The following is a 288,358-nucleotide window of genomic DNA, read 5'->3' as shown; positions in this document are numbered from 1 at the left end:
CTGTGGTGCTGGAGAAGACTCTTGAGTCCCCTTGGACAGCAGGGAGATCAACCAGTCAATCCTAAAGGAAATCAACCACGAATATTCATTCTCAGGACTGATGCTGAGGCTGAAGCTCCAATACTTTGGCCACCTGATTCAAAGACTGACTCATCGGAAAATGCCCTGATGCTGGGAAAGATGGATGGCAGGAGGAGAAGGGGATGACAGAGGATGAGATGGTTGGATGGCATCACCAACTCAATGGACATGAGTTTGAGCAATCTCCAGGAGATGAAGGACAGGGAAGCCTGGTGTGCTGCAGTCCATAGGGTCGAAAAGAGACATAACTCAGCTACTGAACAACAAAAAAGCACCAACAGTTGAAGGCTGACAACACTATCCAAGCATCACACTATTTTCAAGTTAAAAAAAAAGAAAGCAGCCATCCCTTAGAAAATAAAGATTGTGATAATGCCACAAATGCATTTCAGTCCAGAGCAAGACTGGAAGAAGATACTATCACCACTGGGGGCTTTCACCAAACCATTTCTTTTTCAAAATTGGACCCTCAAAAAAAAAGAAAAACTGGAACCTCTGACATAATACAACAATTCCTCTTCATACCACTTCACAGAATGGGGTTCAGTTCAGTGCAGTTCAGTTCAGTCGTTCAGTCGTGTCCAACTCTTTGCGACCCCATGAATCGCAGCACGCCAGGCCTCCCTGTCCATCACCAACTCCCGGAGTTCACTCAGACTCATGTCCATCGAGTCAGTGATGCCATCCAGCCATCTCATCCTCTGTCATCCCCTTCTCCTCCTGCCCCCAATCCCTCCCAGCCTCAGAGTCTTTTCCAATGAGTCAACTCTTCACATGAGGTGGCAAAAGTACTGGAGTTTCAGCTTTAGCATCATTCCCTCCAAAGAAATCCCAGGGCTGATCTCCTTCCGAATGGACTGGTGGGATCTCCTTGCAGTCCAAGGGACTCTCAAGAGTCTTCTCCAACACCACAGTTCAAAAGCATCAATTCTTCGGTGCTCAGCTTTCTTCACAGTCCAACTCTCACATCCATACATGACCACAGGAAAAACCATAGCCTTGACTAGACGGACCTTTGTTGGCAAAGTAACGTCTCTGCTTTTCAATATGCTATCTAGGTTGGTCAGAACTTTTCTTCCAAGGAGTAAGCGTCTTCTAATTTCATGGCTGCAGTCACCATCTGCAGTGATTTTGGAGCCCAGAAAAATAAAGTCTGACACTGTTTCCACTGTTTCCCCATCTATTTCCTATGAAGTGATGGGACCAGATGCCATGATCTTCGTTTTCTGAATGTTGAGCTTTAAGCCAACTTTTTCACTCCTCTTTTACTTTCATCAAGAGGCTTTTTAGTTCCTCTTCACTTTCTGCCATAGGGTGGTGTCATCTGCATATCTGAGGTGATTGATATTTCTCCCGGCAATCTTGATTCCAGCTTGTGCTTCTTCCAGCCCAGCGTTTCTCATGATGTACTCTGCATAGAAGTTAAATAAGCAGGGTGACAATACACAGCCTTGACGTACTCCTTTTCCTATTTGGAACCAGTCTGTTCCATGTCCAGTTCTAACTGTTGCTTCCTGGCCTGCATATAGGTTTCTCAAGAGGCAGGTCAGGTGGTCTGGTATTCCTGTCTCTTTCAGAATTTTCCACAGTTTCTTGTGATCCACACAGTCAAAGGCTTTGGCATAGTCAATAAAGCAGAAATAGAAGTTTTTCTGGAACTCTCTTGCTTTTTCCATAATCCAGCAGATGTTGGCAATTTGATCTCTGGTTCCTCTGCCTTTTCTAAAACCAGCTTGAACATCAGGAAGCTCACGGTTCACGTATTGCTGAAGCCTGGCTTAGAGAATTTTGAGCATTACTTTACTAGCGTGTGAGATGAGTGCAATTGTGCGGTAGTTTGAGCATTCTTTGGCATTGTCTTTCTTTGGGATTGGAATGAAAACTGACCTTTTCCAGTCCTGTGGCCACTGCTGAGTTTTCCAAATTGGCTGGCATATTGACTGCAGCACTTTCACAGCATCATCTTTCAAGATTTGAAATAGCTCAACTGGAATTCCATCACCTCCACTAGCTTTGTTCATAGTGATGCTTTCTAAGGCCCACTTGACTTCACATTCCAGGATGTCTAGCTCTAGGTCAGTGATCACACTATCGTGATTATCTTGGTCATGAAGATCTTTTTTGTATAGTTCTTCTGTGTATTCCTGCCCTATATCAGTGGCTTTTATGTCAATGTTAAACCACTACTGAGACTGTTGCAGTGAAAAGGAAAAAAGAGGAATGAGTTTTTCTTTCCCTTTCTTGAGAACAGTGAGCAGACCTAAACATTCCTAGTTTTTACTTTAACTGTTCCTAATCGGTAGTCTGTAACTAAGTTTGCTTTTCTGCCCCCTGACTCTGCCTGTCTGTAACTAAGTGTCTGTTCTGCCCCTTAAGCCATTTTGCACCTATTCTCCTTTGACTCTGTGCTAATTACAACCTGTAGCTGTTGTTCACCTTTGCAGCACTCTCTTCACAGACCACCCCTTTTCTCTTTTTACAAATCAGAAAGAAGGCCACAGTACAATAAACAAAAGACAATGGATCAAACTACCAGGATACCAGACTGTCAGAGGCTACCAGAGGCCAGCCAATGACTGTTTTTGAAACATTGCAAATGGAAGAATATGAGGCCCTAATACTTTTGCTCCTTATCACCGACCCCTGGCTTTGAGCCTTCATCTTATATCAGTCCCTAGACTCCTCATACAGAGAGGAAACCAACCCTGAATATTCATTGAAAGGACCTGATGCTGAAGCTAAAGCTCCAACACTTTGGTCACCTGATGGGAAGAGATGACTCATTGGAAGACCCAGATGCTGGGAAAGATGGAGGGCAGAAGGAGAACGGGATGACAGAGGATGAGATGGTTGGATGGCATCACTGACTCAATGTCACGAGTTTGAGCAAGCTCCAAGAGATAGTGAAGGACAGGGAAACCCAACCATGCTGCAGTCCATGGGGCCACAAAGAGTTGGACACGGCTTAGTGACTGACGACACCAAGACTCCTCATGGAAATGGGGAGGGGGGCACAGTTCTTGAGGCATAAACCTACTGTGTTCCCCTCTCCTCCAGCTGAGGATTAAAGCCACCTTTCTATTTCCTCCAAACTCTCTCTCCGTATTTTTTATTTGGCTTTGGTGAGTAGAGAAAGCCAAGATTTTGGCCGGCAACAATTGGAGAAATGAGTTTTCTAATAGAGACCAAATCTTGGTCAGATACTTGGAACTTCAGCAGGAACCAGAGACATGCCCAGAACTGAGTGATTTAGGGTCAGTGACTGAGGGCGGCCCACCTGTGGAGTCTTCTCAAGACAGGCACACCCAGAAGGCAACACTGAACTAACTGCAAGGTGAAAATGAGATAGCTTCAGTTCAGTTCAGTCGCTCAGTCGTGTCCGACTCTTTGTGACCCCATGAATCGCAGCACGCCAGGCCTCCCTGTCCATCACCAACTCCCGGAGTTCACTCAGACTCATGTCCATCGAGTCAGTGATGCCATCCAGCCATCTCATCCTCTGTCGTCCCCTTCTCCTCCTGCCCCCAATCCCTCCCAGCATCAGAGTCTTTTCCAATGAGTCAACTCTTCACATGAGGTGGCCAAAGTACTGGAGTTTCAGCTTTAGTATCATTCCTTCCAAAGAAATCCCAGGGCTGATCTCCTTCAGAATGGACTGGTTGGATCTCCTTGCAATCCTAGGGACTCTCAAGAGTCTTCTCCAACACCACAGTTCAAAAGCATCAATTCTTCGGTGCTCAGCTTTCTTCACAGTCCAACTCTCACATCCATACATGACCACAGGAAAAACCATAGCCTTGACTAGACAGACCTTTGTTGGCAAAGTAATGTCTCTGCTTTTCAATATGCTATCTAGGTTGGTCATAACTTTTCTTCCAAGGAGTAAGCGTCTTTTAATTTCATGGCTGCAGTCACCATCTGCAGTGATTTTGGAGCCCCAAAAATAAAGTCTGACACTGTTTCCACTGTTTCCCCATCTATTTCCCATGAAGTGATGGGACCAGATGCCATGAGCTTCAGGGATTCCCAAATCAGGGAAAACAGAAGCAATAAAGAGAAGAAACAGTTTAGTGGGAACTGAATTCACCTCTTCTTAGCTTTGCCCACTTGGTTGTACTAAATAATGACGATGATCACATACAAGGTTGAACCAAGGAAATGACCCACAATCTTTCCACTGGGAGCTAGGGGAACATCGATATTCAGAGTAAGTTAAGTAAAATCTGCAGTGTTTGTTTCAGTAATTGACTGGCACAAATGAAGTGCAGGCAGGTACCTCGCTTACACAAATCGTCATCATCTTGCTCAGTGGCTGTCAGAGGCTTCAACTTGTCTGTATATTGGCAGCCAGTCCTAGGTCCAAGATGGCTAACAATGAATGAATTAGGATCTCTTGAAAAACTGCATTCTATGATAGTTGAATATTCAAGCATTCTTGTGTGTGTATGCATGTGCCTGCACGTGTGTGTATAAGGAGCTAATTAGGAAAGTGTAGCAGATTGTAATTTGAGCTATTGTTTTTTCTTAACTGTTGACTCTTAGTTTTTAAAAAGCATTTGTGCAGAATTTTAAAGTGCAAATGTTAAATATCTTTCAAGGCAGAGAGGTTATTGCTATCTAGTGGTTGAACAACATCATGAATGTACTGAATGACAATGGACTGTATACTTTTTTTCCAATTTGTGTCAAGAACCATTTCTATTGATACCTAAATTTTTATATTATTTTATCACATAGACCATTACAGTGGGTTAAGTAGAGTTTCCTGTATTATACAGGAGGTCTTATTAGTTAGATACTTTATAAATATTAATACTAATTTGTATATGTCCATCCCAATCTTCTGATTTATCCCTTCCCCTTCCCCCCAGTAACCATAAGCTTATTTTCTACATCTGTAACTCTTTCTGTTTTGTATAAGTTCATTTGTATTTTTTTAGATTCCACATATAAGGAATATCATATGATATTTCTATCTCTCTGTCTGACTTAACTCACTCAATATGACTATCTCTAGAAGGAAATGGCAACCCACTCCAGTGTTCTTGCCTGGAGAATCCCGGTGACGGTGGAGCCTGGTGGGCTACCGTCTATGGGTTGCAGAGTCGGACACAACTGAAGCGACTTAGCAGCAGCAGCAGCAGGCCCATCTGTGTTACTATAAATGGCATTATTTCGATATTTTGTTATGGCTGAATAGGACTGTATGCTTTAAAGGCATTAATTCATGTCATGTGAATTTCACCTCTATTTAAGAAAAATATTGCTAGAACCATTCTCTTTGTTATGCTAAGCCATTCTGATGCAAAATTCAGTAGGGTAAAAATTGAACTTCTTACTGTTGTTAGTGCAATAAATCTCATTTAGACCTCGATTTTTCATAGGCTTTTACTGTGTCCAGAAATGCATCTCTAAATAAAACTGTTATGAGCTTTTTCTTCTAAAAAGTTATTTTAAAATAATAGCAGGGACTTCCCTGGTGGTACCGTGGTTAACAATCTGCCTAAGCATGCAGGGGACTCCAGTTCCATCCCTGGCGAGGGAATTAAGATCCCTCATGGACTTCCCTGGTAGCTCAGACAGTAAAGTGTCTGTCTACAATGCGGGAGACCTGGGTTCAATCCCTGGGTTGGGAAGATTCCCTGGAGAAGGAAATGGCAACCCACTCCAGTACTCTTGCCTAGAAAAATCCCATGGACGGAGGAGCCTGGTGCAGGCTACTGTCCATGGGGTCGAAAAGTCGGACATGACTGAGATACTTCACTTACTTATGCTTGAGAGCAACTCAGCCTGAATGCCACAACTAGAGAGCCCCTGCATTGTAAGGAAAGATGGGTGCCACATGCCACAACTAAGACCCAATGCAGCAAAATAAACAAGTAAAAAAAATTTCAAACATAAATATATAAATGGTGTCCAAAAAACCCAGTACCCTTTTTTTAAAATATTCACCTACTTTAACATTTAACATTTTACCCTATGCTTTATCATTTACTTTATATCTTTCAATATACAACTAAGAATATTCCCTTATATAATCATAGTACATTTATCAACTACAGTGAAGTAAACGTTGATCCAGTATTTTATCTAATCTGCCATTTGTGTTCCAGTTTTGTCAGTTAACCAAATAATGTCCTTTGTAACATCTTCCCTCCAGTACAAGAACTGGTGCATGGTCCGACATTATATTTTATTTTTTAAAGAGCCCAAAGGTTATTTATTTGATCATTTTTTGTATTTGATGTACTCCTGTACTCCTTGTTTATGTGGAAGGAGCCCAATTACATGGTAGTGTGAAAATTCTTTGGGACCGCCCTTCTTTGGGGTTAGAATGAAAACTGAACTTTTCCAGTCTTTGGCCTTTGCTGAGTTTTCTAAATTTGCGGCATATTGAGTGGAGCACTTTCACAGCATCATCTTTTAGGATTTGAAATAGCTCAGCTGGAATTCTATCACTTCCTCTAGCTTTGTTCCTAGTAATGCTTCCTAAGCCCCACTTGACTTCACACTCTAGGATGTCTGGCTCTGGATGAGTGGCCACATCATCATGGTTATCTGGGATATTAAGACTTTTTTGTACAGTTCTGTGTATCCTTGCCAAAACTTAAACTATTCTGCTTTCATTAGGTCCTTAACAAAAAGACCTTCAGTCCTTTATCGTGCCCATCTTTGCATGAAATCTTCCCTTGATATTTTCAATTTTCTTGAAGAGATCTCATCTTTCACATTCTATTGGTTGGTTTCCTCTATTGCTTTGCATTGTTCACTAAAGAATGCTTTCTTATCTCTCCTTGTTACTTTCTGGAATTCTGCATTCAGTTTGGTGTATTTTTCCCTTTCTTGTTTTTCACTTTTCTTCTTCTCTCAGCTATTTCTAAAACCTTCTCAACCTCTTTACTTTCCTGCCTATCTTTTCCTTTGGGATGGTTTTGATCACCACCTCCTATATAATGTTACAAAAAAAAAATCTGTCCATGTTCTTCAGGCATTCTGTCTACCAGGTCTAATTCCTTGACTCTATTCATCCCCTCCACTGTATAATCATAAGGGATTTGATTTAGGTCATACCTGAAAGGCTTACTGGTTTTCCCTACTTTCTTCAATTTAAGTCTAAAATTTGCAATAAGGAGCTCATGATCTGAGCCACAGTCAGCGCCAGGTCTTGTGTTTGCTGACTGTATAGAGCTTCTCCATCCTTGACTGCAAATAATCAATCTCATTTTGCTATTGACCATCTGGTGATGACCACGTGTAGAAAGGTTTGTGTTGTTCAAAGAGGGTATTTCCTATATTTCCAGTGTGTTCTCTTGTGTTCTCAAGCGGTACTTTTAAACAAAAGTTTCTTATTCAGCAAAGAATCTACAGATGATGACTGCAGCCATGAAATTAAAAGACCCTGGCTTCTTGGAAGAAAAGCTATGACAAATCTAGACAGCATATTAAAAAGCAGAGGCATCACTTTGCCAACAAAGATCCATATAGACAAAGCTATGGGCTTTCCAGTAGTCATGTACAGATGTGAGAGTTGGACCATGGAGAAGGCTGAGCACTGAAGAACTGATGCTTTCAAGCTGTGGTGCTGGAGAAGACTCTTCAGAGTCCCTTGGACAGCAAGGAGATCAAACCAGTCAATCCAAAAGGAAATCAACCCTGGATATTCATTGAAAGGACTGATGCTGAAGCTGAAGCTCCAATACTCTGGCCACCTGCTGAAAAGAGCCAACTTATTAGAAAAAACCCTCATGCTGGGAAAGACTGAGAGTAGAAGTGGGTGACAGAGGATGAAAGTGTTGTATGGCATCATCAACTCAATGGACATGTGTTTGACCAAACTCATAGGGCAGGGAAGCCTGGCTGGCCATGCTGCAGTCCATGGGGTCCCGAAGAATTGAACACGACTCAGCGAGTGAACAACAGCAAGAAAAGAAACTGGGTGATGTGATCTCACCAGTTATGGAATTCCAGCTCTGACCTCCAGCCTGAAGCTCTTTTCCACCTCGGAAAGGTGTTGAGGTCAGCAAGTGTTTAAAAAAAAAACAAAAACAGGCAGGAGCTGGGTGGATGTGCTTTCCCTTCTGCACAGGAGGGGATCGGTGGTCCAGGTGGGGTCTGAGAGAGGGTGAGCATCCTGGGCCTGGTGTGGGTGTGTGTGTGGGGGGGAGACTCAGAAACCCACTAAGCTCCTGAGACGAACTGCCAGCACTCTTGGTCCCTCAATGCACGACTTAAAGAAGCTACTCACGAAGACCCCACCCAGAAACCTATCAGGGAAGCACGGCCAGGACCCGCGCCTGCGCAGTGGCGCCCCGCACCAACTTTCCAAGATGCCCCCCCACCCCCCCGTCCCCGCACCAAGACTCGCTTCCCGCAGACCACCGACCCTGGAGACGTTTTCTTCTTCAGTCGCTCAGTCGTGTCCGACTCTTTACAATCCTATGGACTGCAGCACGCCAGGCTTCCCTGTCCACATATCCGGGAGTTTGTTCAAACTCATGTTCATTGAGTCATACCTTTTCTTGAGTGCTGCTGTCCATGAGGTCACAAAGAGTCGAACACAACTGAGCGACTGAACAACTGAGTGAGGCGAAAAACTGGTTCATAGTTAAACACGTTGTCTCTCCCTTCCCATTCTGTGAACTATAAACCTTCCGACTCTACACAGAAGGGACTCATTCCTCGGGGCTTCTCTGTAGCTGGCTGCCAACCGGTAGCCCGGAGGGTTGTGGGTGGGCGCACCCGGAGACCACGTGGCCGGCATCCGCCAATCAGCGCAAGACGGCACACTGCGGCTCGGCTTCAAACAAACTACCGTCTGGCGAGAGCGGCCAGAGGGGAGAGCGGCCTGTGGGGCCCCGCCCCCTCGCCTGGGTCTGGGGGCCCCGCGAGACCGCGGGCGGGTGGGGGCGCCGAGAGTGGGGGCGGGGCGCAGTGGTCGAGTGACGGCCGGTCTCACCTACTCGGGGTGCGGGCCGCGGAGCGGTGGACCCCGCAGCCAATGGGCGGGGGCGAGGGCGAGGGGCGGCCCGGCCGGCGGGGAGGGGGAGCCCGCGGCCGGCGGACGCAGGGGGAGGAGGGGGCGGGCTCCCAATCTGGTTCCATCCGGTTCTCCCACCACCCCCGCCGCGGGTCCCAGCAGCTCGGGCGGCGAGAGGAGCGGCAGCGGTCAGGCTACTCAGCTTCGCGAAGGCTCTCGGCGCGCCGCGGCCCTCAGGCACCCGGCTCTCGCCCGCCCCGTCGCCACGATGCCCAAGAGGAAGGTGAGCAGTGGCCGCGTCCCGCACACGCCTACTCCGCCGCCCGGCCGTCCCCAGAGCCCCGCGAGGCCCAGGCCCGCTGCGCTGGGCCGGGGAGGCGGCCGAACCAGCCTGAACGGGCGCCGGGCGATTCTGGGACTTTCGGCGGCCGGAGGAGCTTGGGTGGGCTATTCGAACCGGTGCGGTGAAGGCCGTTAATGTCACACGCCCGTGGCTGCTGGGCGTCAGAGCAGTATTGTTCGCGAGCTGCGCCCACTGGTCGTCTCTTTCCTCCTGCAGGTCATCTCCGCGGAGGGGTCAGTAAAGGAAGAGGTGAGACGCCATCCCGCTCCGTTCCCCGGGGGTGGTCTCGGTTTGCACCATACCACACATTCCTTGCTCATTTTCAGTTCAGTCGCTCAGTCGTGTCCGACTCTTTGTGACCCCATGAATCGCAGCACGCCAGGCCTCCCTGTCTATCACCAGCTCCCGGAGTTCACTCAGACTCACGTCCATCGAGTCAGTGATGCCATCTAGCCATCTCATCCTCTGTCGTCCCCTTCTCCTCTTGCCCGCAATCCCTCCCAGCATCAGAGTCTTTTCCAGTGAGTCAACTCTTCGCGTGAGGTGGCCAAAGTACTGGAGTTTCAGCTTTAGCATCACACCTTCCAGGGCTGATCTCCTTCAGAATGGACTGGTTGGATCTCCTTGCAGTCCAAGGGACTCTCAAGAGTCTTCTCCAACAACCACAGTTCAAAACCATCAATTCTTCGGCACTCAGCTTTCTTCCGAGTCCAACTCTCACATCCATACATGACCACTGGAAAAACCATAGCCTTGACTAGACGAACCTTTGTTGGCAAAGTAATGTCTCTGCTTTTCAATATGCTATTTAGGTTGGTCATAATTTTCCTTCCAAGGAGTAAGCGTCTTCTAATTTCATGGCTGCAGTCACCATCTGCAGTGATTTTGGAGCCCAGAAAAATAAAGTCTGACACTGTTTCCACTGTTTCCCCATCTATTTCCCATGAAGTGATGGGACCAGATGCCATGATCTTTGTTTTCTGAATGTTGAGTTTTAAGCCAGCTTTTTCACTCTCCTCTTTCACTTTCATCAAGAGGCTCTTTAGTTCCTCTTCACTTTCTGCCATAAGGGTAGTGTCATCTGCGTATCTGAGGTGATTGATATTTCTCCCGGCAATCTTGATTCCAGCTTGTGCTTCCAGCCCAGCATTTCTCATGACGTACTGTGCATATAAGTTAAATAAGCAGGGTGACAATATACAGCCTTCACGTACTCCTTTTCCTATTTGGAACCAGTCTGTACCATGTCCAGTTCTAACTGTTGCTTCCTGACCTGCATACAAATTTCTCAAGAGGCAGATCAGGTGGTCTGGTATTCCCATCTCTTTCAGCATTTTCCACAGTTTATTGTGATCCACACAGTCAAAGGCTTTGGCATAGTCAATAAAGCAGAAGTAGATGTTTTTCTGGAACTCTCTTGCTTTTTCGATGATTCAATGGATATTGGCAATTTGGCTCATTTTATATACTTCCAAAGCTCAAGAGGAGATTGGCAAAGCTATCAGCTGTAAGTAAAGCAAGGCCCCTAACCTCTTTTTTTCTTGGGGTTCAACCCAGGAAAGAAATTCAGTGTTGTTAGGTCTTTGCAAACAGTAACTGTGGCTTCAGAAGGTGAATTTTAAATCATCATAACTAGGCTCAAACATCTTTACTAATCAAAGTAGAAACCATTACAATCAACAGATTGTTGCCAATGAGAAATGTTTGTTTATTCCTTTAGTGTATAAAACTCTGATTTGGGAGTCCATGAACTCTTGGAAACCATTTTCTTAGTCATTCTGGTTGTGGAAGCAGCTTTCGTGCAAATAATTGTCAAGACGCTTGAAGAAGTGGTTGGCAAGAGGGTAGGTAAATATGGCAGCAAATTAGGCAAAACTTTGTAGCCCGATGCGTAAAACTTCTGAAGCATGGTTGTGCAATCTATGGTCTAGCATTGTGGAGAAGAACTGGGCCCTTTTAGTTGACCAGTGCTGGCCGCAGGCGCTGCAGTTTTTGGTGCATCTCGGTTTACTGAGCATACTTCTCAGATGTAATGCTTGCACTTGGATTCAGAAAGCTGTAGTGGATCAGACTGGCAGCAGACCACCGAACAGTGACCATGACACTTTTTTGGTACAAGTTCAGGGATTCATTTTGATCCAGCCACTGAGCTGGTCACTGCCGGTTGTTGGATAAAAATCTAGTTTTTGTGGCTCGTCATAATTGGATTGAGATATGGTTCAGTGTTGTTCCATTGAATGAGAGAAGACAACACTTCAAATCACAATTCTTTTGATCTGAAGTCAGTTCATGAGGCACGCACTTATTGAGCTTTTTCACCTTTCCAATTTGCTTCAAATGCCAAATGACAGTAGAATGGTTGATGTTGAATTCTTGGGCAACTCTTTGGTAGTTGTAAGAGGATCACCTTTGATGCTGCTCTCAGTTGGTAGCTGTCAACTTCTGATGGCCAGCCACTACACTCCTCATCTTCAAGTCCCTTGTCTCCTTTTCTAAACTTCCTGAACCGGTACTGCACTGTACCTTCCTTAGTACCTGGGCCAAATGTGTGTGCAATCATTTTGAACTCGAATAAGAAAGTCACTCTAATTTGCTTTTTCTCTAACATCATTTTTGTAATCTAAAATAAATATAAATAGCAAGTAATAAATCATAACAAAAGTTTAAAAAGCGATAAATGCATATTACATTCATGTATAGCATAACCTCATTAATTTTAGAATGTATCCCTATATCAAACAGCAAAGTCCAACAGTGCAAAACCACAGTTACTTTTGCACCAACCTAATAACTTTACCTTTTACAAATCTGCTCCTTCAAAAGTGGAAACGAAGCCAAAACAGCAGCCGGAAAGGTAGATTTCAAACTCACCTTTAAAGACCATGGTGTCTTCAAAATGTTCCAGTGCTGCTAATGCATACTTCTGGCCACTGACATCTTGACTATGAGTATCTCAAAACCAACCAGAGTTTGGTGTCATAACCTCTTGAAAAGTAGGAGTTCATTTACCACTTTTTAAGTTTGTGTTATAATCAGATCAGATCAGATCAGTCGCTCAGTCGTGTCCGACTCTTTGTGACCCCATGAATCACAGCACGCCAGGCCTCCCTGTCCATCACCAACTCCTGGAGTTCACCCAGACTCTAACGTCCATCAAGTCAGTGATGCCATCCAGCCATCTCATCCTCTGTCGACCCCTTCTCTTCTTGCCCCCAATCCCTCCCAGCATCAGAGTCTTTTCCAATGAGTCAACTCTTCGCGTGAGGTGGCCAAAGTACTGGAGTTTCAGCTTTAGTATCATTCCTTCCAAAGAAATCCCAGGGCTGATCTCCTTTAGAGTGGACTGGCTGGATCTCAAGCCACGAGTCCAAGGGACTCTCAAGAGTCTTCTCCAACACCATAGTTCAAAAGCATCAATTCTTCGGCGCTCAGCCTTCTTCACAGTTCAACTTTCACATCCATACATGACCACAAGAAAAACTATAGCCTTGACTAGACAAACCTTTGTTGGCAAAGTAATGTTTCTGCTTTTGAATATGCTATCTAGGTTGGTCAGAACTTTCCTTCCAAGGAGTAAGCGTCTTCTAATTTCATGGCTGCAGTCACCATCTGCAGTGATTTTGGAGCCCAGAAAAATAAAGTCTGACACTGTTTCCACTGTTTCCCCATCTGTTTCCCATGAAGTGATGGGACCGGATGCCATGATCTTTGTTTTCTGAATGTTGAGCTTTAAGCCAACTTTTTCACTCTCACTTTCACTTTCATCAAGAGGCTTTTTAGTTCCTCTTCACTTTCTGCCATAAGGGTGGTGTCATCTGCATATCTGAGGTTATTGATATTTCTCCCAGCAATCTTGATTCCAGCTTGTGTTTCTTCCAGTCCAGCGTTTCTCATGATGTACTCTGCATAGAAGTTAAATAAACAGGGTGACAGTATACAGCCTTGACGTACTCCTTTTCCTATTTGGAACCAGTCTGTTATTCCATGTCCAGTTCTAACTGTTGCTTCCTGACTTGCATACAGATTTCTTAAGAGGCAGGTCAGGTGGTCTGGTATTCCCATCTCTTTCAGAATTTTCCACAGTTTATTGTGATCCACACAGTCAAAGGCTTTGGCATAGTCAATAAAGCAGAAATAGATGTTTTTCTGGAACTCTCTTGCTTTTTCTATGATTCAGCGGATGTTGGCAATTTGATCTCTGGTTCCTCTGCCTTTTCTAAAACCAGCTTGAACATCAGGAAGTTCACGGTTCACATATTGCTGAAGTCTGGCTTGGAGAATTTTGAGCATTACTTTACTAGCATGTGAAATGAGTGCAATTGTTCGGTAGTTTGAGCATTCTTTGGCATTGTCTTTCTTTGGGATTGGAATGAAAACTGACCTTTTCCAGTCCTGTGGCCACTGCTGAGATTTCCAAATTTGCTGGCATATTGAGTGCAGCACTTTCACAGCATCATCTTTCAGGGTTTGGAATAGCTCAACTGGAATTCTATCACCTCCACTAGCTTTGTTCATAGTGATGCTTTCTAAGGCCCACTTGACTTCACATTCCAGGATGTCTGGCTCTAGATGAGTGATAACACCATCATGATTATCTGGGTCATGAAGATCTTTTTTGTACAGTTCTTCTGTGTATTCTTGCCATCTCTTCTTAATATCTTCTGCTTCTGTTAGGTCCATACCATTTCTGTCCTTTATCGAGCCCATCTTTGAATGAAATGTTCCTTTGGAACAATGTTGTTTCTGGTCTGGGTAAAATACAGTAGATGTAGTCATTGTCCTGTGGCTTCCCTAGAGGCTCAAGGGAAAGTAAAAAATCCCCCTGCTGTGCAGGAGCCTCAGGAGATGTGGGTTCTATCCCTGGGTCAGGAAGATCCCCTGGAAAGGGGAATGGCAACCCACTCCAGTATTCTTTCCAGGAGAACCCCATGGACAGAGGAGCCTGGTGGGCTACAGTCCATAAGGTCGCAATGAGTCAGACATGACTGAAGCAACTTGGCACAGTCAATTACCTGGCTTATGGTAATATAATGTATCAGATTAATGCTACTGCAGAATTTGGGAAATTTAAGACAGCTGAAAATACTGAAGCATAACCTTCACTTACCAGAGAAATCCATTCTTTACTTTGTGTGCATTTTGGTTAGTATATCTGTTGGTTACATGCTTGTACTTCCTCATATGACAATATCAGCAAAGCTAGAGCTGAGGCAAGGAAATGGGGAATGTGTAACTTTTTGCAAGTAATGTTCCCAGGGCAAGATAGGGGGTCATACCTTACATGCAGGGGGAGATCAAGAGGTGTGTCCTTTGAGAACATGACCAACAATGTTTTAAAATTATTTTATGTACAGTAATGTGTATTGTTGCTAAGTCATGTTGCTTTTTGTGGCCCCGTGGACTGCAGCATACCAAGCTTCCCCGTCCTTCACTATCTCCTAGATTTACCCAAACTTAAGTCCGTTGAGTCGGTAATGCTAACCAACCAGCTCATCCTGTTTCCCCCTTCTCCTTCGCCCTTGATCTTTCCTAGCATCAAGATCTTTTCCAGTGAGCTGCGTTTTCACCGAATGCAGCCAAAATATTGGAGCTTCCCCTTCAGCATCAGTCCTTCCAATGAATATTCAGGGTTGATTTCCATTAGAATTGACTGGTTTGAAGCTGTCCAAGGGACTCTGAAGAGTCTTCTCCAAGACCACAATTTGAAAGGATTAGGTACTCAGCCACCTTTAAGGTCTAACTGTGACATCTGCACGTGACTACTGGAAAAACCATAGCTTTGACTCTTGGGACCTTGTCAGCAAAGTGATGTCTCTGTTTTTTAATACTCTGTCTAGCTTTGTAATAGCTTTTCTTCCAAGGAGCAAGCGTCTTTTAGTTTCATGAGTGTACTCACTGTCCACAATGATTTTGGAGCCCAAGAAAATAAAATCTGTCACTGTTGCCACTTTTCTCCCTTCTAGTTGCCATGAAGAAATGGCACCAGATGCCATGATCTTAGTCTTTTGAATGTTGAATTTTAATCCAGCTTCTTCATGCATCTCTTTAGTCCTCATCAAGAGCTCTTTAGTTTCTCTTCACTTTCTGCCATTAGAGTAGTATCATCTGCATATCTGAGGTTGTTGATATTTCTCCTGGCAATCTTGATTCCAGCTTGTGATTCATCCAGCCCAGGATTTCACATGATGTACTCTGCATAGAAGTTAAATAAGCAGAGTGACAATATACAGTTTTGACATACTCCTTTCCCAATTTTGAACCAGTGGGTTGGTCCATGTCTCGTTCTAACTGTTGATGCTTGAGCTGCATACAGATTTCTCAGGAGACAACTATGTTGGTCTGTGCATTTCTTTTAAGAATTTTCCACAATTTGTTGTGATCCACACAGTCAAAGGCTTTCGCATAGTCAATGAAGCAGAAGTAAATGTTTTTCTGGAATTCCCTTGTTTTTCTGTGATCCAGCAGATGTTGGCAATTTGATCTCTGGTTCTTCTGCCTTTTGGAACCCACCTTGTGTATCTGAAGTTCTCAGTTCACATACTGCTGAAGCCTAGTTTGAAGGATTTTGATCGTTACCTTGCTAGCATGTGAAATGAGCACAATTATGCAGTAGTTTGAACATTCTTTGGCATTGCCCTTCTTTGGGATTGGAATGAAAACTGACCTTTTCCAGTCCTGTGGCCACTGCTGAGTTTCTCAAATTTGATGACATACTGGGTCCAGCACTTTAACAGCATCATCTTTTAAGATTTGAAATAGCTCAAATGCAATTCGTCACCTCCTCTACTTTTCTTTGCAGTAAGCCTTCCTAACCCCAACTTGACTTCACACTCCGGCATGTCTGGCTCTAGGTGAGTGACCACACCATTGTGGGTATCTGGATTATTTTGCATAGTTTTTCTGTGTATTCTTGCCACCTCTTTTTAATTTCTTTTGCTTCTTAGATCCTTACTGTTTCTGTCCTTTATCGTGTCCATCCTTGCATGAAATGTTTCCTTGAGATCTCTAATTTCTTGAAGAGATCTCTAGTCTTTCCCAGTCTATTGTTTTCCTCTCTTTGGGATGGTTTTGGTCACCACCTCCTGTACACTTTTACAAACTTCTGTCCAAAGTTCCTCAGGCACTCTGTCTTCCAGAGTCTATTCCCTTGAATCTATTCATCATCTCCACTGTATAATCATAGGGATTTGATTTAGGTCCTACCTGAATGGCCTGCTACTACTAAGTCACTTCAGTCATGTCCAACTCTGTGCGACCCCATAGATGGCAGCCCATCAGGCTCCCCCGTCCCTGGGATTCTCCAAGCAAGAACACTGGAGTGGGTTGCCATTTCCTTCTCCAGTGCATGAAAGTGAAAAGTGAAAGTGAAGTTGCTCAGTCGTATCCGACTCTTAGCGACCCCATGGACTGCAGCCCACCAGGCTCCTCCGTCCTTGGGATTTTCCAGGCAAAAGTACTGGAGTGGGGTGCCATTGCCTTCTCCGGGTTTTCCCTACTTTTTTCAATTTAAGGCTGAATTTTGCAATAAGGAACTCATGATCTGAGCCATAGTTAACTTGGTCTTGTTTTTGCTGACTGTATAGAGCGTCTCCATCCTTCACTGCAAAGAATGTAATCACTTGATTTCAATGTTAACCATCTGGTGATATCCATTTGTAGAGTAGTCTCTTATGTTATTGGAAATGGGTGTTTGCAATGACCTGTGTATTCTCTTGACAAAACTCTGTTAGCCTTTGCCTTACTTCATTTGTACTCCAAGGTCAAACTTGCCGTTACTCCAGGTGCATGTTGACTTCCTTAGCTTTCCATTTCAATCCAGTGATGAAAAGGATATTTTTTGGTGTTAGTTCCAGAAGGTTTTGTAGGTCTTCATAGAACCGGTCAATTTCAGCTTCTTCAGCATTTGTGGTTGGGGCATAGACTTGGATGTTGAATGGTTTTTCTTGGAAAGGAACCGAGATCATTCTGTCATTTTTGAGGTTGCACACAAGAACTGCATTTCTGATTCTTCTGTTGACTGTGAGGGCTACTCCATTTCTTCTAAGGGATTCTTCCCCACAGTAGTAGATATAACAGTCACCTGAATTAAATTTGCCTGTTCCCACCCATTTTAGTTCACTGATTCCTAAGACGATGTTTTCTCTTGCCATCTGCTTCCAATTCACCTTGATTGGACCGCGTCCAATTTACCTTGATTCATGGACTTAACATTCCATGTTCCTATGCAATACTGTTCTTTACAGCATTGGATTTTACTTTCTTCACCAGATACGTCCAAAACTGAGTATTGTTTCTGCTTTGGCTGAGCCTCTTCATTCTTTCTGGAGTTATTAGTAATTGTCCTCTGCTCTTCCCCAGTAGTATACTGGACATGTTCCAACATGGGGGGCTCATCTTTCAGTGTCGTATCTTTTTTGCATTTTTACACAGTTCACGGAGTTCTCGCGGCCAGAATACTGGAGTGGTTTGCCAGTCTTTTCTGCAGTAGATCACGTTTTGTCAGAATTCTCCACTATGACCCGTCCTTCTTCACTGGCCCTACGTGGCGTGGCGTGGCTCATAGCTTCATTGAGTTACGCAAGCTCCTTCTCCACAACAAGGCACTGACCTATGAAGGAAAGAAGAGAAGCAAAAAGCAAGGGAGAAAGGGAAAGGTTTACCCAGCTGAATCCAGAGTTCCAGAGCAACGTGAAGGCCTTCTTCAATGAACAATGCAAAGAAATAGAGGAAAACAGCAGAAAGGGAAAGACTAGAAATCTCTTCAAGAAAATTAGAGATATCAAACATTTCATGCAGAGAAGGGCACAATAAAGGACAGAAACGGTAAAGACCTAATAGACGCAGAAGAGATCAAGAAGAGATGTCAAGAATACACAGAAAAACTGTACAAAAACTATCTCAATGACACAGATAACCACGATAGTGTGGTCACTCACTCAAAGCCAGACATTCTGGAGTGTAAAGTCAAGTGGGCCTTAGGAAGCACTGCTTCAAGTAAAGCTAGTGAAGATGATGGAATTCCAGCAGAGCTATTTAAAATCCTAAGTGATGATGCTATTTAAGTTCTGCACTCAATATATTAGCAAATTTGGAAAACCCAGCAGTTGCCACAAGACTGGAAAAGGTCAATTCATCCCAATTCCCAAGAAGGGCATTAGTAAAAAAGTGTTCAAACTACTGGCCAGTTGTACTCATTTCCCATGCTAGTAAGGTTATGCTCAAAAGCCTTTAAGCTAGTCTTCAGCAGTACATAAACTGAAACTTCCAGATATTCAAGCTGGGTTTAGAAAAGGTAGAGAAACCAGAGATCAAATTGCCAGGATTCACTGGATCATAGAGAAATCAAGGTAATTCCAGAAAAATATCTATTTCTGTGTCACTGACTACCATAAAGCCCTTGACTGTGTATCATAACAAACTGTGGAAAACTCTTAAAAGAGATGGGAATACCAGAGAAATCTGTATGCCGGTCAAGAAGCAACAGTTAGAATCCTTTATGCAACAACTGACTGGTTCAGGGTTGAGAAAGGAGTATGACAAGGCTGTTTATTGTCACTCTGCTTTTTTAATTTATATGCAGAGAACATCATGGGAAATGCTGGGCTGAATGAGTTACAAGCTGGGATCAAGATTTTTGGGAGAAATATCAACAACCTCAGATACACAGATGATACCAGTCTAATGATAGAAAGTGAAGAGGAACTAAAGAGCCTCTTGATGAGGGTGAAAAGAGGGGAGTGAAAAAGCCGGCTTTAAATTCAATATTAAAAATCTAAGTTCATGACCTCTGGTCCCGTCACTTCATGGCAAATAGAAGGGGGAAAGGTGCAAACAGTGACAGATTTCCTCTTCTTGGGCTCTGAAATCACTGTGGATGGTAACTGCAGCCGTGAAATTAAAAGACGATTGTTTCTTGGCAGGAAAGCTATGACAAACCTAGACAATGTATTAAAAACCAAAGACATTGCTTGGCTGACAAAAGTTTGTATAGTCAAACCAGTAGTCAATGTATGGATGTGATCGTTGGACCATAAAAAAGGCAGAGCATCAAAGAAATGATGCTTTTGAACTCTCGTGCTGGAGAAGAATCTTGAGAGTCCCTTGGACAGCAAGGAGATCAAACCAGTCAATCCTAAAGGAAATCAACCCTGAATGCTCATTGTAAAGACTGAAGCTGAAGCTCCAGTACTTTCACCACCAGATGTGAATAGCCTACTCTCTGGGAAAGACCCTGATGCTGAGAAAGATAGAAGGAGAAGGGGATGACATAGGATGAGATGATTGTATGGCATTACTAATTCAATGGACGTGAACTTAGGCAAACTCCAGGATATGGTGAGGGACAGGGAGGCCTGGCATGCTGCAGTCCATGAGGTCACAGAATTGGACACAACTTGGCAACCAACTACAGAGTGGAGTGTAAAATTTTTAGCGTTTTTCCAAAAGAAGGTTCTGTTTTGTGATCTTTTATAAAAGGATCCAGGGAAGGTATAGGCATAGTATGTCAACTTGGAATTTCTCTGACCAGAAAAATTGTAAGAATTCTGTACAAAAATGCAGTAAAGGGAAATTTCATGAAGGTGGGGAAAAAATAGTGGATCTTGTTGCAAAATATCTGCATGAAAAGTTTACTACTATTATGTATCTATTTGCTTTTTCAGTAAACCAGTTGGCTGAAATAGTATGCCTATTTTCTGTTACATCTTTCTTATTTACCTGGCTTCATTTTGACCTGCCCTAAAAGTTTGTTGTTGTTGTTGTTAATAAGAGTCCCTAAAAAGAGTTTAGGGACTTCCCTGTGGTCCAGTGGTTAAGACTCCAAGTTCCCAATGCAGGGAGCCCAGATTCCTTCCCTGGTTAAGGAACTGAGATCCCACATGATGATCTGAGCGGCCAAAAGAGGGTGGGGGGAAGAAAAGATTTTACTTCCAGTTTGGCTTTGGACATCAGATGTAAATAATGTTTTTCTTCCTCCCATGGAGAGGCCAACAGGTAAGTTTTTACATGTTCCTTGAAAAACAAACCTGTTGGTTTAGTTTTCCCAAGGGAAAAATGATGGGGAAAGGAAGGAGCTTTTTTCCCTTTAGTCATCTTTGTAATTGATCCATTTGAAGGCTTAAACAGAAGGTAAAGCTTTTGGTGTCTTTAATACCATGATGCAGACATGTAGATTTATTTTGTTTCCTCTTGCTTTCTAGCTATTAGTGGTATTATCCCAGTGTAGGATATTTTCAGTTTTCACATTTGTATGTTACTGTGATAGTGGTTATAAAATTAATGAGAAATCAGAAAGAAATCAGATTAAGAATGTTTTTAAATACAGAAACAATTGTGACACTTCATGGTGTCAGTGTGTGTAGCAGTGTTGTCCCAATTCTGTTTGTTATTAGGTAATTTATTATTTATTCTAAAGATACTGAATTGCTAGTTGTTGTCATGCTATCATGTATGAAATGCCACTATTGGCACAGAATCCATTCCACTGATTTTTTTCCCCATCTTAGCATTGAAGTTGTGAGATCTGTTTTTGTAGCTGTTTAATGTAGGTATTGGTCAGTATTGTAAAACTCATTAGTGACTTAATTTGGCTGTTAACTACCTTCTCTACTTAAAGGAAATAAATATTAAATATTTGTTAAATTTTTCCTTCCCCATTGGTGGATGGTATCCAAAAATACTGTTGTATTGATTGGTGCAAAAGTTATTGTGGTTTTTGCATTTTTAAATTTTCCATTTGATAATGCAGTATATTCTTAAATGTGGTTTTGTTATACATCACTTTAATGGGCATTTCTTGATGTATGTTTTTTTCCTAATGACTTACTATTTGCTGTTTGTGTTTACTTTAGACTATGGAAATGATGTTAGAGAAAAAGCAAATTCGAGCGATTTTCTTATTCGAGTTCAAAATGGGTCGTAAAGCAGCAGAGACAACTCGCAACATCAACAACGCATTTGGCCCAGGAACTGCTAAGGAACGTACAGTGCAGTGGTGGTTTAAGAAGTTTCGCAAAGGAGATGAGAGCCTTGAAGATGACGAGCGTAGTGCACGGCCATCAGAAGTTGACAACGACCAATTAAGAGAAATCATTGATGCCGATCCTCTTAAAACTACACGAAAAATTGCCGAAGAACTCAAGGTCAACCATTCTACAGTCGTTCGGCATTTGAAGCAAATTGGAAAGGTAAAAAAGCTCAATAAGTGGGTGCCTCATGAGCTGACCGAAATTCAAAAAAATCGTCGTTTTGAAGTGTCATCTTCTCTTATTATACGCAACAAAAATGAACCATTTCTCGATCGGATTGTGACATGCCACGAAAAGTGGATTTTATCTGATAACCAGCGACAACCAGCTCAGAGGTTGGATCGAGGGAAAACTCTGAACTTGTACCAAAAAAAGATCATGGTCACTGTTTGGTGGTCTGCTGCCGGTCTTATCCACTATAGCTTTCTGAATCCTGGTGAAACCATTACATCTGAGAAGTATGCTCAACAAATCAATGAGATGCACCAAAAACTACAACACCTACAGCCAGCATTGGTCAACAGAAAGGGCCCAGTTCTTCTCCACGACAATGCCCGACCACATGTCGCACAACCAGCCCTTCAGAAGTTTAATGAATTGGGCTACGAAGTTTTGCCTCATCCGCCACATTCACCTGACCTATTACCAACCCACTACCACTTCTTCAAGCATCTCGACAACTTTCTGCAGGGTAAACGCTTCCACAACCAGCAGGATGCAGAAAATGCTTTCCAAGAGTTTGTCAAATCCCGAAGCACGGGTTTTTACGCTACAGGAATAAACGAACTTACTTCTCGTTGGCAAAAATGTGTTGATTGTAATGGTTCCTATTTTGACTAATAAAGATGTGTTTGAGCCTAGTTATAATAATTTAAAATTCATGGTCCAAAACTGCAATTACTTTTGCACCAAATAAACAATTTGTTGTTTATAAGCCACCCAGTCTATGGCATTTTTGTTATAGCAGCCCCAGTATATTAAAACACTTCCTTTCCATATTTAGAAAGGCATACTTCACTGGGAGCAGGAAAGAATAATGTGACCAGGTTCCTCCTGGCTTAATGTTCTTTTTAAAATAACAGTCAGTAAATACATTGGACTGCTGGAAAGGAAAGCTTGTAACAATAATAACGCCAGTGATCTTGTCTAGTAACAAATATTTATACAGTCGTGTATCCATAAAGTTTGCAAGCAGGCTAGAAACGAGTATTGCATGGTAAGATCTATATCGATTGTTCATCCTTGGGCTCTTTGTGTTGCAGCATTTCCGGCCAACTTATTGAGCAGAGTGGTCCTCAAGAGCTCCCGTATCAGGGCCCATATCTTTGTTCTCTGCATCCCTTACATCTCATCCTTCTGCAGCTTGGATATCCAGCATAGCAGTGAACAGAGGCATTTGAGTCTCTGGCCGTCGTCTTCCCTCTCACCTTCTTTTGCATGCTGGCTCACACCTGTCCTTGTTTATAGTCAGTCTTCACCACATGAACAAACTGGCCGAGACTGGGCTTCTTGGGATGCAGTACAGTATAGCCCAGCACAGTAGGGTTTGAAACTCACTCTGCTTCTTACCTTCCTTTCTACTCTCTAACTTGAGTCTGGTTCCTCCCTACCACTTGCTGAAACAGCTTCATCAGGACAATTGGTGACATGCTTAGTTCTCAGTGTGGTGACACTTTCCAAACCCTGGTTGACTATTTACATCCGTTTGGTTTCAGCCCCCAGAGCACATCACTTCTTTCAGCTCTGTCCTTCCCCAGAGCCCCAAACCTGTAGATCCAACTGCCTGCCAGACTCTGGATATTTCCCAAGCCCTTTACACTCAGTGTGTCAATACCAAGCCCACCTGCTTCCCCCAAAACTCCCTAGGTCCCTAGCCTGGCGAGTGGCTGTCTAACCACACAGCCTACTAGACACAGGTGATGATCAGCCCGTTCCCCTCTTCGTCCTTCCTCACACAACCCTTCTTTTGTTCAGGCATCCATTCCCATTCTTGGCCCTATGCCCAAATCCAGGATTGGGTTGATTTTCTCTAAGGATATCCCATCTCCCTTCCATGTGACAGTTCCAACCAGTAATAAAGGCAATTAGTCAGGGCTTAGGATAAAAGAGACATGCTTTTCCTGGATGCTATAAATCTGCATGTAACATCTGGACCAAAGGGGAAGCTGGCTTAGGAGGGAGGAGTCAAGAGCATGACAGAGGGTAGAAAAGAATCTGTGATTGTGATAATACAGTAAGCCACTGAATCCCCCAGTGTGGAACACTGTCATGGTTTTGCTTATTTAATCTATTTGCTTATTGTTCATGTTGATCTGGGTTTCTGTAACTCCTAACCAAAACTCTCATCTCTCACCCACCCAATCCACTGAAGAGTCCTGTCAGCCACCCGCACCAAAATAGGTCCCAGACCCTCCCTCCATTTATTTCCATCCCCACAGCTAGCATCCTAGTCATTTTGTTGTCTAGATAACTTTAACATTTTAAAATACTTATTTGGCTGCACTGGGTCTCAGTTGTGGCAGGCGGGATTTTTAGTTGCAGGGTGTGGGATCTGGTTCCCTGACCAGTGATCTAACCCAGGGCCTCTTGAGTTGGGAGCTGGAGTCAAACACTGAACCACCAGAGAAGTCTCTCCTAGACAACTTTAAAACCTCTCCTGGTCTCCTGTGCCTCCTCCCAGCGATCAGACTTCACATCCCAACCTCTCAGCCCAGCCTCCACTTGGGAGTCCAGATTGATGACTTCAGATGCCCTCAGAGCTCCACCACTGCTCTCACATCCTGGCTGCTGCCTTCCCTAAGCACAACATGTTTGCCTCCTTCGTGGACACCAAGCTTGGTCCTGCCTCAGGATCTTTGTGGGAGCTGTTTCCTCTGTCCAGAGGCTTCTCCCTCAGATCCCTCAGAGTACAGGTCATCTCACCCTTCCCTTTTCTCCCTTGGGAACTTCCCGAACGATCCCATGTACAGCAGCTCCCTTCTGTGTGGTTCCAGCACATTCTATATTAGGACACTGCTTCCTTCAAGGTGCTGTCACCATGGGAAAGAATTTTGTTACTTTCCTTATTGGTATTCCCACTGGAGCAGAAGCCCCAGGAGGACAGGCATTTAACTCTTGTGCCTGTCTATCCCTAGGTCACTCTATCCCTAGGTTGAGGACACCACCTGGTAAGGGGTAGGCAAACTGTTGCCTCTTATCCATTCTTTCTCAGTTCCCCTCAGAACCTTCTCTGTCACCACCATTTCTGCCCTACATTAAGCTTGTAATTCTAAAATTCCTGCAAGCACGTCCTGACTAGCCTGAATCAATGCATGATTTTCCAAAGTGGGTCACGTGGACCCTGGGTAGAGTGGTGGTGAGGATACTTTCGTGAATGTATACAAAAGTCCTGTGGATTCTTGGGGAATTTTTAGACCTTTGTGTGTTCAGGTGATTATCTGACATTCTGCATCACCCAACATAGATTGCCACTTTTGACCAAGCATTACCATTTTTGTGCTGTTTTGGGTGTGTGTTTATATTTGGCATCAAGTGCGACCAGCTTTCCACAGTTTATGGGTAATAATAAAACTGTAGAAATGATTTTAATTCATAAACAGTGTATATCACATGAAACCCACGTCATACCACAGAAGGCCAAATAAAGGATGGCTTGTCAATTACACACACAAGGTGCCAGAACAATCTCTGCAGAGATCATACGGGCCAAATACCATATGCACGCAGCAATTTGCTTTTAGCAAAACTCATATTCATGTTAATGTTACTGGTTTAAATTTTACTGGTTTTGTAGAGATTTGGGGAGGCTCAAAAGTTAGTTCTAGCTTTATAATTATTTAAAACTGCTAAGTGTTAAATATTTCAACCTTAAGTTTGCAAAGGCATAAGTGGACTTTATAATAGTCATTTCAGCCCGTACTGGGGCTTGTAAGGACATTTGTTTTATACAGTATGCACATGATGTGTATGTACGTGGTTATTCATTGCAACATCCTTTGCGGGAACGAAACACTGGGCACAATTTGTAAAGTTTGGTCAATGGAGAATTTGGTTTTAAAATCTTTGGTACAAGGATTTCCCTGGCCATCCACTGGTTAAGTCTCTGAGCTTCCAATGCAGGGCGCGAGGGTTATCCCTGGTTCGGGAACTAAGATTCCGTAGGCTGCGTGACATGGCCCAAAAAAAATAATAAACATTTGGTACATCGATATAGTGCACTTCAATGCAGCAATAAAAAGGAGGAATCTTAACAAGTACTCATAGGAAACAAACTCCATTAACTGAAAAATGCAAGGTGCCAAACTGTGAAAAATAAGTATATATTATATATACACTTATATTTGCATAAAGCATTCTGGAAGGATCCAGAAGAAGCAGCAGCACTGGCAGCTCCTTGAGACAGCCAGACCTCTGGGGGAACAGAAGCAGAATGGAGACTTCTCTGGAAAGCATTTTGCTCTTGTGGAATTTTGAGCCATATAAATATTTCTTCCAAAAATAAACAGAAATATAACAAGTGGCATCTATAATTCCATATGCTTACATACAGGCAGGTCAAACTAAAATGCCTTCAGAGGCTTGGTAGAAGACACAGGTGAGAAAAATCACCAGGGCTGGGACCCTGACACATTAGAAAAAGGAAGCCTCCTTACAAGTTAGAAGGTCAAGTGTGCTGTGGAATCACACACAAAGGAGACCAGGAGAAGCTGAAGCGCCCTATTAGAAGGTGAAATTACCTGATTCGGGCATGTTACAAAAAAAAAAAGTTTTACAAACTTTACTGCTGACGTCTCTCCAGAAATGCACATGCACAGCTCCATGAACGTTCACAAAGCAAACACAACAGTACAAGTAACACACAGATCAAGAAATACAAGATGGTAGGGAAGGAAATGGCAACCCACTCCAGCATTCTTGCCTGGAAAATGCCATGGACAGGGGAACCTGGTGGGCTACAGTCAGCCATGACTAAGCACATCAGCACACACTATAATCTTAAATGGTTGTTTCCTGTTGTATTCTTACCAGAAGAGTTTGGGACTTCCAGTTCTTCCATATCCTTGCCAATATGTTTGGTCTTTTTAAACTTTTGACGTTTTAGATTAATGTGTAACGTTAAAAAAAAATAAATACAAGATGGGACTTCCCTGATGGTCCAGTGGTTAAGACTCCAAGCTTCCATTGCATGGGGCCCGGGTTCAATTCCTGGTCAAGGAACTAATATCCCACATGCCACTCGGCCAAAAATTAAAAAACTAAGTTGGGCCAAGATACAAAATTACTGAAAAAACTTTTTAAATAGAAGATGGCCAGCTCCCTTATGAAGCCCTCCATTGCTCTCTTCCAGTCACTAGCACCCCACCCACCTCAATTACTATCCTGACTTCTGACACACAGGATTTGTTTTGCCTGCCTTTCTGTACTGTATGAACAGGATCACACAGTACTGTGTCTGACCTGCCTCTCAGTACTGTGCTTGGCCTCATCTTGGGTGGAGTTGCAGGTAGCCGTTTCTCATTGCTCATACTTTTCCACCTGTCCATTCTCTTGTTGGTAGGCATCTAAGTTGCTGCCGGTTGGGCTTATAAAATAGTTCAGTTATGAAAATTCTATTTCATGTCTTCTTGTGAACAGATGTAAGCTTTTTTTTTTTTTTTTTTGGTATGTTTTTGCAGTGGAGTTACTGAGTCACAGAGTATCTGTTTACTTTTTAAAAAAATACTAAGACTTTTCTTACTGTCTTCCAGTTGCTCCACATCCTTGTCTTGGCAACTTTAAGAAAAGTCACAAGTAAAGCAAACACCTGTGGGCCACCCATCTGTCATCACTTCTGGCCCAGTGCATTGTCAGTTCTCATGGGAGAAAGACCTTCATGAGGCTGAGCTCTCAGCACATCATTCCCTTAAGACCTTGTTGGATTCCCTAGTGGTCCAGTGGTTAGGAATCATGAGCTCTCACTGCTAAGGGCCCAGTTTCAGTCCCTGGTCAGAGAACTAAAATCCCACAAATGGATATCAGGGGGAAAAAAGGAAAAACAAACCTTGCAATGTCTCCCAGGCTAACAGCCAGATCCCTTAGCCTGGCGTCAAGTGCTCTCTGCAGGATGCCCTTCTTTTTTCTGCCTCTTTTCACGCATTTTCCCTTCCCACTGTCAGTGTGTCCATCCATGCCACTCTAAGGGTTCTGCATGGCTGTCTCATTCTAAGAACATATGCCTTGGGATGTTCTGTCTCTTTTAGTGGCTTCCTCTTCCACTTAGTAATTCAGGCCAATTTGTGTATTAATACTTTTCTCCCCACTGAAGTACCACCACGTTCTTGGAATTAAGTCAAGTGGGCCTTAGAAAGCATCACTATGAACAAAGCTAGTGGAGGTGATGGAATTCCAGTTGAGCTATTCCAAATCCTGAAAGATGATGCTGTGAAAGTGCTGCACTCAATATGCCAGCAAATTTGGAAAACTCAGCAGTGGCCACAGGACTGGAAAAGGTCAGTTTTCATTCCAATCCCAAAGAAAGGCAATGCCAAAGAATGCTCAAACTACCGCACAATTGCACTCATCGCACACGCTAGTAAAGTAATGCTCAAAATTCTCCAAGCCAGGCTTCAGCAATACGTGAACCATGAACTTCCTGATGTTCAAGCTGGTTTTAGAAAAGGCAGAGGAACCAGAGATCAAATTGCCAACATCTGCTGGATCATGGAAAAAGCAAGAGAGTTCCAGAAAAACATCTATTTCTGCTTTATTGACTATGCCAAAGCCTTTGACTGTGTGGATCACAAGAAACTGTGGAAAATTCTGAAAGAGATGGGAATACCAGACCACCTGATCTGCCTCTTGAGAAATCTGTTGCAGGTCAGGAAGCAACAGTTAGAACTGGACATGGAACAACAGACTGGTTCCAAATAGGAAAAGGAGTACGTCAAGGCTGTATATCGTCACCCTGTTTATTTAACTTATATGCAGAGTACATCATGAGAAACGCTGGACTGGAAGAAACACAAGCTGGAATCAAGATTGCCAGGAGAAATATCAATCACTTCAGATATGCAGATGACACCACCCTTATGGCAGAAAGTGAAGAGGAACTAAAAAGCCTCTTGATGAAGGTGAAAGTGAGAGTGAAAAAGTTGGCTTAAAGCTCAACATTCAGAAAACGAAGATCATGGCATCCGGTCCCACCACTTCATGGGAAATAGATGGGGAAACTGGAAACGGTGTCAGACTTTACTTTTTTGGGCTCCAAAATCACTGCAGATGGTGATTGCAGCCATGAAATTAAAAGACGCTTACTCCTTGGAAGGAAAGTTCTGACCAAGCTAGATAGCATATTGAAAAGCAGAGACATTACTTTGCCAACAAAGGCCCGTCTAGTCAAGGCTATGGTTTTTCCTGTGGTCATGTATGGATGTGAGAGTTGAGCTGTAAAGAAGGCTGAGCGCTGAAGAATTGATGCTTTTGAACTGTGGTGTTGGAGGAGACTCTTGAGAGTCCCTTGGACTGCAAGGAGATCCAACCAGTCCATTCTGAAGGAGATCAGCCCTGGGATTTCTTTGGAAGGACTGATGCTAAAGCTGAAACTCCAGTACTCTGGCCACCTGATTCGAAGAGTTGACTCATTGGAAAAGACTCTGATGCTGGGAGGGATTGGGGGCAAGAGGAGAAGGGGACGACAGAGGATGAGATGGCTGGATGGCATCACTGACTCGATGGACCTGAGTCTGGGTGAACTCCAGGAGTTGGTGATGGACAGGGAGGCCTGGCGTGCTTTGATTCATGGGGTTGCAAAGAGTTGGACACGACTGAGCCACTGATCTGATCTGATCTGAACCTAGGGATTATCACAACCACTGGCAGAGGGTAGGGGCTCAGTACATGTTTGTGCCAAAACTTGGAAACACTCTGATGCTATTCTTTAGAATAAATATTTACTTGCCTGAACCAGGTCTTAGTTGCAGCATGTGAAATCTAGTTCCCTGACACGAAACTGAACTGGGGCCCCATGCACTGGGAACAGGAGTGTTAGCCTTTGGACCACCAGAAGTCCCAACGCTATTATTTTTTAATGTAAACAGGAGCAGGGCGTGGGAGCGAGTAACAACCTGTGAGGGAAAAGAATATGAAAAAGATTACATATGTGTGTGTATCACTATTCTATACACCTGAAATGAACACAACATTGTAAATCAAATATACTTCAATTCCAAAAGAATTACTAACTGAACAAACATCTAAGGTTCTGGGGACGATTATTAACAGGGTTCCTACCTTTACAGAACTCCCACTCTTGTGAGGGAGACAGGCAGCAAATAACTAAACACATAAAGCAATTATGGAATGTGACCAATCATAAAAGAAATACTGCAAGGTGACGTGGAAGGAACTGAAAAGGGGGAGATTACATTAAAGGGGGACAGGATTGCCAGAATAGATCTCAAGAAGAAAAGAAAAAATTAGGGTTCTTGTCCAAAAGAAAAAGGTAAATTTTCATTTTCCCCTCTCCCTCAATTGTTCTCACAAGCAACCAATCGCACCACCTCTCCGGGCACCTTGCTGAAATATGCAACGAACATGTAACTTTATACTCAGCATCAGTTCAGTTCAGTCGCTCAGTCGTGTCCGACTCTTTGCGATCCCATGAATCACAGCACGCCAGGCCTCCCTGTCCATCACCAACTCCTGGAGTTCACTCAGACTCAGGTCCATCCAGTCAGTGATGTCATCCAGCCATCTCATCCTCTGTCGTCCCCTTCTTCCCCTGCCCCCAATCCCTCCCAGCATCAGAGTCTTTTCCAGTGAGTCAACTCTTCGAACGAGGTGGCCAAATTACTGGAGTTTCAGCTTCAGGATCATTCCCTCCAAAGAAATCCCGGGGCTGATCTTCAGAACGGACTGGTTGGATCTGCTTGCACTCCAAGGGACTTTCAAGAGTCCAGTGTCATTGCCTGGAGAATCCAAGGGACGGCGGAGCCTGGTGGGCTGCTGTCTATGGGATCGAACAGAGTCGGACATGACTGAAATGACTTAGCAGCAGCAGCAGCAGCTAGTTAGTTAACAGATGTGGCAAGAACTAGAGATTGGGAGGTGCAATCCTAAACTGACAGCTCAGTAATGGTCTCAATGACACGGTGACATTTGTGGAAAGACCCACAGATGGTGAGGAAGAGATGGCACTGGTCTGAAGCAGCACAGGAAGCATTCCAGGCAGAGGGAACAGCAAGTGACAAGGCCTGAAACAGTGATGCCCAGCCTATTTGAGACTGGTAATGAGAACCAAGGGGAAAAACCTTTTGAAGTGGGCCCATTGGCAGAGGACCATATAAACCACTCTAAGAACTTAAGACTTTTTTTGGCCAAGCATTCCCATGCATCTGGGAATGTTAGTTCCCAGTGCATGCATGTGTGCTCAGTGGAGTCCAACTCTTTGGGACCCTATAGACAATATAGCTCACCAGGCTCCTCTGTCCATGGGATTCTCCAGGCGAGAATACTGGGGTGGGTTGCCATTTCCTCCTCCTCACTCAGGGAAGGAATCCCCACCTCCTGAAGTGGCAGGCATGATTGTTTACCGCTGCACCATTTGGGAAGCTCCTTAGTTTCCGGACCAAGAATCAAACCCACAAGCCCTGCAGTGGAATCCCAGAGTCTTAACCACTGGACCGCAAGGGCAGTCCAAGACTTTCTTGAATGAGCTGGGAAGGCAGTACTTATGGATCAGGAGTTAGAGTCTGACTAGTGGTTTCGAAAATTCATTTCTACAAAGAGCAGCCTCATTCTTTTTCGCAGTAGCTCATTATTCCACTATGTGATAGTGTCATGGTTTATCTGGAGCTCTTCAGTGGTGGACTTTCAGTCTGTTTTCAGTCTGTTTCTTCCTCTCCATGAACTCCAGTTAACACTGTTCTGATTAAAAACTTCTTCTGCAGTAACTCAAGTGGTCCTTACAAGCAAAATTTTCTTATTCAGTAAAGAAACTGGGTAACGTGCTCTCACTGGTTCCCAGCTGACTCCCAGCGTGAAACTCTTTTTTTCCACCTCAGAAAGGTAGTTGGGTCAGGAAGTGGTTAGAAAACAAACAAGAACTGGGTGGGCGTTCTTGCCCTTTCACTTCAGCGCAGGAGAGGATCGGCCGGCCAAGGGATCTGAGAGTGGGTCCGCGCGTCCTCGGCTTGGTGGGTGTGGACTCAGACGCCCACTGAGCTCCTGAGACGAACCGCCAGCACCCCCAGCGCCTCAAGGGACGGACGACTTTTTTTAAAAAGCTATACGAAAAGACCCGACCAGGGTATACTGGTTGGGAATCCAGCGCCGTCGCAAAGATCCGCGCCTGCGCAGTGGCGCCCCGCGCGGACGTTCCTTCCCACGACCTTCCATCCCGCGCCTGCGCATTAAGACCGCAGGCCAGCAAGACTGTAAACCTAGTAGATAGCTTGTCTTACCGACTGAGGTGGGCAAAATTGGTTCGTAGTTAAACCCGTTGTCTCTCCCTTCCCATTCTGTGAACTATAAACCTTCCGACCCAACTGCCCCTACAGAGAAGGGACTCTTAACCTCGGGGTTTCCCTGGCGCTGGCTGGCGACCAGGTACCCCGGAGGGGTTGTGGGTGGGCGCACACGGAGACCACGTGGCGGGCGTCCGCCAATCAGCGTGCAGACCGCACTTTGCGGCTCGGCTTCAAACAAACTACCGTCAGGCGAGAGCGGCCTGTGGGGCCCCGCCCCCTCGCCTGGGTCTGGGGCCCCGCGAGACGGCGGGCGGGTGGGGGCGCCGAGAGCGGGGGCGGGGCGCAGTGGTCGAGTGACGGCCGGCCTCACCTATTCGGGGTGCGGGCCGCGGAGCGGTGGACCCCGCAGCCAATGGGCGGGGGCGAGGGCGAGGGGCGGCCCGGCCGGCGGGGAGGGGGAGCCCGCGGCCGGGGGACGCGGGGGGAGGAGGGGGCGGGCTCCCAATCCGGTTCCATCCGGTTCTCCCACCACCCCCGCCGCGGGTCCCAGCAGCTCGGGCGGCGGGAGGAGCGGCAGCGGTCAGGCTACTCAGCTTCGCGAAGGCTCTCGGCGCGCCGCGGCCCTCAGGCACCCGGCTCTCGCCCGCCCCGTCGCCACGATGCCCAAGAGGAAGGTGAGCAGTGGCCGCGTCCCGCACACGCCCACTCCGCCGCCCGGCCGTCCCCAGAGCCCCGCGAGGCCCAGGCCCGCCGCTTCCTCTGCAGCGCTGGGCCGGGAAGGCTGCCGAACTTGCGGCGGGCGGGAGGGCTAGCGCACGGCGGCCTCCGTGCCGCGTTCTGGAACGTTCGGCAGCTCGAGGAGCCGGGTGCGAGATTCGAACGCGGCGGCGGGAATCCGCTGACGTCACGCGGCCGGGCATTGTTCTCGCGCTCAGACAGGCCCGGGGCGCGCGGGCACTTTTGTTCACGGGATGTGCCCACTCGCCCTCTTCTTTCTCCCGCAGGTCAGCTCCGCCGAGGGGGCGGCGAAGGAGGAGGTAAGAACACGCTCCGCTCCCGGGGGTGGGCTAGGTTTGCTCCGCACCGCGCATTCCTTGCTCATTTTCGTTTTTTCTCCCAAAGCCCAAGAGGAGGTCGGCGAGGTTGTCAGCTGTAAGTAAAGCAAGCCCCCTAACCTTTCTTTTCCGTGGGTTCGAACCTAGGAAAGAAGCTCAGTGTTACCTTTGTCTTTCAGAAACCGGCTCCTGCAAAAGTGGAAGCGAAGCCAAAAAAGGCGGCGGGAAAGGTAGGTTTCAGACTCAGCCTTTAGAGATCATGGTGTCTTTGAATTGTTGCAGGTCTCTAACGGTTACTGCTGGCAACGGAGGTCTTAACTTTGAGACTCTGCAAATCAACCACAGTTTGTTGTCACAGTCTGCCGAAAAGTCGTCGGAGGGTTATTTTATTTACCACTTTAGTTTTATGTTATATAACTTCAATAAACAGTGCCTTTTTTCAGTTCAGTGGCTCAGTGGTGTCCGACTCTTTGCGACCCCATAGACTGCAGCATGCCAGTCTTCCCTGTCCATCACCAACTGCCTTTTTTAGTATGAGAAAAATTCAGTGAATGTAGTCATCATCCTGGCTTACGAGAGTATAACGTATCACGTTAGTGCTGCTCCAGAATTTGGGAAATTTAAATTCTGAAACTGAAAATATTGAATAACTTTCACTCACCAGGGTAATTCATTCTTTGTAATGTGTATGTCATGGTTAATGGTTCCCTGTTGGTGGTTCTCTGTTGCATGTTTGGCCTTCCTATTCTGAGTATCAGAAAAGCTAGGACTGAAGCCAGGAGATGGGGACTGTTTTTGCATATGAGGTTTGCAAAGCAAGGTAGGGGATTATACCTTATGTGCAGGGGGAGATCAAAAATTATATTCTCTGAGAACATTCCTCTTTTAAGATTATTTTGTATAGTTCATGTGAAAGTTCTCTAAATTGTTTTATCCTGACATTGTTTAAGATGATCGTAAATAGTGTTGCTCTGGAATAGATTCCTGATTGCTTTATTCACATGGAGAGTGTTTGGGTAGTTGTTGGATGTTTGTATTTTGAAAATCTAAGTTGGGACAGCAAAATATGTGTACATCATTTGTGACTCTTTGGATCTAGCATTGATACCACCCTCTAAAGCTCTTCTTTGTTCTTCAGGGGAAATTCATGGTGTGATTAACTTCTGTTAACTCAAAACTTAGATGAAAGTTTGCTATTAGAAGCCTCCTCTCCCCTCAGTCTTCATTGTTATCTCCCCTTTCCTAAGAGTATAGGTGAAAGCTAAATACTGAATAATACCAAAAAATTTTCCTTTGTCTTTATTTAAACATTGTACAGAGCTGAGTGTAAAAATTTAAGCGTTTTCCCAATAGAAAGTTGTTTTGTGATCTTTTCAAAGTGGATTTAAAGAAGGTATAGGTGTAGTAGGCCAACTTGGAATTTCTCAGACCTGAAAATGAAGAATTCCATACGAAAAATCAGTAAAGGGAAACTTCATGAATGCAGGGAAAATAGATCTTGTTGGAAAGTATCCACTTGTAAAGTATACTATTACTACTCGTCTTTTATTATTTACTTTTTCAATAAACCAATTGGCTAAAATGCTATGCTTGTTTTCTTTTACATCTTTTTTATTTACCTGTCTCTGTTTTAATCTGTCCTAAAAGTTTGGGGTTTTATTTTGTTTTTAATGAAAACAGTTCAGAGACTTCCCCGGTAGTAAGTTTGTTAAGACTCTTGAGTTCCCAATGCAGGGGACCCCAGATCGATCCCGGGTCAGGGAACTGAAATTCCACACGGTGCACAGTGCGGCCAAAAAGAAAAAAATCAAATTTTACTATCAGTTGCATTTGGGGCCATTAGATGTAATTAACGTTTTTCTTCTTCCCTTTCAGAGGCCAACAGGTAAGTTTTCATGTGTTCCTTGAGAAACAAACCTGTCGGCTCAGTTTCCTAAAGGAAAAGTGATGGGAAAAGGGAGAAGTTTTTCTTCCGTTTAATTTTAATAAAGTAGTATTGTCTTCATAATTGATCCACTTTAAAGCCTTAAACAGAAGGTAAAGCTTTTGGTGTATTGATTACCATTCTATAGATGCGTAGATTTATTTTCTTTCATCTCGATTTCCGGCTGTTAGTAGTTAAAAGTGATATTTCAGTCTAGGCTGTTATCCACTTAAGGTTTTATACTTTCATGATGCTCTGATAGCGGTTATGAAATTAATGAGAAATCTAAAGCAATCAGATTGTTAAAGAATTATTTTTAAATGCAGAAAGTGTTGTGACACTTCATGGTGTGTCTGTATGTAGCAGTGTTGCCCCAAATACGTTTGTTATTAGATGATTTATTGTTTATTCTAAAGATACTCAGTTGCTAGTGGTCGACTTGCTGTCATGTATGGAATGCCACTATTGGCACAGAATCCATTCCACTGATCCCCCGCTCCCTTAGCATTAAAGTTGTAAGGTCTTCTGTATCTTTGTGGCTGTTTAATGCAAGTATTGGTCAGTATTACGCAACTCACTGGTGACTTGACTTAATTTGACTGTTAACTACATCCTCTACTTATAGGAAATAAATATTTGTTAGATTTCTCCTTCCCCACTGGTGGATCGAATCCAGAAATACTGTTGTATATTATTTTAAAGCGGCATAACCTTTGAAGGTCTTTTATCATCACATACCTGTGTGTTTTCAGATACTTCATATGCCTAAATGAAATTATAAACTCGATCTTTTTAGCTATTGATTATGTATCAAGGGACTAACTGGAGCAGGATAATCAATCTGACCTTACAACATGGTGCTTTTCTCAGGTGAATCCTCGGGACAGTGGTTATTTGATAATTTGATTGTTGTTCCCACTTAAAAGAAGTTTGGGGGTGGGTAGGGTTGGGGGCTGGGAGAGAGCCTTGCAAAAATTCTTCAGTTTGTCTGTTCTTTCCTGTTGGAACTTCAGAGAACAGTGGAGAAGGGGAGTTGCTGAGGCTTTAGATGTAATTGTCTTGAGTCTGGTGAGGCTTGGTATACAGGTGCTGTTAGGACCTCAGCATGCTATGTGGTCCTGTTGGCTGCGGGCTGACCTTGAAGTGTGTCCTGTAACTCAGACTGGCAAGCGGCAGCACTAACACTGCAGCTATGGTAGGGACAATTCCTAGCAAGTCAAAAAATGTTGATAAGTGCAGAGTTGATACTTAAATATACTCTTACTCTTATCACAGGATAAATCTTCAGACAAAAAAGTGCAAACAAAAGGGAAAAGAGGAGCAAAGGGAAAACAGGCGGAAGTGGCCAACCAGGAGACTAAAGAAGACTTACCTGCAGAAAATGGAGAGACTAAAAACGAGGAGGTCAGGAGTGTGTGTGTGATTTAATTTTGACTCTCAACAGTGAATAATGTAGCAGATAAGACAATCTTTATAATATTGAACAAAGATTGTATTTTGCTCCAAGTGGGCAGAATATTTTTTATGAATTTAGATAATATTTTAAATTTTACCTTTAATGGGTTCTTTTTTTAACTGTAAACATGAAATCGTACACAGAATTTTACATTCAGATTCACCATTTTTATTGTATATATGTTTATTAATTGCTAGATTTTTTTTAAAGATTTCTTTTACTAAATTATTTTTCTTTACATAATGTAGGGATTTTGTTTAAACATTCTGGTCTTTTTTTTAACCAAATTGCCATCTGTAGATCTTAATAATTTTGTTAGTTTCTTTTTTTAATATAAATTTATTTTTTAATTGAAGGATAATCACTTTACAGAATTTTGTTTTCTGTCAAACCTCAACATGAATCAACCATAGGTATACATACATTCCCTTTGTTAGTTTCTAATATTCTGGATGTTCCTTTAAAAATTTTTTTAATCCATTCCCTTAATTTTTCACATTTTTCTTAACTTTTATATAATGAAGTTTTTCTTAAAAGTAGCCACTTGTCTAGATTTAGGTAGTAACTTCGATCAATTAAAAGGGTTGATGTCCTCAATCTATCCTTTTAAGCTCTGAAAAAAAAGATTTTACCTATAAAAATAAGTGGGTTTCAAGGTTGTGGTAAATAACTAATACAATTATAAGGGGAGAATGTCACCTTCTAATCCCTTTTATCAAACTATAGTTGATTCTCATTATCTGTGATGGTTGTATTCTATAAGGTTGCTCCAAGTACTGGATAGTTGAACGTAGTGGAAATACAGGGTTAGAGTCTCAAAATACACTCATTGCAACATTTCCATCAACAGATCAAACCATAACCTTAAGTGCGTGTGTGCTTAGTAGCTTCAGTCATGTCCATCTCTTTGCAACCCCATGGACTGTACCCTCCCAGGCTTCTCTGTCCATGGGATTCTCCAGGCAAGAATACTGGAATGGGTTGCCGTGTCCTTCTCCAGGGGATCTTCCTCACCCGGGATCAAACCTGAGTCTCCCGCATCTTCTGCCTTGCAGGTGGCTTCTTTACCACTGAGCCACCAGGGAAGCCCCCAACCTTATGTGCTTTCATGCTTAATACGTGTTTTTGAGAAATTATATAGAACGCAGGGCCAAGAGAGGCAGCAGTATAACTTGTGCTTCAGTCAAGCTGTCCATTGTCGGTTTTCTCCATATACACAGATGTATACCACAGCCTTGTTGCACATAGTCTTGAAAAACACTAGACTTGTCTAGTCAACATTTTCTCCACCATGAGGACAAAAAAAATTGATACGTGTAGCACTAAATAGACAGTGAAATAAATGCTTGTTTACAGCGTTAGAGCTGAAACAAGCAGGGTTAGCTGAGACTGCATGTCACGTGACTCATGGTTTTACTGCTATGTATTTGCACAAGACCGTGGGAATGCCATCAGTATTGATTTTGGGTTTACAAATAACTTGTAGTGAGTTGGTGAATTCACCAGTACAGAATCTACAAATATTGAGAGTTGAATGTATTTTTAAGACTTAATAGTACAATGAGGAAAACTTATTATAAATGCTAAATATAGCATTTATTATAGCAATGATGCAGGAGTCAAATGTTTGATCACTTTTTTTCATTGATTTGCAGAGCCCAGCCTCTGATGAAGCAGAAGAGAAAGAAGCCAAGTCTGATTAATAACCACATACCGAGTCCTGTCAGTGGTCCCTGTTTCCCTTCTTGTACAATCCAGAGGAATATTTTTATCAACTATTTTGTAAATGCAAGTTTTTTAGTAGCTCTAGAAACATTTTTAAAAAGGAGGGAATCCCACCTCATCCCATTTTTTAAGTGTAAATGCTTTTTTTTAAGAGGTGAAATCATTTGCTGGTTGTTTATTTTTTGGTACAACCAGAAAATAGTGGGATATTGGATACGGGAGGCTTTGATTGTCTTGGGTGTCAGCTTAACATTCCATAGATGGGGGGTAGCTTTTATATCCTGTAACACAAAAGCATACTAAATGGCAGTTTGGAGTCAGTTGTGCATTTAATGTCTTGAACACTTTAAATTACTTCTCTTCCCATATCGTTTTGGTAGAATTATTTCATACAGCAAACCACTTTTTGATCTTGGCTCTCCTGGTCAGAATTTTGTGCACTATACTATAACATCTTTGGTCGTGGTAGTCCAGTTTTCCTAGTAACTTGGTTAATGTGCTGTGAACGATTGACAGTTTGGGTATGTAGTGTATATGATATTAAATTGTGAATCAGTGGGACTTATGATGTAACAACATATCAATATTTGAAGATATTGGTACTTGATATCCTGTTAAGGAAAGTTTGCTCCAAATTTTAAGCTGGAAAGTCACTGGAATATCTGTTATGAATCACAACTACATATTTTAGATTTCTGGTACATATGTGAAGAATTGTGTACAAATTGAAATGTCTGTGTAGTGATCCTCAAAACAACCAATAAAATCTCAGTTATAAAAGAATTTCATGAAATGCATGTATTAAGTTCTGGTTTAAATTTTATATATATATATATTTATTTTTGGCTCAGTGACTTGGAGGATCTTCATTCCCTCTCAGGAGTGAAAGCCTGAAGTGTCCTGACCCTTGGACCGCCAGGGAGTTCCCTAGATTTTAAAGAATTTCCGCGTTTGTTCTTACTTCCTTTTTTCTATAATACTTCTACAGTGTACCTTGCAGATATTTTTGTGACTAAATTGGCTTTTTGGGAAATGAGCGCCTTGTCCTCTGAAGCAAAATAAATACCTAATTACTACTTTTCTTATGAAGTAAGCTTTAAATAATGAGTAAGCTAGAACTAGGTGTGTGTGCATATTTTCAAGACTTGTTTTCATGTGTATTGTCCTGTTTTCCCATCTAAATAGTCTTCAGAGATAATACTGGACACCTGTGCTGATTTGGTAAATGCAGAAGTGGGGCCAGAGATAGCACTTTGCAAGGGTCAGCACTGAAGAGGGAGAAGCCATGGAAGAGACTTTAGAGCTCTCTACACTTGATGTTACACCACATATGGATTTGATGAGTAGGATGCATGAGTGCTTTAGAAATGACTCCTACAGGGTCATAGAACTCTGCAAAGGCTGTGTGCCATTTGAATGTCCCCAAAAGATCAGAGTTCACAGGGAGTGGCAAGATGTGGCATCTTAAAAAGTGAAACTACAGAAAAAAATCCAGAGGACATTGATTTGGGTTGAACTGGTACCAAAAAGAGGGCTTTGCACAGTCATCAAGATAGTATGGTACTGGCACAAAGACAGAAATATAGATCAATGGAACAAAATAGCCCAGAGATAAATCCACGCACATATGGATACCTTATCTTTGACAAAGGAGGCAAGAATATACAATGAATTAAAGACAATCTCTTTAACAAGTAGTGCTGGGAAAACTGGTCAACCACTTGTAAAAGAATGAAACTAGAGCACTTTCTAACACCATACACAAAAATAAACTCAAAATGGATTAAAGATCTAAACATAAGACCAGAAACTAAAACTCCTAGAGGAGAACATAGGCAAAACACTCTCTGACATACATCACAGCAGGATCCTCTATGACCCACCTCCCAGAATATTGGAAATAAAAGCAAAAATAAATGGGACCTAATTACAATTAAAAGCTTCTGCACAACAAAGGAAACTATAAGCAAGGTGAAAAGTCAGCCTTCAGAATGGGAGAAAATAATAGCAAATGAAGCAACTGACAAATAACTAATCTCAAAAATATACAAGCAACTCCTACAGCTCAATTCCAGAAAAATAAATGACCCAATAAAAAATGGGCCAAAGAACTAAATAGACATTTCTCCAATGAAGACATACAGATGGCTAACAAACACATGAAAAGATTCTCAACATCACTCATTATCAGAGAAATGCAAATCAAAACCACTATGAGGTACCATTTCACACCAGTCAGAATGGCTGCGATCCAAAAGTCTACAATAAATGCTGGAGAGGGTGTGGAGAAAAGGGAACCCTCTTACACTGTTGTTGGGAATGCAAACTAGTACAGCCACTATGGAGAACAGTGTGGAGAGTCCTTAGAAATCTGGAAATAGAACTGCCTTATGATCCAGCAATCCCACTGCTGGGCATACACACTGAGGAAACCAGAATTGAAAGAGACACGTGTACCCCAATGTTCATCACAGCCAGGACATGGAAGCAACCTAGATGTCCATCAGCAGATGAATGGATAAGAAAGCTGTGGTACATATACACAATGGAGTATGACTCAGCCATTAAAAAGAATACATTTGAATCAGTTCTAATGAGGTGGATGAAACTGGAGCCTATTATACAGAGTGAAGTAAGCCAGAAAGAAAAACACCAATACAGTATACTAATGCATATATATGGAATTTAGAAAGATGGTAACAATAACCCTGTATACGAGACAGCAAAAGAGACACTGATGAATAGAACAGTCTTTTGGACTCTGTGGGAGAGGCAGAGGGTGGGATGATATGGGAGAATGGCATTGAAATACGTATAATATAATATATATGAAACGAGTCGCCAGTCCAGGTTCTATGCACGATACTGGATGATTGGGGCTGGTGCACTGGGACGACCCAGAGCGATGGTACGGGGAGGGAGGAGGGAGGAGGGTTCAGGATGGGGAACACATGTATACTTGTGGTGGATTCATTTCGATATTTGGCAAAACCAATACAATATTGTAAAGTTTAAAAATTAAATTAAAAAAAAAAAAAGAGGGCTTTGGCAACCCTTGGAGAATGTGAAAATTCTTGATCCTGACGCTAATAAAACTTGGTTGCTCAGTCATGTCTGACTCTGGGACCCCATGGACTGTAGCCCGCCAGGCTCCTCTGTCCATGGGGTGTTCAGGCAAAAATACTGGAGTGGATGGCCATTCCTTTCAGATACTTTTATGAGTTTTGATAGAATAGGTCAAAGTGCATATGCAAATTTAAAGGAGCTGAAACATTTTGCTGTGTGAATGGCTACTTATGCAGTTTTTGGGTACCAGAATTTCTAGCAGCTGTTTCTCACAGGTTAAGGGGTATCTAAAAAAACAAAGAAAATAGTTGTAACCTTGTAACCCATCTGGCAGTCTTTATTGTACTACCCAACCATCCCACCCCTAAGAACATGATACATGTTTACAGTCACAACTATTTTCTTATTCTGAACTCATTGCTATAATAGTATGTTTAAAGAGACATTAATTTTCTTAAAAAGTGAACTCTTAAGTGGATGTTCCCCTCAGCTGTCAAAACTATTACTTAAAAACTATGTCTTAGGTATGTATACCTATGGCTGATTTGTGTTGATGTTTCACAGAAACCAATTCTGTAAAGCAACTGTCCTTCAATTGAAAAATAGGAAAAAGAACACCACTTTGAGGCATCTTTTCTGGGATCAGTACTCAGGAAAAGTTTCATCTCCTACACTTTGAACAACTAGTTCTGAACAACGAGAACCAAGTGATAGGAATGGTTGAGTGGACATCAGTACAGCAAACCTCAAAGGACAAGGAAGAGAACTGTTTAGTAATAATGCTGACAAATAGAACCAGGGCTTCCCTGGTGGCTCAGCTAGTAAAGAATCCACTTGCAGTGTGGGAGACCTGGGTTTGATCCCTGGGTTGGGAAAATCCCAACTGGAGAAGGGAATGGCTACCCACTCCAGTATTCTGGCTTGGAGAGTTCCATGGACTGTATAGTCTATGGGGTCACAAATAGTCGGACACGACTGAGTGACTTTCACTTCACTGACAAATCTTACAGTCTCATTTGTTACCTAGGGAAGTCAGCAAGAGCCCTGTATTTGGGCTTGTCTGATGCTGGGAGGGATTGGGGGCAGGAGAAAAAGGGGACGACAGAGGATGAGATGGCTGGATGGCATCACTGACTGGATGGACCTGAGTCTGAGTGAACTCCAGGAGTTGGTGATGGACAGGGAAGCCTGGCATGGCCTCAAAGGTCACAAAGAGTCGGACACGACTGAGCGACTGAACTGAACTGAACTGAGGTTGGAGTTGACCTTCAGATGAATCCAATTAGAGGATTTAAAGACAAAAGCCTGGTGCGTGATGCAGAGATGCATGATAATCACAGAAGCCCCAGAAAAGAGTTGTAGGGGTGTTGGGAAGCATGTGCAAAAGTCTGTGAGGTTGGGGACAGGAATTAGGGGATTTGGCAGGTGCAGGGAGGAGAAATATGTATGTATGTGTGTCTAATTCGAGTACAGGGGCAATCCATGCTCACTGGGGGGAAAACTGCAGGAAACAGACAAGCTAAAAACACCTGAAATTATAAATCACTCTCTAGGCAACTATTTAAAGATGGGTTTTTCTCAGATCCTTTTCTGTGCTTGTATGAATTTACAAAATTGGCGTCATACATTTTGGTTTTCTTTTTTCGGTTGTGCTAGGTCTTCATTGCTGTGAGCAGGGATTTCTCTAGTTACAGAGAGTGAGGGATACTCTAGCTGTGGAGCTTTGGCTTCTCATTGTGGTGGCTTCTCTTGTTGCAGAGCATTAGCTCTAGGGGCACGGGCTTGGTAGTTGTGGCGCATCTCCTTAGTTGTTCTGAGTCATGTGGGACCTTCCCGGACCAAATATCAAACCGCTGTCCCGTGCATTGGCCAAGTGATTCTTTATCCAGAGTACTACCAGGAAAGTCCTTTTTTCCATTTTTATTTTTTGCTTTTGGCTGAGACACACAGTTTACAGATCTTATTTCCCCAACCAGGAATAGAACCTGGGCCCCTGGCAGTGAAAACACAGAGCCCTTACCACTGGACCGCCAGGGTATTCCCTCTACATCCAGTTTTGTAGTCTCTCCCATACTGTGAACTTTTTCCCTAGGTTAATGAGTATTCTTCCATAGCATTTGTAAGCACTGCGTAGTATTTTATTTCAGGAATGTAATTTGTCAGACATTTTCCCCATTAAAACAAGCATTGTGAAACTGAAATATGGGTGATTTCTATTAATCTCTACAGATAAATTCTAAGTATATATCTGCCTATTACAATCCAGAGTTGTTCCATCACTTAATTGCAAGGCAGCTGAGAGTTTGAAAACATTAACCTTAAATAGGTAAAAAAGAATCTTAAATAGATGATGGGAAGCAGCTCAGAAAGTAACAAGTTGGTTTTCAGATCATAATTGTTTAGGATTACATTTTTTTTAAAAATTGAAAAATACAATCATTTAATCCTGGAAGCTAAAAATAATTGTTTTCAACATGTTGGATTTTCTTCATATATGTTTGGGGTTTTCTTTACAATTTTTTTTAATTTATCTTTGGCTGTACTGGGTCTTTGTTGCTGCTCGGGCTTTTCTCTAGTGGTGGCGAGCAGGGGCTACTGTGGTGCTCAGACCTCTCATTGTGGGGACTTCTCTTATTGCGGAGCATAGGCTCTAGGGTGCCTGGGCTTCAGTGGTTGCAGCTCCTAGGCTGCAGAGCACAGGCTCAGCAGTTGTGGCCTATGGGCTTAGTTGCTTCGCGGAGTGTGGAAATTCTTGAATCCGGATTGAACCCATATCTCTTGAATTGGCAGGCAGATTCTTTGCCACTGAGCCACCAGGGAAGCTCTGGGTTTTATTTGTAAAATGTTTTAATATTGGCTTAATAGTTCATTGTATGGCTGTGCCATAATTTGGCCATCACAGTTTTTTTTAATTAGGGATGATATTACTCATACTCAGAAATAAGTACAGTATACTAAATCCCCATGTTTCAGTCAACCAGTCCCCAAAGCCATCCAACCATGACCAATCTAGTCCATCCTTATTATTTTGAAGCAAATAAAGATGGATATTTTAAAAATACCTATAAATAGGAAACGAACAGAATGTACAGGAAGCAGATATTTACATAGGCGGTAAAAATTGTCCATTTATCTTTGAAGTTTTACATGTTTGGTCAGGGTTTCATGCAGATTCAATTTAACAAGCTGCTGCTATTTTAAAAAGAAAAAAAAAATCTGGTGTAGTTCCACCTATAATATCATCAGACGCTGAATCCACTTGGATTTTTTTTTTAAGTAAGAAGGTGTTTGGAAATTTTGGGAGGGCGTAGAAATGGAACATGATTGGTAAGAAAGTTGCTCTTGAAACCACAGAGCAGGGAGGCAAGAGAGAGTCTGGACAACGTGGTACAAATGCAGGTCTGAGTCAAGGGTGGTTACAGCAGCTGCACTACCTTGGTTGCAGAAGCCTGTGACCCCACCAGGGAAGGGGAGAGGGACTGGTAATAGGACTTAACTGGAGTGATATTAATGCCTATTTCAGAAGGTCCAAGGAGTTAAAGCAGTGCTGGCACAGAGCACGCAATAAAATGGTTGTTCGCTATTGGTCAGTCACTAAGTCGTGTCCTACTCCTTGCCACCCCATGGACTGTTTCCCTCCAGGCTCGTCTGTCCATGGGATTTTTCAGGTAAAAATACTGGAGTGAGTTGCCATTTCCTTCTCTAAGGTATCCTCCTGACCCAGGGATAGATCCCATGTCTCCTGCTTTGGCAGTCCAGTTCTTCACTGCTGAGCCACCAGAGAAGCCTGCCAATAAAATTTCTGATGTTGTTATTCCTCAGTGATTCTCAGAGCTTACAGTACCTAGATTCTTGTTAGATGTATTCCCCTTTACACCGATATATGTTTTCGGTGCAAAACCTTAGACAATACATTTGATTGAACCAACTTTAAGTTGAGTGCTATAAATGAGAACTCCAGCTCATAAGATCTGGCTGTGTTTACTCACTAGAATGTGGCATTGGTTAAGTCCGGTAGTGTTCCCTTACATCTTTAACGTACTGTAAAAGCTACTGTTGCATTTTAGGTGTAATTCCTAACTGTAAATTCTGCTAATATTACTTTTTATCTCGGAAAGCAGTTTTTTGGGAGTTTTTGTGGTTTTATGGAAAGCACTTTGTTACCCAGAGAAAATTCAAGTTGAAAAATGTATGAAAGCAAATGATACATTCAAGTAACATATGAAAAATATTGAATATACTAATCTGTTATGCATGATTTATAGAGAGGAAAAGCTGAAAGTCTTGCATGCTTGGATGTGTCTGTATAAGGTGATGGTTGTTTATCAAAATATGCAAGATTAAAATTTCCACCAGTGCTGACTTGGGCTTTCACAAGAAATGTATTTAAAGACAGTCTTAGCTGTTGTAGCATGATTTCTCACTTTCTGCTTCACTTCTTATTTATTTGGCTGCTTTGGGTCTTAGTTGCAGCATGAGGATCTTTGTTGCATCACGTGGGATCTTCCATTGTGGCTCCTGGACTCTCAAATTGTGGCCCATGGGCTTAGTTCCTTCTCGGCATGTGAAATCTTAGTTCCCCAACAGGGATCAAACCTGACTTCCCTGGACCATGTGGAAGTCCCCTTGCTTCACTTCGTATTCATCTTTGAAGCCAAAGTGAACTAAATATTGAGTGACATGGGTGTGTGCTCAGTCACTCAGTTGTGTCTGACTCTCTGTGACCCCATGGACTGTAGCCTGCCAGGTTCCTCTGTTCATGGAATTCTCCAGGCAAGAATACTGGAACCAGTTGCCATTTCCTACTCCAGGGGATCTTCCCAACCCAGGGATAGAAACTTGGGTCCCTTGGATTTCCTCCATTGGCAGGTAGATTCTTTACCACTACCATTCAACTAATTTACCTGAGCTAATATTATATGCAGAGTACATCATGAGAAACGCTGGACTGGAAGAAGCACAAACTGGAATCAAGATTGCCAGGAGAAATAACAATCACCTCAGATATGCAGATGACACCACCCTTATGGCAGAAAGTGAAGAGGAACTCAAAAGCCTCTTGATGAAAGTGAAAGAGGAGAGTGAAAAAGTTGGCTTAAAGCTCAACATTCAGAAGACGAAGATCATGGCATCTGGTCCCATCACTTCATGGGAAATAGATGGGGAAACAGTGGAAACAGTGTCAGACTTTATTTTGGGGGGCTCCAAAATCACTGCAGATGGTGATTGCAGCCATGAAATTAAAAGAAGCTTACTCCTTGGAAGAAAAATTATGACCAACCTAGATAGCATATTCAAAAGCAGAGACATTACTTTGTCAACAAAGGTCTGTCTAGTCAAGGCTATGGTTTTTCCTGTGGTCATGTATGGATGTGAGAGTTGGACTGTGAAGAAAGCTAAGTGCAGAAGAATTGATTCTTTTGAACTGTGGTGTTGGAGAAGACTCTTAAGAGTCCCTTGGACTGCAAGGAGATCCAACCAGTCCATTCTGAAGGAGATCAGCCCTGGGTGTTCTTTGGAGGGAATGATGCTAAAGCTGAAACTCCAGTACTTTGGCCACCTGATGCGAAGAGTTGACTCACTGGAAAAGACTCTGATGCTGGGAGGGATTGAGGGCAGGAGGAAAAGGGGGTGACAGAGGATGAGATGGCTGGATGGCATCACCGACTCAATGGACGTGAGTCTGGGTGAACTCTGGGAGTTGGTGATGGAGAGTGAGGCCTGGTATGCTGCGATTCATGGGGTCGCAAAGAGTCGGACACGACTGAGCGACTGAACTGAAGTGAACTGAATATGAATAAAATACTTTTCTTTAGATATCCAGATAAACAAAGCCTGGATACTTGACATGGACAAGGAGCACACTGCTCTTCTGAACTTTGGAATTCAAAATGGGTCTTGGCCAGCATTAAAAATGGGCACTTTTCTCTATGAAGAAAAATAAAAGATTTGACTGACTAATGTAAAAGATCTGAATAAATGGGGAACACAATGTTCCTACAAAGAGTCAATATTTAAGGGTGACATCTCTTAATGTGATGCAATTCCAATCAGAATATTGGTAGATTTTCCATTAGGAATTGGAAAGCTGAGTCTAAAGTTCATCTAAAAGATAAAATTGTGAGATTAGCAAAGAATTTTTTTGATAATAAATATAAATAAGAGAAGTCTTGCTCTATCAGATATCACAAGCTCCTATAAAACTACAGTAATAAAAGCCATATGATTTTTGGAGCAGAAATAGAGAAAAAGTCAATAAAACAAAATAGGCCAAAACAGATTTAATACAGGATAAAGATAGCATTTCAAGTCAGTCAGGAAGAGACCATTCAGAAAAGATTTTCAGTCCAATTGGCCATTCCTTTCAGTTCAATTCAGTTCAGTCGCTCAGTCGTGTCTGACTCTTTGTGACCCCATGAATCACAGCACACCAGGCCTCCCTCTCCATCACCAACTCCCGGAGTTCACCCAGACTCACGTCCATCGACTCAGTGATGCCATCCAGCCATCTCATCCTCTGTCATCCCCTTCTCCTCCTGCCCCCAATCCCTCCCATCATCAGAGTCTTTTCTAATGACTCAACTCTTCGCATGAGGTGGCCAAAGTACTGGAGTTTCAGCTTTAGCATCAGTCCTTCCAAAGAAATCCCAGGGCTGATCTCCTTCAGAATGGACTGGTTGGATCTCCTTGCAGACCAAGGGACTCTCAAGAGTCTTCTCCAACACCACAATTCAAAAGAATCAATTCTTCAGCGCTCAGCCTTCTTCACAGTCCAACTCTCACATCCATACATGACCACAGGAAAAACTATAGCCTTGACTAGACGAACCTTTGTTGGCAAAGTAATGTCTCTGCTTTTGAATATGCTATCTAGGTTGGTCATAACTTTCCTTCCAAGAAGTAAGTGTCTTTTAATTTCATGGCTGCAATCACCATCTGCAGTGATTTTGGAGCCCCCCAAAATAAAGTCTGACACTGTTTCCCCATCTATTTCCCATGAAGTGATGGGACCAGATGCCATGATCTTCGTCTTCTGAATGTTGAGCTTTAAGCCAACTTTTTCACTCTCCTCTTTCACTTTCATCAAGAGGCTTTTGAGTTCCTCTTCACTTTCTGCCATAAGGGTGGTGTCATCTGCATATCTGAGGTGATTGTTATTTCTCCTGGCAATCTTGATTCAAGTTTGTGTTTCTTCCAGTCCAGCATTTCTCATGATATACTCTGCATATAAGTTAAATAAGCAGGGTGACAATATACAGCCTTGATAAACTCCTTTTCCTATTTGGAACCAGTCTGTTGTTCCATGTCCAGTTCTAACTGTTGCTTCCTGACCTGCAACAGATTTCTCAAGAGGCAGATCAGGTGGTCTGGTATTCTATCTCTTTCAGAATTTTCCACAGTTTATTGTGATCCACACAGTCAAAGGCTTTGGCATAGTCAATAAAGCAGAAATAGATGTTTTTCTGGAACTCTCTTGCTTTTTCCATGATCCAGCAGATGTTGGCAATTTGATCTCTGGTTCCTCTGCCTTTTCTAAAACCAGCTTGAACATCAGGAAGTTCACGGTTCACATATTACTGAAGCCTGGCTTAGAGAATTTTGAGCATTACTTTACTAGCATGTGAGATGAGTGCAATTGTGCGGTAGTTTGAGCATTCTTTGGCATTGCCTTTCTTTGGGATTGGAATGAAAACTGACCTTTTCCAGTCCTGTGGCCACTGCTGAGTTTTCCAAATTTGCTGGCATATTGAGTGCAGCACTTTCACAGCATCATCTTTCAGGATTTGGAATAGCTCAACTGGAATTCCATCACCTCCACTAGCTTTGTTCGTAGTGATGCTTTCTAAGGCCCACTTGACTTCACATTCCAGAATGTCTGGCTCTAGATCAGGGATCACACCATCGTGATTATCTGGGTCGTGAAGATCTTTTTTGTACAGTTCTGTGTATTCTTGCCACCTCTTCTTAATATCTTCTGCTTCTGTTAGGTCCATACCATTTCTGTCCTTTATCGAGCCCATCTTTGCATGAAATGTTCCCTTGGTATCTCTGATTTTCTTGAAGAGATCCCTAGTCTTTCCCATTCTGTTGTTTTCCTCTATTTCTTTGCATTGGTTGCTGAAGAAGGCTTTCTTATCTCTTCTTGCTATTCTTTGGAACTCTGCATTCACATGTTTATATCTTTCCTTTGCTCCTTTGCTTTTTGCTTCTCTTCTTTTCACAGCTATTTGTAAGGCCTCCCCAGACAGCCGTTTTGCTTTTTTGCATTTCTTTTCTACGGGAATGGTCTTGATCCCTGTCTCCTGTACAATGTCACGAACCTCATTCCATAGTTCATCAGGCACTCCATCTATCAGATCTAGGCCCTTAAATCTATTTCTCACTTCCACTGTATAATCATAAGGGATTTGATTTAGGCCATACCTGAATGGTCTAGTGGTTTTCCCTACTTTCTTCACTTTAAGTCTGAATTTGGCAATAAGGAGTTCATGATCTGAGCCACAGTCAGCTCCTGGTCTTGTTTTTGCTGACTGTATAGAGCTTCTCCGTCTTTGACTGCAAAGAATATAATCAATCTGATTTCGGTGTTGACCATCTGGTGATGTCCATGTGTAGAGTCTTCTCTTGTGTTGTTGGAAGATGGTGTTTGCTATGACCAGTGCATTTTATTGGCAAAACTCTATTAGTCTTTGCCCTGCTTCATTCTGTATTCCAAGGCCAAATTTGCCTGTTACTCCAGGTGTTTCTTGACTTCCTACTTTTGCATTCCAGTCCCCTATAATGAAAAGGCCATTCCTTTAGGAAACTATAAATTCAGTTAGTTTTTGGTACAATAAATTAGTAAATTAGATTCTCTACCTTGCACCACACACACAGTTTCCGATAGATTTAAAATCTAAATATAGAAAAACTATGAAAGTATAAAATAGTTTTATAATTATTAAATGGCCTGCTTTTCTCTGTTAAGTAATAAATCTGAAGCCATAAAGGAAAATGCTAAATATTTGATCTTATAACATTTCAGATTTTTATATGATTTTTTAAAACAAATATCTGAGAAATGTTAGATTGAGAGAAAATATTTTATATATATATATAAAACAAAGGATTAAAATCCAAAGCATAGAAATAATTTCTTTGGTCACTATGAAAAAGAAAAATATCAATAGAAATAACACAAATATTTAAAGACAATTCACAAAGAAATACAAATTTTAAAAAGTCATATTTTTCAGTGCCTGTCCCCCAAATCGTCCCACCCTCCTCCTCTCCCACAGAGTCCAAAAGACTGTTCAATACATCTGTGTCTCTTTTGCTGTCTCGCATACAGGGTTATCGTTACCATCTTTCTAAATTCCATACATGTATGTTAGTATACTGTATTGGTGTTTTTCTTTCTGGCTTATTTCACTCTATAATAGGCTCCAGTTTCATCCACCTCATTCAACTGAGAACTGATTCAAATGTATTCTTTTTAATGGCTGAATAATACTTCATTGTGTATGTACCACAGCTTTCTTATAAACATGTATAATATCATATAAGAAACGAATCACCAGTCCAGGTTCATTATAGGATGCTTGGGGCTGGTGCACTGGGATGACCTGGAGGGATGGTACAGGGAGGGAGGTGGGAGGGGGATTCAGGATGGAGAACACGTGTATGCCTGTGGTGGATTCATGTTGATGTGTGGCAGAACCAATACAATATTGTAAAGTAATTAGCCTCCAATTAAAATAAATAAATTTAAATTTTAAAAAATCATATTTTAAATTGTAAAATATGCATAACAATAACATTTACTATTTCAATCATTTTTAAATTTTTTAAAAATTATTTTTTAATTGCAAGATAATTGCTTTACAGAATTTTGCTGTTTTATGTCAAATATCAACATAAATGAGACATAGGTATTTCAGTCATTTCTAAGTGTACCATTTTCTGGCATTAAGTCCATTCATTGTTATACAGTCACCACCACCATCTTCCTGATGTTCAAGCTGGTTTTAGAAAAGGCAGAGGAACCAGAGATCAAATTGCCAACATCTGCTGGATCATGGAAAAAGCAAGAGAGTTCCAGAAAAACATCTGTTTCTGCTTTATTGACTATGCCAAAGCCTTTGACTGTGTGGATCACAATAAACTGTGGAAAATTCTGAAAGAGATGGGAATACCAGACCACCTGATCTGCCTCTTGAGAAATTTGTATGCATGTCAGGAAGCAACAGTTAGAACTGGACATGGAACAACAGACTGGTTCCAAATAGGAAAAGGAGTTCGTCAAGGCTGTATATTGTCACCCTGCTTATTTAACTTCTATGCAGAGTACATCATGAGAAACGCTGGACTGGAAGAAACACAAGCTGGAATCAAGATGGCCGGGAGAAATATAAATTACTTCAGATATGCAGATGACACCACCCTTATGGCAGAAAGTGAAGAGGAACTCAAAAGCCTCTTGATGAAAGTGAAAGAGGAGAGTGAAAAAGTTGGCTTAAAGCTCAACATTCAGAAGACGAAGATCATGGTATCTGGTCCCATCACTTCATGGGAAATAGATGGGGAAACAGTGGAAACAGTGTCAGACTTTATTTTTCTGGGCTCCAAAATCACTGCAGATGGTGATTGCAGCCATGAAATTAGAAGTCGTTTACTCCTTGGAAGGAAAGTTCTGACCAACCTAGATAGCATATTCAAAAGCAGAGACATTACTTTGCTAACAAAGGTTCGTCTAGTCAAAGCTATGGTTTTTCCTGTGGTCGTGTATGGATGTGAGAGTTGGACTGTGAAGAAGGCTGAGCGCTGAAGAATTGATGCTTTTGAACTGTGGTGTTGGAGAAGACTCTTGAGAGTCCCTTGGACTGCAAGGAGATCCAACCAGTCCATTCTGAAGATCAGCCCTGGGATTTCTTTGGAAGGAATGATTCTAAAGCTGAAACTCCAGTACTTTGGCCACCTGATGCAAAGAGTTGAGTCATTAGAAAAGACTCTGATGCTGGGAGGGATTGGGGGCAGGAGGAGAAGGGGACAACAAAGGATGAGATGGCTGGATGGCATCACTGAGTCGATGGACGTGAGTCTCAGTGAACCCTGGGAGTTGGTGATGGACAGGGAGGCCTGGTGTGCTGGGATTCATGGGGTTGCAAAGAGTCGGACATGACTGAGCGACTGATCTCATCTAACCACCATCCATCTTGAGAACTTCTTCATTTCTCTCATTAAAACTCTGTACCCATTAAACACTCTATATCCATTAAACACTGTCTCTATGGATTGAATAAGTACTTGTGTAAGTGGATTCATGCAGTGTTTGTCATTTTATGATGGGCTTTTTTCACTTAGCATAGTATCTTCAGAATTCATCCATGTTCTGGCATATGTCAGAATTGCCTTTTTAAGGCTGAATAATATTCCATTTCCCTAGAGAAGGAAATGGCAACCCACTCCAGTATCCTTGCCTGGAAAATCTCATGGACAGAGGAACCTGGTGCGCTGCAGTCCAGGGTCACAGAGTCAGGCACGACTGAGTGATTCCATTTAGGTATATAACATATTTTAAAAATCCATTTATGGACATTTGGGTTTGTCCCCTCTCTCTGTAAAATATCTGCCACTGAGTGGCAGCTAATAGGCAGTTATGGATTCCAGCATCATCACCAATTTACTAATAAGTTGAAGACATTTCTGAAAGATCTTGCAGTCTAATCTTGGTGAGACAGCCTTGGCAGGAAGGAGGAACAGTATACCTCATGACAGTTTATCATTAAACAGCAGTGTGCTCTCTGCATTTCAATCCAGACATCTCCAGCTTCTGCTCTGTCACAGTTTATTTCAGATGAAAGGTTCTGAAAAGACATTTTCAAGTATCCCATAGTGTCGGTCACTCAGTCATATTCGACTCCATACAGACCTATGGACTGTAGCCTGCCAGGCTCCTTTGTCCATGGGATTTTCCAGGCAAGAAAGCTGGAGTGGGTAGCCATTTTCTTCTCCAGGAGATCTTCCTGACCCAGAGGTTGAACCCAGGTCTCCCACATTGCAGGCAGATTCTTTATCATCTGAGCCACCAGGGAATGTCCATAAATTAGTATAAAAGACAAATTGGAGCATTCAAGGAGAAGAAGGTCACTCAAATCTATGCCTATCTCTTAGAGTCCTGGGCTCTACCCTCTGTCCTCCACCCTTCTGTCCTTCACCCCTCCCTAAACAGCAAGTGCAAAGGCCCTGAGGTTGACACGAGCTGGGTTTAGCCAAGGAAGTAAAGGCAGGCTTCATCATTGTTAGGAAGAGCAGCAGGGGCTGAGGAGAAATAGGTACATAGGAACCAGATCACAGAAAGAGTTTGGGTATTAGTCTAAGTGTGATGGGAAAGCTTTATGATCAATGTCCTCATTTTTACTTTTAAAAGCTAACTCTGGCTGCTGGAACACCCATTTAACATTGATGTTCTGATTACAATTGCTTTATTCCATATCTTTCTGTCCATGGGGCTTTCCTGGTGGCTCAGATGGTAAATAATCTTCCTGCAAAGCAGGAGACCCGGGTTCAGTCCCTGGGTTGGCAAAATCCCCTGGAGGAGAAAATGACAACCCACTCCAGTATTCTTGATTGGAGAATTCCATGAACAGAGGAACTTGACAGGCTACAGTCCATGGGGTCACAAAGAGTTGGACATGAATGAGCAACTAACATACTTTCTGTCCATGTACCCATTCCTCCTCCCTCCAACCAAAATTTCATCTTGTGTTTTTCATATTTCACAGTCAGTTGTAGACATCAGCACACTTCCTCCTAATACTTAAGCAGGCATATTATTTAATTAGAGTTCAACATTTGTTTATGGTTCTATTTTTTTCTTTTGAGGTTAGATTTTCATCTGCTGAAATGTACAACTCTCAAGTGTACTGTTGATGAGAACCACCTGTGTAACCCAAACTCCTATGAAGATACAGAAAATCATCAACACTCAGAAGTCCCCTCATGGGTTTTCCTGTTCCACCCTTTTCCCACCCCAGCCTTACCTTATCCACCATGTTAGCCCAATGCTTTTGAGTTGTGGTGTTGAAGAAGACTCTTGAGAGTCCCCTGGACAACAAGGAGATCAAACCAGTCCATCCTAAAGGAAATCAACTCCGGATATTCATTGCAAGGACTGATGCTCAAGCTGAAGTCCCCATATTTTGGTCACCTGATGCAAACAGTCAACTCATTGGAAAAGACCCTGATGCTGGGAAAGATTGAGGACAGGAGGAAAAGGAGAAAACAGAGGCATCACTGACTCAATGGACATGAGTTTGATTAAACTCTGGGAGATAGTGAAGGACAGGGAAGACTGGCATGCTGCAGTCCTAGTCAGACATGACTTAGCAACTGAACAATTCTAGAACTTCATGGAAATGCGACCCTGTGGCATGTACTCTTATAACAGGCTGCTTTCACTCAGAGGAATGTTTCTGACATTCATCCATGTTCTTGCATGTGTGGATTGTTCATTCCTGTTTTTCACTGAAGCATAGTTGATTTACTATGTTGTGCTAGTTTCAGGGGCACAGCAAAGTGATACAGTTATCAACGAATATATATAGGATTCCCTGGTGCAGTGAGGAAGAACCCACCTGCAAATGCAGGGGATATGGGTTGGATCCCTGGTCCAGGAAGATCCCACTTGTCGAGGTAACTAAGCCTGTGTGCCACAACTACTGAGCCTGTGCTTTAGAGCCCTTGCTCTGCAACAAGAGAAGCCACCGCAATGAGAAACCCGTACATGGCAACTAGAAAGCAGCCTTCATGTTGCAGCAAAGACCCACTGCAAACAAAAATAAATATAAATAAATAAATAACCCCCCCAAACTTGTATTCTCTTTTTAACTAAATTCCACCCAGAACTGTGTGTACCTTTCTTACAGATAAATCAAGAAATGTGAAAAATTGAACATATTATGTATGTAAAATTCGTGGGAAAAATCTTGGCATAAAGATCATGCCAGATAGCTGTTCAACTTTACTCCTTTTATGAACAACAGCCCTGTGAATGCACTTAATGCCACTGAGTTGTACACTAAAAATGGTTAAGGTGGTAATTCTGTGTTGTGTGTATTTTAACACAATGAAAAGCAAAAAATGTCATCTTGCTGATGAATCCCAGTGAAGTGTGAGATGAGGTGACTGAGTCACGTCTGCTCCAGAAAAGGTTTTAAAAGCCCAGGGTTCTTCCCAGCTCTGATGAGACTCTTGTTTGTAGGCAACCCCCTGGCCACCCCCCCATCCCAGTAATCTTCATGGCTGCCTGCATTGTCCATAGTCATAAAACTCCAGAAACAGCCCAGACATCGATCCACAAGAGAATGGGTTAATAAGTGGCAGTATATCCATCCAACAGCATATTAAACAGTTCCTAAAACACCCAAAAAAGATGTCCTTTTAATTATAGGGGACTGGAATGCAAAAGTAGGAAGTCAAGAAACACCTGGAGTAACAGGCAAATTTGGCCTTGGAATACGGAATGAAGCAGGGCAAAGACTAATAGAGTTTTGCCAAGAAAATGCACTGGTCATAACAAACACCCTCTTCCAACAACACAAGAGAAGACTCTACACATGGACATCACCAGACGGTCAACACCGAAATCAGATTGATTATATTCTTTGCAGTCAAAGATGGAGAAGCTCTATACAGTCAGCAAAAACAAGACCAGGAGCTGACTGTGGCTCAGATCATGAACTCCTTATTGCCAAATTCAGACTTAAAGCGAAGAAAGTAGGGAAAACCACTAGACCATTCAGGTATGGCCTAAATCAAATCCCTTATGATTATACAGTGGAAGTGAGAAATAGATTTAAGGGCCTAGATCTGATAGAGTGCCTGATGAACTATGGAATGAGGTTCGTGACATTGTACAGGAGACAGGGATCAAGACCATTCCCGTAGAAAAGAAATGCAAAAAAGCAAAACGGCTGTCTGGGGAGGCCTTACAAATAGCTGTGAAAAGAAGAGAAGCAAAAAGCAAAGGAGCAAAGGAAAGATATAAACATATGAATGCAGAGTTCCAAAGAATAGCAAGAAGAGATAAGAAAGCCTTCTTCAGCAACCAATGCAAAGAAATAGAGGAAAACAACAGAATCGGAAAGACTAGGGATCTCTTCAAGAAAATCAGAGATACCCAAGGAACATTTCATGCAAAGATGAGCTCGATAAAGAACAGAAATGGTATGGACCTAACAGAAGCAGAAGATACTTAGAAGAGATGGCAAGAATACACAGAAGAACTATACAAAAAAGATCTTCACAACCCAGATAATCATGATGGTGTGATCCCTGATCTAGAGCCAGACATTCTGGAATGTGAAGTCAAGTGGGCCTTAGAAAGCATCACTACGAACAAAGCTAGTGGAGGTGATGGAATTCCAGTTGAGCTATTCCAAATCCTGAAAGATGATGCTGTGAAAGTGCTGCCCTCAATATGACAGCCAATTTGGAAAACTCAGCAGTGGCCACAGGACTGGAAAAGGTCAGTTTTCATTCCAATCCCAAAGAAAGGCAATGCCAAAGAATGCTCAAACTACCACACAATTGCACTCATCTCACACGCTAGTAAAGTAATGCTCAAAATTCTCCAAGCCAGGCTCCAGCAATATGTGAACCATGAGCTTCCTGATGTTCAAGCTGGTTTTAGAAAAGGCAGAGGAACCAGAGATCAAATTGCCAACATCTGCTGGATCGTGGAAAAAGCAAGAGAGTTCCAGAAAAACATCTGTTTCTGCTTTATTGACTATGCCAAAGCCTTTGACTGTGTGGATCACAATAAACTGTGGAAAATTCTGAAAGAGATGGGAATACCAGACCACCTGATCTGCCTCTTGAGAAATCTGTTGCAGGTCAGGAAGCAACAGTTAGAACTGGACATGGAACAACAGACTGGTTCCAAATAGGAAAAGGAGTTCTTCAAGGCTGTATATTGTCACCCTGCTTATTTAACTTCTATGCAGAGTACATCATGAGAAACGCTGGACTGGAAGAAACACAAGCTGGAATCAAGATTGCCAGGAGAAATATCAATCACTTCAGATATGCAGATGACACCACCCTTATGGCAGAAAGTGAAGAGGAACTCAAAAGCCTCTTGATGAAGGTGAAAGTGGAGAGTAAAAAAGTTGGCTTAAAGCTCAACATTCAGAAAATGAAGATCATGGCATCCGGTCCCACCACTTCATGGGAAATAGATGGGGAAACAGTGGAAACAGTGTCAGACTTTATTTTTGGGGCTCCAAAATCACTACAGATGGTGACTGCAGCCATGAAATTAAAAGATGCTTACTCCTTGGAAGGAAAGTTCTGACCAAGCTAGATAGCATATTGAAAAGCAGAGACATTACTTTGCCAACAAAGGTTCATCTAGTCAAGGCTATGGTTTTTCCTGTGGTCATGTATGGATGTGAGAGTTGGACTGTGAAGAAGGCTGAGCACCGAAGAATTGATGCTTTTGAACTGTGGTGTTGGAGAAGACTCTTGAGAGTCCCTTGGACTGCAAGGAGATCCAACCAGTCCATTCTGAAGATCAGCCCTGGGATTTCTTTGGAAGGAATGATGCTAAAGCTGAAACTCCGGTACTTTGGCCACCTGATACAAAGAGTTGACTCATTGGAAAAGACTCTGATGCTGGGAGGGATTGGGGGCAGGAGGAGAAGGGGATGACAGAGGATGAGATGGCTGGATGGCATCACTGACTCGATGGACATGAGTCTGGGTGAACTCTGGGAGTTGGGGATGGACAGGGAGGCCTGGTGTGCTGGGATTCATGGGGTTGCAAAGAGTCGGACACAACCGATCGACTGATCTAATCTGATCTGATCTGAAAAATGAATGAATCACCACCACACACAGCAAGGCTGAACCTAAGAAGCAATACTGTATAGAGTGAGAGAAAAATGTCCACCAAGTATAGACATGTTTTCATTGATTTGCTTCTGTCCACCCATTCTCTCTCTCTTTTTTTTTTTGGCTGCACTGTGCACCATGGTCTTTCTTGCTTCCCTCAACTTAGGCCACAACTTGTAGCTCCTTCAGTACAATCTTTTACTTGATCCATGACGTTTGTTTTCTAGAGAGATCCCAGCTGATACAACTACAGATGATATGATCGCATTTTTACAAAGCTTGAAACCAAGGAAGCTGAACAGTATGCTATGGAAGGAATCCTATGTACCTGGTAAAACTATTTAGAACTAAAAACCAAAGCAGTGCTGGATAAACTTACAGTTTAGGCCAACAGGTTCCTCTGGGGGCCACACATGGAATAAAATTGGGAGGGTAACTTCGACAACGTTGATTTTTTGTTGTTGTTTAGTTTTTAATCTTTTTTTTTTTGGCTGCACCACATGACTTGCAGGATCTTAGTTTCCTGACCAGGAATGGAACCCAGGTCGAGCCAGTGAAAGTAGAATCCTAATCATTGAATTGCAAAGGGAGTCCTGCTGCTAAGTCGCTTTAGTCGTGTCCGACTCTCTGCGACCCCATAGACGGCAGCCCACCAGGCTCCGCCGTCCCTGGGATTCTCCAGGCAAGAACACTGGAGTGGGTTGCCACTTCCCTCTCCAATGCATGAAGTGAAAAGTGAAAGGGAAGTCGCTCAGTCGCATCCGACTCCTAGCGACCCCATGGACTGCAGCCTACCAGGCTCCTCCGTCTGTGGGATTTTCCAGGCAAGAGTACTGGAGAGGGGTGTCACTGCCTTCTCCTAACATGTTCTAAATATCCAACTGAAAAGCTCTTTAGTTGGACGATGTGTTCCAGGGAGTTCCTTTTAATATTGGGCTGGATTCATCACTTAATACATAAATTATTTTACATGAATCAAACTGGAAAGCTAAAATATGGGGCAGGGATAGATCAGGTAAAACATAAGAAAAAGAGAAACATTCTCACAGGGGACTGAAACAAATGTCATAATGTAACATTATGTAAGAAGCTATTTGGATAGCCCAGAGGCAGGAAGAAAAAAAAGCCCTAGGACTAATCATAAGTTTATTTGATGTTAGGTTTTAGGAGTTCTCTACATATTCTGCATAGTAATCCCTTATCAAATACATGATTTGCAGATGTTAAAAATTTGGGCCAGTTGTCTTAGTTCAATTGGGCTGCTGTAACAAAATGCTATAGACTGGGTGGCTTACACACAAAATTATTTGTTCTGGAGGCTGAAAGTCCAGATGAAAGTGCTAGCAGGTTCAGTGTCTGGTGAGAGTCCAGTTCCTGGTTCACAGACAGCTATCTCTTGGTTGTCTTCTCAGGTGGCAGAGGGGCAAGGGAGCTCTCTGGGGTCTCTTGTATAAGGACAGTATTCCCACTCCTGAGGGCTCCACCCTCGTGACCTAAAAGGCCTCTGTGACTCTCAAAGGCCACACCGCCTATGGCCATCACATGGGGGTAGAGTTTCAACACAGGAATGCTGGGCAGGGGGGAAACAAACATTCAGTCCATATTAGTAGATATCCCAGATCTTGTGAAATGTTGAATATACCACCCTATGAAAGATTGTAACAGTTGAAAAAAATGAAAAACAGTGTGGATCTACTAAAACAAAGATTTTCAAAGTATTGCTTGAGACAAGCAAAATAATAATTAAATTACATTTAATCTCAAATTAATCATTGCATGATTTATGTTAATTGGCTTCCCTGGTAGCTCAGCTGATAAAGAATCTACCTGCAGTGTGGGAGTCCTGGGTTCGATCCCTGGGTTGGGAAGATCCCCTGGAGAAGGGAACGGCTACCCACTCCAGTATTCTGGCCTATCGAATTCCATTGACTCTACAGTCCACGGGGTCACAAAGAGTCAGACACGACTGAGCTTAAGTTACATTTAATCTCAAGCAAATTAATCATTGCATGATTTATATGAAAAAAACAAGTAATCAAACCTGGCATTACCCCACATCATCCAAACTGATATAGTGCCTCTCCTATTACGAAGAACTGAAAACTAAATGGTAGGACTTCCCCAGCAGTCCAGTGGTTAAGACTATGCACTTCCACTGCAGGTGGCAGGGGTTGGGGAACTAAGACTGCAAATGCTGAGTGGCATGGCCAAAAAACAAACAAAAATGACTATAAATGGTATCACCTCCAAGACAGTCTTGTCCAAAATGTTTGGCTGGAATCTAATCATGAGGAATAGTAGGACAAATTCAGAAACAATTTTGAAGACAAATGGCCTACATTGTTGTAAAAAAAAAATCAATGTCTTAAAAAAAAGTGAGGGACAATAGATAACCAACGAAGACCTACTGTTTAGCACAGGAAACTATATTCAATATCACTCATTTCCTACCCTCTTCTACCCCATGAACTGTAGCCTGCCAGGGTCCTCTGTACATGTGATTTCCCAGGTAAGAACAATGAAGTGGGTTGCCATTTCCTCCTCCAGGGGATCTTTCTGACCCAGGGATCAAACCTGTGTCTCTTGTGTCCCCTGCATTGGCAGGCGGATTCTTTCCTGCTGTGTCATCTGGGAAGCCCTCAATATCTTGTAATACAATCTATAATGGAAAAAATGGAAAGAATCTGAAAAGGAATATACAATATATGTGTGTGTGTATATATATATATGTAAAACTGAGTCGCTGTATTGTACATCTGAAACTAACATGATATTTAAATCAACTATGAAAGTGAAAGTCGCTCAGTCGTGTCCGATTCTTTGCAACAATGGACAATAGCCTGCCAGGTTCTTCTGCCCATGTAATTCTCCAGGCCAGAATACTGGAGTGGGTAGCTGTTCCCTTCTCCAGGGGATCTTCCCAATGCAGGAATCGAACCCAGGTCTCCCAATTTTTCTTCAGTAAAAACATACACAAAGGAGAAGGCTGGGGAAGGAACAATTCTAGAGACCAAAGAAATAAAACCAAATACAGTATCTGAAACTTGACTGGATCCTGCATCCGAAAAAAAAAAAAAAAAAAAAGCTGTTGTACTTGACAATTTTAGACAATTGGAGAAATTTGAATATACACTGCGTAGTAGATAACCTTGAAAGATTTTTGTTCATTTACTTGGGTATAATCATGTACTGTGATCATGTGGAATAATGTCCTTATTCTTAGTAGACACACAAGAAACTATTTGAGATGAAAAGTCATGATGTGTATAACTTGTTTCACGTGAGTCAGGTTAAACAAATATAAGCAAATATGGAAAAAAGTTAACAACTGATGAACTACACGAAGGATATATAAGATATTTTGGGTACCATTCTCTCAACTTTTCTATAGGCTTGTGATTGTCAAGATAAAAATTTGAGGGGAAAAATGAAAAACAACAGTAAAAGAAGAGCATTACTTGGTTAATAAAATACTGTTATGCTTTGATGTTGTTAAACTTGACATTACGTTTATTTGGGATCTTGAAATAAATATTTTTAAAATGCAGATACTTTTGCTGAAGCAACCTACATTTAGATTACAGGGTAGTCATGGAGAAATATTTGCTCTTTGAGTTAAAAGTTGACAAGGTAGAGTTGATTTTGGCAGGCTGTGCCTCTCCTACTGGCTAGAAGAAAATGTTCTCCCTATGCTAATCATATTTGAATTTTACAGTACAACTATTCACAAGATACATTTAATATTTACCTAATAGTTAGGAATTAAGACAGAAATTGTCACTCTTCACCTAAGGAGGAACAAGAGAATTCTAACAGATGGGATAATGATAGAAAACTATATGGAGAGAGTGAGATGCATGGTTGATCTTGGGAACACAGAAAGGATCTAATTTTATGTATTTTTTCCTATGTGGAAGAGCAGAAGGTAGAATGTAGAGAAGAGTGTGTAAACAGAGTCAGAGGAAAGGGCTTGTGAAAGAAAGGCAAGGGGTGGAAGGAGAGGGTGGGACAAAAAAAAGGCAACGGTTTTTATGTGAGGGTGGGGAATTGTTTCAAACATAGCCTGTACATTTATTGTAGATGATTGTGAAGACCCAAACAAAAAAAAAAAGCACAAAGAATAAAACAAAACCACTGACATTCCACCATGGAGGGTAGTATTTAGGAGCTTCCAGGCTGTTTTCTACACACTAGAAAAAGTGATGATGACAATGAGCAAATGTTTATTGTGGAACTCAAAAAAGAAAAAAACAACCCAAAACCAAACAAACACACGTAACAAAACAGACTCACAAACAGTTGGTTGCCAGAGACTAGGGGCCTGGGGGATGAGTGAAATAGATGAAGGAGATTAAGAGGTACAAACTTCCAGTTACAGAATAAATGTATAACAACTGTATGACTTAGGGAATATACTCGATCATATTATAAAATCTTAGTATGGTGACAAATAGCAACTAGACATCATGGTGATCATTTTGTAATGCATAAAAATATCAAATCACTATGCTGTACAGCTGCAAATAATAAAATATTGTAATTGAATTATACTTAAAGAAAAACACAGGGAACTTTACTCAATATTCTGTGATAATCTATATGAGAAAAAAATCTAAAAAAGGATGAATATATATATGCATAACTGAATCACTTTGCTGTATACCTGAAATTAACACACTCAGATCGGATCAGATCAGTCACTCAGTCGTGTCCGACTCTTTGCAACCCCATGAATCGCAGCACGCCAGGCCTCCCTGTCCATCATCGACTCCCAGAGTTCACTCAGACTCATGTCCATCGAGTCAGTGATGCCATCCAGCCATCTCATCCTCTGTCATCCCCTTCTCCTCTTGCCCCCAATCCCTCCCAGCATCAGAGTCTTTTCCAATGAGTCAACTCTTCGCGTGAGGTGGCCAAAGTACTGGAGTTTCAGCTTTAGAATCATTCCTTCCAAAGAAATCCCAGGGCTGATCTCCTTCAGAATGGACTGGTTGGATCTCCTTGCAGTCCAAGAGACTCTTAAGAGTCTTCTCCAACACCACAGTTCAAAAGCATCAATTCTTCGGTGCTCAGCCTTCTTCACAGTCCAACTCTCATATCCATACATGACCACAGGAAAAACCATAGCCTTAACTAGACAGACCTTTGTTGGCAAAGTAATGTCTCTGCTTTTCAATATGCTATCTAGCTTGGTCAGAACTTTCCTTCCAAGGAGTAAGCGTCTTTTAATTTCATGGCTGCAGTCACCATCTGCAGTGATTTTGGAGCCCAAAAAATAAAGTCTGACACTGTTTCCAGTTTCCCCATCTATTTCCCATGAAGTGATGGGACCAGATGCCATAATCTTTGTTTTCTGAACATTGAACTTTAAGTCAGCTTTTTCACTCTCCACTTTCACCTTCATCAAGAGGCTTTTGAGTTCCTCTTCACTTTCTGCCATAAGGGTGGTGTCATCTGCATATCTGAAGTAATTTATATTTCTCCCGGCCATCTTGATTCCAGCTTGTGTTTCTTCCAGTCCAGCGTTTCTCATGATGTACTCTGCATAGAAGTTAAATAAGCAGGGTGACAATATACAGCCTTGACGAACTCCTTTTCCTATTTGGAACCAGTCTGTTGTTCCATGTCCAGTTCTAACTGTTGCTTCCTGACATGCATACAAATTTCTCAAGAGGCAGATCAGGTGGTCTGGTATTCCCATCTCTTTCAGAATTTTCCACAGTTTATTGTGATCCACACAGTCAAAGGCTTTGGCATAGTCAATAAAGCAGAAATAGATGTTTTTCTGGAACTCTCTTGCTTTTTCCATGAATCAGCGGATGTTGGCAATTTGATCTCTGGTTCCTCTGCCTTTTCTAAAACCAGCTTGAACATCAGGAAGTTCACGGTTCACATATTGCTGGAGCCTGGCTTGGAGAATTTTAAGCATTACTTTACTAGCGTGTGAGATGAGTGCAATTGTGTGGTAGTTTGAGCATTCTTTGGCATTGCCTTTCTTTGGGATTGGAATGAAAACTGACCTTTTCCAGTCCTGTGGCCACTGCTGAGTTTTCCAAATTGGCTGGCATATTGAGTGCAGCACTTTCACAGCATCATCTTCAGAATTTGGAATAGCTCAACTGGAATTCTATCACCTCCACTAGCTTTGTTCATAGTGATGCTTTCTAAGGCCCACTTGACTTCACATTCCAGGATGTCTGGCTCTAGGTCAGTGATCACACCATCATGATTATCTGGGTTATACCCCAATAAAATTTAAAAAACATAAAATACTAGATCAAATAATGTTTTCACATCATTTTGCTTTCAATCCCACAGAAATAGTCTTTTATTATTCAGTGGGGGTGGGGCGGGAAGAGTTTATTTTACACTTATATGTACGAGGTACTATTTTAAGCAGGCACTCACACTTTCTAAGTTAATATCACAACTCCGAGAGGTTAGAACTACCACTTTCCTCTGTTACTAACACCACAGTCATCATGTTCACCTAACTTGCTAACAGGACAAGTACAAGGTGGAGTCCAGGGTCAAATCCACATTGTCTGACTGCAGAACTGTTGTTTGTGATTTTGGGCTTTTTTGGTAAAGAAATGGATGAAAGTTTTATGATGTTATCATTCATCTTAAATTTGCATGTAATAATTCTGTTTTACAATTTCAAGGGGCTAATTATTTTTATGAGTAACCCATTTAGACTGAAAGCACATTCTTTGAGCATCAAAGTTCACAACAGGATCAATGAACCCATTCAACAGAAATCTGAGTGTCATATTCTAGGCAGAGTACCTAGAATATATAGTCTTTCTTTGAAGTCTTATGAAAGTCCATGTGAAATTACAACAGCTTCCACTTTTCAGATGAAGTGAAGGAATTTACTGCAAGGATGCTGGCTGTAGGAGCACAGCCATATGGTAGTTTTTAATGGGCCAACTCAAGGAGCAAAACTGCATTCCCAGAATTCTCCTCTGTGTGTGTCACTCGGATGGGTTGTTGTTGTTTTTCAGTTGCTCAGTCATGTTCAACTCTTAGAGACCCCCACGGAGAGCAGCACGCCAGGCTTCTCTGTCCTTCACCATCTCCCGGAGTTTGCCATCCAACTATCTCATCCTCTGCTGCTCCTCTTCTTTTGCCTTCAGTCTTTCCCAGCATCATCATCTTTTCCAATGAGTTGGCTCTTCACATCAGGTGGCCAAAGTATTGGAGTTTCAGCTTCAGCATTAGTCCTTCCAATGAATATTCAGGGTTGATTTCCTTTAAGATTGATTGGTTTGATCTCCATGATGTCCAAGGGGCTCTCAAGAGTCTTTTCCAGCACAATTCAAAAAGATCAATTTTTTGGTGCTCAGCCTCCTTTATGGTCCAGCTCTCACATCTGTACATTACTACTGGAAAAACCATAGCTTTGACTATTGGGACCTTTGTGGGCAAAGTGATGTCTCTGCTTTTTAATACACTGTCTAGGTTTGGCGTAGCTTTTCTTTCAAGGAGCAAGCGTCTTTTAAATTCATGGCTGCAGTCACCATCTGCAGTGATTTTGGAGCCCGAGAAAATAAAATCTGTTACTGCTTCTACTTTTCCCCCTTCTGTTTGCAGTGAAGTTATGGGACCGGATATCATGATCTTAGTTTTTTGAATGTTGAGTTTCATGCCAGCTTTTTCATTATTCTCTTTCACCTTCATCAAGAGGCTCTTTAGTTCCTTGTGGGGCTATAAAAGACATTTTGCATCCAAGTGGGAAGGGAGGGGTGGAGCCAGAGCCTGGTGGAGTCTTACGCCCAGCAGACCTGTGCAGGGTACCAAGGTGCTGTTGAAGTTCACATGCATAGGTTACCTGCTGGCCCAGTCTCTCCCAAGCTACTCTTTTTTCCTTCTGGATTCTCCAGGTGTGACAAAGTGTGCTTTACCTTCTCTAACAGGACACACATCCTGTTGGAGTTGGAGGATGTGGAGTTGGAGGCTAGCTCTGACACGATACAGGCTTCTGTCTCCATGGGTTTGTTTGTCCTCCTTTCACACCCTTTATGTCCATTTTTTTTCTCTTCTTGACTGTCTGCCCTGTGGACACCAGACGCCATCTTAAGTAAGAAAGACAATAGTTTCACAGAGAGTGATTAACCAGCTTCTGCAATTGCAGAAGCTTTACTTTTTTTGGCTCCAATATCACTGCAGATGGTGACTGCAGCCATGAAAGTAAAATACTTTATTCACTGGGAAAAAAGCTGTGACAAACCTAAACAGTGTGTTAAAAAAACAGAGACATCACTTTGCCCACGAAAGTCCTAACAGTCAAAGCTATGGTTTTTGCAGTAGTCATGTACAGATGTGAGAGTTGGACCGTAAAGAAGGCTGAGCACCAAAAGATTGATGCTTTCGAATTGTGGTGCTGGAGAAGACTCTTGAGAGTTCCCTTGGACAGCACAGAGATCAAACCAGTCAATCCTAAAGGAAATCAAAACTGAATATTCATTGGAAGGACTAATGCTGAAGCTCCAATACTTTGGCCACCTGACGAGAAGTGCCAACTCACTGGAAAAGACCCTGATGCTGAGAAAGGTCGAGGGCAGCAGGAGAAGGGGGTGACAGAGGATGAGATGGTTGGATGGCATCATCGACTCAGTAGGCATGAGTCTGAGCAAACTCCGGGAGATGGTGAGGGACAGGGAAGCCTGGTGTGCTGCAGTCCATGGAGAGGCAGAGAGTTGGATATGACTGAATTGACTGAACAACAGATGCTTATTATATAACCAGCAGTTTGCTTTCTTTGGTGGAATCCTGACTATTGATAGAAGCCCAAACTTAAAACAAAACAAAACAAAAAAGTAAGTGGCCAAATGTAAATCATGTGATCACTCATCTTTAAATAGCTTGGAGTCACATCTGAACCTACTTTCCAGAATTATCTAATTAAGCTGAGAGGAAAGAGAGAGGTATCTTTTCTAGAGTCTGGAATTTTTGAATGATAACTAGTTTCATGTAACCTGGCAAATTGTTAATTATATTACTTGTGTTGATTATTAGGATCTTAAAAGTTGCTTCTGGGACTTCTCTGTTGGCCCAGTGGTTAAAAACCTGCCTTGCAATGCAGGTTGATCCCTGGTCAGGGAACTAAGATCCCACATGCCACAGAGCAACTAAGCCTGAGCACCCTAGAGCCCTCGCTCCAAAACACAAGAAGCCACTGCAGTGAGCTCTCTCAGTGCAACTAGTGAAAGCGCAGGTGTAGCAACAAAGACCCAGCACAGCCAAAAAAGGAGTTGCTTCTGGCATCTACTGCTATTGTAACAAATGACTACAAACTTAGTAGGTTATTATTTATTTATTATTTTACAGCTGTGGAGGTCAGACATCAAAATGAGTTTTAGTGGGTCAGAACCAAGGTATTGGGGGTGGCTGTGCTCCCTAAGGAGGCTCAGGGCTGGTGGGGAACAAGTCCCCTGGGCTTTCCTAGCTTCTAGAGGCTGCCCACATTTCTTGGCCTGTGGCTCCTGCTTCCAACTTCAAAGCCCATCTCTAACCTCTGGGTCCCTCCTCTTGGACTCTGATTCTTGGTTTTTTTGTATAGGGACGCTTATGATGGCATTGCCATTCCTGGATAATCTAGGTTAGGTTCTGAGTCACAACATCCTTTAACCACATCACATCTGCAAAGTCCCTTTTGCCATGTAATATAATATTGGGTTGGCCAAAAAGTTCAGTCGAATTTTTCCATAAAATGTTACAGAAAACCTGAACGAGATTTTTGGCCATCCCAATGTATTCACAAATTCTGGGCATTAGGATGTGGATATTGTGGAGTGTCATTAATCCGACTACCACAGGCACCATGGAATTTTTTTCTTGTTTCTTTTCTTCCGATGTAAGCTGTTAATCAAAGGTAATGTGTTTAGAAAAGTGGAGAAGTCATATGCCTATGGCTGAATGAACTTTTCACCAAGTGAATAATACATAATAGATTAAGAAACAGAGCACTAAGTCAACTGTGCTGCTGCTGCTGCTGCTAAGTCGCTTCAGTCGTGTCCGACTCTGTGCGACCCCATAGACGGAAGCCCACCAGGCTCCCCGGTCCCTGGGATTCTCCAGGCAAGAACACTGGAGTCAACCATACTTGAATAAAAAATATATATTAAGAAAAAAAAGAAACAGATCACACAGAAATGTGCATGTGTTCCCACATGCCCCACTCACATACCCCACCTGCAAAGGCAACCACTATCCTAATTTTTAATGCCACAGACTCGTTTCACCTGGCTTGGAACTGCACATCGACAGAATTGCATAGTATGTACTCTTTTGTGTCTGATTTCTTTCTCTTAATCCTTATAAGTCATTTGTGTTGAACATCTCTTTTCATATCTGTATGTGTGTGCTTAGTCACTGAATCGTGTCCAACTCTCTGCAACCCCATGGACTGCAGCCTGCCAGGCTCCTCTCTCCATTGGATTCTCCAGGTAAGAAAACTGGAGTGAGTTGCATGCCCTCCTCTGGGAGATCTTTCTAACCCAGGGATTGAACCCAGGTATCCCACATTGCAGGTGGATTCTTTACTAACTCACCAAGGAAGCCCAAGAAAGAATATTGGAGTGGGTAGTCTATCCCTTCTCCAGGGGATCTTCCTGACCAAGGAATCGAATTGGTGCCTCCTGCATTACAGGCGGATTCTTTACCAGCTGAGCTACCAGGGAAGTCACAAAATACTGATAAACTCACATCTGTATAGTTCACCCGTATTTTGTCTGTGTGTTATTTTTGTTGTTGTTGTTGGCCACACCTTGTGGCATATGGCAGCTTAGTTCCCCAACCAGGGATTGAATCGATGCCCCCTGCAGTGGAAGGGTGGAGTCCTAACCACTGGACCACCAGGGAAGTCCCCCAGTATTTTGAATAAATGTGTTTCTTATCAATTCCACAGCTGATGGACATTTGGATGTTTCCGGTTGGGGGTGATAGTAAGTTCTGCCAAGAACTTATTTGCATGTGTCTTCTGATGAACACAAACACACATCTCTGCTGTGTGTAATCTGAGAAGTGAGACTGCTGGGTCATAGGGTGTGCGTACACCCCGCTCCCCCAGGGGGTACTGGGGAAACCACCATTTGGCTTCATTTGTATCCTTCCCATTCCTGACCCTGCCCCTTCTCCCTGTCCCTGACTTCCCTGTTTTTCTGCAGCCTGTCTTACCCAGCCTCCCAACACCCTGGGCCCCAGGAACTGGCAGTGAGGTAAAGTTCAGCTGTGGAATGAAGCTGAGAGATCAGACGAAAGTATCTGCTTCGTGTGTGTCTTGGTTTACTTTTAAAATGATGCAATTGTTGACGGTCTGTTTATTTTAGGCTGTGACATACATCCCTTGGGTGTGTTAAGGTGTACATCAATGGTGTGTTAAAATGCAAGGAATGCACTCAGAAAAATCCTGGGGTGTTTTGTCCTTGGTGGCAGGACATTTAAGCCTCAAGAAGTGTCAGGTGGGAAAGCGGATCCAGAAGTTTAAAAAAAAAATCAGGAGAATGACAAAAAATAAAAGAGCTTCATCCACCCACCGGAATCTTTGCTAGTTGTGGGTTCTCTTAGGGAATGCAGGTCTGGAAAGCTGTGCTTGGCTGGGAGCAAGCAGGCAGGTTGTGTGTCTCCTGCCTTGTGTAACTAGCAAACTTTAGATCTGTGTTCTTGGCTGCTGGGGAAACTTTATACCTACAGGTCAGTCCATCCCCATCATCTTAATGAGATAATTATGCAGTTAGAATCCTTGAAAAGTTTTAAGATTGTAGAGAATTCAAAGTACTGGGCTGGCCATTACTCTTTTTTATAAAGAAAAAAGAGAAAGCTGAAGAACTTATATCTTAATTATTCCAAAACATTAACCATGTAGGACCAAGTTCTAGTACAAGGAAAACATATGTTTTATAGTAGATCTTGTCATGAAATTGAGTTAATTATTTACTGTAAAGACCAAGATGTTCTGTCACATTCTGCTCTCTGTAAAGTGAAAGTTATTCAGTCATGTCTTGTCTGACTCTTTGCAACCCCATGGACTATACAGTCCATGGAATTCTCCAGGCCAGAATAATGGAGTGGGTAGCCATTCCTATCTCCAGGGGATCTTCCCAACACAGGGATTGAACCCAGTAAGAGCTTTACTGAACCCAAAGACAGGCAATGCCAAAGAATGCTCAAACTACCGCACAATTGCACTCATCTCACACGCTAGTAAAGTAATGCTCAAAATTCTCCAAGCCAGGCTTCAGCAATACGTGAACCGTGAACTTCCTGATGTTCAAGCTGGTTTTAGAAAAGGCAGAGGAACCAGAGATCAAATTGCCAACATCCACTGGATCATGGAAAAAGCAAGAGAGTTCCAGAAAAACATCTGTTTCTGCTTTATTGACTATGCCAAAGCCTTTGACTGTGTGGATCACAATAAACTGTGGAAAATCCTGAAAGAGATGGGAATACCAGACCACCTGATCTGCCTCTTGAGAAATTTGTATGCAGATCAGGAAGCAACAGTTAGAACTGGACATGGAACAACAGACTGGTTCCAAATAGGAAAAGGAGTTCTTCAAGGCTGTATATTGTCACCCTGTTTATTTAACTTATATGCAGAGTACATTATGAGAAATGCTGGGCTGGAAGAAGCACAAGCTGGAATCAAGATTGCCGGGAGAAATATCAATCACCTCAGATATGCAGATGACACTACCCTTATGGCAGAAAGTGAAGAGGAACTCAAAAGCCTCTTGATGAAAGTGAAAGTGGAGAGTGAGAAAGTTGGCTTAAAACTCAACGTTCAGAAAATGAAGATCATGGCATCCGGTCCCATCACTTCATGGGAAATAGATGGGGAAACAGTGGAAACAGTGTCAGACTTTATTTTGGGGGGCTCCAAAATCACTGCAGATGGTGATTGCAGCCATGAAATTAAAAGACACTTACTCCTTGGAAGGAAAGTTCTGACCAACCTAGATAGCATATTGAAAAGCAGAGACATTACTTTGCCAACAAAGGTCTGTCTAGTCAAGGCTATGGTTTTTCCTGTGGTCATGTATGGATGTGAGAGTTGGACTGTGAAGAAGGCTGAGCACCGAAGAATTGATGTTTTTGAACTGTCGTGTTGGAGAAGACTCTTGATAGTCCCTTGGACTGCAAGGAGATCCAACCAGTCCATTCTAAAGGAGATCAGCCCTGGGATTTCTTTGGAAGGAGTGATGCTAAAGCTAAAACTCCAGTACTTTGGCCACCTGATGCGAAGAGTTGACTCACTGGAAAAGACTCTGATGCTGGGAGGGATTGGGGGCAAGAGGAGAAGGGGACGACAGAGGATGAGATGGCTGGATGGCATCACTGACTCGATGGACATGAATCTGAGTGAACTCCAGGAGTTGGTGATGGACAGGGAGGCCTGGCGTGCTGCGATTCATGGGGTCACAAAGAGTCGGACACGACTGAGCAACTGATCTGATCTGATCTAAGAGCTTTATAATTAAATTCTGTGGAATGTGTAATTAAATTCTGTGGAATGTATAACCTTGGTGAGGTAGATTTGTGGCAAAGTTTGTCTAATAGGTTCATTGTAGGAAAATTATACTTTCTATTTGCTGTTTTGGAAAGAGAATCTACTCACAAGATTATTGAACATACCCACTTTGTGATAATTCTAACACTACTTATGACTGCGTTAATTCTGTTATCTCCTTTCGCATGAATCCATTGGCTGGTCAGTGTGCTGGCCTCTGCCCTCTTAAAAGCCTAGGAAACACACCAGCGCTTGTGTGTGTGTGTGTGTGTGTGTATGTGTGTGACGTTCAGCCATGTCTGACTCTTTGGACTGTAACCCTCCAGGCTCCTCTGTCCCTGGAATTCTCCAGGCAAGAATACTGCAGTGTGTTGCCATTTCCTTCTCCAGGGGATCTTCCCAACCCAGGGATGGAAACTTTATCCCTTGCATTGGCAGTCGGATTCTTTACCCCCGAGCCACCAGGGAAGCCCTATCTAACCCCCTACAAAGGCCAGTTCTTCCAGAGGTCAGGCTGGGTCCTATGGGGAGTAGGTTGATCAAGTCTTCCCTCTCAAGTAGCTAGAAGGATCTGCCTGGGGGGAGGGGCAGGAGCCATGCCCATAAGTCCTAGTACTGGGGGGATGGGCCTCTCCAGGCAAGGTGCACCTGCAGACTCCGACTATGGGGAACCACCATGCCTACTTGGGCCCTTTGGGGCTACTTTGTCTTAGTCTCCTGAGACTGCTTGGCTTGAACAAATAATTCTATATGCCATCTAGCCTAGATCACCAGGTGGTGGGCTCAGGGTTCATAAAGCAACCCCTGCAGCAGTGTCCACCATGCATGGACTTTCCCTGGAGACTTTGAGGAAGAAAGTGGCTGAAGGACAAGATTTGAGATTCTGGGTTCTTAATATTATCTTCACCTTATCTCAGTGCATGTGTGCTGTCACTTCAGTTTTGTCTGACTCTTTGTGACCCTATGGAGTGCAGCCCACCAAGCTCCTCTGTCCATGGGATTCTCTAGGCAAGAATACTGGGGTGGGTCGCCATGACCTTCAGGGGATCTTCTCGACCTAGGGATCAAACCTGCGTCTCTTAGGTCTCCTGCATTGGTAGATGGGTTCTTTACCACTAGCTCCACCTTGGAATTCCCCTCATCTCACTAACCAACATTCATATCTTAAACCTTTGGTGGCTTTAATTATTATTTTCTTTTTTTAAATTTTTATTGGAGTGTAGTTGATTTACAATGTTGTGTTAGTTTCAGGTGTATGGCAAAGTGAATCAGTTATGCATGTACATATATCTACTTTTTTAAAGAGTCTTTTCCCACATAGGCCATTACAGAGTACTGAGTAGAGTTCCCTGTGTTATACAGCAGTTCTTATTAATTATATATGTGCATTCTCTGCATGTGTGCTCAGTCGAGTCCAACTGTTTGCAACCCCATGGACTGTAGCCCACCTCCCAGTCTCCTCTGTCCATGGAATTCTCCAGGCAAGAATACTGGAGTAGGTTGCCATTTCCCTCTCCAGGTAATTTTTAAAAATTAAGATTATTTTGTGTTAGACTCTGGGCTTCTGGACCCTTCTCTAGGCCAGATTTACTCATAAGTGAAAAAGGGGGACCAGGAAACTTTCTTCAGGTTGTAAACAGGGATGTTATCACTGCAATTAGGTGTCAAACATCATCAAAGAAAATATGCAGTCTTGCCTGGGGCACCTAGCTTACACATGCCATTGCCTGCAAGATCAAACCAGTCAATTCTCAAGAAAATCAACACTGAATATTCACTGGAAGGACTCCTGTTTACTTTGGTCATTGAATGCAAAGAGCCAACTCTTGGGAAAAGACTGACGCTGGGATAGACTGAAGGCAAAAGGAGAAGGGGGCAGATGAAGATGAGATGGTTAGATGGCATCACTGACTCAAAGCACATGAATTTGAGCAAACTCCAGGAGATAGCAGGGGTTCAATCCCTGGGTCAGGAAGATCCCTTAGAGGAGGGCATGGCAATCCACTCCAGTATTCTTGCCTGGAGAATCCCATGCAGCCTGGTGGGCTGCAGTCGATGGGGTCGCATAGAGTTGGACACAACTGAGCGACTAACACAAAACAGGAGATAGTGGAGGACAGAGGAGCCTGGCGGGCTGCAGTCCATGGGGTCGCAAAGAGTCCACTCGACTTAGTGACTGAACAACAACCAACAACCCTAGTTGGGAGGGGAGGGTTCCCCAGCCAGGCGACCCAGGGACCTTGGAGCGCTCCTTTCTTCCCTAGACTCCACCCTTTGTCCTTTCCTCTGTACAAACTTCCTCTTGAGCCTACTGGGCTTCCCCTCCTTCCCCTCCCTCAGGGGAGCTGTGGTGGCTCACATCTTGGGGAGGCCCTGAGGCTAGTTTCCTTTCTCTCCTCATCTTTGCGGAGTGAAACTTGGAGGAAACCCCAGAAGGCAGTGCCTGCTTGGGGGAGGGGCTGGGGAGGGTCCTGTGGGTGGGCTTTCTGCTGTTAGGGCTCAGGCCAGAGGCTGTGGACCAGTTGGGGTAAAGCCAGCTGGTCTCCGGGGGGTACGGTGGGTATAGCGCACTGTGTGGCCAGGGAGGAGGCTGAGGCCACACTACGCCCATGAGAAAGGCAGGACAGAACTTCCACCCATGGAGTGCTCTGATCCTCTCCCTAAAGCAGCCTCTGTTCCTGCTCTCAAAAATGGTCTTTCCACTCACCTTGGTCTCTCAAAAAGGCTTCCTTCCTGCCTTTGAGAGAAGCCAGGAGGTCCTTCTCCTGCGGGCTCACTGTGGGGGGTAGTTCTGGAGAGGAACAGGGCACGCCCAGCCTTCCAGGCTTGACTTCTGCTGGTCTAGTCTTTGTGGCGGCACTGTGGCCAGGCCGGGGCGGGACAGGTCTCCAGGTCTGTTAAGGGCTAACAGGTTGTTGTGGGCTGTCGCCAGGTCTAACTACCACACCATCCAGAAGCTTTATGAGTGAGTGTTCAGAGCATAACTATCTCATATTTTAGGAACTGTCTGCTCCAGAAATTTTTCATTAAACATCCAACAGCTATTTATTGTGTGCTTACCGTGTGTTAGGCTTTGTTGTAGCTCTAGAGAGATTACAGAGGGCAAGACGGCATATATCTCTGTCTGCCCTCAGAGTGAGAAGAGTCAGGCAATAAGCAAAAGAGATGAGCAAATTTCACAGTAGGTTAGAAGGTCAAAAGTACTAAGGAAAAAAAGAATGCAGGGAGGAAAGAAAGGGAAATGGACATGCAGAGTGAGGGTAGGTTTTACTTTTTTTTTGTAGGGCATTCAGGAAAGGTCTCTGAGCCAAGACTTAATCAATGGATTTAGAGCCAAACTAACAGATGGCACTCGTTTGTTTGCCAGTGAAGGAGACGTAAGAGATGTGGGTTTGATCCCTACGTAGGGAAGATCCCCTGGACGAGGGCATGGCAACCCACCCCAGTATTCCTACCTGGAGAGGAGCCTGGCGGGCTACAGTCCATAGGGTCGCAGAGTCGTACATGACTGAAGCAACTTAGCACACACACTAGAGTGAAAACTTAAAGGAGGGTAGGAAGGGAGCTATGAGGTGTTCTAGGGGAAGAGGGTTCTTGGCAGAAGGACAGCATGTTCAAAGGCCCTGGGGCAGCAGCATGCCTGGCATGACAAGGTGGCCAATATGATCAGAGCAGAGTGAAAGGAGGGGAGCACAGTGGGTCAAGAGGTCAGAGAAAGACCAGTGAGATCAGCTCCTCTGGGCCTCTTGGGCCTTGGCCTTTGAGTCAGATGGGAACCTGTGAAGCATTTTTAGAGAAGGACACATCTGACAGGTTTTAAAGATCCATCAGTGGCCTGTTGAGGATGGGCAGTAACAGGATGAAGACAGAAGGAGGAAGACATTTAGGAGATTGCTGTCCTCATTTGGGTGAGAAGTGCTAAGATTAGAGATCTACCCTGAAGGTTGGCTCATCAGGGCTTACTGATGAGCATGTGAGGTAGTAAAGACAGATGATTCTAAAATTTCTGAAAAGAGATTAACCAGAACCAGAATGACTTCAGAAACATTTTGTGAAGGGAGTTTAGAGGTCTAGGTGGATACTTTCAGGCTAGAAGACAGATGTGTATAGACAAGAAAGAAATCTGGAAGCAGAGGGGAGACAGAGCTGGACAGGGGGTGCTGTGGACCGTCCCAGGGGATACAGTTGAGGGTAGCAGTCATGGTGGAGAGAATAAGCACCTACCAGAGTTCTGGAAGAATACAGAACGCGTAACACATTGGGATAAGGGAGGAGCAGTAGTGATGTTATTAACCAGTCAATCCTAAAGGAAATCAAGCTTGAACATTAATTGGAAGGACTGATGCTGCAGCTAAAGCTCCAATACTTTGGCCACCTGATGTGAAGAACTGACTCATTGGAAAAGACCCTGATGCTGGGAAAGACTGAGGGCAGGAGAAGGGGACGACAAGAGAATGAGATGGTTGAATAGCATCACTGACTCAATGGACAGGAGATTGAGCAAATTCTGGGAGATAGTGGAGGACAGAGGAGCCTGCCATGCTGCAATCCATGGGGTCACAAAGAGTCAGATATGACTTAGTGACTGAACAACAACAATGATTACTTATAAGAGTGTGGGCAGTAAAAATAAAGGGGCTTCCCAGGTGTCGCTAGTAGTAAAGAACCTGCCTGCCAAAGCAGGAGGCATGAGGCAAGGGTTTGATCCCTGGGTTGGGAAGATCCCCTGGAGGAGGACATGGCAACCCACTCCAGTATTCTTGCCTAGAGAATCCCATGGACAGAGGAGCCTAGCAGGCTATGGTTCATGGGGTTGCAGAGTCAGACATGAATGAAGCAACTTAGCACAAGGGATGGTGAAGCACCTTCAGGGACTTTCGTCTTACTGGGAAGACAAGCCCAAGTCCTAAAGGGGCAGGGGTATCAAAACCCCAAGACAATTGCTGTGTGGACACAGGGCTATTTCTCAAGAACTGTGGCCTCCAGCTGAGGAACAACAGCTGCCACCAACCTATGGCCTGGCAGGAAGGTAGCTGGGAAAATAGAAACCCGCCTCTCTCACCTCCCTCGGGGGCCTCCTACTGGATGAAGCCCAAGGGCAAGAGAGCCGTTTACTGTTAGTGCAGTCAGCTGGCCTGGGGATGCGGGGGTGGGGGTGGGGTGGGGAGGGAGAGGGTAGAGCACCAGGCAGCCCACCCAGCTTTCAGAACATGCCAGGAGTTTAACTTTAGGTGTTAGGGATCAAGAAAGGCTTGAATATAGAATACGCAGAGTTGTGCTGTGGGAAATTGGGTAGGGAGTCAAGGAAGAGCCTCTTTGGAGGGAATGGAGCACAGAATACTCATTTTTATGTGATAGCATCACGTTGAGAGAGAGGCATTGCTCAAAGAGCTCAGCAGGCATTAGGAAGTGCTCATAAGTAGCCTCAATTATCACACTGAGTGTAAATGGTACAGTCAATGGTTTAGCACAGCGCCCAGGAAACAGAAACATTCAACATGTGTGATCTATTAGCTGGCACCCCCATTATAAAGATGATTAAAAAATCAAAAACAAATGCTGAGCCACAGAGAAGCTGCTCAACTAGTAAGCCATGTTCAACCACAGGGACATTCTGATGCTGGCTCCCATGTTCCCAAGGTCATGCCCAACCTCACTGTTTTCCGCAGTGCCCTGAGAGACACTTCAAAGGAAGAACTGGTACGTCTTGGAGATGGACACGGGCCAGTGCCTGCAGTGTGGGAACATGAGGGACAGAAGCCAACGACAAGGGAGAGGCAGAACTGAAAGGGAAGGGAGAGGCAGAACTGAAAGGGAAGAGATATATGTGGAAACAACTTGCTGAGGGAGGCAGGGACTGGCTGCATTCAAGGGACAGCTGACTGGGCTAGACTAAGAGGGAAGAAGAGGTCCTGAGAGAAAGGCGACACTGCCCCGAGATGGAGGAGGGGCCTTGGGAATTAGATGCAAGGTCTGCTAGTGACTAGGGCCTGATCCCAAAGTTACTCGTGTTTTGTTTTTTTTTTTTTTCTTTCAAAGTTCCCTGGAAATCTATCAAGATATTAACTCTTCTACTTCTGGGGAAGTTATCTTATAGAAACTCAGGAGCCAGTGTTTACCCCATGTGGCCTGCCTTAGGGAAATTCGACTTTTGTTGAATGAATGAAATGATGCCAGGTTTTGTGTGCACTTGAATTTACTTCCATGTACTGATGCAGTTTTGTGGTATTGTTCTTTCAGAGGTTCCAGTGTCCTCTACTCTCTTTACATTCCTCAGAACTATGCTGACATGGTCCCTGCAGTACTGGTTCCTGCTAGTTGAAACGAAGGGCTTCCCAGGTGGCTCAGTGGTAAAGAATCTGCCTGCCAATGTTGGAGACGACAGTTCAATCCCTGGGTCAGAAAGATCCCCTGGAGAAGGAAATGCCAACCCACTCCAGTATTCTTGCCTGGGAAATCCCATGGACAAAGGACTCGGGCAGGCTACAGTCCATGGGATTGCAAAAAAGTCGGACATAACTGAGCGGCTAAAACAACAAGCTGAAACTAAATTCAGTTAACCACAGATATTTGCATTTACACATTGAAATTAGAATTAGAATGTAAATAATTTTCTTTGTATAATCTCCACTGCTCACAGACTGACCTCCTTTTTACTCTTAAAAGTGACTGCAACCTACTCTGACCTTCATTTTGGATCACTCTCCTATGGCAGGTGTTGGAAACAGGCTGCTTTGCTCACCGTATTCCAGATGTGCTTTTCACACTTCATGACTTTGTGGCTCCTAAGCAGTGACTTGGAAGGCCCCATCACATTTTATTTTTTAAGACAAATTAGTTCTTCCTTTTTAAAGTTTTTTAATCTTTTGGCCATACCACATGGCATCTGGGATCTTAGTACCCCTCATCCCCCAACTAGGGATCAAACCCACGCCCCCTGCATTGGTGGCCCGGGGTCTTAACTACTGGATCACTAGGGAAGCCCCTTTAGGCAAATTCTTAAACTTTCTAAGCCTCGGTTTCCTTATCCTTAAATCAAGAATAATAGAGTCTGGCTCAGACTAGTCTGTGGTGAGATCAGACACTTATGCATTTTCAGGTTTCAGCTCTTACCTACTAGCTGTGTGCTTTTGTCCAAGCTCTCTGGCCCCAGCTTCCTCTTTCATGCAATGTGGCCAGGGTAGAAAGCATCCTGCTTTGTGGGATGTGCTTTGTCTAAGGTAGTACTGTCCCACCAGGCTCGCAGCTATGTGCCCTTGGGCCCTCCTCAGTTTCTCTGGGCCTGTTTTCTCGGCTGAGGTCACTGTGAAGTGAGAGTACTAGTAGCACCTGATCTTTGTGGAGATCAGAGACGCTTATTCAGGAGAACTAAAGCATCCAAGGACTAAAATGTTGTAGTAGTTTCCTTGTAGTGGAGATGGGTGACAGCGTTACAGCTGATGTCACCAGCCATTGAGATCTTTCAACCTTTGCTTACCAAGCACTTCTTCAATAATTGCTTTCCTTCGATTACTTTGACATTCAGAAGTTCTTTCCATTTACCCCCAAAGCAGACCTAAGGGCGTACATTTGGAATGGTGTGGATTCAGTTGTGTGAGAGACAGACAAGATTCGTGTCTTGTTTGGAGACCATTTCCAGCAGTCCCTACTATGGAGTTGCTGATGGACAGTATTTCCCCCTTTCCTCCACTTCACTGGCATAAGTGGGAGTCAAATCTGGGTCTCTGTCACTCGAAAGCTGGAGGGGGGAAGATATTCTGCCTCCTGTCAGCAATCTTGCATTTCTACTTCAAATCTAGGAATGGTGTTTGTCACAGACGTCAGTGAGTTGTAAAGGAACCAGTAGGGCTTGTGCAACGGCAAACTCCTGCCATCTCTCTGACCTCTTATAACAGTTACCAAGCTGCCCACACCAGAACTGCAGTTTTGGACAGTGACCAGTGTTCCGGATATAAATTCTTGTAACATGTTTTGGGGGCTATCTTTTACTTTTATGAGACTGCTACAAAATAAAATATGCAACTGCCTGGCCATCTCTGAAAGGTGAGATTCTCTCTTAATGTTTTTGTTATTTGCTAACTTTGGTTATCTTGGAGCATCAGAGCATACTGTCCTACAGGGATATATGCACTGTAATGTCAAATAATCACACTGTTCTGGATAGTTATCCATCTTAACAATTTAGCTACCGCCTGTGTGCCATATCTCAGTTGGTGGCCCAACCTTGACCCTGCTGCTGCTGCTGCTGCTAAGTTGCTTCAGTCGTGTCCGACTCTGCGACCCCATAGACGGCAGCCCACCAGGCTCCCCCGTCCCTGGGATTCTCCAGGCAAGAACACTGGAGTGGGTTGCCATTTCCTTCTCCAATGCATGAAAGCGAAAAGTGAAAGTGAAGTCGCTCAGTCGTGTCCAACTCTAGCGACCCCATGGACTGCAGCCTACCAGGCTCCTCTGTCCATGGGATTTTCTAGGCAAAAGTACTGGAGTGGGGTGCCATTGCCTTCTCCCAACCTTGACCCTACTAAGCCTCAAACTTGAGATTTTTATGACATTTCCTCTCATTCCACTTCAACCTCATCTTATGACTGAACCTCTTAGGTATTTCTGAAGCCATCTCTTTCTATCCTTATAATGACTGCACTTCAACTGTTTCCTACTTTAGGGGGTCTAAGTGGTTTCCTGTGTTAACACTCTCAAATCATTCTAGATGAAAAAGAATCCTATCTTGTTTAGAACCCTTTACTTGCTCCCAGTTTCAACTCCCCCTCCCCTAATTTTAAGTTTGAATTAGTGAGTCCCATCCCACCTCCAAACTTACTCCAAGCAGTCTTACTAAACTTGAGTTCCTAAACTTGTAATGTTATTCACATTTTGGACCTTCCCACACTAAGACTCTTCTAAAATCTCTCCCTCCTAGTGGCTCAAAGGGTAAAGAATCTGGGTACAATACAGGAGACCTGGGATCAACCCCTGGGTTGGGAGGATCCTGTGGAGAAGGGAATGGCAACCCACCCCAGTATTCTTGCCTGGAGAATTCCAAGGGCAGAGGAGCCTAGTGGGTTACAGTCCGTGGGGTCACAAAGAGTCGGACAGGATTGAGTGACTAATGCTTTCACTTTTCTCCCCCTCCCACATGTGGGTTAACCTCCCTTCTATCCCTGCCCTAAATCTCAGTCATTCTTTGCACCCTTTCTCCTAACAGACACTGAAATTTGGGATGGCAAAGCTGTAGCTTATTCCTTCATCTTTATCCTCATCACTTCATAGTATTTGCTGAACCAATAGATACAAGACGCACTTGCTCAAACATGTTTGGACTATTCCTTCACAAACATGTATAAAAACTTCTGTCACGTGGTGTGAATAAAAGCTGGCACGTATATGGTGCCTGCTACATGCTAAGAACACAGGTTAACCCGTTATATCCTCCCCTATAAAGTAGGGACAAATATTTGCAGTTCACTTGTGAAGAAAACTGGCCTCAGAGGTTGTGATTTACTTAAAGTCACACACTGAATAGCCCGGCAAGGACCAGGGTTAGTCCCACTCCAGGGTCTGATCTAAACCACTATCCTAACTTCTCTATGCTGTGAAGGTCACTCTACAGCAGTAGGAACTGGAATTTTCAGTGTCCACTCTCGATGGTTAGATAGCATCACGGACTCACATGAATCTGAGCAAACTCCAGGAGACAGCAAAGGACAGGGGAGTCTGGTTTGCTGCAGTCCATAGGGTCGCAGAGTCGGACACGACTGAGCGACTGCAGAATAAACAACTCCTTAAGGGCAGTGTTTTGCTTCCCGCTGTTCTTCTTTAGAGCTCAGACAGGGCCTTGGCTAGGCGGAGTGAACGAATCCGCAGCCTAGCACAGCCTGAAGGAAAATTTCCGGATCCTCGTCCGCTGCCCCAGGCTCAAATCCTACTACTGCCTTCCAAGAGTATCCTAAGTACGCATGGCTTCCCCCTCCCCCAGGTGTCGTCTAAGGGAGTGGGCCGCTGCGTTTCTATGGCCCGCTTCCTCCCACTCCACTTCCTATCCGGCTAAGTCATCGCCGGCCTGGACTGCCTTCCCCAACTAGCCAGGTCGACATCCTTTGCCATGTAGTGCGTTTTCTTTCACCCTTCTGGGTTTCCCCAGGACTGCGGCGGGGGTCTCACGGTTCTATCTTTTTCCTACTGCACTCAGCAACGTGGACTCTCCGTAACGTTTGCAGTACCCTCCGAACCGTAGAGGGTTAGTGTCCGAGGCAGCCCCCTTTCCCCGCCCCCGGTTCTCCCATCCTATGTCTTCCCCGCATTCCTCCTCCCGTCTCCGGGCAAAGTTTCTCGGGCCAGCGTTCTACTCTTTGCAGCTGGCACGCTTTTCAGTTTTAAGGGTTTCGCGTCCTCAAAGACAGCGTTCTTTCGCGGGGGGCAAACGCACTGGCCCCAGTTGACTGTGTTCTTCTGACAGCCCGAAGTCGGAGACTCCGCCGCCCCTCCTGGGCCCCTGCGGCCCCGCGTCTCGCGGCTCAGTTCTGGCTGGAAAAGCGGGAACCTGTCCCCACCCCCACCCTAGCCCCCGGTGCTGCCCCCGCCCGACCTCCGCCCCCGGCGCCAGCCCAGCCGCGCAGCCCGGCCGCCGCCTCACAATGGCCGGCTGCCGCTTCACCGCGCGCAGGGATCCCAGCCACGCGCGCGCCCCTCCCCCACCCGCCGCCTCCCCGGGGCCCGACTCCTGGCGCATACAGCCTCCTCTCTGCGTCCCCTGAGGCAGAGAAGGAGGAAGGCTCACTCTTCCGGGCGGGGCCCAAACGTCGTTCTTCCCGTGTCGCAGGCGGCTCCCACAGAGGAACTACTTTTTCTCCCACGGGGGCACTACTTCGCGGAGGCGTCAGCGCTGGCGGCGCGCACGGCATGGCGGCGGCGGCGCGCCTGAGGTAGAGGGACGCCGGCCCGGTCAGGCCTCGGCGCGGCCTACACGCTTTGCTCGCCCGCTCCCGCCCCGGCCCCCGCCCGGCCATGGCGGAGCCCTCGCCCGCCCGACGCCCGGTGCCTCTCATCGAGTCGGGTAAGACGCGCGGCGCCCGCGCCCTCCCCCGACGCCCCCGCCTGGGCCCCGGCCCCCTCCCCGCCGCCGCGGTCTCCCGGTCTCCTGACTGGTCTCCCCGTTTCTCCGCAGAACTGTACTTCCTCATCGCCCGGTACCTATCAGCCGGCCCATGTCGGAGAGCCGCCCAGGTGAGTGCAGGACCGCGGGCGGTGGCCGCGCTCCGGGAGCCCGGGCCCCGCCGCCGCCCGGGGTCGCGGGGAGGAGGGCGTCGGGTGGACCGGGGTGCGGCACCCGCCCCCCTAATTGCGCGTCTCTTTGGCTGCAGGTGTTGGTGCAGGAGCTGGAGCAGTATCAGGTCTGTGCTTGGCGGCGTCCTCCGCGTCCCCCGCCGTCCCTGCCTGGGGGCCGCTCGCCCGGCTCCCGGCTCCCCCGCCCCTGCCCCGCCGCCCCCCGCCCCCGCACCCCTCCTGCCCTGCGCGGTGGTCAGTCGTGTGCGTCTCGGGTCTTTGCAGTTGCTGCCGAAGAGGTTGGACTGGGAGGGCAACGAGCACAACAGGAGCTACGAGGAATTGGTGAGACTTTTGACATTTCCATCCCGATGTTTCCCGGCGCCCGCCGCCGCCCCCCCCCCCCCCCCCCCCCGCCCCCTTTTCGGGGCTCCCGCTGGAGGGACGAAGTGACAGAGCGGCGCTCGGAGGGGGCGGGCAGGCGGCCGGGGAGCCACGGGGACGGCGGGACTTCCCCCCGTATGTTTTGTTTTGTTTTGGGGTGGCTGGTTTGTTTGGGCAGGAAACGGCCCCGGGGGCGGCGGGGGTAGGTGGTGGCGACCCTGTGCCGCGGTTTGTGGCCGGGTGGGTCCCCAGGTGCGGTGCGTCTGGTGAGAGCCGGGGGCACGCCACCCAGTCAGCGAGCTGCTCTCATTTGTGTTTCTTCGGATCCCGACTTGTAACTCGACCTCTGATTGGTCTTCCTCCATTTGCCCCTCCCAGATCCTCCAACCACTTGTTCCTAGGAATAGAAGCATTCATGTCTCAAAGGTGGAGAGTCTCGGAACGTTTTTCTTTCTTTTTCCCTCAGCAGAGTAATAAAAATCTTGCTGCTGTGAGACTCTACCACTCCTCCAGTACTTTTGCCGCTCTAAACTGTGCTACACTTGTAGAGTAGTGCCTTAGGAAACATTTTTATGAATTTTTAATATTGCTCTTTGTTGTATATAACTTGAATGTAGGTCCTAACGATGCAGTTTCTCTTGCTGGAGCACCAGTAACATGGATTACAGTTCTCTTTTCATTGTACTTTGTCATCTTAGTTGCTCTCACAGTATGTGATTTGGTTTGAGCCACTTGTTAGTCCTTAGTGAAATAAAATATTTCTCAGGAAAATTTTTTTCTGACTTGTGTATTAGGACAAAGGATTTTCGTTAGTTGCATATTCAGCGTCTTGTACGTGCAAAACAGCTGACAGAAAAAGAGCTGAGTGATCTTTTACTGTAGTTCTAACAGCTGCAAGTAGAAGTAGGTGTTAATATAGAATAACATCACCATTTTTAAATTATATAAAAGAACAGAAATAGATTTGTTACCTATATATGAAAAGTTTTTTTTAAACCTTTGTTGAAGTATAGTTAATTTACAACATGATTTACAGTTTTGTGATAATTTCTGCTGTACAGCAAAGTGATTGTTATGCATTCGTACATACTTTTTCATATTCTTTTCCATTACGGTTTGTCACAGGATATTAATTATAGTTCCCTGTGCTGTTCAGAAGTACCTTGTTGTTTATCCATCCCAGATACAACAGTTTGCGTCTGTGAATCCTGAATTCCCGGTCTGTCCTTCCCCCACTGCCACCTCCTCTTTGGCAACCACAAGTCTGTTCTCTGTGTTTGTGAGTCTTCATGCTTGATAGATACTGAACAGTTAAGTGTTGACACTTAAAGCTGGGTGAATGTAACAAAAGACTCTATTTTAATTGCCAGTTTTAGTATTTCCCTTCCTAGAATTTTTTGAAGCAAACTCAAAGTATTTTCAGGAAAGGGAGTTGTAAAAATTCTTCATCATGGCAGAGTTTTTAATGTTTTCTTGAGTTTGACATTTTGAACCTTAAAGGGAATATGTAAAGGATGTTTTACTCCTGTTACTAGGTGCAAACAGTGTATCCGTGAAGCAGAAAAACATAATTTTTGAAATTTTTTTTTTTAGTGAAGTATGGTTGAAGTACAATGTGTTAATTACTGCTGTACAGCAAAGTGACTCAGTTACACACATATATACGTTCCTTTTCATATTCTTTTCCATTATGGCTTCTTGCAGAATACAGATAGTTCCCTGTGCTATATAGTAGGACCTTGTTTACCCATTCTGTATGACCAGTTTGCATCTGCTAACCCCAAACTTCCTCCAGTCTAACCCTCTCCCACCGCCTCTCCCCAGCAAAGCATTATTGACAAGACGTGCAGCTATGTTACTGAGGATAAAGTTGTTTACATTTTGAAATAAGCATGATGCTATAACTACTGGGAAAGTTACATTAAAAATAGATTCATATATTTTTTGGCTTTTCCTGTTAGTACTGCTTAAAATTCTGCTTTCAGGACTTCCCTGGTGGTCCAGTGGTTAAAACTCTGTGCTTCATCTGAGATCCTTCATATGCTGCACAGTGTGGCCAAAAACATAATAAAATTCTGCTTTAAAGTATTGGGAATCTTGCTCTGTGATGTGCCCTGTGATGTGGCTGTGACATATGCTTTCTCATTGCCTGGGTGATTTGTCTGGTGAGGAGCCTCTGCCTCCTTTACCTTCCTCCTGCCTCCTTTCTCAGCACTAAGTGGTAGACAGTGAGCTTTCTGTGTGGAGAATTATTCTTTTGTCAGGGGTATGTGAGTAGGTTCTAGTTCTCCAAACTCTTTTTCTCTTTAAAAATACATATTTTAAAGTATTCTAGGTGGCACTAGTGGTGAGGAACACTCCTGCCAATGTGGGTTTGAACCCTGGGTCAGGAAGATCCCCTGGAGGAGGGCATGGCAACCCGCTCCAGTATTCTTGCCTGGAGAATCCCAGACAGAGGAGCCTGGCAGGCTACAGTCCTTATGGTTCAAAAAGAGTCAGACATGACTGAAGCGACTTAGCAGGGACACATTCAAATATACACAAACGATAACAATGTAACGAGTTTCCGTATTATAAATTCATTACCAGTTTGCTATATTTTTCAATATATGCCTTGAATTGGGCTTCAGACAAGGTTCATGGGTCACACTGAAATGATCTGAAATCTTTCTATCTTGCATAGTTTTTTTCCACCCCCCCTGTGCTGTAGATCTACTGAAGATACTTGAGTTATTCTGTAGAATATTTCACATTTTGGTTTTGTCTGATTCCTTATAAATGTTGTTTGTTTCTGTATGTTGTTTATTCCTTTTTCTCAGTAGTTCTGATTCTTGGATCACAACCATCTGGAAAGCTTTGTAAAATCTGCCCAGGCTGTGCCCCAGACCACTTAAATCAGAGTCTTTGTGGTGGGACTGACTGCACATCACTATTATTTTAAAGCCTTTCAAGTGATTCTAGTATCACTGTCTGCACAGCTGCAGTTTATCTTAGACTTGTGACTGTGCTACTAGTCCAGCTTGTGCTTTGGAAGCAAGAATATTTTTGGTATTTTCTTAGGAAATTTGTAACTAGTTATCTCTCAATACCAACTCTGCATTAGCAGTTGAGCCTGTGAATTTTTATGTAATTTTTATGAGTTTTGGTGGTAAAGGGGAAGAATGAAATAGAAGTATAGAATTGGGCATGAGAATTGGAACGGTTTGTAAAGGAGGGGTGTATTTGAAAAGGAGAGAGAGATTTGGTATACTTTGTAATTGAGTGACATGATAGATCAATTTTTGTAGGCCAGTCTCTTCCTTAAGCAGGGGAAAAAAAATCAAGATTCTTAAATTGTGGACTATCATTAGGGGGTTTATTATCATTAACTTTTTTTAATTTGTTTGGTCATGTTTGAGTAGACCTTTTGTGTAAGGAGAACAGAGTTATTTATATTGAAATCAGTATTTTATTAGAATTTTAAGTAGTCATTTTTCTTAAACCTTTAAGTTCATTTACAAATCTTATAAATCTAGTAATATGTAGAAACCAGTATGTTTATTTTTACATTCTGATTAGTGTTTGATTTGTCATGTGAATTTAATCTTAAAATATTTCACACCACTTAAAAAATATTAACACCACTTAATTAAATTTCCTTAGGGATTTCCACACTATATTTACAATGATGATTTTAATCTTTAGAAGCCTCTATACGGCACATTTAGATCTAAGCATAATCTTTCTAATAATTTAAGTGTTGTAAATATATTTTAAATTTATCATAGTAGATTATTACTTTTTACTCTTTCAAACATTAAAAATAGTTCAGTAAGTACATTTGTTAGTATATCAGAATAACTGATTTGTACAAATATATCTCTGCTTTTCTTCACTTCTACTTATTTGTCAACATTTCTCAGTTTAGGAATTCACTCTTCAAATCAAGGGGAGAGTGGTATAACCATCTTGAGCTGCTTACTGGATTGAGGACTCAGGTTATGTTAGAAAATTCTAACCCAAGATGTGAAATTCAGGTGCACCGCCAGATAGACTCTATTGGAGTCTAAAGTTGAAACTTTTTTTTTTTTTTTTATAGCAAGGCTATTTACTCATTTGAAACAAAACTCCCAGGACTTCCCTGGCAGTGGTTAAGACCCTGTGCTTCCACTGCAGGGGTCACGGGTTCCAACTGAGATCCTGTATGCTGTGCCAAACAGCCAAAAAATGAATAACTAAAATGATACAACTGTGTATTCCAAATCTATATCGCAGCTAGTCACAGTACTTTTTTTTTGCTCATTGTGGATTCTAAAGACCCTTTATCCTGAGTGCAGCCTTTTTTTTCCCTCTCCATATGGATTCTGCATTTTCTTTGTACTTGACTGTAGAGATCTGTCCTTCTGTAGGCATTTCATTGATACCACTTGGGAACACTTAATGATCATAACAGTGTGATGAGCTGCAGTCTAGCAATAGGACAGTGTTAAGTTAAAGATTTGGGCTGTAATCCTGCCTTTCTAGTTGCTTACTACATTTTCTTGTTCATTTACTAAGTTGTGTCTGACTCTTTGCGACCCCATGAACTGCAACATTCCAGCCTTCCCTGTCCTCCAGTGTCTCCTGGAGTTTGCTCAAGTTCTTGTCCACTGAGTGAGTGATGCTATCCAACCATTTCATCCTCTCTTGTCTGCTTTTTCTCCTGCCCTCAATCTTTGCCAGCATCATGATCTTTTCCAGTGAGTAGGCTTTTTGCATCAGGTGGCCAAGGTATTGGAGCTTCAGCACCAGTCCTTCCAATGAATGTTCAGGGTTGATTTCCTTTAGGATTGACTGGCTTGATCTCCTTGCAGTCCAAGGGACTCTCAAGAGTCTTTTGCAGCACTACAGTTCGAAAGCATTAATTCTTCGGTGCTCAGCTTTCTTTATGGTCCAACTCTCACATCCATACATGACTACTGTAAAAACCATAGCTTTGATACATGTAATCTCAGGTGAATTATTTAATCTCTACCTCAGTTCTTTAGTCTGTATAACAATAAAAAGTGTTGTAAAAATACTGAAAAAAATGATTTTGCTGTGCTGGGCACACAGTAGTAATCAGTAGTATTTATGAGTGATAACATTGATGGGACATTTAAGTCATATTGTGTAGACTTCCCCTTCACCTAATTTATATCTGTAGTGTTTTGTGAAATAACAAAATACAGTCTATGTGAGCTCTAATATGTGGGCTTATGATACTTGGTTTTTACCCTTATGGATGACCACAGAGTAGGATGGACAATGGCAGTCAGTTTCTCTAGCTTAGTGCCAAATTATGGTAGTGGTGCTGCTGTCTCAGCCACTTAGCCTTGGCTGTGCTACTTTTTTCTTTGGTCTCCACAACTTATTTTGATATTTCTTTTAATGAAAGTTTGTTGACAATGATTTTAGTTTTCCTTTTTGGTTTGAAAACTTGTTTTGATTTTATTAAATGCATTTTTTTTTAAGCTGTGAAATTCTGGTTGCTTAGTTCTGTTTTTTTTCTTTCAGCACATTAGTATTGAAAAGCCATCGGTCTTACTGTTTCTTCTTTTAAGGTGTGTGTGTGTGTTTAATTAATTAATTTGGCTGTGTTGAGTCTTAGTTGTGACACCTGGGCTTAGTTGCTTTGAGGCATTTGAGCCGTCGTCCCCTGCATTGTAAGGTGAATTCTTAACCACTGTACCACCAGGGAAGTCCCATATAATGTTTTTCACTATGATTGCTTTTCAAGATTTTCATTTTGTCTTTAATTTTCAGAAGGTTTATGTGATATACTATAGTCATTATCACTGTATAACAAATTATCTGAAACTTAGTGAATTAAAACAGCACAAATTTATTAATTTATTTATCTATTTATTTATTTCTATTTGGCCATGCCACACAGAATGTGGGATCTTATTTGCCCGACCAGGGAAGGAACCCATGCCCCCTGCATTGGAAGCACTGAGTCTTAACCACTGGACCACCAGGGAATTCCCACAGATTTACTCTCTCACAGTTTGTCAGAAATCCAGGCACAACTGATCTGATTCCTTTGTCTCCGTCTCAAGGTTGCACTCAAAGTGTTGGCCAGAGCTGGCGTTTCCACTGAAGGCTTGACTGTGGAAGGAACTGCTTCCACATTCACATGTTTTTTGGCTGGTTCAGTCCGCGGAGTTGACTGTTGGGCTGAGAGCCTTGACTCGATTCCTGGTTGGCTCTTGGCTGCCCTCAGCTGCATACTAATCTCTCCAACCTAGCAACTTGCATTGTCGGAAGATGAAAGCTGACAAGGCGTAGCCTGCAGGCAAGACGGAAGTCACGCTCTTTTGTAAGCTAGTAATGGATATGTTACCCAGAGTTAGTGCTCTTTGGTTAGAAATAAGCTACTCATGGGGAGGGGACTCAAGTCTGTGAGTATCAGAAGGTGGAGATATTGGAGTCCATGTCAGAAACTGCCTACCACATGTGCCTAGGTGGATTTTTTTGGCACTTAAAGGTTCTCTGAGCTTCTTAAACCTGTAGGATATCAAGTAGTTCAATGAATAGCTTAAAAGTCCCATGTAGAAAGGATGGAAGCAGAGTAAGTATTTTGAGGAGATAATGGCTGAACGTTTTCCAACATCTTGGCCAGCTCTAGGTCTGCTGCTGTTGGCCACTCCCTCTCTTGACCTCTCATGTTTTGTTTTGTTGTGTTTTTCATCATCTTTTGAAGTATAGTGGGCCTTTTTATATTAAAAGAGTAGTTTAGTCTGTCAGTCTCCGTAAAGAAGGTACTTGGACTTTCCTGGTGGTCCACTGGTTAAGAGTCTGTGTTTCCATTGCATAGGGCAAGAGTTTGATCCCTGGTTGGGGAACTAAGATCCCACATGCTTTCAGATGTGGTCCAAAAAAAAAAAAAAAGATGTGCTTCTCACCCCCCACCCCACCCCCCAAACTATTAGTGTGGGGTTGGGTCAATCTAATTTGTATCTGATCATCTCTGACCTTTTGTGTGACTTTAATTGTATTCATTTAATAACTGGCTCACATTTTTTGAGGGTGGGATTAAGACTTTTTCAGCCAATTTTGAAATTTGGGCCCTAGTGAGATTCTTGGGAGGTCATACTTTATGGGCCAGTTACCAGCTTTCCAGACTTCGTAAGATCGTGTACTGTTTTATATTCCAGCTGCCTACTTTTTGTTTGATGAAGAGTTCTCTTTGTTCTCCAGTCCAGCCATTGGCTTTCTACCTTGAACTATCCCTACCCTTAGGAGGTTTCTCTCCCAGCTGCTCTGCATCCAGTTTTTGGCTCTGTGTAGTTGGTGAAGGCCTATGGAAGGGAATGGGAGTGGGTGCCACTTACTCTGAGGAAGCTCCTTAGCATTCTCATCACTTGTGCGAGTCTGCAGGCAGCTGTTTAAAGGTTTGGCAGATTTTTTCTTTTTCTTGTCCGTGTCAGTTCTTCCTGCCTGTCTGCTAGGGATGAAAACAGCTGAAGTCTTGTTTTCTATTCACAGAAGAGCTTATCAGTTTCTGGGGTGTAGTTAACTTAGATTTGTTTCCTTAGCTCTGTGAAGGGGAGATAGTGATAAAAGTTATTTTAAAGATAATCCAGCTTGTTCTCGCCTAAAAAAAATAATTTTTGGTTGCACTGGGTCTTCGTTGCTGAATAAGGGCTTTGGTGTGGTGCTTGGGCTTCTCATTGAGGTGGCTTCTCTTGTTGCAGGACATGAGTTGTAGGCATGCAGGCTCAGTAGTTGTTGCGCACAGGCTTCATTGTTTGGAAGCATGTGGAATATTCCCAGACCAGGGATCAAACCCATGTCCCCTGCATTGGTAGGCGGATTCTTAGCCTCTGGACCACCAGGGATGTCCCAGCTTGTTCTCATTTTTAAGGTGAGAATTAGTTGGGAGGTGTAGTAAGCTAGTGTATACAAAGTTCTTATAACAGTGTCAGATAATAATTACTGTGTAAGTATTAGCTGTTATTAATGTAATGAATTAGTCAAAACCTTTAAATACTTAGACATGTACATTGTAAATATACATTATTTCCTCTTGTTATTTTTGTTAATGTGGAATCTGAAGTCCTAGTGAGTACTTTGTCCAGCTTTCCCATAACTAGCTAGATGTAGAGTTAGAACTGTTAACCGTATTTCCTGTGGATCTGGAGAGTCCCTGACCCCTTTTTTCTGGTATCTGTTAGTTAAATTATCATTGGTTTACTTGAGGCCAGATTCTAGATGGAGAGACCTTTGCCTGAGAAAGATGTTGTGGTAGAGCCTCAATTTAAAGCCTTAAAATTTGCCCTTATTTTTATGTAAATATTTGAAGATATTGGTAGTGACCTTTCTATAGGTATTTACAAACTGGTATGTAATTAGTTCATTAGCTTTTCTGTGTGAACTGTGACTAAAAATTGGCCTAATGTTAAAGCTTGCTTACTTTCATTGTAGAATATTTAGAAAATGCAAAAGCAAAGAGAAAATGAAAAAAATCACTAAAATGAGAAGTGTTTATTTTTCTTTATGCATATAATCTAACAAAACTGGGGTAAAAAAAATTAATTCCTTGCCATTTCTCTGGAAAATTTTACCTAACTATTTGCTTCTTGGACATTTGGTTTCCAGGTTTTTCTATTAGTGATTCTGTGAATATCAAATTGAGATCTATATATCTATGTATTTATTTATCTATGTACATAATTGTCCCTTGTAATAAATTTTTAGAAATTTAATCATTGAGTAAAATGGTTTACTGACTTCCCTGATGGCTCCGCTGATAGAGAGTCCACCTGCAATGTGGGAGACCTGGGTTTGATCCCTGGGTTGGGAAGATCCCCTGGAGAAGGGAAAGGCTACCCACTCCAGTATTCTGGCCTGGATAATTCCATGGACTGTATAGTACATGGGATCACAAAGAGATATGACTGAGTGACTTTCACTTCACAAAATGGTTTATATTTTATAATGTTTGATTTGTTCTCCTTAGGTTTGTTCCTGTTTAAACTTTCGACTATTGTATGCAGTAATACACTGATTTCATAGCCACATAACCTTTTTTATCTCTGTTAATTTGATGGATAAAATAGTACTCATGGTTAAGGTTCGAAGCATTTTTTGCCAGGTACTGCACAGAAGAGCTTTAACCTTTGCGTTTTCTCTCTTAGTTTTCTCAGCAACCCTGTTACCTTACATATATCATGATTTCCTGTTTGAAATGAACTTGGAAGAGACAAGTAACTTGGATGAGGTTATGTTTATTTGGGCTGTATGCTGCACTTTGTATGTTGACTGTTCATTCAGTAATGCTTAGTGCATTTATGCAATCAATAAGTATCTGCAATGTTCAGAGTTCCAGGGATACCAGTCTGGAGGAGATGGACAAGGCTCCTACGTTATTGGAGCTGGCCCCTTGGGGTGTAACTGACCAGGAGCAGCAGTCCAGTTACTGTAATACAAATTAAGACCGGTGATGGGGATTGGGAAGGGAGGGTGAAAGGAGAACCTGATATTTAAGGAATGGTGAGGGAAACCTTTTTTTGATGGGATAAAATTTGACCTGAAGGATTTAAAGGAGCCAGCTATGTGAAGATCAGAAGAAAGTGTGGTCACCGTCAGCCTTAAAAACCTGCCTAATCTCTGACCCAGTAGTTAAATGTCTAGGATTTTTTTAAAAGAAGTGAGTTTATTGGCTGTTGGTAATCATCTTTTTTGAATTGCCTTTTTATATCTTTTATCTGCTTTTCTACTACTGTCTTACTGTTTTGTAAGTATTCTCCATATATAAGAAAAAAAATATAAATGGATATATAATATATATCACTCACATATATATATATAGGTTATTCTTTAGTCTGTCACTTGTTCTGAATTCCTTTTTCCAGTTTTCAGGTTGCTTTTTAGTTTTCTTTGGGGGTTTTTCTTTCTTTTTGGTGGTTCAAGATTTTTAATATTTTGCATCTCTTAATCTTTATTTTGCCTTTATGGTTGTCCTTAAAGTCTTTCTGTACAATAAAATTATAAAGGCAATATTATATATCCATTTATATTTTTTCCTATGGCATTTATAATTTCTTTTTTAATGTCTTTATGTAGAGTGTATTTTAGCATTTGGTTAATATGATATATTTGAGTCTAGCCTTTTCCAGTTTGTCAGTCAGTTAACGAGTACCATCTGAGTCATCTTTGTAGAGAACACAGTCATCATTATTTTCTAAGTTCTTTCTGATTCCTCCATGATCTCTTTCTGTTCCTGTGGCATTCTGTACTGTTTTAATGAAGGTGATCATTACATACTAGGGAATTGGCTCTGAACTGTAATTTAACCAACAGCTGTGAAGCCATAGGTCCTTTCTGGCTTTTTATTTGGGAATTAATATTTCCCTTTTGAGTGTTTAATTGCATTTACCTAGTATTTCAGACATTTCTGGGCTTAGCAGCTGAACCTTTAAATTTCCATCAACTACATTTCTTTTATATGACTCTGTAAACTCTTGATTTATGTTTGTATTGTATTTTATGAATTTGTTTTAAAGATGTAGCTAATATGAATAGGTTTTATTTCTTTTGATCATTTGAAATAGGTACAGACTTCTGGGTGAAATAATGAGCTCAGACTGACTAGGAGATGTTTTGCCTTAATGTTGAAGTCTATGGTCTTTACTATGTACATGTGACTGAAATTATTTGACCAAGAGCTTTTATTATTTCATATCTTCTGTAGGCTGTAGCTTTTGTAAAATTCATGCGTTTAAAAGTGCACCTGTATTGGGAGTTCCCTGGTTGTCCAGTGATGAGGACTCTGCGCTTCCACTGTAAGGGTCACAGGTTGGATCTCTGGTTGGGGAACTAAGATTCTACAAGCTGTGTGGCCAAAAAAAAAATGTGCCGGTCTCTTCTGTTTTATTGGTTTGGCCAAAAATTGCCTTTGGTTTTTAAGTAAAAATAAGACATGGTTTTTCGTTTTCATTGAGAACTTTATTGAGCATTGTCACCATTTTGTTCCACTACCTTCTATCTTTTTTCAGGCAACTTCATAGTTCCATCTTCCTTGATTTTTTTTTTTTAATCTTTTTGAGCAAAGAACTATTCCAGGGGCCTTTTATAGTCTTCCAGGGAATTGAATTTTTTTTTTTCATTAAGAGAATTTTGAAAAGATCATCCAAAGATGCAGTGTCTGAATATAGCAGACGAATCAGAGCTTCCCAGCCAAGCTATAACAGTTTTTGTCTGGTCATCAAAGAAGCATGGGTCTTGTTTTATTGTGATGGAAGATGATTCATTTTTTTGTTGTCTAATTCCAGATGTTTTTCATTGAATACTGCTTTCAGTTGGTCTAATCAGAACTAATCATTAGGTTTTCTGGAAGGAGCTCATAATAGAGGACTCCCTTCCAGTCTCACCATTTACACAGCATCACCTTCTTTAGGTGAAGACCAGCCTTTGATGAGGTTGGTGGTGGTTCATTTTGCTTGCCCCGTAATCTCTTCCATTTCACATGATTGCAAAATATCCGCTTTTCATCGCTTGTCACAATTTGCTTTAAAAAACAATGGTTTTCATATGTTTAAGTAGGGATTCGCATGCAGAAATGCAGTCAAGAAGGTTTTCTTTGCTTAGCTTTTGTGGCACCCAAATATGAAAGCAATGAACATGACCAACTGGGTGCAAATGATTTTCAGCACTTGATTTGGATATTTTAAATTTTTATTTATTTAATTTTGGTTGTACTGGGTCTTCATTGCTACTCTAGGACTTGCTCTAGTTGTGGTGAGTGGAGGCTGATCTTCACTGTGGTATGCAGGCTTTTTATTGAGGTGGCTTTTCTTGTTGCAGAGCACAGGATCTAGGTGCTTGGGCTTCAATAGTTGTGGCACCCAGGTTCAATAGTTGAGGCTCTAGAGTGCAAGCTCAGAAGTTGTGGCTCATGGGCTTACTTGCTCCACAGCATGTGAAATCTTCCTGGACCAGGGATCAAAGCCATATCCCCTGCATTGGCAGGCAGATTCTTTTCCACTGTGCTACCGGGGAAGTCTTGATTTGGATATTTTCAGTATGTTGGCTGACTCCCTCATGGTATAATTATTCTCAATGTCTCACTTTGATCGCTATCAACTTCAGCTGGTCTGCCTGACCATGGAGCATCATCTAGTGAGAAACCTCCAGCACAAAACTTCACAAACCACTTTTGACACATTTGGGATCAGTCACAGCACCTTCTCCATAAACTGCACAAGTCTTTTTTGTTGGGTTTTTACTTTTCTTGAAATAATAAAGCATAATATGCTGAAAATGTTGCTTTTTCCCCTATCTTCAATTTTAAAATGGCTACACAAAAATTCACCAATTTCAGTAAATTTTTTTTTTTTAATGCATGCTGATATGACAACTGTCACAAGACAATCTTAACAAAATTACTTCGAATGAAGGTAAGACAACTAAGTGCTACTAGAGCCATCGTAACTGGGAAAATGAGTGAACTTTTTGGCCAACCCAATGCTACATCTTGTTAAACATTTTTAAAAAATGAAGTTTTTTGGGGGGGAGAATATTTATCTCTTCATTAAGTTCCATATAGAATTCAGACTTTAATAAATCCATGTTTTGGTCATACTCAGCTTAGAAAATTCTGTTATTTTGATTTGATATAGCAGAAATCTCAAGATGGGGCTTCCCAGATGTTGCTGGCACTAGTGTTAAAGAACCCACCTGCTAATGCAGGAGACTTAAGGGACACTAGTTCAATCCCTGGGTTGGGAAGATCTCCTGGATGAGGGCTTGGCTACTTGCTCCAGTATTCTTGCCTGGAGAATCCCATGGACAGAGGAGCCTGGCAGGCTACAGTTCATGGGGTTGCACAGAGTCAGACGAGACTGATGCACACAAATCTCAAGATGCTTCAGAAGTCAGCTGATTTATGGATAAAATTCCTGAGAATTTTGCTTTCTGTATTTTACTCTTGTCAGATGATCTGATGCTAGGTCTAGAAACAGCAAGAGAACTCTCTTATCAACAAAATCAGAAATCTTATGGGAATTCCCTGACAGTCCAGTGGTTAGGACTTTCACTGCCAGGGCCAGGGTTCTATCCCAAACAAGCAGACAATATCAGAAATGTTAGATTTTTTTTTCTCCTGAATAGTTTGTAATTTGAAAAAGCTGAAATGGTCTAGAAAGGGGGATCATTGTTTTGCTAAGGGAGGATGAAAATGGTATTAATAGAACTGCATAGAAATGTTAGCTAAGGCTGTATCTCTGTTTAACATAGCTGCTGCTGCTGCTGCTAAGTCACTTCAGTCGTGACTCTTTGTGACCCCGTAGACGGAAGCCCACCAGGCTCCCCTGTCCCTGGGATTCTCCAGGCAAGAGTACTAGAGTGGGTTGCCATTTCCTTCTCCAATGCATGAAAGTGAAAAGTGAAAGTGAAGTCGCTCAGTCGTGTCCGACCCTCAGCGACCCTATGGACTGCAGCCTTCCAGGCTCCTCCATCCATGGGATTCTCCAGGCAGGAGTACTGGAGTGGGGTGCCATTGCCTTCTCCGGTTTAACATAGCAGTCAGCATTAATAGCATTTTCTAGGCAAGCCTGGCTTGATTGAGATGGTTGGTGGGTTACTTTGTTACAGATACTCAGATTGGGAAACATGCTGTTAGGATTGGTGAGATTGCATGTGGCACAATAGTCTTATCTGATCAATACATTTGCTGAGAAGCAGTGGCTTAAGTAACAATGAAGATGGACAATGGTTTCTTAAATGTCTATAAATAGAATTGATGCAGGGGTCTAATGGCGTCACTAGAGTCAGTCTTTGCCTTTCTTCTTTGGCAGCCTTGCCGTTTTGGTCTTTTTACTTCAGACTCTTCGTTTTTACGTTGTTGGATGGTTTTTTGCAGTTCTTGCCATCATACCCTAGAAATGCTGGGAGGGAAGAATTCTTTCTTCCTGTGACTATTTTATTAGGGAGGAGAATTTTTCCAGGAATGTTCCCTTGCCTCAGGAGATTTCTTCTCAGTTTCATTGGCCAGAACTAGATCATGTGGTCTCTTGGTTATGAAAGAAACTGGAAAAGTGAGGTAATGCTGAAGTGGGGAGGTGATGGCTGTTGGGTAAGCAAGCAGTCATTGCTCTGAGAAGCTAGAGCTAGTTAACTTTCTGTAATTAAAATGCATTAAAGTGCTTTTACATGAAGATCTCACACCAGCACTAGAACATTTCTCTGTGTAGGTCTTTTGTCTATACTGTTAAGCTCTTTTTTCCTCTTATTTCTTAGGGGAATATTTTGCCATTGATACTAAATTTGCACATTTTAAATAAAGAACGTCTGTCATCAGAAGCTGAGGAGAATTTCTTAAGGAAGACACCAAATTTTGTATTTTGTGTAAAAGGCAGTGCTTTCTGTCACTTCTTGTGTTTCATTGTTGTACTGTAATTTTCATTGTTACAGGAGTTATGGTAGTTTAACACTTACACATTTTCCATTGCAAAATTTCTGGATGTAGTTTAAGATACTTTGAGGGAAAGGTAAAGGTCAGACAGGTACATCTTTAAGATATTAAATATTCATTTTAGATCCTGGTTAGATTACAGCATCCCAAACTTTATAGAACAAGCTATTTTCCCCCATAATTTTCCAATTAGGTTATCTAGACTCTACACCCACTTTCTGTAACTGCCACCCAGGGCTTGAAAGGGGCTCATGATCACTATGACCAGAACTTGGTGATAATGACACAGTGATTCTAGGGTTGTGGCTGATAAACTTCCTGAAACTGAATATGGCTACAGTGAACTAGAGGGTCGAGGGATTGGCTGTTTGGCCACTGAAAGGATTTAGCTTCTGGCCTGACTCCTGAGAGCCTTGTATAACTGACATACTGATTGAAGCTCTTGTTAGAAACTGTTACTAATGCTCCTATCTAGGACTTGAAAATATTAAAGGAAAATTACCTATTTATTACTTATATTAATTTTTGTCAAAATGATATTTTTTAAAGTTCAGGACTGGTTTTTCTTTTTCTTTTTTTGGTCTATATTGGTACTAGGACCATATTATTTTTCAGATACATCTTATTTTGTACAAGAATAGGATGTCCCCCCCACCCCAGATCTCTGATTTTTATCATTATTATTATTTAGATTTGGTTACGTTAGAATCCTCAGAAAAAATGCAGAGAATCTGTAATTCTCTTCATGGGAATTAATAGCTGCCATATGGAGTCTGTATTCCTATAAGGACTTTATCTAGATCCATTTATCTGTGTTGAAGCTTCCTATTATTTTAATGATCAGTTTTATTGCTGCTTCAATACAGGCAGTCTTTTATTGCATGTTTGTAAAGCTCTCTTTCCATATCACTTGAGAGAAAATAAGATTCTACCACTGGGAAACAATCTGTTTAAAATTTTCTATCCATACCTTTTCTCTGGAGAGTTTTTTTTTATCCATAGCTTTTATAGCTGATCTTCAAAACAAGTCTCCATTCAACTCAGATAGAGTTGGTTGTGTATATAGTTAAGAGTTCTCTGTGTACCTAATGGGCTACCCTGGTGGCTCAGAAGGTAAAGAATCGACTTGCAATGCAGAAGACTGGGTTTGATTTTTGGGTCAGGAAGATTCCTTGGAGAAGGAAATGGCAACTCACTCCAGTATTCTTGCCTGGAAGATCCCATGGACAGAGGAGCCTGGTGGTCTGCAGACCATGGGATCACAAGTAGCTGGACGGGACTGAGAGACTGACACACACATCCACCTAAATAGTGGAAAACTCAAAGAGAACTATTAGAGAAGTGTGATTTTCCACGTTATGGAAGTCATGTTGCCATTTCCCAAAGTCATTTATCTTATATATTTAATCCATAGGATATTTAATCCTTAGGTTGTTCAGGTCACTCAATACAATTGCTTTAATAGGGGTTTTGTTTTCAGGTTTTCTTTACTGACAAAGTCTTAGATCTTTGATTTTCTTGATCCTGTTGGAATTACCTTCTAGTTCCTCCTGTCTTCCTCTCCACTCTTATGATGAGCTAATTATCTGCAACAGTTCTTGAACTTTTACATACTGACACTTTGCAGCAGAGTGCCAAGTGATATCTTGGCACTCAAAAAAGTGAATGCTTTTTTGAGGTCTGACTGAGCTCTGATAATATCTTTTGAGTTTTGCCTTGGAATATCTATTATGGTGGGAAACGTTAAGTCAGGTTGGAAAATTAAAGATGTCACCAGGGTTTATGAACAAAAACTTTATATTGAATCCAAGTTTATTTTACATTTGAATTCACGATTCAGAGCCAAAAGAGATTTATTAATAGAACTTGGTTTCAAATTTTTTTGGAATGGGGTTTCTCAAGGAATTTGGAAATAATGTGGAGCCATTGTTGGTATCAGAATGGCATGGGGAATATTTTTGGTATTAATGGAAGGGAGCAGAGATACTGTGTGTCTTGAATGTTGGGACAGTCCTGACAGTGATGTTTTGTCAGAACTTCCTCAATGCGATTGAGGAGCCCATGGGATGAAGTGTTAAAATTGATGCCAAATTATATCAGGTAACATTAGGTTTTTTTTTTTTTTAGATATAATTGACAGAATAAACTGCATATAAAATGTTTGAGTGATAGATTTAGATGTGTTACACCATGAACCCATCATCATAGTGAACATCCCTCTTACACTCAAAGGTTTCCTCTTCATAATTCCTCCTGCTGCTCTCCCAGCCCCTAGTAACCTGTGACTTGCTTTCTGTAACTATAAGTTAATTTGCATTTTCTGGAGTTTTATATAAATGGAATCATATAGGATGTGCTCTTTTTCTGGCTTCTTTCCACAGTTATTTTGAGATTCACCCATTAGTGTTACTAAATTTCCTTATTGCTGAGTAGTATTCCATTGTACAGACACAGTAATGTGTCTAGTCATTCACCTGTTAATAGACGTTTGAATTGTGTTCACTTCCGGGCTCTTGAGAAGAAAGCTGTTCAAGAACATTCATGTGCAAACCTTTATGTGAACATATGCTTCCTTTTTTCTTGTGTAAACACCTATGAGTATTACAGCTGGATAAAATGGTTATGTATGTGTTACTATTAAAGACACTACCTCACTGTTTTCCAAAGTGATTGTACTGTTTTCCCTTTCTACCAGCAGTTTCTCTACATTCTTGTGATCTTGGTCTGGTCAGTTTTTTAGATTTTAGCTTTTTTAGTAGATGTGTAGTGATATCTCATTATGGTTTTAATTTGTATTTCATCTGTTACCAGTGATGTTGAGCGTCTTTTCATGTGTTTGTTTGCCATCTGTATGTCTTCTTTGGTGAGGTGTCTAGTCAAATCATTCTTAAAAATTAGGTTTTTAAAAATTTATTGTCTTGATAGTTCTTTATGTATTCTGGATATGAGTCCTTTATCAGATACATACTTTGCCAGTATTTTCTTTCAGCCTATGGTTGTCTTTTCATCCTCTTAACAATACCTACTGAAGTTGTTTTGGTGAAGGATACTTTATTGATCTGTTCTTTTGTGGATTTTGTTTTTGGTGTCATTTTAGAAATCTTTGCCTAATGTCAGGTCATAAAGATTTTTCTCTAAAGTTTTCTTTTATAGATTTTAAAGTTTTAGATGATAACATTTAGATCTATGATGTATCTTGAGATAATTTTTGTTTATGGTGTCATGTACATATTAAAGTTAATTACCTGGTGGTTCAGATGGTAAAGAATCTGCCTCCAATGCGAAGACCCAGGTTTGATCCCTGGTTTGGGAAGATCCCCTGGAGAAGGGAATGGCTACCACAGTATTCTTGCTTGGAGAATTCCATGAACAGTGGAGCCTGGTGGGCTACAAACTCTGGGGTTGGAAAGAGTTGGATATGACTGAGCAACTAACACTTTCACTTTCATTATTATTATAATTATTTAGACAAATGGATATTCCCTTGTTTTGACACCAATTTTGAAAAGATTTATCTTCTTTTTTGCACCTTTGCTAAAAATCAGTTCTTATATAACAGGTCCTGAAATCAGGTGGTTAGTTCTCAACTTTGCTTTTTTTCAAAGCTGTTTTGGCTTTTCTAAGCTGTTTGCTATACATTTTAGAATAAAATTTTCAATTTCTAACGACAACAAAAAAAGCCTACTGGGATTTTGGTTGGGATGCCTTTGAATCTGTAGATTAATTTACTGCTTATTTTGTTTTTTAATTTGTCTGAGCAGCATTTTGTAGTTTTCTTTGTATATGTTTCTCACATATTTCGTCAAATTTGTCCCTAAGTATTTGTTTTTTGAAACTCTTATAAAAAATGTTGTTTTCAAAACTTGCTCTCCAATCAGGTCTTGTCCAATAAGCATGTGGCTCCTGACCATCTGTTGCAAATCTGCCAACGCATCGGTCCCATGCTGGATAAAGAGATCCCACCCAGCATTTCAAGAGTCACTTCTTTACTTGGGGCAGGAAGGCAGTCTTTGCTACGTACAGCAAAAGGTACCTTAATTTGAAGAAGTGTTCTGCTTTGTATTACTAGCTTAATAATTACTATAATTGTGAAGTAATGTAAGCATTGTGGAAGAAAGGTGATATGTAACTAAAAACCATGCTGTGGACTATAAAATTCTCTGCATTTAGCCTAGGCATTGATTTCTATTACGTCAGTGTTTAATGGGTCCTTCTGCATTTAAAAAATGATAAAGGTACAGATGTTAAGCTCAAAAGCTTGAATTTATTCTGAGATGTGTTTGAGGTTTTATCAATGTGAGTTCTTAATTTTCCATTTTGTAGCTCACTTATAACTTCATTGAATGTAATTGTATGTGTCTAATAAACTCTTTAAATGCTAGACGTATTTCATTTGATATTTAGATTCTGCAAGCCCTTTGTTATAAGGGGAAGTGATTTTCTAAATTTGGTAGCATTTTGAAAATGAGTACCAAAAATGTACAATTGCATGGTTCTTTTTCCACCAATTTAATTTTTTGCGAAATTGTGTGGTAGCAAAATGTTTGGAATTGCTGTTTTTCTGTTAGCTTGGTATAAATCACTTAGACTGAGTATATGTATGTGATACAATCTATGTATACAACGTGGCTTAACCGCTAATGGGCAAGAATGTTGGCTCTTCTGATCCTGAGTATCCGTCACATTCATCCCTCATGATTATTTTTAAGATCTGTTGCTGTTGTGATGCTGCCTCTTAGATGGCTCCACCAGTATAAAGTTTGACTGAGAAAGAGCAACCCTTCCTCTTGGTTCCATGCCAGACTGGTTTGTCAGCTTTAGTTGTTTTTCAGTGCTCTATGTAGTCACGCCACACTGTGGCTCGAATCAGGAAACTGTTCATATTCCTCCTTTTTCTGTGTTCTACTCACCTTGTAATTATTCTATTTTAGGTTGTTATATAGTAGTTGCTTGGGTAGCCTGTTTTCTTCTGTTTTCTTTACTTGTGTCAAGCTCAATGTTGTTCTGTGATGAGCACTGCTTTAGAACTGGCAGACTGTAGAAGAAGCTTTTCAGCAAGCTGTCCTAGGGTAGGGACTATATTTCTCTGTTTGTACTAGTGACATGAGAGGATGCCTTGTAACTGATAATGATAGTGGTAATGAATTCATTCCTGTAAAACATGATATGCCTGTTAGTTTGGGGCACCCGAGGCTCAGTGGAGGTTTATATAATTCCTTTCTTCCCTTCCTCCTGCCAGAAGCTAATTTCTAGCACAGCATACTCTGTGCTCTGCTGCTATCTCCTCTAGAGGGGGTTAGACAGTTTTCTTTGTGTATTTGCTATGAGGGATAGGACTTCAGAATTAAGTGTTCAGACTCACAGGTCCTACATGTGCTCTTGTGTAAAGGATTGTCTATGATCCTAAAACAAGAGGAAAGCCATTTGTCAATACTAAGGAGATTAAAGTCGTGGTAATATTGGCCAGCATTAATTTTAAACTCAGTAACATTTAAATAAGTCAAGGATTTTCATATAAATGAAAAAAAAATTTCCTTACAAAAATGTCCATTATGGGAAAATTGGATCAGTTGCGAGTAAGACCTTTATCACTAATGATTGTATGGTGTAATTCTGTGATGAAAAATAAAAATCCATTTGGCATTGAGTAGGACTTGGAGTCAAAAGATTTGGTTTTATGGTCCATCTTGACAAGTATTTGCAGTGGATCTCTTTAAAGGTCCTGGAACCTTTGAGCCTCAGTTACCTCACTTGTAAATTGGCGATAATACCTACCTCACAGGGTTGTTGTGAGGATTCAATGAGATAATGTATGTGGAAAGCACTTTGTAAATTGTAAAGTGCTACACAAATGTTAGTTGTTGTTGTTGTATCTGAGATGTCTTAAATTTTTTTTTTTTCCTTCAGAAATAGTCTAATAAACCTCTAGGGCTTTGCTGTTAAAATATATTAGTTGGTAAACCTTTTAATAAACAGTTTATTACAATATACGTAAGTATTCTATAAAATCTTTCTTGGGGTTAACTTTCAAGATTTTATGTGTATCTAAAATTCATTTTAAAGACTGCAGGCACACAGTTTGGAAGGGCTCTGCCTTTGCTGCTCTTCATAGAGGAAGACCTCCTGAAATGCCGGTGAATTATGGTTCCCCACCAAATCTTGGTAAGTGAGGTTGACTTTTCAGTTGCCCAAAATAATTTTTTAATTTCTTGACCAATTTTGTAACTGCTGTATTAAAACTTTAAAGGAGGTGCTGGTAATGTTTCAGATAATTGCTTTCCTAAAATTATTACTAAAAGTAATAAAAGGTAATGAAGAACAATCTTATTTAATAAATCTGTACTAGTGCTTGTAGTCGGAGAAGGCAATGGCACCCCACTCCAGTACTTTTGCCTGGAAAATCCATGGACGGAGGAGCCTGGTAGGCTGCAGTCCATGCGGTCGCACAGAGTCGGACATGACTGAAGCGACTTAGCAGCAGCAGCAGCAGTGCTTATAATAGAACAGAATTGGGAAGAAACTTCATCATTAGGATTTCTCAAGTGTTAATTTTTGTGGCCCTCTAGAAATTGTTTTGGAGTTTTTCTTAGCTTCTCACATACTGGCTTCCCCTTAACCATTTTCATGTTTTTATTTCCTAGTGGAGATCCATCGAGGAAAACAGCTCACAGGGTGTTCCACTTTTAGCACAGCATTTCCAGGAGCTATGTATCAGCACATAAAAATGCACAGGAGGATTCTCGGACATCTGTCTGCTGTTTACTGTGTAGCATTTGATAGGACAGGACATAGAATCTTTACAGTGAGTTACCATTTTAAAGTCAATTTGGTATCATCTGGAGCACTTTCGTGTGCTTCACGATTATCTAGGAAAGCTTAATTAAATATGTCTTTTCCCTTTCTCAGAAATTTTGACTTGGTCTGGTGTGGGGTCTGTGCATTTTTGCATTTTTATTTGCATTTTTATTAAGTATCCCCTGTAATTCTGAAGCAGATAATCAGGCCTTGTATGGTGTTGGTGGATCACCTCCAGCTCATTCTAGACCTACTGAATTAGGTTCTAGTGTGTATTAACCAAAAACAATCCAAAAAATCCCCTAATCAGAAAGACCCTCTCCCCTCAAAAGCCAAATGTCTACAGGTGATTCATATTCACATTGATTACTCATGATCTGGGGAAATTGATTAACACTGAAAGATTATTTTATAATTATTGTAAAACTACATGTAAATATTTGGAATTTGGGCTTCCCTGGTGGCTCAGAGGTTAAAGCGTCTGCCTGCAATGCAGGAGACCCAGGTTCTATCCCTGGGTCGGGAAGATCCCCTGATGAAGGAAATGGCAACCCACTCCAGGATTCTGGCCTGGGAAATCCCATGGATGGAGGAGCCTGGTGGCCTACAGTCCATGGGGTCACAAAGAGTTGGACACAACTGAGCGACTTCACTTTCAGTGTTTTAAGGGAAGTTAGGATGGATAAGAAGTTTAGATTTCATTTTTCTGTTGTTGAGATTCACAGTTGATATTCAGATATTTTCTGGATGGATGGATACTGGATGGTACTATAAATTTGAGATTCTGTTGCTTAGTTATTTAAAATGAGGGCTTTAGTCCCATTATTTTTTGTTTTTGGAATTGCCACAATTGCCATTGTGAAACAGAACTGTCCTAACTAATACTTACCAAGTTATTTAACTTAATGTGAACTAAACAAACATTTAACTTTGTTAACTGAAATGGATGAGCCTTGGACTTTTAGTTGGACTTATTACATGGCAGAGAATTTGGAGAAAATAGTATTTATAATAGGTCTAAGCCATAGAAATGAAAACTACAAGAATGTATCTTTTTTATTATTTGATTTGAAGAAAAAAAAACATTGTAAGTGTTCTTGGCCATCAGATTCATAATTTACAGAGTATTCGACAGTTGGAAAGAGAGGAGGAGATATATTTGTGTGACAAGTGAATGGTATTTTTTTAATGAAATATAAGACTTGCTGTATTAACATTTTATCTTGGGGTATATTTTTTCTTAGGGTTCAGATGATTGTTTGGTGAAGATTTGGTCAACACACAATGGCCGCCTATTGTCCACATTAAGAGGTCATTCTGCAGAAATTTCAGATATGGCAGTAAACTATGAGAATACAATGATTGCTGCAGGGAGCTGTGATAAAATAATTAGAGTGTGGTGCCTGAGAACCTGTGCTCCAGTTGCTGTGCTCCAAGGACACACGGGGTCAATTACATCTTTACAGGTAAAACCCACTTTAGTGTGCACATTTGTGGACTGTCTCCTTTTCATTTAAATGGTCATTATCTTTGGAGATGAGAAATAGTGAGATGTTTAGTAATTACATGATCTATTTTAAATTTAGTAATCAGGAAAAATATAATTAATCATAGTTCCATGAATCTTGGAAGGGTAATGTAATAGATACGTAATGTAGTTAAGAGCTTTACTGGGATGACTTACTATTTCCTTTAGGTTTACAGTTGAACTGAGTGAGTGGCAATTATACATACACTCATGGTGACAGGTTAATAATTTTTCTCCTTTAAAATTTGTGGATTTTGATAAGTTGATTAAATTGGCTGAACTATATTTTTTTTCTTTATTGTGGACATTAATTTTTTTGAACCGTATAGATGGTAGACAAAATAGTACGATGAGCCTTTATGTGTCCATCATCCCTGGCCAGTTCTTCATCTATTTCGCCTTGTACCTAAAGCAAATGCTAGATTTCATATCATTTCATCTGTAAATGCTTCAGTATGTCTACTGTGTTTTATTAAAAACACAACCAAAAACATTATCATCACACTTGTTTGTTGACGTTCAAATTTCAAATAGTTTCATAAATGGACTTCCCTGGTGGCTCAGCTCGTAAAGAATCTGCCTGCAGTGTGGGAGTCCTGGGTTCAATCCCTGGGTTGGGAAGATCCCCGGAGAAGGGAAAGGCTACCCACTCCAGTATTCTGGCCTGGAGAATTCCATGGACTGTATAGTCTGTGGGGTCGCAAAGAGTCAGTCACGACTCTTTCATAAATAGCATTATTTTATTTAGTTTGTTTGAATTAGGAACCAAAGTCAATATCTTACAATTGGTTGCTATACATTAAAAGAATTTTACAACAAGTTTCACCATCTAGTCCAATTTTTTTGCAGTTTCTTTGTTGAGGAAATTGGGTTTATAAAGTTCCCACAGTTTGGGTACCATTTGCTTCCTTGTAGAATAGATTAACGTGTTTCTTTGTGTTTTTTGTAAGTTGGTTGTTGGATCTGGAGTAGTAGTTTTATTTAATGCGTATGAGAGTCACTTGGAGGCTTTCTTTAAAACACAGATTGCTTACATTCTCAATAGTGTTAGTATTAGACTAACTGGGTTAGAGTTAGAACCTTGAGTATGAAGTAACAATTGGAGGAGGAAATGGCAACCCACTCCAGTGTTCTTGCCTGGAGAATTCCAGGGACGGAGCAGCCTGGTGGGCTGCCGTCTATGTGGTTGCACAGAGTCGGACACAACTGACGCGACTTAGCAGCAGCAGCAGCAGCATCAAGATGTTGAGGAGTAAGAGACATAATGCTTAGGTGGAAACTATTAATAGAAAAGTTGGATGAAGGTGAAAAAGTATCCAGAGTACTAATCAGTTCAGTTGCTCAGTCGTGTCCAATTCCTTGTGACCTCATGGACTGCAGAATGCCAGGCTTCTCTTCATCACCAACTCCTGGAGTTTGCTCAAAGTCGTATTTGTCAAGTTGGTGATGCCATCCAGCCATCTCATCCTCTGTCGTCCCCTTCTCCTCCTGCCTTCAATCTTTACCAGCATCACAGTCTTTTCTAAGTCAGTTCTTCGCCTCAGGTGGCCAAAGTATTGGAGTTTCAGCTTCAGCATCAGTCCAATATTCGGGACTGATTTTCTTTAGGATTGACTGGTTTGATCTCCTTGCAGTCCAAGGGACTCTCAAGAGTCTTCTTCAATACCACATTTCAAAAGGATCAATTCTTTGGTGCTCAGCTTTCTTTGTGGTCCAACTCACACATCCATACATGACTACGGGAAAAACCATAGCTTTGACTAGATGCCAACTTTGTTGGCAAAGTTAATGTCTCTGCTTTTTAATATGCTTTCTAGGTTGGTCATAGCTTTTCTTCCAAGGAGCAAGTGTCTTAATTTCATGGCTGCAGTTACCATCTGCAGTGATTTTGGAGCCCAAGAAAGTAAAGTCTGTCACTGTTTTCATTTCCATTCCATTCCACAAAGTACTAACATAGTGAGAAATTATGTAGCCAAGATATGGAAAGCCCAGAGCGAGGAACCTTGAATTTGAAGGCATTTAGCAGTTGGCAGCCCACTCTAGTACTCTTGTCTGGAAAATCCCATGGACAGAGGAGCCTGGAAGGCTGCAGTCCATGGGGTCGCTAAGAGTCGGACACGACTGAGCGACTTCACTTTCACTTTTCACTTTCATGCATTGGAGAAGGAAATGGCAACCCACTCCAGTGTTCTTGCCTGGAGAATCCCAGGGACGGGGGAGCCTGGTGGGCTGCCGTCTATGGGGTCGCACAGAATCGGACACAACTAAAGCGACTTAGCAACAGCAGTTTCATAGGTGACTGAGAAGCTTAGCAGAAATTTTGACAGACTTGTAGGGTTGGGGAGGATATATCTTGGAAATATCCATGCATAGTAAATTCAGCTACTGATGAAATTTCATCAGAGAACTAGAATTAGTAAAAAGGAAATTTGAGAACTGACATGTACAACTGAATTTAGTAGTTCAGTAGATGGTTTTAACAGCAGACTAAATTCTACTAAGGAAGTCAAAGAGAGAATTAATGAGTTAGCAATGAGGCCAGAGAAAATAAACAAATGGAAGCACAGAGTAAAGAGTTTAGAATGTACCAAAATAGGTTAGTTAATAAAGAGGAAATGCTGAAAAGATTCCACATGTGTATACATATATATGTACCATACGTGTAACTGGAATTCCTGAAGGAGAGAATGAAACAAAGCTGTGTTTGTAGTGATAATAGCTGAGAAGTTTGCAGAATACACTAAAGAAATAAAGCCACAGATTGAAGAAATGCTAAGGTTCCTGAACAGAGTAAATATACAGAAAACTACAACTATTGAACATCACATTTAGTTTTAAAACCAAAAACAAAGAGAAATCTTAAAGAATCAGAGGGGAAAATAACAAAAGGAGCAAGACTGATGGCCAGCTTCTCAGTAGAAGCAGTGGAGGTTCATAGACAAAGGAGTGCTTTTCTGAGAGTGCTGATAGGAAATGACTGCAGGTCAAGAATTCTGAACCTACTGAAAATCCACTGAAGTGCAGTAAACACATATTCAGTCAGACTCAGTTTTTTATTGATGGGACAGCACTAAGGGGAATTTGAAATAGTATTCTTCAGTCAGAGAAGGAATGTGATCCCAGGCTTGGAGTAATAAAAAGGAATGAAGAATTGAAAGAAAATGTGTATGGGTAAATGGAAATAAACATTGACCACCTGCAACAAATATCATTTCTAGGGTTTTAGATTATATATAGAATTAAACTGACAGTAATAAGAGCTCATGTATTCCAAGGTAACTTCAGTGTTAGTATAGATCTTTCTGTTGCTATCACATACCACATTCCCTCTCACTTTGGTAGTTTTGTTTATCTTACTCCTTTGCTAAGTGTGTTTTTCTTGTTTTCCTTACAATTCCCTCTCTGTCTTTTAAGCTGTCTTGGATGTTTCTGGACCAAAAGGATCTTCCTTTCTCTAGCTTGTTTGTGTAGCACAGTTGGTACTTTATTAAACACAAGTGTTAACCCTATTCTGAAGTTACAGTATAATTCTTTTGTTATAATACTTCTATGGTTTTGTTATTTAAATATTTAAAATGTTGATCACTTGGAATTTATCCTGCTTTATAGTCTCAAGAATGGATCCATTTTCCCCCAGATTGTTGCATAGTTGTCCTGTACCATTTATGCATTTATGGTCCATTTTTTCCCCATCTGACTGAGATGGCTCCTTTGTTGTATGTCTTGTGTGTTAGGGTCCAGTTTGGACTTCACAGTTTTCCGTTGGTCTTTCTGTCATAATGTACGTACTGTGCCCCATAGTTTTAATTATTGAGGCTTTGTGGTAGGTCTCATATCAACAGGACTAGATCTTTACTTTCTCTTAATGAAAGTTTTTCTGACCGTTCTTATTAGTTTCCAAAATAAACTTTTATTGAGATCACATTACATTTATAAATTAGAGATAGACTTTCATTTTGTTTTGTTTTTTTTATTGGTTAGGAGTTCTCACTATAGCATCACCTGTATTTTGGATTTCCTGTGTGTTACTCAAAGTGTCAATTGAAATTAACTTTGAAAAACTTAAACTGTAATGTTAGTGCCAGCTCGGGAAACTGATGTGTAAATGTTTTTATTCCTTTTTAGTTTAGCCCCATGGCCAAAGGCTCGCAAAGATACATGGTCTCCACTGGTGCTGATGGGACTGTTTGTTTTTGGCAGTGGGATTTAGAATCCCTGAAATTCAGGTAAGTGACTGTAATTGTGTAGTAAGTTTTTTCTTTTTTCGTGATGTTACAGTTTAGTCTAAAAATGAAATCTGATTATAAAGAGAAATTATGTATTGTGATTGCCTTTTTACTTTTGAACGTAATTTTTGATAAATACAGTGCATGTACCTTGTTGACTGCTGTTTACACTGTACCATTTAGATATTTGGGTATGTTAAAGGGGCAGAGCTGTTCTCTCTTAGTGGTCACATGTTTTTGAAAAAGTGATAGTGTGTGAAACATTTTGAAAAATGTTAGAAATATATATAATTATATGCATAGGCAGAAATTTAGGCAGGAATTATTTAAGAATCAGACCTGGATTATAGCCCTACACTGCCCAACGTGGTACTCACTAACCACACATCTCTATTGAGCACTTTGGTTGTGGCTGGTGCAATTGAGGAATCGAATTATTAAGTTTTTAATGGATATGATTCAGTACTTATAGAACTTTTAAGCGTATTTTAAACAACTTGAGTATGTGAATTAGTTTTTCAACTAGAAGTTTCATGAAATCTCAGTACAGATCAAGTATTTTTGATGAAAACTTTTCAAATTGAGATGTATTATAAGTGTCCAATATGCTACGGAAGAGTTAAAGGCTATACTATGAAAGCAATTAAAGTTCTCATTAAAATTTTATTAACATTGTTGTGGTATTTTGGATATATTGTGTTAAATGGATTAAAACTAATTTTATCTTTTTACTTATGATGTGGCTACTAAAAATTTAATGTTTGATATGCAGCTTGCGCTCTCTTTCTGTTAGAGCATGCTATCATCTGGTGGTTTTACAGCCTGTTCTGCGGCCTTGATAATGGGTTCTGTTACACTCTGTGAGCTTTAATCACCTCAGTTACAGAACAGTGGTTAGTGGGCTTGCTCTTTCTGTGTACTAGGATCCATGTAAGTTTGGGGGTTAGACAGTCCTCTCACATCCACCACCTATAACAATGTTTGTGGAAATATTTGGTATACGAAGAGGTACTATAGAAGTAAGATGGCAACATTTATGTATGCTAGATTAAAGCCATTATCTTTTTAAAAAATTTATTCTTAATTGAAGAATAATTGCTTTATAACATTGTTTTAACTTTCTGCCATACATCAGCATGAATGAGCCGGATATATGTCCCGTCCCTCTTGAACCTCCCTTCTGCCTCCCATCCCTTCTTACCCCTCTAGGTTTTACAGAGCCCTGGTTTGAGTTCCCTGAGTCATGCAGCAAATTCCCATTGACTATCTGTTTTACATATGGTAGTGTATATGTTTCCATGCTACTGTCTCCATTCATCCCACCTTCTTCTTCTTACCTCCTCCCCAGCCTGTGTCAATAAGTCTGTTCTCTGTGTCTGTGTCTCCATTGCTGCCCTGCATATAGGTTCATCAGCACCATCTTTTTAGATTCCATATTACATGCATTAATATGTGATATTTGTTTTTCTCTTTCTGACTTAACTTCACTCATATGTATAATAGGATCTAGGTTTATCTGCCTTGTTAGAACTCATTCAAATGTGTTTCTTTTTATGGCTGAGTAATATTCCATTGTATGTATGTACCACAGCTGCTTTATCTATTCATCTGTTGATGGACAGTCTATGTTGTGACTTCCATCACCTAGCTATTGTAAATAGTGCTGCAGTGAACGAACATTGGGGTACATGTGTCTTTTTCAATTTTGGTTTCCTTAGGGTATATGCCTAGTAGTGGAATTGCTGGGTCATATGATAGTTTTAGTCCTAGTTTTTTTTTTTTGAAGGAATTTCCATCCTGTCTCCCACAGTGGCTGTATCAATTGACATTTCCACCAACAGTGTTAGAGGGTTCCCTTTGCTCCACACCCTCTCCAGCATTTATTGTTTATGGATTTTTTGATGATGGTCATTCTGACTGGTGTGAGGTGATATTTCACTGTAGTTTTGATTTGGATTTCTCTAATAATTTAGAGTAATGTTGAGTATCTTTTCGTGTGTTTATTAGCCATATGTATGTCTTCTTTGGAGAAACGTTTGTTTAGGTCTTTTTCCCACTTTTTGACTGGATTGTTTATCTGATATTGAGTTGAATGAGCTGCTTATGTATTTTGGAAATTAATCCTTTGTCAGTTGTTTCATTTGCTATTATTTTCTCCCATTTTGAGGGTTGTCTTTTTCACCTTGTTAACAGTTTTCTTTGCCGTGCAGAAGCTTTTATGTTTAATTAGGTCCCACTTACTGTTTTTATTTCCATTACTGTAGGAGGTGAGTCATAGAGGATCTTGCTGTGATTTATGTCATATGGTGTTCTGCCTATGTTTTCCTCTAAGTTTTATAGTTTCTGATGTTACTTTTAGGTCTTTAATCCATTTTGAGTTTATCTTTGTGTATGGTGTTAGGAAGTGTTTTCATTTTTCAATTCTTCATTCTCTGTTTCTCCCAGCACCACTTACTGAAGAGACTATCTGCCCCACTGTGTATTCTTGCTTCCTTTGTCAAAAGGTGCCCATAGGTGCATGGGTTGATCTCTGGGCTTTCTATCTTGTTCCATTGGCCTACATTTCTGTTTTTTATCATGCTGTCCAGATGACTGTAACTTTGTAGTATAGTCTGAAGTCAAGAAGGTTGATATCTCCAGCTGCCTTGTTCTTTCTCAAGATTGCTTTGGCTGTTTGGGGTCTTTTGTGTTTTCATACGAATTGTGAAATTTTTTGTCCTAATTCTGTGACAGATGCCTTTGATAACGTGATAGGGATTGCATTGAATCTTTACATTGCATTTGATAGTACAGTCATTTTCACTATACCGATTCTTTCAGCCTAGGAGCATGGAATATCTCTCCATGTGCTAATGTCATCTTTGATTTCTTTTATCAGTCTCATAATTTTCTGTATACAGGTCTTTTGACTCCTTAGGTAAGTTTATTCCTAGGTATTTTATTCTTTTTGTTGCAGTGGTAAATGGGATTGATTCCTTAATTTCTCTTTGTTGTTTTTCATTGTTAACATATGGGAATGCAAGTGATTTCTAGGTATTGATTTTGTATCCTGCAACATTACTAAATTCACTGATTAGCTGTTGTAATTTCATGATAGCATCTTTAGGATTTTATATGTATAGTATGATGTCATCTTCAAACAGTGCGAGTTTTGCTGCTTGTTTTCCAATCTGGATTTCTTTTATTTCTTTTTCTTCTGTGATTGCCATAGCTAAGACCTCCAAATCTGTGTTGAATAATAGTGGTGAAAGTGGGCTGCTGCTGCTGCTGCTAAGTCACCTCAGTCGTGTCCGACTCTGTGTGACCCCATAGACGGAAGCCCACCAGGCTCCCCCATCCCTGGGATTCTCCAGGCAAGAACACTGGAGTGGGTTGCCATTTCCTTCTCCAATGCATGAAAGTGAAAAGTGAAAGTGAAGTTGCTCAGTCGTGTCTGACTCTTAGCGACCCCATGGACTGCAGCCCACTAGGCTCCTCCATCCATGGGACTTTCTAGGCAAGAATACTGGAGTGGGGTGCCATTGCCTTTTCCGGGTGAAAGTGGGTACCCTTGTCTTATTCCTGATCTTAGAGGGAATGCTTTCAGTTTTTCACCATTCAGAATAATGTTTGCTGTGGGTTTGTTGTATATAGCCTTTATTATGTTGAGGTAGGTTCCTTCTATGCCCATAAATGGGCAAAACAAGCTTTTGAATTTGTCAGGAGCTTTTTCTGCATCTGTTGAGATTATCATATGGTTTTTATCTTTCAGTTATTTAATATGGTGTATCACATTGATTGATTTGTGTTTATTGAAGAATCTTTGCATTTCTGGGATAAACCCGACTTGATCATGGTGTATGATCTTTTTAATGTGTTGTTGAATTCTGTTTGCTTGAATTAATGTTGAGGATTTTTGTGTTGATGTTCAGTGATATTGGCTTGTAATTTTCTTTTTTTATGATGTCTTTGTCTGGTTTTGGTATCATGATGATGGTGGACTCATATAATGAGTTTGGGAGTGTTCCTTCCTTTGCGATTTTTTGAAAGAGTTTCAGAAGGATAGGCATTAGCTCTACTCCAGTCAGCTGTGAAGCTCTCTGGTTGTGGGCTTTTGTTTTTGGGGAGATGTTTGAATCACAGTTTTGATTTCAGCATAAAGCCAGTATGTTCAGTTCAGTTCACTCACTCAGTCGTGTCTGACTCTTGGTGACCCCATGGACTGTAGCATGCCAGGCTTCCCTGTTCATCACCAACTCCCAGAGCTTGCTCAGACTCATGTCCATTGAGACGGTGATGCCATCCAGCTGTCTCATCCTCTGTCATCCCCTTCTCTTCCTGCCTTCAGTCTTTCCCAGCATCACGGTCTTTCCCAGTGAGTCAGTTCTTCACATCAGATGGCCAAAGCATTGGAATTTCAGCTTCAGCATCAGTCCTTCCAATGAATATTCAGGACTGATTTCCTTTAGGATTACCTGGTTTGATCTCCTTGCAGTCCAAGGGACTCTCAAGAGTCTTCTCCAACACCACAGTTCAAAAGCATCAATTCTTTGGTGCTCAGCTTTCTTTGTGGTCCAACTCGCACATCCATACATGACTATGAAAAAAATCATAGCTTTGACTAGGTGGACCTTTGTTGGCAAGGTGATGTCTCTGCTTTTTATTATGCTGTCTAGGTTGGCCATAGCTTTTCTTCCAAGGAGCAAGTGTCTTTTAATTTCACGGCTTCAGTCACTATCTGCAGTGATTTTGGAGCCCAAGAAAATAAAATCTATCACTGTTTCCATTGTTTCCCCATCTATTTGCCATGAAGTGATAGGACTGGATGCCATGATCTTCGTTTTCTGAATGAGTTTTAAGCCAACTTTTTCACTCTCCTCTTTCACTTGGATCAAGAGGCTCTTTAGTTCCTCTTCACTTTCTGCCATAAGGGTGGTGTCCTCTGCATATCTAAGATTATTGATCTTTCTCCCGGCAATATTCATTCCAGCTTGTGCTTCATCCAGCCTGGCATTTCGTGTGATGTCCTCTCCTTGGAAGTTAAATAAGCAGGGTGATAATATACAGACTTGGCGTATTCCTTTCCCAGTTTGGAACCAGTCCATTGTTTCATGCCCAGTTCTAACTATTGTTTCTTGACCTACGTACAGATTTCTCAGGAGGCAGGAAAGGTGATCTGGTATTCCCATCTCTTTAAGAATTTTCCAGAGTTCGTCATGATCCACAGATCAAAGGCTTCGGCATCGTTAATAGAGCAGAAGTAGATGTTTTTCTGGAACTCTTGCTTTTTCTGTGACCCAGTGGATGCTTGCAATTTGATTGCTGGTTCTTCTGCCTTTTCTAAGTCCTGTTTGAACATCTGGAAGTTCTTGGTTCACTTACTCTGGAAGCCTCATTTGGAGAATTTTGAGCATTACTTTGCTAGTGTGTGAGATGAGTGCAATTGTGCGGTAGTTTGAGCATTCTTTGGCATTGCCTTTCTTTGAGATTGGAATGAAAACTGACCTTTTCCAATCCTGTGGCCACTGCTGAGTTTTCTAAATTTGCTGGCGTATTGAGTACAGCACTTTCACAGCATCATCTTGTAGGACTTGAAATAGCTCAGCTGGAATTTCATCACCTCCACTAGCTTTGTTCATAGTGATGCTTCCTAAGGCCCACTTGACTTTGGACTCCAGGATGTCTGGCTCTAGGTGAGTGATCACACCATTGTGGTTATTGGGATCATTAAGATCTTTTTCATATAGTTCTTCTGTGTATTCTTGTCACTTCTTAATATCTTCTGCTTTTGTTAGGTCCATACCATTTCTCTTCTTTATTGTGTCCATCTTTGCAGGAAATGTTCCTTTGATATCTAATTTTCTTGAAGAGATCGCTAGTCTTTTCCCATTCTATTGTTTTCGTCTATTTCTTTGCATTGATCACTGAGGAAGGCTTCTCTCTCCTTGCTGTTCTTTGGAACTTTACATTCAGATGGGTATATCTTTCCTTTTCTCCTTTGCCTTTAGCTTCTCTTCTTCTCTCAGCTGTTTGTAAGGCCTCCTCAGACAACCATTTTGCCTTTTTTGCATTTCTTTTTCTTGGAGGTGGTCATGATCCCTACCTCCTGTACAATGTCACGAACCTCTGTCCATAGTTCTTGACGCTTTATCAGATCTAATCCTTTGAATCTATTTTTCACTTGTCACACTGTGTAATTGTAAGGGATTTGATTTAGGTCATACCTGAATGGTCTAGTGGTTTTCCATTTTTCAATTTCAGTCTGAATTTTGTGATAAGGAGTTCATGATCTGAGCCACTGTCACCTCCCAGTCTTGTTTTTGCTGACTGGATAGAGTTTCTCCATCTTTGTGTCTGATCTTAGCCAAAAGGCTGAGAAGCAATAGAGCTTCTCCATCTTTGGCTGCAAAGAATATAATCAGTCTGATTTCGGTATTAACCATATGGTGATGTCCATATGTAGAGTTGTCTCTTGTGTTGTTGAAAGAGGGTGTTTGCTTTGCCCTGCTTCATTTTGTACTCCTAAACCAAATTTCGGAGAAGGCAATGGCAACTCACTCCAGTGTTCTTGCCTGGAGAATCCCAGGGACCGGGGAGCCTGGTGGGCTGCCGTCTATGGGATTGCACAGAGTCGGACACGACTGAAGCGACTTAGCAGACCAAATTTGCCTGTTACTGCAGGTATCTCTTGACTTCCTACTTTTGCATTCCAGTCCCCTATGATGAAAAGGACTACTTCTTTTGGTGTTTGTTTTATAAGATCTTGTAGGTTGTCGTAGAATCGTTCAGCTTCTTCAACATTAGTGATTGGGGCAAAGAGTTGGATTACTGTGATATTGAATGGTTTGCCTTGGAAACAGAGATCATTCTGTCATTTTTGAGATTGCAGTCAAGAACTGCATTTCAGTTGTGACTGTGAGGACTACTCCATTTCTTCTAAGGGATTCTTGCCCACAATAGGAGATGAAATGTCATCTGATTAAATTCGCCCATTCCAGTCCATTTTAGTTCACTGATTCCTAAAATGTTGGTGTTCACTCTTGCCATCTCCTGTTTGACCACTTCTAGTTTACCTTGATTCATGGACCTAACATTCCAGGTTCCTATGCAGTATTGTTCTTTACAGCATCAGACTTTATGTCCATCACCAGTCACATCCACAACTGCATGTTGTTTTCGCTTTGACTCTGTGTCTTCATTCTTTTTATAGTTATTTCTCCACTCTTCTTCAGCAGCATATTGGGCACCTACCGACCTGGGGCGTTCAATTTTCAGTGTCACATCTTTTTGCCTTTTCGTACTATTCTTGGCATTCTCAAGGCAAGAATACTGAAGTGGTTTGCCATTCACTTCTCCAGTGGACCACATTTTGTTAGAACTGTCCACCATGACCTGTCCGTCTTGGGTGGCCCTACATGGCATGGCTAATAGTTTCATTGAATTAGACAAGGCTGTGGTCCATGTGATAGTTTGGTTGATTTTCTGTGATTGTGGTTTTCATTCTGTCTGCCCTCTGATGAAATAAGGATAAGAGGCTTATGGAAACTTCCACTATGTTAAACTGTGTTAATGTGTATTTTAAAACAACATGTTCTTCTTTTCTAGTCCACGTCCCCTGAAGTTCACTGAAAAGCCTAGACCAGGTGTTCAAATGCTGTGTTCTTCATTTAGTGTTGGTAAGATACCTTTAGTGTTTTTTTCTTAGTTTTGTAGTTTTTTTGAGCAACCACATGGCTAATGGCTTTTATCAGATAGATGGTGAATGTCTTACGTTCATTTCATTACATTTAACCTGTGATGTTAATTAGCCTTTTCCTTATCTTCCCCATGCTGACTTTCTTCGATTTTTCATGGTAATCAGAGCCAGGGATATAAGAACTGGCAAAAAGGATGCTTAAAGTGTCCAAATGAGCAGTTCCTGTGCCATGTGCCCCATGTGTATGATAAGCCAAGATTGTGATTTTCTTTGAATTGCTGGTTTTTGGTAGTTTAAGTTTGTTTTGCACACATCTTGTGAAATTATTCCTCTTTTTCTTTTTTGTACAGTGGACTTGTGTGATAACCTTTGTTTGGGGGAGAGGTCAAAGATTTTCCCCCATAGAAGTCTGAACATGCAAACAAGTGAACTTCATATACCATAGCTATGTTTAGGTGTGTGTTAGTCACTTAGTCGTGTCTGACTCTCTCTGATCCTGTGGACTGTAGCTCACCAGGCTCTTCTGTCCATTGGATTTTCCAAGCAAGAGTACTGGAGTGGGTTGCCATTTCCTTCTCCAGAGGACCTTCCTGAGCCAGTGATGGAACCTGACCTGGGGATTGAACCCAGGTCTCCCACATTGCAGGCAGATTCTTTACCATCTAAGTCACCAGGAACTCCCTAGGAGTGTAAAGGTATTTAGAAAGCAGAACCTGTTTTCATGCATTTTTGGAGTGGCAGCATCTTAGTCCTTACCACAACCAGTATGACAGAGGGAGATAATGAACATTTCCAGATTGAATTAACTTTTTAAAATTAAGCCTCATCTGATGTGTACCCCACTCCCACCCCCGCCCCGCTATAATACCACCAAACAGTTCTCTGATACTAGCTTGGCATCCTACAATTCAACTCCATTCTGACACTGCCTACCTAGAGAATAGTGTGAAGACTGCACAGGATAAAGGCTCAGTCCTACAAGATTCCCAGCCCACCCCCAGCCTCAGACCCGGTTGTCACCTTGCTTCTGCTGACAGGCTGTATGTAGGTCAGAGGCTCCCACAACTTCTTCCCTGGATTTAGTTAATTTGCTGGAACAGCTGACAGCAGTCCTTTTACTTGGTGGATTTTTGGTTTATTATGAAAGAACATAATTCAGGAATAGCTAGATGGAGGAGATGCTTAGGATAAAGTCTGTGGGAAGGAGGACTCTCCAGTCCTGCTATTCTTCTCTAATCTCCTCCTGTTCATCCACCTGGAACTTCTCCGAGTCTTGCCCTTTGGGTTTTTTATGGGGCTTAATCACACAGGCACAGTTGATTAACTCATTGGCCATAAGGATGGATTCAACTGTCTCCCAGCCCTCTTTCCCAACCTCTATCACGTGGTTGGTTCCTCTTCCATAGATGCTTTTCAAAAGTTACCTCATTAACATAAACTCTGGTGTGATTGAAATGGGTTTGTTATATGAACATCAAGATACCAGTATCATATCACTTAGGAAATTCTAAGGGTTTTTAGGAGTTCAGCCAGAAACAGGGATGAAGACCAGATACAGATTTCTTCCTAAAAATCATATCACAATATATTATGTTAATTTTTAAAAGTTCTTTATTTAATGAGATGGATCTATTGAGATGAATTTACTTTTGGCGAGAGAGCTTAATATAGAACTTTGGTTAAGACATTTGTTACAAACTGGATTTTTAAAACTTAAAATTTTTGTTTCAGGTGGTATGTTTCTAGCCACAGGTAGTACTGATCATGTAATCAGAATGTATTTTTTGGGTTTTGAAGCACCTGAAAAAATCGCAGAACTTGAAAGTCACACTGTAAGTCTTCATGTTTTAAAATTAAGATTTACTTATGATATTCCTGTTGGTATATAGTCTCAATAATGGAGATTGTTATTGATTTTACTTTCAACTTAAATGGAGGAGGAATTGCATTTAAAGATGAAAGATGATACTGATAAGCTCAGAACCTTACTGTGCAAATGCTTTACAGTGGTTATTTCTACTTCAGGTACATTTGATTATGACAATTGATTTGGGTGGATTAGGTTCAAATTGGGCCTGTTTATCTTAACCAAGCTCATGGAATTAGAATGCTATTTTATTAACGTGCACTAAAGATCGGTAACTCTCAGTGTTCTGGAGTACTGGTCAGCAGTCAGGTCATCTTTTTCTCCTTAAGGAAGTTCTGTAAAGTTATTTGATAAAAAACAGAATCACTTTAAAGGAAATTTTTGTTTGTTTTGCACATAATCATCAAAGTGAATGCAACTTGTTTTCAGCTACTTAAACTTTATTATCACTTTCTATCCATATTAATTTTGTAGATGTAATTAATTGTAAATACAGGTTTAATTTTAGAAGCAGGCTGTTTTTTCTTTTTAAACCCTATGTGTCTATATCTGAGATAAAAGCTGTGTCTTAGTCTGATTTGATATGTAGTTAGGTTCTTTGCTCTTAAACATACAATATATGTTTGAATGGCAGGATTAAGCAGCAAAAGTGTAGATCTCTTGCTTTAAACCAAATGTGCTTCTAACTGTAAAACTGGGTGGGCTCTTTCTTTGTTTATAAACTATATAGATGATTACTTTTGTGTTTGGTTTTTTCTTTAGGATAAAGTTGATAGTATCCAATTTTGTAACAATGGTGATCGGTAAGTGTGAGTTTGTATTTGTGAGTGTGTTTTTAGGTAAATGTGTTTTGCTTCCTATTAGTGTAGTTTACGTGTCACTTTGCCAGGTATATATCATATGGCAGGCCCTTGTTAGTAACTGTAGTAATTGAGGGAAAAGCGTCTGTGTCAGGGAGGAAACAAATTAAGTTTTTAGAATTGTAGTTTTTGCAGCCTCATATATCAAAAGTGGTTCTTTAGTTCACTGCTGGCTGTTTGATTTATAGGAAAATTAGGTGTAAGGATAATGGAATTTCTTACATTTGAGTAGTTGTGTGAAAGTGAAAGTCGCTCAGTTGTGTCTGACTCTTTGCAACCCCATGGGCTGTACAGTCCATGGAATTCTCCAGACCAGAATACTGTAGTGGGTAGCCGTTAGCTTCTCCAGGGGATCTTCTCAACCCAGGGATTGAACCCAGGTCTCCCACATTGCAGGCAGATTCTTTACCAGCTGAGCCACCCAGGGATGCCTATTTGAATAGTTAAATCTTTTCTAATCAATTACTGTGATGTAATCTGCAACAAAATTATCCCTTCAATTATATCCTTTTTTGTGGTCCCCAGTGTCTTTTCAGGTACCTCTTACCTCTTCTTTTTAACACTTAAGTGAGGGATTTATTTATACATAAGTGACTAGTGTGAAATTGAGTTTAGAGTTTAAATGCTTATAATGGCACTTTTGCTTTTACTAATTCTCCCATTCATCTTTAATTGTGCTTCCCCAAATGGCAGCCCACTCCAAGAGAATACTCTTGCTGGAGAATCCCAGGTACAGAGGAGCCTGTTGGGCTGCCGTCCATGGGGTCACACAGAGTCAGACATGACTGATGTGATTTAGCAGCAGCAGCAGCCCCCTATTACTTATGTACATATCTTTTCAAAACTATTTGACAAGGTAGTGATTGGGTTTGAAATGTGCTTTACAGTAGGGCCAGGCAAATCAGAGTAAAGCAGATTTTCTCCTTTTCGTGAAGTGAAGTCGCTCAGTCGTGTCCAACTCTTTGCGACCCCACGGACTGTAGCCTACCAGGCTCCTTCGTCCGTGAAATTTTCCAAGCAAGGGTACCGGAGTGGGTTGCCATTTCCTTCTCTAGGGGATGTTCCCAACCCAGGGATCGAACCTGGGTCTCCTGCATTGCAGGCAGACGCTTTACCGTCTGAGCCACCAGGTAGCTTAGAAAGTGAGTCACTCAGTCATATCTGACTCTTTACAACCCCATGGACTATAACAGTCCATAGAATTCTCCAGGCCAGAATACTGGAGTGGATAGCCTTTGCCTTCTGCAGGGTATCTTCCCAACTCAGGGATCGAACTTAGGTCTCCTGCATTGCAGGCGGATTCTTTACCAGATGAGCCACAAGGGAAGCTCCTTTTCTCCTTTTAGGTAGGCCCTAAATCCCTGTCTTTTTTGAATTTACACCTGTAGATTTACCTGCAGGCAAGATAGCTACATTAAAAATTTTTTTGCTTGTGGTTTTAACTGTACCCTTTGGTAGCATATATGTAAGTAGATCTGTTTCTTCTATTTTAAGGTTCTTAAGTGGTAGCAGAGATGGAACAGCACGAATTTGGAGATTTGAACAGTTAGAATGGAGAAGCATCTTACTAGATATGGCCACTAGAATCTCAGGGTAAGTTGAGATGGTTTGTTTCTAAGTAGATGCATCCTGAGTACTTGGTCTGTCTCTCTGGCTGGTTTTTCGCTTTGTTCAGGAACTAGAGCCACCTCCAATCTAAGTGAATGGCTCCCTCCTGCATATCTGACAGATACTTAAACCTATTACAATCTTAGATTTATGTAGAAAAGAACACTGTATTTATTCCATTGTTCAAAGCATTGACTTCCTCTGAGGTGTTGCATTTAAAACCACCTACTGCTTTAAATATATAAATAACTCAAGTATGTCAAACGTGGAGATTTTCAGAAATTTCTATTTTTCTAAAGATAGGATGGGACCTCCCTGGCAGTCCAGTGTTTAAGACTCCAGGTTTCCACTGCAGGGGCCATCGGTTCAATCCCTGATCAGGGAGCTAAGATCCTACAAGCCGGGAAAACAGAAATGAAGATACGATTTTTGGATTTTTTTTTTTTTAGTTTATTTTTTTTTACTTATGTAAAGATCTAGAATTTTTTTATTTTTTAATTAATTTATTCTAATTGGAGGCTAATTACTTTACAGAATTGTAGTGGTTTTGCCACACACTGACATGAATCTTTAAAAAGTTATATTTTAAAAAGCTATATCTGGTTTAAAAAAAAAAGTAAGGAAATACGTTTTATTGTTTCTGTTTTTAAAAATTGGTCTCCATTGGGAGTGATATTTTTATTTTACGTGGTAAAATTTTGGTTTGTAAAATGGTACTGAAGGCAAGTTTGTCTTAACTGTGCCCCTCCCCCAACACTTCAGAGTCTCAAACATATTTTGAGCAGCTTTGAGATAATTTCAGTATTTTCCAAGATAGATATTATAAATTTCAAATACATTGTGGTTTTGGATTTGTACATACTGGGAGACTGTATAGGTGGTGGGAAGAATATGCATTTTGGAGTCAGAACTTTGCTCAAATACCACTTACACTTTTTATAGCTATATCATTTTGAGACCATCACAATGTGTTTCATCATCTGGGAGATGAAACTATCTGCCTTTAAGTACTATTGGCAATTGAAAATCATATGCAGATTTCTAGCAGAACTTGGTGTGGTGGTGGTGGTTTAGTTGCTAAGTTGTGTCTGACTCTTGTGACCCCATGGACTAGCCTGCCAGGCTCCTCTGTCCATGGGATTTCCCAAGCAAGAATACTGGAGTGGGTTGCCATTTCCTTCTCCAGGGGATCTTCCCGATTGAGGAGTTAAACCTGGGTCTCTTGCATTGCAGGCAGATTCTTTACTGAGTGAGCTGCGAGGCGAGCCCAGTCTACTTGGTGTAGAGTAGGCACATCACTGTTTTTAGCATTTTTTCTGAGAAATGTTACACATTCTGTTGTTTAGAAATCTTCATGTCTGCTTTATTTTTAGTAATAGTAGGAGAAATCAACTCATTCTCCACTGTGGCTCAAACAGTTGTATTGGATTTCAAAATAAATTTGATATTACTATTTTTGTGAAATGACCTGTGGTAGAGAATGGAAAGAATACATACTAGAAATCTGATAATCCCTGTTCACAAACATATCTTTACAATTACTTAAAGATGTTATATTTGGATATTTAGCATTTTAGTGTGAAAGTGAATAATAATGAATGAATAACAGTGAAGAAAATTTGAAACTGTATTCATGTATGAACAGTTGTACTTTATTAGGCAAAATAGGAACATCATTGTAAAAACTTGAATAAAATTTTAAAAATATTTTATTTGGCTGCCTCGGGCCTTAGTTGCCTGATGGCATGTGGAACCCTCCTGGACTCGGATTGAACCCAAGTCCTGCATTGACAGGAGGATGCCTTATTATTGCGTCACCAGGGAGGTCCAGAATTCTTTTAAATGAGATTGAGAACTGTTTAGTTTTCTTGTTGCTATACTGTCTTCATGGAGAGAACTCTTCCTGTATTTCCCCTCCGGGTAGAAATATTCTTTTCTCATTTAAAGTTTTACCTCTTTCGAATCTTGAAAAGCAGTGTTTTCTGTGTGTATAAATTGATGGATATATTTGTTCTAGTGTTCTGATCTTGGCTGATCTATTTGATGAAATGCAACACATCTGTTAGTAAATTCAGGTGAAGCATGGAATCTTAGCTTGTATTCCATTTTGTCTCTTGTGTTACACTTCCTCTGACCAATCTAGTTAGAATTATTCAGTCATTTGTGTTCCATTGTGCTTAACAGGTAGCTGTTACATAGCACTCCTTCTTGTAGCTGTTTTCTTTAAAATACATGTCTATTTTATAATTTCTTAGAATGTGCTCTATGACTTCAGAAACAGCTAGGTTCTCCCCCTCCCCCCTCCCCCATATTACTGACTGCTGTATTTTACACAGAAACTGCATATTGCTTTCATGAAGGCAACAAAACATTGCAGACGTGTGTATAAGACTCTTCTTGCCAAGGGAGCCGTAGGAATAGTCTGTAGGGAAGTGTAAAGAGGTAGTTCAGCATACTGAAAGTCTGTCAGGCACTTTTCTAGACATTGAGGGCATGAAGGTGAATTACCTTCTTTCTGTCTTCCAAGTAGTTGAAAATATTACCAATAGGCCTTGTAGTCAAGAGAAAGGAATCCTAGATGTAGAGAAAAGCTTTGCTTTTATGAATAATGTGGTGTTCTGGAGTCTGCCCATGTTCAGCCCCTGAACTGTTTCTGGATCATCCCTTCCCCCTTGGGATCTTGCCCTCATCTGTTTGTAGATAACCTCTTGTGGGTCAGATGTGATAAACTCTGTGAAGTGGATAAGGTGTGGACGTGAGCTAGATTATTTACTATTTTTGTATCTATGAGAGATTGTGTAGCCTCCTACACATATAGCACTGCACATGTTGTATTTTTTTTCTTAGAGATTTATCTTTGGAAGAGGAAAGGTTTATGAAACCCAAAGTAACAATGATAGCTTGGAATCAGAATGATAGCATTGTTGTCACAGCTGTGAATGATCATGTCCTCAAAGTGTGGAATTCTTACACTGGACAGCTGCTTCATAACCTGTTGGTAGGTAGTTTTATAACATACAACAAATAAAGATTTTTTTTTTAACAAATTAAAAAAAAACTTTTATTTATCAAATGAATAGAAATTTGTATATATACTAATGTATAAATTACTGTCATTAATGCATTTTTAAAAGCCCTTAGATACTGTGACAACATGGGCTTTTAATTTTAAACTTACAACTTGCAGACCCTCCTTAACTATATGACTTTGTTGAATAAAGGGACATGCTGATGAAGTATTTGTTTTGGAGACACATCCCTTTGATTCCAGAATTATGTTATCTGCAGGACATGACGGCAGCATATTCATATGGGATATCACAAAAGGCACCAAGATGAAACATTATTTCAATATGGTAAGTGGGGGGAGTGTGTGTCTCTATACCTGTTTGCACTTGTTTCAGATGTTTGGATAAGGAGATGTAGCCGAAACCGATCTGCATGTTTTTGGCAGTTTGTATTTCTAGAGATCATGGTGCTACTTTAAGGCTAATAAATATCTGATAGTCATATGTACAAATGTACATATGTAAGTGAAATCTGTACAACTAATTCACATGAGGGGAAGATTTTAAAAGTTTATTTATTTAGCTTTGTGTCTGTGAATGTGTCCCTGTTTGTGTTTAAATTGGCAAAATTATGGTAATTCATATTTTTTCACTATTTAAACTTATTAAAATACCTGTAGTAAAAAATATTATTCAGTTAAGTCCTCTCAGGAGTCAAACATCGTTTTTGTTTCCTCAGCTTTTTTCTTCTTGCACACAAATGTTTGAAAACCAGATTATGATCTTATTGCATATTTTTAGAATTTCTTATACATAGCTGCAATATAGTCACCAAAAATCAGCAAATTTAACATTGATAAGGTAGCATTATCTAATCTGGTTTACATTAAAAATTTGTCAATTGTCCTAATAATGCCTTTATAGTTATGTTTACCTCTTGGACTAACTCAGGATCGTGCATCATATTAAGTAGTTACATATTTCCACTTTTGTAAAATCAGTAATCCTTCACCCTGCATATCTTACCTTTTTATAGACAAGTGATATTACAGGATATTTGTTTTGTTTGGTATTTCTTCATGATGTAATACTCTTGTATATTTTTTGAGTAAAAAAATAAATGATAATGTGCCCTCCATGCATTGTATTAGGAGGCTAATGATGTTTATATGTTCCACTATTAATATGGTGATAATTATAAGTATTTGGTTAAGGTGACATCTGCCAAGTTTTTGCACTAATTTTTTAAATGTTTCTTTTCTTTGTAATTTTTAAACTGATTTTTTTCCAGAGACTGTGTAAATGTCTGGTTCTTCATTAAACTTTCACAGGTATCAATATCCATTGAAGATTTTCTGATGGCATCATTTTTATAGAATTATTAGTTGGCATTCTTACACATAGTTTTTTGTTTGTTTTTACTCTTTTGTACACAGTTTTGTAATCCCTTCTCATTTTATGTAAAGAATGCTTTTCAAGCCCTAAAATATTTTTAAGAATTTGTAAATGTATGTTTGATGGTAAATTCAGCCTTTCTTAGAAGAATGTTACTTATGTAGCTAATTTGCTGTTGTTGAGTATTTAAGTAGTTTCTAAAACATGCACAACAGTAACAGTTTGAATATACATGTCTGTTTATGTAGATCCCTGATTATTTCCTTGGGATAAATTCTGAGGGGAATGTATAAAAGGGCTTATATATTGTTAAGACTTTTGAGACACACACATGATGGGTTTTCTAAAATTACTCTTTATGTATATTGAGACCCAATTCAAAGGCTAATTAATTTTTGAGGCAGTACAGTAGCATCCTACAGATGAGTGTTTCTTAGACCTTTTGATTGAAAACCATCTTCGTCCATATGTTCCATGTTTTTCCTGTTTTTTTTTTTTAACCTTTAAAATTCTAATTTCAGTATGCTTACATTGGACAGTTCAACTGTCCAAAATAAAGTGTTTTATTTACTAACATTAAATGCACTAAAACAATTCAAATAGCATAAAGTACATCATTAGGCATCTCTGAATGTTACATCTCTGTTCGGAATCCTTGGAAAACAAATAAGCCTTCTTTAGTTTTTCTTTGGCCTTAAAATTCATAGGTACATCCATCTTCTTAATTGTCCTTTAAAACTCAATAGGAACATCCTAAAATTAATCTGTTAAAACAGAAGACTACATTAATTCAGGCTTTAAACAGAATATAATCTAAAATAACCACTAAGCCAAAGAGTAACCTGAAGAGTCTCAAACGGACAATGGTGGTTTTATTTCTAGTCAGATACCAGAAATTGACCTTGTAGGCTGAATAATTCTTACCTTTACTGATCACCCGAGAGTCTCCTAATTCCTGGGTTTTAAGCTAATGAGACAGTGTTTCATTAAAAAAGTAGTAAACATAGTGTGTGGCTCAGACGGTAAAGCGTCTGCCTACAATGTGGGAGACCTGGGTTTGATCCCTGGGTCGGGAAGATCCCCTGGAGAAGGAAATGGCAACCCACTCCAGTACGCTTGCCTGGAAAGTCCTATGGACTGAGGAGCCTGGTAGGCTACAGTCTGTGGGGTTGCAAAGAGTCGGACACGACTGAGTGACTAACACAACAAACATCGTGTGACATTGAAGTGTTCTCCAGATACATTTGCAGGCTATTTTTGTTTTATTAGGAATGATTGTGTAGGACTCTTCTGACAGCAGATAAAACGCGGTGTGTGTCTTGCTCTGCTTAGGTAGGTTTGCCCACTTGGGAAACTTCCTTCTCAGTAGGTACCCTTAACTTTTGCTGAGGTTATTTGCACATGTGTGGTAGCAAAGTAACTGCCACCAACTTTGCCTGACCAGCCCAGGGCTCTTGCCTCCCCACCTGCCTTTGCTTTACTTGGACTGAGAGTCTCAGGTCAGGGGGGCATTATCTTATTCAGCAGGTCCCTAAGTATCCTAATACCTTAATTTCCCCCCATTTTGTTAAAGGCACTCTTTCATGTGTGGTATAGCAGAAGTGAATTGTTTTTCAAGTGGGTATTTAGGTATGTATGAGAGTTTGTTCTGGCAGTGAAAATAAATACTTCTGTTTTGTTTGGGTGGATGATTCCTTTTTCCAGTACCGATTTAGGTTAACTTGTCCTGAATTTTAATTATTATTTATAGGCTGAAACAGCAAGTATGCATAGCTCTGTACTAATGAGTTAATGAAACATCTCATCTAACTATAAATTGTTAATACTAAACTAATTGAATTTAGAGTTAAAATAACAAGAATAAAGCAGTTTAGAAGTTACTTATTTAAGGCAACATTCATGAAAGTGAAAGTTGTTCATTTGTGTCTAACTCTGCCACCCCATGGACTATACAGTCCATGGAATTCTCCAGGCCAGAATACTGGAGTGGATAGCCTTTCCCTTCTACAGGGGATCTTCCTGACCCAGGAATCGAACCAGGGTCTCCTGCATTGCAGGTGATTCTTTACCAACTGAACTATGAGGGAAGCCCAACATTCACAACACACTTAGAAATTTGTGGCAGTCTGAAGTAAGGTAGTTGCAGGTGTAAGAATTTACATATGCACCCTTGAGACACTTGCAGCATTACAAATTTTGCATGGTGGTTAGTCATTAAGTGGAAAGCTTAAACTCCATAAAAGTATTGATTTTAATTCATGAATAACAAACTTTATTTATCTTTAATCATTTCCCAAAGTTATTAATCAATAGATTTTTGTTATGTATTAGAAAGTTTATGGAGGTTTCATTCTCTCATAAGACGTAAAGAAAGCCTTCACTTGGGGTTGGTTTATGATCCTTCATTTGATCATTTTGAGAACTAATTCTCAGAAGATCCATCAAGGTTTTTTCTAGGCCAGTGATATCTAAAGTGAATTTTACTTTATGAAAATATTGACGTGCTTAATGAAAAATTCATTTTTAAATCAGAATTTTATATAATAACTAAAGGTGTTAGTTACATAGAAATGGTTATAAAAATTTCCATCTTTGTTTCCTAGATTGAAGGACAAGGACATGGAGCTGTCTTTGATTGTAAGTTTTCACAGGATGGACAGCATTTTGCCTGTACAGATTCTCATGGTCACCTTCTGATATTTGGTTTTGGATGCAGCAAGCCATATGAAAAGGTCATTTTACATACTTTCTTAGAGCATGTAAATAGTTAAGAAGGATGTTTTTAAAATAGGTTAGATGTATTGATTTGATTTTTTATCCTTTCCAATAAAATTAACTGGTTAATATTTATGTTCTTTAACATGTTTAATCCTCAAAATTTCAGTCTGTAAACTTTCCATTTCTAGATTCCTGACCAGATGTTCTTCCATACTGACTATCGACCGCTGATTAGGGATTCTAATAATTACGTGTTAGACGAGCAGACTCAGCAGGCCCCTCACCTTATGCCTCCACCGTTCTTGGTAGATGTAGATGGAAACCCTCATCCAACTAAGTATCAGCGATTAGTGCCTGGCCGAGAAAATTCTGCAGATGAACATTTGGTTCCACAACTAGGCTATGTGGCAACAAGTAAGTGCTAAACCTTTAAAAAAAATTTTTTTTAATTTGAAAAATGTAAGTAATAATACAGAGAACTCTTGTACTTTCAGATTTACCAGTCCTTAATATTTTGCAATGTTTGTTTTATTATTCTATCTCTAGATAGATATCATTGTTGTGAGACTTAAGTTCTGGGCCTCATGTCCATTTACCACTAAATACTTAAGTTTGTATTTTCTAAGAAAAAATATGTTTCCTTATGTAATCATAAACAGTTATCAAAAATAGAACATTTAACATTTATACTATTATAGCCTGTAATCAAATTTTGTTATTCTAATAATGCCTGTTACAGGTTTTTTTCTCTCCCTGGTGTAATTTGGGACTGAACATTAAATTTAGCTGTCATTAAGTTCAGGTTGTGCATTTTTGAAGAGCACAACATAAATGATGTAGTCTTCTTGGAGTATCATGTCAGGATGCCTGTGACTGTGTTTCATCCAATTATTGGTGGTGTTGACTTTGAACACTGGGTATCTGCCAAAGTTCTCCACTCTGAAGGTTTTTTCCTCTTTGTAATTATTTAGTAACTTGTGTAAAAAACCTGTTCCTTTTCTAATTTTACCTGTAACTTTCAGGATCCATTGGTAATTCTTGCCTGAATCAGTTGTTGTTCTGAAGGTTGTGAAATGGTTTTCCAACTCTTCTATCATTGCTTTTTCATTTTACCATTAGCTGACCATCTACTACTCTCTCATTTATTAAGTTTTAGTCTGGACTTCCAGATCATTATATAGTGAGTTAAAATCCAGTACTGTTGTTACTAAGTTGTTCATGTTATCCTTGAATTTGGCTGTGAAAACCCTTTAGGCTGAGTTTTGTGTCCTTTCCCAAGTCCCCATCATTCCTGGAACACTAACTTTCTGGCAGAGAAGGTTCCAGTTCCATCTTGTCCTTTGCCTGTCCTAGCCAAGGGCAGAGGTGTTTTGCTTTGTTTTGTTTTTGTTCATAGCAGTGTAGTGTTTTTCTCTAATATTCTTGTACTAAGCAAAGGAAAAAAGATACGTCTTTGCGATAAAGTGGGAGGTGGTAGGGGGTACAAGAGGGAGGGGATGTGTATACCTATGACTTGATTCATGTTGATGTATGGCAGAAAACAATGCAACATTGTAAAGCAATTATCCTCCAATTAAAAATAAAATTTAAAAAGATACTTTTGTTTGGATGAGGATTGATTTGCTAAAACTTTAAGGTTAAAGATTAATGTAAATCACCATATGTTTACTCTTCCAAATTCTTTTTATTAGTTTGATTGAAGTATACTTTACATACAGCAAAATTCACCACTTTTAAGTGTGCAGTTCAAATGAGTTAAATGTTAAGACAGTCACGTAAGCCACCACCACAATCCAAATACAGAGCATTTCCAGTGCCCCCAGAAATTCTCCTGAGCCTGTGTAGAATTATTCCTCTCCCTTCTCCTGGCCTCTTGTAATGACTGTTGTCACTTTAATTTTTCCTTTTAAAGTATTTTTATATCATTGAAATCATACAATATGTAGTCTGTTGTGTCTGGCTTCTTTAACTTAGCATGGTGCTTTTGAGATTCATTCCTGTTGCAGATATCAGTCTTTTTTTTTTTTTTTTTTCTTTAGTGATCATGCACCATTGCATGGATATACCATTATTTCTCCATTCACTAGTAGCTGGAGAACACTTGGCTTTTTCCCATTTTGTGGCTCTTTTAAGGAGTGCTGACATATCCAACTATCCTGTGGATTTGTCTTATTTTTTTTCCTTTGATTCAGTCAGTTTTTGCTTTATGTGTTTTAAAATTCTGTTATTATGTAAATACACATTTCAGATTGTGCTCTTTGTGAATTAATTCTTTCATCATTATGAAATGTCCCTGTTTATTCTTGGGAGAGTATTTCTTGTTTTGAAGACTATTTGTTTCATATTAATGTAAATAATCCAGCCTTTTTAAAATTAGTGTTATCATGGCATATCTTTTCAATTCTAACCAATCTGCATATTTTAGTCTTCCCGCTTGCTCCCAGACCCTGACCTCTGTCTCTCAACTCATTGTGATTTCTGGATGGTATTTGGGTTCCCTCTCCTTGTTCTACACCTTGGAAATTGCCTCCATGCTGTTACCTGGAGCAATCCAAAGACTGGACTCTATTGTCTTCTCTCAGGGGTCCCAGTTATCCAGTATTTGAAAGCCCTTCTTTCTTGTATTTTTTCCAGTGCTGTAGTATTTTGTAGTGAAAGAATACTGTAGCATTGAAGCCTTCTTTAATATTTGTATAGTGGTTGCATTATGCCGGATAGAAACCAGTATCATTCCTAATGGTGTTTGCCAAGCTTACATCTAAGTCCAGGGCCAGGAGAGAAACGTTAAATGGGTTTCTGGGGAGAGGGGAGAGGATTGGAAGTCTCCTTTTCTGCTCTTTTCCCTTTGGTTCCATGTTGTGATCTTTGGAATGTTATGTTACTCCTGGTTCTAATGAAAGTCTTTTTATCCTTTTAGATTAGGGCTCTACTTCTGCTTTCTTAGCTCTTTTTTTTTTTTTTTAGAGTCATCAAAAAAGCTTCAGTGATTTTTGTTTAGCTCTTTGAAGTTCTTCATTGATTTCCGTAGTAAAATGGAGATGTTATCTGAGATACAAGGGAATCTAACTCATGTAGTAGGATAGAAGTATTCTTTTTTTCCCTGAAATAGTATGACATTTTTCAGTTTCTCATGTGTTACTGTGGATGCACGTATACATGTGTATCTTTGCAGTCTTTTTGCCTAATACCCTATTCATTTCAATTTGTTAGAAGTTTCTTATAAGTTGGTGTGGTTGGAAGGTCTGTGTTCTGTGTTCAAAGATGTATTTTATGGTGGGAGGACAAGTAAGGAATTGTTTTTGTATATAAATGTTAGTGTCTTAAGTACGTTTCAAGACTCCACAACTATCCAGCACTTTTTCTCCATTTACAATAAGTATGACTGTATTAAATATCTCTGAAAATGTATTCAGTTCAGTTCAGTTCAGTTGCTCAGTCGTGTCCGACTCTTTGCAACCCCATGAATCGCAGCACGCCAGGCCTCCCTGTCCATCACCAACTCCCGGAGTTCACCCAGACTCAAACGTCCATCAAGTCAGTGATGCCATCCAGCCATCTCATCCTCTGTCGTCCCCTTCTCCTCCTGCCCCCAATCCCTCCCAGCATCAGAGTCTTTTCCAATGAGTCAACTCTTCGCATGGGGTGGCCAAAGTACTGGAGTTTTAGCTTTAGCATCATTCCTTCCAAAGAAATCCCAGGGCTGATCTTCAGAATGGACTGGTTGGATGTCCTTGCAGTCCAAGGGACTCTCAAGAGTCTTCTCCAACACCACAGTTCAAAAGCATCAATTCTTCGGTGCTCAGCCTTCTTCACAGTCCAACTCTCACATCCATACATGACCACAGGAAAAACCATAGCCTTGACTAGACGGACCTTTGTTGGCAAAGTAATGTCTCTGCTTTTGAATATGCTATCTAGGTTGGTCAGAACTTTCCTTCCAAGGAGTAAGCGTCTGTTAATTTCATGGCTGCAGTCACCATCTGCAGTGATTTTTGAGCCAAAAAGATAAAGTCTGACACTGTTTCCACTGTTTCCCCATCTATTTCCCATGAAGTGATGGGACCAGACACCATGATCTTCATTTCTGAATGTTGAACTTTAAGCCAGCTTTTTCACTCTCCACTTGCACTTTCATCAAGAGGCTTTTTAGTTCCTCTTCACTTTCTGCCATAAGGGTGGTTTGAAAAATAAAGAAGCAAAGACACTTAAAAAAATCTGATTTTATATCTGAAGAATTATAGCTGGAGTTCGGAATGGTCATTTGCTGAAGGCCAAAAAGGTGTTACTCACTCTTTTTTATCTCTTAAGACTAAAGAAATGCCAGTGCTTTACTCTACATCAGAGACGGAGTTGCATAGAAAACTCAGAGGTTTACAGTGAAGTCCAGTTGATTCTTTGTTGATCTGTTATAGTCAGAGACCTTGGGAAGTAAGATTTTAATGAAATGTGTAAATAAGAGGCATTGATCTGAAACAGAAAAACAAGATTTTTGCTGAAATGTGTTTTCCTCTACTTACTTTGACAGATTTCAGAAGCTCTGTTGAGGTTTTTGTGGAAATTAGTACCGTAAAGTTAGTTTTGAATCTTTTCTCTAACTTAATTAGTTGTAAAAATAATGGCTATCTTGAATGATTATTTTTGAAAAACAAGTCTTCTGACAATTTCTAATGTAATTTTAATTGTTGAAAGTTTTTTTTCCATCTTTGTATGTATTATGATGTGATATTCATTCATTGAATTTGCAGGTGATGGAGAGGTAATAGAACAAATTATAAGCCTGCAAACCAATGATAATGGTGAACGAAGCCCAGAGCGCAGTGTCCTGGATGGAATGATAAGACAGTTGCAGCAGCAGCAAGATCAGAGAATGGGAGCAGGTCAGGAGGCTGTTCCAAGTGGACTTTCAAATGGGGAAGAAACACCCCGAAGAGGTAAGAAATATAGCAGAGGTATTTTGCCTTAACATGGCTAGATTGAAATTGACAAATAAATGAAGTCATTGTCCCCTGCATCCAGTGTGAAAAACTTATCAGTATAAAAGCAGTATACTAAGCAGTATACGTTTACAACTTTGAGCAGAAGTCTGGAGGATAGCTTTATTAGGTATAAGGTTGAAAGACTAAGAAATGAGCATTTGAATTTCAGGTACTTTGAAAGGCTGTTGAAGTCTTTTTGCTCTAAAATAAGAGTATTTACAAAATTATATTGTTTTGAGTTAAAAAGAGTAGAGAACAAAGTGTTTTCTAAAGGAACATTAGGTTTCCTTTTTATGTAATCTTTTAAAAAGTTAATTGAGTAGAGCCCTAATGTTTCTTGTAGAATCAGAAAGCTTGCAGTGAATTTCAGGGCAGAGTACTTAATACTGGAATGTGGTAATAATTATACTAATGGAAATAATCTAGAAGAGATGGATGATTGTTATGCAACTGAACTCTGGGAAAGTTAAAACCTCTTTTTGAGTCCATAAAATGCTATAGAATTTCCTATCTCTTTATTGCTCCTGCTCTGTTCTGAACAGTTTCTTCAGCTCTTTCTGCCCTTTCACTCTTGCTCTCTTTCATCTAATAGACTTTAGATTTTTTATTATTATTATTTTTTATTTTGGCCACATGACCAATGGGATCTAATTTCCTGGCGAGGAATCAAACCCAGGTCCTCAGCAGTGAAAGGACAGAGTTGTAACCACTGAACTCCAGAAAACTCGGAGAGCTTTAGATTTTTATTTGAAAGGACTGTTAAAGAAGTTTCATTAATTCTCTTTAAAATTATTGCGTTATACTTTAAGTTTTACTTCTTTTATATATTTAGTTGTTTTGGTTTCTAGCAGCACAGAATCGGGTCTATCAAAACTTTGTTCTTGGAACCCCTGGTAGTTGAGTGACTGAGATTCCATGCTCTTAGTGCAGGGAGCCTGGGTTCGATCCCTGGTCAGGGAACTAGATCCTGCATGCTGCAGCTAAGACCAGGTATAGTCAAGTAAATAAGTAAATACTTAACAACAGCAACAAAACTCTCAAATTTTGTTATTGACATAGTCTTATCATTGGTTCACAGATGCTCTTTTTCTTTTTTTAAAAAATCATGATAATCACATCTTTTATGTGGTCCTGCTCTATTTCCCTCTCCCAAGATGACAATTCTGTTGATCCTTCCTTTGCATTCTAAAAATAAACTTGACATTCTTAAATGTATTAATAAAAAGCTTTTGTTTTGAAACTATAAAAAGGTTTATAAAGGGAACTTTGTGTCTGATTCTTTGTGACTCCAGGGACTACAGCACTCCAGTCTTCTCTATTCTCCTTTGTCTCCCAGAGTTTGCTCACGATTCATGTCCATTGAGTTGGTGATGCCATCCAACCATCTCATCCTCTGTTGTCGCCTTCTCCACCTGCCCTCAGTCTTTCCCAGCATCAGGGTCTTTTCCAGTGAGTTGGGTCTTTGTATCAGGTAGCCAAAGTATTGGGACTTCAGCTTCAGGAACAGTCCTTCCAATGAATTTTCAAGGTTGATTTCCTTTAGGATTGACTGGTTTGATCTCCTTGCTGTCCCAGGGACTCTCAAGAGTTTTCTCCAGGACCACAATTTGAAAGCATCAATTCTTCGGCACTCTGCCTCTGTGATCCAACTCTCACATTCATAGCTGACTACTGGAAAAACCATATAGCTTTGACTAGACAGACCTTTGTTAGCAAATTGATGTCTCTGCTTTTTAATATGCTATATTGGTTTGTTAGGCTTTTCTTCCAGGGAGGAAGCGTCTTTTAATTTCATGGCTGCAGTCACCATCTGCAGTGATTTTGGAGCCCAGGTAAAAAAAAATCTGTCACTGTTTCCACTGTTTTCCCATCTATTTGCCATGAAGTGATGGGACTGGATGCCATGATCTTACTTTTTTGAATGTTGAGTTTTTTTTTTTTTTTGATGGTTTAGTATGGTTTATTAAGCTGTGCCTTAGTACAGACGCTGGGGCTTGCCCATGGTGCTCTTAATGTACAAGGCCCTGACATTCTGCCAATTTTTCGTGAGCAATGACACCAGGAAGTTGACAGCTAAGTGGATATTGTACACAAGCTCATCATCTGTCATCTTCATGTGGCCAACAGCCACTGCCAGACACAGCACCTTCTTCATCTGGAACTTGATCGTGGACTTCACTTCATCAACTTTGGCCACCATGTTCTTATTGTGGGTCATCAAGGAAGGGAACTTGGCAGCCTTGTTCAGGCCTGGGCCCAGGATTTGGGGGATCTGCTTGATCAGAGACTCTGAAGCCAAAAAGGCATCGTATTTCTTGGCCAGCTTCTTGACCAGTTTTTTATTCTTGTTGAGTTTTTTCAGCGCCTCGAAGTCCATGTGGGGGATATCCACAGCCTTGACCTCATCACAATGCTGCTGGTCCCCCAAGACACACACAGAGAACTTGGGGCGGGGAGTGGACTTAAGCCTGATGGTGCCCGAGAAGCGTTTGTCCTTCTGAGGGTCATAGTTCTTCAGGCTGATCTGAAGCTCCACCGTCTCCAAAAACCTTCTGCGCTTGCGCTGGTTCCTGTGCAGGACTTCCCACACCACCTCGCAGAGGGTGTCGCGGGAGACTTTGCTGCTCATAGTTCCCTACGCCGTGATAACCGGAAAAGAGCTGAATGTTGAGTTTTAAGCAAGCTTTTCACTGTCCTCTTTCACTCTTGTCAAGAGGCTCTTTAGTTCCTCTTCGTTTTCTGCCATTAGAATGCTATATTTTTAAGATTAATCAGTTATTGCATTGGATTAATTTTGACTTGTGTACTCTATTGTATGCCTATATCTGATTTTATTCATTCATTCTCTTGATGGACTTTTGGGTACTTTTGAGAGTTTACTAATCTCAAACAGAAATGATATTAAGTCTTGTATGGTTCTCATATACACTTGGAATAATTTCTGTCTCTGGTAATTTTTTCCTAAATTTTAGAGCAAGTTGGAGATACTGTGAACTTTATCCCTTCAGACATGATTCTGTATCTTCCAAGAACCAGAAGCATTTTTATATGTTCATAATATAGTGATCATAGGTCAACAAACTTTATAATACTATACAGTATACAAACTATAAAATACTGCTACCTAATGTACAATCTTCCTATTTCCTCACTTGTTCCAAAATTGTCCTTCAGGGCTTTTTAAAATTTTAGGATTTAATCAAGCCTTGGTTGTTGTGCTTAATTATTATTTCTCCTAATTTAGAACTGGATAAGGCAGTGGCACCCCACTCCAGTACTCTTGCCTGGAAAATCCCATGGACGGAGGAGCCTGGTAGGCTGCAGACCATGGGGTCTCGAAGAGTCGGACACGACAGAGCGACTTCACTTTCACTTTTCCCTTTCATACATTGGAGAAGGAAATGGCAACCCACTCCAGTGTTCTTGCCTGGAGAATCCCAGGGACGGGGGAGCCTGGTGGGCTGCCATCTGTGGGGTCGCACAAAGTCGGACATGACTGAAGCGACTTAGCAGCAGCAGCAGAACAGTTCCCTTATGGCGCTGGTACTTACGAGAGTTCAGGCCTGTTATTTCACAGATTTTCCCTCAATTTTTCCTCAGTTCCCTACATGTGTCTCATTATCTCATAATTGGATTCAGGTTCAACATTTTAGGCAAGAATACTGGAGAAGGAGATGGTAATGCATTCCAGTACTCCTGCCTGGAAAATTCCATGGATGGAGGAGCCTGGTAGGCTACAGTCCATGGGGTCGCAAAGAGTCGGACACAACTGAGCAACTTCACTTTCTTTTCTTTCTATAGTTCCTTTTGGAAAAAGAAATGGCAACCCACTCCAGTGTTCTCGCCTGGAGAATCCCATGGACAGAGTGTCCTGGTGGGCTACAGTCTATGGGGTTGCAAAGAGTCGGACACGACTACGCAAATAACACAAGTGCGCATGCACGCGCGCGCGCGCGCACACACACACACACACACACACACTGCATAGTTGCTGCTGTGTTTATCTCAGTGCATCAGAGCAAGTGACTCAAGATATGTATGCATTCCTCTGCACACCTTGCTTTTTTCCTGTACAGTATATTCTAGAAATCACTCCTATCCATTCATAGAACTCTTCTTCATTCCTTTTTATAGCTTCATAGTATTCCACTGTGTGGAATAACCATTCTTTGTGATTAGTCTGTTTATGGTCACTCATGTTATTTTTCATACTTTGAACAGCAAGTATGAAAAGTAACCTGAGATAAGTAACCTGTGCATGTTTTCTTCAAATTGTTGGAGAATAATGCTGTGACTTGGGCAGTTAAATTTAGAATTTATTTTTAGTTCTAAATGCAGAAATTTGTTTCTTAAACATCAGTATGTTTTAATATAAATTTTGGTTTAATAGCAGACTCACTTAATGTCATTTTTAATAGATGAAGTATAGTATGTTGTGCAGTACAGACTGGTTCCCATTTGATCGGTAAACAGAATGTTGTATGTCGAAGAGTGCAGAAGTTGCATTCACTCATATTTTAATTTTATCCTAGGCAAGGAGAGCTGGTATATTTGAAGTAAAATTTAATAGCCTCCTTCAGTTCAGTTCAGTCACTCAGTCGTGTCTGACTCTTCGCGATCCCATGGACCACAGCACACCAGGCCTGCCTGTCCATTCACCAACTCCTGGAGTTTACTCAAACTCATCTCCATGGAGTCGTTGATTCCATCCAACCACTTCATCCTCTGTCGTCCCCTTCTCCTCCTGCCTTCAGTCTTTCCCAGCATCAGGGTCTTTTCAAATGAGTCAGCTCTTGGCATCAGTTCAGTTCAGTTCAGTCGCTCAGTCGTGTCTGACTCTTTGTGACCCCATGAACCACAGCACACCAGGCCTCCCTGTCCGTCACCAACTCCCGGAGTCCACCCAAACCCATGTCCATCGAGTCGATGATGCCATCCAACCATCTCATCCTCTGTTGTCCCTTTCTCCTCCTGCCCTCAATCTTTCCCAGCATCAAGGTCTTTTCAAATGAGTCAGCTCTTTGCATGAGGTGGCCAAACTCCAAAGTATTGGAGTTTCAGCTTCAACATCAGTCCTTCCAATGAACACCCAGGACTCATCTCCTTTAGGATGGGCTAGTTGGATCTCCTTGCAGTCCAAGGGACTCTCAAGAGTCTTCTCCAACACCACAGGTCAAAAGCATCAATTCTTTGGCGCTCAGCTTTCTTTATAGTCCAACTCTCACATCCGTACATGACCACTGGAAAAACCATAGCCTTGACTAGACGGACCTTTGTTGGCAAAATAATGTCTCTGCTTTTTAGAGGTGGCCAAAAAGTACATCGCCCCCAGTTAGTAGCAGGGTCCTCTTCACTCTTGTTTTTGTTTTTTTAACTTTCTTAAAAAAAATTTTTTTTGAGTATAGTTGCTTTACAACATTGTGTTAATTTCTCCTGTGCAGCAAAGTGAATTACCTATACATATAGATATATCCCCTCTTCTTTGGAATTTCTTTCCATCTAGGTAACCACAGAGCATTGAGTAGAGTTCCCTGTGCTCACCCTGTATTTTAAGGAAACGAGTACTTGCCTGGGCTTCTGCCCTGCAACCCCTCAGGGTAGTCTCCATCCTTTGTGACTTCCAGCTCCTGGGAGGTTACCCTGCCACCTCCTGTGTCTGCTTGCCCAGCTCTGCGCAGGCTCAGGGCTCAGTGTTGTCCACATTGCCCTGTTACCCACTCCCCTAGCTCCATTTCAGGTGCTGCTGGCATATCCCCACTTCACATTTTTGTGAATTTTTAATAATGGTCTCTGGCAGGCTGCCTGCCTGAGTGGCTTAGATTATCTCTTTAGGTCATAAATAATTTTTGTTATTAGAGCTCTTATTATCAAGCCACTACAGTTTGAGACATGTATTTGCATTGCTGATTTTTCCAGAAAGATAATGTTTTAGCTTGCAGTTTTGAGGAAGGCAAGGATTTTAGGACTGCAAGTATAATATTATTATAGAAAATGCTTGTAACATAAAATTCAGAAAGTCTAGTAAAAATGGAAAATGATGTTAATAATCATGTTCTGTATTCTACATTTTTATCTAAGTCACATTAATTCTTTTTTCCAAAGTTTTTTCAGTAGATCGTTTTATTTTGGTTTGTATCATATTAGGAGGAATGTGTATGCATATTAGATTGACGTTTGTTTTGCAGTCATTCTTTACAATTTTTTCCTAGGTTTTAGAAGACTAAGCTTAGACATCCAGTCTCCTCCAAATATTGGTCTGCGTCGTAGTGGACAAGTGGAAGGTGTCCGTCAGATGCACCAGAATGCTCCGCGCAGTCAGATGGCTACGGAGCGTGACCTGCAGGCTTGGAAGCGAAGAGTGGTTGTCCCAGAGGTACCACTAGGCATATTTAGGTTTGTTTTAGGATATCTATTAATATTGTTTATATCTATGAAAATATATCTATATGGTTATTTACACATAGTTAAATTTTTAGTGGTATAAATAATCATATACATATATTTTAGTAATGGATTGGGATATATTTTAATTGTGGTAGAAAAATGTCAAAATTGTTCTCTAACTTTTTACTGTGGTAAATTTTTTCATAACTCATCTTGTTTCATCTTCATAAACACCTGCCTTTTCTTCCTTCAATATTATTTTGAAGGATATTTCAGACTTACCATTTTGTCCAAAAGTTTATCAGTATGTAATTTCTGAAGATAATTCCTTATCTTAAAACCATAAGTGCCATTGTCATATCTTAAAAAGAAACAAACAATTCAATAGAACCAAATAGCCAGTGTTCAAATTTCCAGTTGTTCCAAATGTCGTGTTTTTAGTTTTTTGTGAGATTATTTCATAAGTGGTAAAATTCCATCAGAAGGCACATAATTTCCTTTTTTTTTTGTGGTGGTAGCAGGTGTTGATGCTGACTACCCTAGATGCATTAATTCTTTAGAGATTATAAAAGTGATATTTCAGCTCTGAGTTCTTTATTATCTTGGATACTTCTAAATAAAAATTTACCCACTTCTACAATTTGATCATCTAGTAGTAAAGTTTGTATACAAAAAATAGGATAGATGCTTGTTGATTTTGCTTTATTTGCCTTCAAAATAAAAATTTATTCCTTTCTATCCTAGAGTGGCCAGTTTGTGTGTGTTTGTATTTTCACTGTATTAATCACACTGCTGTGATATAGCTGTTTCTAATGTCCTTATTGATATTTAAGTTTATCCATCTCTGGCCAGGAGGAGCTTTTGCAGGTTGGCCCTGGAGTCCTTTTGAAATGATGTAATACCCTTGCATATCATCTTTGATGTCAGGCATGATAGGGTTACAGGTTCATTTTGTAAATTTCTTTACCTAGACCTAGGATCAGGCTTTCTTCTTAAGTAGCCCTATTCTCTTTTAGGGAGAAATGATAGCTCCTAAGTATACTATGGATGGTAGGATTTTCCTTGTACTGAATTGTACTGTACTGATTTTCAAGTTATCAAAATGGAGGCAGCAAATACTATTTTTGTTGGTATCTAAAACCTTTCAGCATTCTGTCATGTTTGTGTCTTGTAATAACTAATACCTTGAAGATAATTTTGTGTAAGTTTTCATGTGTTTAGCCAGAAGAGTCAGTGAGTAGTATTTTATGATACTTCTGTTTTATATAGTGAATTTAAGAATGTTTGTAAGTATACAATAAACTGGTGAAAAGCAAAACCTGAAATTGGGATAAGAAATACAGAAAATCACCACCATGTATGTAGTATGCTATAGTTAAGCCTTAAAATTTGTCTTGAGTTGCATGATCATGTCATTTTGCTATACTTTTTGTTGTCAAAATCAAGGGAAGCAAACAGTTATCAGAAATGAAAGTCCTGAAGAACAGTTCCTTAAACAAGCATTTCTTTTGTTTTTTTAAAAAATATTTTTATTTATTTTTGGTGATGCTGTATCTTCCTTGCTGTGTGCAGGCTTTCTCTAGCTGTGACAAGTTGGGGCTACTCGTTGTGGTGTGCAGGCTTCTCATTGCAGTGGCTCCTCTTGTTGCGGAGCACAGGCTCTAGGGCACCACAGTTTTGGTGCATGGGCTTATTTGCTTCAAGGCATGTGGAATTCTCCTGGACCAGAGGTTAAATCCTGGTGTCCCCTGCATTGGCAGGAGGACTCTTATTCATTGTGCCACCAGCGAAGTCCCAGAATTCCCTGGGTTGGAAAGATCCCTTGGAAGAGGGCATGGCAACCCACTCCAGTATTCTTGGCTGGAGAATCCCATGGACAGAGGAGCCTGGCGGGCTACAGTCCATGGGGTCACAAAGAGTCGGACATGACTGTAGTGACTTAGCATGACCTGGCATGGTTCTGTTTGGGGCTAAAGTTCAGGTATATAGTTTGTCTTAATCCAATAAATAGAAATTATGTTCATTCTAAATGAATGAGTGACTCACATATATATATTGTGATCTTTCATAATGTTACTTTTCTTAGCTGACCACCTCACATAGGTGTGGAATCACGCACAGTTGAAATTGGTACTTTTGAAGATCTAGAATGTTCCTTTGCTTTATTATTGATTGAAAATAAATTGTGTGTAGTGGTTCACTGTCAAAATAAAGGGAGGTGTACAGGTATAGGGTAGGAGTTTCATTTGGCTACAAGTGAAAAACCTCATGGTAGTTCCTTAAATACACATACTGCTGGTGAAATTGATTACTTGTGAAGGGGAGTCTGACTTAGAACTCCCCTGTGGATGATGTTTGGCTGTCATATGAGTGTGGGCTGCAGATGTGTCTTGAGAAAACAGTGATGTCCTTGGAAATCAGTTTGTGTCTTTATATCATTTATGCTTATACTCATTTCAGTGTTCACTTATATCTTAGAGCATGGGTACAAAGTCAGTTTTGAAACTTTTCTAGTGGAATTTTAAAGTGAGCACACAAGGCATAAAGCCATGTTTTCAACAACGTTCATATCTGAGAAAAAAGACATTTAGTTACTTGAACCCTCTAGTTGTGAAGAAGGAAAATGTTCTTCATTGCCAAAGACCCCTTGTTCTGAAATTGGTCACAGCAACATTGTGAATTTTCTTGTGTGTCATGTGAGTGAAATATAGGTGATTAGAAGAACCAGTAACATTGCTGTTCTCGTTTCCAGAAATTACAAAATGAGAAGTGTTAAGTTTGGAGGAGGATTCTGCTCTTATTTTTTCTTTAGAGAATACAATTGCAATTTTGAAAAATCATAGATACATTTTGAGTAGCTAATGTGAGAGATTCTGTTCAAATTGGTCCTCATAGGGCCAAGCAGAACATAAATGAATATTTGTGTGTTAGATATGAAAAATAGGACCTCCTAGTTGCCTGTAAGATATTGTTTATATTAAGTTCCTTGCAAACTACTGTTTGACTTAAGTTTTATTGTAACTTTAGGAATTTCCATATTAAAAAAGTAATTTATGATTCCCAGAATCGTACTGATTTTTTTTTCTATATATATATCCTTTATCTGTAACTAATATAACTGGGTACTTAAATTTGTAGGAAGTTGGAAGACTTCAGAATAGAGAAAGGTGAACAAGAAAGAAATCTTTATATAATTGGAAGAAAGAGGAAGACTCTCCAGTTCTCACAAAAGGTAACCTAAATTCCATTTTCTTAGGAATAAACAAATTAGAAATTGAACTGAAACTTACAGTTTTCTTTTTGGTCAATGTGAATATTAGTAATATTAGTCTTCTGTTTGGAATTTTAAATGGTAGACATAAAGTTGTACAGCTGTTAGGAAAAGTGGCTTGAAACTTACAGTAAGTAGCCTAATGGCTGAGAGTGCTGAAGAATTCTAGGAAATTATTGTCAGGACTTCCCTGGTGGTTAAGTGGTTAAGACTCCCCATTCCCAGTGTGGAGGGCCTGGGAGGCCTGGGTTCAATCCTTGGTCGGGAAACTAAGATCCTGCATGCCTCATGGCGTGGTCTAAGAAGAAAAAGAAAAAATGATTACACTCTTAATAATCACTAGAACATTATGAGCCAATCAAAAGCATTTTGTTTCCATTCTCAATCACTTCTCCTTTCACCTGAAGGTAATCAACTATTTGACTTCTAAAGATGCTGGTTAGCTTTGTTTCTGATGTTTTCCAAATCATGCATTTATTAAAAATCTTAGATGTCATACCTGTAAAAAATCTTAGGTATGTAACCATGTAAAGCCCAAACCCACTTGAGAAAAATCTTATTCCTTAGTGTTTAATTGCTCATTTTAGATTTTCATAACTATCACATATGAAGCATTAGCAAGTTAATGAAATTTACACAAAATATATGCAAGATAAGTGCTACAAAACTGTGTTGAAACATGGTTGTGTTTGCAAGGTATTCTGTTTCAGTGGATCATTTAGTCTTGTATCTGTATCATGAGAAATGGCCTCTGTGTGCCTGGCTGCCACATTCACTATCTTGATGCTGCCACATAAACAGTGCCTTTGTTTATGACTTGGGCTTTGAGAATTCAATAAAAGCTGTCTCTATCTTATTATTTAATTTAAAAGAAATTCAAAGAAAATGTTGACTATCTGAATGAGTATATCTTCAGCTTTAGTTAGGGTATTTTCTCTTGAAAAAACTGTAAAGTTATATTTAACTACAATTTTTAAGAAATCAATTTTTTTCAATTGTTTTTGCTGAAAAAATAAGTTATGAAAGATTTTTAAAAATTTGATTACAGTGCTATTATATATTCATAGAGGGCTTCCCTGGTAGCTCAGCTGTTAAAGAATCTGCCTGTAATCCAGGAGACCCCGATGTGATTCCTGGGTTGGGAAGATCCCCTGGAGAAGGGATAAGCTACCCACTGTAGCTTGCGCTATTGGAAGTATTCTTGGGCTTCCCTGCTGGCTCAGACGGTAAAGAATCTGCCTGCAATTCAGGAGACCCCAGTTCAATTCCTAGGTCAGGAAGAGCCCCTGGAGAAGGAGTAGGCTACACACTCCAATATTCTTGGGCTTCTCTGCTGGCTCAGACGGTAAAGAATCCACCTGCAATGCGGGATACCTGAGTTTGATCCCTATGTTGAGAAGATCCCCTGGAGGAGGTCATGTCAACCCACTCCAGTATTCTTGCCTGGAGAATCCCCATGGACTGAGGAGCCTGGCAGGCTACAGTCCATGGGGTTGCAAAGAGTCGGACACAACTGAATGACCAAGCATAGCACAGCATATATGTTCTTAAGTTTCTAATTTGGGTATGTAATTTGATATTTTACAATCGAATTAAATTACATCAAAAATTTATTCAAGAAACAGTTACAAATCAAATGCAGAGAGCTTTTAAAGTTTTCAATTAACTTTTTGTTTCTAGCTATTTTATACACTGTGTTGGATAAGAAGGCTAACACTTTAAACCTTAATATATTTATATACAAATCATGGATACATACATAGTACATAAATACTTACATGGTATCTGTGGTAATAACAATTTTGAGGGGGCAAATGAGAAAGTCAAGTTTCTTATAGGGTAATGATAATGTGAAAAAGGATAAGAAACACTGATCTTAATGGAATCATACAGTATGTATATGTAATATTCTGTATCTGGCTTGCATTTGACCTTGTGAGATTTATCTTTGTTGTGAGTAGTTGCAGTTCAGTTGTTTTCATTACTGGATAGTATTCACACAATGAGCATGTTGCTGTTTAATTTGTTCTTAAAGGACATTTGGATTGTTTTCATATTATGAATAATAACTTAGGAATACTGCTTTGAACATTTTGTACATATTTCTTGGTATCCGTGTATATATTTCTTTTGAGTATATGCACTGGAGCAAAATTATTGGATCATATATGTGTATATTCAGCTGTAGTAGTTAATGCTACATGTGGTTTCAAAATGATTGAACTCTTCTGTAAGGAAGGTGAGATGTGTGTTAAAATATCACTATAAGGTGAGATGTGTGTTAAAATATTACTGTAGATGTCTTTGATTCTGCTTGTTTTTTATGTAGTTTGAAGCTATGTCATATGGTGTGTACATGTGTACATATTTAGAATTTTCCTTTTTCCTACTGAATTGAACCTTTTATCACTATGAATTTATCTGTAGTAGTGCTTTATTCTTCAGATTCTTTTATAGGATTGTAGCTGTGCTAGCCTTCTTTTGGCTAGTGTTTGCATAGTATGTTTTTATTCTTTACTTTCTGTCTCTTATTTTCTATCTATTTTGTTTCTAGGCTGTTTCTTGCTGTTCTGAATTTTTTTTTCTGACTGAATATATTCCATTTAGTTCTCTGCAGCTCTCTGTGTGTAATCTCCTATTAAATTTGTGTTCTTAGTTTTAGTTATTGTATTTTTTTCAGTTCAGAATTTTCCATTTTCTGAAGTTCTCATTATTTATTTCCTTGAAAATCAGCCCTAGTTATTTAAAAAACCCATTTGAGTATTTCAGTATCTTACTCCCCTGTTGATACGTTTCCATTCAGTATTGATTTTTTTTCTCATTTTTTTACAGTTACATTTTCTTTGTTGCCTATGTTTTTTTAATTTATTTATGACTGCTCTGGGTCTTCACTGCTGCACATGGGCTTTCTCTGGTTGCGGTGAGTGGGAGCTACTCTTTAGTTGTGGTGTGCAAGCTTCTCATTGTTGTGGTTTCCCTTGCTGCAGAGCCTAGGCTCCAGTGTGTGCTTCAAGTAGTTGTGGTGCAGGGCCGTAGTTGCCCTGCAGCATGTGGAGTCTTCCTGGACCAAGGATTGAACCTGTGTCCCCTGCATTGGCAGGGGGTTTCTTAACTGCTGGACCACCAGGGAAGTCCTGTTCCCTGTGTTTTTTCATTGAATGTTAGAGGTTAGAGATGATTTGAAGCCTCGGATGGTTTTTACTCCCCAGAGCACGTGTGATTTGCTTCTCGTAGGCTACTTGGGCAACTTTCAAGCTTGTATCACCTTAACCCAGACAAGGATGGACTTCTGGTTGCTTGGGATTACTGTTAATCTGTAGTTTACTTATAGTCTAGATTGTAGTCCTTTGGGTTAACAGCCGAAGCTTGAGGTGCTCACCTATATATAGGAGACTCTGGATTGCAATTTTTGTTAGCTTAACTCAAGAATTTAGTGTGTCAGTTTTTTGCTTATCTGCTAAATCTTTCAGCTTCCTCTTCCAGAGTGAAAATCTAGGGTTCTTTTACATTGCTGATAACTTTTTTGTGTGTATTAGTCTTGTAAATCTTCATAGACTTGCTAGGTATATAGTGCCCTCAAACTTTTTTTAAAAATTGTATTTTGACAGATTTTCTTGTTCTCAGTGGTAGTTTTTTGGTCCATCTGATTTACGTATTCTTAGGCATGAAATTCATTAGTAGGAATTGTTCCTTTAACAAAAAAAATGTACTGGCAGATTAAGGAAAGCAGTTGTTTTAAAATCAGCCAGGATATATTGATAAAACACCCTCATGGTTATAAACAGATGACACTAACATGAAAATTGATTGTGTATCAGTTCTTGGAATATATACTTTATGGAGTGCTTTCACATATGTGACTTTGGTGTTTAAGGAATAGCATGCTCCTCCCCACTTCACTCCCAGCTGCTGCCCTTTCAGTCTAGCTGTTTTACTTGGCTGATTTAAAAATATTATTTAATTATTTTGTTAATTAAAAAGTATTTAAAAAAATTCAAGCACAGCTGAAAAGTACTGACAACAAATCATCGAAAAAGTTAAAACCTGAAAATAGGTTGTATTGTTATTTAAGGATCATTTCAGATATTTCTCTCCGTGCATTCACACAGTGATATATTTCTTAAGATTGGTTACTGCATCATAATATAGGAATATATACTTTCACTTCTAAGATAAATATTTTAAAGTAATTTCTTTTTTGGATTGTAGTTATTATGGTAAATGCATTAATATGATGCAGTTTGGAAGATGCTGATCTAATGTGCTTATTAAATTTAGCCATGTCGTCTAAATATCTTACAAGTTAAAAACAAAAAAGCAAAAAACAACCAATTTTGATTTACAATATGTGGCAAAAATACCCATTCAAGAATATTTTATTTTTTGAACTTACTATTATTATTTTTGCCTTAAATCTTTTAGGGACTTGATAGAATGATTAATATTTTATTGAAGGTTGTACTTATTTAAGTGTTTATTCTCATCTGCACATTTGTATTTCAGTCTGATTCGGTGACTTTTATGTCACAGTCTAGACAGAGGACATGTAGGCGTAAATATCCAAATTATGGTAGAAGAAATCTTGGACGGCTTGAGTTGTCTTCTGGAAATGAATCTTCAAGCTCCGTAAGACATGTGAGTTTCATAACTTTAAAACATACAAAATTATCTTGAATAATAATTTGTCTTAATTCTTTACTTTGAATCTACCTTGAAATTATGTAAAAATACAGTATTCTACTTTTTATTTTTATCATCATTATTATTATTTCTTGTGGGTTTGATCCCTGGTTCAGGTAGATCCCCTGGAGTGCAGTATTCTTGTCTGGGAAATGGCTACAGTTCATGGGGCCGCAAAAAGTCTGACATGACTTAGCGACTAAACTAACAACAATAGTATTCTCTAGAGATTAAGATGAAATTTCACATTTCGAATTTCTCTAACAATTTTGAACACCTTTGTACCATACCATGTACAATGTCCAGTGGTTTTAGAATATTAACAAAATTGTGCTGTCACCGCCACTGTTTAATTTCAAAATATTTTAATCACCTAAGAAGAAACCGTATACCCATTTGCAAGTACTTCCATGGATGGCTGCCCCTGGCAGCCACTAATCTTTCTATTCCTGTTAATTTTTGTATTCTGGACATTTCATTTAATAAACACATGCAGTATGATCTTGTGATTGGCTTTTTTCACTTAATGCTTTCAGGGCTGATTCCATTGCTTCCAGGGCAGGATCAGTACTTCATTCTTTTTCATTGTCCTATATTCTGTTATAGGAATAGACTGCAGTTTGTTTACTCACTCATCAGCTAGTGGGCATTTGTATTATTTCTACTTCAAAAAAAAAAAATTTAAGTTTTGGCTGTACTGGTTCTTTGCTGCTGTGCACAGGCTTTCTCTCGTTGGGGAGAGCAGGGGCTACTCTTCGTTGTGGTGTGTGGGATTCTTGTTGTGCTGGCTTCTCTTGTTGTGGAGCACAGGCTGTAGGTGCATGGCTTAGTTGCCCCATGGCATGTGGAATCTTCCTGCACCAGGGATTGAACTGGTATCCCCTGCAGATACTTAAACACTAGATCACCAGGGAAGTTCTGCTTCTACTTTTTGACTGGCGAATATTGCTGCTTATCAACATTTATGTACAGGGTTTTGTTAGGATATAAATTTCCATTTTGGCTTATATCTAGTAGTCAATTTGCTGGGTCATACAGTAACTTTGTAGTTAACCTTTTGAGGAGTTGCCAGACTGTTTTCCAAAGTGGCTGCATTTTATAGTCCCAGTCAGTGATGTATGCAGTTTCCAGTTTTCTTCACATCTTTTTCCACAGTTGTTATTTAGTTAGTGGGCAGGTAGTGACTTGACAGTATAAAACTCACAGGCAGGATAGATCCAGGATTTTGGGGGTTTGAATCTTGTTAAACTTAGGGACATCTTTTAGAAAAAGAACTCAGGAGTTACAAGCAGACACAAGGCCTTGATAGACAAGATAAATTGAAAGCCTCTGAAACTTAAGTTTTGTTAGCTTTGTCTTAACCCTGCCTTTGTTTACAGAAGTGTTTTGAGAGTTAACTGAGATAAAACATGTAAAATTTTTTCACAGAATGTGTGGTTTCCAGGTAGTATATTTTAATAGCTTATTGTTACTGTTATTTTTTTAGAAGTCTGTTTTGAACATAAAAGCAGACTTCTGTTCAGTTGATCTGGATTGGCAGGCCTAGGAATCTGTACTCCTTGAATGGCGTTGGGCTCCCATTTTGAGAAGCATTTTTTTTTTTTGAATATGTTTACTTTGCATTTTCAAATGAAGTGAACAAAGTAGATATTTTCTTTTAGTTTTGTTTCTCCTTGACATTTTCAATATCTGTTATGATGCACTTAATGGCTGTTACAGGAAAAGGTTGTGTCTCAGTTTAAAAATACCTGCTTCAGGGGACTTCCCTGGTGGTCCATTGATTAAGACTATGCTTACCTGGTGCAAGGGACATGGGTTTGATCCCTGGTCGGGGAACTAAGATCCCACATGCTTTGGGGCAGCTAAGCCTATGATCTATAACTGTTGAAGCGTGAGTGCCTAGAGCCCGTGGTCTGCAACAAGAGAAGCCACCACAATGATAAGCCTGTGCGCTGCGACTGGAAAGTAGCCTCTGCTCGCCACAACTAGAGAAAGCCCGCTTGCAGCTGCTGCAACAAAGACCCAGTGCAGCTGAGAACAAAACAAAAAAATACCTGCTTAGTAGCAAAGACCAGCAGTTAAAGTAGACTGCAGGTATTAGGGTTGTGGAAATTAGTCGGTTGTTCCCCTCTCTTCCTTTAAAGACTTTATATGTTAGAGTAGTTTCAGGTTTAAAAAAAATCACGTAGTCCCCATATATGGTTTCTCTTTCCTATTAATGACATCTTGATTTAGTATAGTACACTTGCTACAACTGATGAACCAGTTTTATACATTATCATTAACTAAATTCTATAGTTTACATTAGGGATCACTGTGCTGTATGGGGTGTGACAGATGCATAATGTTTGGTATCTACCATAAGATACAGAATAGTTCCATTGGCTTAAATCCTGCTCTGCTGTACTTAATCATCACTTTCTCTGTCTTCTTGAGCCATGGGCACCATTGATCTTTTTACCATTTCCATAGTTTTGACTTTTCTAAAATGTTATATAGTTGGATCAAAAAGTATGTGGCCTTTTCACATTGACCCCTTTTTAGTAATGTGAGTTTAATTTTCCTCTGTGGTCAGTTTCTTTTTAGCTCTGTAAGAAATTGCCAATCTGTTACCCATAGTGGTTGAATTACATTTTATATTCTGATCACCAATGAATGAAAGTTCCTGTGTTCCACATCTTTGTTAAGATATTATTTCTTCCCAGCTTCATCTATAGATGAACACAGTCCCAGTTAAAGTCCCAGCAAGTTAATTTTGTGGATATTGGCGAAGAGATTCTGAAGTTTGTTTGGAGGGAAAAAAAAACCCACCTAGAATAACTAACAGAATACTGAAGAGCAACAAAAGGACAGGACTGATAGCTACTACCTGACTTTAAGACTTAGTATAAATAACCTGCAGTTTTTAAGACAGCATGGTACTGGTGAAAGAATAGACAAATAGATCAGTGGAACAAAATAAGAAACCCAGAAATAGACCAGTACAAATAGACTCAATTAGCATTTGACAGAGGAGCAAAGACCACTCAATGGACAAAGCATAGTCTTTTCAACAAGTGGTATGGAACAACTGGATAGCCACATGGAAAAGAAAAAGAAAAAAATCTAGACACAGTTTCACAAAAATTAACTCCAAATTATCATAAACTTAATGTAAATGTAATACAAACTTACAAAATTTCTAAAAGATAACATGTAATAAAAATCTAGATGACCTTGGGTGTGATGAATTTTAGATACAATTCCAGGGCCGTGATCCATGAAAGAAAAACCTGACAATAGAAAAGCCTGAAAAATACTGTTAGGAGAATGAAAAGACAAGCCACAGACTGGGAGATGTTTGTAAAACTCATATCTGATAAAGGACTTGCATTGTTAAAATTCAGTAAAAAGATAATTGAATTTAAGAATCGACAAAAGATCTAACAGGCACTTTGTTAAAGAAGATATACAGGTAGCACATAAGCATTCTAAAAGGTGCTCAACATCATATGTCATTAGAGAACTGAAAGTGCACGAGATGCTACTGCCCACGTCTTAACACTGGCTTGAGTCTGAAACACTGAGAATGTTTACATTGTCTTCTTATTAACTTTGCTCAGAGAATGGTCTCTTATATCAGGTTTTTATTTGCTAATAGTAGTAGCATTAAGTCTCACAGATATTTTCTCTTGCCTAATTCTTTGATAAGAAAAGGGATGTAGTAAAGACACTTGCTTTTTGTTTTAAGTTTACCTAATTATATTTTGTTACCTGGTTAGAAGGACTGTGTGGTTTCTCTTGACTTGTGTTGTTTAAAATAGGAGATTAAGATTTTTATTTTTCTCCCTTCCACAAATCAGGAGACTTCTTGTGATCAAAGTGAAGGTTCTTGTTCTTCTGAAGAAGAAGAATGGAAAAGTGATAGAAGGAGTGAAAGTGACAGTGAAAGTTCAAGGTACCTGTTTTTACTTGTTTTAAACTTTGAAGCGTTTTAGTCATAACCTTGAATGGAATCATACTTGAGTGACATTCAAGATCTAAGAGCTTCCATCTGTCAGGTTTTTAATACATTTAAAAGGAGAAAAAAACCTAGATTAACAGTTGTTTCTATAGAAAATATTTTGGGTATTTTATTTAACTATAAAACATGTGAGCCAAAGTGTAAATATGTGTACTCAGAATATCAATTTAGCCTTGGGCTACATTCATAAAGAGGAATATCCAAAGTCTAAATGGTAAAATCACTGTTAAATTTTTTATTAGTTATTGCATATGTTGATGGAAATTCAGTTAATTAATCAAGAAGAAAAAGGGAATTTTAATCAATCAAGCCAAACTAACAATTAAAACCAGGAGGCAGATTCGCAGGAAGCTCTGAGAACTGTTGGGCCTGTTGGAAGCTGAAGGCACAATCACGTGCATTTTCAAGATAAAAAGATGGTACATCAGGATGACATACTGCTATTTTCTTTAAGTTTCACCAAGGATACATAGTCTAGGTCAACTTGTACAAAGTGAGCACTAAGTACTGTGACCCCCTCCAGAGCTGGGAAAGCAGGTTATTCTTTTAAGAAGTTAAATTGCTAATGTCAGAAGAAAGGAGAAAAAATGATCTTTACTATTGAGCAGGCACTCCTGTCTTTGAGTGGCTCTGGCTAACATATAATGCTGATGCCCACTGCTCATTAGGGAGGGAGGCCCAAATGGTCACACAGAGATAATTTTATGTTGAATTTTCCTTGTCCTGTCTTAAAATATAAACGTTATTTTATCATACATACTAGCTTTTGTTTAGTTTTGGTATCCAAATTCATGGGACTTAAGGTGTTAGTATCTGCTCCTCATCTTGATAAATGTCAACTTTCTTGGCAGATGCTCAGACCAGAAACCTAGACGTCATTCTCTCTTTGTAATTATTTCTGTCACCATGTCTAGAAAATTACCTCTCCTAAATATGACTCAGTATTTTAATTTCCATTGATACTTTGCTTTACAGACTATTATATCATACCCCTGGCTTCTTTTCTTGTCTTCTTTTTATTCCATTATGCTTAGGAGCTGGAGTGATTTCTAGAATACTTGTTTAGTTTTGTTTGTTGTAGTCACTCAGTCGTGTCCAACTTTTTGTGACCACATGGACTGCAGCACCCCAGGCTTCCCTGTCCTTCGATGGTGATGGACATCCTGGAGGTTTATCAAACTCATGTCCATCTAGTCAGTGATACCATCCAACCATCTCATCCTCTGTCACCCTCTTCTCCTGCTGCCTTCAATCTTTCCCAGCATCAGGGTCTTCTCCAGTGAGTCGGCTCTTCACATCAGGTGGCCAACGTATTGGAATCAGTCCTTCCAGTCAGTATTCAGGGTTGATTTCCTTTAGGATTGGACTGGTTTGATCTCTTTGCTGTCCAAGGGACTCTCAAAAGAGTCTTCTCTAGCACCACAGTTCGAAGGCATCAATTCTTTGGTGCTCAGTCTTTTTTATTTAATTTTGATTGGAAATATACAGAACATGAAATTGATCGTCGTAATTGTTTTTAACTGTAGAGTTCAGTAGTGTTAAGTACATTCACAGTGTTGTGCACCCAGTCTCCAGAGCTCGTTTCATCTTGCAGTACTGAGACATATACCCACTGAACAGCAATTCATCACTCCACCCCACCTACCCTGGCAACTACCACCCTTGCCTTTCTGTCTCTGTATTCATTATGTTTGAATTCAGCTTATTGTGAATTTTATTATACAAAGCACATGCTCTTAAGATTTTTAAAACAGCTCTTTTTATAGCGTAAAAGATAATGCGGAAATAACATTTATAGTAAATAGCTTTTGGATATGGGTTTTATGGAGCCTGGGAGGTATGTGGTTGGGTAATGATGGCCCCAGTTAGAGGGTCTTTATCCTCTTCTGTGTTTGCTAAAGCTGGCAGTGGCAGGGGCTAGTTTTCTAGATTGAGTTTCCTATTTGACTGCTTTTGCTCCAGAGTAGGCCGAGACTAGTCCCTCTGTGGGATCTTTCCTCATATCAGGGAGAATCCCCTTCTTGGCAAGAAGCCGTGCCCACTTATAGCTTTCTGTTTGATGTGGCTCTGCTTTCCTTGTGCTTCTCAGTATACTCACTGACGGATCTGTCATTCCAGTTAACATTTCTAGTCCATTTCTGAGCTTCCTGCAGTTTAGGGGAAGTGCTGCTCTTCTGGTCTCTACTGTTTTCATAACTACACTTCATTTTTGGAAGGGGAAATTATTAGTTGGCTTTTGATGTTGTCTTTCTTGAGGTCTCATCTAAATTATACTTAAAAACATTTACTCAGGCTTACATCCTTTTCTAATTTCCAGTGTCAGTGAAGATTTTTCTCTTCTCATGATCTTTGGTCATGTCAGTATTTGTTGATGGTGAGGGTAGTTGAATCTTCCTAGGATCTTTTCTTTCCTCCTTGTTGTCTCTGTCTCTCTTAAGGTGGATTAATTTGCTATTCAGGCTTAGATTCTGGTTCCATACAACTTACAACTTTTCCTTTTCCAGTGACTCTTCCTCTAGGTATTCTGATTGGACAGCTGACGCAGGCATCCACCTGCAGCCTCCTTTACGAACATCATCTCGTCGACGAATTACTCGATTTTGCAGCAGTTCAGAGGATGAAATGTCTGCTGAGAATTTATCTCCTCCAAAAAGGAGACGAAAGAGAAAGAAAGAAAATAAGCCTAAAAAAGAGGTACGAAAAGTATACCCTTAAAAATAACATCTATCTACACTTTCATTTATGGTGGAGTTCTGACTCCCACCAGGCTACATTCCACAGAGTTGCAAAGTCAGACACAACTGAAGTGATTTAGCATGCACACATGCAAAACATATATAGGCTGCTGCAAAGTATAGCAGCTAAAAGTACAGACTTTGGAGGCAGAAAGACCTAGGTTCAAAACCCAGTGCAGAAAAAAAAAAGCCAATATAGCACCAGGAAATGACAACCCACTCCAGTATTCTTGCCTGGAGAATCCCATGGAGGGAGAAGCCTGGTAGGCTACAGTCCATGGGGTCGCAAAGAGTAGGACACGACTGAGCGACTTCACTTTCACTTTCACACTTTCATAGTTTCTGTCCATATTTAGAAATTGGGTATGTTTGGGAATTTGGAGCCTTCATTATTATTTTTTTGATTGATAATGTATCATCAGGAGTCAAATGTAAAATACAAAGTTACTTTTGGAAACATTTCTTTATTATAAAAACTATCTAATCTGCTCTGAATTGAACTTGGCACTTAACACCTTTTTGAATCTATAACTTCAGAGGGAAAGATCTATTTTGCTTAGAACCCCACCATAACTCTTATTTTCTCCTGTCAATTTCAACACCAGAAATATACTTAAAGGCATTTTAAGGGCCTTCTTGTTTTGTCTGCTATTGTCATGTTTCCCATTTTCATTTGACATGTTCTGTCTTAGTACTTTTCTCCTAATTGTAACATCCCTATACCTCGTTACACGTATAGTACATGTGCTCCTGTTGAATATTTAAAGATGCTATGTCTTTGTATTAGTTATCTTTTGCTGTATAACAGATCATCTTGGAACTTATCTTAGAAACAACAAACATGTATTATTTCATGTTTTAATGAATCAGGAATTTAGAAACTGATTAGCTGATTTTTGACTTATGAGGTTGCAGTCATCGTATTGGCGTGGGTCACAGTGTGGTGAAGTCTTGACTAGAGGTGGATCTTTGAAGCTTGTTCATGGATTGGCTGGCTGGTGGCTTCAGTTCCTCACCACATGGATCTCTCCATAGGGCTGCTTGAGTGTCTTCTTAACTTGGTAGCAGATTGTCCCCAGAGCAAGTGGAACAAAAATTAAACAAGGGCTAAACCTTTTATGACCTAGACTTAGAAGTTGCCCATTGTTACTTATGCTTTTTTCTCTTTGTTAAAAGGAGTTGGAGCCCACACTGCAGTGGAGGAGACTTGGGCTCCACCTGCTAAAGAGGAAAGGAAGAGTATCAGAATTTGTGGTTCTGTTTTAAAATTACCAGTCTCTTTTTTAAAAAACTTTTCTTCCATTATGGTTTATCACAGAATATTGAATATAGTCCTCTGTGCTCTACAGTAGACCTGTTGTTTATCCATCCTATATATAATAGTTTGCCTCTACCAACCCCAGACTCCCAACGCATTCCTCTACCACCTCCCTTCCCCTTGACAGCCACAAGTCTGTTATACGCCTGTGAATCTGTTTCTGTTTTATGAAAGTGCATTTGTGTCATCTTTTAAATTGCACATGTAAGTGAAATCATATGTAAAATTACCGGTCTCAAAACCTCAAATCCACAGGAGACTGCCTGAGATAATTAGTCTGTGGTAGAATTCACTGGGGAGTCTTGGCAAAGCAGGCTTAGTGTGTTGAAGAGGGTTGTTGAAGAGGGTTTAGTTGGAAATTAGCCCCATTTCATAGGATGTAATGTGAGTGCTGTGAAGAATCTGTTAGAGATTCAGGAGAAAGTGCTTGGTAGATCTACAATGCTTATACAACTGATAATGTTCTTGTGTATGTTTGAACCAAATATATGTGCTGTTAGGAACTAATCATTAGGTGACATGCTTATAAAACAGCCAAAGTCTTTTGTTTTCAATTAAACAGTGCGTGCCGCCACTTTCTATCCTATTAAACTTTGTGCTCTTCCCCTTGGCAGAATTTGCGGAGGATGACTCAGGCAGAGCTTGCAGACGTGGAACATTTATATGAATTTCATCCTCCAGTTTGGATAACTGACACCACACTTCGAAAATCTCCTTTTGTTCCTCAAATGGGTGATGAGGTGAGAGTTACAGAGTTTGAAAATATGGATATGGATCATTAAATTACTCTTAGGTTTTTATTTTTAAATGTCTGTTTCCCTTTTGTAGGTAATATATTTTCGACAGGGTCATGAAGCTTATATTGAGGCTGTCAGAAGAAATAACATTTATGAACTGAACCCTAACAAGGAGCCATGGAGAAAAATGGATCTTAGGGTAAGATGATGGCATTATGAAGTCTTAAACATTTAGCACATATACATGTAGTTATTTGTAAATCCATTTAAGAAACACTCTGGAGGCATACCATATTACTATCTTTCCATTAATTTCCACCTTAAAAACATTTTTGCTGTTAACCTGCTAAGCATTAAGGTCTAGTCAGAAGACATGCTTATTGGTGGACAATTGTCCACCAATGCTGGAAGGCATCTTGACTATATTACCATTAATATTAAAATGCTTGTACCCAGGACAGATTTTCAAAAGAAGTGCAAGTCTCCAAAAAGCAAACAAACAAAAAAATTGGTAAAGAAGTTTCAGTGACATGCATAATAAAGTACAGGAAAAACTTTAGCTTCCCTGTACTTTGTATATGTATTTTTAACATTTAAAGAAAAATACCATGTTCTAACAAGTAGCAGCAAAGGTTTTGGTTTATTAATAGTTATTCAACTTGGTGATAAAGGTGCAAGAAACAAGTCCAGGCTCCCTAGAAGGCATCTTGGTAATTAGAATTAAAACTGAAAATATTTACACCTTTAAAATCAGTGATTTTACTTTTGGTAATTTAGGAAACAACCAAAAGTGCATGCAAATTTATGAGCAAGGTAATTCCGTATCATTGTTTATAAAAGCCAAAAATTAGTAAAAAAATCCAAATATCCCACAATACTGAAGGAACCAAATCACAATATGTTTCTATATTTGGCTACTATGTAGAGCCCACCATGTAACTGAAAGTTGTAAAGTATTTTTTAAATGAACGTTACATTTTCACCAGTAAGAGGAAAAATGGGATGTGAAATTACAGTTTTAGTTACAAAAAAATTTTAAAGACATGGGGTCAACCATAATAAATACAAATGTCAGTGGTGATTAACTGTAGAATAGTATTATAGGTAATTTTTATTTTTTATACTTCATATTTTTTAATACTTTCATTAACTATAGAAGGTGAAAAAACTCTGCTTCTGTGCAGTTGGCTTTAAGATACCTTGAAATGTATATCTCTTTTACTTATTACTATGTACCTGAGGACAGTTGATTCTCATTTTTCGTGAATTTTTATTTGCAACTTGCCTATTCACTGTATACTATTTGTAACACCAGAATCAGTATTCAAGATGCTTTCTAGTCATTTGCAGACATGCATAGCTTGGCAAAAAATTTGATCTGCCCACCTAACATGTTTCTTAGCTGAGGTGAACAAGATGAGCTTCTTTTGAGCTCTCATGTTGTAAATAAGTGTTCTTTTCATTTTATTCATTGCCACATTAAATTTTTTTCACGTTGTTGTGCTTTTTTGTGGTGACTTGCTGTTTTTTTTTTTTTTTTTGACTTGCTGTTTAAAATGGTCCCCAAACATAGTGCTCAAGTACTGTCTTGTGTAACTAAACACAAGAAAGTGATGATGTACCTTAGGTAGAAGGTCTGTGTTAGAGTAGCTTCACTGAGACATGAGTCATAGTGCTGTTGGCCGTGAGTCCAGTGTTAATGACTCAGCACATATATTAAAGGAGGTTTTTTAACACCGAGATTCACATTACACAAGATACTATATTAATCAGGTGACTGAAATGCTGTGACTTGTATCAACCTGAGCTTGTTTTTCCTTCAGGAGCAGTGGTTCAGTATTCACTGTGAACTCACTGATTGCCTGTTTTAAGTGGCCCTGTAGAATGATAAGAATGTTGCAGATAATGAGAATCAACTGTATTTTTAGCACTTTGGCATATTATAACTATAACATTTTGTGTAATGAATAAGTGGATGAATGATCTCATACTGTTAGCATTAAGGAAGCAGATATTGGTAGAAGGCTCATTAATGAGTAGGATGCTCTTTCACAATAGGAACCTCTCCTTTTGCCTGTCTTACTTACCCCAACTGCCTGGAGCAGCTCACAACACACAGTAGGTCTTCATATAAACAAGTATTTATGGCAATGTATCAGGTTGAAATTTAATATCAAATTTTTGAAGAATAGGAAGCCAAATGCTTGTATATTTTGATTTGCATAATACAAAATTATGTAAATGAAAATGTGTCTGTAGAAAGAGAAGGAAGTTCCGATCGTATACAGTGGTTGTCTTTAGATACTGAGCTGATGGGTGATTTGTGTCCTCTTCCTTATACTTTTGTTGTGTTTTTTCCTAAAATTAGCATATTGCTTACATTAGAAAATGTTTAAATACACCTTCAAAAAGATGTGAAGATACAGCAAAAAATGACTATAATTAATGATAAATTAAATCCCTCGTCTGGTTTGAAATCCTGAATTGTGAGCTGACTTAATTTGGGAATATGTGGAGAATTATCATCTTGAGGAATTGTTTTATTTTAACCGTATATCCTTTTTTTTTAAATTTATTTATTTTAATTGGAGGCTAATTACTTTACAATATTGTATTGGTTTTGCCATACATCAACATGAATCTGCCACAGGTGTACACGTGTTCCCAGTCTGAACCCCCCTCCCACCTCCCTCCCCGTACCATCCCTCTGGGTCATCCCAGTGCACCAGCCCCAAGCATCCTGTATCCTGTATCAAACCTGGACTGGTGATTCGTTTCTTATATTATACATGTTTCAATGCCATTCTCCCAAATCATCCCACCCTCTCCCTCTCCCACAGAGTCCAAAAGACTGTTCTATACATCTGTGTCTTTTTTGCTGTCTCGCATACAGGGTTATCGTTACCATCTTTCTGAATTCCATATATATGCGTTAGTATACTGTGTTGGTGTTTTTCTTTCTGGCTTACTTCACTCTGTATACTTGGCTCCAGTTTCATCCACCTCATTAGAACTGATCCAAATATATTCTTTTTAATGAGTGAGTAATACTCCATTGTGTATATGTACCACAGCTTTCTTATCCATTCATCTGCTGATGGACATCTAGGTTGCTTCCATGTCTTGACTGTTATAAACAGTGCTGTGGTGAACATTGGGGTACACGTCTCTCTTTCAGTTCTGGTTTCCTCGGTGTGTATGCCCAGCAGTGGGATTGCTGGGTCATAAGGCAGTTCTATTTTCAGTTTTTTAAGGAATCTCCACACTGTTCTCCATAGTGGCTGTACTAGTTTGCATTCCCACCAACAGTGTAAGAGGGTTTCCTTTTCTCCACACCCTCTCCAGCATTTATTGCTTGTAGACTTTTGGATCGCAGGCATTCTGACTGGTGTGAAATGGTACCTCATAGTGGTTTTGATTTGTATTTCTCTGATAATGAGTGATGTTGAGCATCTTTTCATGTGTTTGTTAGCCATCTGTATGTCTTCTTTGGAGAAATGTCTATTTAGTTCTTTGGCCCATTTTTTGATTGGGCTGTTATTTTTCTGGAATTGAGCTGCTGGAGTTGCTTGTATATTTTTGAGATTAATTGTTTGTCAGTTGCTTCATTTGCTATTATTTTCTCCCATTCTGAAGGCTGTCTTTTCACCTTGCTTATAGTTTCCTTTGTTGTGCAGAAGCTTTTAATTTTAATTAGGTCCCATTTGTTTATTTTTGCTTTTATTTCCAGTATTCTGGGAGGTGGGTCATAGAGGATCCTGCTGTGATTAATGTTGGAGCATGTTTTGCCTATGTTCTCCTCTAAGAGTTTTATAGTTTCTGGTCTTACATTTAGATCTTTAATCCATTTTGAGTTTATTTTTGTGTATGGTGTTAGAAAGTGTTCTAGTTTCATTCTTTTACAAGTGATTGACCAGTTTTCCCAGCACCACTTGTTAAAGAGATTGTCTTTTCTCCATTGCATATTCTTGCCTCCTTTGTCAAAGATAAGGTGTCCATAGGTGTGTGGGTTTATCTCTGGGCTTTCTATTTTGTTCCATTGATCTATATTTCTGTCTTTGTGCCAATAAATACTGTCTTGATGACTGTGGCTTTGTAGTAGAGCCTGAAGTCAGGCAGGTTGATTCCTCCAGTTCCATTCTTCTTTCTCAAGATTGCTTTGGCTATTCATGGTTTTTTGTATTTCCATACAAATTGTGAAATTATTTGTTCTAGCTCTGAAAAATACCATTGGTAGCTTGATAGGGATTGAATTGAATCTATAGATTGCTTTGGGTAGTATACTCATTTTCACTATATTGATTCTTCTGATCCATGAACATGGTATATTTCTCCGTCTGTTAGTGTCCTCTTTGATTTCTTTCACCAGTGTTTTATAGTTTTCTATATATAGGTCTTTAGTTTCTTTAGGTAGATATATTCCTAAGTATTTTATTCTTTTTGTTCGATGGTGAATGGAATTGTTTCCTTAATTTCTCTTTTTGTTTTCTCATTATTAGTGTATAGGAATGCAAGGGATTTCTGTGTGTTGATTTTATATCCTGCAACTTTACTATATTCTTTGATTAGCTCTAGTAATTCTTTTTTAAAATATCTGTTAACAGGATCAAGAATTGGTCAAAATAGTTGGAATACGATATGAGGTTGGACCCCCGACACTTTGTTGCCTCAAACTAGCATTTATAGATCCTGCAACTGGAAAACTTATGGACAAATCTTTCTCTATTAGGTACATGTTATATTTTTAAAATGGAGTTACTTAAATTTAGATTTTACCTCCTGCCTGGTTAGCATGTCCTTTCCTTTCAGCTGCAGGGTAAATAGTAGAGCACGGTGGACAGCACAGGTGTAAGCTGCAGTTCTGATAGAGGGGACCCATAGAAGTAAAAATCCTGGGTCTACAGTGGCAACTAGGTGGGAGTGTGTCGATTGCATTTTCCATGCCACTTAAATGTGTAGAGAATTCTGGCCTGTAGTGGAGATGGCATCTACATTTGTTTTCAGAAAATGTTAGAATAATTTTCTAAACCTGTGCCATCCAGTATGGTAGCTGTCAGCCAGGTGTGGCTGCTGGAAACTTGAACTGTTGCTAATTTGAATTGAGTATGATGTAAGTTTACACACTGGATTTTGAAGGCTTGGAGAATGTAAAATATTTCATTATTTTGTATTAATTATTTGGTAAATCAATATTTAGGATATATTGAGTTAAATAAAATACACTTAAAATTAATTTCACTGGTTTCTTTTTACTTTAATAAGGCTAGTCGAAAATTAAAAACTACATATATGGGCCCCATTATATTTTCTTTGGACATTGTTGTTCTGGACTATAACCTGCTATGAAGGAAATTTAACAATCTTTTATTTTTGTTTAGATACCATGACATGCCAGATGTTATTGACTTTCTTGTCTTGCGTCAGTTTTATGATGAAGCAAGACAGAGGAATTGGCAGTCTTGTAAGTCTGTTCTTATTGGATTTTATGTATACCCTGAGAAATTAATCTCTCATTGATATGAATTTTTTAGTTGTGCTGCTTATTATGGAGGATGGAAAAATGTAAAATCTGGAAAGAAATATAAATGACTGCTAAGTATATTTTGCTTAGGGATTAGTATAATATGTGACATTTCAGAAGAATGAGTTCTTACTCCTTGATTATAGGCTAGAGTAGACCTTTTATTTCCTTTCTGACTGGTCTACACTGCATTATCTCCATCTGTTATGTGACAGTATAATCCATAAAATTACCTGTGATATAAAACAATAAGAAAGTTGAAAAATGATGCAGCTGTTACACTGATAGTGTTCTGGTATACCTGAATATCTTGCCTTTGATACTATATCAACCTAGACTTAAATAGATTGACTTGAGAAAACTATTCCTTTAAAAAATTAAAAATTTGTATAAAATTGATATTTTATAACCATGAGTTATATAGGTGGACAGAGAAAATAAAATCACCTAAATGTAGGCACTAACTTTTAATGTGGGTATTTGAATGTGGTTTGAATGTTGTTTTTGCGGTGACCATTTAAAGCAGGCCAGTGGGCTGACTTGCTTAGACTTAAGTGGTCATTAATCTCCTCAGGATGTAATTGATGACTGTCATTAGGCCAGCACCTGTCATAGCTGTTTCAGTTTTGCATGTATTGCTGTTCAGTATGCAGTGCTTCTGGGGAACTCATGTATTAAGTTGACTTCAGGCACCTAGAACAGCTCATTCTCCATTTATCAGTTTTAGTGAAATACTCTGTTCTACCTCCACTGTGTCAGTTCATGTACACATTCATAAATGCTGCTGCTGCTGCTAAGTCACTTCAGTGGTGTCTGACTTTGTGTGACCCCATAGACGGCAGCCCACCAGGCTCCCCTATCCCTGGGATTCTCCAGGCAAGAACACTGGAGTGGGTTGCTGTTTCCTTCTCCAGTGCATGAAAGTGAAAAGTGAAAGTGAATTCACTCAGTCGTGTCTGACTCCTAGCGACCCCATGGACTGCAGGGTACCAGGCTCCTCCGTCCATGGGATTTGCCAGGCAAGAATACTGGAGTGGGGTGCCATTGCCTTGACCTCATTAGTTTTTCTAATTTCTTTATCCTTTTTCTACAGACAATACAAATAGGTAAATTTTAGATAAATTTCCTGAGTCCCTATTTGAAATGAATTTATGACTTCTCTTGGTAGCCTAGTTGAATGGGTAATGTCCACTCAGGTAATCAGGATTATTTTGAGGACCGAGGAGATGAACGTTTTCTTGAAGAAGAACATCTAGGCACCAAAAACAAAACAAAAACCAGACAACTGGAATATATGGAAGTTAACATTGTACAGCCAGGTCCCAAAAAACTTGATAGTTCCTAGCTATTCCTGCTTTTCAACCCCCATAATGTGTAAATTATAAGTTCCCATTCTGTTTCAATAAATTTTTTTTAATAAATTTTTTCAAAAATTCAATAAATTTCTATTTTTTTTCCATTAAAAATTTTTTTTAACCTTGATTCTCTACAAGAGGAATGACTCATTTTTAGATAAAAATATTATTTGATTTATCTGTGTCATAGGTGTTGTAAAAATTAAAATTGTTAATGTTATTAGCAAATTGATATCTCAGATTTGGTTGTCTCTTACAGGTGACAGGTTCCGTTCCATCATTGATGATGCTTGGTGGTTTGGAACGGTGCTACGTCAAGAGCCATATCAGCCACAGTACCCTGATAGTCATTTCCAGTGTTACATTGTGAGGTCTGTATGCCAATGAAAATAGTCCTCCCAAAATTTGTTCATTGTGACAGGTTGTGATATAAATCACTGATGTGTTTCAGGTTAATAAAAATAACACCATCAAATTTGTTACTATGTCAGTCTCACATTGTAGGGTCTTTTTAGCACGCCTCTGTTGCTAGTGCCTTCATTGGTAGGGGCTCTCCTTGCTTCCCAGGGGCCTTTTGTGTAGGTCTGACTCAGTGTAAAAAAATCTACCTGCCAGTGCGGGAGACACAGGAGATGTGGGTGTGATCTCTAGGTTGGGAAGATCCCCTGGAGAAGGTCATGGCAATCCACTCCAGTATTGTTGCCTGGAGAATCCCCATGGATAGAGGAGCCTGGCAGACTCCATGGGGTTGCAAAGAGTTGGACATGACTGAGTGACTGAGCACAGTATTTCCTCAGCCCAGTGTTGCAGGATCATTTCACTGTTCAAGAGCACATATTACTCTATTTCCCTTGTTCAGGAAAAGTCTTTGCTGTCTTTGCATTGGCTGTGGAAACAAAGTCCACATTCTGAAGCATGGCATTCAAGGCTTTCACACTGTCTTTCTTCACTTACCCTGGGTACAGGCCACACAGGATTTTTCGTTCTGTTTTTGAAGCTGCCATACATTTTTATACCTTTATATGGAGAATGAAATGGCAGCCCACTCCAGTATTCTTACCTGGAGAATCTTGTGGACAGAGGAGCCTGGTGGGCTGCTGTCCATAGGGTCGTGCAGAGTTGGACACGACTGAAGCAACTTAGCATGCATGCATGCATTATACTGTATCCTGAAGAACACTCACTGTTAATACTTATTTCATTGCTACAGTGAGGTTAATTTTTGCATTTTCTATCATTTGTTTAATAGTGAATACCTAGTTATTAGCCAGAAATTGTCTTTGTGAAAGGCTAACCAAACTTTTTTGGTCTTAACAGGTGGGACAATACTGAAATTGAAAAACTTAGCCCATGGGATATGGAACCAATACCTGACAATGGTATGTAGTTTTTAAATGATGAAAATATGTTTTCAGTATTTTTATCTTACTCATGTACATAGAGTGCATTTGTGATCTTTGAGAAACATTAAAATTATTATGGTAACTGTGAGCTTTAGTAAATAAGTGAACAGAATTATGTGTATCCTGGCTCCTTATTTCTTATCCTGTTTCCAGCCTGTTTCTGACTGTACCTTAGTCACCAGCTATCATTTCTCAAGTAACTATGTATTTATCTTTTCTTGACCTCGTTCATGAATCCTCCATTTCCTTTTCCTCATCCTTATTTTAGTACCCTGTTTAAAGAAAAGTCTAATTTGACTTTTTTCTGTCTCTTGCATTATGTCAGCTTTTCCTGTCTTACTAGGGTTTGTCTGTTCCTTTCCTGTCAGAGGTAAGTGTCCGTTCCAACAGCAGCCTCTTCTGAAGTGCCTGCTGTCCCCTGGTTTGAGCTCCTCTCAGACCCGGTATTGACACTGAGTTCACTGCCTCCAACAATGAAACTTTCCCATCTCCATTCAAGTTTGAATTTGTGTCTTGTACCTTAAAACAGCTCTCCTTACATTTTCTTGAACATTTTAGCTACTGAATTAACTTCACTCCTGTTAAACTTTCTGAAGGGGTGCCCTGTATATCTCTTGTCTCCATCTCTCCTCTGTCAGGCCTTTCTTCTGTATTAGTGTTGACTGAACATAAAAACATGCAAAAACTTTTGTCTGTCTACCTCCAGTTATTGACACGTGAAACTTTTGCTCTGTGTGGTGTTCTTGTGTCTGCCTTAGGGGCCAAGCCCTTTTCCTCCATGTTTTATTCACTGACATATCTCCATCAACTGTCGTCTTGCTTTACTTTGGAAATTAGGAGTTTTTCCAGAAAAATTTGAAAAAATAACTATGTCTTGAAAGTCACCAGTGACTTCTTCATTAAATTTTCTTTTGAGCTTAGTATCTTAACAAATAATACTTAGCAATGTGAAATGAAATTTTGCATTGTATAATGCATATATAGATAAACCCTTTTTGATAAACCCTTTAGATAAACCCTTTTTGAGGTCTTACTCTGTTGCTAAGAACTTCATGTGTATCAATTCATTTAATCTTTCTCTGAAGTGATGCTCTGTTATTAATTTTACAGGTGAAGGAATGTGGACTCAAGAGAGTCTCCAGTAACTGGTTCTGAGTTGCACAGCTCTGAAAAGGATAGGAGTTAGGATTCTAAGCTGTCTGGCATCAGCCCGTGTTTTTAACAGCCAGTTGTAGATACTTCTTTGTAAACAATGCCAAATTAGTGAAAGCACTCACATAGAAAGATTTTACATGTTCATGAGGCCAAGAAGCCTTTGGAAGAGTTGTCAAACAACATGAATAGGCAGAAAGATAAATTTGGAGGTATATGAAGAAAAGCTCATTTTCATTATCAGTCTTGGAAATGTGCATTAAGTAATAATAAAATATTGTTTTACCTATCAGATTATTAGAGTGATACATTTGTCTTCCAGGCTTGTTGACATTTTTCTCCTTTTTAAATAATTTTTAAGAAACTATTCGCTGAATATTTATATTGCCTCTTGTTCCTTTTTAAAATGCGCACACTCTTTTTTGTAGTATTCTTGAGCTGGAAATTATTTCAAAATGAAATGTTTAAAAAGTACAGTAAGAAGCGACTTAGCAGCAGCAGCTTTCTTAAATGTTAGCATCTTCCATAAGTGCAGTGCAGTCATCAAAATCAGGAAATACCCTTGTAACAGTTCTCATCCTCCTGGCCTTTTCCAGGTTTTTACCGTAGTCCTGATGTTTCTTCACAGCTTGGGTTTCATCACCATGTCTTCTCTGTTTCCTTTCGTCTGTGATCCCTGAATTTTCCCATTATCTTTCACAGCCATGATGCCTTTGAAGAGCACTGGCCACTTTGTAGAATATCCCTCAGTTTGGGTTTATCTGATATCCCCCATGATTAATTCTGGAGTTTGCATGTTTGGCAGGAGTGTCAGAGGAAGTGATGTTGTGGCTTTCCCAGTACATTCTGTAGGAGGCATCTGATAGCATTTTGTCCTATTACTGGGAATGTTAACTTTAATCATTTGATTTAGATGGAGTCGGCCAGGTTTGTCCGCTACAAAGTAGCTTCTTTTTCCTTTGGTTAGTATCCTGTTTATGAACTTGGGCAACTGAATTTAAAATATAGTGTATGTTTGGTTTCTGGTTTGATTTTTTTTTTCTTCTTTCTTTTCTTTCTTTTTTTTTTTTTTAATGAAATCATAGTTGATCCACCTGAAGAATTAGGCGCTAGTATTTCTGTCACTTCAGATGAGCTAGAGAAATTGCTCTACAAACCCCAAGATGGTGAATGGGGTCAGAAATCAAGAGATGAAGAATGTGAACGAATTATTAGTGGTATAGATCAACTTTTGAATCTTGGTAAGTTTTTTACGGTGAAAAAGTTTGATTTTCACGATTTCTTTTCCATAGAGGTATTTTAAAACAGTAATGTGATTATGTTCTTTTATTACAATTTCCATTTGTTACTTTTGGGGTAAGCCTGCAGTGTTGATTGTAGCTCTGTTTTATGAATGATTTGTCAAGAAATATCCCATAGAGGTCGTGAATTTAGATGAAGGTTCTTCCTTCTGCTCTTACAGATATTGCAGCAGCTTTTGCAGGTCCGGTTGATCTGTGTACATATCCGAAGTACTGTACTGTAGTGGCTTACCCAACTGATCTGTACACCATTCGAATGAGACTTGTGAATCGATTTTACAGGTGAGTAGAAACCTACTTTAAAGATAATTTGGGCCATACCATTTAGAGTGAAAAGAGGTAGTAGTGGCTGACAGTGACAGTGCTGGAGTGGGGGCTGATTAACATTATTTTCCATTTCATTCTCTTCTTTCATTATAGTCATTTCTTGGCCCTGTGTGTAAGACAGGGTTAGATGCCTATGGGTAGGTATAGATAGAACCTGGACAAGGAAAAGTAACAACGTTTCATTCCTTAGTCTTTAGTATTCTATTTTTCTTACAAAAGCTGCTCCATTTAAATATAAAATTTAGTTAATAATTTTTATTGGGCTCCAAAATCACTGCAGATAGTGACTTCAGCCATGAAATTAAAGGATGCTTGCTCCTTGGAAGAAAAGCTGTGACCAACCTAGACAGCATATTGAAAAGCAGAGACATTCATTACTTTACTGACAAACCATACCAGTCAAAAGTATGGTTTTTCCAGTAATCTTGTATGGACATGAGAGTTGGACCATAAAGCAAGCTGAGTGTCGAAGAATTGATGCTTTTGAACTGCGGTGTTGGAGAACACTCTTGAGAGTTCTTTGGAATGCAAGGAGATCAAACCAGTCAATCCTAAGGAAATCAGTCCTAAATATTCATTGGAAGGACTGATGTTGAAGCTGAAACTCCAATCCTTTGGCCACCTGATGTGAAGAACTGACTCCTTGGAAAAGACCCTGATGCTGGGAAAGATTGAAGACAGGAGGAGAAGGGGACGACAGAGGATGAGATGGTTTGATGGCATCACCGACTCGAAGGACATGGGTTTGAGCAAGCTCCGGGAGTTGGTGATGGACAGGGAAGCCTGGCGTGCTACAGTCCATGGGGTCACAGAGTCAGACACGACTGAGCAACTGAACTGAGTTAATAGTTAGACTTTGACCTTTGAAAATTAATTTCCTGGAATCATCAACTTTTTGTCTCTGGCTTTTAGAGTGCTGAAAACTATAAAATTTCCTATTCTCAATGATTTTTTTTTTTTAAGCAGGTTATGGTATTTTATTCTGTATGATTCAGCAACTTTGGGAAAATTATCTTTACAAAATATTGACTTTTTGAGTTCGTATTGTTGGTGTTAATTTACCTCTGTAGTGTTGCAAACATGGGTTTAGTCAGAAACTACTTTGTCAGTCTGTAGTCAGATTGAGTTTCTTAGGATTGATGGTACTTAACATATTTTGTTCATTGAGTCTATAGCTTCAAACATGCCTAAAGGCAGTGTGAAAAGGGCGAGTTGCTTTTTTGGTTTTCTGGATGTGATTAAGTGATCTGTTAAGATTTTCAGTCCTTAAATGTATTCTCTGCAGTTTAGCTTCTAATATAATTGCTATGACTGTGATGAAGTTGACAGCATTATTTTACTGTATCATACTGGCTTAACATGCAGGATTTTTTAACTTGGTTTCTGTATTTTCATTTTTTAAACCCTAACCTCCTTGTTTTTTACTTTGAAGGAGGCTATCTGCGTTAGTTTGGGAAGTCAGATATATAGAACACAATGCCAGAACATTTAATGAACCTGAGAGTGTAATTGCAAGATCAGCTAAGAAGATAACAGACCAGCTTTTAAAATTTATCAAGTAAGTGACCTCATGTTACAGATGTTGTGGAAAAGTTACTTTGCATATTGTATAGTTTTTAATTTGTTGCATTTTAATGTGTTATATTAAAGGACATTTCTTTAAATTTCTCTTTCTGTGGTTATAATTTAGGTAAAGGAATAAGAAGTTGAACAGCCAATTTTTTCTCTTTCTTTAAAATTTTGAAATAATTTTATACTACAGAGAGTTGCCCTGTTTTCCCCTTAGGTTGACATCTTATACAGCTGTGGTGTCCTTATGAAGTGTTAAGAAATTATCCTTGGTACAATACTATTGACTAAAGTACAGAATTTATCTGGATTTCATCAGTTATTACATCAGTGTCTTTTTATGGTACAGGATCCAATCCAGAATTCCCACTGCATTCGTTCGCTCTTTGGTTTTCATAGTTTGCTTTCATCTAGACTTTTCTTTCTTAGTCTCCATTAATCTAGTCTTTTCTTTCTTTAATTACATCATCATTTTTTAATGAATGTTGTACCCTTATTTAGTTCAGTTCAGTTCAGTTCAGTCGCTCAGTCGTGTCCGACTCTGCGACCCCATGAACCACAGCACGCCAGGCTTCCCTGTCCATCACCAACTCCTGGAGTCTACCCAAACCCATGTCCATCTTGTCGGTGATGCCATCCAACCATCTCATCCTCTGTCATTCCCTTCTCCTCCTGCCCTCAATCTTTCCCAGGATCAGTGTCTTTTCAAATGAGTCAGCTCTTTGCATGAGGTGGCCAAAGTATTGGAGTTTCAGCTTCAACATCAGTCCTTCCAATGAACATCCAGGACTGATCTCCTTTAGGATGGACTGGTTGGATCTGCTTACAGTCCAAGGGACTCTCAAAGAGTCTTCTCCAACACCACAGTTCAAAAGCATCAATTCTTTGGCTCTCAGCTTTCTTTATAGTCCAACTCACATCTATACATGACTACTGGAAAAACCGTAGCCTTGACTAGACGGAACTTTGTTGGAAAAGTACTGTCTCTGCTTTTTAATATGCTGTCTAGGTTGGTCATGACTTTCCTTCCAAGGAGTAAGTATCTTTAATTTCATGGTTGTAGTCACCATCTGCAGTGATTTTGGAGCCCCCAAAAATAAAAGTCTGACACTGTTCCCACTGTTTCCCCATCTATGTGATGGGACCAGATGCCATGATCTTCGTTTTCTGAATGTTAGGTTTAAGCCAGCTTTTTCACTCTCCTCTTTCACTTTCATCAAGAGGCTTTTGAGTTCCTCTTCACTTTCTGCCGTAAGGGTGGTGTCATCTGCATATCTGAGGTTATTGATATTTCTCCCGGCAATCTTGATTCCAGCTTGTGCTTCTTCCAGCCCAGCGTTTCTCATGATGTACTCTGCATATAAGTTAAATGAGCAGGGTGACAATATATAGCCTTGACGTACTCCTTTTCCTATTTGGAACCAGTCTGTTGTTCCATGTCCAGTTCTAACTGTTGCTTCCTGACCTGCATACAGGTTTCTCAAGAGGCAGGTCAGGTGTAGCATGTAGTTTAATTTGGGTCGTCTGATATTTTCTCATGATTAGATTGAGTTTTAATCTGTTTTGGATTGTATCCTGTGAACGTGTGTCTGTATGAATAGTCCACACTTTCTGGCATTTGGAAATCAGTTTCAAATAGTAGGATTAAAACTGACCTGCAAATTGAGATCCTAGTCCCAACCTAGTCTGTTCTAGTCAACTTTCTGGATGACTTTGGACATATTAGCCTCTTTCCTTTAAAATGTCATATGATTTTTGCTGTATGATCTTATATGCTTTCCCCCACAGTTATAAAAATTCTTTGAAAGAATTATGAATTAGAGAAGATAATTTTTAAATTCTGACATGATTTTAAACATCTGGCTCCAAACTGGTGAATAAATTCCCTATTTTAACATTCTTCCTTCTGCTGCTGTGTTTACAGTGAGATCAAGATGTAATTTGCTTCAGTTTCTACTTCCTTTTTTGTTTCTATTCTCTTTTATCTCAAATCAGCCATTTTTCTGATACTCACTGTACAAATATTACCAGTGGTGATAACTTAGAAAAACTCATCTGTGTATTCATCCAGTTGAGGCCATACTTACAGTACTTCTGGATTACCAGCTTAATTTCCATACATACTTAATTGAAAAAAATTACTTTCAGTATTCTAGTACGATTAATTGTTTCCACAGAGGATAGCGTGAAAACCTGATATTCTGCTGCTTTTAATTGGGTGTGCATCGTTGGGGAGCTGTTTCCATAGTTGGGGATTTGTATCTTAAAGTAGTTTAAATATTCAGAAACAAGAACTATATTTGCATAATATTAAAGTAAAAATTGTCTTTTAGGAATCAAGACTGTATAAATATCTCAGAACTTTCTAACACTTCTGAAAATGATGAGCAAAATGCCGAGGATTTGGTATGAAGTTTGTGAATTTTATAATGGCTTTTGTTTATTTCAAATGATGACTTAGAATGAAGAGTGAAATAGAAAACATTGGTTACCTGTATCAATTCTTGCTATAGTTCAGTGAACTATGAAAACAGGGCACTTGATAAAACTACAGTTTAAAATTATCTACATGGTCAATGAGGTAATAGACAATAATTGATACTAAATAAACAAGTAATGTCTAGGGAAGTAATTTAGGTTTGGAACATGTTCTCTTTCCAAAGTTTTGGTAGAGAAAGATGTAATATAAAAAGTACCTTGGAAATACTTTTGGTAAAATCAGTATTTGAGCAAATTTCCTGGCAGTCCAGTGGTTGGACTGTGCACTTTTACTGCCGTGGCCTGGGTTCAGTCCCTGATTGGGTTCAGATTCTGCAAACCACATAGTGCAGCCAAAAAAGAAAGGCAGTATCTGAGAGTTGGATTTAATTGTAATTAAAAATCAATAAACATTACTATGTTTTAAGTGCCCTAAAGTCCTTCACTCAAGATGGTGTTGAAGTGCAAGTACAAAGCAGATATCCATGGTATTGTGTGTAATTTCACTTCATACAAAATCAAGTTGTTGTATGTAGTTGGAGGAAGGATTCTCTGTGGTGTCAGTTTCCACACAAACTATTATCGTGATTCACTGATTTTCCTGCTAATTTAATATTGGAATATAAATGAGTATGCTAATACATGATTAATACACGATTTAGGCGATAAAACCTGTAGCTTAACATAATCTAAGCATCTGTGGGAGACTGTGTTTCTAAGTTTTATCCTGTGCATGTCCTCTGTGGACGTGCACAGAACAACTTGTTATAGCTATATTTTGGAATTAGTGCATATTTATATTAGGCAATGTAAAGGATTATTAAGAATAAGGGTCGGTTCCTTGAACTGAGTGCCATGAAGATCATGTGATAGTCTGTCTTTTGAGGTTCTGTTATCAAGTTATAACCCTTGTAGAACTTAAAAGTCTTTGATATACTTTATGTTAAGATTATTGCTTGTCTAATGACAATCTTACCACTTACAGTGCTCTGATTTTTATTCCTAGGATGATAGTGATCTTCCTAAAACATCTTCTGGAAGAAGGAGAGTAAGTTAATCCACGTGATTAACCTTAGTTGTTGACTTATTCTCTGATTTAATATCAATGTAAGATTTTAGGGGTTGTCTTTGAAAAGGGATATTGATACTGATATTGTATTATGAGAGAAATGGGAGAAATCACTGGAAGGTGGATGGCTAGGTAGGGTTAGTGGAAGAGTTGGGATTTGTACTGTGTTCTCAGAATGAGAGAGTAAGAAGAGGAAATTCAAACAGTATAGGGTTTAAGAAAGTAGGAAAGTATGGCATGTCGGTGGGTACTGAGAACACTGGCCTGGCTAGTGTAGGGGTTGAATTTTGGAGCAAGCCAAGTGGTTGTATGTAGCCTTTATATTGGGAGCAGATTATGATGATATTAAAAACCAAGGATTTCATTTAAATTTATAGTAGAGTCACTTTCATAGCCAAAACGGTAGATTTTGAAGGATAAGAGAATAGGTACTAAATATATTAAAGTTAGGAGTTCGTTGCAAGAATCTTAAGTAAAAGTTAGGAAACCTAGTCAAGAATAGTTCTGGCTGGGAATTCCCTGGTGGTCCAGTGGTTAGGACTCTGCTTTCACTGCTGAGGGCTCAGATTCGATCTGTGGTTAGAGAACCAAGATGCCACAAGCCACCGTGCTGTGTGGCCATTTGAAAAAAAGAAAAAAAAAATAGTGCTGGCTAGGAACAGAGGGGAAGGGAAGAAGATGAGACCTTTTAATGGAAAAACTAGGATTTGGTGACTGGACCTTTTAAAAAAATGAAAATTTGTTGGAGGGGTAGGGGAGAATAAAGTGAGAAATAAGTTTTGGATAAGTTAAAATTGTGTCATCAGCAGTTCTTAAAAAGTTCTAATGTAACATGTTAATTAAAAGTAAAGGTTATTAATTGAAAATGCTTAATAATGTTAACTTATTTTAAATTTCATTCAAATGCTGCTTAAATTTAAGCTTTCTGTCACATCAGTTTTCATAATACGTTGCCTCAAATAACATTGAAAAGTTAAGACTTGAATTATTGTCATATTCATATAATTTCACTTTTAAACAGACTTAAGGATTTAGTTATCTGTTTAGTGTTTGTTATGATTGCGTAGCAAATTACAAATCTAGTGGCTTAAGCAATAAAAATAGCTTGTAGTTCTGTAGATTAGAAGTTTGGCATGGGTCTCACTGGACTGAAGTCAGGGTGTCAGCATAGTTGTGTTCCTTTCTGGAAACTGGGGCAGAAGTAATTTCCTTGCATTTTCCAGCTTCTGTAGTCTCATGGCCCCCTTCTTTCATCTTCCAAGTCAGCAGCATAGCATCTCCCAGTATGCCTCCGACCATTCTGCCTCCCTTGTATGAAGATCCTTGTGATTACATTGGGCCCACCCTGATAATCCAGGACCACCTCCCTATCTCAAAAGCCATTCCTTTAATCATATCTGTGGAGTCCCTTTGGCCACAGTCGCAGGTTTTTGGGACCAAGATGTAGATATGATTCTGCCTACTATGTTATCCAGTGTGGGTACTTCATATGCTGTGAAACATTTTTTAAACTTAGGAGATAAGTGGTAGAATGAAAATGTGCTTTTGGAGTAACAGATATGACAGTATTGTGTTTTGTTTTTTTTTTAATGGACTTTTGCCTAAGTAGATAGAAAATCGTATAATGACATATTTTGACATAGTACAGAAGACAACAGTTCAGTTAGATTTTTACCATTACTATACCATACCATTCCCTGATGGCTCAGATGGTAAAGCGTCTGCCTACAATGCGGGAGACATGGGTTCAATCCCTGGATTGGGAAGATCTGGAGAAGGAAATGGCAACCCACTCCAGTATTCTTGCCTGGAAAATCCCATGGATGGAGGAGCCTGGTAGGTTATAGTCCATGGGGTCGCAAAAGAGTTGGACACAACTGAGCAACTTATGACTATGATACCATACCATATCATAGTGCAGCTTTTCCAAGGCTGAGAAAGCGTTTAATATTATAAATGTATTTTTAGGTTCATGATTGGAAAAAAAGGAGCATCAAAACAACCAATTATGTTGAAAACAACTGGAAGAAACAGTGTAAGGAACTAGTGAACTTAATTTTTCAATGTGAAGATTCTGAACCATTTAGACAACCTGTTGATTTGGTTGAATATCCAGTAAGTTGTCATTATTTGAATGTTTGGTGCTTTTCTTATTGGTGTAGAGATTAGGGTAGAGGTGTTTAAATGAAAAAGTAAGATGTCTAGAATTCCCTGGTGGCCTAATGCTTAGAATTCCAGGCTTTCACTGCTATGGCCCAGGTTAGTCTCTGGTTGGGATACTGAGAGAGATCTCACAAGCCTCAAGGCATAGCCACAAAAAAAGAAAAAGTAAACAACCAGCACCTCCTGCCCCTTGCAACCCAGCAACCAAAAAGTGACATCTGGGCTTAAGGTTAACTTTGTCTCTTACCACTAAGTCAGCGATGGAAGAGTTGTTTTAAAGGTTCTTGAATTAATAGAATTCAAGAAATTGTACCTTGTACTTTGGGTAAGACTTAGTTACCAATGTTACCCCTCATTATCGGAGGGTTAGTAGGCCCAACCTTGAGAAAACTATGAATTGGTTAAAAGTGTCTCTCTTTGGGAGCTCCCTGGTGGTGCACTGGCTAATACTCCCTGTTCCCAGTGCAGGGGCCTGGGTTCAATCCCTGGTCAGGGAACTAGATCCAGCATGCTGCAACTAAGACCTGGCTCAGCCAAATAAAGATTTTTTTTTTTAAGTGTCACTCTCCACTTTCTAACAGGGAAATAAAAAATGACCTTTTTAAAAGATAGAAAGCACAAATTTGCTATAGGAAGCTTAGAAATTATATAGTAGAGTATATAGAAGGAAATAACAGTTTCATATCCTGATTCCAAATATATAATTTTGTTACATTTCTTATCTGTATGTTTGAATGTCTTTTTAAAAGTTATTAATGATTTTTAAGATCTTATAACCTTTTTCTCTTCTGTCATTTTGAATGTTTTAGAGATTTGATGCACTTTTACATTTCTAAAGACAGGAATTGAATCTTTGAACTAACTATTGTTTTTAAAATCTAGGATTACCGAGACATTATAGATACTCCAATGGATTTTGGAACAGTAAGGGAAACTTTAGAAGCGGGAAACTATGACAGCCCTTTGGAATTTTGCAAAGACATCCGTTTGATATTTAGCAATGCAAAAGCATATACACCAAACAAAAGATCAAAGGTAAAATTAAAAGTGGTTTATAAAAAAAAATGTGTGATCTATGTAGATGATGATTTTCTATTGTTTGGTAGAGGTGGAAACATGAAAGAACAGTGAGTATAATAAGACTACTCTTGAGAATAGAGCTTTCACCACAGCCCAAGTATCTGCTGTGGAAATATTGGTTCCTGGTGACAGTGTTTATCTTTCCTAAAGTTTTATAAACAAAAGAAGATTGGTACCAGTGAGGAGATCTGTGAAGAGTGAACAGATTTGTATTGGATGTATAGTGAGAAAAGTCTGTTCTCTTATATACAGGAATCTTGAAAAGTGGATTGGGAACTTTGGGAACTTAGTTATAGAGGTTGGACGAATATTACAAGTAAGAAAAGGAAAATCTGAGGTGGGGATGGGACTACTGATGCATACTAATAATTTGGATCTGAAGAAGAACCATGTGAGCATCTGATTAGTTAAGAACAGCATTGTGGACACTCCTAAATTTTTGTTAAAACGTTAATGTTGGATAGTTTTTCAAAACTTGTTGAAGTATACTAAGTATACAAAGTTGTATATATATTCTCAGTGAATATTCAGAAGTCCTTGTAGTCAGTGTGCTGGATCATTTAAAAAAACAGCAATACTTTGAGAGTAAGATTTTTAAATTAAAGTGCTTGCTAGATGCTATAGCATTTTTCTCTGTCATCAGTGACTGTTACTGCTAATTAATTGTTTTATCTTAATTTCACTTCCCCTCATTACTTATTATCAGACTCCACCCATGTTATTAATTCTTATCTTAATTTAAGAACCTTCACATTTCAATATCCAGGTTGCTTATTGGATCAGTTTGACATTCAAGTCTTAACATTTTTCTCAGTTTATGTTTTCATCAGTATTCACCATTTGTGAGACTTCCTCCCAGAGAGAAAATAAATTTCATTCATGTCTTTTTTTCCCTTTTGTTTAAAGTACATGTTTGAGGATTCATCATATAGCTCACCCATTTAAAGTGCACAATTAATGAGTTTTGGTGTATTATGTGACCAAATTTTCAAAATTGTGGTTACATATACATAACATTAAATTTGTCATTTTGACCACTTTTAAGTATACAATTCAGTGACGTAAATTACATTCATAGTGTTGATCAGCCATCAGTTATTTTCAAAACTCTTTCATAACCCCAAACAGAAACTCTATAACCAGTAAGCAACCAACTCTACATTCTTTGCTTTCCTCAGACCTTGATAGCTTCTCATTCAGTCTGTATCTCTATGAATTTGCCTATTCTAGATATTTTATACAAATTAAACATACAGAATTTGTCTTTGGTGTCTGGCTTATTTCACTTAGTGTATTAAACATTGATCCATGTTGTTGCCTGTTTTGGAACTTTGTTCCATTTTGTAGGGTGAATGGGTGTATGCCATTTGGCTCATTAATCTGTTGATGGACACTTGAATTGTTTTCTACTTTTTGGTGGTTGTAACTGATGCTGCAGTGAATATGGGAATATAAGAATCTGTAAGAGTTCTCATCCTCAATTTTCTTAGGTATATATCTGAGAGTGGAATTTCTGGTTCATAGGGTAATTCTATATTTTTCAGGAACCACCAAACTGTATTCCATAATGACTAGACCATTTTGCATTCCCATTGGCAATGTATAAGGATTCCAGTTTCTCCACACACTTGCCAAAATTTGTTATTTTCTGTGTTTGTAAAAAAAATTATAGGCATCGTAGTGAGTGTGAGATATTATCTCATTGTAGCTTTGATTTGTATTTGACTTATTAAAAATTGTACCTGGAATTTATTTTTATCAGATATGATAAGACATGCAGATATGAATTGTCATGAAGAGAGTTTATGCTTACAGATCCCTAGGAAGAGAAGTGTGATACAACATTCAGGCCACTTGGGGATGGACCAAAGTTGATCAGGAGGCAGAGTTGGCAGAGGGAAGGGATGGAAAGAGCATGACAGAGCCTACGTTGGGATTTTCACAGGAAAGCAAGACAGAACAGAGCAAACAGTCTAGTTCTGGCTGGTACCAATAATTGGAGCTTTGATTTGTAGGTGTGGTCTCTAGATGTCTGACTCTTAGCCTGGGGTGATTTGGGTAGCTGCTACTGCTAAGTTGCTTCAGTTGTGTCTGACTCTGTGCGACCCCTTAGACAGCAGCCCACCAGGCTCCCCCGTCCCTGGGATTCTCCAGGCAAGAACACTGAGTGGGTTGCCATTTCCTTCTCCAATGCATGAACGTGAAGAGTGAAAGTGAAGTTGCTCAGTCGTGTCTGACTCTTAGCGACCCCAAGGACTGCAGCCTACCAGGCTCCTGCATCCATGGGATTTTCCAGGCAAGAGTACTGGAGTGGGGTGCCATTGCCTTCTCCGATTTGGGTAGGGGGAATATTATTCACTTGGTGTATGAGAATTTGATAAAGAAGATGGTTAGGTTTGTGAGCTCTAGATTGATTGATTTCTGTATCACAGGTATACCTGTGAAAGAGTCCTTTGCTATCAATTATCCCTGGGAGGGGCAGTCTCCAGGATCAAGGCTTCAAATGCCAGAGCATCAAGAATACAGAAAACAAAGTACAGTCACTACACTAATGATGTTGAATCTTTTCATGTGCATATTGACCACTTGTTTATCTTCTTTGGCAAAATATATATTCCAAGTACTTTTCCCAGTTTTTAATTTGAATTTTGTCTTTTTGTTGTAATTTTATTTTATTTATTTTTTTGTAAGAATTATAAAATATATTTTGGATATTAAGTCCTTATCAGATAAGTGTTTTCCAGTTATTTTCTCTCATTCTATAGGTTGTCTTTTTACTTGTTGATAATGTCCTTTGATGCACAGAAGTTTTTAATTTTGATAAAATTAATCAACTTTTTTTTTTCCCTTTGGTTTCTGTGCTTTTGGTTTCATATTTAAGAACCCATTGCTGCTTAGGGTCACACAGCCTATAAGTATATGACACTGTTACGGAGCGGTTTGAAAAATAAGTGTCAATTAACTCATTAATTCCAATTTTAATTATTTTTTATAGAATTAACTGTGGAAAAGAATACTTGCAGAATACATGTATATCAAAGAGTAATTTATAGAGGCAAATGTTTGGAAATAGTGGTCAAAATAGTTAAAAAAATAAATCCATTGCCAAGTTGAGCGTCATAAAGATTGACCTCATATGTTCCTATGGTTTAGTTCTTATATTTAAGCTGTTGATCCATTTTGAGTTACTGTTTGTGTATGGAGTGAGACAGAGGTCCAGTTTATTCTCTGTGTAGAAATCTGGGTATTACAGCACAATCTGTTGAAGAGACTGTTCTTTCCCTATTAAATGGCCTAGTACCCTTTTTGAAAATCAATTTGCTAGATAGATAGATTGGTTTGTGTCTGAGCTCAGTTCTGTTCATTGGTTTGTACATATGAGTCTCTGTCTCTTATCTCTGTCTGTCTTGTATGTCAGTACTAAAATGTTTTGCTTACTGTACTTTTAGTAGAATGTTTTGGAACAAAGGAAATTTTGGTTCTCTTACTTTGATCTCTTTCAGGATTATTTTGGCAATTCAGGGGTGCAATTCATTATTAATGTGAGGATTAACTTTTTCCATTTCTGTTTTAAAAAAGTTGAATTTTTGATAGGGATTGCATTCAGTGTATAGATGGCTTTGGACTGCATTGGTGTCTTGACACTACTAAGTCTTTCTGTCTCTTAATGCCAGATCCCTTTCCATTTATTTAGGTCTAATGTCTTCCAGCAAAGTTTTGTACTTTTCAGTGGAGAGTTTTCCCCACTCCTTGGTGAAATGTATTCCCAGATATTTTTTTTTTGTTTTAGATGCTATTTGAAATGCAGTTGCTTTCTTAATTTCCTTTTGTACTTGTTCATTGTTGGTGGCAGATTCTTGTGTGTTGTTCTCATACCTTGTAATTTTGTTGGATTAATTTATTAGCACTGATAGCTTTCTTGTAGAATCTTGGATAGTTTCTATACATAGGATCACTTCATCTGCAAATAGATATAGTTTTACTTGTACCTTTCCAGCCTGAGTTATTTTTATTTCTTTTCTAATTGCTCTGGTAAAATTTTAAGTACAGTGTTGAGTAGCAGTGCTGAAACCAGGTATCCTTGTACATTCCTGACCAGTCTTTTATCATTTACCACTGTGCATAGTGATAACTGGGGGTTTTTGAGACATGCCCATATTCATGTTGAACTGATAATTTTAGCACTTGTTTTGTTAGATGATTTTATTTTATATTAAAAATGTATTACTGATTTTTTCAGATATATGAAAAATTGGTACTCAGGATTCTCAGAGGTTTCAAACTTAATACAGTTGAGGAACAAAGTCACTTTGGTGACTACACTAGAGTTCAGGTTTGAAGGAAAAGAATAAATTGAATATATATACAAAATACTAGAAATAACTGTTAAAGATCATTTCAAAGATAAGAGGGATTACAGATTTCACATATACTCATTATGTGTGTGTGTGTGTATAGGTTTCCTCCTGTATTTGAAGGTAGAACATTCCTATGAAATCTTTTTTAAGGGGAAATGGTGTGAGGTGAAGAACCAGTTACCTTAGGACACATCTTAATGACAGATGCACAGAATACACCAAGATAAAACTCAGATTCTCACAGACACAGGTCAGAACTGTGGCGACTTGCCCAAACAAAATGAATCACAAACAAATAGATGTACACCAAGACATAGCATAGTTGAAATGGTAAAAGTCAAGCATAGAGAAAGAATTTTAAAGACAGCAAGAGAGAAATAGAGAATCATAAGTAAGGGATCCCCCATAAAGGGGTATCAGCTGATCTCCCTGCCAAAACTTTGCTGACTAGAAGGCTGTCGAAAGGGAAAATTTGTCAAAGCCCATAGAATATTTAGCATCAGGAATGAACCCTAATGTTGTCAATGGACTATGGGTGATGATGTGTCAGTGCAGGCTCAGCAACCACAATAAATGTATCTCTCTGGTTTGGGATGTCACTTTGAAAACTAAAATCACAACTGTGGTGACACATGGCTGAGATGGTGAGAGTAGTTGCTGGGGAAGAAGCTTGGTGGCACTGCTCTTGCTGTTTGCGGTTCGCTGTGCCTCTGTAATGGCTTGTTGCAAACAGATGCTGAACTCTCTCTTCACCTTTTTTCATAAAAGGGAAAGTCTTTGAATTTCTTTGAGTTAGTGAAAACAGGTACTAATAAAGTAGGTCTTTTATAAAAATGAAGTGGCAGAAAGTAAACCTTTCTTAAAAGTGGGGGATACCTGTATATGTGTGCTGCTAAGTCGCTTCAGTCGTGTCTGACTCTGCGCGACCCCATAGACGGCGGCCCACCAGGCTCCCCCGTCCCTGAGATTCTTCAGGCAAGAACACTGGAGTGGGTTGCCATTTCCTTCTCCAATGCATGCAAGTGAAAAGTGAAAGGGAAGTTGCTCAGTCGTGTCTGACTCTGTGCGACCCCATAGACGGCAGCCCACCAGGCTCCCCCGTCCCTGGGATTCTCCAGGCAAGAACACTGGAGTGGGTTGCCATTTCCTTCTCCAGTGCACGCAAGTGAACAGTTGTGTCTGACTCTTAGCGACCCCATGGACTGCAGCCCACCAGACTCCTCCATCCATGGGATTTTCCAGGCAAGAGTACTGGAGTGGAATGCCATTGCCTTCTCTGGTATATGTGTATATATATATAAATATGAGAAAGTCACATATTTTACACACTTTTTAAAGGTTCTCCAGTGTTAGTCTCTTCACCTTCCTCCATCATGTACCAGAGTGATTGATATTTAACTTTGTTAAATATTTTTACATTTTATTTTCAGGAATGATTGTAGATGAATGCATAGTACTTCCTGTAAATACATAGGCTGTGCCAATAGTTAGCATTGCTGTCCTTTTAAAAGTTTGATGTTTTTAATTATAAAAGTTATTATAACATAATCTTTCTTACATAATTAAGGTTATAGGGCATAATGTCTTCTTCTGGCTGCAAGCCATCTCTTTTTCTAACAATAATTTAGATCTTAAGTGGCATAAGAGGCATTCAGATTTCAAGTAGAGACTGATGTGGAAGTGCTTCTGTTCCCTTATCCCAAGGAGACACTGCCCTTCTGCCTAAATAGCAACCTTAAAACCAGTCAACTTCTTATATAACTTTAGAAGAAAGAGGCATTTTGGACGTTTGTACATGTAGATGTGGGAAAAGTCAACTGAGAACCACTGACATACAGATCTAAACCCAAGATTCTAGATGGTTGATTTATTTAAAATTACTTTCTTTTTATCAGAGAGGTGTGTATTTGGTACTTCAGTGTCCTTGAAGGGAAGGGATGGGAAATAGATAAAATAAGGACCAGCCATTATCTAGAACAGTGATATAATAGATTACAAGTACCTCAATGATTATTACAAATTTATTTGTAAAAATATAAGATTTTATAGTTCTAGTTTTGCTTTCATGTCCTTGCAGATTTACAGTATGACATTGAGATTGTCTGCCTTATTTGAAGAAAAAATGAAGAAAATCTCCTCTGATTTTAAAATTGGTCAAAAATTCAGTGAAAAACTTCGAAGAAGCCAGAGGTTTAAGAGACGACAAAATTGTAACCGTGTCAATCAGGCTAACAAAAGTATCAGGTGAATTGGTTATTGTAGTCTCTGTATGCAGTTTTTAAATCAGGTTGTGATACTTGATTTTTATTATGCTAGAAATGCTTGATCATTTTAGAGAACAGAAAAGAATAGTCACTTTTTATAGGTTGAAAGCGTTCTCTGCATATAGAGCTATTGCGGTGATTTTTAATCACATAAATTTGTAAGCATTTAATGAAATATCAATTAAGTCTTATTAAGGATTATTCAAAATATTATTTATCTTTCACATAAGAATTTTTTTTAATGCAGAGGGTAAAATGATTACTAGTTATGGCTATTGAGCATTTGATTGTGTAAGGGAAAGTGCCAGTTTGATGTAATGTATATGTTTTCACTAGAGATTACTTGTAGAGAAGAAATATAAAATGCAGGAGTTACTCTTTTTATAGTAAATTATTCTGTCATTTATGACTATAGCTTGCATTAATATCAAATTTATAGATATTTTAAAGTGTTGAAATGTGGAAGTTGAGTTTTTCAGTGTTTAGTTGTTTTCGTGTACATTTATAATGTGCACTGATACCCTTGATGGATTTCCTCATGGTTGTTTTTGGGATTACATCATGCATCTAAACTGAAAACAGTCTACTTCAGGTTAATACTATTTCATTCTCACAGATTTAAGAATTGTGTTCCAGTTTAGCTCTTTTCCCCTTCTTATTTGTGCCCTTAACTCTCATACAGTTTATACTTTTATATGTTGTTTTATGCAGTTGTCTTTTAAATCAGTTAAGAAAACAAGAAGCAAATTATTTATACTGTTACATTGGGTTGGCCAAAAGATGCATTCAGGATTTTCTGTAACATCTTAATGGATAAACCAGAACAAACTTTTTGGTCAACGCAATATATTTACCTATGTAATTACCTTTCCCACTGGTCGTTTATTTCTTTTCGTGGATTTGAGTTACCCTCTGGTTTTATTTCTTTTCAACCTAAAATCCTTTAATATTTCTTTAAAAAATTACTTATTTATGTTTCTTTATTTGGCTGTGCTAGTTTGGGTTCTAACTGAGGCACTTGGGATCTAGTTCTCTGACCAGGGATCAAACTGGCCCCCTACATTGGGAGCGTGGAGTCTTAGCCACTGGACCAGCAGGGCCTTCCCTATTTATTTTTTGAGCTGTGCTGTGTCTTCCCTGTTGCATGTGGGCTTCCTCTAGTTGCAGCACGGGGTGGCTGCTCTCTTGTGGTGCACGGGCTTTTCACACCTCACGGGCTGTGTGAGGTGCATGGCCTCTCACAGCCGTGGCTTCTTGTTGTGCAGCATAGGCCCTCGAGCATGTGGGCGTCAGTAGTTGCAGCGTGTGGGCAGCATGTGGGTCAGTAGTTGTGATACATGGACTTAGTTGCTCCGAGGCATGTTGGGATCTTCCCTGGGACTAGGGATTGAACCCATGTCCCCCGCATTGGCAGGCAGATTCTTAACCACCAGACCACCAGGGAAGTCAATGAAAGTCCTTTACTATTTCTTGTAAGGCAGACATGCTAGCAATGAATTCCCTTAATCTTTGTTTATCTGGGAATGTCTTCATTTCACTTTTATCAAGACTAGTTTTGCTGTATATAGAATTCTCAGTTGGCAGTGTTTCTCTTTTAGCAGTTTGACTACGTCATCTTACTGCCTGCTGACCTCCAGTGTTTCTGATGAGAAGTCAGCTGTTAATCTTATTGAGGTTCCTTACATTGTACACAGGCAGTTTTTATCTTGCTGATTTCAAGATTTTTTTTTTTTTGTCTTCATTTTGCAGCTGACTGTAGGTGTGGGTTTGAATTTATCCTTGAAATTTGTGTAACTTTGTGGATGTGTACTGTTTTCATCAGATTTGGGTGATTTTCAGCCATTATGTTTTCAAATATTTTTGTTCTGCTCCTTTTGTCTCCTGTGAAAGTGAAAGTTGCTCAGTCGTGTCCAACTTTTGGCGACCCCATGGACTATACAGTCCATGGAGTTCTGCAGGCCAAAATACTGGAGTGGGTAGCCTTTCCCTTCTCCAGGGAATCTTCCCAACCCAGGGATCGAACCCAGGTCCTCCTGCATTACAGGCAGATTCTTTACCAACTGAACCACAAGGGAAGCCCTTTGGGGCTCCCATTATACATATGCTGGTGTGTTTTAATGGTCTCCCAATGGTTTCTGAGGCTTCATTGATTTTTTATTCATAAAGGATAGGATAAAAAGAGAATGTGTTCATTCTTGAGCTACTCCACCTTGTCTCCTGTTAAAAGTCAAGTTTATGATAGGTATAAGCATGTAATTATTTCTTCTTATATTAGTCTCTAGTTAATGTTTAGTCATTCAGTCATGTCTTGAGTCTTTGCGAGCCTATGGACTGTAGCCTGCCAGGCTCTTCTGTCCCTGGGATTTCCCAGGGAAAAATACTGGAGTGAGTTGCCATTTCCTTCTCCAGGGGATCTTTCTGACCCAGGAATCTAACCCATGCATCCCGCATTGGTAGGCAGATTCTTTACCACTGAGCCGCTGGGGAAGCCCATGGTTGATATTAGTGGAAGTTAAATTTTTGACATAATAAACTTGAGTTTTCTTTTTAAATCCTTTTGTTTTTTAAATAAAGGAAATCAAGATACTACATTTTGCAGCCATCTGTCCTCCCATTTGTAACTGACAGATTGCATTTAACACATGGAAACTGGAAAACTGCTTGCCTTTAAAAACGGTCTATTTACATTTGAAAACTTGAATTTTCTTGATTATGATAAAGTTACTGCTTAAAATAATTATTGTGTTTTTTTTTTCTTCAAAAAATTGAAGTATAGTTGAGTATGGTTATCTGTAAGCTCAGATGCCTTAGATACTCCTAAAAGTAAAAGCACCTTTATCTTTTTGTTTTAAGGGAAAGCAAAACCAAATCATTTTGTTTTAAAGGATTATCTTTAAAAAACATGAATATTACTCAGATCTGTAATTTAAAGTCAGATTGTCTTAAACTTCCATCTTTTTTTCACCATAATACAGGGCTCAGGAATCAAATACGGTGAATTGGCACTTAGATGTAAACATATTGGTCTCAAAAAAAAACTAGCTTGATCTGTTTTTTGCCTCTCTGTTCTTTCTGTTCAGGTTTTGTTGATTTCTCCTGATTTTATACTGTCTTTGTGTGTGTGTTAGTCTCTCAGTCATCTCCAACTCTTTGTGACCCTATGGACTGTAGCCTGCCAGGCTTCTCTGTCCATGGAATTCTCCAGGCAAGAGTACTGGAGTGGATTGCCATTCCCTTCTCCAGAGGAACTTCCAAACCCAGGGATCAAACCCTGGTCTCCTGCATCATAGGCAGATTCTTTACCATTTGAGCTACAGGGAAGTCTATACTGTCTTTAGGAATATATAAAAATGAGCCTAGAGGGAATATTGTCATATTGAGAATCTCATTCTTTAATATATGGAATTCCCTGGTGGCCAAGTGTTTAGGACTCCAGGCTTTCACTGCCATGGTCTGGGTTCAGTCACTAGTCAGGACACTGAGATCCCACAGGTAGTGATGTGGCCAAAAATAATAAATAAAAAATCACAAATTTCATTACACATACAACTTTAAAAATTTTATAATATGAATGAATGCCTGTATTACATAAATGTTGGCTCTTCTTAGCATTTAATCCAAACAATCTAAGATGTTCAGTATGATTTTCTATAATACTGTTACTATCTGTTTATTACTCAAATTTGGAATAAAACAATGTCAAATTTAAAGTAAAAGAATAGTAACCCAAGCTTGAGTAAGATGTTAATAATGAATATTTCAGTGTCTTGATCATAAAGTTATTCTTTAATAATACACTGTTATTTAGACATCCTCTGTTTTGCTCAATGTTGTTCTATTTTTCCTATCTTTGACCAGAAATACCAAGCAGAAGCGTTTAAAATCTCAGACAAAAGTAATTTCTGAGTTCGTAGGTTCTCCTATCCAGCCTACCTCAAGTAGGGCAACTTACTCCGCAAGCCACAAGACAACTGCTAGTGTCTCTTCAGGTGTTACTTCTGGTGACTCTTCAGATTCAGCAGCATCATCAGAAAGAATGAGAAGAAATAGACCTGTCACTCTGACAAATGGTTCTACATTATCTGGTGAGAAATGGAATGTTATGTGTTCACCTGTTGAGCACTCAAGTTTATAACACTGCTAGTTACTATGGATTTTGAGGAAAGAATAAAGAAGTAAGATATGGTCTTGATATTCAAGGAACGTAAAATTTAACAGAAGAGACATAAGTAACACATGGAATAATTATATTTGATAATTGCTGTTCTTTGCAAATGGTGTGGCCACATTTTAAGCAAATTTGAATCCTTCAGGTTTTAAATAATGTGATATAAATATCATACTTTGTGTACAAAATTTGACATGGAAAAATTTCTTTGAATCATGTAAGTTTAAGGCTTGATGACTGGAAAATAAAAAATACTGTTTATTTTATTAACATTTGGTGGTATAACTGTAGCTGACACAGACTGTGAACATCCTGTGAATGAGGTTGTGTTTTGTACATACTTGAGTTTGTTCTGAGTGATTTCGGTGACTTGTCATGATAGTATAGTGGTTACTGTTGTGATTTAAAACAGTAGGATCAGACAAGTAGAATGCAGCCTTAGTTAGAGACTGGCAAGCCTTACAGTACTTAATAAGGTCCCTTGTTTTGAGGGAATCACATGACAAATTTTGTCTCAGGAGGATGAATGAGTTTGACAGTGATACATGGGGAAGGAGAAGAATCTGGAAACACAGTCAGCATGATGGGACGTGGAATGCAGAAGTTGGCACATACACATTCCTCTATCAGCCACTTTCTTCTTTGACATAGAATTGGGTTGTATTATGGAGCACGATTTAGTCCTTTAACAATATGTTCCCACTCATTTTGATGGAATATTTGTTTTGTGATAGACATGCTGAGTGAAGGAACAGGAAATTTGGTTTCCTATCTTACTCATCTCACACCTTTTCTACCTTTGTGTGTGTGTGTGTCGCATGTTGAAATGCTCTTTCTTGAGCTTGGAAGCATGTGTGGTACAAAGATGCTGTTAGGAACAACTGCTAGAGATAGAGACCTGAAAGCCTGCTAAAATATTGGACTTGAAGTGACTGTCTTTTCTATAGGAAATACTTGTTTCAAAACAGAAGCAGGAAGAAGCCCCACTATTGTGGAGCTTGTTAAAATTTTAATGAAAGCTTGTTTATAAAATATCAGTATATAAACTTATTTTCTGAATCTAAATCAGTATTAATATGTTACTTTCAGAAATAAGAGAACAAACTCAAATTCTGATTATGTACCTTTTAATATTATCAGCTATTCTTTGAAAGTTTTTAAAAATATACTCACTTCTAAGTGTTTTAAGAATCTGCCTTTAGTCTGTTGTTACAAAATAACTGCTTACTGTGTAAAGATAGGAGTGTATATGTAATGAACTGTTCATGCTTCATTTTCCTTAGAAAGTGAAATGGAAGATTCTTTAGGTACCTCTTCATCATCTTCAGCTTCAAATAGTTCTGAGGAAAGCAAGGAGAGTCCAAGAGCTCGAGACTCCTCCTCCCGTAGTGGGCTAGCCAGGAGCAGCAACCTCAGGGTGACCAGGACCAGAGCTGCACAGAGAAAAACTGGTGAGAAGAGGCTCAATGTACTGGGAGAAATGTGTGTCAAGAGAACCCAAAAGCTAAATAAATATTGAATGCTTTATTTACCTGACGCATCTGCACATGATTACATGTCCTTTATGCTTTTTTTCTCTTGAGACATAATTGACATAAAATATATTAATTTCATGTGTACAGTGTAATTGACTTGACATTTGTGTACTTGACAGAATGATTACCACAGAATGTTTAGTTACCATGTGCCACCATGCATAGTCAGAAAATTCTCTTTTTTCTTGTGATGAAGACTTTTTAAGATATACTCTTAGCAACTTTAAAATATGCAGTGCCATATTAACTCTGCTTGCCATGTTGTACATTGTGTCTCCATGATTTATTTATTTTATAACTGGAAGTTTGTACCTTTAGACTCCATTCACCCATTTTACCCACTCCCTATCCACCCTCCCCCTGGCAACCACCAGTCTGTTTTCTGGTGGCGCATGTTTTGTTTAGTTTTTGTAGATTCCACATATAAGTATAGATTCCACTTAAACATAGGGTATTTGTTTTTCTGTCTGACTTATTTCACTTCGCATAGTGCCCTCAAGGTCTATCCATGTTGTCGCAAATGGCAAGAATCCATTCTTTTTGTGGCTGAATAGTATTCCTGTTTGTATAGATGTGTGCTTGTTATCTTCTTTATCCATTCATCCATATGGAAATAACACTTAGGTTGTTTCCAAATCTCGGCTGTTGTAAATAATGCTGCAGTCAGCATTGGGGTTGCATGTATCTTTTCAAATTCATGTTTTTGTTTTCTTTGGGTAAACAGCCAGAATTGGAATTGTTGGATCATATAATTTTTGAGGACCAACCATATTGTTTTCTATTGTGGCTACACCAGTTTTCCCAACAACAGTGCACAAGGGTTTTCTTTTCTTTCAAATCCTCACCAACACTTGTTATTTCTTGTCTTTCTGATAATAGCTGTTCTAACAGATGTGAAGTGGTACTTCATTCTGGTTTTGACTTGCATTTTCCTGATGATCAGTGATGCTGAGTGTCTTTTCACGTGCCTGTTGGCCATCTGTATGTCTTCTATGGAAAAATGCCTATTCAGATTCTCTGCCCATTTTTAAATTGATCTTTTTTTTGGCAGGGGGGTTGTTGAGTTGAATGAGTTCTCTGTATATTCTGGATATTAACCCCTGATCAAATATATATATTTGCAAATATTTTCTCCTTTTCAGTGGGTTGCCATTGCATTTTGTTGATGATTTCCTTTACTGCGCAGAAGCGGGTTAGTTTGATGTAGTCCTGCTTGTTTGTTTTTGTTTTCATTGCTTTTGCTTTTGGAATCAGATGTAAAAAATCATTGCCAAGACCAATGTCAAGGATCTTTCTGCCTATATTTTCTTCTAGTTTTGTGGTTTCAGGTCTTTATATTCTTTAATCCACCTTGAGTTAATTTTGTATAAGATACAGAATAAGATATAGTATATCTTATGGTATAAGATAGTAGTCTAGTTCATTATTTTGCATGTGACTTGTCTAGTTTCCCAACACTATTTATTGACAAGATTGTCCTTTTCCATTTTATATTCTTGGCTCCTTTGTCTTAAATTAATTGACCATCTGTGCTTGGGTTATTTCTGGATTCTCTTCTGTTCTACCCTTTAAACTTTTAAATTTAGACAGGTGTAATCTGTTTTGACATTAAAAGAATAAGGAACATTAGTACTAAAATAATGAAGTCATTTAAAATTGTTGGAATAAGGAAGGCCTTTCTAATCTAACTGTTACTTTATTTTTAGGTCCAGTTTCTGTAGAAAATGGATGTGGCAGAAAAGCCACTAGGAAGAGAGTCTATTTAAGTGACTCAGATAACAATTCTTTGGCGACTGGTGAAAGTGTAAAAGTGAGAGCTGGAAATAACCGGAAAGTGCTACGAAAGTGTGCTGCTGTGGCTGCCAATAAAATCAAGTTAATGAGTGATGTAGAGGAGAATTCTACCTCTGAAAGTGTCTGTTCTGGCCGTAAGCTGCCCCACCGCAATGCTTCTGCTGTAGCTAGAAAAAAATTATTACATAATTCTGAGGATGACCAGAGCTTGAAGTCAGAACTTGAAGAAGAGGAGCTAAAAGATCAACTATCACCATTGTCCAACTCTCTTGCTGCCCAGAATACTGAAAATGGAGATTCAGAGTCAGAAAGTGATTTACGGGTAGCCCGGAAAAATTGGCATGCTAATGGTTACAAGTCCCAAATTCCAGCAACTTCTAAAACAAAATTCCTTAAAATAGCGTCTTCTGAGGAAGACTCTAAAAGTCATGATTCAGATAATGGACATAGCAGAACTGCTGGCCCATCAACATCTTTGCTGAAACTCAAGGCAGAAAGCATTTCAGAGGAAGAGGAGAAAGCAAATTCTGAAACAAGAAAATACAGCAGTAGGAAATACAGCACAGGTCGCAAGAATGCTCCTTTCCTTAAAAAAGCAAAGCTCTTCAGTGATTCAGAGGACTCTGAGTCTGACAAAGAAGATGGACAAGACAGATGTCATAAGATGGAAATGAACCCGAGTTCAGGGAATGTGGAATGTGAACCTGCTGCCAGATCCCGGTGTTTTTCAGATCATGTATCTGAAACTGATTTGGATTCAGATGATGACAAGAAAGCAAAAGAAAAACCAAATAGTTTTATAAAAGGTAATCAAAACATTTAATCTTGGTTCACTGCTTTTTTTTTTTATAGCATATTTTTTTTTCCCCATGAAATTTTACTTTGCTCCCTGCTTTCTTTCCATGCCATGCATTCTCCATTCATCTTTTCTCTCTGTGTGTACTGTTACTGGTTGTTGAGTACATTTAGTTTTGCTCAGGTAACAGGCAGCCTTGGCCAAAGCTATTTTTAATAGAGATTTCACTTCTTATATTGATAATGGGGATATTGTATTGGCTATGGGTTCAAGAAAAGCAGAGGCCAGCATTTATAAGCTGTTGGTGATAATAGTTTGAGAAGAGGAAGGAAAGAAAAGGGTGATTGAAAGGAATGTGGTAGGTAGTAATAATAATAGCTCACAGAACAGTTCCCAAGCTATTTGTCATCAGGATTTTTTTTCTAAATGCTTTACATTTATTTATGAACCAGTTTAGTCTTCATATCTTTTATGAGATAAGTACTATTATTATTATGTCCATTTTATTGATAATAACTCGAGTATGGAGAGTTAAGATAAATCACTGAATTGAGATTGTCCTGGTAAATGGAGAAAAATACTAGATCGGGAGGCATGTAAAGCTAAGATTAAACGTAGTGTGTGATGCAACTTTTTAAGTTTCAGGAAGGCTGACAGTGGTTAGTTTGCATACCTTAGTGCAGTGGTGAAGAGACTAGTTTGTATTCAGGTAAATAAAATACTGTAGTGTTGAGTGTCTTGTGTATATAGATAGAAATGCATGGGGTGTTATTGATGGGCGTATGTTACACTTGTGAATGGTGCTGAGGCTGAAAAAGTCACTGTTCGAAAGTAGTAAAAGCCATCATTCACTGCCATCCTCCTTTGAAGTTAGAAGAAATGCTGGACTTAAGTTGTTTAAAACGTTGAACATTTAATTCCTTTAGACTTACTCTTCTAGTAAAGATTAAAAGAGTATGCTTGATTTTTAGATTCTGCATCACAAAATCATGGACAGAGCAGGAAAGCTGCCAGGAAAAGGGTCTGTTCCAGTGACTCAGACAGCAATTCGAAGGTGGTTAAGAAAGCATCCACAGCCAGACCAGGCCTTCTGAGAGTGCCTCGGAGGTGTGCCACCACTGCTGCCAGTCGGATCAAGCTGATGAGTGATGAGGAAGATGGCCGTGTAGACCACGTGTGCACCAGGCGCAAAAATGCAAGGAAAAAGCCCCTCCATATTGCATGTGCCCCAGCTCAGAAGATAGACAGCAATTCTGAGGGGGATGTAAACTGTGAAGTGCCAAACGAACAGAGTGGCTGTGAAGGGCAGCCACTTGATGCCGACTCAGAAGGTAGTGCAAAAAGTATCAGTCAGTCTTTAAATGAAGACTCAGACTCTGAAGGTGTGTTGAATTCAGGACACAAGAACAGGCATACCAGGAGTCTCAAAACCAGTGTTGCACCTTCTAAAACAAAGAATGCCTTGATTGTGTCTTTGGAGGAAGATTCAAAAAGCCATATTCCACGGGGTGAGATAGGTAGAAAATGTTCTTCTGAGTCAACTTTGGTGCACAAAGCTACTGCAGAGAATAACTTTGAAGAGGAACTGAACTATGGGCTACGTAGGTGGAACGGCAGGAGGCTCCGGACCTATGGGAAGGCTCCTTTCAGTAAGACAAAAGTGGTGCGGGATTCGCAGGAAGCTGCCGAGACAGAAGTAAAAAGGAAGAGACTGCAAACTGAATTGGAAAATGTGAAAGCTTCCGAAACAACAGGGAGTTCAAAGTGTGGACCAGACACTAGCCCCAAATCTGACTCGGATTTGGGATCTGCCACTGAATCAGATGCTGACTGTACAGATGATTCAAAAACCAAAAAGAGGAAAACGAAAGGGAAAGCAAAAGTAGTTAGAAAAGGTAAAACTTTTACAGCTAACGTATCTAAAACTATGAGACGACCAAGACAGAGCAAACGTCCTAGGTTAAATGTGGATGATAATGACTGGGAGGATGTGGACTATGCAAAATCTAAAAGAGTTCTTCGACGCTCAAAAATAAAGACGAGAAATCAGGGTAGAAGGACCGTGAGATACCATGATGGGGATGATGATAGGAGCTTAGAAAATGTGTTAGATTTTGATGATTGCACCTTATGACCTTGAGGAAAGACCAGTTCACTTAAAAGAGGGAATGGACTGGAATTGATAGTGAAAGCTGGCTGTTGAAATTATTTTTTGTCCTACAATTCAGGGAATATATTTATATTTTTCTATGAAAAGTTATGAATGTGACTAAATCATGACTGTTATTTTTATTTGCACTTGCTTGCCTTTGTAGCAGCATCAGCACAGGTGCCAAAATATGCTTCATTTTGGGGGCAGATCTAACCTACTTTTGACAGTATTTAACTACACATAGCAAGAGTTTGAAATATGTTAAACACTAGACATTCTGGTTATCAGAACCAATAAGCATTACTTTTATGGTAGCAAGTGTCATACAGTTATTTTCAGAATTCGTCAAGAGGTGGTAGTTTCTAATTCCAGTCCTATTGTAGTATAAATTTCACATGACCTTTGTTTACAGATTCTTCGTAAATATTATGTTCATACTGACATAACAATTGGGGAAGGGGCGGTAACCACAATTAGTAGGCAAGGTACCTGCCACTTTTTTTCTTTCCCTGGCTACTTGAGTAGATTGCATTTTACCAGATTTTATCATTTTCATTGAAATGGTTTCCAGTTTTTCTTTCCAAGTCCTGTTGGGTCTTCTTTTTCTCTTTATTTTTAAGGAAAATATCATCTACTTTATTTTATAAACTTGAATTCATAAAGTGCTGGTAAATTATTTTTTTTTAAATGTTTGATTGTATATTTTAAATCTCTAAGGCCAGACCATAGCTAGCATTTTCTTTTAAATTGTGCACTAACAAAATATTATATAATTTGTCTTTCCAAGATCTCCTGTTTTCCATTTATGGAATTTAACCAAAATCTTGGTCTTCCATAGTCTTACTCTGTGAAATAGAGTTTGTGTGCCTTAGATTTAGATAAAGTGTGTTCTTTAATAGAGTGTACAGGGCTAAAAGAGTATTTAAATTACATGTAGTGTTCCCCCATCTCTTAAATTGTAGAGTTTTGGTAAGAGTGCAATTGCAAATCTCATTTATATAGGAAAATCCTTGTCATTCTCCATCTCTCTTAGTCTACTGCTGCCATGTGCAATCCCAAGCATTCTTTGCTGGTGCAACTAAGTATCTTTATTAGTGACCTCTAGTATAAATCTAAGAAACTGTTGTGGGAAAATAATTTTGAAATTCACTTAAAGCGTGACTTTTGCCACATCATCAAATACCATAGTACACTTATTTTCGAGCCAAATATTTTTACTTGATAGGCTGTGCTACTCCAAACAGTGTAGGTGGCCATTCCTAGCTTGTTTGTGCCTGAAGATGGACTTGACTCAAGTGGTTTACATATTTTGTAGCTAAAGGGTGTGTTACAGTACCCCCACCCTTTGTTATTTATTGGCCCTAATTGTGTTTGGTTTCAGACAAAATTAACCCTTTTCTCTCCTGTGTATCCTTAAGGTGGTAGACATTGAAAAGCATCAGACTCTGATATCAGTGTTAGAATGTTCTGAAGTGTTGGTATTTCTTGGTTCTCTATTCCAGTTGACATGGTAGAAGGTTCTTTCTCTTTCTACTCTGGTGTAAGGGGAAGGATATTCTTAGACATTACCAAGTAAGATAGGTGGTCTGCCTGCCTCTCCTTTGGTTGTTGAGAGAGCTATCACCACTTCAAAAGTATGATGCTTTCCTTCTCAAAGTTTGCGTTAACTATATTGTTGACAGATTGAGTCAGGATAATTGTCCTTGACTAGTGGCCCGAAAAAAATTAATGGAATGCTCTTTACTTCCTTAATTTTGAGAAATGGTGATAGATGTCATATCCATTAATTTATTTTAACTCTTCTTAAACTTCTCTGTTTTATATCTATTCTCAGGGTTATAACTCCATGTTTACCATCATCTGCAGAAAGGTACCAAAAAAATCCATAAACAAATATGGAATATATTCATAAATACATCAGTTCTTTTGGTAAAATGATACTTAAACCATTTAGGCTTCATCAGTAGAACTGTTCTTAACTTTTGGACTGAACTGATTGGCTGGTCAGCCAGTTCCTAATTTTTCATTTTGTCCAAAATGGTTAGACCCTTGTGTGTAGAAGCAGTATTTTTGTTTCATCTGACAAAAAACCAAAAACACAACAAGTAAGAATTGGCCTGGTGACTTTGAAAACATGGTTGACAATGGTAGCTTCTCAAGTTCTGAAATAAAACTAAGGGATTATAGAGAGAATCATTTTTATGGATTTTTTTGGTCATGGTGCTATTCCTAAGGTTAACTTTGAATATGTGACACACACTTCTAAGTACCCTTAAGGAAAATTAATAAATAATTAATAGTTCAAAATGTTTACACTGAGCACTAGAACATGTTTGACCTTTTTTTTTTTTTTTTTTTTTCTATTTCTCTTTTTGCAAAATGAGCAGGGATTTAATGCACAGATGTACTTTAATAAGTTTGGGATCAGTTTGTATTTTTCCTGTGAAAAAAGATAAAAGGTTACAAGTGGAATGTGAACTGATCCAGAAGTAAGTGCTAGAGCTTTCCATTGCACTTGAAATAACTAAATGATGTATATGAAGAAGAAAAGACTACTGTGGTTGTGTATGTCCAGAGTCCTATGATTTTATTCATTTATGGTTTAAAAAAAGGTTTGAGGTTATTTAGATTGGAGTTTTGATTCCTTTTAAGGATTAATTTTACCAAGCATATTAAGACAAAAAGATTTCAAACATAAAAATAGGTGAAGTTTAAAAAGCTTCCCCCCACCCATTTCCTCCTTATTTAAAAAGGGTATATTGACAATGTATAGTAACTTCCGAATAAAAGGAAAACTTTATTCCATTTTCAGATAATTCCTAGGGTAATCATTCTCCCTTGTGCCCTTTTTTTTTTTTTTTTTTCTAATTTTAGGGGATTAGATCCTTTGTCAGTTTAGTAATCCTCAAAAGAATGATGCATTTATTTACTCACAACCTCTGTGTTAAACATAAAAGTTTCTTCCAAGAATCGTTGAGTTGTACCTAAAAAGAAAATTAGTTTTATAAGAAATGGGGTGAAAGAACTTATGTTTTAGGTAAATGGAAAAAGGAGACATAAACCAATAAACTTAGCACCTGAAGGTACTACTGTCCAAAAATAAGAATAAAATACATCACTAAATCCTTCACACTCCATTGGCTGATGATCTCTTAAGTAAAATTTTTATTTAGAGTAACGTGGGTCCATACTGTGTTCCTTTGTCCCTCTTCTAGCCTTTTTTCTTTAGAATAATCAGAACACAGAATTTATTAAGTTCACTGTATGGTATTAAGAACTGAAATGGAAGGACTTTATTAATCTCTTCTGTCAGTACAAATTTAATTTGTGTTACCTGGGGGGAAAAAAATGAGAAGTTTTGTATATCAGATTGCAAGAACATTGTTAAAGGTACATACAGTATTTTTGGTTTTCCTTTGTAGTCAATTGTATTTGTTTTTTGAGTAATATTTAAATGGCTAGAAAAGGTCTTTTTGCCTTCCCTTTTTATAGCTGAAATGCCATCTCCATTCTTCTCATTGGTATTAAGTCAGTAAACTTACCTTATCAGGTATCTTGTAGTTGTCACCAAATCCTTTAGTTCATACATTGTATGGAAATTACAGTTCAGTTATTCTAGTATGATGGAGTGTAACAAAGCACCTTCATTGTAGAAGAACTTTTTGTCTGTTAATTATTTAAGTTATATCTCTCACCTTCTGTGGGTATCAGGAAATAATAAAGCAGAAACCCTAAGAAAATTGCAACCTAACAGAATAAGACTGTCTCTGTTTGGGAACATACAGATCAGACCAAATATATTTGTCAAAGCTAGGGAAGAAAATGAAGCATTGTGGAAAAATCTAGTCCAACTAGGTTAGTATTATCAAATTGTGAATTTAATGGAAAGGATTGAAATGTAAAAAATATAATGATGAGGGCTGTGTTGTCTTTTCTCACAGTTTAAGGAAAATCTTATAACTTTTAAAAAATGATAGATGTTGCCTAAGGATACATGGGAATTCTCAAATTTAAGAGAAATTTTTACCAATCACTCATAAGCCAAACTGGTTTCTAATACATTGCTAATTTGGTTAAAAAAAAAAAAATCAAGGCTCTTACTTGGTGTCTGTTCAAGGATTGTGTGTGGATTTGATGGAGGGAGGCGGGTAGGGGTGCTCGGCGTTGGAGTCCTGCAGACTCCAGGCTCTGTCTCTGGCAGCATGTAAGTAACTTCAGACTGTTTGTAAAGACTGATTATTTCGTTGAATTATCAGTGCTACAGCATATTGTCTTGTCATACTTTAGTTTTTTAAGTTAACTTTAAGGTAAGTTTGATCATTTATTAAAATCTTCAGTGGAAATTCAGACTGTAAAGAGGCAGTCTGACAATTGAATGAGATGGCACAGACTATGTGGACTGCAGCAGCCAGCCTACCCTTGGTTCCACAAGGAAAATTATTTAGAAGTTGTTAACCTTTTTCGATTAGTGATTACATGTTAAAGAAATTTTTAATTTTTAATAGGTTAAAGTTTATTTTCTAAGTTTTGATCCATACTTATTTGGTTCACCTGTAAAATTCTAACCACTTAACTGGAGCTTGTCAAAAATGCAAATCTTTAGTTTTCTGCCTCCATTTGAGATCTGTACTTGTAACTTTTTAAAATTAGCTCATTACCACGTCAGAATCTGCATTGTCAACTAGGAACTCGTTTTTTATTCAACTAACTGAAGTAGTAAAATATAACAAATTTAATAGTCATTATAATTACAAGTAAAGGCTTTTTTTTTTTAACTACTACAAGCCGCCTAGCTGGTTGATTGTGTGAGGTCTGCACCATCTAGTTCCCCCTGCAACTCTTTCACCTCTGGATTTAAGCAGCTCTCCACCCTGTGTCCATCTGTGATCTCTTCTCCTGCAGGCAGAATGCAGGACTCCCACATTTGGTGTGAGTCAGAGCCTGGAGGGAGACGTGCTTGAAAGGGGGCTGCCTTCTAGCTGTCGGTGGCCCCATTGCTTTTCATTTGTAAACTAATAAAGCAGATTGAAAAACCCAGTATTTACTTCTGATATCATCTTATCCTGCCTGCATTAGTCTGAAATGATCCATCTCCTAACAAATTAAGCAGATTAAGATCCCTGAATTCATACTTCATAGGTTTTTTAGATTTTTAGAAAAAGTTGCAATAGCCATCACAACTCATGTGAGAATCATTAAAAATGATTATCAATTGTTTCTAGAGATAAAATTATAGGGAGCTAGATTAGCTGTAGATGCAAAACACATCAAGGTTCTGTGTACCCATCATTGAGTGAATTGAAGACTTAAGGCCATTTATTCAACCACAGAAGTGACCAAACTACTGGAGAACAACCCTAGGTTACAGAATTATTTAACAGTCTCTTGACCTGACACTGCCATACCATTGACTTCTCAGTGTTACCATCTCCCCTGAAAAAAAATGTTAAACCCTGTGAGTTACAGAAAACCCTCTTCTACAGCCCATCTCTAGTGAGACTTCCAGGTTATGGGGTATTTGGAGACTTATACTGTGGGGAATATCAGTAAATGTTATTATGCTTCCAGAGTTTTGGTCATTGCCTATCAGTGAAGGTCAGACGATGAAGAAAAGAAAGGCCATCTCAAAGTCTGCTCTGATGAGAGGCTTGCTGGAGAGAGGTTACTATTTGCAACTAAAATGTTTTCCCTTTATAGGAGTTTGATTTACCCACAATCATAGTGACCAATAGTTGTCTGTACTTAAGTATATGAAATAGGCCAGTATATTATTTTTACTTTGACTCAGACATTTTCTTATATTTTTCCATTCTCAAATTTGTTTCTAATTCTCTCAGTTTAAATGCTGATAAGAATACAATTGTTTATGCTTCTATAGCAATGATGTAAAGTTTACTTCAGATCTAGGACTACAATTTTGTGTTACAAAGTATCATAATTGGAATATGAATAATCCTTCAGAAACTAGAGATTGTTGCTTTGAATCAAAACTAGCATGTCTACATCCAGATTTCTATTCACTACAGACCATATTAGAATACATAGTGATCTGTGAGTTCTATTTTAAAGTGGTCATCTCAATAAACTGTGACAGAGCCCTACTAAAGATGTAAATTGTCACTGTATTAACGAAGTTTTTATTATACCCAAATAAGGAGTCATTTAATGAAAGGCAACAATGCCTCAAGCACTCAGTGACCATTCCAACACCCGTGGCTGACCAAAGACCACCTGGGATGGTAGGACTTGCGGGGTTGTGCTGGTTGGTTAGTATTAAATGGCACTCACATTATCATTAGAGAAGTATCCTCCAAAAATTTTAAGCTTATACCCTAATAAATATATATTGAACTTCTAACCCTGAATTAGTCTGTCTATATATTTCTAAAAACTAGTTTTCTCAGAATAAAGCACTTGATAATTTACCAAGTTCTCAGTAATAAAATTGACACTGACTTACATGTATTACTGTTTTAAAAAATTCCCCACACTGTCATTCTGTGTTCCTCAGATTGTTTTTATCTTGATGACATTCCCATGTTATGGTTTAACCCTTTAGAGATTTCAGCTTAATCGAGTTGGAAACACCTTATACAATATAACTTAATCCTGTGTCCTCTCCCCTCTAATAGTTCATCTTTCCTTAAAGCATTTTACAGACTAGTTACAGTTCCTTCTGTAGAATCTTTTCCCTTATTTTGGATTACAAATGTCTTAAGAGTTGGTACTTACTAGGTTTCTAAGGTGTCAGTATAAGTACTTTCGTCACAACACTGAAAAGGAATTAGTTGTTGCAGCTTCAATCATTTTGTCTCAGAAATTTAGTGTAGTAGGATTTTATATATACAAATCCACTGGATATGTTGGGAATGAACTAATTGTATATTTTTAATATTTTTCCAACATGCAAATGGACACAGTTTGTTGACTGATAATAACATATCCTCATTTTACTGTAAAGTAGAAATTTCACCTTAATTTTACCATGTATTTTTTAAAACTATTCATCTGTTGTTGCATATTCTAGCATTTGCTTAATGTGCTGAAGATTCACTCTGAATCTAGGATTGATTTGAGGACAGTAGTTTATAATTTTAAAATTCCTAAGAAAACATTTTTTGAAATGGTAATACCACTTTTAAGCCTCTCCTCCGTTCACTCCCCAACTTCCTGTGCAGCGACTCCAGAGCCCAACCAAGGCAAGGTTGGGGGGCGCCTTATGGGGGGCCCTGCTGAGCAGCTCAGCCCGCTAAAATGCCATTTTTGCAATGCCTTGTGACTGATGTCTTTAGAAATGGAATTTTCACTGTAAAAACAAGTGAATCATGTAATTTTGGTAAAAAGGACTGAAGCATTTGTGGGAAATTGCTTTTAGCAAAGTAGTTCCTAGCCAACTATGGGAGAACTTTCGTGGGTCTTGGAGGAAACAAAAGCACATCTTTGAAATGCATGTCATAGATTTAAGGTAAACTCTGAAGAGTTAATTTTGAGGTTTTAAGGCTTAGCTCATCACCCTCTCTGTTGTTAACGAACTTGTCAATCCACAGAAGTCATTTTCACCTGTACTCATTTGCCCTTGATCACAGTTAAATGTCTCCCTTCACAAAGGAAAAACGAAGAAGGCTGGTAGTTTGTAGTTTCACTGCTACAGAGTAACTGCTGACCCCTGGGAAAACCCTTATTTTCTATCCTTAGCAGTGAAAAGGAAGTGAGTCCCAGATGATGTGTGGTTATTTCAGTGGCTGCAGACTGTCCTTAGCAAATGCTGAGTGGAAACCTGAGATAGCATCCTACACGCTCACCCCCAGCAAGACTTGTGCCCCTTGAAGACAGTCTTAGATAGTTTGGCTCTTAATGGCAGCAAGACTAGATTGCCAACAGATAAGGCCTGACATTCAGGGGCTAATGAACTTCAGGTGCATTTTTATCAAGAAATACTAGTGCCCAAGAAACAGTGCTAGTTAAGTTTGTATTTGAAATGTGAAAACCTGGCTTTCAGATGTTGGCAAAAATGAAAATGATTTGAGCCCACCTAAGTAAGCACCACATGGCGGCTCTGCACAACCCCACTGTGCTCCGTCGAAACTGTTGGCTGAGGCTGAGTGAAGGACTAGCCTCTGCAGAGTGCTTTCTGTCCTACCTTTTTGCTGCTGGATCCTGTCCCAGTTTCTGGTTCTCAGCTACAATAACACTTCCTTGAAAGAAGTTCTCCATTGCCCCTTAGGAGGTTCAGTTTCTAGAACAAGTTCTGACAGCGGCCTGCGCTACTTCCTTAGTTCCTTACAGCAACTGCTTGTGTGTAGAGTTTGTGTCTTTTAGAAGCTTCAGCCTGATCCTCTCTGTGCCCCACATACACCAGCTCAGAAACTATCTGAATAGCAGTGAAACTAGGATTTAATCATTTCAAGTATATAAAATCCTGAAATTGAAAAAGACAAATCTAGGATTAAAACCACATTTCAGTTGTATAAAACCAATATACATTTCTTTTTATCTACTAGCGACCCATGTAACTTTTTTTTTGACTAAAGGAAATACGTGTTGGAACTGAAACCTTAAAGTAGGGCTGATGCTGTGTCGTCATAGTCATGATGGCATTTCCTCCTTGTTTAGGTTCTAGGAAAATTATTTCAGAAATCCTATTGAATATTTTAAAGTAATTCAACATATGAGTATTAGAAATGATACCAAAAATTTTAAACCTACAAAGTTCTACTGTAAAAATTAAGATTTTTAAAAAGTGCTTTTTGGTGAGTGGCTTTATGACGGAGGAGCCTGGCAGGCTATACATCCATGGGGTCGCAAAGAGTCAGACACAACTGAGTGACTTCACTTTATGACCCTGAAGGGTACTTAACCCTATTCTTACAAGTCTGCTGCTTTAAGGGACAGTTATCCTTAGAGACAGTGAAGTGTGCAAGGGGCTGTAACTTCTGTCCAAGACTTGGATTTGTAGACAAGGAAGTGGAAGGTTATATCAGCGTCAAAAACGTGTAGTGTCATTGATGATGATCATTGGTTTTTCATTTAGCAATGTGAGTAGTAACACTGTCGAGGAATGTATTGTTGAGGAATGTAGTAGTAAAATCTTGTGGTACAAGATTTTTGCATTTACATGAACTTTCATTTTTCAGAATCTGTTCCTAGAGACAGAGAACCCAATACAAAAATGAGAACATGTGTGCATAATCAGAAGGATGCAGTGCCAATGCCTAGTGAGACTCTGAAAGCAAAAATGGTACCTGAGAAAGTTCCCCGCAGATGTGCTACTGTTGCTGCAAATAAAATAAAGATAATGAGTAATCTAAAGGAAACCATTTCAGGACCAGAAAATGTGTGGATTAGGAAGAGCAGCAGAAAACTGCCCCATCGAAATGCTGCTGCTGCGGCTAAGAAAAAATTACTCAATGTTTATAAAGAGGATGATACAACCATAAATTCTGAAAGTGAAAAGGAGCTAGAAGATATTAATAGAAAAATGCCCCTTTTAAGGCGTTTCAGATCCTGGAAAGAAAAAGCACAGTAGTGACTATGAAAATGTAGAAGTGGAATTGAAAACCAGGGGCCACTGGCAGTTGCATTCCGCTCCTAGCTCTAACGTTGTTAACCCCTTGTTGGCACCTTCTGAGGGATTTTCTAAAAGCCATAACCCAGTGGAGCAAAGTGGGAGGAGGGCTTCCTCCTAGTCAGCCCTTGTACGGATGCATATGACAAGAGAATTCTGAGGAGGAAATAGATTGTGGAGCCTGTAGTTGGAGAGGTGGGAAGAAAAGACAAATGGCCCTGTCATGAGATTATTCCTTTTCTGAAAGGAAGGGCCTTGAAGAAATCTCTCGATTCTTTAGAGGAAGAAAATGGGAAGTGTACAGGGCCGGTAGCAAAAACTTAAAGGATGAAAACATTTCAAAATCTCAACCTGATGCTAATTTTCAGGGTTCTATGTTAAGAGTATAACATTTCAGACCACCATGACTGTGGTGTCATTACTGAAATAAGGTAAAAAATAGGCACATTTCAAGAGTGAGTGCCACTGAGCCTATTGGACATTTGAGTGAAGCAAATACTAAGATCCACGCCCTATAATTCACAACCCCAAAAGTCATAAACTAGAAGGGCCTGGGGATTCCATGACGGGAATGTTGATAAATGAGTTCTGAAGTCGTGTTGGAAATAGAAAAAGTCCATTAATGTTCTTATTTTGTTTATAATACTGCAATTCATACAGAATGATGACCACTTGATATGACGAATTCAGGGAATATATATTTTTATATGAAAGCTATGAATGTGACTATCACAACTTTTTCTCATTTTTACTTTCATGTAGCAGCATTTATAGAAATGCCAAAAATGTGCCTCACTATGAGGCAGGTCTTAGTCTTAATGAGTTAGAAAATAAAAAGTATAAAGATGGAAACAGTCATATTTTTAGATGATACTGTCACATCTTTTGTTTCTTTATAGCACCTTAAACGTTAGAACTTTATGAATATTTTGAGCAAATTTATTAGAGTCTCATCACAACAGACTTTAAAGGCAGCATGTCTGGGCTATATCAATCCTTCATTAGGATTAGAAAATCTGGTCTTGATACTATAAAGAATTTATTGGCAATGAGGTTTGTGAGTAGGTATTTGTTGAAATTAAAATCAGATTAAATGAACGCACTGTCAAATCTTTTTAACATAGCAACATGCTATTGGAAAAATGAACTGTTAAGTTGTTTTCCCATTTAAAAGTATCTGTGAATATTAATATATGATTTGCATGTGTAAATCTAAAGTAAAATACAGCAATCTAAGGGTTTATGTTCCTTTTTCATTAAAAGACAATGTAATGCATTTTTTTGTTACACAGATCAACTAAAGTGTCTTATTGAGAAATTTACTTGTGGTTGCATGTCTGCTTTTAAAAAAGGCTTTTTGTTGTCACTTTCTTTTTCTTAGCATAAGCCAGAGTCTGTATTTGCTCTGTTTGTAGTATATTTTCATCTGAAATACTGATACCAGTAACTTGTTAATAGTACAGGTGAGAAAGGGAAGAATTCCTAATAAACTGCAAATATTTTTAGGTGCATGGGGTTTGATTTTTGATCTTTAATGAAATGTTTAAACCTATTTCCAGTCCCATATTTGCACTTAATTTCACAGAAATTTCTTATTGGGATATGCTATGTCCTCAACAAATGTCATAAAATGAAAATGTTAAAAATCTCAGTTAAGAGTATTTTATGCTGTTTTTTGACCATTTTAGTGTCGTGAAGATTTCATTTTGAAGTTATAATTTTCTCTGGTGGGGTTAATTTCTGTTACCACTTGAGATTGTACCATCAGCCTTCTTTCATAATGGAATCCCTTTTCTGGTTGAGTATTTGATTTGAACATATACTTGCCTTTTTTAAAGTGCTTGGCCTAAATTTATTGTAACTGCATGAAATAAGCATTTGTTTAAAATTTAATATTGTAAAAATCTCTGAAATGTATGCAGAATTTCAATCATAACTAAATGTACTATCATTACCCTATTTATGATTTTCAATCAGCTTTCCACAAGTGACTTCTTCATAATGTAATTGAAATCAAATTGAAGATCTTACTGGTAAAAGTGATGTGATTTTATTCAACAAAAGGACTAAGACAAAGTGGTGCCCAACTGTAGCCCAGGAGTGTTAATGTAATCTTAAAATCTTGTCTATTCTAGCTTGCTAACATAGCCAGTTTCCTAAGCGTGAACTAGATAGCTAGTCTTATTGTTTATACTATAATGTTCATATTTTGCTTCAAAACCCAATATATTATTTTGCAGTAATGTGTAAAATTGCTAAATAACTGATCTTATGGAAATGCTTTTGGTGACAGTTTCTCCACATCTAAAAGCAAAATGTTTCTAGCAACAGATTTGTGATTTTTTTCTAATCTCAAGAGGCTTCCCCGACCCCATATTAGTACTTAACTTTGTGACTATTTATTGATAGGGTTCCAGAATGTAAGCAAATGCCCTCTAGTTTCAGCACAACTGAATGTAGGTAAATGGATTTTTTTTCCGTTGCAATATTGTATATTTTCACTTAAGCTATGGTATAGTGTCACTTCTCTCCTGCATGGATTAGTGCTGTTAAATAATGAAAGATGAGAACCAATTCAAAAATAATTACATACGTTTCTTATTAATGAAAGGCTATTTAAAACGAAATTTTGTACCAGAGATGGCCAAGTTTTAAAAAAGAAGCAACTATTTTTGCATTCTCATGAAACCTTTCAGATCATCAGCTTTTGAAATGTGAATTCCTATTGCCAGAGTAAAAGCTCATTTTTCCAACACCGCGAAGCACTGTATTTTTTCCTGCCCGTCCATCCGCCCTCTGTCCACTGTCCCGAGGACGCGCCGGGCCGGGCCGGCACCTACCTGGGGCGGTCGCGGTTTGAAGCCGGGTTCTTAATAAACCAAAGCTCACCCTGTCACTCCTAACGGAGAAGAAAACGGAAACGGAGTTAAGGAAGGAAAGGTAACCGGGCTGGCCTCTTCCCGGAGCTGTAAGGACTGGGCCGGGGGCGGTCGAGCCCCTTGTCGGCCTGGTCCGTTACCTGCGGGGACGGGAGACCCCGCCCCCCGGCTCGCCTCTCTAGCCTGCAGTCACCCGATTTTTCGGCGGCCCCACCGGGCTCGGGCTGCGAAAGAAAAAGGTCCTGGATTTGCACCGCCGCAAGGACTCGGGGCGCATGCGCGGGGGTGGTGCAGGGGGTGTGGCGGTGCTGTGGAGGAGGGGTGCGGGGGGGCGGTGCTCTCGGGCGCGTGCGCGGGGCGCGTGCGCGGTTCAGTGGCACCGCAGTTAGGCTGGGAAAGAGTAAGGGAGAGCATGGCGGCCACGTTCTTCGGGGAGGTGGTGAGGACGCCGTGCCGAGCCGGGACGGAGGAGGAGGAGGAGGAAGAAGAGGGGAATAGGGAGACGCCCGAGGATAGGGAGGTCCGGCGACAGCTGGCGCGGAAGAGGTGAGGTCCTGGGGCATCGGAGCGGACGTGCAGGCCTTGAGGTTGCGGCTGCTCCGCCCTCCCCCAGGCCCCCTGCTTTGGGGGCCAAGACGGCTGCGGGGGTGCCGGGTGGAGGCGGCCCGCGGGCTCTGCTGACGGCTCGGTGGGGCGTCGGCTCCTGCCGTCTTCAAAGGCTTCCTTCAGCGTTGGTGCCGGTGGTTTCCTGCGGGCGTGATCCGTTCTCCAGCGCTGCGGGGCTGTCTTCCTCCCTCACGTCTGTCGTGCGTTTGGTTCATGGATATAAGACAACTCTTAAAAACTGTATTCTCCGCCGCACTTCTTGGTTAGCATCGTGTGTCAGCAGCATATGGATATGTCCTTTTTTAAAAAAGTGTTATTTCCAAACACATAGACATTAGAGAAAACAGTAAAATGGCACGTTAAGCCCCTCCAGTCACATAAATTCAACAGGAAAATTTTGCCACATTTTCTCTCTCTCCACCCTTTGGTGGGTCCCAGTCTCCGTGGCCTTTCACCTCTACAGCTTTCAGAATGCGTATCAAAAGATACAGGTATTTTCTTACATATTAACTTTTTGGATACAGTGTAATATAGCCAGTCCATGGTCAGAGTTATCCAGTTGTCTCAGACACGACATTTTACAGTGGGTTTGAGGAAGTCAGAACCCTGGCAAGGCACACACCTTAGATTTAGACGTTTTATCTCTTGAACTTCCATGCATTTAGAGCAGTTTCCTCCCCGCCCCCAACTCTCTCTCCCGCTTCGAGAGACCGATTGTCCTGTGGGATGTCCCACTCTCTGGACTGGCCTGATTGCTTCCTCTTGGTGTCCTTTATTCAGGTGTGTGTCTGTCACATGCATTTCCTGTAAAGGGAAGTTCCTTCTAAGAGGCTTGGTCAGTGTTGTGCTGCAAGAAAGCCTCAGAGGTGGTGCTTGCCGTTTCTCACCACACACTGTGCCTAGTTGTCCACTGTTTGGGTTGCTAAGACAGATTGATCTGTGGATCACCTGGACAGCCTGATCTCTCTGCTACAGTTCTCCATAAACTGGGCAACAAACGGTTTTACCTATGAATTATTGTTGCTTGAATCCGTTGCTTCCTTAAAATGATAATTATGTTCTTTATAGAATTAAAGTTTGCATTCTACTTAATACAAAATCATACCTGTGGTAACCTTTTTGTCACAGTATGATACTAATTACATTTAAATTATGTGGAGTACAGGAAAGCCTGGGGTGGGATACAGTTCATAGGGTCACAAAGAGTCAGACACAACTGAGTGACTGAACAACAACATTTAAATTGCTTTTCTTTCATTTTTTTGTTTCTCTTGTTAGGGAGGTGCGGCTCTTTCGAAGACAGACAAAAACAACGTTGGAAGTTTCTCTGCTGGAAAAACATCCTTGCTCCAAGTTTATAATTGCAATAGGGAATAATGCAGTAGGTAAGTGGAAGTGCATTAGACTACACGCTTTGTTGAAAGAGCAGAAGCTGAAGTTACTTCTTTCCATCATAACAGATTTCAGATGGATATTACTTTTTTAGAAGAAGTCATAGCAGAATAACTGTGTCTGAATGAAATCCGTCCCTGCTCATGTGGCGCTTTTTGAGAAACTTGAAAACTAAGATTTAAGGGAAATATTCTTGGCTTTAGGAACTTATGATTTCAAGGAAACCCCGTTTCTAGTATCCAGGTTTTCTTGGGCTTCTGGGCCTGTTGTGGCCCAGCTGGCCAGGGGGTCAGCAGTCCCTTGTTACAGTGGGTCTTTGTATGTTTGTGAGTTAACTGACTCCTTTAAAATCATAAGGAGAACTCTAGCAATATAAGGTTTATATATATATGAATTCATTTGATAGATTAAAGTCGGAACAGTGCCGAGTTCAGCTGGAATAATGAATACACACACAAAAGTACACAAACCTGTATCATTTTAGGGAGTTCATAGGCCCAGAGGAGAGCCTTGGGGAACTCAGTGAAAATTCCTTGCCCTGTAAGGTACCCCTAGTGCCTTCGCACAGAGTCGGACACGACTGAAGCGACTTAGCAGCAGCAGCAGTGCCTGTAGAACAGTACATGGTAAATAATAGCTGACTCACTTATTTACAGTTCTCCTGGCCTAAAATTTTCCAGAAGGTTGTTACAGTGTGAGACTTTGGTGAGACCTGTCAGTAAACCTGTCTTCCTGATTCCTGGCTCCAGTATCCTCTAAACTCAGGGCATGGCCTCTAACTTCTTGAGGCCTCAGTTTCTTTTTCTGCACAATGATGATGTGTATAAGGTTGATGCTCTCAATGGCTCTTTAGCACTAGGATTCTCAACTTGAATTTATTTATTTTTTATGATTTTAAAAAATTCATTTATTTTAAATTGGAGGATAATTGCTTTACCGTGTTGTGTTGGTTTCTGCCAAACAACAATATGAATCAGCCGTAGATACTGAATTTGTTTTTTATTGAATAGAAAATACAACTTGTGGAGCCCAGCACTAACCGATGTGCCTTGTTTTTCACAGCGTTTTTGTCATCATTTGTCATGAATTCAGGAGCCTGGGAAGAAGTCGGTTGTGCTAAACTCTGGAATGAATGGTGTAGGACAACGGACACTGCACACCTGTCCCCCACAGAGGCTTTTTGTGTGTTTTATCACCTGAAATCGAATCCTTCGGTATGTGGCGCCTGGCTTGTGTGTATAAGTGGGAGTTATTTAGGCGTCATTTATGTAGTGTTCATTTGAATTCCACATTCCTTTATATCTACTTTTGGGCTGAGGGATTCTGCCTGTTGGCAGTGGTAGTAATCATTTTTCTGCTTGTATAATATCAATGTGGCAAATACGGTGTGTTGGTAAACTTCTGAAGAAATTCTGAAGTAACTTTTTTAGAAACAAACCATGACATTAGATACTTAAACCTTGCCCTCATTCAGAAAATGATTTAAGCTGGCAGATCTAAATGTGGGAAAATGCATACACGCTGTGGAAGCAGGGGTTCTGCTTTGTTGCCCTAAACCCACCTGGCATTCAGCTTTAAACCCATTCCTATAGACTGGACACTCAGTTAACACTGAGCAGATGAGTGCTTTATGCACTCTGAATGCAATTCTGTTGACACTGAGCTTTCATCCTTGCCTAATTCATCCTGATTTATTTTTTGGCTTTGCTGCTGCATGGCCTGAGGGATCTTGGTTCCCCCTGACCAGGGATGGAACCTGGTCCCCCTGCAGTGGAAGTGTGAAGTCTTAACTGCTGGACCCCTAGAGAATTCCTAATTCATCCTGATTTGTTAAGCTGTAAAACATGCTCTGCAGCTGACGCCTAGTGATTTTATTGGATACCATTTGTCCTAGTCCTGTTCTTGGGTCCTGGGCTTCCCAGGTGGCTCCATAGTAAACAAGGCAGGAGACGCAGGTTCGATCCCTGAGTCAGGAAGATGCCCTGGAGGAGGAAATGACTACCCACTCCAGTCTTCTTGTCTGGGAAATCCCATGGACAGAGGAGCCTGGCGGGCTACAGTACATAGGGTTGCAGAGAGTTGGACACGACTGAGCAACTGAGCACATCTTCTGTCCTTGGGACCATTCCGAAAAAGCAGCACAGTTGAGGAGACACGTTAGGCTGGTGAGGCGGCCCTGCGGGTGATGCCTGTCTGCCCACCTGCTTGTTGACAGAGTGCTCTTCCACTGGTGCTGGACGCTTGAACAGAGGCCAGGGGCAGGGGCTCAGACAGTAGAAGACATCAGTAACTGTAATACTATAAGGTTAGCCTTGAAAATGATAAAATTTGGTTTTATAATATTTACAGTTTGTTTCTGTAACATGTAATCCAACGTTATTAAAATGTTACATAAGGGTTTTTGTAAGCACCCAATATTTATGGGGCATAAATAGTAAGGGAACTAAGCATGTTCTTCATCTGGTCCTTAGTGGAAAGTTTTCGCTGTAGAATACGTCTTGGGGGTCAAGCAGGAAAACTTTCTGTTACTGTGTTTAGGTTTACCATTGGTTTGTTGGGTGTCTTGACTATTCAGACCCTTTGTGTATAACTAATTATGTATCTAGTCTTGTTCTTCTCCCTAACCTTGGAGCCCCTTTTTGTCCTCTTGTGCTTAATTTTTTTTTTTTTGGCTGTGCTATATTACATGTGGGATCTCAGTTCCCCAGCCAGGGATTGAACCTGTGGCCCCTGCAGTCTAACTGGGCTGCTGGGAAGGTCCCTGTGCTTCATGTTTTCCCACTTGCATCATTAGGTGTTAATGTTTCTGGCAATATTTGGACACGGTTGATTTTTATGGATACTATCGTTCCACGAGCATTGATGATCAGTCATCTTACCCTCTGACACCTCTGTGTGGCAGGTTTTCAGTTTGAGCACTTGGCTTCTAGACTACCGCCACCTTCCAGACATCAGCCCCATCCTTGCGTACTGCTGGCCTGAGATGTGGCTGGACTGTTACCCTTGACTCTCACAGCACTTGATGTTTTTGTGGTTTTTTTGTTGTTGTTTTTTGAGTTTGGTCTTCACAGTGTGTGACCCCGAGAAGGGCAGCAGGCCTGGTGTTCTCCCCAGTTTTGTAAAGAGGACTCTGGTGGTGTTTACTGACAGCATCTTCAGCATCTCCTTGGCCAGCCCTCACGGTTGTGCTGTCAGTGTGCACTTTCTTCTGATACTACTTGCCAGTAGTGGCTTGATCCTTAAAATTTTAAACTTTAAAGAAAAATGAATAAGCCGGTACAAGATTAAGCAAACCAAATGTTATCCAAGGGTTGTTTTGGGATTCACATGATGCATATGTGATGACAGTGTGGGGTGTGTGTAACGCTTGCTTGACCTGACGGGAAACACGGAATTTGATTTCAGGTCATGCTCTGCCAGTGCAGTTGCTACGTGGCCGAAGATCAGCAATATCAGTGGCTGGAAAAGGTGAGAGAGTCTCATCTGGGGTTGCTACTGTATCAGGGTTCAGTGTCTTTACATGTAAGCCTGCGTAGTCAGATGTTGACGTAGGGCAAGTATTTGCTTTTTCCCTTAGAAATATTATAGGAGTTTTAGAACATGAAGAATAAAAGAACACAAGCAAATGTAACCAGCATGTGCTGAAGATCATGGGTCATGAAAATGTAACACATTTTTGAACAAGTTACCCACGTGAGGCAGAGCAGGGCACAGCCACGGGTGAGAACCAGCCATGGTGCCCAGGCTGCCTGGAAACGCGGGGCCGCGAGGTGGGAGGCCTCTGTGAACTGGTCTCACAACCTGGGTTCACGGGGCTGGCGCGAAGCCGCCACTCACACCAGAGCTGCAGCCATATTTCTTAGCATTAGGATGGATCAACTGAGTCTTCATTTTGTGGGAGAATAGAGCAATTGTATGTGCCCAGTAAAAAATTTTTCAGTGAAGAATTTAACTAGGAGATCCAACCAGTCCATCCTAAAGGAAGTCAGTCCTGAGTATTCATGGTGTCGCAAAGAGTCGGACACGACTAAGTGACTGAACTCAACTGATTCATTGGAAAGACTGATGCTGAAGCTGAAACTCCAATATTTTCACAACCTGGTGCGCAAAACTGACTCATTGGAAAAGATTGAAGGCGGGAGGAGAAGGGCTGACAGGATGAGATGGTTGGATGGCGTCACTGACTCAATGGCCGTGAGTTTGAATAAACTCTGGGAGTTGGTGATGGACAGGGAGGCCTGGCGTGCTGCAGTCCATGGGGTCGCAAAGAGTCAGACACGACTGAGCAACTGAACTGAACAATTTTAGGGAATAATCATAATTTTCTTAGTTGTGTATTATTTTTTAATGAAATAAACCTTTTCAATACATCTTATAAATGTTTCAGTTTAAAAGTTAGGCTAAATATAGATATATATTTATTTATTATATATATTTAATGTCAGTTAAATATAGATATAATTAAGTTCATTAGAAATAAGTTTTGTGCACACCTGTTTTAAACTAGATTGGCATACTTAAAATGCACTTTATAATTTTTGGTAGCTGTTTTGATTAAAGGAGAGATTCTCTGATATGGTCTATGAATGTTCTGATGGCTGTATATATCATTTTATTTTATGTCCCTATGTGTATTTTGTAGGGACAGAGTCCATAACTTTGAATAGATCTCAGAAGAGTAGAAAACTGCTGTATTAATTTATATTATTAATTTATGTATGATGTTTTGTACTGTGGAATAGCTTTTCTCTCTCTGACTTGAGAAAATGTAAAGTTATGCATTTCCAAAACAAAGTATTCCAAAACATAAGTATTCAGAGAGGATGATAAATCAGGCCTTGTGAATAATGTTATATTTCTTAAATGGAACATTGCTTATAAATGTATATGATGTTAAGTTCTGTGTTTATTTATAAAGCTATGCTATAATTAAAAGTCTTACAAATCATTTACAGCACATAACCTAAAATCTTCAGTTCTCTTGCTATTTGAAATAGCCATTTTCTTTCTTTTCTTCATAAAATATTTTCAGAAGAGGTGCAGATATCTAAAATCTGCTCTTATTTTTCCCCTTGAAGATAGCCTCTTCCCTTTTCTTATGTTATCAGAGATTTTAAAAGCTGAAAGAGTCCTTAGAAATCCATGAAGTACCAACTTAGGTGGACATTGAGGCCTTGAGCAGTTGAAACTTGATTTATAAAGGAAATACACTTAAAGGTGAATTTAAGAATCATTTGCACTGATGTAACACTGTTATGAGTGCAACTTGCAAGTGATGTTCTTAGAAGCATCCTCAGTACAGTGCTCTTGAACCCATCATTCCATGCATTAAGGAGAGGACCACTTCCTGTTGCTAATACAACACTAGTCTGAATGGAGCGTTCTTAGAGGTTCAGTTCAGTTCAGTTCAGTCGCTCAGTCGTGTCCGACTCTTTGTGACCCCGTGAATCGCAGCATGCCAGGCCTCCCTGTCCATCACCAACTCCCAGAGTTTACTCAAACTCATGTCCATTGAGGTAGGATCTTAATTATGTCACTTTCTCCAGCAAAGAATGGGTGTCACTTCCATTCAGTGTAACATTGTTCTCAACACCGATGGCAAGTAGTGCTCTTAGAAACTGAACAAACACTGGAACAAAACAAAAAAAATCGCCTATAGGCATTGTCGGCGGATGGCGGGGAGGGCGTAAATGAACAGGTGCTTGTAGTTGAGTGACTCCCTTACCTGTGATGGTGTTCCTGGCTGTTATAGCAGCTGCTCTGCCTCCTTTGTTCCTGTCTTCTCTGACTTCAGATCACACCTCCCTCTGTCCTTAGTTCACAGGTGGGGGAAGTGACTTGGAGAAGGTCACCTGGCTAGAAAGTGACAGAATTAAGATCAGTCCCACCCCAGTGAGGGGATAGCAGAGCGGGGGCTCTGTTTTCCATTGACACGTCCAGCCCTTCAGAGCATACGTATACACTGTTATATGAATGGTGTTAGGTAAATAGCTTGAGGGATATTTCTGTTCTGTCACAAAATATGTATCTATTTTAATTTGAAATCAATTTTGTGTTAGGTTTTTGGCTCTTGTCCAAGGAAGAATATGCAAGTCACTATTCTCACATGTCGCCATGTTACTGACTATAAAACTTCAGAATCTACCAGCAGCCTTCATACTCCTTTCCTGAAAGCTCTAAAAACTCAGAATTTCAAAGAGCCTCCTTTTTGTTCACTGCTAGAACAACCAAATATTGTCCACGACCTTCCTGCAGCAGGTAGTATCGCAGTTCATGCCATTCACTTCTATTCTTGTTACTGCTTTTTTCATAGTTGTTGCTAGGACAAGTAGAGATCTTTTTGAGGTGTTAATGGTGATTGATACCAGTGTGTTGGTGTTAGTCCTCAGTATCTGTAGTTGCAGGTATGTTATATTTTGTAGCTTCCCTGATGGCTCAGCAGTAAAGAACCTGTCTGCCAGTGCAGGAGAAGTGGGTTCGATCCCTGAGTGGGAAAGATTCTCTGGAGGAGGGCATGGCAGCCCACTCCAGTATTCTTGCATTTAGATCTCCATAGACAGAGGAGCCTGGCAGATTGCAGTACATGGGGTCACAAAGAGTCAGACATGACGAGCAGCTGAGCACGCATGCATGTTATATTTGGTTTCAGTGTTTAAACTTTGCAGACACACATTCATTGTATGAGAGATTGTATGAGAGCAGCTCTGAGTTCTTAGCTCTTAACTCAGAGCTGCCATTTCTTTCTAGCATTGATAACTTATCCTGCAAACCAGTGTTAGATGTCATTTGTTCATGCATGAAAAGTTGGCAAAGTGTGTTTTAATTGTTAGAATAGAAGCTTCAGATATTGAATTTTGGTAGTTACTTTAATAGTTTATTTTTTATTCATACTACCAATTATACCCTAACATATCAAATTTTGATTCTCACTTTTTAGTGGTTAATATGTTATATAATTCACTTATTTGTTCATAAATAAAAGTTTTTTTTAAACTTTAAATGTTACGTTTATTAGAACAAATGGCTAAATGTTTTATATTATGCATTATATATTTATTATTTGCATTTAATTTACTTCAGTGCAGTTAACAAAATTATAATCTTGTATCTTACTTGTAAAGCAAAGATAACTTAGGAAAGTAAATTGTCTTTGAAAGAAAATATGCCTTATAATTGATTCAAAATGGCTATAAATGATGAAAAGAGGCAACAGAGACGACTATTTTAAAAGCAGCCTTTATGAGGTAGAGGTGTTACACTTTAAAATTGTGTAACAGAAAACCTAAGTGATTTTGTTCTTGTCTATTCATAGTTCTGAGTTACTGTCAAGTATGGAGAATCCCTGCAGTTCTGTACTTGTGTTACACTGATGTGATGAAATTAGACCTGATCACAATCGAAGCTTTTAAGCCTGTACTTTCTTCCAAAAGTTTAAAGTGTTTGGTTAAGGTAAGGCTTTATTTTATTGACTTAATAATGAACTTGGTAGCGAACATAAATGTGGTATTGAATGTGAAACCTAAGTAGCAAATAGAGATCTTTTTCACCCCAAGTAAAGAGAAAGCTGCTGGTCTGGGAGTTTGCATATGATTATCACATGTTCTTCTAGATACACTTCTGAAACTCCGAGAATATTTTGTTCATGTTTGTCAGGATAGGCCAGTGCTTTAAATCCCAGATGTCTGTGTGGGAAGATGGTTTCACTCTTCAAGAAGTTTCTGTAACTTATTAATTTGGAAGGTGTAATTTTTTTTTTTTACATTAATTAATTAATTTTCGGCTGTGCTGGGTCTTTGTTGCTGTCGATGGGCTTTGTCTACTTGCGGCAAGTTGGGACTGCAGTTTGTTCCCGTGCTCGGGCTCCTCCTTGCTGAGGTTTCTCTTGTCATGGAACATGGGCTCTAGAGCGCAGGCTCCATAGTTGTGGTGTACAGGCTTCCTTGCTCCGTGGCATGTTGGGTCTTCCCCGACCAGGGATTGAACCCACGTCCCACGCGTTAACAGGTAGATTTTTATCCACTGTGCCACCGGGGAAGTTCCTGCAAAGTATAATTTTTGAGAAGGCATTTTGGAGCATAGTATGGATCAAATTATCATAACGTTTATTGACTTAATTTTGCATTGGGACTAGATGGGCTAAATCTGTTCCCTGTTCTAAGTTTGGATGTACCTGTAGGCTCTTTTCCCAGAAAAATACATATCCGCATGTACAGAAAGGTTTTGCCAGTAATTTCAGGTAGTCTAGGGACTCCCATCTTCTCCCTAAGAGATGTGCTGACAGTATGGACTCTTGTTGAAGAACTTCTTCTTTAAGGGGATGAGATAATAACAGCATTGTTCCAGGTTGAAAGCCTTGTTTTATTCTAGGATGGCCATTAGGAGTAGGGCAGCTTCCTTTGTAATTTCTGTTGGCATCAGCTAATTTCATAGGTTTCGTAAATTAGACTGTCACCTACGTGGGAGCGTTTTCTCTTGTGGTAGCCCCAGTACGTCATGAGTCTGATGTGTCAAAGGCCCTCAGGCATTTACTGAATTAGTAAGAGTGAAGTCCTAACTTAGTATAATTGAAGTATATCTTTCAGCTTACCTGGAGTCATGGATAACCTCTCAGGCAAGTTATTTTGTATTTAGCATCCCTTTCTGAGGATGTGGTAACTAGTGGCATTGCCTGCGTCTGTGATTACCTGATCAACTCTTCCCACTTCATTGAGGGCAGGGGCCGTGGCCACTGTCTTCACTCTGGGCACTGCCACCCAAGCATCTTCACCACAGACATCATGGCCATGAGCTCGTTCATGCAGATGTTGCCACCACGTACTGAATTGTCTGAGAGGCAGTTTTGCCATGAGAGATAAAATAATGAAAAAATAAAAGAGGGACATTAAAAGGGACATAGTGAAACAAGAGAAATGAATAACAAACTTAGACTTTATTATGAAGCACGAAATACTTGAATACATTTAAAATGTATCTACCTCCTGGCAGTGCTGTGCAAAGCACGGGTTCTGGGGGTTGTACTTAAGCACTAGTCTGCTCGGCTGTACGTCCACGTGAACATAGTGTGTGTGTAGGTAGTACAGACGTATAGGCTTGTTGATTTGTTTCCCTTTCAGCATTGCACCTCGTCTTTTTCACCAGAATTTCTCCCTTTATTAAGACAGGTGTCAGTTTCCAAGCCTGGGATGTGGATGTGTGACCTGAGCCTGCTATTATCTGGTGAAGCCTGTTCTGCACTGTCTGTTCTTGGCCCATTCTCACAGGTCCATTGGTGGACATTCTAAATTCTGTGGGAAGCGTGGACCCGACTCTGCACCTGCAGATCACCAAAGGCTTTGCACTGATGTGCTCTTTTCTGTATAGCGTGCAATCTGGCTTCATGCTCCCGTGTTTCACACTTCCCCTTGGCTTTTTTTTTTTTTTTTAATTTTAAATTTATTATTTTTTTTATTGAAGGATAATTGCTTTACAGAATTTTGTTTTCTGTCAAACCTCAACATGGATCAGCCATAGGTATACATATATCCCCTCCCTTTGGAGCCTCCCTCCCGTCTCCCTCCCATCCCAGCCCTCTAGGTTGATACAGAGTCCCTGTTTGAGTTTCCTGAGCCATACAGCAAATTCCGGCTGGCTGTCTGTTTCACATATGGTCCCCTGAGTTTTGTCACCGTGTTTTCTATCATGTCGGTGTCCGTAGTTGTCAGAGTCCCCTGTTTTAAGACACCAGGTCTCCTTGTCACCTTGCATACCATTGTAAGGGCTGCGACTTAAGTGACAAATGAGAGTCCTTCATCGGCAGCAAAGTCCAGACTGTCAGCCAGTTATTCCGTCTTTTATGGCAAATTGCCTCGCAGCTGTCAGCTCTGCGGTGAGAGTGGTGAAGGGCCAGAAGCAGAGCCGTCCAGATGCTTCCATGAAGGGGCTGCATGGGCTCTGTGATGCTGGTCAGTGCTCAGGGCTCCAGTGACCCAGAATATTCTGTACTTGTTCTGAGACTTGTAAACCATTTGTCATGTAGAGTTTAAGTCAACTTTAAGTGTCTAAAAACATCCTTTGTAGGGGAAATGTAGTTAACATCTCTTTACCTTTTCATTTCTTGCTGTAAACATGATGACTTATGGGAGGATGAAGGGGCTTTTTGAAGAGCACTGTCTTCTTAGTGACTGAATACAGTCGTCCTGGCTTAGGTCAGAGCTTCTGTTCTTCTTGAAGTGGTATTTGGTCAACAAGATGGAGTTCAAGTTGGGAACAAGATGGAATTCTCTTGCGTCCCTGCTGTGTGGACCACATGGTGCTGGGTGGTCCATGGCCTGGAGGTGGCACAGGTGGTTGCTGTGCCAGGTGCCAGCTGCCAGCCAGGGTGGGCGGGGGGTGAGGTCAACCGAGGAGAGGCTCCACGGGAAGGAGCCCTTCAGCTGGACCCAAGGGATGGGCAGGTCCCTGTGGAGGAGACATGCCCAGCGAGGCAGTGTAGCGTGAACTGGGCAGGCTCAGGTGCGTTTGAGGGGACTGGGAGGCCCCTTGGTTGGGGTGCAGAGAGGACTGAGCACCTGTGGAAGAGGTGGCAAAGGGCTCAAGACTCCTGGAGGCCTGGGGTCCTGTCAGAGAGCTTCGGGCAGGGTTGAAGAGGACCCACCAGATGTCCCGTCCATCAGGTGAGGCGGTGAGAGGTGGGGCCTGTCCTTTCCGGTTTCCTCTCTGCTTCTGTGTCAGTAGTAGGGCTGGCTGGGCACGTGTGCCTTGTTCTGACTAAATTCTCACTATGTTAACAACTTCTCTCCCTCCAGAACATTCCCCAGAGCACAGAGATACTGAAGAAATTGATGACAACAAATGAGATTCAGAGTAACATTTACACGTGATTCCCAAGATGGTTTTGTGCCGTGTATCACCCATCCATTCCTTTAAGGGCAGCAGCATACCCTGTTTTGTAGTTACTTTTTTCCACGGGGGTATTATGAGGGTGTTAACAGAATAAACTTATTTTAAATTCATTGTAGTTTCTGTTCCTTGTTTATGGTGGTTCTATTCACACCTGAAATAAGCCAGATGGTTCTCTTTATCCACAAGGTGGGGGTTTTGTCTTATTTGACTATCTTAAGGTAAGACAGTTAAATTGTTAAAAAGCTACAGCTAACAAGTGTTATTAATATGGCAAAATATATACTTTGGTGCAAAAATTCTATGTGATACCTGAAAGCTGATGATCTGGTATTGGTGAGTCTTAATATGCGGAAAGGTTCTATATTGTGAGTTCTTCAGTTTTTTTGTTTTATGGATAAAAATCGAAGTTACATACTTGCTCAAAATGAAACCAGAAAATTTGTATCTCATGACTTTCAGTAATCTCTTACGGTAGCTGCTTTCCCCAGACTTGCTGGGCTGTTTGCAGTGTTGCTGCTGTACTGATGTCCTCAGCTTGGCTGCGGGAGAATGTTCTCATTAGAATGTGAGGAGGTGATGAGTTCCAAGGAGCTGCCCTGCTGCACAGGACCATTCATTAAACTGTAACCTGCATCCACGAAGATAAATTTTAAAATGGTGGAGTTGACAGAACCATACCTATCAGGCTGTTTTTAAATTCAGGGACTTTGGATTTTTCTGAGAGATTGAGAATGTATGAGCTAAAGAAGCTAGCTGAAAGGAAAATTTAAGAACTGTGTAAAAGATGTGGAAAGAAACCAAAATTTACCCTTAGAATTAAAATTGGGATTGTGTGTCAGTAGTAGGCAGTTTGTCACGTAAGTACCGGAGAAGGCAATGGCACCCCACTCCAGTACTCTTGCCTGGAAAATCCCATGGACGGAGGAGCCTGGTAGGCTGCAGTCCATGGGGTCGTGAAGAGTCGGACACGACTGAGTGACTTCACTTTCACTTTTCACTTTCATTGGAGAAGGCAATGGCAACCCACTCCAGTGTTCTTGCCTGGAGAATCCCAGGGACAGGGGAGCCTGGTGGGCTGCCGTCTATGGGGTCGCACAGAGTTGGACACAACTGAAACAACTTAGCATCAGCAGCACGTAAGTACATGTACTATTTATTGCATGTATATTACAGTATTTAATACAAACAAAGCTGTTACATTGGGAATTAAGCTGAGGTATGTCCTTTGATGCAGAAGGACAGGAATGGAAAGATGATGCAAGATGGCCTGTTCCTGGAGAAGGGACTGGACCATAGACAGTAATTAATGACAACAATTTCTTCCAATATGAAGACAGACTTTGAAAGACTTTCTGTAAATTGAAAGAGTCCCATCAGTGCTAAGAATGAAGACATAAAAAGCTAGATTATTGAATTTTAAGCTGAAGTGCCATGCAGTTGAGAACAAAATGGTAACTTACCTGTTTACTAGCTATAATACTACAGCCTAATACCCACACTTGAACTTGGAGACTTAATGCATTCTCTGTCAATCTTGAGTCTGCTGAATGGGCGAGTGTCCCTGATTGACTGGTCTCTCGGCTCCCACATCCATAGTCAGGTGTGTGACATGAGTTGCTGGGGCCTGGCTGATCCTGCAATGGCCTCGATTGGTGTGGTTGAGCTTTCTTCACCCATCACTCCTGTTCCCCCAGCATAGTGATAGTTTAGGGTGAATGGTGTCTGATTCGTGATCTCCGAAGAAGATTTAGCCTCGGGGCCAGGGACCGTCTTCATCACTCAAGAGCTTTTGTGTAGCAGAGTTTTATTAAAGTATAAAAAGGGACAGAGAAAGCTGATACAGACATCAGAGGGGGACGGAGAGTGCCCCAATCCCTAGTCTTGGCAAGGGAATTTTATACTTTTTAATTGGTTATTCAGTTCAGTTCAGTTCAGTCGCTCAGTCGTGTCCGACTCTTTGTGACCCCATGAATCAAAAGAATGTCTCAAGGTTGTAAAGACCTTACTAGACCCACTCCCATAATACACATTTTAAGATAATGATTAGTCAGGAGGTTTTCAGGAATAAGAAACATGTCCTCAAGCAGGATACATTATTGTTATATAATTCTTCCTGTGTTTTTGTCCTTTCCTCCTTGAGAATTCCAGACCCCTATCTCCTCCTTGAGGGCCCCAGACCCCTTTCTCCTCCTCAGGGACCCTGGACTTCTTATCAACATGCCTAGGAATTGACTCTCAATAGGAGCCAGGATATGTGCTGAGACGTGCCTCAGAATTTCCCACTGATTACAGAGGAGCAAAAGAGGGGACAGAAACTAGCAAGGGCTTTTTCAAGTCACTCTATCAAGTTGGCTGTAATCCCCATGGTCACATCCAGAGATAGTATGTGGGAGGGGGCACCGCCAAGAGGTATAGATGGGGCAGGGGCAGGAGTATGAGAAACGGGTCATCAATAGAATTGATGTGCCTGGGTCTGCCCTCTGATCACAATTACTCATGCCTCTCCCACGTGCAACATACATGCATCCCAGTCCTTTGACACCCATTGTGTCATCCAGTTACTGTATTAGGCTCAAAGTCCAGAATCTTGTGACCTAGATCAGGTCAAGATGCACCTTCTACAAACACCAACAAACTAAAAAGACAAGTTGTCTGTTCTCAACACACCTGGTGCATGAGGGTGAGACAGGGACAGCACATATGCAAGAAAGGCTTCTCTTTGAAAACACAGAGACTAGAACACAGATAATGCATGCAAGCTAAGTTGCTTCAGTTGTGTCCTACTCTGTGCAACCCTGTGGGCTGCAGCCTGCTAGGCTCCTCTGTCCGTGGGATTCTCCAGGCAAGAATATTGGAAGGGGTTGCCGTGCTGTCCTCCAGGGGATCAAACTTGTGTCTCTTACGTTGCCTGCATTGGACGTGGGTTCTCTACCACAACTAGTGCCACCGGGAAACCGAACAGACAGTAGGCACTAGTTGTACCAGTCTTGAAATTAGTGCCTGGCGTCCGCCGCCTACTAAAGGGAAGGGTTCCATGACAAGGCTGTTTCTCTTCTCTGGCAGAACTTCTCCCACCTCATTCACCGTCCTTTCGTAAGGCATTCTTTTTCATTGCTTCCTTGCATACTCTCAAAGAAATGACCCTTGTTAGCAGCTTTGTAGCTTTCTGATTAGTAGAAATATGATGGCCTGAAATACAACACCCTTAAAAATATTGTGTTGTTTCTATATATCTAATCATAGTCCACTCTGTAACATCACAGTGTCAAGAACCATGAAGGAATTTTGCTGACTTGAAAACTTACAGGTAAGTCTGCCACAATCTCCCTAGGCCTGGTATAGACATGAGACTTCAGGCTAGAGACAGGACTTAATTGGAGCAAGCAAGGAGCCTGTGCTTCATGTCTGTGTCAGTTTCACCTGCCTTCCATCCCCCAAGTCCCAATAGGCTGAGGCAGAACTATCCAGGTAGATACTTGCTTGCAGTGGGTCTGCATCACAGCTGAAGACCCTTGGATTTAAGGAACCTGGAACTTCCATGACGAATGATAAGCAAACCTGCCTTTTCTGTGTGTGCATGCTTTGTCGCTCAGTCGTATTCTCAGTCCATGGGATTTTTCAGGCAAGAATATTGGAGTGGGTTGCCATTTCCTCCTCCAGGGGATCTTCCCAATCCAGGGATGGAACCCACGTCTCCTGTATCTCCTGCATTGCAGGCATATTCTTTACCCTCTGAGCCACCGGGAAAGCCCTGCCTTTTCTCTGTAGGAAATGTTATTTCACTGGACAAGAAGCAGATCTGTGCTTTGCTCCAGGAGACCCAATCTCCATTTTCCAAGATCATTTGCCCACAAACAGCCTTGAATTAGCATCTCTGCTCTTAACAAGTGCAGAAATGTGACACTTCTCTCCCAGTAAAATTCACTCCTTGTATCTATACTGCCCCACCAGCCACTGAGCAATCTGACCAATAGTATTTGCTAACAGCTTGGCTATAGAAGCCAGGATGCACCACAGGTCTGTGTTGTGAACAGTTGAACAGAGGGAGGCCTGTAGGTTAAGGAGAGAAGTCCAGGGTGGTTCTGGGTGTCAGTCTGAGGTGTCAACTAGATGCTCAGGTGGAGATGTTGAATTGGACACACAGCCTGGGGCTTGGAAGACAGGTCCTGGCTGGCGGCTAAAGATGGGAATTGTCTGCAAAGGGACCATTTTAGTGCTTTGGGGTGGGGTGAGATCACCAGGCAATGAGTATGAGGGACCGAGGGACAAGCCCTGGGGCCCTGCCATGTCACCAGTCAGGGAAACCCCAGGAGACCCAGAAGGGCCCCAGTAAGGTCGGATGGAGCTGGGAGACCATGGTTTCCTGCAAGCCTACCAAGAAGGTGTTTGAAGCAGGAAGGATTATTTATTTGAGTTTCTTGCTGCTGACATGTCAAGGAAAACGAGTTTGGATTTCTCAGTGTGGTGGTTGGTTGAATTCCCTCACTTTGCACAGAGATTAATAAAGAGTAACTGATCAATGGGGCTTCCCAATTGGTGCTAGTGGTAAAGAACCCACCTGCCAATGCAAGAGACATAAGAAATGCAGGTTCGATCCCTGGGTCAGGAGGATCCCCTGGAGGAGGGCATGGCAACCCATTCCAGTATTCTTGGCTGGAGAATCCCCATGGACAGAAGAGCCTGGTGGGCTAGAGTCTATAGGGTCCAAAGAGTCAGACATGACTGAAGCAATTTAGTATGCACACAACAGATCAGTAATTATTTCAAGGTTTAGGATTTGTGATTTTATTCATACCAGTGGATCACGAATGTGTATGGTGGTGGTTTCTGGAGAAAAATAAACAGCATAATGCACACAGATGACTTCTCCTTCTGATTTCTCTTTTTCCAATGCAATGGAGACCTCTCAGAGTTGTAGTCAAGTCTCGTGACCTTCATTTGGGCCTTGGAGGGGGCAGAGAGGAGAAAGTGTGAGAAAGGTGAAAATAGAGAGGGATACTGACTGCCTCCAGAGTGGCCTGGTATTCCTGTTTTTTTTAGGGAAGCGGGATGCATGATGAAGCTTGGATTTCCCCTTGGGACTCTCCAGATAAATCAGAGTTGAAGAAAAACTCAGATTGAATACAGCTTGGCCGAGAGCCTCCGATGAGAGGAGGAACTCATTTTACACACTTCAGGTGGCTCAGTGGTAAAGAATCTGCCTGCTAATGCAAGAGATGTAGGAGACTCGGGTTGGATCCCTGGGTCAGGAAGATCCCCTGGAGAAGGAAATATCAACCCATTCCAGTATTCTTGCCTGGGAAATCCCATGGACAGAGGAGCCTGGCAGGCTACAGTTCGTGGAATTGGAAAGAGACATGACGAGCACGCTTGTGCAGACACACACACACACACACACGTCACCCACGTCTGTGCAGTTCTTTGAAATAATCATCTGACATCAGTCTATCTTGTTGCTGGTGATCCAGTCTGTTGTCCACCCCCTCCTGTTAAATACAGCCGCCACAACGATTTTGGAACATGAAAACCATCTCCAGCCCCTATCTGGTGACCTATTTAAGAAAGCACCATCTGACACTGCTTAAATAATCTCCGGTATGACGACAAATAGAAGTCTTGTTTCAGCATAATCTGCAAGTGACATTTTATGATTCGTGAAACCCCATGGCAATGTCGCTCTTCATTAGCGCCTCAGAAAAGCAAAGGAAGGGAGATGAAAGGCAAAGCTGGCTCACTACTGTTAACACATCTCTGCTGGTTGATCTGAGTCCTCCTGGCTTTCACACCAGTAGAGCCGAGAGAGAGGGAGGGAAGGGATGAGTTCCAAAGAAGCCAGGTCAGTGTTGTTTCTTTTGGGAAAAGATAACTTCCAGCCAGGAACACCAGACTTGCTTATTTAGGAAAAAGGCAAACAGAATGAACTAAAACCTCCTGCTTTCTCCATCCTCGGGGCCATTTGGAAATGCGTTCACTCCCCTTTCACCTTAATTCCGCCCTAAAAAGAAGCTACTGTGATTAACCAGAGGAACAGGGACAAATGCTTCTTAAATCCTCATAGTGTACATGGCGCTGCCTAGACAGGGTTCTATTTGTCATTTCATGTCCCCTTCTTTTGTTTTATGTGTGTCTCATTTTTAAATTTTTGGACACAGCCCACAGCATAGGGGACCTTAGTTCCCCCACCAGCGATCGAACCCAGGCTCCTGCATTGGAAGGTGCATTCTTAACCACTGGACCACCAGGGAAGTCCCTGCTATGTTTTCTATATTTTTTAAATTGAAATATAGGTGATTTACAACTGTTGTGTTAGTTTCAGGTGTACAGCAAAGTGATTCAATTATATGTATACATATATCCTTTCTTTTCCAGGTTCTTTTCTAATATATGTTATTGTAAGATATTGAGCTAGTTCCCTGTGCTATACAGTAAGGTCTTGTTGGTTGTCTATTTTATAGATAGTAGTGTCTACATAAAGAAGGCTAAGCCCTGAAGAATTGATGCTTTTTAAGTGTAGTGCTGGAGAAGACTCTTGAGAGTCCCTTGGACTGCAAAGAGATCAAACCAGTCCATCCTAAGGGAAATCAACCCTGAATATTCATTGGAAGGACTGATGCTGAAGGGGAAGCTCCAATATTTTGGCCATCTGAAGGAGCTGACTCTTTGGAAAAGACTCTGATGCTGGGAAAGATTGAGGGCAGAAGGGGCCAACAGAGGATGAAATGGTTGGATGTCATTTTCATCTCAATGGATGTGAGTTTGAGAAAGCTCTGGGAGATGGTGGAGGACAGGGGACCCTGGTGCACTGCAGTCCATAGAGTTACAGAGTCAGACAGGAGTTAGCGATTGAACAACAAGAGCATATGCTGGGGACCAGCCTCAGCAGAGTCCAGGGATACCCTCAAGATGAACGGCATTGGCGAATGAATGACAGGGAGAGGCCAAGCTTCAGTGAGTGAGGCCCGTAACTTTATTTTCAAAAGGAGCTTTTATACCCTGACTTGTACATAGAGGGAAATGAAAGATGCAAGGTCATGCAGAGTCAGCCCAAACATTCCAGCAGTTTTGCCCTTATCGAAACCAGGATTTTTTTTTCTGTATGTCTTTCCTTAAACAAGGGTCTTATGCTATGTACATTATCTTCTGGCCTGGAGGCCTGTTGACATTTTATGACCCTTTTTTGATAAAGGTTGATCAACCAGAAAACTTGTTTTCCCTTGAAGTGTTTTTTCTTTATATTTCTAATCTGTGTCAGCCTCAGAAAGTACTAAACAGAGTTACATTCTCATGGAGCAAAGGTGCAGTGGGTCACAACAAAGAAAGAACTTATTAGCTCAAAGGTCTGATGTGGTTAATACCAAGGCTACTACTTGTTTTTCTTACATTCCAACTACATTAACTAACGCACTCCCAGGTGCACAATGGATAAGGGATATGGGAACTTGGCAGCAAGCATTGGCCCAATAGTGAAGCCCTTTACCAGTACTATTCTAATAATTTTTCACCCCTTAAAGGGCTCTGTGCCCATTAGGACTTGTAGAATGCTTAGGCTTCCCGTGCCTTTCATGGTTGGGAAGTTGTGAACAATCATGCGCGTTAGTTGTAAGAGTAAGGAAAAACCCGTCAAGCAAGCTAGAATGCCAACAAAGGGGTTAGAATAGAAATATTCCTTTCATGCCCAGGAGACTTATCAACTTAGAGCCCTAAGTCGATTTTCTCCAGAGAAAGGTGGTCGGGGATAGCCCCCTGCTAATATCAGAAGAGTGGTTGAAAGGCATAATATAGTAAACAGTAGATAGACAGATTTTGGTTTCGGGGTAGATGCTCGAGCAGGTCCAGGGAAGGTCTTCTCTGCATGACCTTTGTCATGGGTGGGATCTCCCTTGGTGGCTCCCGGCAAGCATATGTTAATCAAACTTGTAATTCATCCCTCCCCGATTTCATATCCTTGAAGTAGACCTAGGAAGAGCCTGTTTTACAATACAGATGAGTTGAGTAGAACTTTCCTCTGCTAAGGAGCAGATTTAGTCCTGCCCATCCTGCCCTGCCCAGGGCTGGAGATACGAGGTTCTGGGCCTCACGGCTGGAACCACCAGCAGACAGGGAAACTTGCACCCACTGGAGACTGGATTCAGCCTCATTGGGAGGGAAACGGTCCAGAAGAACCGGGTTCCTGGCCTCAACGGCTCCATCTTGGCCACAGCTGAGGCACCTGGACACGGAATAGCAACCTTTGGCCAGGCCAGGGTGACATGGGGCCAGGCTCTTGAGTCTCGGTCTCTCTCAGCTCTGCCCCCGGGTTTTAATCACAGGCTCTCATGCGCCGTGCCTCTTAGCTCCAGACCTGGTTCCCCTTATGCTCCTCCAAGATCTGAACTCGGCAGTCTCTGTAGGCACCTGTTTCCTGCTGGGCAGGTTTGGAAAACATGGGTTGGCAGCTGGGCCGACAGAGCAAGGGTTGAGACTCAAGTCCTGGAGGAAAGGGAATTAGAGGCCATGTGTGCCGTAGCTTAGAGACAGTCAGACTGAGGATGTCTGCAGGTGTTTAGTGAAGGGACCAGCCAGAGACCTGGCAGCTGAACTGGGCTGTGGACGGCAAAGCAGGATTTGGATGTCTGTCTGGTGGGCACTCAGTTCCTCCAACAAGCTCGGTGGGGCCCAGCCAGGTGCTGCTGAAGTGCCAGGGGGACTCTTGTGGAGCTCGTCCACCTGCTGCCTCAACTCCTGATCCAGACAGCATCACCCACTAGGCCAGGCCATAGACCTGACTGCTAGTGCTGTGTGCCAGCTGGCCAGCCAAGACCAAGCCTGCCTTCAGGGTTGCCCAACCAGGCTGGCTTCTGGGCTTGTCCATGGAGAGGTGGAGGGGGTCCCAGGATGCCTCCACCTTTGAGAGATGCCACTGAACCACCAAGGAAGTCCCTGCTTAGATGTTTTTTAAAAAAATATTTATTTATATGACTTGTTGTTGAGTCCCTCAGTCGTGTCCGACTCTTTGTGACCCCGTGGACTGCAGCATGCCAGGCTTCCCTGTTCTTCCCCATCTCCCAGAGCTTGCTTAAACTCATGTCCATTGAATCAGTGATGCCATCCAACCATCTTGTTCTCTGTTGTCCCCTTCTCCCCTGACTTCAATCTTTCTCAGCATTAGGGTCTTTTCCAATGAGTCAGTTCTTTGCATCAGGTGGCCAAAGTGTTGGAGTTTCAGCTTCAGCATCAATCCTTCCAAAGAATATTCAGGATTGATTTCCTTTAGGATGGACTGGTTTAATCTCCTTGCAGTCCAAGGGACTCTCAAGAGTCTTCTCCAACACCACAGTTCAAAAGCATCAATTCTTCAGCGTTCAGCCTTCTTTATGGTTCAGTTCTCACATCCATACATGACTACTGGAAAAACCATAGCTTTGACTAGATGGACCTTCTTTGGCAAAGTAATGTCTCTGCTTTTTAATATGCTGTCTATGTTGTTCATAGCTTTTCTTCCAAGGAGCAAGCATCTTTTAATTTCATGGCTGCAGTCACCGTCTGACTCAAGAAATGGAGCTCAAGAAAATAAAATCTGTCACCGTTGCCATTGTTTCCCCATCTATTTGCCATGAAGTGTTGGGACCAGATGCCATGATCTTAGTTTTCTGAATGTTGAGTTTAAAGCCAACTTTTTCACTCTCTTCTTTGCTTTCTGCCATATGGGTGGTGTCATCTGCATATCTGAAGCTACTGATATTTCTCTCGGCAATCTTGATTCCAGCTTGTGTTTCATCCAGTCCAGCATTTCTCATGATGTACTCTGCATATAAGTTAAATAAGCAGGGTGACAATATACAGCCTTGATGTATTCCTTTCCCAATTTGGAACCAGTCTGTGGTTCTGTGTCTGGTTCTAACTGATGCTTCTTGACCTGCATACAGATTTCTCAGGAGGCAGGTAAGGTGGTCTGGTATTCGCATCTCTTTAAGAATTTTCTACAGTTTGTTATGGTCCTCCACATTATTTATTCTGGAGAAGGAAATGGCAACCCACTCCAGTATTCTTGCCTGGAGAATCCCATGGACACAGGACCCTGGTGGGCTACAGTCCATGGGGTCGCAAAGACTCAGACACGACTGAGCGACTCACACCTTCACATTTTAGAACTCAGAATGCCACACACGGTTTGACTCCTATTCTCTGTCAGGCAACTCACTTAAAGCTTCTGAACCTTTGTTCAGAAGCTTTTGTTTGTTTTCTCTTTTGTAAGATAAAGAAACTAGGATCTGCCTGGATGAGTTGTTTTGAGGATGAAAGGCTGTGATTCGTGTGAGATGCGTATCTACAGTGTACATGCCCATGTCTCCCCTAGGGCAGTGGTTCAGCACTCATGACTCCATGTTTGTGGTGAGCTGATTACTAACAAGAGTAATGAGAATGGACTCCATGGGTTTAGAGGTCTCCAGCCATAGAAGCTCCTGAGAGGTGGACAGCTGTCGGGGGGAGCACATTTCTGTCCCCTGAGGACTGGGTTTGTATGGGACAGGAGGAGGAGTGTTGAGGAGTGTCTTAGTTCAGACTGCACAACAAATTACCACAGACCAAGTGGTTTAAAAACCACTATTTTAAAAAATATTTATTCATTTTTAATTGTAGGATGATTGCTTTACAATATTGGTTTGATTTCTGCCATATATCAACATGAATTAGCCGTAAGTGTACATATGTCCCCTCCCTCCCGTCTCCCACTTTTTCCCACTCTAGGTTCTTACAGAGCCCCAGTCTGAGTTCCCTAAGTGACACAGCAAATTTCCATTGGCTATCTATTTACATATGTTACTGTTTATGCATCCATGCTACTCTCTCCATTCATCTCACCCTTTCCTTCCTGCCCCCCACCCGTCCTTGTCCACACATCTGTTCTCTATATCTGCGTCTCCACTGCTGCCCTGCAGATAGATTCATCAGTACCATGTCTCTAAATCCCATATATATGTGTTAATATATGATATTTGCTTTTCTCTTTCTGACTTACTTCACTCTGTGAAGGCTCTGGGTTCATCTAATGAATTGACTCAAATGCATTTTTATGGCTGAGTAGTATAGGAGATCAGTCCTGGGTGTTCATTGGAAGGACTGATGCTAAAGCTGAAACTCCAATACTTTGGCCACCTCATGCGAAGAGTTGACTCATTGGGAAAGACCCTGATGCTGGGAGGGATTGGGGGCAGGAGGAGAAGGGGACGACAGGATGAGATGGCTGGATGGCATCACCGACTCGATGGACATGAGTTTGGGTAAACTCCGGGAGTTGGTGATGGACAGGGAGGCCTGGCGTGCTGCGGTTCATGGGGTTGCAAAGAGTCGGACACGACTGAGTGACTGAGCTGAAGTGAACTGAGTATATATGTATCACAGCTTCTTTATCCATCCATCTGTTGATGAACGTCTAGGTTGCTTCCATGTCATAGATGTTGTAAATAGTGCTGCAATGAATATTGCAGGGGTACATGAGTCTTTTTCAGTTTTGGTTTCCTCATGGTGTATGCCTAGAAGTGATATTGCTGGGTTGTATGGTAGCAAAACCCGCACATTTGTTTCTTAAAGTTCTGGAGTCTGGGAAGTCTGACATCATGTTGCTGGTTGACTCCGTTCCTGGTGAGACTCTTTTTCTGGCTTGAAGATGGCTATCTGCTCCTTGAATCCTTGTATGGCAAAGAGAGAGCGGATACAAGCCCTATTATGTCCCGTCTTTGTGACCCCATGGCTTCAGAAGTTGCCACACTCGGCTTAGTTGCTCCATGGCATGTGGAATCTTCTGCAGTGATACTGGCCAGAGCGGAGGAGAGCAGTGGTGGTCCAAAGCCTTGCTCCTTGTTTGATGTCATCAACTGAATTGTGTCCCTGCTCCACCAACCCCGAATTCGTACACTGAAGCCCTAACCCTCAATATGACTGTATTTGAAGATTGAGTTTCTGAGGATAATTAAGGTTAAATGAGGTCGAACTCCCCAGGTCATGGAAAAGACTCTGATGCTGGGAGGGATTAGGGGCAGGAGGAGAAGGGGACGACAGAGGATGAGATGGCTGGATGGCATCACTGACTCGATGGACGTGAGTCTGAGTGAACTCCGGGAATTGGTGATGGACAGGGAGGCCTGGCGTGCTGCAATTTGTGGGGTTGCAAAGAGTTGGATATGACTGAGCAACTGAACTGAACTGAACTGAGGTCATAGAGGTGGGCTCTAACCCACAAAGACTGGTATCCTTGGGAGAAGAAGAAGAGACAGTAGAGGTCTCTCTTTCCACATGAGTGAATGTGAGTGTGAAGTCACTCAGTGACTTTTTGTGACCCACTCTTTGTGACCCCATGGACTGTAGCCCACCAGGCTCCTTTGTCCATTGAATTTTTTAGGCAAAAGTACTAGAGTGGGTTGCCATTTCCTTCTCCAGGGGATCTTCTCTACCCAGGGATTGAACCTGGGTCTCCTGCATTGCAGGCAGATGCTTTACCATCTGAGCCACTATGGAAGCCCAGAGGAATGCTGTGTGCAAACACAGGGAGAAGGTGGCCATCTACAAGCTGAGGAGACTTGTCACACAGAAACGCACCCTGCTGATACCTTGATCTTGGACTTCTGGTCTCCAGAGCTGTGAGAAAACAAACTTTTTGTTAAGTCTCCCAGTCTGTGGTGTTTTGTTATAACTGCCCAAGCTGACTAATGGGGCTTCCTTGGTGGTTCAGTGGTAAAGAATCTGCCTGTAATGCAGGATTTTGTAATGGGGGGTTGATCTCCACGTTTGGAAGATCCCCTGGAGAAGAAAATGGCAACCCACTCCAGTATTCCTGCCAAGATAATCTCATGGACAGAGGAGCCTGGCGGGCTGTGGTCCACGGGGTCGCAAACAGTCAGACACTGTTTGCGTGCCTGTGACTGAACAACAGCAACAACACTCGTGCAACACTGACTAGTGCACTGGTAATGAAGAACAGCACCAGGGCTTCTCCCCTCCGGCACCCTGGAGCCTCCTCAGCCTCCACTTAACCCTCCCCTCTTTCTACTGAGATCCAGAAATTCCCAGGTATGTGGTCTGGGTGGGATCAATCCCGATCAGTCAGAGCCATTTGCACATTGAACTCTTTGGTCATGGTCATTAGTCTAGCAGTGAGCATATGGACCCAACCAGAGAAAAGCCCAGTGCTCTGGCTCAATGACTGAGGAAAGAGAAGATTCTTCTTCTTGGATATAAATGGAGAAATATGAACCTGGAGGCTCCTGACACATACCTCACTACCGTGACTGCTTAAGACAGACCAGGGGGGCATCCCAGAGAAACAGAACTACCATTCTAAAGACATCATGAATATCTGGCTCCAACTGCATTGTCCTACTTCTGGTTATATGCTAACAAATCACTTTGTTGCCAACAAAGTTCCGTATAGTCAAAACTATGGTTTTTCCAGTAGTCATGTACGGATGTGAGAGTTGGACCATAAAGAAGAATGAGTGTTGAACAACTGACGCTTCTGAACTGTGGAGAATACTCTTGAGAGTCCCTTGGACTGCAAGGAGACCAAACCAGTCTATCCTAAAGAAAAATCAACCCTGAATATTCATTGAAAGGACTGATGCTGAAGCTCCAATACTTTGGTCACCTGATGTGAAGAGATGACTCACTGGAACAGACCCTGATATTGGGCAAGATGAAGGGCAGGAGGAGGAGGTGAGAGGATGAGATGGTTGGATGGCATCACCAACTCAATGGACATGAATTTGAGCAAACTCCAGGATATGGTGAAGGATAGGAAAGCTGACATGCTACAGCCCATGGGATCACAAAGAGTTAGACACAACTTACCAACTGAACAATAACAACAAAATTACTTTCATTGTTTTAGCTGAATGTGTTGTGTTTCTTGTGACTTGTCCCTAAATACATCCTGATTGGAACTTGCTTCCACCAGCGAATTTCCCATACAATAGTCAGAATGTGCACTTAAGAATACAAAGCTGATTTCTATCATTTTGTAGCTTGAGTCCTTTTAGTAACTTCCTGTTCTATTTAGGATAAAATCTTGGAGCTATTTCTGGTAATGATGGTGAAAGAAAATCAAGTGATTTTCCTCTGTAGAAAATAAGTACAAAACTGGCAAGATTATTAAAGAATCATTTCAGGTCACTGGTGCCACCTGGGAAGCCCCTAAACTGAAATGAAAAATTCATGGCACGAGTTTATTTGAAATGTGAGAAGGAAGAATCCCTGAATTTGATAGAATGATGGAAATTATTTGATCCAAAGAACAAAAAGAAAATACTTCATGATCAAACTGCCAAAAGCCAGAAGTAAAAAAGTAATTTTTAAGAGAGGAAAAGAAAAATTTACATTATACATGGGGAACAACAATATGATTTATTGTTAACTTTTCATAGAAATAATAAAAGCCAGAAGACACTGACAGCCTAAGATACTTTGTGGATTTACTGCATTTTCAGTGAAAGAACAGTGGCTTCCTATTCTTTTTAGTGCTTTCCTTTTCCACTTAATGACATTTTCAAAGTGCTAAAAGAAAACAGAAAGCTCTAACCAACAAAACTGTCTTTCAAGACTGAAGACAAAAAGTAAAGTCATTTCTAGATTAAGAGAGAGAGAGAAAAAAAACTTTAAAATTAAAACTGAGAGAATTTGTTGCTAGCAGACCTGTGCTAAAAGAACTGCTAAAGAGAAATATCAGATGGTAACCTGGATAGTAACACAGATACGAGAAGGACAGAATACTCAAAATGGAAATGTGGAGAATATATGTATATGTAAATTGTTTCTTTGTTTCCTCTCTATTTATTTATTTTTTTAATTTTTAAACTTTACAATATTAGTTTTGCCAAATATCAAAATGAATCCGCCACAGGTATACCTGTGTTCCCCATCTTGAACCCTCCTCCCTCCTCCCTCCCCATACCCTCCGTCTGGGTCATCCCAGTGCACCAGCCCCAAGCATCCAGTAACGTGCATCGATCCTGGACTGGCGACTCATTTCATACATGATATTATACATGTTTCAATGCCATTCTCCCAAATCTCCCCTCCCTCTCCCTCTCCCACAGAGTCCATAAGACTGATCTATACATCAGTGTCTCTTTTGCTGTCTCGTACACAGGGTTATTGTTACCATCTTTCTAAATTCCATATATATGCGTTAGTATACTGTATTCCTCTCACTTTAAAATAAGAAATATCTAAAGCAAAAACTCTAATTCCACTTTATTGGGCTTTAACATATAAACACACACACACACAACCACACACACATATATATACACTCAATAACACAGAAACATCACAAAAGGAATGGAGCTACAAAAATGTAAAATTTCTATATGAACTGTATTTGAAGTAAGTCAGTGTTAACTTGAAATAGATTGTGATAATAAAAAATGTATACTGTAAAAGTTACATAAAATGCAAAACAATGCAAAGAAATACAGCTAAAAAGTCAGTATAAGAATTAAAACAAAATACTAACACATGTTTGTTTAACTTCATAGTGCAATAGTAACAGGCATTAAAAAGAGAGAGAAGGGACTTCCCCAGTGGTCCAGTGGCTGAGGCTCCATGCTCCCAATGCAGGGACCCCAAGTTTGATCCCTGGTTGGAGAACTGGAGCCCACACGCCAAAACTAAAGAACCTGCATACTGAAACAAAGATCAAAGATCCCACGAGCCGCAACTAAAACCTAGCACAGCCAAATAAAGAAAGAAAGAAGAGAGAGAGAAAGATGAGACAAATAGGAAAAAAAATAGCAAAAAGCGGACATTACCATGGGAATGAACTAAAAATTCCAGACAAAAGACAAATTGTCAAACTGGGAAAAAGAGAGAGAGATGTTGTCTGCAAGAGATCACTTTAAGTTCAAAGACACCAAAAGGTTGAAGTAAGAGGATGACAAAATGTACCTGATGCAAACATATAAACAATAATCATAAGGAAGAGGAGTGGTTTTTATTAATGCCGGATAAAAGAGTCTTTAAGAAAATGTATATTACTAAAGACAAAGAGGACTGTTTCATAACGATGAAAGTGTCATACAGCAGTAATAAATAAATATTATTAATCTATTTGTACCTAAAAGAGACCTCCAAAATACATAAAGTAAAAACTGACAGAACTGAAATGAGAAATAGAAATACCAATAATTAGAGTTGAAAGTTTTAATACTCTTTCTCAGTAATAGGACAAGCAGGTGTAAAATCAGCAAGAATAGGAAACGTAACAGCACTCTCAAAAACCTTGACCTAATTGACACCTGCAGAACCCTTCATCCAACAACAGCAGAATACTCTTTGTTTTCAAATGTACAGGGGATGTTTACAAAATAAACGATTACTATCATGGGCTTCCCAGATGACTCAGTGGTAAAGCCTGTCAAGCAGGAGACGCAGGTTTGGTAACTGGGTCAGGAAGATCCCCTGGAGAAGGAAATGGCAACCCACTCCAGCAGTCATGCCTGAGAAATACCATGGACAGAGGATTCTGGTGGGCTACAGTCCATGGGGTCACAAAGACACGACTTAGCAACTAAACAGCATCAAATATAGTATTTTCTTTGATGACAATGGAAATAAGTTAGAAATCTATTTATTGTAGTTACTCTGATTCCCAGGAAGCACCTTCTGCCCCAGGCCAGTCTTGGAAGGTGGTGCTGGGGTTGAAGGAGGAGGCAGAGCAAACACACCCTCCCCAGCTTTTCTTGGGGAGCCCGGTTGGAACTTTCAGGACCCCAGCTCCCTGCCTTGGCCACCAGCTGAACAGCAGATGGAGAAGGAGGCTGGGATATCAAAGTGCTAAGTGTGTGAGGTTTTGCATGCACTTATGTGCAAATGTGTGGTGGACATGTGGGGTATGAAACAATGAAGAGAGAAACAAAACATATTTTAGACAAACTTACCCAATGAATCAAAACGGCTCTACTAGGGCTTGGGTTTTATGTCTAATCAGGACGACTTTCTTTATGAAAGTGCAAAAATAAATACTTATCTGATGTTTGTAATCCCAGTCCTGGAATCCAGCAATTCATGAAGATGTCAGATGGAAGAGCTGCTTAATCAATGCTGGGGTACCCTTACTTGGAGTTCATCTGACCATTCCAGCAACTAAGTGGGTCTCTTGGAGCTTATAAAGACTTAGCGTTCTGCACAGAAGCCACTGGTCATATGTGGCTCTTTACTGTGAAATGAAGGGATTGGAGAGATCAGTTCCTCCATCGCTCTGGTCACATCCCCCGGGCTCAGTGGCTCCATGTGGTTTTTGCACGGTGGAAATACAGAACATTTCCAGGATTTCAGAAAGCAGGCAGGCAGGCAGGAATTGCTCTAGGGATGTGGACTGGGTTTGGAGGGGAGCGGTCTCCAGGGTAGAAAGATCTCCAAGGGGTTTTGGGACGCTCAGGAAAGCTGGCTGGTTGTGTCTGTCTTTTGGCTTCCTCTGTCATCAGCCAGTAGGAGAAAGACCTGCTCTAACTGTCTACAATGAGCCGAGCTCCTGGTATTCCAGATGTATTGAATCCTCGTAACATTTCTCTAAGGTAAGCATTTCCTCATTTTCATGATTGAGAAAAATGCAGATCAGAGAAGTAACTTGTCTGTCACCAACTAGCATGTGCCAGAGTCAGGATTTACACTTGGGTTTAGTTGAGCTTTCCTGGTTACTCAGCGGTAAAGAATCCACCTGCGAATGCAGGAGACGCAGAGACCTGGGTTCAATCCCTGGGTCAGGAAGATCTCCTGGAGAAGGAAATGGCAACCCACTCCAGTATTCTTGCCTGGGAAATCCCAGAAACAGAGGAGCCTGGTGGCCCATGGGGTCCAAAATATTAGTTAGTCCTGTGCAAAAGCCATTTTCTGTGGCATCTTTCTGCTTTTTTGGAAACCTGGGCTCTGGCAGGACACAGACGAGGAAGAGGGTGCTTGCACCCACTCTCTGGGCTCCACCACCTCCATCCAGGTGCCAAAGACCCCTGGTCTCCCTCCTAGCTGGTTGAAAGCAGCAGGCTTGAAGCATCCACAAGCATGAGGGTACTTGTCATGTTGTCTGAGCGTTTTCCTACATCTCCAGACAGGTACCTGGAGACAGTTACCTATCGCACAATTGATGCTGGTGTTCATTAAATGTGTTGATATCATAGTTCCTACAGAGGGAGGACCATGCTCCCCGGGGCACCTTCAGTACTACTCTCAGATGCTGGGGGCTGAGCATCACTAAGGTAAGCTTAGCACTCACCTTAGAGAATTGTTACGAGCATTCAACACATCTGGAGTACTAGGAGCTCGGCTCATTGTAGACAATTAAAGCAGGTCTTTCTCCTACTGGCTGATGACAGAGGAAGCCAGCAGGCAGCCAGGGGCTCACCTGTGATGCTGAGGACTTCCCAGGTAGAGCTCAGGCTCTGGATTTCCTGACCTCATTTTTCCTGCTCATGAAGTGAGAGGAGAACCAAGGCACGCAGCTGCCCAATCCACAAATTATGTACTTTTCAATCACTTTATAAAGTCAGTGGGTTAGAATGTTTTTTGTATGTATATCTCATTAAAAAGATTTTTGTATAAATAGGTGTTTAATATCTGACTTTATTAGAAAAGTCTATTTTTCACTTTTGGGCTTCCCTGATAGCCCAGTTGGTAAAGAATCCGTCTGCAGTGCAGGAGACCCTGGTTCGATTCCTGGGTTGGGAAGGTCCCCTGGGGAAGGGATAGGCTACCCACTCCAGTATTCTTGGGCTTCCCTGGTGGCTCAGCTGGTACAGAATCTGCCTGCAATGTGGGAGACCTGGGTTTGATCCCTGGTTGGGAAGATCCCTTGGAGAAGGAAAAGGCTACCCACTCCAGTATTCTGGCCTGGAAAATTCCATGGACCGTATAATCTATGGAGTTGCAAAGAGTCAGACACGAGCGGACTGAGCGAATTTCACCTTCGTTTTTCACTTTTAGTGTCCCCCCCCCCCCTGGTTGGGGGGGTGTGAGGGTTTGTCCCTAATTGTCACATGCAGCTGTCACACAAATCCAGCTGTTTCAATTAGGCAAAATTTTAATTAGGCAAACCAGACATGTGGTGTGTATGTAAGTCCCTCAGTCGTGTCCAACTCTTTGCGATGCCATGGACTGTAGCTTGCGTCAGTCCATGGAATTCTCCAGGCAAGAATACTGGGGTGGATAGCCATTCACTTTCCCAGGGGATCTTCCCGACCCAGGGATTGAACCCCAGTCTCTTGCATTGCAGGCAGATTCTTTACCATCTGATCCACCAGAGAAGTTGTAATGCAAGGCATATCAGGGGCACATGGGGGGAGAGTCTAGGATCCAAAATCTCAGGCCTTAGAACAGACGCTGCCTTTTCACCACGTGCAAGTCTGACTTTAAGTTAAAGTCCTTTTTTAGCCACTGGGTGTAAAGAATGAGACTTGAAGCCTGAGTGGCCATAATAGCCCCCACTTCCTCTGTACAGAAAGTACACAGATCCTAAACCTACAGCCCCAGTAGACACGTTCTCATGAACACCTCAGTCAAACAATAAACTCTGCCCCAAGAGTCCCCCTAGCAATCTTATCTGACTTTAAAAATGCCTTGGACTAAACTTATGTTTTATTTAATATTCTTTTAAGCTTTCATCCACTACTTTTATTTTCCTTCAGCTTTACTGAGGTATCATTGACATACAACATGTACAAGTTCAAGGTTACAGTGTGATTTATACATGTAGATATTGCAAATGATTACCACAAAAATGGCTACCTAACCCATCTATCTCCTCACTTATTATACGTTTTTATATGTTTTTTTTTTTTTTTAAGTCCTTTTCCCCTCTTTCCCCTTACCCTTTTTTTTAAGATTTTTTTTTTTTTTTTGATGTGGACCAATTTTGACATCTTTATTGAATTTGTTACAACATTGCTTCTGTTTTTGTTTTGGTTTTTTGGCCTTGAGTCACGTGGGATCTTAGGTCCCTGATCAGGGACTGAACCTGCTCCCCCTACACTAGAAGCTGGATCACTAGCCATTGGACCACCAGGGAAGACCTCCTTAGACTTAAAAAGCTTTTTAAAAAACTGTCTATCTATCTGTCTGCTCCAAGTCTTAGTTGTGGCATGCGGCATCTAGTTCTCTGTCCCTGGATGGGACCTCGGGCCTCCTCAGTGGGAGCATGAAATCTTGGCCACTGACCACCAGGGAAGTCCTGACACTTTTTTTTTGTAGTGAGAACACTTGAGATCTACCTTCTTAGCAACTTTCAAGTATGTAGCACAGTATTGTTAATTGTAGTCACTGTGTGTCGATTTGATCCCGGAGTGTATTCACCTTGAAGCTGGGAGTTTGTACTCTCTGACCAACATTTCCTGTTTCTCCCAACCCCAGTCCCTGGAAACCACCATTTTACTTGCTATTTTTTGGGGTTTGGCCTTTTTGATACCCCATAAAAATGAGAACATACAGTATTTGCCATTCTTTTTCTGACTTTTTCACTTAACATAATGCCCTCAGGGCTTCCTTGGTGACTCAGGTGGTAAAGAATCAGCCTGCAATGTGGGAGACCTGGGTTCAATCCCTGGGTTGGGAAGATCCCCTGGAGGAGGGCATGGCAACCCACTCCAGTATTCTTGCCTGGAAAATCACCATGGACTGTAGCCTGCTGGGCTCCTCTGTCCATGGGGTTGCAAAGAGTCAGACACGAGTGAGTAACTAAGCACATAATGCCCTCAAGGTCCATTCATACTTTTGCAAAAGGCAAGATTTCCTTCTTTCTCAAGGCTGAATGATATTATTTTATCTGATATTAATTAGGGACATTTACTCTCTTTTGAGAAATGCTGGACTGGAAGAAACACAAGCTGGAATCAAGATTGCCGGGAGAAATATCAATCACCTCAGATATGCAGATGACACCACCCTTATGGCAGAAAGTGAAGAGGAACTAAAAAGCCTCTTGATGAAAGTAAAAATGGAGAGTGAAAAAGTTGGCTTAAAGCTCAACATTCAGAAAACAAAGATCATGGCATCCAGTCCCATCACTTCATGAGAAATAGACGGGGAAACAGTGTCAGACTTTATTTTTTTGTGCTCCAAAATCACTGCAGATGGTGATTCCAGCCATGAAATTAAAAGACGCTTACTCCTTGGAAGAAAAGTTATGACCAACCTAGATAGCATATTCAAAAGCAGAGACATTACTTTGCCAACAAAGGTTCGTCTAGTCAAGGCTATGGTTTTTCCTGTGGTCATGTATGGATGTGAGAGTTGGACTGTGAAGAAGGCTGAGCACCGAAGAATTGATGTTTTTGAACTGTGGTGTTGGAGAAGACTCTTGAGAGTCCCTTGGACTGCAAGGAGGTCCAACCAGTCCATTCTGAAGGAGATCAGTCCTGGGATTTCTTTGGAAGGAATGATGCTAAAGCTGAAACTCCAGTACTTTGGCCACCTGATGCGAAGAGTTGACTCATTGGAAAAGACTCTGATGCTGGGAGGGATTGGGGGCAGGAGGAGAAGGGGACAACAGAGGATGAGATGGCTGGATGGCATCACTGAGTGATGGACGTGAGTCTGAGTGAAGTCCGGGAGTTGGTGATGGACAGGGAGGCCTGGCGTGCTGCAGTCCATGGGGTCACAAAGAGTCGGACACGACTGAGCGACTGAACTGAACTGAACTGAACTCTCTTTTGATTAGCATTTGCTCAGTTTTTGTGTATATATATATCCAATTTACAAGAGATGTAAGGAAATATATATATTTATATAAATATATGTATAAATTATGTATACATATATATATTTATATATAATATATTTATATACATAAATATATATATTTCCCTGCATCTTTTGTAAATTGGATTAAAAAAATGGAGTCTTTACCTTTTAAGTGAGGCATTTACTCCATTTACACTTAATGTAATTGTTATATCTGGATTATTTCTGTCATCTTATTTCATGCTGTCAGTGTTCTATCTCCTTTTTTTTGCCTTTTCTGGGATCTATCAGTTCTTCCTTATATTGTTCCATTTATTCCCAGTTCACTGGCTTGTAAATTATACTATTTTTGTTCTTTTAGTGGTTGCTTTAGAAATTATAAACATATGAAATTAAGCTATTTTTGAAATGAATGAAAAGCATCCCCTTCTTCGTAGATAATACACAGATCTTAGGGAACATTCAGCCTGTTCTTGCTCCTGACATAGGATTATCAGTTGGGGTTTTAGGTCTATCCATACAGATGAAAAGATCCAGTTGTTATTATTACCGATTTACATAACTGATGGCCATAAATCTGCCCACTCATTCGACACTTTCTTTGTCCTCCATTCCTGTTTCATTCTTTTTAAAAAATGTGTATATTTACTTTTGGCTGTGCTGGGTCTCCGTCGTCGTGTGGGCTTTTCTCTAGTTGCAGTGAGCGGAGGCTACCTCTAGCTGTGGTGTGATGGCTTCTCATCGCGGCGGCTTCTCTTGCTGCAGAGCACAGGCTTTAGGGCGCCAGCTTCAGTAATTGTGGCACGTGGGCTCAGCAGTTGTGGCTCCCGGGCTCTAGAGCACAGTTCAGTAGTTGTGGCCCATGGACTTCGTTGTGCCACAGTCCAGTAGCCTTGTGCGTACCCGTTAGCACTGCAGCCTAACTGGGCAACTTTAGTGATGTTGGATGGTTATTCGTGCTGCATCTCCTCCTGTGACACAGGGCTGGCGATAGCGATTTCTCTGTTGCAGGGTTCTCGGTCAGGAAGACAAACTATCTGAACAACAGTCTCTTTACAGCAAACAATCCAGGTAAGTTATATGAGCTGGAAGCAATTTACACTTTAATCCCTTGGACATTTGCAGCTCCCTTATTTGTGGGGAATGTTAAAAAAAAAAAAAAAGCTGGGATGGAGGCAAGACGTTCCTTACCACATCAATGGTCCACATTTTCTTAAGTAGTCCTGGGAAAGCCACTATGATAATTTGATGGCATAGTTCTAAAATTTCTCCGTACTTAGAGATGGTGCTGCAAGTGCTTACTTCCTTCAAGGCGTTAACAGGGGTGCAACATATAGGATTCCTCTATTTCTGCAGATTTGTTGTTGTTGTTCGGTCACTCAGTTGTGTCTGACTCTTTTTGACCCCATGGACTGCAGCACGCCAGATTTCCCTGTCCTTCACTATCTTCCGGAGTTCGCTAAAACTCATGTCCCATGAATTGGTAACGCCCTCCTACCATCTCTTCCACTGTTGTCCCCTTCTCCTCCTGCCCTCAATCTTTCCCAGCATCAGGGTCTTTTCTAAGGAGTCGGCTCTTCGTATCAGGTGGCCAAAGTACTGGAGCTTCAGCATCTGTCCTTCCAGTGAATATTCAGGGTTGATTTCCTTTAGGATTGACTAGTTTGATCGCCTTGCTATCCATGGGACTTTCAAGAGTCTTCTCCAGCACCACAGTTTGAAAGCATCAATTCTTTGGCACTCAACCTTATTTATGGTCCAACATATGGTCCTTATGGTCCTTCTTTACAGTCTCACATCTGTATATGACTGTGGGAAAAAGCATAGCTTGACTAGCCTGGCATTTTGCATGATGTACTCTGCATATAAGTTAAATAAGCGGGATGACAATATACAGCCTTGATGTAATCCTTTCCCAATTTGGAACCAGGCTGTTGTTTCATGTCCTGTTCTGCAGATTGTATTGATGCAAATTAGCTGCATTGGTTTCTAGATGGACCGCCCTGAAATAAAGTAAAAGTTGGTCACCAGAGGGCAGTATTGCCCCACAGTTTCTTCATTTAGGCTGCTGAACCTGGATCTGGTAATCTGCTCTTTCTAAATAGTCTATTCAATAATACTCTTTGTTCTTTTTTCGAGGACCCAGAAGCAATTAAAAACATGCCCCCCAAATATGTATGCATCAGACCTTTAAAAGTGTCCTGCTAAGTTGCTTCAGTCGTGTCTGACTCTGTGAGACCCCATAGATGGCAGCCCATCAGGCTCCCCCATCCCCGGGATTCTCCAGGCAAGAACACTGGAGTGGGTTGCCATTTCCTTCTCCAATGCATGAAAATGAAAAGTCGGACACGCTCAGTCTTTGAGACCCCATGGACTGTAGCCTACCAGGCTCCTCCGCCCATGGGATTTTCCAGGCAAGAGTTCTGGAGTGGGGTGCCATTGCCTTTTCCTAAAAGTGTCCATTGACTGTTAAATATATTTTTAAGGATTTTTTTTCCTTTGAAATTTTCATTATTACCAAGGATGAAAAAGCAATCCTCTCTTGGAAGATGCTGTTCTGTGTCAGCAGAGCTGGAACATCCAGTCCCAGAGACACTGACATTCTTAAGATTCAGGAGTTTTTGTTCCCAAGGAGAAAGTGACTGCTGGGGAAGCCTATTGGTTGAGAAATGCAAGATTGTGTTATTTTGAATGCTTCAGTTGCTGCCTCAGTTTCTTATGAGGGGAAACGGTTCCTAGTGAAAGGGACAGCCGAGGGGTCTCCCAGGTCACAGTGTCTTCTACTGTCACCTGCTCCAAATTGAGCCCTGTCACACCACTCTTGCAAGGGTCTGTTAGATGGTGGGACTTTCTAGGTGGCTCAAAGAACCCACTTGCCAATGCAGGAGACAGAAGAGATGTGGGTTCAACCCCTGAGTTGGGAAGATCCCCTGGAGTAGGAAATGGCAACCCACTTCAGTATTCTTGCCTGGGAAATCCCATGGACAGAGCAGCCTGATGGGTTATAGTCCCTGGGGTCACAGAGAGTTAGACACTGCTAAGCAACGTAGCATACACTGTTAGACAGTGACATTTATTAAACTCAAAGTTCACAAATTTCAGCACTGTCGCTTTCTGAGGCATCTGACCTAGAAGTTGCTGGAATGTGAGCATTCTCCTCCTTCCAGGAGCCCTGGGGCTTCGTGTGCAGCTTTGCCGGCCCGTTAACAAGGCTTCCTGCTTTGGTTAACTGTGCAGCCCTACCTGGTCCCCGTTCCAGATGCCCGCCCCTCCTCTCCGAGACGCTTTCCATATGTGACCCCATGTGCTCGCACCACCACCTCTGAAGAGCTGGCCTCCAGCTACCCCCTTGGGAACCATAAATTGTCTGTCTGCTGGGCTTCCTTCCAGGCAGCTCTGTGGCCCCAGGAAGGGCCCTGATTTCGAGTCTTCAAAGGGGGTTTTCTTTGGAGCTTCTGCTGACTCAAGAGGCCGGATCCAAGGTGACATGGAAGGTGACACTTGCTGTGTTCTCTCTGGCGACTGCCATTTGGCCTGCTGGGACCTCTTCTCTTTGCCTGAGGCCACGGCAGGATTTCAACGGGAGCTTAATATTGTTTAATGGACACTGACATGGTGGTAGTGGTAAAGAACCTGCCTGCCAATGCAGGAGACATAGAGACTCGGGTTTGATCCCTAGGTCAGGAAGATCCCCTGGAGGAGGAAATGGCAACCCACTCCAGTATTCTTGCCTGGAGAATCCCATGGACAGAGGAGCCTGGAGGGCTACAGTCCATGGAGTCACAAAGAATTGGACACGACTGAAGCGACTTAGCACAGAGCACAAATGACGTGATGCCCGCGCAGCCCTGGGGACCTGCAGGCATCTCACTCACCCTCCAGGAACCTGTAGCCCAGTGGGCTGATCTATCCCATCTCAGATCTAAGACCAGCATGGAGCAACTGGAGAGTTCAGATTCCCTACGAAGGGAGTTCTGGTCACCTTGGACTCTTGAGACCTGGGGCAGCACCAGTCAGAGAGCCGTCTGGTTTCTTGGGTCTGCTTCAGCCTGGATCCCGGCTTTTGTCCATGAAACCCAGGGACATCCCCGGCCGCCCAGCCTCCAAGTGGGTGGGAGTTGACCAAGGGGTTGGGGGTGCTAGTGGACTCAGGTGGGTTGGGTCTCATCCCTTCCGCCTGGAGAGGGGAGGGGACCAGCAGTTTCTGTGGGTTCAGCATGGAGAGAAGGCAGACTGCAGCTTGTGTCTGATGGAAGCTCACTTGGCTGCTTGTATCAGAACATCTGTCAGTAGAGGTGGATGCAAACAAGGATGAATAGTCACATACATTAATCTGAAGTGAATAGAGTTTATTCTTTTGAGAAAATTTAGGTTCACAGCAAAATTTAGCGGCAGGTAGAGAGATCTCCATCTACCCTCTGATCCCACACATGCAGGCCTCCCCCACTATCACCAGCCCCACCAGAGGGTGGCAGGTTACAATCCATGAACTGGCACCACATCATTGCCCAGCGTCCATAGTTTACATTAGGGTTCACTCTGGGTGCTGTGTGTTTCATGGGTTTGGACTGATGTATACTGACATGTATCCACCATCATATAATCATGTAGAATATTTTCAAGCTTCACTAGTGGCTCAGTGGTAAAGAATCTGCCTGCCAATGACATTTGGATTCGATCCCTGAGAAGAGAAGATCCCCTGGAGGAGGAAATGGTAACCCACTCTAGTATTCTTGCCTGGGAAATCCCATGGACAGAGGAGCCTGGTGGGTGACAGTCCATGAGGTCACAAAGGATTTGGACATGAATTGGACTTAGCGACTGAACTACAACAACAATACATTATTTTTACCACCTGAAAATCCTCTGTGATCCAGCTCTTCACACATCCCTCGCCCCAGCCCCTCGGAGACTCATCTCTTGACTGTCTCTGCAGTTTGGCCTTTTCTGGCACGTTCATCATGAGTTAGAATTGTGCAGCGTGCCACATTTTCAGATTGGCTTCTTCCACTCAGTGATAAGTATGTCTTTTCATGGCATGATAGCACATTTCTTTTTAACCTGGTTAACTGAATAGTCCTACAGGAGGTCTGAGTGGGGCGGTTGTGGGCTGCCGCAGGGGCTCAAGGACTGGCCGTTACTTTTTCAGTTGCGCCCTCGCAGCCTGTTGTCCTTGTAGTTGCAGAGGAAACTGGGTCTCCAGGAAGTATTTCCAAGATGCAGGCTGGAGGAAGGGGGAAAGGAAAGTGGGGAGCGTGTTTGCAGCCAAGGTTGCACCCTTTCTGCAGGAAAACAGCAGGTTTCCTAGAGGTCCCTGCAGGGAAGGTCCCCTTTTGTCTCATTGGTCAGAATCGGGTCATGTGGCCACATGTGGATGGGAAAGGGGAGAGAAGTTGCCAAGATGGGTCTATTCCCATCATGGCTCCCCCAGCACTGGGCAGGGGCTTACAGAACACATTGTCATTGTTATCAGTTGCTCAGTCATATCTGACTCTTTGTGACCCTGTGGACTGTGGCACCCCAGGTTTCCCTGTCCACCATCTCTAGGAGTTTGCTCAAACTCATGTCTGTTGAATCAGTGATGCCAGCTAACCATCTCATCATCTGTCATCCCCTTTTCTTCCTGCCCTCAATCTTTCTTGTCATGGGGGTCTGTGAGCAGAGAAGTGTGTGATGTGAATGTGTGTGTGTGTGTGTGTGTGTGAGAGAGAGAGAAAGAGAGAGAGAGAGCTGTATGGGCTTTGGGAGTGAATGGAAGGGGTCTGTTGGCCACAAAGCTCAATAAAAAGACCACTTTCATGGTCAGGAAAGGCGGCCCATGGTTGCCTCTTTGGCAGAGGTGGGAGCTGTCTTACTGGGACCTGGAGGAGGTTTAGGGGGTCAGCTTGGGAGGAGGAAGCTGTTTCAGGGTAATTGTCACGTGAATGGTGTGGGTAAAGTTTGGAGGGGAAGGAATCACTGTTAGTTCAGAAGCTGATGCTGGAGATGTATGAGCTAGGCTTGAAGGATGGATGGCATTTTTGCAAAGTAACTCTTTTATCCAATTTATTTGGCTGTGTAGGGTCTTAATTGCAGCATAGAACATCTTTTTTTTTTTTTTTCCAGTTGTGGCCTGTGGGATTTAGTTCCCTGACCAGGGATTGAACCCAGGCACTCTGAGCATAGAGTCAGCCACTGAACATCAGGGAAGTCCCAAAGTAGTTGTTTTATTATAGAAGAGCATCACAGATTGCTGTGTGTGCTTAGAGTCGTGTCCGACTCTTTGTGACTCCATGGACTGTAGCCCGCCAGGCTCCTCTGTCCATGGGATTTTCCAGGCAAGAGTACTGGAGTGGACTGCCATTTCCTTCTCCAGGGGATCTTCCTGACCCAGGGACTGAACCCAGGTCTCCTGTGCCTCCTGCATTGCCAGGCGGATTCTCTACCACTTGACCACTGTCCTTTAAGCCACTGTCCCATCTTCTTCAGTAACAGGACCCCTAATTCTGGGGCTTCCCTCACAGCTGGGTGTGGCCCAGGTTCGGGAAGAAGCATTACATGCCACTCCTGGGAGTGACCCTTTCCCTTTTTCCTCTTCTACTGGTTGGCCAGCAGCCATGGTGGTGCTGAGACAGTTTGAAGCCACCCCAGGACTGATGGAGCAAAGAGACAGAGGGACCCTATACCTAGATGGAATGGGAGAGAAAAGAAAAGGCTTTCTTGTTTAAACCAGTAGTAATGTGGCTACAGCTCCACTAAAGCTATGAACATACGTTGTAATTTAAAATAATAAGCTTCTAGTGTCTTTTGAAAGCTAACTTTAATCACGCTTAAGCAAATCAGTGCTTACCTAGCCTTGCATTGTTCCAGAAGAATATATAGCCTCCTTTTTTCTTTTTTTTTTTTAAGGAGTTTTCTGCATTATGGTCAGTTGATGGTCCAGTTCATTCTCATGTCTGACTTTTTGTGACCCCATGGACTGCAGCACACCAGGCTTCCCTGTCCTTCACCAACTCTCAGAGCTTGCTCAAACTCAAATGCATTGAGTTGGTGATGCCATCCAACCATCTCATCCTCTGTCATCCCCTTCTCTTCCTGCCTTCAAATTTTCCCAGCATCAGGGTCTTTTCCAGTGAGTTGGCTCTTCTTTGCCAAAGGAAGAGGCAGCGTGTGATTTGGAAATATTGGCTGATGTTTCCCCTTTTGCCCTCTGATCCTTCACTCAGTTAGGTTTTTGTTGTCTCAGGGAAGGGAGGGGACAAAACAAAGAAAAAACTGGGAGTAGGGTGTGGTCCAACCCTTAGTGGGTGTCAGAAAAGACTTTTCAGCACAGAGTGCTGAGAGGGGACAGGTGGGAGACACGTGAGCAGGAAGCCAGGTCCTGGGGGCCCTGGGATAGAGAAGGGCCTGACATCAGGACGGATGCACCTAAGGCCACCTCAGCAGGGGCAAGTGTGGACAGATGACCCCTGAGCCCCTGCCCCACACTGGGGAACCATGCACCTCCCCTAGAACTCAGCTGCAACTCAGGAAATTGGTGGTGGGGGAACTGTGATTTGATTGTTGGAAATTACCCAGGGCTATGGAAAAATGAATGCTCAAACTACTGCACAGTTGCACTCATCTCACATGCTAGTAAAGTAATGCTCAAAATTCTCCAAGCCAGGCTTCAGCAACACGTGAACTGTGAAATTCCAGATGTTCAGGCTAGTTTTAGAAAAGGCAGAGGAACCAGAGATCAAATTGCCAACATCCGCTGGATCATCGAAAAAGCAAGAGAGTTCCAGAAAAACATCTATTTCTGCTTTATTGACTATGCCAAAGTCTTTGACTGTATGGATCACAATAAACTGTGTAAAATTCTGAAAGAGATGGAATACCAGACCACCTGACCTGTCTCTTGAGAAACCTATTATGCAGGTCAGTAAGCAACAATTAGAACTGGACATGGAACAACAGACTGGTTCCAAAGAGGAAAAGGAGTATGTCAAGGCTGTATATTGTCATCCTGCTTATTTAACTTATATGCAGAGTACATCATGAGAAACGCTGGACTGGAAGAAGCACAAGCTGGAATCAAGATTGCCGGGAGAAATATCAATAACCTCAGATACACAGATGACACTACTCTTATTGCAGAAAGTGAAAGGAACTAAAAAGCCTTTTGATGAAAGTGAAAGTGGAGAGTGAAAAAGTTGGCTTAAAGCTCAACATTCAGAAAACGAAGATCATGGCATGTGGTCCCATCACTTCATGGGAAATAGATGGGGAAACAGTGGAAACAGTGTCAGACTTTACTTTTGGGGGCTCCAAAATCACTGCAGATGGTGACTGCAGCCATGAAATTAAAAGACGCTTACTCCTTGGAAGGAAAGTTATGACCAACCTAGATAGCATATTGAAAAGCAGAGACATTACTTTGCCAACAAAGGTCCGTCTAGTCAAGGCTATGGTTTTTCCAGTAGTCATGTATGGATGTGAGAGTTGGACTGTGAAGAAAGCTGAGCACTGAAGAATTGATGCTTTTGAACTGTGGTGTTGGAGAAGACTCTTAGAGTCCCTTGGATTGCAAGGAGAGCCAACCAGTCCATCTTAAAGGAGATCAGTCCTGGGTGTTCATTGGAAGGACTGATGCTGAAGCTGAAACTCCAATACTTTGGCCACCTCATGCGAAGAGCTGACTCATTGGAAAAGACTCTGATGCTGGGAGGGATTGGGGGCAGGAGGAGAAGGGGATGACAGAGGATGAGATGGCTGGATGGCATTACTGACTCAATGGACATGAGTCTGAGTGAACTCCAGGAGTTGGTGATGGACAGGGAGGCCTTGTGTGCTGCTATTCATGGGGTCCCAAAGAGTCGCACACAACTGAGGGACTGAACTGAACTGATGGAAAAATGAGTTTTTAAACAGTTTGTTCCCACCTCTTACGTTCAGTCGCTCAGTCGTGTCTAACTCTTTGAACCGCTTTGGACTGTAGCCTGCCAGGCTCCTCTGTCCGTGGGATTTTCCAGGTGGTTCAGTGGTAAAGAATCTGCCTGCCAATGCAGGAGATGCAGGAGACATGGGTTTAGATTCCTGGGTCAGGAGAATCCCCTGGAGGAGGAAATGGCAACCCACTCCAGTATTCTTGCCTGGGAAATCTCAGGGACAGAGGAGCCTTGTGGGCTACAGTCCTCAGGGATGCAAAGAGTGGAACACGACTGACTGACTGAGCACCAGCACAGAGAAATGAACAGGGTTACACCTGAACTTATCAACAGAGATCTGTATCTACTACACAAGACTTCATGGACATCAGCTCTGGGCCTGGCAAAGAATGAGTACTGCAGATGCAAAAACTGTCATAGACACAGACTTATTAGACACTGGTCTCCTCTTTTACTCTTTTATCCCTACTCGAGCCACTAGGACCACAGGTGGCCATGCTTGAAGGTCTCATGTACTTGGACATGTGAATAATGCTGGGATGTTAAACTATTACCAAAACTGTAGAATCTGTAGAATTAAGTTATGGGGTTCTTAAGTTGGTGACAATTTTTCAAATTTTTCTTTTTTGCTAGCCCCTACCCATTTTGAACGGGTTCCTTTGCCCAGAGTAGGGGGTGCACTAAATATTTGCTAAAAGACAAGAAGAAAACGGTGTCCCTTTATGATTTACTAAATGATTCAACCTCTGTTTGAGAGGCAGGTGACTTTAAGTGGATGAATACCATTGGCACAATCATACTTTTCTGTTGGAAGTAAACATTCTGAACAAAACATGAAGTTGTGGCCTGCTCAAGAAAGGCTAAGAATTCAGAAATGGAATAAACAATACCGGGACTACATGGGAATAATGATGATTTTGCACTAAAAAAGAGCTTTCCATGAAATTTTATTGCTTATCTTAGAACCATACGAAGAATTGTATATTAAAGGGTGAAAATAATTTGCTGAAATCCCACTTCGTCCCCTTAAAAAGTCACTGATTAGCAAAATTGTGAACAAATTGCTTTTTAAGCAAGTCAGCAGCAAAACAGTTTATATAAACAAATTACTCTGCCAGTGAAGAAAAATTTCCCCCAAATGGGATGCTTGACTATAATAATGAGTTGTTTTAGGAGACAACGTGGATGGGATTTTATGTAACTTTGGGAGGGGGAGGTCTTCAAAATTCAGAAGGTATTTGAAGGAAAATATTGATGAATTTGACTTCATCCAATTGGAAAGCTTCTCTATGTCATGAGTATTTAAAATATCAGTCAAGGGATTTTCCTGGTGATCCAGTGCCTAAGACTCCACGCTTCCAGTCCAGGAGGCCCGGGTTTGATCCCTGGACGGGGAACTAGATCTCACATGCTGCAACTAAAGATTCTGCATGAAAGAAAGACTCAGTTGTGTCCGACTCTTTGTGACCCCATGTACTGTACTGTCCATGGGATTTCCCAGGCAAGAATACTGGAGTGGGTTGCCACTTCCTTCTCCAGGGGATCTTCTCAACTCAGGGATCAAATTCACCTCTCCTGCAAGGCAAATTCTTTATTGTTTGAGTCACCGCAACTGAAAAGAAAAAAAAAAAGATCTCAGGTGCTGCAACTAAGACTTGGTACAGCCAAATAAAATAGATTAATATTTTTAAAAATAAAATCTCAACCAAAAAGTAACCATCAAATTAAAATATAAAGTCAATCTTCCACATAGCAATTTTCCATTACAACATAATGTGGTGGAGGCTGAAAGCCGGTTGTCCTCTGAAATCTGTATTCTTTCTTCCATTGTCCTGGAATCCTAGGCAGGCCTCTGTGGGACTCTTGGGTGCTGCCCACAATCCCTGATGTCTGTGCCCTGGCATAGTCCCCTCCCCTTGAGTGTGCAGGGCCTGAGACTTGTTTGTAACCACAGAATATGGCCATGGTAGTAGGACACAGATGTGTGTGTTTGTAAGATCGTAGCACCCGTCTTACTGGAGTCTCTCTCTCTTTCATTGGCTTGGAGGAAATCCCATATGACAAGGAACTAAAGGTGGCTCCGAGGAGTTGAGGGAAGCTTCTGATGGGTAGTTAGCAAGAAACTGAAGTCTTCAGTCCTACAGCTGCAAGGAACTGAATTCTGCCAACAACCAAAAGCAGATCCTTCCCTAGTTCAGCTTCAGAAAAGACTGCAGGCCTAGCCAATACCTTCACTGCAGCCTTGCAAAGAACCCAGCTGAGCTGTGCCCAAGCTTCTGTCACAGGAACTGTGACATAAGAAATGTTTAGTTTTAAGGTAGTAAATTAGTGGTTATGTTATTAGGCATAACAGATAGCTAATGCATAGCCCAACTAGACCGCATCTCTCAGGCTTCCTTATAGTTACCTCTTGCTTATGATTCAGTTCTAACCACAGAAAGTGAACAGAGGACATACACATGGCCAATAACCACATGAAAAGATGCCAAACATCATAAATCCTCAGGGCATTAGGGAAATGCAAACTAAAATCACAATGAGAAGCCACCTTGTACCAGTTAGGATGTCTTTTACAAAAAAAAAAAAAATCAGCGTTGGCAAGGATATGGAGAAACTGGAACCCTTGTACACTGTTGGTGAGAATGTGAAGTGGTATAGCCTCTATGAAAAGCAATTTGACAGCTCCTCCAAAAATTAAAGACAGAGTTACCATACGATCCAGCAATTCTGAATATATACCTGAAAGAATTAAAGGGAGAATCTTGAAGAGAGATTTGTACACTTATCTTCCCTGGGTTGGGAAGATCCCCTGGAGAAGGAAATGAGGAAATGGCAACCCTCTGTAGTATTCTTGCCTGGGAAATCCTGAAAATAGACAGAGGGGCCTGGCAGGCCATAGTCCGTGGGGTCGCAAAAGAGTCACACATGACTTAGGGACTAAACAACAAGCGTATTATCCAGCAATTCTATGTCTAAGTATAAACCTGAAAGAATCGGAGGAAGGGTCTTGAAGAGAGATTTGTACATTCATGTTCATAACAGTGTTATTCACAATAGCTACAGTGTGGAATCGACCCAAGTATCCACTGACAGATGAATGGATAAGCAAATTATGGTGTATGCTTACAGTGAAATGTTATTCAGCTTTAAAAAGGGAGGAAGGAAATTTCGACACATGCTACAACCTGGATGACATTATGTGAAGGGTAACAAAGCCAGTCACAGAGAAGACAAATAGTGTATGATTCCATTGATACGAGGCATCTAAAGGAGTTAAATTCATAGAGACAGAAGGTATAGAATAGAATGGTGCTCGCCAGGGGAGGAATGAGAAATAGTTGTTTAAAGGGGATGGTTTCAGTTTCACAGGATGAAAGCGTTCTGGAAATAAACAGAGGTGATAGCTGCGCAATATGAAAGTACTTAATGCCACTGAACTGTATACTTAAAAATGGTTAAGATGGTAATTTTTTTTTTTTTTTAAATAATTACTTCATTTATTTATTTCTGGCTGTGCTGTACCTTTTTTGCTGTGCTCGGGCTTTCTGTAGTTGCGGTGAGCAAGAGCTACTCTCTAGCTGCAGTGCAAGGACTTCTCACCGCGGAGGGGTCTCTCATTGTGGAGGACGGGTTTAGGTGCAAGGGCTCAGTTGCTGCTCAGCATATGGAATCTTCCCGGAAGAGGGACGGACCGTGTGCACCCTGCATTGACAGGTGGATTCTTAACCAGTGGACTACCAGCGAAGTCCAAGACAGTAAATTTTATGTGTATTTCACCACAATAAAAGAGTGAAAAAAGAGCAACTTGCAAAAACAATGTGTATGTAGCACAGTTCAGTTCAGTTTAGTCGCTCAGTCGTGTCCGACACTTTGCGACCCCGGGGACTGCAGCACGCCAGGCCTCCCTGTCCATCACCAACAATCAGAGCTTGCTCAAACTCATGTCCATCGAGTCAGTGATGCCATCCAACCATCTCATCCTCTGTTGTCCCCTTGTTCTCACGCCTTCAATCTTTCCCAGCATCAGGGTCTTTTCCAATGAGTCAGTTCTTCGCATCAGGTGGCTAAAGGATTGGAGTTTCAGCTTCAGGATCAGTCCTTCCAATGAATATTCAGGACTGATTTCCTTTAGGATGAACTGGTTTGAACTCCTTGCAGTCCAAGGAACTCTCAAGAGTCTTCTCCAATGCCACAGTTCAAAAACATCAATTCTTTGACCCTCAGCTTTCTTTTTAGTTCATCTCTCACATCCATACATGACTAATGGAAAAACCATAGCTTTGACTAGATGGACCATCATTGGAGAAGTAATGTCTCTGCTTTTTAATATGCTGTCTATGTTGGTCATAGCTTTCCTTCCAAGGAGCAAGCGTCTTTTAATTTTATGGCTGGAGTCATCATCTGCAGGGATTTTGGAGCCCCCCAAAATAAAGTCTGTCACTGTTTCCCCATCTATTTGCCATGAAATGATGGGACGGGATGCCATGATCTTAGTTTTCTGAATGTTGAGTTTTAAGCCAACTTTTTCACTCTCCTTTTTCACTTTCATCAAGAGTCTCTTTAGTTCCTCTTCACTTTCTGCCATAAGGGTGGTATCATCTGCGTATCTGAGGTTATTCATGTCTCTCCCGGAAATCTTGATTCCAGCTTGTGCCTCATCCAGCCCGGCATTTTGCATGATGTATTCTGTATATAAGTTTAATAAGCAGGGTGACAGTATATAGCCTAGATGTACTCCCTTCCCAATTTGCAACCAGTCTGTTGTTCCATGTCCACTTCTAAGTGTTGCTTCTTGAACTGCACACAGATTTCTCAGGAGGCAGGTCATGTGGTTTGGTATTCCTATCTCTTGGAGAATTTTCCACAGTTTGTTGTGATACACACATTCAAAGGCTTTGGCCCAGTCAGTAAAGCAGATGTTTTTCTGGAACTCTCTTGCTTTTTCGACGATCCAGTGGATGTTGGCAATTTGATCTGGTTCCTTTGCTTTTTCTAAATCCAGCTTGAACATCTGGAAGTTCACGGTCCACGTACTGTTGATATCTGGCGTGGAGAATTTTGAGCATTACTTTGCTAGCCTGTGAGATTAGTGCAATTGTGTGGTAGTTTGAACATTCTTTGATATTGCCTTTCTTTGGGATTGGAATGAAAACTGACCTTTTTCAGTCCTGTGTCCACTGCTGAGTTTTCCAAATTTGCTGGCACATTGAGTGCAGTACTTTAGCAGCATCATCTTTTAGGATTTGAAATAGCTCAGCTGGAATTCCATCACCTCCACTAGCTTTGTTCATAGCGATGCTTCTAAGGCCCACTTGACTTTGCACTCCGGGATGTCTGGCTTTAGGTGAGGGATCACACCATCATGGTTATCTGAGTCATTAAGATCTTTTTTGTATAGTTCTTCTGTGTATTCTTGCCACTTCTTATTATCTTCTGCTTCTGTTAGGTCAATACTGTTTCTGACATTTATTGTGCCCATCTTTCCCTTGATATCTCTAATTTTCTTGAAGAGATCTCTAGTCTTTTACATTCTATTGTTTTCCTCTATTTATTTGCACTGATCAGGGAAGGCTTTCTTATCTCTTCTTGCTATTCTTTGGAACTCTGCATTCAGATGGGTATATCTTTTCCTTTCTCAGCTATTTTTAAGGCCTCATCAGACAATCATTTTGCCTTTTTGCATTTCTTTTTCTTGGGGATGGTCTTGATCACTGCCTCCTATACAATGTCACAAACACTCATCCATAGTTCTTCAGGCACTCTGTCTATCAGATCTAATCCATTGAATCTATTTGTCACTACCACTGTATAATCATAAGGGATTTGATTTAGGTCATACTTGAATGGTCTGGTGGTTTTCCCTACTTTCTTCAATTTAAGCCTGAATTTTGCAATAAGGAGTTTATGATCTGAGCCACAGTCAGCTCCCAGTCTTGTTTTTGCTGACTGTATAGAGCTTCTCCATCTTCAGCTACAAAGAATACAATCAATCTGCTTTTGGTATTGACCATCTGATGATGTCATGTGTAGAGGTGTCTCTTGTGTTGTTGGAAGAGAGTGTTTGCTATGACCAGTGCGTTCTCTTGGTAAAACTCTGTTAGCCTTACCCTACTTCATTTTGTACTTCAAGGCCAAATTTGAAGCTACTCCAGGAATCTCTTGATTTCCTACTTTTGCATTCTAGTCCCCTATAATGAAAAGGACGTTTTTTTTTGGGGGGGGGGGTTGTTAGTTCTAGAAGGTCTTATAGGTCTTCATAGAACCATTCAACTTCAGCTTCTTCAGCATTACTGGTTGGGGCATAGACTTGGATTACTGTGATAGTGAATGGTTTGCCTTGGAAATGAACAGAGATCATTTTGTCATTTTTGAGACTGCATCTGAGTACTGCATTTCAGACATTTTTGTTGACTATGAGGGCTACTCCATTTCTTCTAAGGGATTCTTGCCCACAGTAGTAGCTTATAATGGTCATCTGAGTGAAATCCACCCATTCCAGTCCATTTTAGTTCACTGATTCCTAAAATGTCGATGTTCACTCTTGCCATCTCCTATTTGACCACTTCTAATTTGCCTTGATTCATGGACCTAACATTCCAGGTTCCTATGCAATATTGTTCTTTACAGCATTGGACTTTAATTCCATCACCAGTCACATCCACAACTGGGTGTTGTTTTTACTCTGGCTCCACCTCTTCATTCTTTCTGGAGTTATTTCTCCACTGATCTCCAGTAGCATATGGGACACCTGCCTACCTGGGGAGTTCATCTTTCAGTGTCATATCTTTTTCATACTGTTCATGGGGTTCTCAAGACAAGAATACTGAAGTGCCTTGCCATTCTCTTCTCCAGTGGACCCCATTTTGTCAGATCTCTCCACCATGACCTGTCCATATTGGGTGGCCCTACATGGCATGGCTCATTGTTTCATTGAGTATGTAGCACAACTCCCACTTATAAAAGTGTCTATGCTTGCTTGTTGTATGCATAAAGAATTTCTGACGTGAAAGTATAGTTGCTCAGTCATGTCTGATTCTTTGCAACCCCATGGACTGTAGCCCGCCAGGCTCCTCTGACCATGGAATTCTCCAGGCAAGAATACTGGAGTGGGTTGCCATTCCCTCTTCTAGGGGATCTTCCTGACCCAGTGATTGACCCCTGGTCTCCTGCATTGCAGGTGGATCCGTTACCATCTGAGCCACCAGGGAAGCCTGAAGAATTTCTGAAAGAACACAAAAAAACAGGCAAATAAGGAGTCTAGGAAATCATATGAAGTGGAGACTTACTTTTTCTCTGTATACTTTCTGATGCTGTTTGGAATTTTAATTTATGATGTACATGTTTGACTTTTAAAATTTATAACAAGTTAGTAATGTTTAGATTGGACTTTCTCCTACATTGATTCCTTAAATTACTCTGGGACCAGCCCTTGAAGATTATACTGATTCCTCGTGTTGGTTTCTGCTCAGATGTTTTGAACTGCTGGGGTTTTGGTTTCTTCTACAAAACTGTTTTCCAAAGAAAAATACTTAATTCTTCAAAAGCGGAACAGCCAGAATAAATTTTGAAACTTTGTTGGATTGGATCTGAATGATGTAGTTTAACAAATAAAAGTACTGAAAGAGACCTCAGTGTCTCTAAAACACCAGATAGAGCCACAATCTAGAAAGTATTTGGCAAAAATTGAACACACAGAATTCCTCATTTGTAGAGACTGTGTCTTCTACTTTCTTTGTGCCTCCCATGGCATCCAGTAAATTCTATGCAATATTAAGTTAAATGCCTAATAAATCCATGGTGAATGGAAACAATTTTCATGGCTAATGCCAACAATAATAGATGATATGACTGTTTCATTTTTTTCAATGTGAACGTCATTTTATTTATTTTTATCTTTATTTTAATTGGAGGCTAATTACTTTGACTATGTGGACCTTTGAATCATCAATCTCATAGGTAACATAATTAAATTAGTCAAATTTATGTATGCCTGTGGTGGATTCATTTTGATATTTAGCAAAACTAATACAATTATGTAAAGTTTAAAAATAAAATAAAATTTAAAAAAAAATTAGTCAAATTATCCGATTAGGCAAAAGGAATGTTGCACAAGACACTGCCCTTAGGGAGAAAACAGTGTGTAGAAATGTATTTCTTGAATGGCTCCGTATAGAAGCACGTGGATGTGAGTGTCCTCCCAACTCCAAAGTCCTAACAGTTGTTAGGTAAGGAAGCAAAATGTTAGCTGGAGAACAGAGCAACCCCAGTGTTGATAAAAAAAAAAAAGGTATTAAAATCTGTACATACGCCCTGGAAAACAAGTGCGCTAATTCCCTTTTTCCTTCTGAAGTTTTGTCCTTTTCAATACAGGCTGGATGCACTTACATTATAACTGTGCTCTGCTTGAGTCTTTTGTTGTTCAGTCGCTAAGTCATGTCCAACTCTTTGCAGCATGCCAGGCTTCTCTGTCCTTTGCTGTCCCCTGGAGTTTTCTCAAATTCATGTTCATTGAATCAGTGATGCTATCTAACCATCTCATCTGATTAATTCTATTTAGAATTTTTTATTCTAAAATTTTAGATAAAAACATCCATTTATTTAAAAGCAGTAATAATTTACACACCACTGCTCCACAGTTGGGCGTTTAAGGTTGTTTCTCAACCTGCTATTGGCATTTTGGCCAGATGGTCCTGCTCTGGCAGGGGCTGCGCTATGCCCTTGAAGATGTTGAGCAGTACCCTTGGCTGCCACCTACTGGATGTCACAGCACCCCGCCTCCCTGGTGCTGCCAACCAGAAATGTCTCCAGATGCCCAGAGTCCCCTGGGGCCAAACTGTCCCTGGTGGACTGCTGCCTTGAGAGAGGGTGGAGAGAGGGCAGGTGGAGAGGGCTGGCCACACGTGTGATGCCACTGCACCCGGGGGCGGGGGGGTGGATCTTCCGCTGCAGGAGTGAAGGGCCCAGTGAGGGAGCTGAGGTCCTCCAGGCCCTCATTTTATGCACCTGGACGGGGAGCAGCAGGTCTGTGTGCCCACGTGTGTGTTGGGCGTATAGCAGGAGTGGGACCATGGTGCCCAGGGCTGCCTGGGCTGGACTTCCACAGATAAGCCCTACACAGTTTTCCCCAGGTACTGGATTTATGCCCCCATGGGGTATGAGAGTCCAGCTGCTTCACAGTCTCCCCAATACTTGGTGTTCCCCATATGAGCATTCATGAGGCTGCATATGATTTTAGTTTGCATTCTTTTTTTTTTAATTAAACTTTTTATTTTGTATTGGGGTATGCCTGATTAACAATGTTGTGATAATTTCAGGTGGACAGCAAAGGGACTCAGCCATACAGATACATGTATCCATTCTCCCCTACACTCCCCTCCCATCCAGGCTGCCACATAACATTGAGCAGAGTTCGCTGTGCTATCCAATAGGCCCTAGTTGGTTTGTTGTTGTTCAGTTGCTAGGTTGTGTATGGATCACATGGATCCATGGATCACATCGGACTCTGTGATCCCATGGACTGTAGCATGCCAGGCTTTCCTGTCCTTCGCTATGTCCTCAAGTTTGCTCGAATTCATGTCCATTGAGTCAGTGATGCTATCTAACCCTCTCATCCTCTGCTGCTCTCTTCTCCTTTTGCCTTCAATTTTTTCCACCATCAGGGTCTTTTCCAAGGAGTTGGCTCTTAGAGAGTAGGTCCTTGCTTATCTATTTTAAATACAGCAATGTGTACATGTCCATCCCAAACTCCCTAACTATCCCTCCTCCCATCCTCCCCGTGGCAGAGGTTGCATTTTCTGATGACTAAAGACATCTGGCATCTTTTCAAACACTTTTCTTTTATAATTAGAAAAAATTAAATATGTGTATACAAGTGGAAAAGGAGTTTTTGTTGTTCAGTCGCCCAGTTGTGTCTGACTCTTTGCAACCCCAGGACTGCAGCACGCCAGGGCTCTTTGTCCCTCACCATCTCCCAGAGTTTGCTCAAGTTCACATCTGCTGCTTTGGTGATGCCATCCAGCCATCTCATCCTCTGACGCCCTCTTCTTCTGCTCTCAATCTTTCCCAGCGTCAGGGACTTTTCCAGTGACTCAGCTGTTCACATCAGATGGCCAAAATACTGGAGCTTCAGCATCCGTCCTTCCAGTGAGTATTCAGGGTTGATTTCCTTTAGGACTGACTGGTTTGATCTCCTTGCTGTCCAAGGGAATCTCAGGAGCCTTCTCCAGCACCATAGTTGGAAGGCATCAATTCTTCTGCACTCTGAAGGAATTATAAATATACAAAAGAGGGAGTCACAAAATCGCAGGGTGTGGAGCACGTCCGGCTGCCGTGGTGGCCCGGCCAGCACCTCGAAGGGGCAGCCCCAGCTATCCAGTCCTCCCAAGAAACGCGGCGCCTTCCTAGCTCATCCCAGGCTCTCCCACACTCTTCAAGATGCTATGCGCCTGGTGTTCTGTTCTATCCAAGTTGGGAAACAGTGTCACCGAGGAGCCTCTAGGTGGCGCTGCATCCTGGGGTTTCCACGGCAGGGCCCTTCCAGTCCCGTCCGTCAGTGGGCGCATCGTGACCTGACTTTAACTTGCTTTGCAGGCTGAGCCCCGCCCGGCACCAGATGTTGCAGGAGGTGTCCTAAGGGCCAGGGTGTGTGATGCGCACGTGTGGTGCGTGGTGTGAGGGTGATGTGTGTGCTGTGTGTATCGGGGTTGGGAGGAGGGGCGGCGTGCTGTATCCCAGAAGGAGAGTGGGTTGTTGCTGAAGATTAGGGAGTGATGCCAGAATCTCTTAGGAGACAACAGTTAATCCAGAGGTCACACACACACACACACACACACACACACACACACACACATACACATGATCTCAAGTTTCAAACTCAACAAACACAAAGACATAGGGTAAAGCAGCTCTTGTGCTTTCTCCCCAGCCTCCGCTCCTCCCTTTTCTGCAGTAGAAATAAACACAGTGAAACACGTATATAATGTGTGTGTGTGTTCCCACAAGTGCACGGTGGTGGTGGAGGGGCTCTTACCTGGACCCCGGGAGCAGCTCCTTCTAGCTGGGTCCCTGTGGGGTCTGCAGCCTTCATCTTATAGAGGGCTTCCTGCAATCACAAGGGATGGGAAAGTTCTGGAAGGTTCGTCCCCGCCCACACACACACACAGGCACAAACATGGTTTCCTTCGCTGTTCCTTCCAAGGTTGGCCATTTACAGATTTGGGCAACCCTCTCCTCTCTGCACAGGGATTCTCCTCTCCTTGAAAATGGAGACAATGTTTCTTAGCATTGTTTCCTTTTTTGCTTTTGCGGATGCTTTTTCAAATGGAAAAATGCCATAAATACATTCAGGAAAAATGTCATGCTTTGCCCCTAGATTATTTGAGGAATAGAAGATCAGATTTCTTTAATTAGAATCCCCGGTTTAGTCTTTTCCCTGCCTCTGTGGTCTCCCAGCAGGGCAGGTGCGGGACCCAAGCATGCAGCCCCCACCAGCCGGGGTCTGGACTCACAGCTGTGTGTGCATGGCCGCCTCCTGCTGGACACACTCCCCTGGAACACAGACCGGTGTGTGTGCATGTGCACGAGTGTGTGTGCGTGCGGGTTTGAAAAGTCTGATACCTTTCTGGAGGGACAATACAGGGGAAAGCAATCATTACCACTTAGCATGGGAAAGAAACACCTTTTGTTCTTGACCAGAGACTGAGCCATGCTAGTCGAACCCTCCCTGCGTTTCTCCTAGGTTCATGATATCTTTGGCTGTGAGTGTGGGCGAATCTTCAGTTTCTCTGACATCTTTTTTTTTTTTTTTTTGAGTTGAAGTTATCTATTTTAAAAAATTTTATTTATTTTTAATTGAAAGACAATTGCTTTACAGTATTGCATTGGTTTCTACCAAACATCAACATGAATCAGCCATGGTTTACCTTTCCTCCCACCTCCTTCCCCATTTCACCCTCTAGGTTGTTACCAAGCCCAGGTTTGACTTCCCTGAGTCATACAGCAAATTCCCCTTGGCTATCCATTTTACATATGGTAATGTATGTTTCCAGGTTACTCTCTCCATACATCCCACCCTCTCTCTGATGTCTTTAACTTTGGCAGACTGGCCGACTGGAGTTCATGGAGAAATGTCCACGTGTGCTCAATTTGCCAGAAACAAGTTTGTTGTGTTTTCTTAGAATGAAATAGGTGAGCGTCTTTGAAGATGGTTGTCTCCGCTCATCCACAGTGAGACCCCCCTGCTTGCCAGGGCAGCACCCCAGACATCCTCTGGCAAGACTGATGACTTCTGATGATGTCCTTTTGAGTGTGGTATTGGCTATAAGTGATCTGGGGTGGGGGTCTCACAAGTCCTTCAAACCCAGGACTGGCATCAAAGCAAAGGATGAACTGCTTCTAGGGGAGGATGGTCATCTCAGGCCAGCAGAGCTGAGAGGGGGTCTGGGATCTGAGATCCTCTGCTCCATAGTGACTCGCTGAACTGCCCTGCACCTCTTCTTTATTTCTTTAATTTACTTTTAAATTGAATTAATTTTTTGACTGTGCTGGGTCTAGGTCGGGGCTTCTCGCTAGTTGTGGCTTGTATGCTTAGTTGCCCCAAGCAATGTGGGCTCTTAGTTCCCTGACCAAGAACGGAACCTGTGTCCCCTGCATTGGAAGGCAGATTCTTAACCATTGGATCACCAGGGAAGTCTCCGGCATCTCTTCTTTATTTCTTTAATTTATTTTTTAAAATTAAATTAATTAAATTTTGACTGCACTGGGTCTTTGTTGGGGCTTCTCAAGTTGAGGTGCACAGGCTTAGTTGCCCCGAGAACTGTGGGATCTTAATTCTCTGACCAGGGATAGAACTTGGCATCCCCTGCACTGGGAGGCGGATTCTTTTTTTTTAATTAATTGGTTTTTTTATTGAAAGATAATTGTTTTATGGAATTTTGTTGTTTTCTGTCAAACCTCAACATGAATCATAGGTATACATATATCCCCTCCCTTTTTGAACGTCCCTCCCATCTCCCTCCCATCCTACCCTCTAAGTTGATACAGAACCCGTGTTTGAGTTTCCTGAGACATACAGCAAATTCCTATTGGCTATCTATTTTACATATGGTAATGTAAGTTTCCATGTTACTCTCTTCATACATCTCACCCTCTTCTCCCCTCTCCCCATGTCCATAAGTCTATTCTCTATGTCTGTTTCTCCATTGTTGCCCTGCAAATAAATTCTGGAAGGCAGATTTTTAACCACTGGGCCACCAGGGAAGTCCCTTGAGTCTCTTCTTTAAAATGGTGGTGGTGGTGACCCTCGATGTCACTGTGGCCACCCCTTCATAATGCTCCTTCCCTTTCCCTCTAGTGCGTGGCAGTGGGTGGCAGGACCCAGTGATGTGGCCGGTGCCAGGAGCCACCCACCCTCAGCTTCTTTCTCCCAGATCACCTGGGGATCCCCAATAACACTGCCCCCCACTCCGATGACCGTGCAAGGAGTCAGGCCCGCCTGAATCATGAGGCCACTCCTTCAGCTGGTACTGAGTCATCCTTCACAAGCCCTTCTGACTGGCAGACTGCTGCCATCATTGGAGATTCACCTGAGTCTGCAGGTACAGCAGCACCAGCCTGGGGGTCGGGGGAGGCACACAGGCTGAGGGCGGGGTGGTGCTGCGCAGGAATTCCCCAGTTAGCATCCTGACTCTGCCTGAGGGCCAGGCCCACAGGGTGTGCTCATCGGGAAGAGGGCAGAGAAGTTGGGGGGAGTCAGGGTGTCTCAACATCAGCAAGAGTGCCTTCCGGTATGGCTGATTGTCATTGTACGGCAGAAACCAACACAACACGGTAAAGCAGCTTTCCTCCAATTAAAAAAAAAGTGCCTTCTGGGACCCTGAGCTTTCAGTTCAGTCATTCAGTTGTGTCTGACTCTTTTCGACCCCATGAATCGCAGCACTCCAGGCCTCCCTGTCCATCACCAACTCCCAAAGTTTACCCAAACTCGTATGCATTGGGTCGGTGATGCCATCCAGCCATCTCATCCTCTGTCATCCCCTTCTCCTCCTGCCCCCAATCCCTCCCAGCATCAGAGTCTTTTCCAATGAGTCAACTCTTTGCATGAGGTGGCCAAAGTACTGGAGTTTCAGCCTCAGCATCAGTCCTTCCAATGAACACCCAGGACTGATCTGTTAGGATGGACTGGTTGGATCTCCTTGCAGTCCAAGGGACTCTCAAGAGTCTTCTCCAGCACCACAGTTCAAAAGCATCAGTTCCTCGTCGCTCAGCTTTCTTCACAGTCCAACTCTCACATCCATACATGACCACAGGAAAAGCCATAGCCTTGACTAGACGGACCTTTGTTGGCAAAATAATGTCTCTGCTTTTCAATATGCTATCTAGATTGGTCATAACTTTCCTTCCAAGGACTAAGTGTCTTTTAATTTCAGGGCTGCAGTCACTATCTGCAGTGATTTTGGAGCCCCCAAAAAATAAAGTCTGACACTGTTTCCACTGTTTTCCCATCTATTTGCCATGAAGTGATGGGACCAGATGCCATGATCTTTGTTTTCTGAATGTTGACCTTTAAGCCAACTTTTCCACTCTCCTCTTTGACTTTCATCAAGAGGCATCAAGAGTTCCTCTTCACTTTCTGCCATAAGGGTGGTGTCATCTGCATATCTGAGGTTATTGATATTTCTCCCGGCAATCTTGATTCCAGCTTGTGCTTCTTCCAGCCCAGTGTTTCTCATGATGTACTCTGCATATAAGTTAAATAAGCAGGGTGACAATATACAGCCTTGATGGACTCCTTTTCCTATTTGGAACCAGTCTGTTGTTCCATGTCCAGTTCTAACTGTTGCTTGGGTCTCTTTAAAACATGATCATTATAAAACTTGGCCAAGTTCATAAATCCTGAACAACCAGGTGACACACATTCAACTGTATTTGTTTTTCAGTTGCTAAGTCATGTCTGACTCTCTGTGACCCCATGGACTGCAGCACACCAGGCTTTCCTGTCCTTCAACATTTCCCCAAGTTTGCTCAAACTAATGTCCATTGAATCGGTGATGCCATCCAACATCTCATCCTCTTGCCCCCTTCTCCTGCTCTCAATCTTTCCCAGCATCAGGGTCTTTTCCTGATGTGAAGTCGGCTCTTCACATCATGTGGCCGAAGTATTGGAGCTTCAGTTTCAGCATCAGTCCTTTCAGTGAATATCTGGTTTGATCTCCTTGCAGTCCAAGGGACTCTCAAAAGTCTACTCCAGCACCACAGTTTGAAACCATCGATTCTTCAGTGCTCAGCCTTCTTTTATGGTCCAGCTCTCACATCCGTACATGACTACTGGAAAAACCATAGCTTTGACTAGACAGACCTTTGTCAGTAAAGTAATGTTTCTGCTTTTGAATATGCTTTCTAGCTTTGTCATGGCTTTTCTTTCAAAGAGCAAGCCTCTTTTAATTTTGTGGCTGCAGTCACTGTCCACAGTGATTTTGGAACCCAGGGAAAGAAAATCTGTCACAGTTTCCACTCCTCCCCTCCACCCCATCTATTTGCCATGAACTGTATTAACCACTCTTTAACTTCAAAATCTGTTCCAGCGTTAGTTTAGATTTTCTCCTTGAGTCCTGCTTTATGCACTTCTCATATATCAAGTTCGACACTGTCTTGCTTTCCTTGCAGTGGGACAATCCTCTTTGGTGTCCCTTTTCTGTGTGTGATATAATGGGGTGAAAAGAATCGTGGACTTAGAGTCAGGATACCAGGTCCAAGCCCCCTGAGGCTTCAGGGACCAGCAGGTGGCCCTCCCATTTCTCCACCTGACCCTGCTGTCTCTTTTGGGAATGATGGTGATTACCCTACCTTCTTTAGGGCTGTGGAGTCTAAAGTAAAATCAATGTGTATGAGATTAAAAAAATCTGTTGTGTATTCCAAAACTTTTGCATTGTGGTTCCATCTTAGCAGTTCCCTCATCATTTCTGTATCACTAGGTTCTCAAATTGTTTCCAGCTGGTCATGCTTAGAAACTGCTGTAGCTTAAAATTTCATTTATTACTAATTGACTTCTTAAGTGTAGTTTTCGGTTTCCAGAAAAGTGAGCAGAAACTTCAAGGTTTCCACATACCACTTTATTCCCCCTCCATAGTTCCTTCTGTTATCACCATGCATTCAGGTGCTATATTTGCTACAATTGATGTGCCAATATTGACACATTATTATTAACTAAAGTCCACAGTTTTCATTGGGGTTCACTTTCTATAAGTTTAAAAAAATTTTATTGACATATAGTTGACTTACAATGTTGTGTTAATTTATGTTGTACAGCAAAGTGATTCAGTTATACACATATATATGGTGACTCAGTTATACATATATACATATTCTTTTCCATATTCTTTTCCCTTATGGTTTATCACCAAATATTGAATATAGTTCCCTGTGCTATATGGTAGGACCTTGTTGTTTATTCATTCTCTATATATTAATAACAGCTGTCATCTGCTAATCCCAAACTCCCAATACCTCCCTCCTCCACCCCCAGCTCCTGCCCCCTTGGCAGCCACAGGTCTGTTCTCTATGTCTGCAAGTCTGTTTCTGTTTCATAGATACGTTCATTTATGTGGTATTTTAGATTCCACATGTATGTGATACATTATAGTATTTCTCTTTCTGATTTACTTTGTTTAGTATTATCTCCAGATCCAGCCATGTTGTTGCAAATGGCAGTATTTCATTCTTCTTAATGACTAATCTTCCACTGAGTCTATGCACCGCATCTTCTTTCTTTACTCATCTGTTGATGGGCACTTAGGCTGTCTCCATGTCTTTGCTGTTATGAACCTGCCACTATGAACACTGGCATGCATGTATATTTTTGAGTTCTGATTTTGTCCAGATGTATACCCAGGAGTGGGACTGTAAGATCATAGGGCAACTCTAGTTTTAGTTTTTTGGGGAACCTCCATAGTGGCTACACCAATTTACATTACCACCAACAATGGTGTAAGAGGGTTCCCTTTCCTCACACTTCTCCAGCATTTATTATTTCTAGACTTTTTAATGATGGCCATTCTGACTTGTGTGAGGTGTACCTCATTGTAGTTTTGATTTGCATTTCTCTAATAATTAGTGATGATGAGCATCTTTTCATATGCCTATTGGCCATGTGTATGTCTGCTCTGGAGAAATGTCTATTTGGGTCTTCTGTCCATTTTTGCTGTAGATCTTGACGAATGTACAGCGACATGTATAGACCGTTTCAGTATTGTACAGAATAGCTTCACTACCTTATAAATCCCCTGATGTAGCATTTTTGCATAACCTCTCTGCAGTTAATTTGGTTATTCATTACTTCATTGTCAAAAAAAGAGTCATGTCATTTGGGACTTCTGGTGATCCAGCAGTTAATACTCTGAGTTCCAAAAGCAGTGGCCTTGTGTCAGATCCCTGGTTGGGGAACTAAGATCCCACATACCAGGAGGTGCAGCCAAAAAAATAAGTAATTATTTCATTGCTTTTCTAGCAAAGGGATGAATGCTTTTGTAATTTTCATCACCCATTGCCACTTGCTGGACACCAGGTTACATGTGTAGCACAATCAGAATGGAGAAATGTGTTTGCCTCCCAAAGACCCCATAATATTGGATTTAATTATTTTTCCTAGCTTGAGATTAAAGACTTGACTTTAGAATAACTTTTCATCATCAAAGCAATGAATACATATTAAGACCTCCAATAATTCCTGTATTTATTCATTGAACACAAGTTTATTAAAGTGCATGCTGAGTCCCAGACCCCTTCCAGCCCTGGGACTATAGAGGGGAACCAGATGGCCATGGCTTACTGTCTCCAAGGAGCTCTTATTTGGGCAGGGAGGACAGATGATAAACAAATAAGCAATTTTAAGATGTGGAATCTAGTGGTAAGTGCTCAGGGGTGAGGGGTGAGGGGGTGGATGTGTGGTTTGCCACCTGAGTATAGATTAGACCTCCCACACCCTGTGGACCTTCAGAAACATCCAGGGTCCCATTGGGGATCAGCTGAATCAACACCCAGATCTGGGGATGTGAAAGCTCCCAGGTACTCAGTCCATCCAGAATTGAGACTCTCCAGGTGGACAGGAGGGAGTAGGGAAGTGGTTTTGGTTTTAGACAAGGGGAAGTCCTCTCCAGTTTAGTGCATTTGCTCAGGCGAGTTGGGGGGAGCCATTGGCACACCAGGGAAGGGCACACAGGCAGGTAGAGCAGCCTTGGCAAAGCTCCCAGACAGGCATGGTTTTCCGGTTACCACCTTGAGTGTTAGGCTCCTGTGCCTCTTTCACTATCATGGATGCAGATAGCCTGTGAGCTGGTCAGAATGTCCATCATCAAAAAAACTTAAAAACAGAGCTTCCCTGGTGGCTCAGTGGTAAAGAATCTGCCTGCAATGCAGGAGGGAGAAGGCAATGGCACCCCACTCCAGTACTCTTGCCTGGAAAATCCCATGGACAGAGGAGCCTGGTAGGCTGCAGTCCATGGGGTCACTAAGAGTCGGACATGACTGAGCGACTTCACTTTCACTTTTCACTTTCATGCATTGGAGGGAAATGGCAACCCACTCCAGTGTTCTTGCCTGGAGAATCCCAGGGACGGGGAAGCCTGGTGGGCTGCCATCTATGGGGTCGCACAGAGTCGGACACAACTGAAGCAACTTAGCAGCAGCAGTAATGCAGGAAACACGGGTTTGATCCTTGGGTCGGGAAGATCCCCTAAAGAAGGAGATGGCAATCCACTCCAGTACTCTTGCCTGGGAAATCCCATGGACAGAAGAGCCTGGAGGGCTACAATCCATGGGGTCTCAAAAGAGTCAGACATGATTTAGAGACTAAAAACACAAAACTTACAAACAATAAATGCTGGAGGGGTGTGGAGAAAAGGGAACCCTCCTACACTATTGGTGCAAATGTAGATTGGTACAGCCACTATGGAGAACAGTATGGAGATTCCTTAAAAACCTAAAAATAAAACTACCATATGATCCAGCATCCCACTCCTGTGAATATACAGAGAGAAAACCATAATTCGAAAAGACAATGCACCCCAGTGTTCATGGCAGCACTGTTCACAATAACCAGGATATGGAAGCAACCAAAATGTCCCTCGACAGAGGAATGGATAAAGAAGATGTGGTACATGTATACAATGGAATATTACCCAACCTCAAAATGGAACAAAACTGGGTCATTTATAGAGATATGGACGGGCCTAGAGTTTGTCATACAGAATGAAGTCAAAAAGAGAAAAACAAGTATCATATATTAATGGATGTGTGTGGAACCTAGAAAAAATGGTACAAGTGAACCTATTTGCAGGGCAGAAATAGAGACACGGATGTAGAGAATGCACAAGTGGACATGGTGGGAAGGGAAGGGTGGGACAGATTGGGAGGCTTATATATATATTACCATATGTAAAATAGATAGATAGTAGGAAGCTGCTGCATATGCAGGGAGCTCGGCCCAGTGCTCTGTGATGACCTAGAAGGGTGGGGTAGGGGTGTGCATGGGAAGGAGGCTCAAGAGGGAGGGGATATATGTATATATACAGCTGATTCACTACATTGTACAACAGAAATTAACACAGCATTGTGAAACGATTATGTTGTTGTTGTTTAGTTGCTAAGTCACAGCCAACTCTTTGTGACCCCATGGACTATAGCCGGCTGGGCCCCTCTCTCCATGGGATTTCCCAGGCAAGACTACTGGAGTGGGTTGCCATTTCCTTCTCCAAGGGATCTTCCTGACCTAGGGATTGAACCTGCATCTACTGCCTTGGCAGGCAGATTCTCTACCACTGAGCCACCAGGGAAGTCAAAAAAGCAACTATTTTGCTGTTGTTATTGTTTAGTCACTAAATTATGTCTGACTTTTTGTGACCTTATGGACTGCAGCATGCCATGCCTCCCTGTCGTTTACCATCTCCTGGAGCTTGCTCAAACTCATGTGCATCAAGTCGGTGATGCCATCCAACCATTTTATCATCTGTCGTCCCCTTCTCCTCCTGCCCTCAATCTTTCCCAGCATCAGGGTCTTTTCCAATGAGTTGGCTCTTCCCAATAGGTGGCCAAAGTATTGGAGCTCAGCTTCAGCATCAGTGCTTCCCATGAATACTAAGGGTTGATTTCCTTTAGGATTGACTGGTTTGATCTCCTTGCTGTCCACAAGACTCTCAAGAGTCTTCTCTAGCACCACAGTTTGAAAGTATCAATTCTTTGGCACTCAGCCTTCTTTATAATATTAATTTTAAAAAAGCCCACAGAGCTTTTTCCTGCAATCAAAGCCTTAGGAAAGCCCCTCCCCCAATCCTGGAGGGCTTCCTGTCCACACTCATGACCCCCCTGGTTTGGGAACTGGTTGAGTTAAGCTAGTGGAGGTGATGGAATTCCAGCTGAGCTATTTCAAATCCTAAAAGATGATGCTGTGAAACTGCTGCATTCAATATGCCAGCAAATTTGGAAAACTCAGCAGTGGACACAGGAGTGGAAAAGGTGTTTTCATTCCAATCCCAAAGGAAGGCAATACCAAAGAATGTTCATACTACCGCACAATTGCACTCATCTCACACACTAGCAAAATAATGCTCAAAATTCTCCAAGCCAGGCTTCAACAGTGCATGAACCATGAAATTCCAGATGTTCAAGCTGGATTTAGAAAAGGCAGAGGAACCAGAGATCAAATTGCCAACATCTGTTGGATCATCAAAAAAGCAAGAGTTCCAGAAAAACATCTACTTCTGCTTTATTGGCTAGGCCAAAGCCTTTGACTGAGTGTATCACAACAAACTGTGGAAAATTCTGAAAGAGATGGGAATACCAGACCACCTTACCTGCCTCCTGAGAAATCTGTATGAAGTTCAAGAAGCAACAGTTAGAACTGGACATGGAACAACAGACTGGTTCCAAATTGGGAAAGCAGTACATCAAGGCTGTATATTGTCACCCTGCTTATTTAACTTATATGCAGAATACATCATGAGAAATGCTGGACTAGATGAAGCACAAGCTGGAATCAAGATTGCCGGGAGAAATATCAATAACCTCAGATATGCAGATGACACCACCCTTATGGCAGAAAGCAAAGAGGAACTAAAGAGCCTCTGATGAAAGTGAACAAGGAGAGTGAAAAAGCTGGCTAAAACTCAACATTCAGAAAACTAAGATCATGACATCTGGTCTCATCACTTCATGCAAATAGATGGGAAACAATGTAAACTGTGACAGACCTTATATTTTTTGACTCCCAAATCACTGCAGATGGTGATTGTAGCCATGAAATTAAAAGACACTCCTTGGAATAAAAGCTATGACCAACCTAGATAGCATACTAAAAAGCAGAGACCCAACGATGGTCCATCTAGTCAAAGCTATGGTTTTTCCAGTAGTCATATATGGATCTCAGAGTTGGACTATAAAGAAAGCTGAGCACCAAAGAATTGATGCTTTTGAACTGTGGTGTTGGAGAAAACTCTTGAGAGTCCCTTGGACTGCAAGGAGATCAAACCTGTCACTCCTAGCAGAAATCAGTCCTGAATATGGTTTAGAAGGACTGATGCTGAAGCTGAAACTCCAATACTTTAGCCACCTCATGCGGAGAACTGACTCCTTGGAAAAGACCCTGATGTTGGGAAAGATTGAAGGCTGGAGGACAAGGGGATGACAGAGGATGAGATGGTTGGATGGCATCACCGACTCGATGGACATGAGTTTGAGTAAGATCCAGGAGTTGGCGATGGACAAGGAAGCCTGGGGTGCTGCAGTCCATGGGGTCGAAATGGATTGGGCAAGACTGAACTGAACTGAACTGAGTTCAGGCCTCTGGTTTCTGGTGGGGGGAAGAAATAAGGTAAACTCCCCACCCATTTGGTGGTCCTCGAATTACACCCCAGGAGCCTGATGGTGGGAGAATTTTGAACTAAAGAGCCAGGAGAAAGCCAGTGTAGGGGGGAGGGAAGGACAGTGTGTGAAGCCAGCTACAGTGAGGAGGTAGGCATGCCGAGCTCACTCATCAGTGCCATCCTTCTACTCCAGCAATGTTCTTCCGCTTCTGCTCCTCCACCAATGCTTTGCCACAAAGGATCTGGAGTGACCTTAGAAAATCAAATCAGACAGTGAAAACAGAAACAATAAATATTCATTAAAAAGTGTAAAGAACTATTAGTACTTAGGGTCAGTGAATTGAACTGCAGATGAATTTTCAGTTGAGCTTTGAAACTGTGGGAACTAATCCCCAAAACTAAATTTGTGGTTTACATATTGCCGTTGTCCAGGAAAGGGAAATAAATTCATGCATAGGGAAAGGAAACTTTTCCCTAGAGCAGCTTCAAGGTGGGATTTTTTCCCCTTGAATCTTTATAGAAAAGACGTTAGTTAACATGTTAAGTAAATATCAGGAGCAAAGATGTTCTACAGAGTTAACTAAGTGTTTCAGTAAATATGGTGCTTACCACTTGGGACCGATATGTTTAAAGAATCTGTCTTTCTAGGCACTTGGTCTCCATCTAAACTCCCTCTTGAAATGCAAATCAAAACTCCAATGAGATTCCACCTTACACCAGTCACAACGTTGTTCAGTTGTTCAGTCATGTCTGACTCTTCACAACCCCATGTTCTGCAGCACACCAGGATTCCCTGTCCTTCACTATCTCCTGGAGTTTGCTCAAAGTCATGCCCACTGAATCAGTGATGCCATCCAATCATTTCATCCTGTTGTCTCCTTCTTCTCCTGCCCTCAGTCTTTCTCAGCATCAGAGTTTTTCCCAACGAGTTGGCTCTTCGCATCAGGTGGCCAAATTATTGGAGCTTCAGTTTCAGTATCAGTCCTTCCAGTGAATATTCAGAGTTGATTTCCTTTAGGATTGACTGGTTGGACCTCCTTGCTGTTTGAAGGACTCCCAAGAGTCTTCTCCAGCACCATAGTTTGAAAGCATCAATACTTTGGTGCTCAGTGTTCTTTATGGTCCAGCTCTCACATCTGCACATGACTATTGAAAAACCATGCACCTTTGTCAGCAAAGAGATGTCTGCTTTTTATTACGCTGTCTAGGTTTTTCATCCGTATCATCTCCATATCTGAGTTTGGTGATATTTCTCCCGGCAATCTTGATTCCAGCTTGTGCTTCTTCCAGCCCAGCGTTTCTCATGATGTACTCTGCACAGAAGTTAAATAAGCAGGGTGACAATATACAGCCTTGACAAACTCCTTTTCCTATTTGGAACCAGTCTGTTGTTCCATGTCCAATTCTAACTGTTGCTTCCTGACCTTCATATAGGTTTCTCAAGAGGCAGATCAGGTGGTCTGGTATTCCCATCTCTTTCAGAATTTTCCACAGTTTATTGTGATCCACACAGTCAAAGGCTTTGGCATAGTCAATAAAGCAGAAATAGATGCTTTTCTGGATCTCTCTTGCTTTTTCCATGATCCAGTGGATGTTGGCAATTTGATCTCTGGTTCCTCTGCCTTTTCTAAATCCACCTTGAACATCTGGAAGTTCACGGTTCATGTACTGTTGAAGCCTGGCTTGGAGAATTTTGAGCATTACTTTATTAGCATGTGAGATGAGTGCAATTGTGCGGTGGTATGAACATTCTTTGGCATTGCCTTTCTTTGGGATTGGAATGAAAACTGACCTTTTCCAGTCCTGTGGCCACTGCTGAGTTTTCCAAATTTGCTGGCATATTGAGTGCAGCACTTTCACAGAATCATCTTTCAGGATTTGAAATAGCTCAACTGGAATTCCATCACCTCCACTAGCTTTGTTCGTAGTGATGCTCTCTAAGGCCCACTTGACTTCACATATGCTTCAATGAAGCATAGGTAAATGTTTTTCTGGAATTCCCTGGCTTTTTCTATGATCCAACATACCATATACCAGTCAGAATGGCCAACATTGAAAAGTCTACAAATAACAAATGTTAGAGAGGGTATGGAGAAAGGGGAACTCTCTTACACCGTTGGTGGGAAAAATATCAATCAATCAGAGCAGCCACTGGAAAACAGTGTGGAGATTCCTTAAGAAACTAAAAACAGAGTTGCTATATGATCCATCAATCCCACTCCTGGGCACATATCCAGACAAAACTATAATTTAAAATGGTACCTGCATCCCAGTGCTCATAGAAGCACTATTTACAATAGCCAAGACATGAAAACAAATGTCCATCCAGAGATGAATGAATAAAGAAAATGTGATACATTTATACAATGGAATACTATTCAGTAATAAAAAAGAATGAAATAATATCATTTGCAACAACATTGATGGACCTAGACATTATCATACTAAACAAAGGAAGGAAAACACCATATAACTTATATGTGGAATCTAAAATATGACACAAATTAACTTATCTATGAAACAGAAACAGACTCACAGACATAGAGAACAGAATTGTGGTTGCAAAGGAGGAGGGGAATGGAGGAGAGATAGATTGAGAGTTTGGGATTAGCAGATGCAAACTATTATATATAGAATGGATAAATAGCAAGGTCCTACTGTATAGTACAGGAAACTATATTCAATATTCTGTAATAAACCATGATGGAAAAGAAAAAAAGAAACTCCCTCTCTCCAGTTCTGTGATTTTAAACATAATCAGTATGCTGACAATCCTATATTTTTTTTCCCTCTCAAACCCTTACCTAGCCCGAGTTCATATATTTAATGTCTATTTAACCTTATTACATTTAAGCATGTTATAATTTTTAAAGCTATCCCTTGTACAGGGCTTATTATGTGCCAGATATTTGTCCATTTAAACTTATGTTCCATGAAGCAGATACCTCTACATCTGCAATTATCAAATGATAAAATGAAGGCACAGAGAGTTAATAACTTACTTAAGATCAAATTCTTAGTAAGTCAAAAGTAGTAAATAAACACAAAGATATCGATGTACTAGACAAAAACATGCTAGTTTTTGAGTGGAGGACGATATCCGAGTAAGCAGTGGGTTTATTGGTGGTGTGTTCATTAGTGATTTTTTTTATGACCATTACTTTCATGTTCATTGTTAACTTTGGGATTAGATAATAAATACATGGGAAATGAAAGATTCTCTGTAGTAACTTTATCACATAATTGTTTGGATTACATAAGATAACACTATCATATATTAGGATTTTGACATATAGTATATGTTAAATGTGTGAGTGCATTGTGTATCCATTTGAAAGGCTTTATACCAATGTCTAGTCAAAGCTATGGTTTTTCCAGTAGTCATGTATGGATGTGAGAGTTGGGCTATAAAGAAAGCTGAGCCCAAAGAATTGATACTTTTGAACTGTGGTGTTGGAGAAGACTCCTGAGAGTCCCTTGGACTGCAAGGAGATCCAACCAGTCCATCCTAAAGGAAATCAGTCCTGAATATTCACTGAAAGGACTGATGCTGAAGCTGAAACTCCAATATTTTGGCCACCTGATGAGAAGAACTGACTCATTCTGATTCTGGAGAAGCTTGAAGGCAAGATGAGAACCGGATGATAGAGGATGAGATGATTGATGAGAGGTTGAGAGGTTGAGATGAGAGGTTGGATGGCATCACTGACTCAATGGGCATGAGTTTGTGCAAGCTCTGGGAGTTGATGATGGACAGGGAAGCCTGGCGTGCTGCAGTCCATGGGGTTGCAAAGAGTCGGACACAACTGAGTGACCGAACTAAACTGATACCAATGTTAACGGAGATTATTTCTCATTGGTTTATATTTTTAAAAGTTAACTTTTTTTTCCATTTTCTTTTTTAAAGTTGAAATATAAGTAATTTACCAAGTTATGTTAGTTTCAGGTGTACAGAAAAGTAGTAATTCAGTTATACATATATATGTCCTTTTTCATAAAAGTTGACATTTTTAATGCTAATTGTCTATGTATATTATTCTTTTTTTCTTGTGTGCATGCTCAGTCACTTCAGTGATGTTCAATTCTTTGCAACCCTATGGACTGTAGCCTGCCAGGCTCCTCTGTCCATGAGGATTCTACAAGCAAGAATACTGGAGTGGGTTGCCATAGTTAATATGTTTTATTGTAAAACAAAAAGTGAAGCAGTATAAAAGGTGTTGTTGTTCCTCAATCGTGTCCAACTCTGCAACCCTATGGACTGCAGTGCCCTAGGCCTCCCTGTTCTTCGCCATCTCCCAGAGCTTGCTCAAACTCATGTCCATTGAGTCAGTGATGTCATCCAACCATCTGGTTCTCTGTCATCCCCTTCTCCTCCTGCCTTCAATCTTTCCCAGCATCAGGGTCTTTTTCTATGAGTTGGCTCTTCACATCAGGTGGCATAAAAGGGGGAAGATGCATGATTTTCTCAATAGTTTAGTGTGTGTCTCTTCTCCTGTATTTGGAAAGGGAAATGGCCTGAAGAACTGCCGGGAGCCAGTGTGAGGAACTCTGCCCATGGCAAAGGTCATGAGGAAGGAGGCTCGGCAAACGCAAAGGCGAGATCGAGCCTCAGGAGTCCCCCCTGGAAATTCTTGAGCATCTACCCCCAAAACCAGAGTCTGCCTACTTTACTGCTTTGTGCTCTCACCTACACCTCTGACTTTAAGGGGGGCTGTCCCTCACCACCATCTGTCTCCTGAATAGGTTCTTCCGGCCACATGTGATTGTTCAGAGCCTCCCAACTGTGAGAGGCATAAGATGTTCTAAACTGTCTAAATACAGATTCCTTTAAGCAGTTAAAAGATTGATTAGAAATTGTATTGGTGAAGGGTTTTTCACTTGTTGGGCCAATGTTTGCTGCTAAGTTTCCATATCCCTTACCTACTGTGTCCCTGGCAGTGTATTGATTAATATAATTGGTGTATAGGAATGTAAGTAGTAGCTTTGATGTTTGTAACCTTGGACCCTCGAGTTAATTCTTTTTCTTGTTATAGCCCACCACACCTTTGCCCTGTAGGAATGCAACTTTATCTAATGCTTTTGGAGGGTGGCGCCTGACTAATCACCTTTAGAGAAAAATAAGTTTTCTGAAGAAAGGGTCTTAAAATGTGAACAGGCCTCTGGGCCAGAAGATGATGCAAATCACCTAAACTTTTGCATATGATAAGTTTGCAGGAAGAAAGCCTGGCTTACTGCATGACTCTACCCCTTCCCCCATTATCCTCTATGCATAACTTAAGGTATAAAAACTACTTTGGAAAATAAAGTGCGGGCCTTGTTCACCGAAGCTTGGTCTCCCCATGTCATTCTTTCTCTCACCTTCTGGCTGAATTATTCAGCCTCTTTTCTCCACTCAATTTTCTCACTGAGCTATCCTTATTTAACCACTCTTTATATCCTTAATTAACGTTTAATTAAGCAATTGTTTCCTGATCCTCGCCGACACTGTCCCCGCTTCGAATTCCCTGGATCCACCGGGGCTGGACCCCGGCAAAGAACCCCATGGACAGAGGAGCCTGGCGTGCTACAGTCCATGGGGTCACAAAGAGTTGGACATAACTTAGGGACTCAGCAACAACAAATCTTCTACATTATTTTGAATGTCTATTTGTTCATGTTTATTTTTCACAAAAATAGGACTATACTGTGCACACTAATTGACTGATTAGAAATTCATGCAGTTTTGGAACCTGAGATGTATATGTATATAGGTTGTAATCAGAAGGATGAGTTCATGAGTGAAAAGAAGGCCTGATGTATCTATACATTCTATTGGTCAATATTTTCATGAATATTTGACCAAGATAAAGTGTCATTTTTAATATTAATTTCAGACACTGCAGGTTCATTCAACTTCTAGCTATTTTCCTTGCTGCCTCTACTACAGAGGATGTGAAAGCTGAATACTGTTTTTTTCCAGTTTCCCTTACACTTGGAGTGACTTTGGTGTGTTTCTCCCACTGAGATACAAAGAGAAATTTGCTGGCACCACCTTTTCTCCTTTGACTTCTTCCAGCCCCCATCCACAGATTGTCTAGAGCTCCAATAGCTATAATGCGACCATAACTTAAGACCATGAGAACAAAAAAAGAATCACAGAAATTCTGGCCCTAATGATGCTCAAGCCTCTGAACCAATGTCAACAGCCCCGATCTCCAAATTTCCCATTACATGAGGAAAAAAAACACATTTGTTTAAGCCAATGTTGGTTGAATTTTCTGCTCTTTTGACCAAATAGCTCCCTTAACTGATAAATTACTGTAAAAAGTGAATACATTTATCTTGCTCATATACTGTCATCCTGCTTATTTAACTTCTATGCAGAGTACATCATGGGAAACGCTGGGCTGGAAGAAGCACAAGCTGGAATCAAGATAGCTGGGAGAAATATCAGTAACCTCAGATATGCAGATGACACCAGCCTTATGGCAGAAAGTGAAGAGGAACTCAAAAGCCTCTTGATGAAAGTGAAAGAGGAGAGTGAAAAAGTTGGCTTAAAGCCCAACATTCAGAAAACAAAGATCATGGCAGCTGGTCCCATCACTTCATGGGAAATAGATGGGGAAACAGTGGAAACAGTGTCAGACTTTATTTTTTGGGGCTCCAAAATCACTGCAGATGGTGACTGCAGCCATGAAATTAAAAGACACGTACTTCTTGGGAGGAAAGTTATGACCGACCTAGATAGTATATTGAAAAGCAGAGACATTACTTTGCCAACAAAGGTCCGTCTAGTCAAGGCTATGGTTTTTCCAGTGGTCATATATGGATGTGAAAGTTGGACTGTGAAGATAGCTGAGCGCCGAAGAATTGATGATTTTGAACTGTGGTGTTGGAGAAGACTCTTGAGAGTCCCATGGACTGTAAGGAGATCCAACTAGTCCATCCTAAAGGAGATCAGCCCTGGGATTTCTTTGCAAGGACTGATGCTAAAGCTGAAACTCCAATACTTTGGCCACCTCATGCGAAGAGTTGACTCATTGGAAAAGACTCTGATGCTGGGAGGGATTGGGGGCAGGAGGAGAAGGGGATGACAGAGGATGAGATGGCTGGCTGGATGGCATCACCGACTCGATGGACATGAGTTTGGGTGAACTCCGGGAGTTGATGATGGACAGGGAGGCCTGGCGTGCTGCGATTCATGGGGTCGCAGAGAGTCGAACACGACTGAGCGACTGAACTGAACTGAACTGAGAACTTTTAAAGTCACTTAATTCCAGGGGATATCACTGTTCAGGTTTGCAATTATGATGGAGCTGACTTTTATATTACAATCTGACCTTTATAGATCTCATTTGTAGCAGATGGGGATGCCCATGTGCCTTGAAAAATAAAAGTAAACCCGTGACCTTTAATTTAGTTCATGTGTTTCTAGCAGCTGAATGTGGTTTGCTTGTAGAAATGAAAATTTCCCGGAAATGTTAATTGATTCAGTTTGACAGTACTTGCCACATAGTAAAATCGATACCATGATGTTTTTGTGAACTACTAATAAAGATGTTGGTATAGGGAAGGATCTGGTAGTTATAGGATAGGTGTGGTTGTTTTGTTTTCTTTGTATTTAATAGAATTCAGAAAGATTGAGACTCCTTTCTCTCGAATGAGACCCTTGTGTATATATGGAAGTGATCTGATTTAACCTAACATGTTTTAGTTTTCTATTGCTATGTAAGAAATTACCTCAGAACATAGTGGTTTAAAATAAAAAGAATTTACTGTCTCTCATGGTTTCTGTGGATCTGATATCCAGGTGGGGACAGCTTGTCTCAGCTCTACAGTCTGGGGCCTCAAGACTTAAATTCTGGGGGTTGAAATCATCTGAAGGTTCTTTTACTCACATGTCTGGAGGTTGTTGCTGGCCATGGAGGAGGCCTAGCTGGGGTTGTCACCTGCAACCCAACACAGAGCCTCTGCATGTGACCTGGGTTTCCTTATAACATGGGGGCTATTTTCCCAGAGTGGGCATCCAGAGAGAGAGAGTCAGAGGGAAGCTGCATTGCCTTTTATAGTCTATCCTCAGTGTGACAAAGTGTCACATCTTCTACCTTATGTTGAGTGAGACAATTATAAAGGTCCACTCAGATTCAAGAGAAAGGGACATACACCTCCTCCCTTCTTTGCCGATACACCTCTCAATGGAGGCAGGTCAAGCTCCCATTATAAAGAGAGCTCAGTGGTGTCCAACTCTTTGTGACCCCATGACTGTAGCCCACCAGGCTCCTCTGTCCATGGAATCCTCAAGGCAAGAATACTGGAGTGGGTTGCCATGCCCTCCTCTAGGGATATTCCTGATCCAGGGATCAAATTCATGGGTCTCCTGAATTACAGGCAGAGTCTTTACCATCTGAGCCATCAGGGAAGCCCGTAAGAAGAGCAAGTAGTATGAAATATGTATATGTGTTGTGGACTAAAAATATAGTCACAATCTGAAAGTAGAGACTTATTTTATTTGGTGGGAATGTTTAGGACTCCAAGCCTGGGAAGGAACATCTCAGTTGCCCTGAGAGACTGCTCCAAGGAGACAGGAGTGGGAGTCAAACTATACACAAATTTTCAACAAAGCAGGCAGGCAGTCTGAACATCAAAGATTATTGTTAAGTAAGGAAAACCAGATATCAAGTTAAGGAATTCAGTGTTTTTCTATGTATGGGAAGATGCAAGAGTCTGGGATTATTTAGTCATTCCTTTCATATGCATCTCAGCTATCTGGGGCCAGCATCCAGCATATTTACAGAGACATTTTTCTCTTTTTTGAGTTCCTTTAGGGTCTTTTGGCTCACATCTGAGGGCTGTTAATTGCTGATGACTGTGACATCCTTAAGTTTCTTGAGTAAGGAGTGGCATTGCTTGTCAGCCTGGCTCAGGAATTCATAGCTGCTGCTTGCTCGCATGGCTCAGAAATTCATATTAGAGGGCTGCAGTCTCGGATAGCTGTGACATCTTTATTTATTGAGATAGAAGGGGATATTCCATTTCACAGTGTTCTCTATGGAGAACAGTATAGAGGTTCCTCAAAAAAAACAAAAAACTACCATATGATCCAGCAATCCCACTTATGTGTATATCTCCAAAGGAAACGAAATTAGGAACTCAAAAAGACATCTACTCTCCCAAATTCATGGCAGCATTGTTCACAATAGCCAAGATGTAAAAACAACCCAAGTTTCCATCGAGGGATGAATGGAAAAAGATGATATGGTAGAAATACACAATGGAATATTGTTCAGCCATAAGAAGAAGGAAATCCTACCATTTGTGACAACACTGATGGGCCTTGAGAGCATAATGTTGTATGAAATATCAGACGGAGAAAGACAAATACTGTATGATATCACTTATACATGGAATCAAAAAAAGTCAAGCTCATGAAAAAAAAAAAAAAAGCAGGGGGCACGGGGAATAGAGTGGTGGTTACCAGGATCTCAAATGTAGGGACAACAGGGAAATGTTGATGAAGTGTACAAAATTCTGGTTATGAGTACATTAGGGGACCTAACGTATAGCATGGTGATTATAGTTAATGATATTGTATTATATACTTAAAAGTTGTTAAGAGAGTACATCTTAAATGTTCCCACCACAAATAAAGAAATGGTAATTTATGTAAGGTGATGGAAGAATTAGCTAGCACTGTGGAGGTAACCATTTTGCAATATGTGTGCAGCAACTCAACATGTTGTGCATCTTAAGCTTATGCAATGTTATGTGACAGGTACATCTCAATAAAGCTGGCAAAGAGGAGGAACAAGATGGTGGAGGAGTAGGTGGATGTGGAATACATCTCTCTCCACGATACATCAAGAATACACCTTCAGACACAGAAGTGCATGGAGAACAGCAGCTGAGAGTGGACAGGAGTACCTCACCAGCAGAAAAAATATATAGACACACACAAAACTCAGTAGGATGAAGGAACTAGGGGGGAAAAGGAGAGGGTTAGTAGGACTGGACCTGCCTTTGGCGGGTGGAGGAACTGAAGCAGGGGTCCAACTTCCACATTGGGGCATCTGAGTCAAGGGAGAAACATTTAAGGCTGAGAGGGAAACAGCTGATCTGTGGCAGCCTAAATGGAATGAGAATCAGACAGTCCTTGCTGCAGCCATACGTACCCCAGATGGCGCAGCAGCCGGGAGCTGGAGTTCAGGGATTGTGGAGCAATCCTAGGGCGAGGGCTGCTGTTGACTGCAGAGAGACAGATCAAGGAGATGTGAGGGAGGAGACTGTGGTGGGAAATGCCTGTGGAGGAAAGTTGGGCAGCCATGGAAGCAAGGCGATACTGCTAAGTCACGTGTTGGGGTGGAGCCATCACCATAGCCTCTCTCCCCCTACAGGACAGCCTCCGCAGCTGCACAATAGAGAGGCTGGCCCATGAAATGCCTAATGCACTGAACTACAGAGTAGGACCCCACCCAGGGTGCCCCTTTAAGTGCCTGATGCGCCGAACAACAGAGAAGGACCCCAGACAAGGAAGCCCTCTAAGTGCCTGCACAGGTGGAGCTACAGAGAAAGACTGGCTAAAGGGGCCTTCTGATCATCAGCTACAAGAGGCTTGAAAAAAAGACTCTGATAGGGCCATAACTCCTGTGCTGGAGGCAGTCTGTGTCACTGCACTGTTGGCGCTGCCAGGGTACCCTCAAGCCGAGCAGCTGCGCTACCTTCACACTCAACTCTCACTGGGGCAGAGCTTCCACAGGCAAAAAAATTCTTGCACCTATGCATGCTGGTTTGCTTCTGTAGTGTCCTACTCTTTACGACCCTGTGGACTGTGGCTTGCCAGGCTTCTCTGTCAGGGAGTGGGGTTCACCAAGCAAGAATACTGGAGCGTATTGGCCAATACTGGTTGCCATACCCTTCTAGAGCACTCTATTTCCTGCTGCCCTAGCTGCTAACTCCTCTGAGTACCTAGTGCTGCCAGAACCCCTGTGACTCAAGCAGCTGCACCACCTCCACACCTGGCCCTCACAGGGGCAAACACAAATCCTCCAGGGAAGCCTCAGGAGCAAACCCCAGTGGACGACCCAAATCCAAAGGTGGTAATAAAACCACAGTTGAAACCCAGGTGCAATGTGACTAAGGAAGAAGACCCCAAACCCTCCCACTAGCTGTACAAGTTGCAAATTAAATCTGCACGATCAGCTAGGCAGACTCTGCGTCTGTGGAATATATAAAATGTCATTGAGAGCTCCCATCAAAGAAAATGCACTAGTTCTGATAGCTGTGGACATTGGAGGCAAGAACACAGAGTACGAGTGGGAGCAGATTAGAATCTGAGCTGCCCTCACAGCAGGTCTAGGCATCAGCACAGCATTAGATGGCATCCTAGGGAGGTGAAGTGGACTGTGACTCCCAGCGAGGGAAAGTACTCTGACAGCAGTGACTCAATAAAAACACTTATTATTCTTATGTTTTGACTTGTCCTGTAGATTCTCTTGGATTTTCCCCACCTCTTTGTAGTTGTCAATTTTATTGGCACTATGAAATATAACTAAGCTTTTGAGCTTTTTTTTTTTTTTTCTCAGTCACCCTGTTTATTGCTGTAAACCTCTGCCTCTATATTGGGCTTTTGCAGTTCTGGGGAGTTTTTGTTTTGTTTTGTTTTTTTACACTTTTTTAAATTTTAATTTTTTAAACCTATTATTATTTTTTCTACATTTATTTCTTTGTTTGCTTTTCCTACTGTTCTTTTCCCTTTGCAGTAAATCTTTAATATATAAAAATCTTCTTTGTCTACCTCTATTTAACTTTGCATATCTATTCTTTCTTTCCTTTCTGTCTTTCCTTTAGTCTCAACATATTTGTTAGTTTTATTTTCATTGCTTTATACCCCAATTGGCACCTTGCTTTAGTTTTGTTTTCCAATTTGTGCTTTAGTTAGTTTTGTTCTGGATATTGTCACCCTGCTTATTTAACTTATATGCAGAATACATCATGAGAGACGCTGGGCTAGATGAAGCACAAGCTGGAATCAAGACTACGGGGAGAAATATAAATAACTTCAGATATGCAGATGACACCTCTCTTATGGCAGAAAGCGAAGAAGAACTAAAGAGCTTCTGGATGAAAGTGAAAGAGAAGAGTGAAAAAATTGGCTTAAAACTCAACATTGAGAAAACTAAGATCATGGCATCTGGTCCCATCATTTCATGGCAAATAAATGGGGAAACAATGGAAACAGTGAGAGACTTCATTTTTGGGGGCTCCCAAATCACGGCAGATGGTGACTCCAGCCATGAAATTAAAAGATGCTTGCTCCTTGAAAGAAAAGTTATGACCATCCTAGACATCATATTAAAAAGCAGAGACATTACTTTGCCAATGATGGTCCATCTAGTCAAAGCTATGGTTTTTGCAGTAGTCATGTATGGATGTGAAAGTTGGACTATAAAGAAAGCTGAGTGCCAAAGAATTGATACTTTTGAACTGTAGTGTTGGAGAAGACTCTTGAGAATTCCTTGGACTGCAAGGAGATCCAACCAGTCAATCCAAAAGGAAATGAGTCCTGAATATTCATTGGAAGGACTGACGCTGAAGCAGAAACTCTAATCCTTTGGCCACCTGATGGGAAGAACTGACTCATTGGAAAAGACCCTGATGTTGGGAAAGATTGAAGGCAGGAGGAGAAGGGGAGGACAGAGGATGAAATGGTTGGATGGCATCACTGACTCAATGGACATGAATTTGAGTAAACTCCAGGAGTTGGTGATGGACAGGGAGGTCTGGCATGCTGCAGTTCATGGGGTGGCAAAGAGTTGGACATGACTGAGTGACTGAACTGAACTGAACTTTATCTACCTCAATTTAACTTTGCATAGCTATTCTTTCTTTCTTTTCTTTCCTCTCAACATATTTGTTAGTTTTATTTTCATTGCTTTATTCCCCACTTGGCACCTTGCTTTAGTTTTGTTTTCCAGTTTGTGCTTTAGTTAGTTTTGTTCTTAACTGGTTAATGTAATTTTTGATTCCCGTTGTTCACTGGGTCAATCTATTGTACTTTATTTTAGGTGAACTGTTTTGACTTTGCTCATGGGTGTATATGTATATGTGTATATTCCATTATTTTAATTATTATTTACCTGATTTTGTAACTGCCATTTGTCTGGGATTCATCTTTGGTTTCTCGTTTTTGGATATTTGTTTTAATCTCACTTAATGCCATAACAAACCACTTGTGGAATCTTAATTCCTGACCAGAGATCAAGTCCTGGAGTGGGAGAACTGACTCCAAGACCCTATAGTACCAGAGAAATAATCCTAGGGAGTATCAAATAATGAGAACTCCCACAAAGGAAACCACTAGAATACAAGACCCAGCATCACCCAACCACCAGTAGAACCCTGTGCAAGATGCCTCATCTAAACAACAAACAAAACAAATATACAAACCCAATCATCAGCAGACAAGATTACCACCTCACTCAGTCTTGCCCATAAGAGGAAAAACAAACAAACAAACAAACAAAAACTCAGCACAAATCTCACCCTTTAAGAAGCTCACATAAACCAGTGGACCAACATTAGAGGGCAGAAACCAAAGGAAGAAAGAATTCAACCTTGAAGCCTGGGAAAATGAGACCTCAAACACAATAAGTTAAAAAAAATAATGAGGTAGAGAAATACTACACAATTGAAGGAACAAACTAGAAACACAGAACTCCAAATAAATGAAGAGGAAATAAGCAAACTACCTGAAAAAGAATTCAGAATAATGATAGTAAAGATGACCAAAAACCTTGAAAGCAAAATGGAGAAAATGCAAGAATCAATTAACAAAGACCGATGGAGGAGCCTGGTAGGCTACAGTCCATGGGGTCTCGAAGAGTCAGACACGACTGAGCGACTTTACTTTCACTTTTTACTTTCGTGCACTAGAGAAGGAAATGGCAACCCACTCCAGTGTTCTTGCCTGGACAATCCCAGGGATGGGAGCCTGGTGGGCTGCTGTCTATGGGGTCACACAGAGTTGGACACGACTGGTGTGACTTACCAGCAGCAGAAGAATTAAATAAACATGCAGAGAGAAACAACACAATTATAGAAATTAAAAATACTCTGAGGCTGCTACTGCTGCTAAGTCGCTCCAGTCGTCTCTGACTCTGTGTGACCCCATAGATGGCAGCCCACCAGACTTTCCCGTCCCTGGGATTCTCCAGGCAAGAACACTGGAGTGGGTTGCCATTTCCTTCTCCAATGCATGAAAGTAAAAAGTGAAAATGAAGTTGCTCAATGGTGTCCAACTCTTTGCAAGCCCATGGACTGCAGCCTACCAGGCTCCTATGTCCATGGGAGTTTCCAGGCAAGAGTACTGGAGTGTGTTGCCATTGCCTTCTCCGAAAAATACTCTCAGTTCAGTTCAGTTCAGTCACTCAGTCGTGTCCGACTCTGCGACCCCATGAATCTCAGCTCCCCAGGCTTCCCTGTCCATCACCAACCCCCGGAGTTCACCCAGACTCACGTCCATCGAGTCAGTGATGCCATCCAGCCAGCTCATCCTCTGTCGTCCCCTTGTTCTCCTGCCCCCAATCCCTCCCAGCATCAGAGTCTTTTCCAATGAGTCAACTCTTCACACGAGGTGGCCAAAGTACTGGAGTTTCAGCTTCAGCATCATTCCTTCCAAAGAAATCCCAGGGCTGATCTCCTTCAGAATGGACTGGTTGGATCTCCTTGCAGTCCAAGGGATTCTCAAGAGTCTTCTCCAACACCACAGTTTAAAAGCATCAATTCTTCGGCGCTCAGCTTTCTTCACAGTCCAACTCTCACATCCATACATGACCACTGGAAAAACCATAGCCTTGACTAGACGGACCTTTGTTGACAAAGTAATGTCTCTGCTTTTGAATATGCTATCTAGGTTGGTCATAACTTTTCTTCCAAGGAGTAAGTGTCTTTTAATTTCATGGCTGCAATCACCATCTGCAGTGATTTTGGAGCCCCCCAAAATAAAGTCTGACACTGTTTCCACTGTTTCCCCATCTATTTCCCATGAAGTGATGGGACCGGATGCCATGATCTTCGTTTTCTGAATGTTGAGCTTTAAGCCAACTTTTTCACTCTCCTCTTTCACTTTCATCAAGAGGCTTTTTAGTTCCTCTTCACTTTCTGCCATAAGGCTGGTGTCATCTGCATATCTGAGGTGATTGATATTTCTCCCGGCAATCTTGATTCCAGCTTGTGCTTCTTCCAGCCCAGCGTTTCTCATGATGTACTCTCATATAAGTTAAATAAGCAGGGTGACAATATACAGCCTTGACGAACTCCTTTTCCTATTTGGAACCAGTCTGTTGTTCCATGTCCCGTTCTAACTGCTGCTTCCTGACCTGCATATGCGTTTCTCAAGAGGCAGGTCAGGTGGTCTGGTATTCCCATCTCTTTCAGAATTTTCCACAGTTTATTGTGATCCACACAGTCAAAAGCTTTGGCATAGTCAATAAAGCAGAAATAGATGTTTTCCTGGAACTCTCTTGCTTTTTCCATGATCCAGCGGATGTCGGCAATCTGATCTCTGATTCCTCTGCCTTTTCTAAAACCAGCTTGAACATCTGGAAGTTCACGGTTCATGTATTGCTGAAGCCTGGCTTGGAGAATTTTGAGCATTACTTTACTAGCGTGTGAGATGAGTGCAATTGTGCGGTAGTTCAAGCATTCTTTGTCATTGCCTTTCTTTGGGATTGGAATGAAAATGGACGTTTTCCAGTCCTGTGGCCACTGCTGAGTTTTCCAAATTTGCTGGCATATTGAGTGCAGCACTTTCACAGCATCATCTTTCAGAATTTGAAATAGCTCAACTGGAATTTCATCACCTCCACTAGCTTTGTTCGTAGTGATGCTTCCTAAGGCCCACTTGACTTCACATTCCAGGATGTCTGGCTCTAGGTGAGTGATCACACCATCATGATTATCTTGGTCATGAAGATCTTTTTTGAATAGTTCTTCTATGTATTCCCGCCACCTCTTCTTAATATCTTCTGCTTCTGTTAGGTCCATACCATTTCTGTCCTTTATCGAGCCCATCTTTGCATGAAACGTTCTCTTGGTATCTCTAATTTTCTTGAAGAGATCTCTAGTCTTTCCCATTCTACTGTTTTCCTATATTTCTTTGCATTAATCGCTGAGGAAGGTTTTCTTATCTCTTCTTGCTATTCTTTGGAACTCTGCATTCAGATGTTTATATCTTTCCTTTTCTCCTTTGCTTTTCACTTCTCTTCTTTTCACAGCTATTTGTAAGGCCTCCTCAGACAGCCATTTTGCTTTTTTGCATTTCTTTTCCATGGGGATGGTCTTGATCCCTGTTTCCTGTACAATGTCACGAACCTCCGAGCATAGTTCATCAGGCACTCTGTCTATCAGATCTAGTACCTTAAATCTATTTCTCACTTCCACTGTATAATCATAAGGGATTTGATTTAGGTCATACCTGAATGGTCTAGTGGTTTTCCCTACTTTCTTCAATTTAACCCTGAGTTTGGAGATAAGGAGTTCATGATCTGAGCCACAGTCAGCTCCCAGTCTTGTTTTTGCTGACTGTATAGAGCTTCTCCATCTTTGGCTGCAAAGAATATAATCAATCTTATTTTGGTGTTGATCATCTGGTGATGTCCATGTGTAGAGTCTTGTCTTTTGTTGTTGGAAGAGGATGTTTGCTATGACCAGTGCATTTTCTTGGCAAAACTCTACTAGTCTTTGCCCTGCTTCATTCCGTATTCCAATGGCAAATTTGCCTGTTACT

The 288,358-nt window shown here is 41.0% G+C and overlaps 4 protein-coding genes, 1 long non-coding RNA gene and 1 pseudogene across 6 annotated transcripts; 4 read left to right on the top strand and 2 right to left on the bottom strand.

Annotated features, from left to right (window-relative positions):
- Positions 1-7,325: 7,325 nt before the first annotated feature.
- On the top strand, positions 7,326-22,365 carry LOC113898203 (histone-lysine N-methyltransferase SETMAR-like). Its single transcript, XM_027551132.1, has 4 exons — positions 7,326-7,343; positions 8,796-9,341; positions 9,618-9,650; positions 21,251-22,365. The coding sequence occupies exons 1-4, from the start codon at positions 7,326-7,328 to the stop codon at positions 22,265-22,267; spliced, it is 1,614 nt and encodes a 537-aa protein (XP_027406933.1). The 3' UTR covers positions 22,268-22,365.
- A 9,789-nt stretch (positions 22,366-32,154) lies between these two features.
- Positions 32,155-39,108, top strand: HMGN1 (high mobility group nucleosome binding domain 1). The gene is made up of 6 exons (XM_027546476.1): positions 32,155-32,546; positions 32,877-32,909; positions 32,995-33,024; positions 33,107-33,157; positions 36,127-36,255; positions 37,963-39,108. Exons 1-6 carry the CDS (start codon positions 32,532-32,534, stop codon positions 38,008-38,010), a joined length of 306 nt encoding a protein of 101 aa, XP_027402277.1. The 5' UTR covers positions 32,155-32,531; the 3' UTR covers positions 38,011-39,108.
- Positions 39,109-82,206: 43,098 nt separating this feature from the next.
- On the top strand, positions 82,207-206,134 carry BRWD1 (bromodomain and WD repeat domain containing 1). 2 transcript variants are annotated; one of them, XM_027546433.1, is made up of 43 exons: positions 82,207-82,536; positions 82,648-82,706; positions 82,844-82,873; positions 83,031-83,090; positions 88,644-88,690; positions 101,424-101,574; positions 103,609-103,707; positions 104,187-104,347; positions 105,585-105,806; positions 109,994-110,094; positions 117,679-117,749; positions 119,501-119,601; positions 120,399-120,439; positions 121,991-122,089; positions 124,952-125,102; positions 125,326-125,460; positions 129,111-129,239; positions 129,414-129,639; positions 133,971-134,156; positions 140,411-140,594; positions 143,724-143,817; positions 148,360-148,491; positions 152,379-152,473; positions 155,044-155,233; positions 157,207-157,332; positions 157,421-157,528; positions 161,934-162,058; positions 162,708-162,790; positions 164,465-164,576; positions 165,523-165,584; positions 167,846-168,001; positions 168,223-168,343; positions 169,821-169,946; positions 172,291-172,363; positions 173,442-173,483; positions 175,473-175,619; positions 176,550-176,702; positions 183,183-183,349; positions 187,228-187,454; positions 188,821-188,988; positions 190,779-191,672; positions 192,634-193,557; positions 202,949-206,134. In XM_027546433.1, the coding sequence occupies exons 6-43, from the start codon at positions 101,487-101,489 to the stop codon at positions 203,338-203,340; spliced, it is 6,711 nt and encodes a 2,236-aa protein (XP_027402234.1). In that variant the 5' UTR covers positions 82,207-82,536; positions 82,648-82,706; positions 82,844-82,873; positions 83,031-83,090; positions 88,644-88,690; positions 101,424-101,486; the 3' UTR covers positions 203,341-206,134. The 2 variants fall into 2 exon arrangements, with proteins under 2 accessions (XP_027402234.1, XP_027402225.1); XM_027546424.1 differs by lacking the exon at positions 88,644-88,690 and having other exon boundaries at positions 82,210-82,536.
- On the bottom strand, positions 136,142-136,947 carry LOC113895343 (annotated as a pseudogene).
- LOC113895348 lies at positions 195,940-206,523 on the bottom strand. The gene is made up of 2 exons (XR_003511814.1): positions 206,399-206,523; positions 195,940-206,278 (listed from the first exon to the last, which is right to left on the bottom strand). It is a non-coding gene; the product is annotated as an uncharacterized LOC113895348 (long non-coding RNA).
- Positions 206,524-206,612: 89 nt separating this feature from the next.
- PSMG1 (proteasome assembly chaperone 1) lies at positions 206,613-219,247 on the top strand. Its single transcript, XM_027546446.1, has 7 exons — positions 206,613-206,804; positions 208,143-208,249; positions 209,319-209,470; positions 211,662-211,724; positions 214,316-214,514; positions 215,569-215,705; positions 219,041-219,247. Exons 1-7 carry the CDS (start codon positions 206,671-206,673, stop codon positions 219,113-219,115), a joined length of 867 nt encoding a protein of 288 aa, XP_027402247.1. The 5' UTR covers positions 206,613-206,670; the 3' UTR covers positions 219,116-219,247.
- Positions 219,248-288,358: the final 69,111 nt, after the last annotated feature.

Source organism: Bos indicus x Bos taurus, chromosome 1 (genome assembly GCF_003369695.1).
Source record: "Bos indicus x Bos taurus breed Angus x Brahman F1 hybrid chromosome 1, Bos_hybrid_MaternalHap_v2.0, whole genome shotgun sequence".
Lineage (NCBI taxonomy): Eukaryota > Metazoa > Chordata > Mammalia > Artiodactyla > Bovidae > Bos > Bos indicus x Bos taurus.
The sequence above is the reverse complement of the archived record's forward strand: the minus strand, read 5'-3'. Positions and strand labels throughout refer to the sequence as shown.

Coding starts and splice junctions, on each gene's coding strand:
- LOC113898203 (XM_027551132.1), top strand. Junction 9,342..9,617: donor CCACGATGCCCAAGAGGAAG/GTGAGCAGTGGC, acceptor TTCCTCCTGCAG/GTCATCTCCGCGGAGGGGTC. Junction 9,651..21,250: donor AGGGGTCAGTAAAGGAAGAG/GTGAGACGCCAT, acceptor TGTTTACTTTAG/ACTATGGAAATGATGTTAGA.
- HMGN1 (XM_027546476.1), top strand. Junction 33,025..33,106: donor GGTCGGCGAGGTTGTCAGCT/GTAAGTAAAGCA, acceptor TTTGTCTTTCAG/AAACCGGCTCCTGCAAAAGT. Junction 33,158..36,126: donor CAAAAAAGGCGGCGGGAAAG/GTAGGTTTCAGA, acceptor CTCTTATCACAG/GATAAATCTTCAGACAAAAA.
- BRWD1 (XM_027546424.1), top strand. CDS start 82,488: ATGGCGGAGCCCTCGCCCGCCCGACGCCCGGTGCCTCTCATCGAGTCG. Junction 168,344..169,820: donor CTTGTGAATCGATTTTACAG/GTGAGTAGAAAC, acceptor TTTACTTTGAAG/GAGGCTATCTGCGTTAGTTT. Junction 173,484..175,472: donor CATCTTCTGGAAGAAGGAGA/GTAAGTTAATCC, acceptor ATGTATTTTTAG/GTTCATGATTGGAAAAAAAG.
- PSMG1 (XM_027546446.1), top strand. CDS start 206,671: ATGGCGGCCACGTTCTTCGGGGAGGTGGTGAGGACGCCGTGCCGAGCC. Junction 211,725..214,315: donor AATATCAGTGGCTGGAAAAG/GTGAGAGAGTCT, acceptor ATTTTGTGTTAG/GTTTTTGGCTCTTGTCCAAG. Junction 215,706..219,040: donor GTTTAAAGTGTTTGGTTAAG/GTAAGGCTTTAT, acceptor CTCTCCCTCCAG/AACATTCCCCAGAGCACAGA.